Genomic DNA, 259,358 nt, shown 5'->3' with positions numbered 1-259,358 from the left:
TCATCAAATCAATCCCACAGTTGCCAAAATCTTAAACACTATTCATCTGGTTAGGACACCATTTGCAAATCTCAGTCTCCCATTTACCAAATCTCTAAACACAAAACACACTTAGCAGTGTGGTGCACTTGTTGTCGTGTGAAGGCTGTGTGCAGGCAGGAGTGGTGAAATAGAGGACCCAAAGTGCAGACTCCAGAGACAAACGTGAACTCAAACAGCTTTAATGCTGAACTCAAACAGAACAAAACTAAGAATCCAAATAACTTACACTGGCAGACAGAACACACAGCATATATGATGGTAGATCACAACACAGAGACAGAGAAGCTTCAGTTCATCACAAGGCTTCATCTCACCATCCCTAGGGACACCACAGTTCCCTGTGGGTCTCCTGTGCTCCTGACCACAGTGTCGGACGTGATGTCCTTCAGCCTGACGTACTGTGGTCTGTCGGTGAGGTAGTTTGAGATCCAAGTGACCAGGCAGGGGTCCACCTGCCCTGTGCAGGTGGAGTGCAGGAGAGAGTGCGACCATGCAGCGTTTAAAGCTTGGAAGTCCTGACATTACTTTGAGCTTGATTCTGTAAAAAGTGACAAAGACATTAGTGTCCGCTGTACACTCTGCGTGGGAAGAAAACCTCTTTCTACAGTGAAAAATTAAACTTCAAATATGAGCAAACACCTAGCTCGCTGCCACAGGTATGTGAAATTCACAGAGAAACCCCCAGATCCCCCCACTGACATGACCACTGTGGCACCGAGCAAACCTGGGCTGAAAGGTCTATTGCTTTATTACGTATTCAGGTTGTGTATCATGTTTTTAAATAGTAACTAAGTAATAAAGTCACCAATTACTTTTGAAAATAAGTAACGAGTGAAGTAACAGGATTACTTTCTTGGAGAAGCAATCAGTAATTAGTAACTAATTACTATGTAGCAGTCCCCCGGACCAAGGAAGAAATAGAGAGAGCCTCGACGGGTGCAGTAATTTTTACTTTAAGATTCATTCAGAATCTAACAGTGCTGAGGTGCGCCAATGCACCGTGAAAACTAAACAGAAACACAAAATACATTTTCTTAGACGCTTATTACAAATATGAACTCAAATAAAGTTGAAAATACAACAAAATATCAAGTAAGAAAACAAATACAACTTAAAACATGTACCTCGCTCCGCCTTCCAAGGGCTGCAAATTGTTAATTTTGCTAGAGTCCGGTATCACGCTGCTTCACGCTTCATTGAGAGCTGCCTACTGGGACATGTGCGCCACAAAAACCGGTCTGAGCTGGAAGTGCAGCTTGCCGCTAACTAAGCAACAGAGCCCTCTACTGGACACTACGCGTAGCTGTTCAGGCTTAGGTCAATAAACAAAACTGGACCTTTACACTCCCACCAAATCATGTATAACAAACAACATTCTTTACATGATTTCCAGCTTTAACATATGGACATTACTACAAGAACGAACACAATTTCAAGTACATCATCAATAAACTTTTGCAAAAATACGCCTGATGTGACAGTATTGATTGAAACATCAATTAGTTATTTTCTAATAGAACTACAAGCTTTTGAACAGGTCGCTCAACTATGTGAGGTTTGTGTGCTGTTCCCTGCTTCTTTATTAAGCCTCGATCGCCAACTTGAAGCTTGACTCTGCGGACCAACCCGTCATCTTCTTCTGGTGCTAAAACCACTCGAGCCAGTTGCCACTGATTTCTGGGAAGCATCTCTTCTTTGATAATGACTATGTCATTGACTTTAAGATTTCGACGTGGTACGTGCCATTTCTGTCTCATAGATATGTTCAGAAGGTACTCTCTTTTCCATCTACTCCAAAACTGCTCAGTGAGACACTGGACTCTGCGCCAACGTTTCCTTGCATATAAGTCCTCTTTCACAAACTTTCCCGGTGGAGGCAGTGCAACCTTTGATTTCATCAATATGAGGTGATTTGGAGTTAGAGGTTCAAGAGATTTAGGATCATTGATTCCATCGACGCTCAGTGGTCGGCCATTAACGATAAACATCGCCTCATAGAATAGAGTTCTTAGAGAGTTGTCATCCAGCCTGCCTTGGCATTGAGCAATGGTGGCATTGAGAACATTGCGGATGGTTCGAATCTGTCGTTCCCACACACCTCCGGCGTGGCTAGCAGATGGGGCATTGAAGACGAACTCACACTGTTTATTGGCAAGGAATGCTTCTAAGGCATCTGTGTCACATTGTTTAAGAGACTCTCTTAGCTCATTTTTGGCTCCAATAAAGTTCGTACCCTGGTCACTGTACAACTTACAAACAGCTCCTCTTAAGCTGATGAAACATCTCAGAGCGTTGATGAAAGAGTCAGTAGAAAGATCCTCAAGCATCTCAATGTGGACTGCACGTGAGGAAAGACATGTAAAGAGGAGTCCATATCTTTTATGCTCTTTGCGACCTTGTTTTGTGACAAATGGTCCGAAACAGTCCATTCCACAATACATGAAAGGATCTGAGATTTCAACTCGTTCCTTTGGAAGTTCAGACATGCGTTGTTCTTCTGGTGAACGTCTTAGTTTCCGACATTGAACACATTTGCTTATTAGTTTTGCAACTTCCTTGCTCCCACCAATCACCCAAAATCCGTTCGATCTGATTTCCATGAGAGTTTGGCTTCTACCTTGATGACAAATCTGTGCATGAAAATGAGCAATGATCAACTTTGTAATGTGATGGTCTTTCGGGAGGATGATGGGGTGCTTAAGTCCCTGACAGAGTGTTGACTTCTTCAATCTTCCTCCAACACGGAGAAGTCCTTGATCTAATACTGGATCTACTCTAAAGAGGGGACTTGAACTCGGAAGGTTATCTCCCACCTTCAACACTTCCATCTCTTGAGAAAAGGCCTGCTGCTGAAGGAGCTTTATTATTGTGTCACCAGCTGTTTTCCGTTCGTTTACTGTTACAAAGTTTCCATACTGAGCTTTGCTGGATCTCAATCTTTTTATCCTTGCAACCACTTTAAGGAGCATTGACCAACTTGAAAACCTTGACAAACGGCTGAGGATATTGTCTTGTTCACTTGTTTGAGTTGTGAGAGCTTTGACTGCTTTGACTTCTGGATCCCCTACTAACAACACAGCTGAGGGGCTGGGTGCATATGAAATGTCATGTTCCCACAGAAACTTTGGACCAGACAACCAACATGTTGACATGATTTCTGATGCACTGAGCCCTCTAGAGGCATAATCTGCAGGATTCTGAGCTGTGTCAATGTAGTGCCACTGTTTGGGATCTGTAGTTTGCCTAATTAACTGAACACGGTTGGCAACGAAGACGTGGAACCGTCGTGCCTCATTGTTAATATAGGCTAAGACTACTTGGGAGTCAGTCCAAAAGAACTCTTCATTAATGCACATCTGAAGCTCTGCTTTTAGCATGCTGCTCATTCTGGCTGATGTGACTGCGGCTGAGAGTTCTAATCGTGGGATACTTGTGACCTTGGTAGGTGCGACTCTTGCCTTACCCATAACAAGACTACAGTGGACCTTCTCGTTGCTGAGGTACCTAATATAGGAGCATGCACCATATCCTAAATCACTAGCATCGCAAAAGTGGTGCAGTTCCACCTTTACAATGTCTGTTAGTTCTGGTGGGTGGTAACATCTAGGCACTGCAACCAATTTTAGTCTTACCAAACCATCTTTCCAGTCCTCCCACCGTGAACGCAAGTTGTCAGGAAGGGGGTCATCCCATTCAGTGCCTCTGCGACACAGTTCCTGTAGGATACCTTTGCCTCTTAAGGTGAAGGGAGCTACAAACCCTAGTGGGTCGTACAGGGATGAGATCACTGACAGTATGCTCCGGCGAGTAGGAGGTTGGTCCTTAGTGTTTATTTTGAAACTGAAAGTGTCATTTTTGATTGACCACTGGATGCCGAGCACATGGCCTTCAGCTGTTGTGTCAGGTTTGAGATCGAGCGGTTCTGTGGTGTCTGCTCTGTCTGAGGGTTCCAGCTGGGAAAGCGCATCACTTTGGTTTGAGTTGAACTTGTGCAGATGTAGACCGCCAAGTCTACAAAGTGCTTGTGTTTCGGTGATGAGTTCTTGTGCCTCTTTGACTGATGGGACACTAGTTAGACCATCGTCTACATAAAAGTTCTGTTCAACAAACTCTGAGGCCTTATGATAGTCTGCTCTGTACTGTTGTGCTAAATATTTCAGGCCGAAATTAGCACATCCAGGGGATGAACTGGCACCGAATAGATGTACAGCCATTCTGTACTCTCTGGGTTCTTTGTCTAATTGTCCATCCTGCCACCACAGAAATCTCAGATAGTTGCGCATGTCTGGACAAACAGAGAACTGGTGGAACATTCTCTCGATATCACAGATTATGGCTACATTTTCCTTTCTAAAACGACAGAGTACCCCCACCAATGAGTTGATCATATCTGGACCTGTGAGAAGAGTGTCGTTTAATGAGACACCGAGAAATTTTGCTGAACAGTCAAAGACGACTCTTAGCTTGGCTGGTTTTTTCGGGTGATATACCCCATGGTGTGGGATGTACCATGCAGTCTCACCGTCGGTCAAAGGAGGGGCTAATTCTGCATCACCACTGCTGATAATGTCTCTCATAAAGGAACAGTAATGTTCATGATATTGTTTATCAGCCTTTAGCCTTTTCTTCAGGTGTTGCAGTCGGACTGTGGCTAGCTTCTTATTGTTGGGAAGCGCTGGTGGATCGTTGCCCTTGAAGGGAAGCGGCATCTCATAGTGCCCATCTGGTCTTTGTTTTATTGTATCACTGAGGATTTGTATGAAGCGAACATCATCCTGTGATACATACTTATCCTCATAGTTTCTCTCATTAAAGTCAGACTCTAGGACTTTGAGTACATCTGTGGCTGATGGTATGGGCATTTCTTTGACTGTGATCCTGTGCACATAACTCTGGTTACCTTCTCTGTCTAGGTGAGGATTACCAGAACCAATAATACTCCATCCTAGTAGGGTTCTTTGTGCGAAAGGTTCGTTTATTTTGCCTGTGACGATCTCTAGGGGGGCTAGTGCTGATGGGCAGTCATAACCAATCAATAGACCTACTTCACAGTTCTGCAATGGCTGTAACTTGTTAGCTAAGCCTTCAAGGTGTGGCCACTGAAGTGCAGTTTCCTTGGTAGGGATATGAGACTTGTCAACTGGGATAAAGTCACGAGAGTAGACTTGTTCTATTCGGACACGAGTCTCAGAGTCAAACCCACGCACCTGTAAGTTGTTGGCAAGTTTACTTGCAACGACTGTGTCGACGGAAGTCATGGTGCTAAGCTTCAACTGCACTGGTTGGGCATCTACATTTAGTTCTGAGGCCAAATCCTCTAAAATAAAGGATGAGTCACTCTGGGTGTCAAGCAGGGCATATGTAAGTATTTCTTTCTCAGGCTCAGATGCAACTGACAGAAATACTGGTACTATGCTGGATGTGGAAGATGGTTTCCTTGTTAGTACATGAGTCATAACATTATGCACTTCCTTGTTTGCACCTTCATCTGGGGATTTAGAATCCTCAGTTTTCCTTTCTTTAGGTTCACTCACTCTTTCTGTGTGTAGACAGGTGGGGTGACGCCGACCACACTTACTACAGGAGTGACGTCCTCTGCATTCTTTGGTTACATGACCCCTTCTCAAACACCCAAAGCAGAGACGATTTTCTTGAATGAAAACTTTCTTGTCATCTCTAGTTTTCGCTGCAAAAGCAGGACACTTAGCTATGCCATGCGATTCTTCTTTGCAAAACAAACATGGGGGTTTAGGTCTAGAAGTAGATACTGGGATTGGTGGAGACTTTGGTTGGATGGTAGTACTGAGTGCCTTCGCTCTTTTAACGTGCCGCTCTTCTGATGCCCTTTCGTTCATTAGGAATGGTGAGGCAACAGGATTGCAAACTACTTTAGCTTCATTTTGTATGAACTTTGTAAAGCGAGAGAAGTTGGGGTAGTCTTGGCTTTTGTCTAGCTCCTCCACTACAATGCGGCTCCATCTCTGCACTATCCACTCAGGCAGTTTTCTTAGAAGCTTGTGATTTTCCTCACAATCATTAAGGATCTCTAGGCCTTTGACTTGAGGGATAGCCTCTGCACAGCTTTGGAGAAAATCTGCCAACTCCCTCAGTGCTATAGGATCATTGGCAGGTATTTTAGGCCATTTTGTGAGTTTAGCCCTAAAGGCTCTTTGGATAACAAATGGGCTACCATACCTTTCCTCTAGAACGCTCCAAATGCCTGCGTATGCCTGCTCACTGTTGCGGAAGAAATATCCCTCTACTGCCTTTCGTGCTTCACCTGCAAGATAGCTCTTTAGATACAACATTTTCTCACACACAGGTAAAGGTTTGTCACCAATTAGTGCCATAAAGGATACCTTCCAATCCATAAACTTTAGGGGGTCGCCACTAAAGATGGTGGGCTCAGGTACAGGAAGCCTGTTTAGGGTAAGAGAGCTTGCAAGAGCTTGAACTAAGCTAAGTTCTTCTCGTTCTGGAGTAGTATTGTGAGGTCTAAATGTCGGTGCTCGTGGATTTAAAGAGAGCCGTGGTGCGCTGTTGGGGAGATTTGCGGAATTTTCTAAGTTGTAGCAGGACACTTGATCATAGCTTTCAATGTCATTTTGAGCGCTAAGGGCTCTTACTCGTGCGGCTGCTACTTTCACTTCACTGTCTGCCTTTAACTGTTGAAGTTTAGTCTTTTCCTCCTCCAACTTTGCCTTTGTTTCCACTTCCTTTATTTTCCACTCATTTTCCATTTGGCTGATCTTGGTTTCCTGTGCCAATATTTCTTGTGTGGCCTTTGCTTGTTCCACTTTGGCTGCAAGTTCAGCTTCTGCTTCCACCTCACGACTGCCAGTAGAATCTGCCTTTGAGCGTGCGACTGAACCCTCTGGGAATGACGTTTCAGTTTTTGTATCACCAAACACAGAACCATAGTCCCCTTTGTTTAACATCACTCGTACTCTTTCCTTTTCAAGGCGATCGTTAAAGAGCTGATCGATATTTTCTTGTCGTTTAGCAATAACTTCACAAATGTCAGTTGTAAGCACTGCACAAGCATCCATTCGCTTAACAATGTCTGGCGTCATGGATTGGCTGCGGCGAATGGGTTCATAATGCTGTTGTACTACAGCGTGCTTGTCTCTTATGTCATGACTGGCATTGTTTAGCTCTTCAGGTGAGCAAAAAGTTTTCAGCTTTGTTCTGATTTCTTTAGCTGCCTTCTTCCAAGTGTCATAAGCTTTGTTAAATGCCTTCTCATTTTTCTTTGCCTCATATTCCTGCATTTCTTTACCTTTTTCAGTTAAATGCCTTTCACGATTGCTGGATCTTACTCCTTGTTGCTCTGAGTCGTCGGCTTCTTCAGCAGGGTTCAACATTTTGTTACTGTTATGTGTATGTTGCTCTATGCGATAATGTCTGGACTTAAACTTACGGGAGTGTTACTTTTGGAAACAATGCTCACATCAGACGTTTACATCACATAAATACACAGATTAGCACCCACATATTAGACAAAATGTAACTGTAAATACTGCTGATATACCATAACGTTACTTTCAAGAAGAATAAACCCATACAATTTAAAGATTGTAATTACTTAGTGCAATAGAGTATACCTTTAAAGCTGTAACCACAAAATATTTAAGGCAAGTAACTCTGAATTAGTGTGCAGACATTTTAACTTTGTTATCAGCAAAGTCCTTAATGGGCATAATACCTGCACCTCTGTAAAGTGACCATCAGAGTTCAAAGTGGAGGTAGGCGACGAAGCAAAGATGATCTTGACTGGTGTAGAAATCTCTCACAGCTGACACACGGACCCACCTCGTGGCACGGGCTGCACTCATCTGGCACGGGAGCTAGCAAGTAGCCTTCACTCAGCATCGAGTTTTCACTGTAGCAGTCCCCCGGACCAAGGAAGAAATAGAGAGAGCCTCGACGGGTGCAGTAATTTTTACTTTAAGATTCATTCAGAATCTAACAGTGCTGAGGTGCGCCAATGCACCGTGAAAACTAAACAGAAACACAAAATACATTTTCTTAGACGCTTATTACAAATATGAACTCAAATAAAGTTGAAAATACAACAAAATATCAAGTAAGAAAACAAATACAACTTAAAACATGTACCTCGCTCCGCCTTCCAAGGGCTGCAAATTGTTAATTTTGCTAGAGTCCGGTATCACGCTGCTTCACGCTTCATTGAGAGCTGCCTACTGGGACATGTGCGCCACAAAAACCGGTCTGAGCTGGAAGTGCAGCTTGCCGCTAACTAAGCAACAGAGCCCTCTACTGGACACTACGCGTAGCTGTTCAGGCTTAGGTCAATAAACAAAACTGGACCTTTACATACTATTTTCAAGTAACTTGACCAACATTAGTACTATCACCTAATGGGAAACCCTAAAAAACCATGTCAAGCCGTGCCGAGCTGACGTGAGTAGGGAGAGTAGGTACTAAAGGAAAAAAGCTGACCACTGCCCAGTAGATGTACATGTTTGAGAAGGTAGCTCTTTGGCGTTGTCTTTCATTGTTTTTTTGTTTTGCCCCAGTGATCACTGGAGTGCTTTCAGCACTTGATACAATATTGCTCTGTTTGTCCCTAAGGGACTTGATCCTTGGGTGGACCAATGTTTGGTTTCGCATGTTTTGGAGTAACAGAGAAAAACTGTGTCCCTGCTGTTCCTATACTCGTTACACATTAAGGATCACCAGTGTTTTTCATTTAGGCAGCGACTGTCCTTCTTCTCTCACCTGGAGAATTCTTCAGGCATCTTCCCGCCTTTGATAAATGCCTATCTGGGATAACCACATTTATTCAGGGTTTCTTTAATATGATGTTCTTCAGCTTCTCTGCCTGCTGTCTATGTGTTCACTCTTTGTTGCAGTGACCCGATGCCACCTAATTTGCGCTCCAATGGATGATTAGAGTTAAATGTTTAAGAGTTAACCTTAAATACTTTGGTTTATAGTACACTTCACCTGTGATTGCAACCATTTCCCATTTCTGTGAAAAGTATGCATGGCAATTGATCAGTAGCCATGAACTTGCATGTTAATGATGATGAAAGTGAGCTGATAACTCAGTGATAGGCAAAGGTTTACAAGGCTTTCACTGTCTTACAATGCTGTGATTGCAGCCATTCCCCAACTCTCTGTGCAGAGTAGCCTACTCATGACCAGTGGTCATGATGACAATTTGCATATCACAAGATAAATGTGTTTGTTGGTGGTGCTAGTTTCTGTGATTATGCAAATGCACTGTTTATAAGGTTAGTGAAACCTGCAGCCAGCTGAGACTGAAGAAGACACTTGGAGGAGTGTTAAAATGTTTATCCCACTGAAAATGCAGGAACAGAGGAACAGAATCAACTTTCTGTTATTTCCTTACCCGGATGATTGAGCATGCATCAACACTTTCAATACTAATATAATTTCCCTTCTTATAAATATTTATATTCCACTCATCTTTGCACAATTGTTGGAATTCAGTTAAAACAATTGCAGGGATTTTGGGCATGAACCGCCTTTTTAAAGTCAATCAACATAATCTCAATCAGGTTCAGGTCAGGACTTTGACTAGGCCACTCCAAAGTCTTCATTTGATATCCTTAAGCTATTCAGAGGTGGACTTGCTGGTGTTTTCAGCATCATTCTCCTGCTGCAGAACCCTAGTGCGCCTCAGCTTGAAGTCACAAACATTTTCTTTCTCATATGTTTTGGTGATTGGCAGAATTCATGGTTCTGTTTACCACAGCAAGCCTTCCAGGTCCTGAGGCATTAAAACAGCCCAAGACCTTCACACTACCACCACCATGTTCCACACACACCTTCCAAAAATTTCAGCTTTTGTCTCGTCAGTCCACAGAGTATTTTCCCAAAAGTCTTTGGGATCATCAAGATATTTTTTTGCAAAACTGAGACCTTTATGCCTTTATGTTCCTTTTGCTCAGCAGTGGTTTTCATCTTGGAACTCTGCCATACAGGCCATTTTTTCCCAGTCTCTTTCTTATGGTGGAGTCATTGACACTGACCTTAACTGAGGCAAGTGACGCTTGCAGTTCTTTGGATGTTGTTCTGGAGTCTTTCGTGACCTCTTGGATGAGTCGTTGCTGAGCTCTTAGGGTAATTTTGGTCAGTTGGTCATTCCCGGGAAGATTCACTACAGTTCCATGTTTTCCCTATTTGTGGATAACAGATCTCAATGTTGTTTGCTGGAGTTCCACAGCTTTAGAAGTGGCTTTATAACATTCTTCAGACTGACATATCTCGATTACTTTCTCATTGTTCCTGAATTTCCTTGGATTGTGGCACAATGTCTTTTGAGGCTTTCAAGGATCTTTTGGTTTACTCCACTTTGTCAGGCAGGTCCTATTTAAATCATTTCTTGATTGGGAATAGTTGTGGCAGTAATCAGTCCTTTGTGTGGCTTGAGAAATTGAACTCCGCTTTCCAAAGATGTGATACACCACAGTTTATTTATGTTATGACAGGAGGGGACAATCACTTTTCTACACTGGGCCATGAAGGTTTGGATTTCTTTCCCCTTAACAATAAACACCTTCATTTAGAAACTGCATTTTGTGTTAACGTGCGTCATCTTTGTGTAATATCTAAATTTGTTTAATGATCTGAAACATTGAAGTGTGACAAGCATACAAAAAAATCAGGAAGGGGTAAACGTTTTTTTACACCACTGTATTACATGTTTAGTTAACTTCATTCAGAATCACTGAAGTCAAATGGAGATTATTTCCATCTGATTATCATCATTATTTCCTTTGCTGTTTTCTGGGACAGCCTGCCATACCGCCTGCATACATGGGCAGCCACAGATAGAGAGCAGCAGAAACACCCCCCACAGCAGGCATTAGTGACAATGACGTCAGCCCATTTCCGCCTTCCTCCAAAGGGTGGCTCCCTTAGAGATAGGGTGAGGAGTTCAGCCATCTGGGAGGGGCTCATAGTAGAGTCACTGCTCCTCCACATCGAAAGGAGCCAGCTGAGGTGGTTCGGGCATCTGATAAGGATTCCTCATGGGCACCTCCTGGGTGAGGTGTTCCAGGCATGTCGCACTGGGAAGAGGCCTTGGGTAGATCCAGGACATGCTGGGGGAGGTGGCCAGAAGGAAGGAGATCCAGGCTTCACTGGTTAGACTGCTGCCCCCCACGACCCGGACCCAGATAAATGAAAGAAGATGATGGATGGATGGATGGATGGATGGATGGATGGGTGGGTGGATGGAGATGGATGGATGGATGGATATGGATGATATGGATGAATGGGTGGATGGATATGGATGGATGGATGAATAATTACATCAGACACAGAATGAAGGGCAGCTGAGGTGGAGGTGGGTTGCAAAGCAGTTTGCAAATTACTGGTTAAACTGCTTAAATAGGGTCCAATTTATTCAAGCAGGGGCTTGCAATGAGATCCGCTGATCCATTGAAATACAACTGAGCTAATGAATTTAAAATTTTTAGTGGGAAGGGGAAGTGTTGTTACATGTGGGCTATCTATATTCTCATCAATGTAATTGAGTGGTGAAAATGAGCTGTCATCTTCATATGGTATTGCAATCTGAAGGTGTCAATTGCAGTAAAAACAACAGTATTTTAAACATTTGGCAGAATAGAAGCATAAAGTAGCATTAAAGAGAAATACTACAGTAACATTCAGTTCAAAGTGATGTTTGTCCACTTGTATAAATGTATAAGAACAGTATGCAGTATAATAAAATGCTCAGTTATACTGCAGTCGACAGAAAAGCAACAAATAAATGTCTGGGAAGAAGTTAGGAGGAAAATACATAAATATTTAATACCAGTGCCAGCGTTTTTAAAAAATGATTCTAGTCTTTTCACAAACTTGTTTCTGCTCAGTAATATAGAGAACTGCCACAGCCTTGCTCCTAAGCTTAGTTAGGTTCTCCCTGTAGGTTATTTGCATAAATGTCCTCCAGCCCTCAAAGGTACTGTATTATATTAATTTCACAATATTTCACGGGTGCCGGACTGCGGCTGCCGGAGGGAGAAAAGGTGAAATATCGACAATGGCTTTATGGAGTAAAGCCACAGGGGCTGATGGGTGCCAAAGAAAACACACAACACATGGACAACATAAAGAGTGAGCTTCATGCGTTCTCCTTTCTCTGCTATAAACATAATAAACAATCTCACAGAACATGACTGCAAGACAGTACATGACAGTATGCAGTGTTGGAACTGCGTTTGCTCAGTGTAATTGGTTTATTAGTAAGGGAAACAAATGAATGTAGTAATTAATGATCCATCCTGTTTGGCTTTCCATCTAATTTCAGATGTAAATAGTGTAAACATCAGAGATGAGAAAACACAGTTAAACTCAGTTATTAAAGACAAAAAAGGGACAGAAAACAAAGAATTTGACTCATAAAGCTTAATTAGCTGATTATTAAAGTGTGAAATTTCAGACTGCAGTGAATTAAATTAATGAACCACACACAAAGCATTAAGACATGGCACACGTGTGCCCTTTGGAGTCATTATTAGCATTATTATTATTAATAATAACAATTCCTTTATTCTTTATTCTCTTTGTTTAAGAGTGGATGATAAATTAGTGATGCTTTTTGTTTTTGTTGCCTGGCTGAACAGTGGCTGTTGCACAGGTAGTGAAGCTTTACGGTTTCTTTCGATTTACTGCCGCACGGCTGCTGTTGCTTGGCTCTGCCTCTAGGTTGCAGTGTTGAATTATGATTTCAAGTTGAAGTAATCCCCCCCCCCCCCCTTTTTTTTTTGCACACTGTTCTGATTATTCGAATGTTTACCCACCTTGAAAATACCCATTCTGCAAACTGCTGATCCACTCATTGATTAGCTGTTTTATCAGCACCCCCACACAAGTAAATTACAGATTTGTCTCAATAGATGGCTTCAAAGCCATAAACATCTTCAAAGTGAGGCCTGTGGATGATAATCATTGAAGATGGCACTCTGAAAGACAAGAGGACCTATTAAACTGCAGCCATGATGGATTTTAGTTGTGCCTTTTATGTTTTTGATTTTGCCTAGAAGTTAATTTTAGTGGACTGGATCTTTAATTGACATGAATGGTCCTTTGTCGCTGGGAAAGATCACAGGGAGTTGGGTTCCCCAGATGCAGATTTAGCCTAATCCTTGGCTCTAAAGCATCTTCAGACGCTCTCTATAAATGAGAGGAAACTGAGTGTGGTTCGACAGGAATAATGTATGTGTGAGAGTATAAATCAGACAAAAATAATAACTGTTTCAAAGAACTGGGATAGATGAGCACGCGCTTTCACTGTTAGCGCCTCATGAGTTAAGTAAATTATATGATTTTATTCATATTGATCTTCACATCACTGATTAACCAGTTACACTGTTACAATACGTTCAGCTGTTCGCATTAAAACGGAGTTCCTTGTGACTTTTGAGACTTCAATGAGAAATGCTTAGAAACACAGTCTTGTTTAAAGAAATCAGCTTAGAGAAAAAAAAATAAAAGGCAGCAAAAAACAAAAATGATGGATTTTCTTAACAAGCTCTTTGTCTGTGCAGCATTATCCTCTCAAATCCTCCAAAACATCTCTTTATTTTTTGCAGTTAGAGGTTTTGAGTAGTTTATTCATTATAGGCCTAACAGGGGTTTGACCTCTCTGTAGTCTAGTCCAGTGATTCTCAAATAGGGGGTCATCACACCCACAAGAGAATGGAAGACAAGTACTTAAGGCGCACTCAGTAGATGTTCAGAATAATTCCATCCCATAAAATTACTGATTAGCGGATTTACTGATTAAGCCAGTGCCGTATGCATGAAAGTCATACACTGAGCAAAATTAGAAAAAACTATATTTGCTAAAGAAAAGATGCTTATTTTGTATTATTTGTTAAGTTATGAGTCTGAAAAGTTGTGAATTGTAACCTTTTCACCTCTTTATGTGAAAGACTTCTTGTCAGACTAAATGCATTTACATTGTAGATGATTACAAAGAGCCTAAAGTATATATTTCTGAATTTTGTCACCTTCAGATCTTGAACATCAGTGCTAAAGTTGACATTTTTTTACTTTAAACATGCAGCACTGAAGTCTATGTAGTCCCAAACAGGAGATGTAATAACAGTGAGACACAAAAAGGTATCAAGACTTAATTCTGTAACAAAAAAATAAAATGCCTGTAATCGCATTGTGATTGTTCCACCTCGAGCTTTTTGCACAAGCAACAAAAAATTTGTTATCGCTTGTCAGAACACAACTCCAACAAGTCCATCGGACTTGTTGGAGTTGCATCATGTTGGCCCCCTGATATCATACTTTAAGTTGGTGCAGGTGGATGTGGAAGCACAGAGGTAGCTCCTGCACGAACCGACTGCAGTGCTGCTGAGGAGGCAAAAAGGTGAGACTGCATCTTTCCACACACTTACGTCTCTGACTGCTCCAAGGACAGATGGCCAGACACACGTCTCAGCCCAGACAGAAGAAGGAAAGAGATGAATTCAATCTCACACACACACACACACACACACACACACACACACACACACACACACACACACCCAACCCAATTTTCCCAACCCCCCACCCCCCCTCCACTCCTCCACCACCCTCCCTTTATCATTTTTCTCTCATTCTTTTTCATCTTTTTAAGTCGCTTCATTTCAGATGCATTCATACATTACCAATATCTTTATGTATGAGTCTGTCTGCCTCCCTCCCTCCTCACCTCCCCCATTTTCTCTCTCTCTTCCTCCCATTCTCACCTCCTCCTCCTTCTCTTGTACCTCCCTCCACTTCCTCCAGCTCCCTATCTTCCTCCCTCCTTCTCTCCTTCCATCCCATTACTGTAATCCATCACTCTTCCATCAGCCACCATGCAAACAGGCCTCCTGGTTACCATAGCAACCACCTCCAGCCCGGCAGTGCGCAGCCCCTCTCCGATTGGCTGGCAAGGCCTAGGCAGTCTCAGTCTGTCTGGGAGATGTGGTAATTGGCTGGGAAGGCATACACACATGCACAGATGTACACACACACACAGACACACACACACACACACACATAGTTACACTCAGTACAGTATTCATACAGTATGCACATACTCGCACAGGCACACAAATACACACACATATAAAACACACTTGTACTTTCTTTGGGCCAAAATAATTATACATACTGATAATGTATTGGATATTGGAAAGCACATGCACAAGCACGCACGCACACACACACACACATACACTCACTCACTCACAAACGTCCTCAGAGATATGAAAGGGAGACTGGGGTCAGAGTAATGAACCTTATAAGAAGATGAGGGCTCTAGGCTGTGTGTGTGTGTGTGTGTGTGTGCACACACACACAAAAACACACTGTTGGTGTGCACACGTCTGAATTTTTTTGTGTGTGTGACACACAAGTGTTTTTGTGTGGGTTTCTGTATGCACAGGATGGTGCTGTGCAGGATTTTGGATAATGTTGGAGCTGTTCCAAAAAGGATGGATGGATGGAGGAATTTTTTTTTCAGAGCATATTGTTAAAAATACCTATATCCCCCCAGCCCCCTCTCACCAAAACCCCCCAAGGAATCGAGTATGCACCAGTTTTTTGGTTTTCTGTGTTCTGGTAGGAAGCAAAAAATGGAACTGTTGATCGGCTTGACTTCACCCCGCTGCTGTTGCTCAGCCAGGTCTGGCCAACACTGCAGCTATGATGAATGTCTCATCTCCAGGAATACATCACAAATAGCAAAACTGTACCTGCCCTGAATAGCAAAGTGTATTTTCTTCTGCAGTGTTGCTGGAAAACAATTGTGGACAACGGGGCTCCTTTGTCCCCATTCCCAGGTTTTCCAGAATCCGCTATTCATTCCAAACAATGGCATCCCTTAATTTCTTTTTATCTTCAAAAGCATTTTTACAGCTTTTTGAAACACATGAAAAGGCACCTTATTTTTTTTTTTTAAAAAGAGACACGTGTTTTCTAGCTAAAACTATGCAATTACATTCTCTTCTGAAGACTGAAAAAGGAAAGGAAGAAATAGGAGCGGGAGAAAAAATGGTCGACATTGGCCTCAGCTTCAAGCCCATAAGTCTGTGCATGTGAGAGAAGAAGTCTGTGGACTAGTCCTCCCCACCTAAGGAAAAAAAAGACAGACTTGTAAGCTGCCCTAGTTGGCAGCAATACAGACGAGCAGACAGACAGACTGACTACTGTCCAAGAACACACAAATATTCAGCGATTTACACCACAGGAACTGGAGCAAATAATGCAAACACACACACGGCACACACAAAAGGTACAGCTCATTTTTCAATCTCATCTTTTTAATGGAAAAAAATGAGTCAAGGGAAGAGAGAAAAAACTGGGTAAATTGAGAAAGCCGAATGAATTCACAGAAAATGACTGACAGCAGTGATGACAGCAATGCGGTCACGGTCCACATTTCAAAGCATTCCCAGGTACCAGACGGAAGAGGAGGAGAAGAAAGAGAGGGAGGAAAAGAGGAGGGCGGTTAAAAAAATGTCCAAGAAGATTGCATCTTCCTCTCGAGGTAAAAAATACAAATTAAAAACTTGTCTTTATCCAGTGTTGTTTACAACAGACAGTCACATTGGAAAACAAAAAATGCAAAGATTGAAAATGAAAAGTGCACCCGCACTCACACGCATACATACTTACAATTAGTTTCTTATTTTTGGGAAAAGAAAAGCAAAAACAAATAAAACAACAAAAAAAAGTGCAAGCAAGATCACAGAACAACAATTTACAACAGAGGCCTAGAGTGGCCCAAAGGCTCAACCCTCTGACTGAGCCACCCCAACAGCCTGAAATGATGGCGGAAGGGGGAGATGGGGGTAATGGCATCAACTTGAGACCTGGAGGTTCCTGGTGTGGCTTTGTTGGACCCCACATCCCCACCCTTACCACCACCATCGCTTTGCTTCATCCATTTGTACAGAGAGAAGGCTCAAGTTTCATTAAACTTTCCAAAGACCCAACATGGCTTCCCCGCCCTCCCCAGATAGTACAATCAAAGTTAGTTTGACTCCACCATGCTTCTCCTTTTAAGTGCCAGGAAAGCTCCAAATATAAAGGCTTTTCAGTCACAATGACATCATCATTATCATCCAAATCCCAAACATTTCCATTATATTTAATCTAACAATCACCATTAAATATTTCCACTTCATCATCAAACTATTTCCACACAGACATGCTTCAAGTCTAGGTGTTAGCTCTGATTTGTAAATGGAAATAAACATTTCTTTTTATTGGTTGCTAGTGGTTTTGTCGGCAAATGTAACACTAATTTAACACACCATAAAGTCATACAGTATAATCCGAGTGCCTTGCGTGAAATGTGTACACTCAAGTGCACTTTAGTTGTAATCTGTACTCAACATTACAATCCTCAAGCAGTGTTGTGCCATGCAACTGGTTCCACTGAGAAGGAAATGTCTGCAGAATAATAAATAACACACTATTTTGGTTCGATTTGCTTCTTTCTTTTTTTTTTCTTCACTGACCTTCTGTGGATATACGCATACGCTCATACACACACATGTACTCACATATATAGAAACACGCACTCACACACAGAGGCATAAACGCACTTGGAGAGCAAATGTAGCCACACTGTGCAAAATGTAAAATTATTTTTTTTTAAAGGTACAGAAACAAGCAAACAAACAGGAACTGAACATAAGTTAAAGGTTTTTGTCGTCGTTATTTAAAAATGCATTACCGACTTTATCAAAATATGAGGCATTCATGCAAAGTTGAATTGAATTGAGGGGGTAGTACAGTATTTGCACCTACTGCCCGTCTGCATCGGATGGCAAACACGAGTACAGTTCAGATACATTCTAGCGAGCCATCTGATCCTGTAAATTTCCTTTCAGAGACATGATGCAGCATTAAAATGAGACGTTCATTCAAGCCGAAGCCGGCCGAGTCTGAGCCGTTTCATACTCTTACCTGTACACAAAAATATGAAACACTGTGTAAAATGGCAATTTGTTGCCCTTAATTCAATCCCCATATTTACAGCTATTGTCTCCAAACTCAAACCTCACATCCGCACTAATAAATCATTTAGAAATGTCCCCATAAATCAGCACTCGTACTTCACCTGTCTTCTAAAAATGCTTGTTAAGTTGCCTTGAGAAACCCAGTTAAACTGGTTGAGGACACTATAACGGGTCATTTCAATAAGAGAAAAATAAAAGTTATCTTTTCAGTGAAAGCCCATGAAGATGCATGCTGGCTGACCATTTAAACCCACGTTTCTCCAACACTTACACCAGATTCTTTAGCGCAGACTAGCAGTGTTAGCCTAACTTCTACAACAACATATTTTGCTTGTCAACCCCAAAAAACAGAAAAAGAAACAAATCAGATGGGTTCACAGAGGCTGCCATATGTCATTTGAATGTATACATGTTAACAAATGTCCAATACAGTTTAATTTATTTATATTTTGGTGACACTGTCTCTCTTTTAGACAGGTTCGATCTTGAAAGAGCAACCTGATTGAGTATTGCTTTATGCTAGCAACACAGAGCTTAGCATATCCTCTAATGTAAAATCAATGACCCCTTAACATTATTCTGTGGTGATAATTGTGCTGATAATGGCAAAGACTGTGAGAGAATTAAGTACTCACATAAAATCTATTTATGCGTAGCTAAAGGTGGCATACAGTTTTATAAAGACAACACCTCTTAAGGGGTGTAGTCTGTAATCAGGATTGCAACTATTATTTATTACAAATGTTTACTTATCTGATAAAAGAGAAGTTAGAGTGATGGGAACAATGACTGTAGAAACGTTTTCTGTAGTCATTGGATGGGACAGTTAGCTTAATCTCAAGACTGGGGAAACTACGGGGGCCCTGAGAGGTCAAATAAACTGCAACTTAAGAAAACACCAGAAACCAAAACCTGTAAAGGACTCCACAAAGAGACAGACGCTTAAATGAAGCTAAGGATTCATCTGTGTTAAGTTTCATTCAGGAGAAAAAGACACAAGATTTGTTTTAATTGTGTGACTTACCAAATACTGTAGATACACACAAAAAATACTTGTGTTTCGTTTCATTATATCTTGTTTTGGTTTTTTTTAGTTTTTTTCTTTTTTTCCCCTTTTAACTCTGTATTCTATTTAACCTTTGTTGTATTTTTTGAAAAACACTTTCAAAATATTGAAATATATTTTGAAAAAGGGTGAAGTGCCCACTCCGGGTCACGGACGAGACCCTGCCCCAAGTGGAGGAGTTTAAGTATTTCGGGGTCTTGTTCACGAGTGATGGGAGAAGGGAGCAGGAGATCGACAGATGGATTGGTGCAGCAGCCGCAGTGATGCGGACGCTGTACCGGTCTGTTGTGGTGAAGAGAGAGCTGAGTGTAAAAGCGAAGCTCTCAATTTACCGTACGATCTACGTCCCTACCCTCACCTATGGTCACGAGCTGTGGGTAGTGACCGAAAGAACGAGATCACAAATACAAGGCCCCTCCCTTAGAGATACAGTGAGAAGTTCGGCCATTTGGGAGGGGCTCGGATTAGAGCCGCTGCTCCTCCACATCGAAAGGAGCCAGTTGAGGTGGTTCGGGCATCCGACATGGATGCCCCCTGGGCGCCTCCTGGGTAAGGTTTTCCGGCCATGTCCCACCAGGAGGAGGCCCCGGGGCAGACCCAGGACACGCTGGAGAGATTATATCTCTCGGCTGGCCTGGGAACGCTTTGGTGTTCCCCCGGATAAGCTGGAGGAGGTGGCTGGGGAGAGGGAGGTCTGGGCTTCTCTGCTTGGGCTGCTGCCCCCGCGACCCGAGCCCGGATAAGCGGAAGAAAATGGATGGATGTATTTTTCTATTTCTATTGTGTTTTATTCATCATCAGTTTTGTTTTGTGTGCTATTACAGAATTTTAGTATTTGTTGGTGTTATTTTTCTTAGCTACAGTGCATTTGACCTCTCAGGGCCACTGTAAGAAACAGTTTTCCTGGCTGTATGTCTGTGTAGGGTTTCACTCAACCAGGTCATGTTAGTCTAAGACCCTTGAATCAAGGGTGGCTGGACTTCTTTACATTTTTTGAAGATGTTTCACCTCTCATCCTGGCTACCAGCACCTCTAATGCTTATGGATTAACGTGTAATATAAAACAAAAGGTTGTAAATGATAAAAATGATGATCTTCAGTGTGGGTTGTGTGCCATACTATTCATTTTTTCCATACTTTCCAGAGTCACTTCAAGATGCACTCTGGCATATAAGCCACGGTGAAATGATGAAACAATTCCTTTAACACTTTCTTTTTGTCTTCACTCTGTCAGAATACCTGGACGAGAAAATGCCGACTTTCCTTGCATCCACTTGACCTCTGCTACTCAGATCCTCGCACAGATCTGGCCTAGCTTGGAAATGGCTACAATTATTGTAGTTTTCAAATAAAGTCCCACAAACAGACATGCACACACACACATACACACTCACACACACCCAGTTTGGCCAAAAGAGTTCATATTACAAACACATTATTGCGAATTAAGTGTGCTTTCTCTTCAATTTCAATTACAAGTTTTGAAAAAACAACTGAAACAACAACATGCGAATGAAAAAGAAATTTTAAAAAAAGGAATTATTAAAAAATACGTTTTTTTGGCCTCCGCATAGGCCAGACAAAGATCTGCATTGTCCACACATTGATCCTACATTCTTAACACACAGATAATACACACCAAGCACCAGGAGCGTTTTAGTCTCGCATTGGCTTCACAGTCATTGTTTCATCGAGGGAAAGGGCGAACAAAGGTCAGGTAAAGGATTTGTGAGGGACGCTAAGCCTAAATTGTATTTTTTAAATACATCGTTTGATCAGAGATAGTTGATTAAGAGAAAAATCCTTCTCTCCTTTAATCAGAGGATCACATCCGCACACTAAAAACCACCGGTGTCAATCCCAAAATGCATCATTAATTTTGTGGAAAAACCCCATGCAACGAGAGAGGACAGGGTGAGGTCAAAGATGGTCTGAGTTCCTGACCAGAGACTCCGACGTGTCCGGCGAGGGTGAGGTTTTATGAGCGCGTAGATGGAGAATCAGTCGAAATTCTGTACAATTCACTCTGCCTTTAAAAAACTGCATGGAGCAGGAAACCCTGCAGACAAATAATGGAGCAGAGTTCAGTGTCTCAGCTCTGCCGTGCACGGTATAGGACAGAGGGAGTAAATGAAATTTTGATTGGGTGTATATTTCACAGTTGACTAACACTGAAACATACTGCTCCATGGTTATCCAGGGTCTTCAATGCCCTGTCCTCTGCCTAACACCTATCCATCTTATTAATTCTCGCTCACTACTTGACTGAGTTGCAGCTGAAGATCATTAGGGCTCATCCGAGGGCCCTTATGAGGGTTCCTGTGGAGTAGTATGCCTCAGAAGTGCCCTTGGCAGGCTGAAGTGTGTGTCTTGCTAGCAAACTTATTGCCAGCTGATGAATTCCTCTGTTGAGACAGAGCAAGAATGAAGGGAGGGGGGGTTCAGGTCAAGCACAACAGGGAATTCGAGTGACCAAAATAAATAAATAAACGGGGCGGAGGTTGGCTCGCCACTGGAAAGACGTTTCGGGAATATGCATCGCCGTGGTTGCTGTGTGCTCAGTCGTGTCAAAGGTCACGGGGACAGAACGTAGAGAGAGTAGCGGCGAGCAGATCAGAAGAGGAGAGGGGGGGGTAGCCTCTGAGGCACAGTGAGGGGGGTTACGGAGAAGTGGTTTTGGGAGAGGATGAAGGGCCAAGAGGAAGAGGCGCAGCTCAGCAGATTAAGTGAGGGTGATGTAGGCTGAGGCCTTCTCCTTCAGTTGTCTTAGACACAGATGACAGCTCCAGCTCCCTGTACAACACACACACACACAGATTGGGAGTTCAATCACTGCTATTGTAAAGCCTTGTGGATTAATCCCTCATTTCACACAGAGCGTTAAGTAACACTGTAAATTAAAGCTCCGTGTTTAAACACCACACGCTGTGCCTGTGGTTTGTGGGTGCAGAGGATCTGACAAGTAGTTTGGTTTGGATTCCGGCTCAGGATTTGTGACATTAATTAAACATAAAGTCGAGACAGATGCTGAAATGTTCTCCTCAACCTTAACGCTTCAAAGTGAACCCAGACTAAAGGTGGTACACAAATATAAGTTTATCATCGACGCGTGTGCGGAGACCCGAAATAAACTGACTGCTGCTGAATTTTAAAAAATGTTTTCCTGTAAATCGAAAGCATCGCATGTGTGGGCAGAGCTTGACACTGTTAGTGCGTGTTGAACACGAGTGGCACCGCTACTGTATGTTCAGCCAAGTGACACTTTTGCCATGGAAACAGATTATCTTTCTACTACTCATTTCCATGACAACGCCATCAAACATTTTGAGGCAGCCATCTTATGTGGCAAATGACAGTTTGATTTAAGCAGAAGTACCTTCTCCATTTCTGTAATCGCAGCCACGGTATTTTAGACCGCCGTATTCAGATTAAAACATTCATTCAAAAAAAAAAAGAAAAAACAGAAATGAGTCCTGAGGGTCATATTCTTTAAAACTGCCTTAAAAATCAGCACGACTGCTCTGACTGCAGGTTTCACTCTCCTCATCCTACCTACGGCACAGATAGTTCCACGTCTCTGTAATGATAAAAATGTTCTCGTGGTTGTGGAAAGTTGTGAAGTCTGATAAAAATGAGGATGCGGCACATTGTGTAGCTTTGCGGTGTGCATGCGTACCCTCTGGCGGCTCAGACATCGGAGGGCTCAGACAGTACATGTGATAGCCTCTGTCACAATCGTCACAGAACAACAGCTGGTCCTGCAAAAGAAGAGAATTAGTGTCGTTAATCACACGTGCGCACGGTCTTGAAATCAAAGCCGAGGACTGCAGCGGCAAAACATAGTGTGTGTAGTGCTTTAACAATGATTTTGTATTTATATAATCAAGCGACTGGGGTGTGATGAATATGTCCCTGGTTGTTTTTTTTTCATTTCATATTCATAACTTCAACCTTTGTTGTGGCAGGCGGTAAAAAGCTCAACAGGATCAACAACTCTTTTTCTTTGTTGTATTTACACTAGATGCTTTAACCAGCAATTTGAGTCCTGCATTGCAGTCTGTGTACATTTAAGCACCTTCAAAAAAAATCTGCACTTCTGGAAGGGTTTTCAGTCAAATTTGTTTGATCCCAGTAAATTGTGGGCAGCACTATAACACCATCCTTCAGTCTTCATGCACTCAAGTATTTGAGCCAGACATCGGCCTCGGATGACTACAAAAATAAATATCAGCAGTATTCACTTATACCTGCTCTGCCTAAGTTTTTCTGGTATTGTGTATGAACTGTACATGTGTGTGTGTGTGTGTGTGTGTGTGTGTGTGTGTGTGTGTGTGTGTGCAGCCACATGTGCTTAGATTTAACGTGTAGTAGAAAGTAAGAGCCTACGTCGTTCTCAGAGGTGCCACACAGGCTGCAGGACTTGCACTCGATGCACTGCCAGCGATAAGTCCTCACCGCAGCTGTCATGTTCACTGTGAACTGCAGACAGGACGGGTGGCCTGGGTGCACACACACAAACACACAAACACACACACACACGCGCGCACAGGCACACAGGCACACAGACACGCGTTCACTATTTCTGTCTGTATTTTGAGGACAGTCATCCAGCTGTTTCTTCCAACTGTAAATTCATTTGCTTCATTCAGGTGATCTGTTTGAGGAGAACTTAGCAGGTATTTTGCAAGCGACTGAATGCTTGCTTGGTTGCCGCTCCCCCCTGCTTATTTATGAAGAATGTAAAATACGGTCTTGATAATAACCACAATTATTGGCATGTGAATTAATCCATATAGTTGCTTTAACTTGGTCTTAGACATAGACTGTATATAAAAGATGGGCAGAGCTTTTGGGTCTGAAAAATGAAGCTAGAAGTGCCTTAAACCTGCATTCTTTCTAACTGTAAGCAAGAAGAAGGTCAACTCCATAGAAGTCTATGAGAAAATGAGCCGACTTCTCAGTTGATTTTGACCACATGATCTTCTCAGCCACTAATTTCAAGTCTTCATCAGTACTGTTTAGAGTAAACTTGTTGATAAACCTTCAGGTTTTCAGTTATACTCCTTGCTTGTTCCAAGTGTGGTTGTCCTAAAACACTTATATAAATGCAGTTTTTCAGAAAGTACAATTTAGTTCAAGTAGTTTAGTTTAGTTTCTGTGTTTTTTAACTAGCCACAGCTAACAATGTCTTGGCGCTTTATGGATGCACCTTGCTAACCAAGATTGCCAGCTAGCCTTAGATGATCAGCTCTTTGTGTTGGTAAGATTATCAGGATATTCCCAGTGGATACATTCAGCATTTATATAGAACCCGCTGCCCTATTTAATAAAATGACAGGGAAGTAATAACAGTTGTCATAAACTGAAGTCCACATTTCAGTCTTTTGGAAAACAAACTATCTCTTCTTTTCTGCAGTTATTTGAATTTTTCCTGATATTTACTGTTACATGATTATGACAATATAAATGTTATGTCATCCACACTTTCTGATCTTCCAGTTATGAAGGACCATACCAGTGTCTTGCATGCACTAGCCCAATCACTACAAATCACATAAATCTTTTTTTCTCTCTTTTTTATTTTTCAAACATAAATGTGAGAAGAAAAAAATATGTAGTACATGCAGTCAAATTATAAGTACACATTCTGCACCACTGCACCATCTGCTTTTATACAGATAACCGGAATGTACAAACACATCTCACACCAAAAAAAAAATGAACCTTATAATAAAAAAACAAAAATACAAGCACATTAAAACAAATACGTTCTCTACTCTCTCCACTAAAATAAACGCTCCTTGCTATTCACAGTCAAAATACATGCTAGGAGGGGGGTCGTTCTCTTGTCAAATCAGATTCTTCGTATCAAAGGAAAGAGGAAACAGACAATCATTATAATATCACACTTGGATGATGTACAAAAAGCTAGTGTTGAAGGCAGAACATAATATTCTAAACACTTTTGTGTTTTCTTGCCAGACAAGAAGGTCACATTGAGATGACATTTCATTGGTTCCATTCATATTTCAGTGCCAGCAAAATATCTGCATGAACCGCAGAGCAGAGTGTTGTGATCAGCAGAAATGACCACATTAAATTTGTAGAATAAGAGCTTCAGTTATACACAACATTGTCTCTCATAATGCACATCAACTTATAATTTCCACGCCTTTATACAAAAGTTTCCTCTATTTCTGGTTATGGACGTCAGCAAAAACCTTTTACCAACCATATTTGTTGCTCATTATAACCCATGAAGAATCAGTTTCTTTAAAAAATCCAATCATTATTAGGTTTTGTTGTTTTAATGAATACATTTGAATTGCATGAATGCAGTTAGCCCTGATTTGTAAGTTGGGATAAAAATGTGATTAGGAATGAGAAACTGTCTTGAGAACAATTTACATTACAGCCACCATTTCCCAAAACACATCATGTTGCTTAAGTTGTTTGCTTTCAATGTATTTTCTGGTTTCCAGAGAGCCACCCTTTTCCATCAATTTGCATACAGTGTTCGACTTCCAGTGACTTATAATCATGAGATATTACATCAAAGAGAAAGGCAATAATCTGCTATTATTTAACCACAGTTAGTTTTGGCTAGTGATGCTGTTGTTTTCTCATTGCATCATTGTTTACCATCATTATAAGAGGTAATGTGCTCTTTTCACAGCTAACCTTGTGGTCAGAAGCATGAATGTGATGGTTATTTAGGTCTTTTAATGGTTTCTTTGATGTGTTTGTTTTCTAGGGTGGAATGATTGCACAGCATACATCTTTGTTGACTTGCACAAATTTGAATTTATTTTGGATTTTCTCCAATCCACATGGGGTCAAAATTATACATACACTCAATTAAATCTTTTAATAAGTGCTGCTAAAGGTTCTACGCTCTTTTAACTTGACAAGGCCCATTATCTTATTAACTCAATAGTCATCATGATTGTCTACAACTGGTAGTTTCTCTTCACCAGCATAAGACGAATTTGTCTGACAGCACTCACTGTGAATACTCAGATACTTAATACTCAGAACAAAGGGAAAATCAAAGGAACTCATTGAAGAGTTAAGAAGGAAAACTGTTGTTTTAGATAGCTTGGAAAGGTGTCTTGGAGCTATTTCTAAACAGCTGAAGGCTCCAGGATCATCAGTTCAAACAACTGTATGCAAGTACAAGTTATTTGGATGTGTCATCGCTTTGCTAAATTCTGGAAGAAGACTCAAACTGTCACCATCAGATGAGAGGAAACTGATTACGATGTTCAGGAACAACCTATGAACACCAAGGCTCAGCCCTAACATATGAACTAGAAACTGCTGGAACACCAGTTTCATGGTCCACAGTGAAACAAGTTTTACATCACCATGGACTCAAAATGCACCAAGCAAGATGCCCCTGCTACAAAACCTAAGAACACTATACCAGTTGTTGGGCATGATAGTGGCACCATCATGCTCTGGGGCTGCTAGTACCTACTCGAATCGACTCACCACGCATCACCACGACTCGACTCGGATCAACTGTTTTTTTATTACAATCCAATAATACCTAACGTGCATGGTTGTTGTCATAGCAACGTGTCAGCGCATCCCGCTTTGACACCTTTCGTTGCAGCAACACAAATGCTACAACAAAGGGTGGACGTCAAGGCAACAATATACCTGCTGCTCAGTCTGTGGCTTTTCGTCAGACTCGGGGATCATGGCGTTGTTTTTTGTAGCCATTTCCCTCATTGCCAGGTTTTAAAAATGGCGTTTTTCATTTCCGTGAACGAGTCATCAAGTGATGCTACTGACCAGCCAATCAGTGGCATGCAGACTAGAGATGGACCGATCCGATATTACGTATCGGTATCGGTCCGATACTGACGTAAATTACTGGATCGGATATCGGCGAGAAATAAAAAATGTAATCCGATCCATTAAATATCAAAAAAGCCCCTCACAAAACTTGCGACACGGCGTAACTCGTAGCACTGTGGCACGTGGCAGCAGTATGCATCACGTGATAGAGCGGCTGTGAGTATTTGTAGCCTCGCTACCAATCCAGCATTTCATCTCCGAGGAAGTTATCCCAGAGAGAAGTAAAGCAAATGTGTAAGTTCATCTGAATGTTTGTAAAGCATTCCCGCGTTAAGCTTAACAACCGACATATGGAGCGACTGCCTCTTCTCTCTCCCTCCGTCTTCAATACTACTTCAATCATGAAACTGCTTAATGATCAGCTGATTGGCTTTTCTGTCGCGAGTCCGTCTCTCTTCTTAGTTTTTGGCCCACTTCGCGACAGAAAGAGGAAACCAGCGGCTGAACAACAGCAGCACGTTTAAGCTTGATAAGCTGTTGTTAGAATTTATTTAATATTACTTTCTACACCAGGATCCTTTTCTACGTAGCTGACGGCTGGTAACTGTGCAGGGGCAGATCTAGCAAAGTTTAGCCAGGGGGTCCGATAGGGCATTAACAGGGAAAAAGGGGGCACAAAGACATACTTTTCTTTCTTATTCTCATTTAAAATATCTAGCTTTTAATTATTTAATTATCTGAATCTTACACCCAAAGTTTTAATCTGATGTAAAATATATAGAAGTCCATTACTGTATATAGTAACTATTAAGTCTAATATACCCTAGTAAGCTATAGTACTTTTTCCTTTGGGAAGGTACCATCTGTGCAGTCTGCAATTCTGTTGAAGAAAGATGTTGAATCTATTTAATTATTCTTCAAAAATAATTCTGTGCATTTTTTTTTCCACACTGCATCAAATTAAAGTTGATTACGTCAATTAAGCATCATGAGGTGGAGGGTGGTTTCCTATTTTTTTTTTTTTGCTGGGAGTTTGCAACCCTATTAGTTAGGTTGCTTACTCTTTAAAATACCAGAATAGGAAGGATGGAGTAGGTTTACGTTTATTAGATTGATCAGTATTGCTGAACTATGAAATATTTTGGGTGCAGTGTATTTTTTGCATACAGGTATAACAGAATAGCTGTAGTGGTTTTTTTTTACTTGAGTATGAACTTATACATAAAGCAGCAAGATATTAAAAAAACAGTTTTATTGATTAAAAAACACACTATATCGGATTCATATCGGTATCGGCAGATATCCAAATTTATGATATCGGTATCGGACATGAAAAAGTGGTATCGTGCCATCTCTAATGCAGACTGATGACATTAGATTTTAGTACCTGCTCAGATCGCTTGGAACCCCGGCCAAGTGGGTACTAAAAAAGTACCAGCTCCTATGGCCTAATGAAAAACCCTGAAAACCTGGGCAAACCGTGTCAAGTCGATAAGTAGATACTGATGGAAAAGGGGCTTTAAATTGATTAGTGTGGGTGTATTTATATATTTGAGCCTCTACCTATACTGTTGACCCTGTGTGGATTAGAGAAAATCCCAAAAACAATACAAGTTGTGCAACCAGCTCTTGTTTTTTAAAAACGTGTGCTGTATAATCATTCCCTGGAAAAAGCACGGTTCAAAGAAATCATGACATTCATGCTCATGATGAACATATGAAAACTTCTGATCTCTTTGAGTTTTGCAAGTAACTCTTTAAAAGAAAAGCCATCAGCTCACTGACAATCATGTTGTGATGATACCAGTATTAATGTTGTGTTCTTTGGTATTGTGACCACTTTAGTGTCTGGGCAACCACTACTTTAAGGTTTCAGTGTGGTTACTTTCCCTTAGCTATATCCAAGTCTGTGCAAACTGATTTTTAGGTAGTGTAATTAAAGATAATCACTTGCAGTTTGAAACACTGAATCAAATGGCTAGTAAGGACTCTAGTTTTACTGTACATCATTTGTATTACATGGGCTAAAACAAAAAACACTGGTATGGTCCATTTTAAGCATTAATGAAAAGAATCAAAACTTTATTTTACTTAAAATGGGCCTATTGTGCTTTTTTGTTACTTTCTGTCATATAAAGTTATCCCTTTTATGGTCATTTGAAGCACAGAAGCCCCACCCACCCCGTGATTAAAAAGTCTCTTAATAAGATGCAGCCAATCAGAAGAAAGTTCCCTTAAAGAGTTGGTGCCCTTAAAAGGGAGGGGAGTTGAAGTGGAGTGTATCAAACTATGAATGAACTTGGTCAGTACCGAGGTTCAGTATACGACAAGTAATGATTATTTTGAACTGCCAATCGTGCAAAGCTACAAAGTTCAAGAATAAAAATCTGGAAATTAGCAAAATAGGGCCACATTAAGTAGTAAACATGAAATCTTAAGCCAAGAAATTCAATGTATTAAAACTGTGCCTTAACAGCCATTCTGCCAATCATCCCCTTCAGTGGTGCCCTACCTGAGCGTCCACAGTCCGCACAGGAAATAAGGTCTTCAGGACAGCCAGTCTTCTTTGAGCCTCCGAGGCAAAAGTCGCAGTAGCCGTTGGCAATGACTGAGCCATCCGCTGCTTTCTTGGCTGAGAGAAGAAAAAGAAAAAGGGGGTAAGAAAAACTTTCTGCCAACTGGACTCCTGGGGAAAAGAGGATGAAGAGCAAGAGTGTAAATTCATAAGTCAGTGTTATGAAATGTTGCCTCGGGGTGAAGAGGCTGTATCAGTCTCTCGACAGTGAGACAGATTGAAGAGGGAAAACCTATAAAAGTCATATCAGATGAACAAAGCAGCCATCACTGAGGTGTGCTGGGAAGCATGGCCAATGGAGTATTACAGAATACGAGTGATTAGAGATAAAATGATGAGATAACAAAGCAAAAGAAAGTAGATGTGTAACTAAGTCCTGGTCACCACTCATTATTATATATTTACTTTGGTAAAATAAGCACCAACGCAGGTCTGCTCTGGAGCCTGGGACTCTCCAAACACTGGCTCACCCAGGGAGGGTGGGACCGAACAGAAGGGAACGTCCGCTGGGAGCCCCTGGGGTCTAGCAAATATTTTCAGGAGTGGAGGAGGAGGGAGAGCAGAGGGAGACAGAAAGAGAGAGACCGTGTGTTCCCGTGCATGTTTGCGTGTGCTTGTGGATGTGTGCGCGTGTCTGTGCATGTGTTGGGGGCTGCCGGGACAGACCTGCCATCATGCTGAGCACGGAGAGGCAAGTGCTCCATGTGAAGCCGTTTCATAATAATTATTAACAAAGAGAAATTCCCCCTGCTTGCCTGAGTGCTGTGTATATACTGTAAGTATCACTGTATGTGTGTGTGTATGATCCACGCGTACCCCTTATCTCTCTGTCTGACTGTTGGTCTTCCTGCCTGTCTGTCTCCTGCCTGTCTCACTACTGTTGATTGCATAATCACTTTAATGGAAGCAATCACATAACCACTGCAGACTATTTGTATGTGTGCTTTCGTCTCAAAGATGTAATGCAGTGGACGGGTCCTTCACAGTGAGTCACCAGGCTGGTGCACTGGTGAATATACAATAGAGTGGTTTATACAGGTACACACTCACACACATACAAGCCCAAGTGGAAAACCATTCATCCCGCAGGAAAAAAAAAGCACTATAAGCAATACTGTGGTTGTGCTCTTATGAGAGATCATTAATCCATCCATTTATAAGGGTGGAGTCTTGCTAGGCCGGAAAGGGGAGGAGAGGGTGAATTTGATGGAATTTGATGTTGGAAAGGGGAAGGTGGAGTGAGAGGAAGAGATTGGGTTTCTACTCGAAAGGGTACGTCTTTAATCCCCAGTGAGAAATAAAAAAGGAAAAAAAAGTCCTGATCAAGATGAGAGACTGGCAAACATAAAGACAGACACATGGGAGAGGAAAGAAATAATGCACTGTGTCTGCTACAGCAAAACCATAAGCAGTAGGCTCTATATCATGAGATCAGTGTAGTACTGTGCACCGTAACTCCGAGCCTGGTTATGCACTTTCATACTCTATATTGTAGAATCATGAATACTACCATCTATATTGGGTTATCGACTATCAACGGAGATAGCAATGACAGTAGATTTACTGTATGTGTAAAACAGTGTCTATCTAGTCCCCTAGTATTTCAATATAAATGGCTGCAACCTCATATTTCTCAATAATCTCTTCTGCCAGTGGTGATATAATGAGATCTGCTGGTGTCAGCTTTTTCAAATGATGATAGTTTAATTGAAGAAAAAAAAATTACCTACACATCATCAGGCTGGTGTGCTGGCAAAGGTTAGACAGATATGTCCTGCCCTATTTTTCCCCCTTAATTAAAAATCATCAGCCAGCCAGTGTGGTCTTTTTTGTGGATCCAATTAATGAAATGAAACGCCAACAAATCATAATCACCAATATATTCTTCTGTTTTTTTCTTACTATAATATTGACCAAGCTGCAGTTAAATAGTGGTAAAATTACATTTTATTCAAAATTAAATAAATATTAAAAAAAATACAGTTCTTACATTTTCAAGTACATTACAGCAAGTCTAGCGGTGGGGGCAGTTATCTTGGCTTAATATTACCATCAGAAACCTATCATGTCTGTGTGCTAGCATGTTAGCATAATGTTTTAGTGCTTTTGTAGCTATTAATAATTCATCAATCATCATAAAATTCCCACCATGTCATTATACTTGCTGCTTACTGTAAACTGCTGGCTGTCTGTTACATAGGAAATAAATCTGAAAACAGCACAGGCATACGAAAATCCCCGTTTTAGCTATGCATGCCGGCATGCTAATATTTGCCACTTGCACAGCTGAGGCTAGCACTATCCTTGATCGCTGCTGATGACCAAAGGTATTTCATTCAGAAAAATTATCAGGGACAGACATCCCATTCAAAGGATCCTAAATTCATATATTGGAGATAAAGTATCTGAATTTCAGGAGCGGGACCACGCCTCCAGTTCTACAAGCTGTTCGTTCTCGTTCACGTGCCCCACCCTCCCTCTCCTTTTCAGTTCTTCACTTCTATTTAGTACATGGGGAACTGCCAGGCCTGAGAGCTACCGCCAGTCCCCTTCGTGGCCTTCCCCAAACTGCAAATCAATCCATGTATAAGCCTCACCTTATCTACTAAAATGCTGTCAAACCTAAAATGAAGACATGGGCCCAGCGAGTAAATATGCATTTAATACATATAACATACATATAATGAAAATCACAGCAAGAGCAAAGATGGTGGTAAAATTTCCCTTGCTTGGGAAAAAAGCTTTAGAAAGCCTTTTATCGAACAAACACGGCAAACTTTTTTAGTGGATCAGAACTGACTGGAGATTCTTAAAATGTAATTTTTATGTCCAAAACAAATAGACAGTACTTCACAATAATTGTCCAAATAGCTCCCAGGGGTATTCAGAATAGCAGCAGAGTGGTGAGGCTTGCTTCAGCTCATCTAAATGTTTGTACAAGTGTTTTCAACTCACAGATGTATAGTGATAAGTCATTGTCCTGCTATGTTTCAAATCCATCCATCCATTCATTTTCTTCCACTTATCCAGTTCGAGGTGGCTGGAGTCTGTCCCAGCTGCCGCAGAATAATAGACAGGTGCACCCTGGACAGGTTGCCAGTCTGTCGTAGGACTAACAGAGAGAGACAACCATTCCCACTCACGTTCACATCAATGGGTAATTTTAAATGAATAAATAACTCCACTAACTGCAAGTCTTTGCCCAGAGAGAACCCACACAAACACGGGGTGAACATGCAAACTCCACACAGAAAGGCTACAACCAAATGGTGGACATTCTTGATTCCCGTGAGACAACAGTGCTAGCCACCGCACCACGGTGCTACAAATTCACTGTAAATAAAAATGTCAAGCTTATGGTAAGACTGGAGGAAAAGTTAGAGGGTGTTAGCACCATACTTACAGAGACCTTCCAGCCTGAACCAATGCGCTGGACCAATTAACTCAAGCTGCCACACGCTAGCGTCGATCCTGGGCCACATGTGCAAACCGTGTGACGATTTGTTGCTCCATCAAAATGAAGCACAGGACACAGTCGATCAAGAGCGCAATGATCCTGGATGAGGATGCTGCAGCTATTTAAGTGTATTTACTTCTAAAGAAACCAGTGCAGCCAGATGTTTACTGCAGGAGGATGTATAAAGCTGTAGAGACATATGCGGCTCGCAGGCCTGCAGCCAATGCAAACATGTTTTTGTCTTCTTGTTCTGGTCAAATAAATTGCTTTTATCTTCACTCCTTTTATTTGGGCTCACCGCTGCTGACTGGACCTCACAATTCCTGGCGGGATAAACTAGACAGACACACATGTGGATACACACACATGAATGAAACACATTCAAACTGTATTTCATCTGTGTCTCTGTAGTTGGGTGTGCACGTGCAGATCTTTGTTTGCCTTTGTATTTCTGCATGTGTGTGTGTGTGTGTGTGTGTGTGCTAGGAGGCCCCTGAGAGTGAATCAGCAGGTCCTGATGCATGTGAGTAAGTCGGGGCTGCCCGCTGGCCTGCCTGCGTAGACGAAAAAACTCATCAATGATTAAACGCCTGTGGCCATGTTTCAGAAGCTGCCTGCAACCACAGACACGCCATTGCCGGCAAATGGTGGGAGGGAAGGAGGGAGAGAATGGCGATAGAGAGAGCGAGACAATAAAGAGGGCTGAGCTAATGAGCAAAAATAAAAGAGATATATACCAAAGACTGAAAAGACTGGCAATCATCAGGTACCTTTCCTTCTCCTTCTCTTCCTCCTCCAGAACCCCTCAGTGCGGTTGGCTCTTCCCCACCTGTCTCCTTTTTTCCCTTCACCTCCATCTCCAAAATTTTAACCTGCCTCAACCACCCTTTCCTTTCCTTTCTTTCTTACCTGCATATCTCATTCCTATACCTGACTGTCCTTTCCCTCGCTCACTCCCTCCCACCCTCCCCTCCCCTCCTCTTCCAATTACCAGGAGGAGTATGAGCAGAACCGCACACTTCACAGCTTTCAAGTGTTGGAGAAAGATCCTCCTGGGAATTATCCAGCAAGAGATGAATCCTCAAATGCTCCTCACCCCCACCTCCTCTCCCCTGCTACAATACCTACCCTTCCCCATTCTTCCCCATCCCTGTGCTTATAATTTCTCTCTCCCACCCCGTCTCGTTTTCTCTCTCCTTTCCTCCTTCACGCTGCTCCTCGGTAACCTTGTGTTTTTTCGCCCTCCAAGCAACCTCACGCCGTTGTGTCTGCACAGCTGAGGTGTGTCACATTACTTTTTGCAGACTAACTGTATTCGCTCAGTTATTTTTTGTCATGTTTGCTTTTTTAAAATTATTGTTATTACTACATTTATTAATGGTTTCATGAAACTGGGGATTTCTCACAAAAAAAGAGGAGAAGGTGTTATTTTAAAGTTGCTTTTTCATGTTTTGCTTCCTCACCAGAGCGTGCATTACCAAGAAAAGCAGCATCTTTTTGGATGCACATCACTGCCCATTGAAAAAACAAGCTAAAAATGTTATTTAGTCATAAAAGATATTGTTTTCACCTTTGTGGTAATGTATTACTCAGATAATCTGAGCCTTTTGATTTGACTACTTAAAGAAGAAAGAGAAAATCCAAATATTTGGACTTTCATAGAGCAATAAATGTTAGTAACAAAGAGAATACATTTCAATAAATCATTTTGTTGCTGCTGTTTATTGCAGTCACATGCAATGGAAATAGTATAAAGAAATCTATGCTCTTTAACTCCTTATTTAAAGATCATATGGATGGTGGAAGGAAATAAAAAATACAAAGGCGCCATGAAGAAATCATGACTTCTGTGTCTGTGAGCGCTGCTCAAATTAACCCTGAATTCTTCTCCCAAGCATTGCTCTTTTTCTCTCTTACTTACACCTCCAGCGTCTCTTCCTCCTCCTTCACCCCTCTTTCCCACTTCCCTCCAACGCTAACATGAAACCAGCGCTTCAGCCTGACTGACTGGTTGATAATCTCCTCCTTTGGCTGACCACAGTGGAAGCCTCATTAATTTAGCGCTTTCATCCGAAAGGGAATTACCCTGGCCTCCCCACACACAAGATAACAGGCCTACCTGTTGACTTTTCGCACTCTCTTTTCCACCTCACTTTTTCCTTTAAATTTTCTCAGAATTTCACTCCTTTTTCCTTCCTCTTTGTTTTTTTATTCAGCACATTCAAGCATTGTATTGGCATGACATCTGCTCGAACTGACTGAATTTAATATGATGTTTCATCTTCTTCTGTCCTACCCCCGTTATGTGCAGATACACAAAAAGGTAAGCTCGGCCATTGAGAAAGAAATGCGCGTTTCCATGGATACCACTGTCACAAAAATACAAAACTTGATTAATCAAGGTTGAGGTTTAGACGGGAATTAACAAGTGATCTCTGAATGCTCTCATCCCAGCGTCTGTCTGGTCTCTACGATCACCGAAGGCAGCAAACGCCCCTGTAGGGCAGGTGCAGATGGGAAGAAGACATGAGGATCAAGTACAAAGGTGAGGGAAGAGAGGAGCAGGGGAGGATTTCGAGAACAGATGAGGCAAAAAGAAAGAGAAAAGAGGATGAGAAGGAGGAGGAGGAAGCACAAAGGAGAGAGGAGGAATGGAGGTAAAATAGAAAAAAGGAGAAGTGTCTCCTGTTGTATCGGAGCAGCGGCGTGTGAAAACACACACTCTGCACTCCTGTCGCCTCGCTGCTTAATGAGGAGAGCTTCTCGGGAGAAGCGCGTGCACGCACATACACAACGCGGGAAAAGACACCCGCGACCGCACGCATACAGTAGAGCGCACGCGCGCGCACACCGAGATTTACAACCAAGCCTTTTTAATAATAACTTTTGCCGTCCAGTTTCAGTCCCATCCCCCTCTTGCTCTCTTTAATGTGATGAATGAGAGTCCCTGTAACCCCTTGCAGCCACACACACAGACGCGCACACACATGCAATTACAATCTGAGATATTGTACAGTTTTACCATGAAACAAAGGGAAAAGAAACAAGCAACATATAGGGCACAAATCACGTCAGACTACATTCACATAGATGCAAAATCCCAAATGCTCAAGGAGACATTTTCAGAGGTTTTTTTATGCAGACAACGAGGCAGAGATGCAGTCAGATGGAAACCGTCAGTCACAGATGAAAAGTCACTAGCTTCCTTCCTCTCTCGCTCTCTCTCGCTCTCTCTCCATCTTCCTACTTTCCCTCCTTCTTCCATCCTCTCCCCCTGTCTTCCTCCTTGCACTTTCATGCGTTCTCATTATTGCTGCTGCTCCCTCTGCCTCTGATTCGATCTCTTCACTCTGCTTCATTGTGCTTCTTCTTCTTCTGTTTTTTTTTGTTTCCCTCTTCCTTATTTGGCCTCTCTATTTTTCCCCTCTCTGCTTTACTCTCAAAGAGGAAATTGGAACTCTTTCCTGCAATCCATCTGTTGTCACACTGGTGCCTGCACCGGTGCCATCATGCTCTGTTCTTATTCTGTTTTCTCCCCCCATTTTTTTTTTGTTGCTTTTTTGCACCCCACCCTTATACACATACAACCACACATACACAAGCACCACTTTTACTCATGTCCAGTCAGCAGGTTGCGTAACTCCCAATGCATTGTGGGACTGGATGCATGCATTTCTGTGTGTGTGCAATGTGAGCGTGTGCTCTCAGAGATGACATTGCAAAGTAAAGAGGACAGAGACAGTTTTGGTGCATAATAAAACTTGATCTATGGCTGCTTTGTAATCACACTGACCCACAGGAACAAAGATACACACACACAGGCACACAGGCACACGTACACACAAACGTACAATCCGTCAGGCTCTGCAGTATTCTGATATGTGCACATTTAGCAAATAGACACACACAGACGCACACTACCACCCCATAAATCATGCATGTAAAGAAATCACACACAAACGCGCACACGCAGGAAATGCCGATGCGTGCAAAACTTTGTGCACACACACACACGTACGCTCTTACAAAGAATCGCTCCGTGGCTTGTGTCCCTGTCCGCAAAGAGTTAAAATGCAAATTATTAATCCTATTTTGTTCCAGGGACAGAGCCAGCTGGGAATGTGACTGTGAAATCCTGTTTGAATTGGGCCCTACTTCACATGGTCCACTATGTTAGCCCTGCGCTCTCACACGGAAATGTCAAAAATGACCAACCGGGGGTAAAAAAAGAAAAGAAAAAAGAAAAAAAAAGAATAGATATGCATATAAAAGCAAAAATTTGACAAAAAAAAGTAGAGCACAGATTGTATTTTGTTGTGCCACCGCAACACTGAAATTAAGAGTGTGAGTTTCTGTAAGTGGTGACATTATCTTTGCATTTAATGCTGCTTGTGCTAACTTCTAATTGGAATTTTATTCTGCACAAACAAGAGCTGCAAGTGGCTTCATTACTGTACGTGGGGGCTAGGCAGCTTCCCAGTAGTTTAGACCAAGTGCAAAAAGTTTGCATCCCTCAAACCTTTTACTTCTCGCTCTTTCCAATGTTTGCATTGTTCCGTCAATAATTTACAAGCGTGACGTGGCGCTCAAGTTTTACGGCTGCGGTAAATCCATTCACCGACAGAAAACTAGACAGCAGGAGATGGATGGAGGGTGAGCGTGGATTTGGCACGGTGGTACGGGAGGGGTTGTGGTGTGGTAGTGTGGGAGGCTTATCCAAACATGGCCAAGACAACTGAGGGACCACAGAACAACCATCCAGCAAGCCACAACACCACATCTTAAGACAGAATACCAAATGAAGAAGACTCCAATATTACCCTGCCTTCACCACTCCAACTGTCTGGGGGGATCTATATGATGAATCATGAAGAGGGGTTTTTTTTCTTCGTCTTCTTTTTCTCTCAGTCTGTTTAACTCTCTGCTTCTCGCTCTGCTTCTCTCTTTGTCTGTTGTCTCTCTCCCATTCTTTATGTTATTTTTAATGAACTCTGCACCTCCTCCTGCTCCTTCTCCCTCCACTTCAACTTCTTCCACCCTGCCTTCTTTCATTCTCTCTCACCCTCTCCCTCCTTCCATCCTTTTTCTTCTTCTCTCCATAGCTCTCCTTCCCTCCTCCTCTACCACCTATCTCTCACTCTCTTTCTTTCTCTCTCTCTCTCTTTTCAATGTACATAACAGTGTACTCTTTAGGAGGGAGCCCTGGCAGTATCCATGGCAACCGGATTGCTAGGCAACAGCCGTTTCTCCCTTCCTTTTTCCTGCGCCGTGCAGCAGCGGCAACAATCAACCAATCAAAAGCTGAGAAGGAACGTTCGAGTACATGAAAAGTTCAGAACACATCCAGAAAGCAGTGAATGCTGGTTCCACATGTGAAAATACACACAATGTACTGATGGATGCACCAGCGACACAAAAATATACACCAGCCTTTCCAGTTTAATGAAGTTGTCTGCATTGCGGTGAATATTCAGCTACTTTTGAAGATGTTTTTTTATCATTTGTCTTTTTTCATTTTTATGTCTTTGCTGTTTCAATGAAGCAAATTTAACGTAACTGTTTCCTGCATATTAAATCAAAATGAAAGGACATGACTTAAGTTTAATTAGTCTTTGGATTGAAACTTAAAATCAGCAATGTGTTTAGGCCAGCATGATCTTATTCCAAAACATGAGATAATCAGGAGAAATTATCTATTTGTTCATGTAAATGGAGAATATATTTCCCGCTTGACCTGTCACAGGATTCATGTCTTTGACAATGTAGGTTTTTGGCTGTACCACATGTGTTCTCTAAACTCCACAGAGAGGACAGGTCAACCAAGGGAACACAGTGTTAAGATCATCTGTTGTATCTGCACAAAAAAGAAATTTTTCTAATCCTAAACAAGTAGCATCATTGCCTAAACCCAACAGAGTGGCTCTGGTTCCTAAACTTGAGAAGTTTTTAGTGCCTAAATTTAACAAAACAACAAACGAAGTGTCAAAGTAACGGCAGATAATGTCTATAAATGATTCCAGGGGACTCGAGTTGTGGTTCCTGGGGACAGATGAAATGACTTAATAAGCCACCAACCCCTACAGTCTCCAGATGCAGACTTTTTTGCCCCTTTCAAGCTAATAAAACTTCACTTCCTGTGAATGCACATAAATCAATAGATATGCATGCAATACGCTGAACGGGCTGAGATATGAGATAAAAAAAATTAAATTAAAAAAAAAAACTGGGGTTAACTGTGTCCATGAAGATGAATCACAAGTAGGCATTTTCAGAGTATGTCAAAAAATGTCATGAGACTGTTAAAAAAAAAATAATTAAAAAATCTTGGAAAAACATGGGCATTTATGGGCATTTCTTTAAACTGTAAAATTCTATCCGGAAAAAATATCCAGAAAAAAGTAACACGAAAAATTTTAAAACTGTGTTCTTAAGCTGGAGGGTTTGGGCGGGATTTTTTGACCGTGTATGCAATTAAACCTCTGGCCATGAATAAAATTTAGGAGACATGCTTCAAAATCTTATAAGATGAAGCTAACAGTAATCAGAAGTCTATTAAACACTAAGGGCATTTAAACATAGACAGAATGAGTGCATGAAACATTAAGCCATTGCTCCACTTTGTCCCTAGGACTTACAGTCGGGTTTTGGTAGCAAACAGCATTTAGTGCAAAGACTTCCCATCTTACGAGACTCAGCGAACTGACAAAGACTAGTCCCAGTAGAGACACACATCTGTATCTGCCCAGTGACATTGCTATAAATGTCAGCGCAACAAACACGAGAGCTGCCGGAGTCTTCCAACACCTCAAATCACCTTTTCCGATATTCCGAAGACAAAGACAGATGGAAGTAGAAAGGGGGGGGAGGCACTGCTGAGCACAGCTGAATGACAACAGACACAAAGTGGGTAGTGGCCATTTCAGGTTCTCAGTGTTTGGTTGATCAAAATTCCTGTTTCGCTTCTGCCTGCAGAGAGCAGGAGGAGAGCGGGGAGGCCATTTTGAAACACAAGAAAAAAAATGTAAGTGGGGAAAAAAAACCACAACAACCAACAATGGTGAGTAGGAACAGAGGGATACTGACCTTCAAAGGGCTCAATTACATGTCTCACTCACACACACACACACGAACACGCACACAGACAAATTTGGAGTTGGGCGTGATTGGCCATACAGCACTCTCACGCAGCTCAGTGTCACAGAGAGGCGTGCGCACATTCATGGACACGCATGTGCGTGAGTTAGGTGCATTTTTTTAATAACACGCACACACACAGACACACACATTCTGTGTCCCTGCTGCTCTACACCGTAGGACCGTCTGTCCGTCCAGATAAAGTGGCCTCTGAATCTCAGTTCTGATTTGAGAGAGGAGGCTTTAATGACAACTACACCCCCGTCCCCCTCTCCTCCCTCCCCCACTCCCTCCCACACATCCCCCCCTTCTCTTTTTGTTTTTTCTTTTATTTCACTCAGTCATCCATTCCCGTATTCACAGGTGCTGTTTTGCTCTGTTTGGGTTCTTCTCATTTTATCTACCCATCTTATATCCCCACTCTTCTCCCATTATTTTACTCTTCCTCGCTCTCTGTCTCGCTCTTCTTTTTCCTGCTTTTCTCTATTGAAGTCCACAAAACCAATTTTCAGGTGGACAGTGCAGGGCCGACCTCTAAAGTAAACATCCCCCCTTACTTCTCCCCCCTCAGCCTCCTCCCTCTCATCTCCGTCTCCTACCCCCAGCCCTCCAACCATCACACCAATGCCAAAAAAAGACCCCCACCTCTCAATATTCTGCTCTCCCTCCCTCTAACCTCCAGCCTCTTCTGCTACTTCTCCTGTTTGGAGAAAGAGAAACATAGTATGTTGTGCGGTCATGAATTTTAATGGCGCAACTCATTTTTGAGTAAACAGTATATCAGCTAGGATCCAGGAATACGTGGAGGGTTAGTAACGGTGGTTGATTTTAGCGATGGTACACACAAACAAAGAAATTAATTATAAGGAAAGCCAAAGCAGATGGATGAAGCAAACGGAGAGAGAATGGAAAGCGGGTGGGGGGGGGGGGGGGGGGGGGGGGGGATGCAGAGCAAGATGAGGAAAAGAAAAGTGGTGAAAGATGGACTCGGAGAGCAAGAGGGAAGGAAAAGCTCATCTCCTCGTGGAGTAATCTGTCGTTTATCACGCTGATGGAAAAACAGAGAGAGCAGAGAGGGGCGAGGCTCCAAAAAAAAACCCCAAACGGACTTTTATAGTTTCTCTAATAAGTTTGTGTGTTTTTCGGCTCACCCTTGTGTGTCAGGGATGCTGCATACATGCTATAGTGTCTAGACAGTGAGAATATAGCATGAATTATGCATGCGGGGTTGCTCCCATTCAAGGGAAGCCGTATTAATAGTATTACATATGTGGCAATATACCAAAAGATGGAGGGTGGAGGGTGGTGGAGCCTCTTCCATGGCACTTGGCAGACTGGGTAAATGTAAAATGTTGCACCCACACACACACACACACACATATACACACACACACACACACACACACACACACACACACAAACACACACACGTGCACATATATAGACACACACAAACACGCACATCAATGCATTTACACTCAGAGTCTTGCAAATGCATATGCACTTGTGCATTTGGAGTCTCTCTCTCTCTCACACACACACACACACACAAACACACCAACACACCAACACACCAACCAAAAGGCTAAGCTTTCTTTTTCATTTCAGCAGAGAAGATTGGGTTTTCTGGAGCCACGTGTGCGTGTGCGTGTGCGTGTGCGTGTGCATGTGCGTGCATGCGTGTGTGTTTGACTGTGTGTGTGTGTGTTCACGTGACCATGTGTGTGATTTCTGACTGCTTGGGAGGGAGTAATGGGGGATATTAAACAATTCAAATGCTGTCTCTCTTGCTCTCCTCCACTGGAGAGACCTAATACTGCAGCCTGGCCACACACACACACACAAACACACACATTTTAGAAACACACACAAAGATATAGATAGAGAGAAATGTATATATATATATATATATATATATATAAAGGACTGTTGTGTTCTGTCAGACAAACGGCCAGTTTAAAAACACAAAACACACACTGCCAATTAATTGAGGCAGCGTGGTTTCACTGTGGACATTGTTGCAGTGCAGATAATGTGGATGTGTGTGTTTTGTGTGTTTATCTGTGTGCTCTATTCTGAGCAAATTGCTTGTTTTAAGACCAGGAGGAACAAAGAAAGAGGATGATTCGTCTGTGCTCTTCTTTCAAATGTCCACAGCTATTTCTTTTTCCTTTTTTTTGTGAACAACTGTAGCCAATTTACTCATGATTACTGACCAAAACACAATCTCCCGTAGGATAAATGCATGCTATTGTCCTTAAAAGAAGTCTTCAAAAAACAAACAAATCACACACACAGAAGACAACACTGAACGCCGAACACGGCAATAGAAAACTGGTCCGGGGGATGAGAACAAATAGCCAAAGAAAAAAAAGCCGAGCAATTTTGATGCTGCAGCTGACAGGATCAAGAGTCGAGGCCTGATTCCCAACCTGTTCATAGAAACCTAAATATTTGCTTTACTTGTTGTTCATTGGCACTTATTGCTCTCTTATCGTACCCATGATACGTTTAGCAGAGCCGTTGTAGCCTTGTGCTAAGTGCAGGCTTGGGATGCCAGCAGCGTTCTGCATATACTACAGTACCATTCAGTGAATCACACTGCAAAAGTGATCTCTGGACAGTCTCGTGCCATATAATGTCTGTACAAACCTGTGCCCCTCCAGATTTTGCAGAAGGCCCCTTTATAGCTTCGGGAAATCTGCCAGTTTTCAATAATTTTCACACTTACTTCTCACAGTTCATTTTATTTAATAGGTAAAAATAACACAGGGAATAATGTGGCATGAGAGGAAACCAAGGTGAGTTTTAAAGAGAATAAATGTCCACAGAGGTGTGACTTTTTTCATGATGCACAATAATGTGTTCAAGACGGTTGTAAGCAATTACATATATATTGACTGCAGTCTAATAAACTGCTTCATGTAGTGCCTGGGCCTGGGCTCCATTTCCCAAAGGCATCTTTTTTACTAAGACTGTCGTCAGCAGACTTACAATGGGCCTTAAAATGCTTTAGGGAAACAGGGCTCTGTTTTGTATGTGCAACCTCACTGGAAAACCAACAGGAAACTGACTATTATTTACGTTTGTTACACCTGTGACATTCCTGTTTAGGTGGTTTCTATGAAAAATGAGTGAAAGCTCAGTGACAGTGAACATGATTTCTCTGAAGTTATCAAATGTGATGGGCCTGTTTACATCGCGTGCAAATGTTTCTAAACTACAGTTTACTGCATTTGCCAAACCAGGTGTGCAGCCGTATCATTTTAAAAAATCAGTTTGGCTGAGTCAACAGTGATTAAAGTATGGCTTGAGGCATAAAAAAATCTTCCTTCATTAAAGTCGAATAATCAGCTTGTTTAATGTGTGCTTTGCTGGACTCACTGGTCCCTGCACTGGAAGGAAGCATTTGCATTGCATCTTAATTCACAAGGTGTCTAATTAATCCAAAATGAATATAATTCTGAGAATTGTGATCTGAACGCTTCAGCATGAGCTAAAATAAACTTTATAACACCTTACATACTTTACAACTTTGCTTCAGTTTGTAACAGTACTACAAGTCTGGATTTCAAGCACACCACAGCACTGAAACTGTGCTTTTAAAAGTTTTACATGACCTCTTAACAATAAAAATTACTGACCTAGAAGATTCTGTCCTTTTAGTATTCATTCATGTAATTTTTGAAAACCTTAGCCCTGATTTTAATATTGTATTTCATTGTATTTCATGGTATTCTTATCTCTCAGCTTCTTCAGAATCAAAAGAATTGTGCTGAAAATGGTTTAAATGTTATTTAACCAACAGAAGTTTTACAGTTAGACTACCCACATAGCAAAATTGGTATGGCCCAGATCTGGCCCACACAATGTGCTTACACATGGCCCACATACCGCAAAGAATGACAGCCCTTTAGTGGCCCAGATCTCGTTTGCCAGATGTGGCCCACACATGGGCCATCACAAGGCCAGTTGCAGACATACTGGTGGTCCTGTGCTGGCCCAGAACAGTTTCAGCTCTGGCCCCAGATGTCAGCCTAATGTGTACCTTAATCAAGCCATGTAATAACAACATGTGCCGGAACATAATAGTGCAAAAGTAACACGACGAAACTCTGTATGAACTGATTCTTATATAGTGTTTTTCTACTCTCCCAAATTACTCAAAGTGCTCTATACAACATGCCACATTCATACACTTCCTCTAAATTGAGCGCTTCTTAACTACATTCATACACATTCACACTCTTGACATGCAGACTGGAGGAGCCAGGAATCGAACCACTAACCTTCCGATCAGTAGGTGACCTGCTGTACCTCCTTTGCCAGCCACCCACTAGCAAAGATGAGTAAACCGTCACTAGGTAGTGGATAAAGTGTACACTCACAAACCTGTCAAACCTGCATTTGAAACGTTGGCTACCATAGCAGTATAGTATTGCAACATGGCACTTGGGTCTTCTAACTAAAATAGGAAAATAGGAACATAAACAGTGCCATCATTGCCAGACCTGGCCAACATCTGGTTGACATACACTCTGTCATAACACCAGTTAGTCAGAAGTGCCAGCTTGATGCCAGATCTGGGCCAGACCTGTTTTCTATGAGCCTGGGCCATATAAACCAAACCACAATCGGGCCAGATGTGGCATGCCATCACATAGACAGTGCCATCTATGCCAGGCCTGGCCCATATCGGGATGACATACCACTTACCACGCCAGAAGTCAGCCAGCAGTGCTGGCTTGATACCAGATCTAGGCCAGACCAGCTTGCTATGTGGGTAGGGGTTACATCTTCCTCAATAACCCTGTGCTTATATGGGGTCCCCCAGGGGTCCATTCTTGGCCCAGTCCTTTTTCATACTCATACAGGAAACAGAGGTCATTGTGTTTTAACCTTTACAACAGTGTCCCTATAAGGAATTATAAAAACCATTTGCGAGGAACCTGGAATTGATTTTTAACAATAATCTAACTTGTGACAAATAGATTAACACAGTCATTAAAACTAGATTCTTCCATCTATGATACTAGCAAAAGTGAAGCAATTTCTCTGATTCGGAGACATTAAGAGAGCGATCCAGCTTCACTATTATAATAATCATTATTCAGGTGTCAATTTGTCAGTGCTTAGCCGACTGCAGTTAGTCCAAAACGCTGCAGCACGGTTGTAAACTGCCACAAGCAAGCAAGACTACATATCTCCCATATTCAAGCCCCAACTGGTCATGGCAGACGGCTGCTGCTCTCTGAGCTCAGTTCTGCTGGACGTTTTTTCCTGTTAAAAGGGGAGTTTTTCCTTCCCACTGGTGCCAAGTGCTTGCGCACAGGGTGTTCTCTGATTGTTGGGGAGGGGGGGGTTGTATTATTGTAGGGTGTTTCTATTTGTTTCCTATGCAAATAAAAATTAATTGAACTAAAATGAATTAAATATTTGCATTTCAAGTTCTTTTAACTGTGTTGTGTTTACTCGGGTTTAGTCACTTTATATTTCCTTTCTTAGACTCTGACATTTTAACAGCATTTGGCCACACTTGTGCTTTAAGCTTAATTGTAACATCATCATGGAAAGGCGCTCACAATGACCATGCTAATGCAGATGTAATGTTTGTTAAGCGCTCCACCTTAAACGTTTGTGTTACTATACACACACCATACAAACAGAGAATGGGAATGCATACATCCATTGCAAAATGTTGAATACTAATGTTAAAAAGAATAATTTGGAAGATGCCAGTACAGCTACCCATATTTTTTTATTTTGTTTTTATTGTTATTAATTCCTTTTTGTTCAGTCAGAACTACAAATATGAATGTTGTGAAATTGGGAAAAAAAATCACTATATACACTAGAGTTCATATTTTGGAGCTAATGAATGTCACAAAACGCTAGTTAATGGTTTAGATACTTTAGTCAGTCTGAAATAAAATTTCATCTGTAACCCAGCATAGCTGTCGACATTCTCTTCAAGAAGAGCTGAAGGCATTAGCGAGCGCTATCATCATTACTACCTCATGATATTATGGACCACTGCATTAAGAGATCCTCATTAGGCCCTTGATAGCTGCAGCCATATTGCATCCTGTAAAATAAAATGTACATACACTAAAAGTTGATGTCTAAAGAGTGTGATGGAAATGTTCCTTACTGTAGTATGACTTGTAAACTAGCACCTCTTTAAAATTGATCAGTTAAAAGCTCATTAACAACTGATATGCATTCACAGCAAAGGCTGAGGTATACGATTAAGTAAGATAGATGATGGTTGGGTAGAAGAACCTTTACAGTCTGGGTAATTTCATTTCTCTAACTTTCAGTATCCTGGTCAGATCTCCCAATGCCCCTTACAAATGGATGCATGAATTAGACCTTTTTTGACTAAGTACTCATTTTTAGTTGGTGAATTTAAGTAGATGAATTGCTACTTTAACTCTTGAAATCATAAAGAGAGATGGCATGGTGTAAGTCTATCACAAGTGTAAAGTTCTTTTTTTAATGTTGTCAGAAACACACAAAACAGTCTCTATGTGATAACATATCTAATTTGTCTTGATCTCACAATAAATGTGTTAAATGTGCTGTCATTATTACCATCTGGTCCCATTCTTCCCAATAAATCTTACGCTGTTGAAAAGTCTGATTATTTCCACTTAAATAGTGCCATGTTTGTGAGGACAATTTGTGGGTTGAGCAGCAGAGTTGAGTATGTGAGTATTGCTCTAATGAAAAAGTTGCCAAATCTTCTCTGTGGCTATGTTCAGTCTGTTCTGGATTAAGAACTGTCGGCCAAATCACCCTCCACACCTTGACTGTAAATCTGTAGAAGATTGCGGTTCCTAAATGTGGACAGGTTGAGGAAACACAGTCTTCTTGGGACACCCACTCCACAGCCTATATCTGATATCAACTGTTATATGGCACTAGTGCTCGCTCCAAATAATGCTGCATCTTGGTTTTACAGAGCATCATCTTAAAGTTGCTCTATGCCACAGGCCCTATTCAGATCAGTCAAACTTGGCATGCTTGGAGCAGACACCAGCTGACCACTATCAGGCAGCAATCAGGCTCCTAATTGTCACCATCTTGGGTACCAGGAGCTCAAAACAAGAGTCAATAGGAGATAACTTATCTGAATTTCAGGATTGGGACCACACCTTCATACCCTTCCGGTTCTCTATATATTACGCCACCCTCCCTCCCCTTTTTCAGTTCATTCACTACTCCTTAGTACATGGGGATCTACCCAGCCTGGGAGCCTCTACCACTGAAGCCTTCCTCTACCCACAGCCTCAATTCATGTTCAAGCCATCTGCCATTAACTACTAGAAATGCTGTCAAACCTAAAATGAGGATGTGGTCCCAGCTAGTGAATAGCAGAAGCTGTTTGACGTTGACAGAGAAGACCTGGCAAGTTGGCAACTCTGCTGCTCAACCCGCAAATTAATTTTCAAATCCGGCACCATGTAAGGGGAAATACACAGGCTTTCCAACAGTATAAGATTCATTGCATCGATTAGACAAGCATTGTTACAACAACAAAAGGATCGACCGAAAACAAATGTCCTCACTTTTTGTGCTAAGATTAGTCACGGTAAACACCCAGGCTCACAGTTATTCATAAAATCACAACTGCAAATAGTGATTGAGAATTTAAGAACAATGTTTTGAACTTTACCGAAGAGATCAACAGTTCACACGTCATGACCCATCCTTTCTATGTGTTGGAAATAATTAATAATTATGTCCCTGCTGTGTCCCATGTGAAAAATGAACATTGTCTCAGGTGCACGTATTGATCCTGCTGCTGCAGGAAACCATACAAAGCTGCAGGAGTAAATGAAACATGTAAAAGCAACAACTTCAGCTCCTGCTAAAGTTTGTCAAACCCAGATTCGTGGCAGGAACCTCACAGCGACTGGTCTTTGTGTGCACGTTCTGAAAGCAGGTAGCAGGCCAGGCACAAATCACAGGCACACAATCAACATATACAAAACTGTATCTGTTGTTTTGCTTATAATAAACACTGTGGTTGTGCTTTATTTCAAATAGACATTCATCATTGCGACTGACATGACTGATGATCATGTGCTTGTTTTGGTGTTCCCTCAACCCGCCCTATGAATAGCAAGTATGCTACATTATAATGATGCATTTGTACATTCAGAAATAGCTATCTTGTCACTTCTGAAAAGTTTCTATACAGTATTGATACAGTGGTAATAGTAGAAGTTTGAATGAGGTCTGACAGTGACATTAGCTCAGGGCTACAGCAGCCAAATCCCTGAAAGGTTAAACATTGCAAGAAAAGAAAAAGAGCAAAATTACCCTAGGGCTAACTTTGCCTCAGGGCAGTCATGCTAATATTGAAGTGTCATGTGCCACGTTCTGTAGACTTGAAGTTAACAGAGAACAAAAGTGTGACAATCTGCGTCCATCAGACTCAAACTAGTGCAAACTTTCAGTCCCACTGCAGGGTGTAGTGTGTCCTATAATGCACGTTTAATCCCTTTTTCTTCTACTAAGGAAGCTCACATTGTTTGACCGGGGTTGAAAAAGGTTCTAAAATGTGAATAAGAGAAAGCTGAAAAATCAGCTTAAATCTTATTATAAAATGCACACAAGTGCACACTGGACTTGGCTTTGTCAGCACTGTACTCATCCCTAATGCCACTGGGGTAACTTCAAGGCAATCAGCTGTGATTATGAAGGATGGTTGGTATGACCCTGAAAATCTTTTATACTTAGTCTGTTTTGAATACAAATATTCTGAAAACTCTCCACAACAACCTGCAAATGGACAGACAGATAAGTGCAGACTCACGCTTGTGGTTGTTCTTGCGTTGGAAGGGTAGCGTGTGTCGCTCTGAGTCTTCTTCACCCTCCTCATCTGCCAGGTGTGTGTGAGTGTAGTGGTAACTCAGCCCTGGGCGGTTCTTATAGCGCTTCCCGCAGACTGGAACACACACGCAGTGTATAATATTAGATTTATCTACGTTTGCAAGAAGAAACGAGAAAGGAGAAACTTAAATGAATCCATAGAAAATGTGACGCTCACTGTCACAGACATAAGGCTTGTCTCTGTCTTCAATGGCAGGCAGCTCTTGTCTCTTTCTCATGCCCCCAACACCATAGGCCTGCAGAGAACACACACACACACACACTTGTAAAAATACATGTAATATAATCATAAAAGTTTGAACTTCCACGCTTATTATGTACTAAGTTTTGTACACTCATACACAATAAAGACAGCATAGCAGCACACTCCTCACTCACTGTTTCACAATACACACACACACACACACACACACACACACACACACACACACACACGTTTGCATTCTAATCATCTGCTCTCAGTGTAAAGCTCCACTTCCAGCAGGAGGGGGCTGATGACACCTAGCAGGGGAGCAACAGTTCCAATTAGCAACCCTGGTGTATGTGTAAGCGTGTGTGTGTGTGTGTGTGTGTGTGTGTGTGTGTGTGTGTGTGTGTGTGTGTGTGTGTGTGTGTGTGTGTGAGAGAGAGAGAGAGAGAGAGAGAGAGAGAGAGAGAGAGAGTTTGTGTGTGGTGACTTTCAGAATGCATTGCTAACACTTGATTATCTTCCCATAGGATGCCCAAAAAGAGTGTCGGGAAACCACAGACCTGTCTGATCTAATCAAAGATGTTATAAAAGAGGTCTTCCCAGCATGATTTTAATCACTGTATCTGTTTGCATTTATTTGCAATACCTTCTAGTTTTGTGTAATGACACTTCACTTCAAAGTCTGGTACACAGAGAAAGCACGAAAAGACTTATATTTTACACTTATGTGAAGTTTCCAGTAATCATTCCTTATACACTGTCACGTCTCCAGCACTGCGTGCCTTTATGTCTTACAGACAGGTCACAGATTCAGAGCTGATATCTCTGAGCTCAGACTAGGTCATTTGTTTTTTTCCTGATTCTGCTCTTCCACATTAACAAGTAAGTAATTTCTGTGGAAAAGACTGAAATGTCCCTGTTTCCTTACTCGTGCTTTGGTACGGTTCTTGCGTTTCGGAACATCTTCATCCATGTCGTCCGCCTCCAGCTCATGAGGGAAATCCCCAACAAGCAGCTTCTGTTGGTGAGATATAGAAACAGAATTGGAGAGATGGACTGTCATACAGGTTAGTTTCCTTTCCTTTTATCACTTAAGTCATTTATTTTTCCTTTTACCCTGCATGAGCCCGTATGTTTAAATTAAATTGCGCACTTTCCTGCTGTTTTTAACTTGTTTGGATGATCCCAGCATGAAAGCACTATTAACACTGAACATAACCAATACTTTCACCGTTTTGCTGCAATAAAATATGACAACATTTGAATCACAATTTTCTCAATTAAACAGGTAGATCATGAAAATCGAATAAAACTGGGCAAAGGGGGGCATAACAGAATGAGCAAAGGCAGGCAGAAGTGTCAGACATACCCTTCCTTTTGGGTCAGCCAACAAAAACATACTTCCACTTCCTATATTAAAACTTGATAGCTTGTTTTACCAAACTCCTTTGTGTCCTAAATCCCCCAAAAAGCTTCACTTGAGTATGCATTACAGCCTATTCATTAGAAACTTCACAGGCTGTGCAGAGTCCATTGTGATGAATAAACTGAAGACTATGCGTAAAATCAGTGGAGTGCCCCTCTTGGATGAGAGGCTTTTAGCGTTCTATTAGCAAGAGCTTCAGTAGGACTAAACATCTATTTTAACAAAGACACCAGCTTTTTTCAAATATATTCATGTGTGGAATATCACAGACACTGAGCTCAAATATTGTAGTAAGAAAAGTGTAAAAAGCTGACAGTTGAGTGTTTGATGGGACACACGGTATAACGCCTGCCTGCTAAAGAGCACGAGTTGGGGGAAGCCCCGGATTAGAGGCCCTAAACACGACTCCAGCTCTCAAAGGGCCACTGTGAGCGCTATTCACTCAACTGCTGATTGATTAGCTGTCCGTGAGAGTTCAACAGCGGCAGCCTCGAGCTGGTGAAATGCTCCAGACAGATGAGCATTAAGTTTTTGCACATAAGTTATGTTTCCTTTTAATGTAAAGAAGAAAAAAAGGAAAACCATTTTCAAAGTTGGTCTGTGAAACAACTGAGCGGGATCCCCGTAAAACAACAAGCCACAAGTGCAGTGATGGGAAACACGCACATGCTGTCAGGAGCCGCAGGAGCCCATGTCACCGCCAAAACGCACACTCCGAGAGAGCGAGAGAGACGCGCACACACAAAAAGGCATAGACAGACAAAGAAACGCAAACACAGATGGATTAAAAAAAGACAGACAGCCTGACATGAGAAGAAAACAACAAGACGTGGAGAGCAACAAAGAACTACAGAGAGAGAAACGACTGAGGAAAGAGGAAGCAGCGTCTCACCTGACACTCGCTCATGGGCTCTTCTTCCTTGGTTTCTACTTTCTTGTCCAGGGTTTCCCCAGCAAGCAGCGACTCCAGCACAGGACCGTCTGGGATCCCCCCCTCCTTCTTTAAAGATGCCTCGTAGTCTGTGGAACGAGACGATTACAATCAGAAAGCAGCAGAGAGCACGACTTCACGCTGGCGTGCACAGTCGAGCTGACAGAGCCCCGAGGACACAAAATTTGGCTTGTTCATGAAACTGCAGTGACTTTTAGCATCTCTACGGCACAGAGGCTGAAATGATCATGGCCATTTTAGCGTCACATGATTGTATAACACTTGTGGAAAATTGCTGTTTTTAAATTTTCTCAAAGCATTAACCAATTGCTGTAAAATGTTGGTAAAATAAGAAAATATCCAAGTTACTTAAGTATGAGGTTAAAGTTTTCTACAAATATGATCACTCTACTGAAGTTAGTTATACAATAACATCCAAAAAGTTTTCAAAGAAAAGAGATGTTCTGTGTGACTCTGAATTTAATTCAATTTCATTGAAGCAATGTCTACCACACCTAACATAGTTGAGATATTCTGCAGTTTCTTTCAAGTGTTTCTGTTCATCCCATTTCCTACTCACCTATCTTGAACTCGATCGGTACAAGCCGCGGGTCCTCCAAGATGTTTAGCCGTCTCTTCTTGCGCCAGCAGCGAGCGGGGTATGTGTACAACTGGCCCGGAGCGTGACCTGAAATACAGAGGAACACACATACTGGCATGATTGATACATTAATTAGTACATGAAGGAAAGTAGGTTATTAAATAATCATAATTCTGGCATGTCAAAGTCTGATGTGCTGGAATAAATTACCAAGTAACTAATTTTGGTGTTTTACATCATTAACTAGACAGCCCACATCCAGAGACTGTGAGCGACTCTAGACACAGCGGTGCTAAACGCTAACACATTTTATATTTTACAACATTTCGCATTTATTTATTCAGGTTTGTTATTTTAGTTTATCTCGAGAGCTCGTGTGCAGAGCAGTGCTCCGACACAGATGGTGTTACAGAAAAGGTAGCATTGCATAAGAACTAAACATTTATTCTTATTCTTCTGCTTTAAATAGTAGTGAAATAGGCATTACACCCTTTAAGTAAAAGTCTTCATCCTTAAATAACAGTGCAAAAGTTTTACTTCAAGTATTAATTATGCAGTATTCTGTGTATTCTGTGTATATAATATTTATATTACAGCTAATTACTTATATACTGCTGTGTCACTTTATCTATAATACATTTATTGGAAGATTTATTTTTATATTCGGCAAAATAAGACCTAAAATAAATTGTACGAGTTGTAACTTGCAAATACACAGTGAAGTAGAAGGAGAAAACAGTATAACAAATAAATAAAGACAAAATACATTATATAACATAACTGTACTTCAGTACATTCATCACTGGTACTATCATTACTGGGTGTTGTGAGCCTTTAGCCCAAATGGCCTTGTTGAGGAAACTCTAGAGGGACCACTGGCCATTGGTGTTACCTACTGTTACCATCTTGTGACCACCAGTGACCCCTGTGAATGTACCCCTACATTTATGTGTCAACCTGATCTCGTAGTAATTCATCCGAAAGTTGGTGTTCTTGGGAAACTGCTCTGAATAGAAACTGTTTTGAAGAGGGCTAGAGCAGCTCATCTCATGAGGTGGAGTAGGTCATCTAGTAATCCAAAGGTTAATGGTTCAATCCCTGGCTGCTCCAGTATAGTATACAGATAGATACTGAACCCAAGTTGCTCTGCTGCATTCACCGGAGTGTGAATGTGAGACAGAAAGCACTTAGGCAAAAAAAACATTTAAAAAAGGTGCTTCTGTGACTGGGTGTGAATGGGTGCTTATAAAAAACGATAAATGTACATGTGATATAAGAAAAATATAATACAACAAAAGACCCTCAGCTAACTAACCCGGGCATGTCTTCAGAGCGGACAGGATAAAATCAGGAGAGGCCATAACTAGTGAAAGTGATGTACTTAGAGTGGAAACTTGCAAATGGTCAAATTAAAACTGAAAATAAAAAAATATCCTGTTTTCTTTTATGACCCAAGTTGTGCTTTCAGTAGTTAGATTACTTTTGACTGTTTTGTGTGTTTTTAAAGATGACATGAAACACTAATTTACACCATGGAGCCCTGCTCTCAAAAACCGACATAGATGCAACTCTGTCTGTGAAGCTGGATTTAAGAAATAGGTGCTTAAAGTTTTAAAAACATGTTTAGCGCCATCTTCTGTCAGTACGGAACGTGACGTCATGTGGTTGGTTGATGATAATAGACTTATATTAGCTTATGTTAACTAGCTCAGTGTTTCCCAACCACTGTGCGCAAAGGAATGCCGTGAGAAATGATCAGGTGTCCCGTGGAAGAATATCTGGTTTCACCTGATTGGTACTCTAAGCGACCAGCGTAACGGGCAAAACAATTACTACATTCTCTTCCACTAGAGGGCAGTACAACTTCTTGCGCCAATTAAATGGGTTGCCAACTGCCAATTAAACAGAAGAAGATGAAGAAGAAATTACATTGTCATGCGACAATGCAGGGTGTAACAGCAATAGATAAATACTTGAAAAGCAAAAGTAGTCAATCTGACCTGGGTCCTGGAGAAAAGTCCAACCCAGATGAAGGTTCTAGCATGAGTAGTAGTCAGAAGAAAGCAAAAATGGTATATTGGGAACAAACTATAGCCGCTATAGCTGGTGCATGTTTTTTGTCAATGTTTTTTGTGAAATTTTTTGTTTGGTGGTGTGCTGTGTGCTACGTGCCGTGGCTCCAAAAGGTTGGGAAACACTGCTCTAATGTAAGGCTATTAACCACAACCAACCAACCACATGATGTCAGAAGATGGTGCTAAACATTTTTTAAAAATGTTAAGCGCTTGTTTTTTTTAAATCCAGTTTCACAGAGTTATATCTACAGGGTGGGCCATTTATATGGATACACCATAATAACATGGGAATGGTTGGTGATATTAAAGTCCTGTTTGTGGCACATTAGTATATGTGAGGGGGCAAACTCCTCAAGATGGGTGGTGACCATGGTGGCCATTTAGAAGTCGGCCATCTTGGATACAACTTTTGTTTTTTCAATAGGAAGAGGGCCATGTGACACATCAAAGTTATTGGTAATGTCACAAGAAAAACAATGGTGTGCTTGGTTTCAACGTACCTTTATTCTTTCATGAGTTATTTTCAAGTTTCTCTTTGTTCACAGCCATTGACATGTCGAAGAGGTTAACACGTGAGGAGCGGATCGAAATTGTGTTGATATCTGGTGAACGCAGTAACCGGGTCATTGCAGCAGATTTCAATGCAAGACACCCAACGAGACCACCCATCTCCCATGCTACAGTTAGCAAACTGCTTGCTAAGTTTCGTGAAACTGGTTCAGTGTTGGATTTGCCAAAATGTGGACGCAAGAAAACTGTCACTAATGAAGAAACATCAGTGGCTGTCCTAGCTTCAATCAGCAAGAGCCCACAGCGTAGCACTCGCTGCATGTCACTGGAGAGTGGCATTAGTCGAACATCCCTTCGGCGGATATTAGCTACTCACAAATGGCCCCCTTACAAACTCCAGCTACTGCAGCATCTCAACTAGGATGACCCAGATCGGCGCACAGAATTTGCAGAATGGGCAAAACAAAAATTGGAACAGGACCCTCAGTTCACGCAGAAGATTTTGTTCAGTGATGAGGCAAACTTTTATGTGAATGGTGAAGTTGACAAACAAAACCACCGCTATTGGTCTGACACTAACCCACATTGGATGGGTTATGTTCCCTCCAAGACTGTTGGAACAACAAAAGTGATGGTTTGGTGTGGTATATGGGGTACAACGATAGCGGGTCCATTCTTCATCAATGGAAACCTCAAGGCCACTGGATATTTGAAATTGCTACATGATGATGTGTTTCCCTCTTTATGCACTGAAGCTGGCACGTTCCCTGAGTTTTTCCAGCAAGATGGTGCACTACCACATTATGGGTGCCAGGTCCGAGCATTCCTAGATGAACAGTTTCCTGGAAAGTGGATTGGTTGAATGGCCCCCAAGGTCTCCCGATCTGACCCCCTTAGACTTTTATCTTTGGGGTCATCTGAAGGCAATTGTCTATGGTGTGAAGATACGAGATGTGCAGCACCTGAAACTACGGATACTGGATGCCTGTGCTGGCATTTCTCCTGCGGTGTTGCTATCAGTGTGTGAAGAGTGGGAGAAGAAGGTTGCATTGACAATCCAACACAATGGGCAGCACACTAAACACATTTTATAAGTGGTCAGAAACTTGTAAATAACTCATGAAAGAATAAAGCTACGTTGAAACCAAGCACACCATTGTTTTTCTTGTGACATTACCAATAACTTTGATGTGTCACATGGCCCTCTTCCTATTGAAAAAACAAAAGTTGTATCCAAGATGGCCGACTTCTAAATGGCCACCATGGTCACCACCCATCTTGAGGAGTTTGCCCCCTCACATATACTAATGTGCCACAAACAGGACTTTAATATCACCAACCATTCCCATTTTATTACAGTGTATCCATATAAATGGTCCACCCTGTATATCAGTTTTGAGGAGGGCTCAGTGGTGTAAATTAGCCTTTATATGTTTAGTGTTTCATGTCGTCTTTAACTACTTGAACTACCACTAAACTACAAAATGTAGCTTATTTAACTGTCATTCACCACTCTACAGCCCTGATGCCAGCTAATGTGGCCACAAATGTTGGTATGGGTATGTGACACTACAGGAAAAATCATATTGTGTCCTCTGTGCACCATTGGATGCTATAATAGTACTTATTGGATCTCAGTGTGACCAAACCACTCCAAAGAAAAGTATGATGGAGCTGTGTTGGGTTAATGTGCGTGTGTAAAATATCCAATAAACAATGAAGTTTTGTTTGGTGGTTTTAGAAAATGTGGCAATTTTGTTCAAAGTTATTTGGCCAGTAACAAAAAGTAGTGAAATTAAACAAAGAAAAACAACTTTAAATCTACTAACACAAAATAAAAATTCAAAATTATTTTAAAAATTCAATAAGTGAGTTCAATTCTAATTTGGATTAAACTTTATTGAAAATAAAGTTTTATCTGAAAGTGACTCACACAGAAAGCAAAAACTAAATAAATAAATTGTACAAACCAAAATGGTTAATGCATCAGGCATTACACAAAACTACACGCACATAAGTGTGTTGTCTCTGGAATAGCTGGTGCCAGCGGCGTAACATCGCCTACAGGGGTGTCTGATTCAGTGCCAAAATACACTGATGTTACAGAGAAGGAAAAAGCAATGAGGAAACACCCTTTGGGGGGAAAAAGTTGAGGTGTGAGAGGTAGGAGGCATGAAAAGGAAAGACAGAAACAAGCAGAGCAGAGGATGGAAGGAAGGAAGAAGCGTGATGAGCGACTGGAGAGAACAGTTCGTGTAGCACAACAGCTGGCATACACACACACAGGAGAAGAAGAGAAAGAACACTCTGGTGGGTAAAAACACTAAAAAACACACACACACATACACAAACCTGGTCCACGGTGGTTCTTCTCCATCCAGATGTAGCAGTTGCTCTGGGCCACCCCAGTCTGGGAGTCCAGGAAAGGGAGCCGCATGGAGCGCTCTGCACACAGACGGGCATTGTAGCTGCGACAGTGTTCGATGGCCTCCTTATAAAACTCCTCTCCAAGACTGAGTCAGAGCAAAGGGGAAGAACAAAGATGGAGGACATAGGGAGGGGTTAAAGGTGAAGGACAAGAGGAGGTCCAGTATTAGCAGAAAAGTCAAAACCCCAGGCATGTGAGTCGAAAGAGGAAGGCTTTAAGTAGAACAAGGAGCAACGTGAAGCTTGCACACACCCAAACAATCAAAAGGGGCAGTGGGTGAAGAGTCATGGACAGCTACAGTCTTTGTGTGTGTGTGTGTGTGTGTGTGTGTGTGTGTGTGTGTGTGTGTGTGTGTGTGTGTGTGTGTGCAGTGAGCTTTGTTCTTGCAGTGAGAATAAAGTGTTATATACTCTCTTACTGTGCAAGATGTGTGTGTGTGTGTATGTGTGTGTGTGTGTGTGTGTGTGTGTGTGTGTGTAGGTAGGTGAGCAGTGGAGATGCTCAGTCCTAATAACCTGGGTCACAGCAGACAAGCTGGCGACCACTCACTGTTAACACCACACACCCAGACACACAGACACACACATCCTGTACAGTAAGATAGTATATAACACTTTATTCTCACTGCAAGAACAATGTATGCACAGTATTTTCCCACCTGTACAAGTGTGAGTTTGATTAACATGCAGTGGGATATTCTTCCCTTTGTCCCTCCCTCCACTCAACCTCACCACCCCACCCCTCTCCCACACCCCTTCGTACCTGTTCTTGATGACTGCACCTCCAGATTGCCTGCAGGGAGGAGAAGAAGAAGAAGAAGAAGAAGAAGAAGAAGAAGAAGAAAGTGAGTAGAGTTGCGATGAGTCACTCTTCCACCCCACCCTAATTTGCCCCCCCCCCCCCGTTCGTTTGGCTTCTCATTCTTTCACAACTCGCTTCCCTCGCTCTGTCTCTCTCGCTCTCTCACTTGTTTCCAAGACTGTTTTTCTTTTCTTTCTTTTTTTTTTACTTGCGTGTTTAACTTTCCCACTCCCCCTGTTCTCCTGCTGTTCTTTTTTTTCTCCTCCCTTTGTGTTTTATATTTTCATCTTTCTTTGCACTTCTCTCTCTCCTCTTTTTGTCTCTCTCTTGTTAATCACTCCTCTCTAGCGTCTTCCTGCTGAGCACAGACATCAAGGTCACTCTACTATACAGACGATAGATACACGACACACAAAACTGCGCGAGCGCGCGCACACGCATGCACTCATCGAGGGCCAACAGCGAGCTCACAAAGACAGTGCAGGGTAGTGGCTGGTAGCAATTTGATGCCTTTTTCTTTTTTCTTGTTTCTGTCCAACCACTGAAGGGGCGTGGCTGATTAACTGAACGATTAGATGTAGATTTGTGTGTTATTCGGTTGTATCTCCACAATGCAGTTTTCCTCCACCGATTTAGCATTGCCTTCTTTTACCACTGCCAGACTCATAAAGGCTTTTAAAAAAGAAAAATCATCAGAATGCATGGAGCAGAGCCAGAAATACTCTTTTTTTTTAATTCCACATGTAATTCTGTCTTGTCACAACCTGGCACCCACATTTTCCACAATGCAATTTGACCTTCGGCAGCTCACTTCAGACATTGTTATGCTAGTAATGGCTAATGCAGCCTTGAGGGTCTAGCCTGAAGTGGAGAGGAGGACCAGACGATGAGGAATAGTAAGTTCATTTCAACACCCACAGCGTTTTTGGGGTTTTTTTCACTTTCAGGTTTCTTTTAGTCTGCAGCCCCACCTGATGCTGACTCAAAGGAGTTGAGGGACTTGAGTCCCTTTGGAGGTGCTTAAGACTTGAAACGCCACATACACACATATTCCGCAAACACCTGTCAACAGACTTTGGTGTGTAAAGCTGATGAAGCTTCACTTTAAACAGGCAACACGCACCTTTCAACAATTCACTAAATTAAACAATGTCCTTCAGAAGAACTCACACAAAGGTTTATGGAAATTTTGCAGCGTGGCATAAAAGGTCTACTTTTATCCTCTTTTTTCCCCCTTACTTTTAAGAGGTTGAAGAACCCCTCTCATCTCTGCGCGTTATAACAGTAAACACAAGGTGAAGCTCAGGGAACAATGATGGCCATGAAAAATATTATGTTGACTATGTTTTAGATGTGGAAAAATTGTGTTAAAGTTTGATATTTTGATAATCATCCATCCGGCTCAGCCTGCCCTATATTTGGACTTTGTTTGACATTTATCACAGCAGCCACATTATCTGAGGCTGGGACCTAAATAGAGCAGAAGCATTAGCTAATGGCATTAGCATCACCTATATTTACCTCCTGTTTATGTCAAAATCAATGCTTTAATAAAGGAGTATGTCTCATTACTTCCCCCTCTCATCCCACAGAAAATACTGTGGTCACTAGGGTGTGTCTGATAGCCCTGCTTGGGTGTTGTTCCTGGATCATCATAATTGATCTTGGTCCAGGGTCACGTAGGCATACCACAACTTTAACTGCATGGAAAGTTGTGGTATGGATAAACGTGTAGATAAAAGGAGTTTCCGGTTAAAAATCTAAATCAAGGTTCAGGGTGAGGATGTGGTTAGGGTTACAGGGGCTATGGACAGGGAATTGGGAGTTTTTGTTTGGTTTATCTTCAAATAAAACTAAGGTGCACAGTTCTAGATCACAACCCACCTGAGTTTCTAGTCCTTTAGCACCATTTACTAAAAAACAACCTCATGTACACACAGTATATATCTCCCCATTTCCAACTTCTTCTGGTTCGCTTGTTCCTGGCCCTCCACTACTAAACAACAATACTACAAACATGTGTTATAACTAGAATTTATAAATAGAAAAGGACAAAAGCAGAAAAAAAACTCTGTCTTCCTAACCCTAACCCATGACGTCATCAAGCTGCGCCTGTTTTGGTCGAAAGCATGGCAGCGGCTAAAACCATTATCATCTGCAAATTATGGCGGGCGACAGTCATGGCAAAAAGATGAAGCACTTTTGAAATATGGGGAAAGTCAAAAACTGCGCTTCCTCCACTTCCGTAACATTGATTCGTTAATGTTGAATTCTCTCGCAGCTGCTCTATTCCCATGTTGTTGCAGTATATTAATAACTAACCTATTGTGGATAAATAATCTCAGTTGTTCTCCTGACTGAAGTTTGCCCCGTGTATAGCATCCTGCTATGCGATTGCATTTGTCCCTGACCACCAGAATCCGTCACGTTAACTTTTATCGAGTGGAAAAAAAGTTGGTTCATCCTCCAGCTTCACTGTGCTAATGTTATGCTAACTTAGCTGTGTCGCTATCACGTAGCACAACATTTTATACCAGGTAGTCCAACTTTAGTAACCCTACAAACGCCACTGCTGTTTAGTTTTCTGTCTTCATTTATGTTGGAAGTGATAGCAGAGCTGTACGTTTTAATTAGTTTCAAAAATCTCTGTCAGAACATGGTATGAAATGTTTAGATGTAAACTAGCGAGCTAACTTCCTGTTAACTTCTAACTCCGTTAAATTTAATAAATTCTGTTTTCATGGATGTAAAACTTAATTGTTACACCCGATAAAGCAGCAACGCTGATGATTTAATTAAAGATGAAAGAATTTAGACCGTTTTTAACTCTTAGTGTTCGTTTGACTTTGGGACCTGAAGACGAAGGAGTTTTGGACCCACATTACTCCGCGAAGCTCCTCACTACGGCAGCCGTAATGCTCTAACAATCCATCAAGCACTGCTGCTTACCAAAGTTGTACTAAAACATTTTTTAACAGATTTCTGCACACCAAAATCGGTTCGAGGTGAGTAAGCACAACCAGAATTCATACATAAGGCACACTCTCGATTTCTGAGAAAATTAAAGGATTTTAAGTGCGCCTTATAGTGTGGAAAATACGTTATACAGAAGAAAAGAATATATCGTGATATATATCGTTACCGCACATGCTTCAAATTGTATCGTGATATAAATTTTAGGCCATATCGCCCAGCCCTAGTGTTAAATCATTTTAATAAACCTACTAACTGGCAGACAAAAAGTAAACCAGCTCACGGGAATAAAAACCTCACCAGCCTGGCTCATTAATAAAAAGCTGGATTAACGTCACACTACGCTACAGCTCAATATGGACGCACAAACAGAGCATGTTACCCCAATCACCGCAGAATGAAAGCAGAATTAGGTCTGAAAGACGAGGGAAAACCCTCTTGTGGCAATGTCAAGTAGAATCAGCTGTCCTGTTTGGAAATAAGAACAAACTCAGCACTGCCATCGGACCCAGCAGATGCTTGTGATGACTGACAGCTTGTGCACTGAATCTTCAAAACCTCCTAAACCAGCTCTGCAACCATTCGGGCCAACGTATGACATTTAAAGGATGCGACTGGGGCGTCAATGCTGCGCTCATGTCTGTTTGCATGTCTTTGGAAAGGAGCTGCTGCTCCCCTTCTGCTGAGGAGAATATGCTCCTTTCAGCTCTGTCCCTTCAGTCGGCCATGCATATCTGACCATCAAAGTATTTCACGGCCGTGTAAAAGGTGCGTCAGCAGAACTTTTCCTCACCTTATTTAACTTTTTTTCTTTTAGAGCTATGCCCATGCTCCTCCCTGCAGTTTACAATAAACAACTGGAAAAGAAAAAAATGAATTGCACTAGAAGCCTGTCCAGAAAATAACAGGTTAGATCCACGGAGCCACTCAGACACCGCTCACTCATTAGGAGGTGCTACGGATAAAAGCAATACCTAAATGCATGAATTTTAAATGGGCTGGGAGAAGCTTGGCCAAAATAGAGAAATCCATTCCCTCAGAAACAAATATCCAGTACCTGCTGTTTGTATAAATAGTCATGAGGATGGAGAATAAACACTCACACTTGATGAGAGGCGCTCAAACGGGCGCGTACGTTCACAGGCCTAGAAAGCCTTACACGGTGCTGTTTAAAATATTAACAGGAACATGGTGAATAAAAGACCCGGTCTTCAAGGCTGTGCTAGTGACCAAACTGAAATACCAGAGGGACTAGGAGAGAGCGGAAAAAGAAAAATATTAAATGTAAAACAGCTCCCCACATTCCTCCCCCTCCATTTTTCAAAACCTGCTCCCTTCGATCTCTCCATCACCTCTATCCCTCTCTCTCCTCTGCTGCCTTTAGAGGCGCCAGAATAAGTCGGTCCCTCCTCGATAATAAGTTGACAGCTGTAGAAAATGGCTTCTTTCAATTTGGGCGCTTGCAATCTCATTATATTGTGATAGGAGAGCCGCATGACTGTTTGCCAGTTTGAAGGCTCGTACAGCAGTAGAGCTATACGAGGAGGAAGATACCCGCAGAGAAAGCTGGGAGACGCCACTTGAAGAAAGAGAGGACGCAGGGTGAGATGGGCTGAGGAGAGAGCAAGAGGCAGAAGAAAGTGACATCCAGGAAGAGATGGGGAATGAAAGTTTGGGAGAAAAAGAGCAGATCCCCACAGTAGCAGAGCGGGGGCAGGGGATGTGTGGAAAGCTTATTTCGGACACAAACATTTCTCTGGAGAGTAAAACCCCCAATTCAGCTGCAAATAGCAACGAGCGTTGGTCCGACATTCAACATCGATTTGAAAAGTAATAATCGCTGGCTCTTAGATTTGATTCAGAAATCACGTTGAGTGGGTGGCAACAGCAGGAAAAAGTGTGATCACCAAACATTGCCTTAAATTCTGTCTGCCTTTGTGCTGGCCAGCTTGCTAAAAAGAATATTAAATCTGAATAGCAGTGAAATTGAAAAAGAAAAAGAGAGAAGCTGTTCTCAATTCACCAGAGGACACCCTGTGCTCCCTTGTGGATCTGCAGGTGCGACACAGTCGGCGCTTTAAAAGCCCCTCATGACAGACGCAACTGTTTGTTGTATTAAGTTGTAGCTAGGTGATTGTCAGCTTATCTTAGACTGAAAACAAGTAGCATGGCTCCATTGTAAAGGTATCAAGAGGGAAGGAGACATTTCCCAAAATGCAGAACTAGTTTTTTTAAAAACGTCAATAAGGAAGAAAGCAGACCAGTGTGTCGCCTTTTAGTTTGTAGCCATATATTCTGGACAAACCACATTTAAATGGGCCATAGCTAAAAATTGTGAAACCATTACCGCTCTTTAGTGTCATCCGTCCACCTCCTTGTCCCTGACCACCTCCTCCAGCTCTACTCAGCCGAGACACATAGCCCAAGCCTCCGTCCCTGCTGGACATGCCTGAAACACCTCAAATAGGAGCTGTCCAGGAGGCATGCTAGTCAAATACCACAAGTGGCTCTTTTCGATGTGGAGGCACGGCAGTTCAATTCTGAGCCACTCAGCACTGAAACCAGAGATAGGATCATTGCTGAGGGAAACAGAGAGCCCCAAAACCTCTCGGAGGAAGCTCATTTCCTCTGCTCGGATCTGCGATCTCATCCCAGAGTAATGTATTATTTGTTCTTAAATTATTTTATCATTTCATGATTTAACTGAACAAAAACAGACCATAAACGTTCCAAGATATCTTAAATAAAGATTAAGTGCAATTTCAACTCTGCGTCTATAGTCTTCCACATTCCTTGTGTTTGCTGTCACTACATGTCTTCATATGTAGAATTCCTGTAACTGAGCAACAATATTATTTTTATGTTTTTATCATTCAAGCAACTTCTAGAAATACTTTTAACATTGTCCTTTGCATTTTTGCTCCTGTGCAGTAAGGCTGGCCCCACCACACCAGACAAGTGGCAGGTATGACTTGGCTGCACATTTCACACTTTGCAAAGCCATGCAGTGGGACAAATGTGACCCTTTGGCAGGCCAGATCTGGGCCCCTCTCCCTATGTTTGACACCCCTGCTCCACACAGATGTTTAGCACAGACAGGGAAACATCTGCACCTCTCTGGCTTGTGGCCACTGTGGTCCTATACCAGCCAAGCAGTTGGTGAAAACACAGACCACAGGGGAACACACAGAGAAACCAAACTGCCTATCATCAAACCACACAGCCGATTAAGAAAAGCCGAAACCTGATTCCACATCAGTGAACACACACACACACATACACACATGAAGACAGGGGTTATATGCCTCAATCAGCATGAAAACTAATTTTACAATTCCAATCGTTTCCATCTGTGATATTTTTCAACATGTATTTCTATTTCAGGTTTATTTCAGCTATATTTTACACTAATGGATGCAAACAGACTCGCAAGAGCAGGGAGAAATAGTAGCCGCTTTAGTAATGAACTGGCGTGGAGCCAGCTCTCCAACAAACTGGAGCTGACTACCAAAAATGTCCATGCAGACATGACAGAAATGACAATCAAGCAGATCCGCACTATGCAAGGGCACAAAAACTAGAAAGGACACCTGTGCAAGGGTGCCTGCACACAGAAATACATAAAGTAACACCACCAATGGCGGTATATGCATTTGTATGGGTAATATTTAGCCACAAAAACAAAGAGGAGGCATGCAGACAGAGGAGATGCTTGCATGCACAGGCAGTAATAATATGAACCTTTAGCCACACATACAAACACAGGCTCGAGATTAGATAAGAAAAGAGAATGAGAGTGCCTGGAGCATGCAGACTGTGTGTTTGTGAGTGTGTGTGTGTGTGTGTGTGTGTATGAATCCTAAGCCCACACTGAGCTGTCTGCCTCAGCCTGCACTAAGCAAACAGCAGGGAGGGAGAGGCCTCCATGAAAACACTGAAGTAACTGGTATCACTGGGAGCATGCACACAAATAAACAGACTGGTGCAGCTGACAGGCAGTAGATACAGAAGCATCCTTAAAAAAAGCACAGCCACCCCACCAGGACCACCCTGGGTAAGCCATTGTCTGAATCTCTCCGTGATCCCTCAAGTCCCATCCAGCAGAAGTCCACTTCAGCGCACACTGAGACTCGGCCCAGGGTTGCACTGGCGCTCAAACGCACGTAGACTGCTGCCAGCATTTTTCTATTATGGTGCAATTAACCACACCAATTAGCTGGTTCCCCAACCGATAGGGAAACAGAGGGCTCCCCCTAGAGGTGAAGTCCTATTATTGGGGGGAAAAAAATATGAGGGAATCAGAAATTACAAGAAACGTCCATTCCAACAAAGGATTTTATTTCAATGGCGGTTTCCAACTGGGTGGAATTAGGTAATTAAACTGTAAGGAAATGAAGTAGTTCACTTGTAAATGGCTTTTTGAGGGCTGAGGGCAGATTGTGTTCTGCACTTAAGATTTGTTAGCAAATGCTGCCGACAGCGTGGCTGGTAGCTGTGTGCGCGTCTCGGTTGAGTTTGGAGCCTGTGGAAACACTTGTGCCTACATACTCAAGCCTGTACACCTGTCCACACACCTGTCCTATCCACCATTGTCCATCTGTACCCACACACACACACACAAATGCCAGCCCACAGAGATTTGTGTGTGTGTGTGTGTGTGTGTGTGTGTGTGTGTGTGTGTGTGTGTGTGTGTGTGTGCGTGCTCGCAGAGGAGAACTAATATCAGGCGGCCTACCACTGTTCCGTGCCTCCCCTTCCCCCATCCCAGCCCCTCCATGGCTGAACTCAACAGATTAAACTATGCAATATCACCCTTACCAATTCACCCCTCCTCCTCCTCATGCCCCTCCACCCTCACCATCCCCAATTCAATTTCTTTTCCACTCTCCTCCTCTCTCTCTCTCAGTCGAATGATTTGTCTTTTTCTCTCTCTCTCTCTCTTCTTTCTGTGTGTGTTTGTGTGTGCATGCGCGCTTGTTCGCAGCAACACATTTTTCTGTTCTTCTGAAGACTGCAAGGCTGCAGTAGTAGGAATATATAGATATTTGTATGTGTATATAGTATATCTAGGCTGGGCTACTGAAATATGTGTGGATGGCTGCCCGTGAACACACACTAGCAGATATTGCATGCATATTGATGAAGTATTGTAGAGAGATGTGGTCTGGCAAACGCAGATCAAGAGTAAAAAAAAACTGGGTTGAAGAGTGAGACACATACATTTGGAGTGCATGCACTAATGCAGTCCTACTCTTGTATGCAGGTTAATGAAAACGTGTGTGTGCGTGCGTGCGTGCGTGTGTGTGTGTGTGTGTGTGTGTGACTGACAGCGTGCACGCCAGTCAGAAAAAGACAAAGAGGCCGCACATTCAGTTTGACAGTGACAGACAGACAGATGGACAGACAGGAGTGTGAGTGTGGCTGTGTCTGTGCAGGAGCGGACGTCTGCCACGCTACCAGCTGGAAAGCGTCAGTTTCCTCGAATGGCTGTCACAGCACTGGGTATGGCCATGTGTGTATGTGCATGGGTGTTTGTGTGTGTGTGTCTGCAACTGACTGTTTGCATATTTGAACATGACGAGAGATCTGACGGAGGGAGGCAGAAACAGGCAGGGCCGTGCAACAGATCGTGTCGTTTCTGTCAGCGCTTTGTGTTACCTGCTGTATGCGATTTTAATGAAGAGTTGTGCGTCTGCCTGGTTGTCCGCTGGGTGTGGTTCTCCGAGAGACCCTCTAAATCTGTGAATCACAGGCCCACCATGTGCATGTGTCCGTTCACGATTGCCGCTTGCGTTTGTTTGTTTCTACATATGCGTGCGGCTATCGCTCGTGCGTGCCTGTTTATGCTCGCTGACTGTTTGTGTTTGCGTGCGCATACATCCCCGCGCGTGGGTGGGTGTATATAGCCTATAACTGGCTGCAGTGTGCATTGAGGGCAGTACATCAGGGTAAGGCAATCTGCCTGTGAACAGCTCCTTCAGGTGAGATTTATCACCACTGCACTTGGCCTCTTATTAAGGCGATGGATTCCCTACCTCTGTATCTGGGTGCGCACGTGTGTCTGCATGTGTGGCTACCTGTGTGTGTTTATTAGTGGCCCCCAGCCCACCCCACCAAACCTACACACCCACACTTCCCCACACCACTGTGCATCCTTATTAAAGTGCTGCAGAGGAAAGCAGGCATTGGGTTTTTTTGTTGACTCCTCCCTCAACAACTCCTGATAGGGAACCAGTGGACGCGCACAGACACTGGGAATAATATAAATGGGGACTGACAAGACAGAAGAAATAATGTTGAGGAGACTAGAGGCTTAATATATTCTGTTCCTTTCCTACCACGCCTTTAGTTTGGACTTCAAGTTCCAACCAAACAGAACTACAAATTCCAAATTCCCTAGCTGGAAATCACGCAAAGTTCCAAAGCAGTGCAGCTGACTGACAGTCAGTTAGGTAGCACTGGAGAAATAGGTCATAGAGCTAAAAATACTTATCTATGTCTCTCTCTTTTTCGCTCTCTCTCACACACTCTGTGTGTGTGTGTGTGTGTTTCTCTCTTTCCTGTCTTCATAAAAAAAGTAAAACAGATAGAAAGTCTAAATAAGGGGATGATGAAAGGAATAAGTCGGAAAAAGAAATACCCTTAAAAACATCAGACCTCAGGCTTACTCCCATACGGGTGAAGAAAAAAACTGAGAGTAAGAGAGGAAATGAGAGAGTGCAACAGTGTGTGCGTGTTTGTGTGCCTTCCTGTCTACCTCCGTACACACGCGTGATGCCACACAAATGAGCGAGTGAGGGAATGAAAGGGAGAGATTGAAAGGAGAGGGAAAGATCTAGAAATGGATGCTCAGGCTGTGGCTTCAGCCATCACGCGGGGCTGTTTGCACACAGAGCCGGTTATTACACGGAACTCATTTAGCTCGGCTCAGTCAGGCAGGGCAGAAATAATATCATATAGGGCCCTGCCACCACGACTGCTGCCAGTGCCACGGCGCGCAACTATCTACATCTCCCTCTCTAACCAGCACAGGGAAGTAATATCGTGGAAATGCACACGCCATCCACTGTCATTTTGATCAGTTCTGCCACCTGCGCCTTTAAGTGATTGCTGCAAAGTCTGAAATTTCATTTAATTGCGCTCTCCTCCCGAAAGACTTTCATCTGAAGAGGATTTTAAAGATGACTTATAAGCAGACATCCAGAAGCCCAAATATTCAGGGTGTCTTTTGTAAACACCATAACTCTTATGAAACATTATATAATGTGGTGACAGTATACTAAAAGCCCTTTCTTGGCAGTGGATGGCCCAAATATACAGTAGATACATCTTAAGGAACTCTTAGCTGTGAGCTATGTAACGGAGTTTCGAGGGATCTGAGAGAATGCGTAGGAATTTCTCATCGATGTAGTTTATTAAAAGAGTGGCCATGCCTTGATTCACAATGTAAAGAAGAGTGGTGGGAGGGGAGAGGGCTCAGATGGTTTGAGGCCAAAAAGAAGGAAAATGGACAACAAAAAGAGAGAGAGGGAGAGAGAGAAAGGAGATGGCTGAATAAAAACGAGAGATGGCAAAACTAGTGATGGATGGGGAAAGCGGCGAAGAAGGAGGGAGGCATATAGTGGAAGAGAGGGCAGCAGGGTGATGGGAGGACAGAGTGGAAGTAAAAGGGAGGGAGAAAGAGAGATTATAAACGAGTCTAATCCAGCAGAGAGAGAGAGAGAGTGATAGACAGGGAGAAGGGCTGGTAGGGAAATGCCCACCAGATTGAATGGAGCTCGGTGTTCTCCTCCCCTCATTTGCTGTTGCACATGAACCCTCCACCATGCCTCCACTCACGTAGACTGGCTGTCACAGTGTCCCGCTCACACTCAGCTGGACAGTGGGGACCAGCAGCTTCCCAAAGATTTATATACACTGAATTAAAGCCAATTCGCCGCAGAGATCCAGCAAGGTCTGGGGACATTCATGGGAACAGGCGTTGTCTCCAGGCGCGCAGGGCTCAGCTACCCTATTAGGGCTGACTTTGAACCCAATTTTGCTGGTTGTTTGGCCCATTTTACTGGATGGGCCCCTAATTTGTAAGCCTCTAATAGCAAGTTTGTTTGTAGACATGCTAATTACAAGGGCTTGTTTAAAAGCCCATTGCAGAGCGGTAACTGGAACGCAGTTAAACCCACACTGCGTAATGATGGCATTTATGCAGTTGGTGAGATATTAAAGGCCGCTTTGATTGCTGTGGCCCTGTGTAATAAATAAATAAATACATCCAGCTTTGTCCTCTTCTCACGTGCTTTAAGGGAATCCAGCATCCCTGCAGGGTTGATACTGGCTAACAATATGGAGGTTTTGGTCTAACTTGAAGCACTTAAAAAGAAATCAGTGTAAGTCCACCACTCAAAATTGGGCTGTAGTTCATTAGTCACTCTTTCTAACCACTTACTTTGCTGTCTTTTGTACACTCCCCCCACCCCCCATTCTATTCTCCTCCTCGTACCAAAACCCTGTGTTCTCTGTTTGTGTGTCTTGGTGTGTACTCCATGCAAATGAGTCAATTTAATCCCCTGACATGGTGCCACTGAGGGCCTCTGGGAACAATCTGGACACACTTTTTCTTTGCTTGGATGGGCATCCTGTGGAGGAGAGAAGAGGAGCCTTCATCCTTTTCCACCCATCCATTCCCGTCCCGTCATCGGCATTGCCACATACCTGCCCTTTAGAGCATATATAAACCAAAAATAAATGATTCATCTCATGCGTGTTTGCGTTATATCTGTGGCCCCTGCGTTGCGTTGTAGTACAAGTACTTTGAACCAAAACACCCCCAAAATACCATCACAGTCAATCAGGGCTCGCTGACCAATCAGCACCGTTACAAATCCAGTTCCCTCTCTCCTGTGAGGAGCTTTTCACAGCAGGCACGTACAGGGCAGTCGTTCATGGAAATGCGCGAAATGTCGCCTCTCGGAGAAGCTGACAGACAGACACTATATCCCATCTCCCTGCTCAGGTAAAAACCTGCACAGCATCCGATGTGCCTCCCCCCCCCTCCTTCCTTTGGCACATAGGTCTTGTGACTTTTCTTTGTTTCAAACTGCCTGAGCTGGAGCGTTTGTATGCTCAAACACTCCAAGGTACTCGAGCTATTGTTTTTTTGTTTTTTGTTTTTTTGGCTGAACGTGCGTACCCGCTGACAGACGCACATCAGCCACCTTTTTGGCCGGGAGCTGAGGCGGGCAGCAGGCGTCTGCATTCCGCTGAAACCAGTCTCAGAACAAAAAACAAAAAAACAAAAAAAAGACATTCCACTCCCACCACCCCCACCACCCAAAAAAAAACTGCACAAAGGGGATCATCGCGGAAGAAACTTCACGGGGAAACCCGCCGCTTTAACGTCTGTCAGTGGAGATAAATGTCCGCTGCGATGTAGCTGCACTAAATGTAAAGCGCCGGGCTTTGGGTTGGATTCCAGGCTTTATTCTAAGCGCCGAAGATGAAAGCAAGTCTTGGAGGAGCGTTTTTTACCTCGCACTATACGTTTCCAAGAGGTCCGGCGGTAAAGGTAACGCTGAAGCCTAAAAACCCGGGAACGGAGCACTTCGTTCAGTCTACTTGTTTACCTCCTCTCAGCCCCCCTTCAACAAAATATACACACAGGTACTGTAAAGCCATCTAAACCATCCCCCTTCCTCCCGGACAGCCTTGCCACTCCAGCCCGGCTTTGGCCGTGATCTTGGCTGGCTACACTGGCAAGGGACATACCGGGTCACCCAAATCTACCTCCAGCATTCCTCCATATCCCTGCACACACGCTGCTGTTGGCTCAGAGAAATGATTATATGAATTGCATCGGAGCGCGCAATAATCCCCCCACCACTCATGCCCAAAAAACCTCCCAGAAACCTCCATCAGCTTTAAATCTAACTTTTCTCCGGGGCTGATTCGCCTCTCCTGACGTTATCTCATTCTCCGCTGTATGCACTGCATGCATATAGACGCGTTGGTAATCATGCTGGGGAAATATGTGGGAAATTGAGGGGCTTAAATTGACAGTGACAGCATGCACAATGACCGAAAAAAGCGCAAACACTCAGGAAACGTGTTGTACTTACGATTTGAGGGGGTTCTGTACCGCTGTGGCCATTTTGATATAGTATGATAGAATGCAACACTGCAGAGCCCGGTATTGTACATGTAATGTAGCAGCTATTTCAATTTCATTCATTCTCTGGGGCTGCGGCTGGAGCGGCCAGCCAATGGGAGGCGGGAGCGCTCTGTGACAGCTTTGGGGAAGTGTAGTTTTTATGCATGTCAACATGAGACGCGCCGAGGAGCACAGTACTACAAGTTCCAGCGGGGGTAGCGGTTTAAGTGGACCACGGTCCCGCCTCGGACTTGTTAGGGCAATGCCCCCCATACCCCCCATCCGAATTTATAGAAAAGAAAGAAGAAGAAGAAAATCCACCACAGTTATGTTAAGGTTGGGTTGCAGGACTTTCTGTCAGTCTCTCCTATAAGCATCGTTCCCTTGTCTGGGTGATGATGATGACTCTGGCTCTTATAGCAGCTAAACACTAAATTGTGTTTGTTTACAGAGGTATGATTGTGGATATGGGTGCAAATTTGGGTCAGGTATCATATTAATTGCACCATAAATGGAATAACTGGATACTCGAGTAGCAAAAAGCACAAACTGCATACAAAGATGTTTACCTGTTTTGTTAAGGAAACTGAGGACAGGTCTGTATAGTCATTTGCTGAAAATCAAGAGAAGTTGTTTCTGCGTAATCTTAGCGGCTTCATGGCCTCATGGATGTTAGATAGCCCTGCAATGAGAAGCTTTAATTATTCATTAATCAGGGGTGATGGGTTGGGAGTAGGCCTATAATTGATTCTTTCAGACATTTGTCTCTCATAGTTGAGCCCGGAGAAAGGCCAGGACCCTCTCTAAATCCTTAACCACGCCATCCTTTATTGCATCCTTCCCGCACTCGCTCGTTTTCTTGCCCTTACTACATCTTTTGCTGGATCTGTCCCAGGTGGCGATTTTATTTGACACAGGCTAGAGACAAGGGTGTTAAAAGCGACTATGCCAAAGCCTGGGCTGGCATTTTCCCACTCCGTAGACATTGGAAGGAAGGGAGGGAGGAGATGAGGGAGGAAGGAAGGAAGGACTCAGAGCCGTTAGAGCAGCAATGCTGGAATTTCTTTCTCCATGTCATGTTAGCAGCAGTGGCGCCGCTCTGAAGCCAGTGACATGTGATATTTATAGATCTTTGCTAACAAATATTTAATGAACATTAGCAAGCAGCTCTAGCATGGCAGCACCGCTCCGATAAAATACTCTCTGTCAGTTAAGGAAACTTTGATTTTGTGCGTTATACTTTAGTTGTGACGAATAATAAATGTGTTATTTTGTATTAACGTAGCAAGAAATGTTAGATGCACGTTATTTGTGTTTGGTTCACATCATTATTCTTAAATAAGAAAAAAAAATAATAATAATATATATATATATATATATATATACATATATATATATATTAGGGGCTACAAAAGACCGGGCACATGGGTCCACTCGGTTTTATTTTATGCTTTCTCATTCCCTGATGAAGGAAGTTTGTTGAATGGCATGTGAGGTGCTGTATTGCGGCTGACCACACGGTGGTGCTCATGTTTAGACCAAAGTGAAACAAGCACGTCTTACGTTGCTGCCCTGCGTGGCCCCATCTGGCTCCTCCTACAGTCCACGCGCTGTTGTTGTGATTGACCGACAGGTAGGCGACATGTTAAACTTTCGCTTTGGTCTTTGGAGCCGCTGCCACAAATGCGTTTCAATTAGGTGAACAACGATGTCCGATATACTGATGAAAGAAATGGATAGTTTGTCGATCAGCCCATTGAAGCCAGAGGACCGTCCCAACGGCGGCGGCCGGAGCTTCCTGCTCGTGGACGAGCAAGAAAACCTGCAGGTAAAGTTAGCTAACATCAGCTGAGCTAACGGCGGCTAACAGTTAGCCGCTAGGCTAGAAAGGGGAAGACTCCTATTACGGAAGGCCCTTAACTATCTTTTGTCACGAAAAGAAAAAAATGTTGGATGAGCCAAATCTGCTTTCAGCGCCAAATCGATCTTTTTGTCTTGAAGCTAATAAAGCAAGTTTTTTGAGGCTTTAGCTACTTCACGACGCTTTGCTAATACGACGTTAAACAGCGTGTTTGGATGTTCGTCGTGTTTAGCCTCTTGTCTTTTTAGCCTTTGTCTGTATACAGCCCGTGGCGTTAACGTGTGGATGGTGTCTTGCTTATAATACTGTGAAAAAACATTCAATTTAAGCTGTAAATAAGAGCAGCACAACAGCAGACAGTGTTGTATATTAGGAAAGTCCCTGGTGAGTCATACAGCACAGCTGACCCACATGGAAGGCACCCTCACAGTGTTACAAAGTACAAGAGATAATGTTTTCTTGTGTACTTAAGGTAATCTGTATGAACAACCAGCGTTAAGATTGAAGTGACTAATCCCCCCGCAGTTATTTTTTTGTTTTGTTTGTTTCTTTGTTTTAAATAAATAATACCGTTCGTAAAGAATCAGTAAAAGTAATTTTCCCAATTGTATCACGGTGCCACAAAATAGCTCATCTCTGTAACCAGCCTGTCTCTTGTTGCTCTTTCTTCTCTCATCCTATAGGTCCGGGATGAGGCCGAGTTCGTGGAGCGACTTGGCTGTGCCGATGTAGCGGGCGTCAAGGTCCTCTCCATCTTTGGAAACACCGGTGATGGCAAGTCCCACACGCTCAACCACGTCCTGTTTGATGGCGAGACTGTTTTCTACACCTCCAAGTCCCCCAGCTCCTGTACTGTGGGAGTTTGGGCTGCTTACAACCCCACTCTCAGCCTCATTGCGCTGGATACAGAGGGCCTCTTGGGAGCCGCAGCCAATCAGAACCAGAGAATGCGGCTGCTGCTGAAGGTAAATTTAGCGGTTGCTGCTTGGTTTGGGTGGAATAATTGGAGGAGTCTGTGATTTTGTGTGCTGACTTCTAGTGTTGTCTTTGCTTTTTCTGCTGAGGTAATGGTCACGTCCTAATCATGTAAACAGAACAGTGAAACTCACTTTATTTCTCATTTCCAATGTTTTCACGATAAAAGCAAGTTCTCTTATTTCCAGATACATTTTTATTTCAATTTCAGGTGCTGGCAGTGTCGGATATAGTGGTGTATCGCACACGGGCAGAGCGTCTTCACAATGACATGTTCCAGTTCCTGAGTAGTGCCTCAGGGGCATACCTGAAGCATTTCACCCCAGAGCTAAAGGCCCTGTCCACTCGCTGTGGTCTGGATGTACCCCTGTCCTCTTTGGGGCCTGCAGTCATCATCTTCCAGGAAACAACACACACGCAACTCCTGGGCCAAGGTACTTCCAAGCAGAACTTTAGGATAATTATTTCCCTTGGTTTTAATTTCCTGTGCCACAAATTTCAACGTTATTGTCTTTCCTTCCTGTTGTAGACTCAAAGATGGCCGGCTATGCAGACACACTCCTCCAGAAGCGTTTTCATGACCTGGGTTTGGGGACAGAGGCCTTCAGCTCAGTGCAGTACGTAGGCACTCAGACGATCACACCGCCCACAGACTATAGCAGGCTGCTAGAGGCCATCAAGCAGCAAGTGAAGAACACTCATACACGGTCCCCCCGCCAGCCTGGGATAGTGTTTCATGCACTAGAAGTAAGTGAAGAAGCACCATATTAGAGGCCTTTTAAGAAAAAGCATATAATTTTTTTTTTTAAATTCTTCCTTTTTGTCTCCTCAGCCTTTTTTCAGCTCCCATCTAGTTCTCTGTCTTCTAATCCCTTCTGTTTTTGTTTCAACAAGGCTCTGAGTGAGCGTTTCTGTGGAGAACTATCAGATGAAAAGATGACACTGTACTCCTTCTTCCCAGATGAATACTTCACCTGCTCCGCTCTCTGTCTCAGCTGCAAGTAAGTCAGTAACACTGTCTACACACAAGAGCTAGAACTGGTCCTTAAAATTTGAACGTATGGTTAATAGAGCAGGGCGATATGACCAAAAATATTTATCACGATATACATTTGAAAATTTGCGATAACGATATAACTGACGATATAATTGACACTAGACAAAATACTTTACAACTCCACAACTTTATTAGTGCAAAAAAACCCATCAATGTATTTTCACTTAAACAAGCAGCTGTTTTTTATGTGCATTAAGGTTATGTAAAAATTTAACAGTGCAAATGCAAATTCCTTGCTGACAGTTTAACCAAAAGGCATTTCCAGTGGAAATTGGCCAACATATCCTCAGCATAACCATGTAAAATATCCACAAAACTTAAAAAGAGGTTATACACACACAATACGGTCATATTATTTTGAAGCACAGTACGTATCACTCCGCGAGGCTCCTGACTACGATAGCCGTAATGCTCCGACAATCAATCCAACGGTGTGGGTTCGTAGCTTAGCAAAGTCGTACTAAAACATTTGACCGATGTTCGAGCGCCGTGTATGACATAAAATCGTTTCGAGGTCAGTAAACACAACCAGAATTCATACATAAGACCCATTGGATTATAAGGGGCACTGTTGATTTTCAGAAAAATCAAAGGATTGATTTTAAGTGTGCCGTATTTTCCAAACAACACAGTAATAACGACGGCCCGCTAGCATGCGCTACAAAAAATAGTGCTTTGTTGTGTATCTGATGGACAAAAGCTAAACCAGTTCCACATCACTGAAGTTGCAGCATTTTTTCAAACCAATTCTGCTTCATCCGTTTCATTCAACGATCCACTTTCGCCCTTCTCATTCTGCGTCGCCGCCATGTGCGTATGTAAACAAAGGCACTGCGCATGCGCGTTAAACCCTTATTCTATCGCGATAGTTCATTTTCCTATCGTTGTCCAAAATTACACCGGTATTACTGTGAACGGTATGATATAGCCCAGCCCTAATGGTCAACCTAAACCTGAAATATTTAGATTACATAGTTGGGAATGTGTGAGAAGTGTGTATTATTATTGTTGATCTGGAAACTGTACTCATCTCCAGCGCTGGGTGTTTGCAGATTACCTAATCACCTTGGATGGACTGTTATTATAACCACACCTTTCCTGAGGTTTTTCTCATTTAGTTTGATCCAAATAGTTCTAGTTTTCCATCTCAGAACAACAGCCTTTTACTGTCTCTGTGACTGAATCACAGTAGAGAGCAGTATTCTTTAAAAATGGGAATCCTCTGCTTTTCTTGTGGATGTTAACTATCTCCTCAGTGGGATGCATAAGTGCTAATTCTTTTTCCATGTTTTGGTTTTGGTGAAGAGAAACCTACTTTGCGTCTAAGCTACTCTTCTTCCTTGTTCTTTCCTAAAACCTGAGAGCAGCGTGTGTGTGAGAAATTATAACACTTGTTCAGAATGAGTGCACTGTAACCATAGGTTTCTTACAAATCCCCCTCTCCTTCACCAACTCTTATATCTGTCATGTTGACTCTCCAGCATTCGCTGTAAAAATGGAATGAACCACCTGAGAGACAGAGTTCCCCACATGGCAGATGGACTCTGCCAGTATGCACACCAGTACAACAACAAGGTCCTCATCTGTAAGGTAAGAACAGAATTTCACTGCTAGTTTTGGTGAACCTGTATGTTGTTGTTGTTTACATCTGTTTTGTGTTGCATGTCCAGAGGTGCTATGAAGCTGGCAGAGAGGTGATTGTTGTGCCCAAAACATCAGCTTCGTCTGATAATCCCTGGTTTGGACTGGCCAAGTACGCCTGGTCAGGGTATGTAAACTCACATATACACACTTAGGCAGACGCTCACACTCCTCTTTGCCTTTCAGCCAATAATCTCACTTCCACTGTCTGCTGCCTTGTTCCTCTCGTCCCTCTTTCAGATATGTGTTGGAGTGTGCTAGCTGCGGGGTAATCTACCGCAGCAGACAGTACTGGATGGGAAACCAGGACCCAGAGAGTGGTGTGGTGCGATCAGAGGTCAAGCACGTCTGGGAGGATGTGAGTACCAAAACGTGCTTAACTCATGTTTATATTTAATAATGTTTATTTCACCAAAAAACATCAAAATAATTTGTGGAGAGTGTAAAAAATAGCACCTGTTGGTTTTATGTTACATATTTTTAGTCTTTGTAAAATAAGCACGCAGTACTGAAATACTGTTTTGGATTTTTGTTGCCTGTAGTTAAAGCAGAGGCAAATTGTTTTAGTGATTGTTGTCCTGACACTCAGTAAGGTACTGTCATATTTTGTCACTGCCCTAGGGAAAAATTGTTCTTTTAATGGTTAAATTAATTTCTTTAGGCTGTCTAGTTATGGGTTAGGGTGTTATTTAATATATTTACTTTTAGTCCTGATAATCTAAATAAGTAGCAACTAAACTTTTGAGGTGTGGTGGAGAACACCCTGTGTCATCAGTTTGGATTCATCCCTGCTGCAGGCATTGCTGCTATAGAGAGAGCCTGCAGCTAAGCTTTCTCTGCACACAGACAAAACAGGATGCTCGCATGTTTTGTCAGATGTAAATTTAAGTGAAACACTTGGACTGTTGAGCCATGCTATAACACCATCATTGTCTTCCTTCCTGCAACTGGGAGTACCCAGTTATTAGCCTAATACGGTAATTCTGATATTAAATGCTAAACTGCAAGAAATTCTGGGGGTTAAGATGATTCACTTCAGCTGATTTGCACTTGTGACTGTAGAAATGATGGTGGAATCACTAATGGGCACTTAATTTGCCCATCATCCTCTTTATCAAGCTTTTAATTGAGATCATACTCTTGTCTTTCTTCAGTCTGACGCTTTTCTGACCAGCCACCAAAATGCTGCCCAGAGGGTCTTGGATGGGATGAACTATGTGATTCAGTACGGTACTGGCCCCACCAAAGCCGTCACTGCCTGGATTACTGACCAGGTGGCACCTCCATACTGGAGACCTAATGCAGAGATCACTGTGAGTATGAACGGCTAACATTTAGAAACACAACATAAGGCACTAGAATAACTATAGCAGTTATAAATGGTTAAACTTTTGGTCTTCATTGACTTGTGTCTGTCGGTGTGATATCTGCCATCACTGTATCCCCCTCCCTCTTTCCCCTCAGGCCTGTCATGGATGTCAAAAGGAGTTCAAGGAGGCTGAAAGGAAGCATCACTGTCGATCATGTGGGGAGGGTTTCTGCCACCCTTGTTCCAGCCACAGGATGCCAGTGCCAGAGAGGGGCTGGGGCAACAGTCCTGTCAGGGTGTGCGAGGCCTGCTACCGCCAGGGAGGTCCTCCTGACACCAACAGCCAGGGTAAGACAGAAACAAGCTGTCAGTTAAACTGCTGGACGAGCCTAAACCTAGAGTTACATTAGACAAATGTCTTTCATCATTGTAGTCGCTAAGCACTTAATGACAGGTGAACCCACATTTACACTTAGTGTTATGTGACACGCACACCTCTGTATACAATGCTGTTAATTTTAATATTAGACGATGATAACCTGAGTAAATTTTTAAAAATGCAGTGTTTATTTGTTATTTTAGTTATTAAAGGACGAAAGTTATCCAGATCTCCCTGGTCACTTGTGAAAAAGTAATTGCCTCTAAACCTGATAACTGGTTGTGCCACTCACATTGTTGCCATTTTTGTCCAGTCTCTTTCTTACTGTTGAGTCATGAACTCCACAATAAGACTCAATGGGAACTCTGACCTTAAGTGAGACAAGTTGACCTGCAGTACTTTAGATGTTGTTCTGGGTCTTTTGTTACCTCCTGCATGACTCATTGATGCGCTCTTGGAGTAATATGGCAGGCTGGCCACATTTGGGAAGGTTGGTGCCAAACAAGGAAAGATAAACAGTTTTTAAAGGTGAAATATTGACGTAAAATCAAAAGTAGTTTAAAACAGCCAATTATACCCTGGACCCCAGAGGGTTAAGCAGGTTATCTTTGTCTAATAATAAATGTCTGCTCTGAAAGACTTAAGTGTGACAAATATACAAAAAAACAAAAAACATGGTATCACGAGAGGAGCAAATACTGTGTCATGTATTTGCAGCGTGCATACCGAACAGTGAGACTTTTGATTTCTTTGTCTCTCACACACACCTTGTTTGTTTAGTCTGTAAGGTGGAGCCTCGTGGTCTGATAGCTCGCAGGGTGACGGAGGTGGCACAGTCGACACTGGACATGGTCACCACAGCTGTGGACTACCCTCTCTGTGAGCACTGCTTTTTTTTTTTTTACCATTACACGTTCTGTTGGTGCTCTGCAGCTTGTTTTATATTGTCTCCTCACCACTCAGATATTTGTTGGTAATTCTAATACCTATTTTTAGCACAACAACTCCATGAGTGTGTTAGGATAGGCTAATCTACAGGCGTAGGCACATCTGGGACATGATCGGATGGTTGGTTTCAGAGTGATTTTGCATACTGGTGTTTGTCATCCACCAAGAACTGAGTGCATGTCTGTGCAATACCACTAAAATTATATATTATCCACCAGTATCAGTTTAAATTAATGTATAATTAAAGTCAAACTAGTTTGATGAACTGTGATGAAATTCCAGACTGCTAAGCTTCAACATCAGTGCAACAAGAGCCAGTTTACCTGTGACAGTGGCAACAAATTCAGTTAGTCAGTGATTTTTAAGTTAAAGTTGGTACCAAAGTCTCAATAGGCTTCTGATCATAAGCAGAAACACATCTGCAGATCGAAACAGCGCCTACCTTTTTTTAAACTTTGATTTTATATGTATTTGTAAAGATATGACGTGAAATGTCCCGTTTTTGTCTCAACTCCTTTAATAATAAAAAAATAAAGATCCTTTAGAAAATTCTTGAATCCAGATCAAAAATGTAATAACTTCTAAGTTCTGTCAAACTCTACGTGTAGTACATATTAAATGCACATTTTATATAATGCTGCTTTCAGACAGAGACAAATCCAACCTGTCACATGACCTCATCGGAGGAGGTAATAATAGAACGCTTTGGCACAATTTGGGATTTGCTCGACCTTGCTCTAAAACACAGATGAGTAAAAGCCTCAGACTTGGCACAAGAGTTTATTGTGGAAGCTGATGTTTGAGTGGCTGAGTGCTCCTGCAGAGTGAAGGACATAGCATGAAGTCAGCCTCAACGAACGGTTTCCAGGAAGGAAAAAGCAAATGTATAGGATGTTGGGCAAAGGGATTAAAATAAATGATTCTGAATCACCGACCTGACCAGCACTGCAATGGTGACCACATAGGTTCTCAGATGATAGCTGGATATATCGGCTCTCCTCTGATGACAGCACCCGGGGTTTGGTGCTTCTAGTGTAGCGAATAGCCTTGTGAATAATGGATAACTGGTATTGGGTGTAAGGCTGGTGGTTATAGTTTGCTAGTCCAGATCAGTTTAAAAAACTAATTAACAGGCAAAAATGTCAGGTTTAGGTTTGTGTTTCAGAAAATGCAGTCCCTCTTTGTCCCGCCACGCAAGCTGTTTACTGGAATACAAGCCTCAACTGTGACTGATCAAGACTACAAACCTAAACCCGAAAGCTTCTTGTACAAAAAAAAATAATCTTCTTCTCTAAGAAACACAGAGAGAAACACAGAGAGAAACACAGAGAGGGAAGATAGAGTTTTCTTTAATGGAGCTGAAAGCGGTGTGAATGGGCTGTAATGGAGATGCTGTTAGATGGGTACATATTACATGTTGCCATCTTAGTTAACAACACTGGACAAAAAGATGACTTCCACTTTGAAGAAGTCAAAGCTTTGAAAAGTTCCCCCTCCCAACACACACACAATGAACAATGCATTTATGTTCTAAGAAAATAAAAAATAAAAAGCCAATCTCCGATTTAAAATCTTAAACTCATTCTTCTCTGCCTGTCCGCTTCAGGTTTCGTGAAGGACGTGGCTCGGCCAGACTACTGGGTGCCAGACCAGGACATCACCAAGTGCAACCAGTGCTCCAAACCTTTCACTCCAGCCATGTCGAAGCACCACTGCAGGGCCTGTGGGCAGGGCGTTTGCGGGCCCTGCTCCACACACAACAAGCCCGTGCCCTCTCGGGGTTGGGACCACCCGGTCAGAGTGTGTGACAGCTGTCACGCCCGCACAGACAGCCTGTGACCTTTTCCACCAGGCAAACTTCTCAAAGTGCTCTCAGTTTTTCTCAGATGGGCTACAAAACACTGTGAATCTTGGCACTGCTGCTCCTTGGAAACCAGGAAGGGGACTAAATGGCAGGTTTGGAATCAGCCTTTGTTTTATGTGAAACGGGAGCTGCTCAGATATGTAGAAGGATGACCATCTGGATTCCACCGCTCAGCCGGGATTTGCTTTCAGTCTCTTTTGCCTTCTTGAGCGACTGATTTCATGTCAGCCGTCAGATGATTGACAGCCTCTACTGACCAATCAAAATGCTTTAACTGGAGAAATGGGAAGCTGGACATGTGTTTTGAACTGACTGCTTTTAAGAATGAAGACTTTCATCTCGACCAGTTATCATTATAACAGCAGAGCTTGAACTCTTAACTGCACTCGAGGGTGGTCTTCCATGCTCATTAATTTCTCTTTGCACAGGCCAGCACCGTGGTTCTCAGTTTGAATATGCTCTCAGTTAAATATGACAGGAGGACGAGTAAAAGGGACGTACTGGGAATAGTGGGAGATTTTAAAAGTTTGAAGGGTCTTTTAAAACGTAGCCACTCACTGCAACCACTTACACGGTGACAAGTCCTGGTTAAGGAGTATGTATAATCATGATAGTGGGGGGGGGGGGAATGCTCCTACAGTACTCAGGGCAGAATGCAATGCAAATTGGAGAAACACAAACTGCAGCAGTGTGTGCCTTCATGGGAATCTTAACACCCACTTATTTAACCTCTTGGGTTTGCTTTTGGAGATTTCTCCGTACGTTCAAAATTCTGAGCTCATTTGTGCCTAATTATAGAGCCACGATTATAGCCTCCATCCTCTCGTGAAGTTGTATCTGCAGTATAAAATATGTAGCTGTTGTCATGTTAGACATTCCATTATATAGAAGTACCTGTGTACTAATGTAGATTTGCCTTTCTGGGGTTTTATAAGAAGTGAAGCACTGATGTTTCCAGGTAGCTCTCTCAAGCCCTTTTCAGACATCGCTGCTCTCATCAATCTATCAGAGTGACGGCGTTCTGTCGCTCAGTCATAGTCATCTCAAAGGCTTCACTCAAAAATGCCAACAATAATGACTGGAAGAGCAACACATGATTTTTTATTTTTATTTTTTTCACCATTTTCTGGCAGTGTCACTAAGAGCAGTGTGTTTGTTTGTGTGAGAGAGAGCTGAGCTCACCCCTCCAGCACAGGCTCAGAGAGTAAGATCTCCTTTCTGGTTTAAATTTTCTTAAAAGAAACTACAATTAAATAACATTATGTGCAGGTTATTTCTGGTCAGGGAATTCTCTAATGAGGGGAGTGGCTCACTGAGCACCAGACATCATCAGCTGTCTTGTGTGCATGTCCGTAGTTGTAACTCCGTGCATTTAGACTCAGTTCTTGGTCTGACATACCAAGACTGCTGCTGTTTCCGATCAATTGATGGGAGTTGGTGTCTTTGAAGGGCTTTAAAACAAAGAACACACCCGATAGAGTTGCTCTCATGGTGAATGACATGCAAATGATATAAACACTGATGGAAGAAAAAGATTTTCTCTCAAGAGAGACGTTGTCTGTGTATCATACTGGACTCTTTAGTGCTTTATTCCAGTTTTCAAAATAACCACTTATCAACTTTTCTGTTAAATCTAGCAATTGACAATCTCAGTTTTTGATGAGGCTCATCCAAATAAATAAATAAAACAAAGGAGAGATTTGTGTCTATAAATATGTGAGCAGGAGTAGCTTCACGGCCGTCTTTGTCCTGAATGAGCGCGAGCGCATGAGTTGTGAGGCGACGGCGAGCACTGCAACTGGAACGAGTCGCTCTTCTACTCTTTACTATCTCTGGTTTTTTCCTCAGATAGCATCAGTAGAGAGCGAGCGATGTGGAGGTGGAAAGCAAAGCGATAACACACAGCAGGCTTTGTCCTTTACTGCAGTCAAGTAGAAGTAATCTGCATCCATTCATCTCCATCTTTAACTCCGCTGGCTTTAAAACCGTCATCCCATCCAAACCAACTATAGCATTGCGGTTCCCCATTTTCATCGGTTCATGGTGACATTTTGGCTCGATCAGCATTGTGTTCTCACCGCCTGTAATTAGTTGTTTGTTTTATTCCTGTTCTGTCAGTATTCACAAAACGTTTTATGAGTAGTGTTGGTTTGTGAGCCAGCTGCTGCTGGAGTCAATCCATCTCCTGTTTTTTGTGTAGGGGAAAAAAAAAAGCTTCATATCGCTAATGAGTGTGGTTCGATTTGGCTCCGCGGTTTAACAGCTCTGTCCTCTATTCACAGTAGCAGTAAATTTCTTTGTAGTACACACCGAGTCAGACAAATTGATATTTTATCTGACTTCTGTTTGGCAAAATAAAATCATATTCTGTTTTTCCATTTCCATTTAAGATCTCTTTGTAGTTGGGCTTATGGGTCACACTGCCCACATGAGCTCATAGTGTGTGTGTGTGTTTTGTCGGTTTAAAATCTACTCTCCTCTATTTTGCTCTTATTGATAACCCTTTGTCCTCAGAGGTATTCTCAGCTTGCTGCTGCAGTGCTTGGCTCTTTTTTTTCCCCCTCCGTGTTCCTTATTGTGAGCCTGGTCGATGCAGCAGTGCAGATTAGATCTTGGCTGCATTCTTTGGTTGTTCATCTCTTTTTCTTTGTGTTCGTCTCTCTTTAGAGGATAATTAGTCTACCCTGAAAATCCTAGATAATTCTGTTTATAGAGTGGCAGGTGACCTTTCCACCCAAACTCTAAACGTGTTAATGTGACAGAAGCAGAGGCTGGGATGTGTGTACAGTCTGTCTTGTTACATAAAGAGTTGCCATTTCTGTAGTTATCGTGCAGAAGTTCTCTGCGAGGAGGTAAAAGTGATAAAGTCTAATATTTGAATCTATATAATGAATGCGGTGCATAAAAACCAAACATGGATTTGTGTTCCTCTGAAGTCATCCTGCTGCTGTGATTATCTCCTCCATCATCAGTGCAGGTGAGTCATGCACATCCGGGCCATGAATTGACCTCCTGGCTGTTTCACTGATGAGCTGGAACAGTGTGGATTGTGGACACTTCACACTTACTTTTCTTTTTTATTTGTCAGCACAAAAACATTAATCTTGTACAAGAACGCCTCGTCCCAGATTTAGCTGCTAGCTCATTTCCACCTGCAGTCCCTGAGTGAACAGTCATAACATTAAATGAGCTATAAACTGCAATAACAGAGGTACAAGATACTGATAAATTCATATAATTTAATAAAAACCCTCCCGTCTCGCGCAATATTAGGTACTCGGAGCATTAAATACAATACAAAACGCGTCTTTTCCAAACTTAATTCAAAGCTTTGCTCCAAGTTTGTTGTTGTTTTTTTTTGTTGTTGTTTTTTAACTAGTGTCTTGTGTTGTCTAGCGTTTCGATTCTTGCTCCTGCATCTTTGTTCGGTTTGATACTTTTATCTCTGTTCTCTCCAGAGTGGAAGTTATGTTTTGTCGAGTTCTTCAAAGGATGCGGTCGATTTCTGTGGGTGACCTGTCCTGCGTTGATTTTGAATTCCAATAGTTTCTTTTCAACCTGAAAGCTTCCCACTCTGCTGTACCTGTCCTCATCGCCTCTCCACTGTTTCTGTTTATTGGCTTTTGTATTCTGGTGTTCATGTTACCTTGGAGTCAACTGCAGTCTCCACAGATGAAATCCAGCCTAAACTAATGGCCCTGCACTGTTGTGAGTCAGTCAGCAGCTCGCTTTTGTACACATGAAAATGGAGGCAAAGATGTTACTGTAGGACTAAAATACACTTGAATTAATCTTACTGTAAATACACACGTATTCCCAAGTAATTTCCTCTCGCTCTCTCCCTCTCCAACCTTCATTTCAAGGTCATCTGAAGTTCATTGTCCCTGGTGTTCAATGAGACCATCCATACAGTATAGACGGATACAGTAAATCCATGCAGTAGTCCTCATGTCCTTCAAAAACCAATTCCACATTGCACCAGCATGGACACGAGAGATCTGGAGAGGGATGTCTGTGAATAGATTGCCGATGCCACAGCAAATCAAAGTAAATAACTTGAAAACATGATGGACAAATCTGAGGTATCTGCACAAAATGTGAATTTTCTGATTTTTGTTTTTTTATTTCTGCCGTTGTGTGTGTGTATATAGATCATAAGCTCCTTATGGTTTACTTCCCAAGCACACATTTGGTCCTTGGCAAGGCAGTTCTGCTCAAAAACTGACTGGTTCAGTACAAACAGGTTCTGTAGGTGGAAAACATGTGGAAACTTGGGAGAAACACTTTAGTGGTGCTGGTGGTCTCAGCTGAGTGACTGGTTTGCACTGCCCTGTGTATTTGTGCTGGAGGGGGTTTCTCCAAAGCACTGTGGAAAATTCTAGGAGCACTAAGTCTGAACAAGACACCCTGCTGAAAAAGCCACCAGCCTCTTGAGTTTTTATTCTGTCTCAGTGCCAGGTCCTGGATCAGAGCGTGACTGCTGAAACATGTGATGATGCACTTAAAGTGGGTGTTACATGGTTACTATATATGAGTATCCTGAAGTAGGTTTTGTCACGGGAAGGTATGATTTAAAGATATCGAGACTTTTTAAAGACTCAGACGATGACTTTTAAATCCACTGTTGTAAAGCCCAAACAGTTTAGGACCGAATGAATTCAATTATATTTACTTATCAGTTTTATTTCTATGGCACCAAATCACAAAGGCAGTCACTTCAAAATCCTTTATATTTTAAGGTAAAGGCTCTACAATAATGTAGAGAAAACCCCAACAATCAGATGACCTCCTATAGGCAAGCGCTTCGTGATAGTGGGAAGGAAAACATCAAAACGGAAAGCAACAATAGCCTAAATTCTCAGATCTCTGAGAAAGTAATTATTTTTGATAAAGTTTTAATTATGCTGCAATTTAAAGCAAAAACTTACAGCACCATTATTATTTTCGTCTCAGTAGATGAGAAAATGACCCACGGCAGAACCGATGACGGATCAATACTTGTCAGCATCTCTTTATTATTACAGTTGCTGTCACCAATAACAACAACCACAGACAGGCAGCACAGCTTTTCATGCCAGCGAGGCGTGATTGCATAGGCCGTGCAGGTGCGTCCATCTCCCCTGCAGCAGCACCGCAGACCATGCCCCGCCACACCAGTATTTTATGAGCGGATTTCCAGTGAATTTTGCAGATTAATTATTAATTACAGCCCAATCCGGTGGGGAGGTGTGGGAAGCCACATCGGGCGCCCCCCCTTCTGGCTCTCCTCTCTGCTCTCTCCTATCTTGTCCCTTTGGTCTTACTTCTCTCTATCACCTTTTCTATCCCTTTGAAGAAGTGAAGCTCCATAAATGTCAAAGAGGTAAGTATTATTTCTTAGTTGCAGTGAATAGATAGAAGAAAATAAACTGTAGAAAACCAAACAGAAGAAAGAAGAAGAGAAAAAACAATTTAACATAAACCAGTGACACACTCCGGGCCTGATCAACCCTGGCAGGGCCTCCTTAGATGAGGGTGTCTAGTGATAATGGCCGAAACACCCGATGAATCCAAGGTCCACTACTGACGATGTGTCCCAAACTGCTAAAGTTTCTGGGCTGCCTTTCCTCATAACAGCCATCCCTCTTTCTCCATTTAAAGCAATGCATTATCAGGGATTGTAACATCTAGTCTTTTTACTGAATCAGAATTACAGTAATAACGTGGCACAGTGGGAAAATTAGTATTGGTAGAATTTTCCTTCTCTTCAGATTCAAGGTTCTATTCTTGTGGATACAGATATTTATCAGCCATTGTTAATGATATTTCAGCCAGAACTAAAACAGATAAAAGAAGGTTTAAATTTCAATTTGCAACTTTCATTTTTAGGGCCTTGGCTGCTTTTATGAGATCCCCCTGCTCTTCTTTGCAAACATGGAAAACCAGAGGAAGCTTAGCATAGCAACACTGAAACCCACTGCACAGAATAGAGCAGGCAATCAATGACTACAGATGTGTTATTTAGTCAGAGGAGTGCCTGAGAGGAGCAGCAGTGCGGGAGGTGGGTTCCAAAGCAGCTTGCAGATGCAGTAATTCTAGGCTGTGTAAAGAAGTTTAAAAAGGAAAACAAAAAGCATGCCCTATGATACTGGTATCAGCTGAATTTTAAGCATTGCCTTTAAAGGCTGTAAAGACATGCACATACATACTTAAAGACATTACAGAGCTCCAGCAGAACTGGCATGAGCAAATCTTGTAGCAGCATGAAATAGGTTGTCGGGCCCATGTTGTGATTCCTCGTGTTTTCACAGGAGGGCGCCAGATGAGCATAAATAATGCGGCTGGAGCTTAGTAAATTTTGTATGAGACCACCTACTGGTAAGTGTCCTGAGTGAGTCCCAGCAGGGGATTTTACAATGAAGCTGTCCTATTTGGAAGTTAGAAATGTGCATTTTCTCAGCTAGTGAGTTATTCGTGATTTCAAGAAGCTCAGAACTCGACTGCTTCACAAACAGAGCTAGATGCTGTAGGGAGATGGATACGTGCTCCTCAGTAGAGTCACGTGAGAGTGATTTGATCACTATATTATTTGTTATGTCCCCTGCACCTTCATTGGCCTTGCAGTGGCAGTGCATAGGTCTATGGGCTTCATTGTCTGAATTGTCCACACCTTCTCAGGTATGCCCAGGGAGGCATCACTCTTTTACTGCTAGACCTCTCATGACTGCTTATTCTTTTCTACTTTAGCCTCTAAAGGTATTTATTCAGTGAAATAAAACCTTTTTTCCCCAAGTTGTAGCATTTTACAAAAACAGAAAAGCTCTGCATGGCAAACTTAGAGCAAATAGAATGATATTCAGGGCTCGTGTTGCATGATGTCATTTACAAAGAAGGCATAAATATCAGAGGGTTTACTCATATTGACAATCTGTCACATAAATGATTAAGCTTGTGACTAAGCACTGAGGAGATGGCTCCATTTTAAAGAGTTGTAATCTCCGTCTGCTATAGGCTTATTAGGTATTACAGCACACAGGAAAGTCCCCTCTGGTTTACTGGCATAGTAAATAGACGATTTACTTCACTGCTCGGGCGATTTGAGGAGCGCAAACAATGGGCGAGAGCTGACTCGCTCTGGTCTTCTCTGGCACCCAGTGCTGATGAGTGACAGCTGCTGGCAGGGGGTGGTAGGAGCCGGCACTCTCTCATTGCCCGTGCTCATTTTGTGTTTGTGCACAGTGAGGCAGCACTCCCCGGTCCAAGGCCTTCTGGTCTGTACCCAGAGGGAAATTCTGCCCGCACAATGCTCTTCTTTGTCTCCTTACACATAAATCATCATCTAATTCAAGGATTATTGAATTTTGATCTGTATCGCGCAACAAATTACCCTGTCCAGTTTGAGAATAGCAGGGGAAATACACACAAGAAGGTCAGGAGGACACGGAGACTCATGGATGCACCGGGCTGAGGGCTCTGAGACAAATTCCTACTCGTGATGATGTGCAGAAGCCGGTCAAGCTCTCCTTTGGATCCGTTATCTCAAGAGCTGATTGTTTGAGGCAATACAATTTAAGATCTTATATCGGCGGGCAGGAGGAAGGCTGTTATCAGGAGCCCAAAAGAGAAAGTGGTTAGAGTCTTATTTGATTTTAAACTGAGCTCTGTTAGGAGAACCAGGCCCCTGCTCTTGCCTTGGTATTTGAAGTTGGCTTAATCCCCGAGGGCTTAGTGTGTTTTTGTTGCTTTTTTGTTTTGACAAGTGCATATTACTGCACCCCCTTAGTAGAAGCTTGTCATGGCTTATTTAATATGTACACAAGTACAAAAATGGATCACTGCTTTGCTTTGTTTAAGACCCGTCCTTAATGTATACATTACTATGTCGTGCTGGTGGAGCCAGCTGTGTGGCAAACAGTAGACACAGATGCTGCGCTAATCAATAGGAACCACATCCAATTAATCAATGTAATTACTTCCTTCAAGCTTCAAGGACTGCGAGGTCACACTGCAAACAGTATATCTAATAAATGTGGCCGTATCGCACAAGTGTGCAGAGAACGAGTCCTGGAGTGCGAGAAACTCTTGTCGAGATTTCTGACATGCAGGAAATATAAGTATGCACGTGAGCGTGTTTGTGCCTTTTTGTGCGATCAAGTAGCGATAAGAAGGATAAATGAGTGTGTGCATGTAGCATGGATACATTATCCGGTGCAGAGCTGACAGTCCGGCCATGGTCCATTACACAAAAACCATTACCAAGTCTGTGCTTATACAGCTATCAGATGTTGCTATCGCACAGATGCGCGGGTATCACACAATCACACATACTCAGTCGCATCCTTCCTCACAGGCCCTATTTAATTATATGCACATACACAGTGATGCAAAGGGCTGAAAGAGACAACAGCCTTCCTTTTGTACACATCCACTAAAGGCAGTGAAGCACGAGAGAGAGAGTGAGAGAGAACAAATCTGAAGTGAAACACAATTCACAGAAACGGTCATTCAAACACTGTTACATGATTTGGTTTAATGTAATCAGTTCTGAGTGATCTCACACTGCTGCTAGGTGTGCAACAAAAAGGCAGTTTAAAGAGAAATGCGCACACACACACACACTTGTCTGACCCACCTTGAGAATCCATTAGGGTTATATTGTATTTTCAGCAACCTTAATTTATTTCGGCGCTGTAATGTATACGTATAGAAAGCCTTTTCTGCAGATCCCAGTGGTTTTTCAGATGTTACTGAATCTTTAACTACGTCACCATGGCAACCAAGCATTTCCACCTCCTATGTAGACCAACTTCATTATGCAGCAGCCTACAATGTAACGAGTACGGGTAGGTAGATAGGTAGGTGGAGGTGCTGCGGCTGGTTGAATTTAAATGATAGTTCTGAATCCCTAAAATTAAAAAAACGTATTTGTGACCAGTTTTTACAGATTGATTTAAAGAAGTGAATACACACACGGCTACTTAATTTGGTATATCTTGCTAGAACTGGGTTGCCTAGATTCAACGAGCTGCTGAAAACACTCCTCGACAGATTTCGGTCAGCAGGTCTGCACAGCCGTGATGAGAATCTCCCGTTCCACCACATCCTAAAGATGCTCTATTGGATGGAGATCTGGCGACTGTACAGTGAACTCACCGTCATGTTCAAGAAGCCAGTTTTGGATGATTTAAGCTTTGCGACGTATTATTCTTGCAGAAGCAGCCATTAAAAGATGAGTACACTGTGGTCTTAAAGGGATATACATGGTCTGCACTGCAACCTAAGAAAATACCAGCAAATAGCTGCAGAAGCATAAATGGAACACAACAGTGTTTTGGGGGAACATTAACCTGACGGACGTGCTGTGGAAGGGATAGAAACCGAAACCTAAGTCGGACTATACTGAGACATGCTTAAAAGAGAGGATTCATCAGTATTTGAAGGGGTTGTGAAGGAGAAAAAGATGCAATGTAAAGCTGTTCGGTCAAATTACTAAACTTTTGATACAGTGCAGGATGAATTGATGTTTTCATGTTAACACCAAATTCTGAATATCACAGCTGAAATTAAGTGTGGCCCAGCTTCGGTGAGCCTGCTTCCAGCTGGCAGGAGTGGCACCTGGTGTGGTATTCTGTTGCTGTAGCCCATCTGCTTCAAGGTTGTGCATTCAGAGTGGATCTTCTGCCTACCTTGGTTGTAACGAGTGGTCACATAAGTTACTGGTGCCTTCCAATCAGCACAAAGCAGTCTGGCTGTTCTCGTGAATGGACTGGTACTTAGTGCTTTTCTACAATAACGGTGAATTCAAAGTGCTTTTTTTTGTAATGCCTAGGGCTTTGTCTAATATTCACTTTGAACTTCAGCAGGTCGTCTTGACCATGGCAATGTGCCTAAATGCATTGAGTTTCTGCCATCTGATCGGCTGATTAGATAAGCTGGACATATGTACCTATTAAAGTGACAGTATATGGACAAACTAGGCGCACTAGCTGATAGCTTCTGCTACCAGTGCTAGTGTTGGGTCCATAGGGTGCACAGGTATAACACAGAGACACACACACACCTGCAAATTAACATTAATTTTCAGAGGGGCAACTCTAATTCTTTTAAAACATCCAACAAAAAAACAGAACCGCTGCCTTTGGCAATTCAATGCTGGCCTGCCTTTTCAGCCCTGGAGTCCACAAATAACTAAAAGCTAACATCAGTATTCCAAAAAGGTAATATTTGCCATGTTCGTTATTGTCTTTGTAGAGTGTTGTAATGTAGAAGCCAAAAGTAAAACTAATAAATAACCCAGATTTAACCCGAGGGAGCACAAATGTCACAGACCACACTGCTACCATGGCTGCAACAATGAAGGCTGTCCTAATTAACAAAGCCTTAGCTTGCTTTTTGAGAACAACTAATAATGGCTTCTTTAACGTTGGCTATTAAATCATTTTGACATGCATAAAACATGATGCAAATCCAAAATGACTGGAAGACAAGCTTCACAAGCTACTGAGCAGGGCTGATCTCTCCTCTTTTCCTTGTCTGCAGCACAAACTCATCAACTGGTGAGAGTTACTGCAACCACTGCTCAAGCGCTGTGTGTGTGTGTGTGCGTGCTTGCGTGCTTGCGTGCATTCACTCAGTTTCTCACGGTCCTTAAGAAGAAAAGAGGCCTTGTCTGGTTCCATTAGTGACCTGAGGAGCGGCAGCACTCGGTCCTGGCTGCATGGAGGACAGCGCTTATTAGACAGCAGTTTAGTCACGAGTAGGATGTTTAGTTAGAGAGGAAAGTAACAAAAAAGGAGATTAATGGAAGTATAATAAGGCTATGAGCTGTCAGCTGTTTCAACCTGTCGGCAGCCACATTCCTTTGTGTCCGTCTTTGGGACTAAGTATTATATTACCCTTCAAACCACTTTCGCTTATGTCTGTCAAACATGAAGCTACAGCCAGACGTTGCTGCTGACTTTGGTTTGCACAGCACAAAGACGGGCAGGGAAGAGGGAGCCCACCTTTATTCAATGTTCAAAAAGAAAAAATAATTTTTCTTAAAATTCGTAGTTATCCAGCAGTGATTTCCCACCTTAAAACCAAAAATTCACTTTTTTACGGTTCCTTTTCTCTACAGATTAGAGTGGACCTTGCTCACTGAGAGCAAGTATCCTTAATATGGCCATCTTGGGCACATAGCTCTGACTATAAACACAAGCTCCACCCACCTGATGTTCAAGCCTGCTTGCAAGGGCCATCCAATCAGAACAAAGCTGGCTTGAAAGCTTCAGTTCATCCATTGTGGTTCAGACGGTGAACGAACTGAAGGGCAGCATGAAAGCCTCGTGTAAGATAAATATGGATTATTTCAATCTGTGAATTATGCAATGCTGCCATGCGGAGCTGTAAATGACCATAATCTTTGCTGTAAACAAGCAAGACATAACATTTCATTTAGTTACATATAAAGGTGTTTTTCACTCTTCATCTGCAGCACTGCACAACCAATCTCCTGACTGTTACATATATAGCCAGCAGATATGAGAGCCGTAATGATCTTCCCAGATAAATGCCGGTGCTGACTATCCAACATGTCAGCATAACTGCTCTAAATCGGCTCGCTTGAAGGGTTTCTACTGTGGTTTAAGAGCATCCAGGGAAAAGTGTTTAACCCATTTAAATCCAGCTGATGAAAAAGCACAGCAACGAAGCTGACAAGTATGAGCCAGAATGATAATAACAGAAGAAAGAGAGCGCAGCTTTGCTTGGGTTAAGCATAAGAGATCAGCTGAAGGACGGGAAATGTCTGAAAAGAAATGATTCAAAAAATGAGATAAACAGAAAACCACAATCACTACCCAGAAATCACGAGCAGGTGTAATATTATATTACTTTATTTATCTTTTGTACAATGTAATTACAATACAAATATGTTGGTTTAAATACAAAAATTCTGTAAATAAAGATTAAAAATAAACTCCACTGGTTTTGCTTTGTTACCATCACTAAACTATGGTTTTACAATCAAGTTTATGAGGTCATTTAGTTTGCTTTAACGCGGAACACAATTAACCTACATTTACCGTTTTTTGGGGGGGAGCGTGCAAACAAGAGTTGAGGGCAAAAAAAACACAAACGATTTTAAACAAAATAAAAGCATCGATCTCATGAGGGAATCGGATTTGTTTTTGTAGAGAGAGGGAGCGGATTGGATTTTTTTTTTCTGTGGGGAAGATATATCAAGTCATCAGAAAACAAAAGGGTAAAACCTGGGAGGAGCCGAGGTGGTGTAAATTAGGCCAGTGGCATGTAAATTTAGTTTCTCTGAAAAGCCGGCCACAGGAAGAGACCAAACAAGCTAATTAAGCTATAGGGAGTTAATGAGAAGGAAATCTAATCAGTGGCAGTCCATATATCCAAACACAATTCAGTTCCTAAGGAACATAGCAGGAGCATCTGTGGTCAGATTGTAGTTTAAATAACATAGAGAAGTAACCCATGGAAAAGCCCTTCATTACACAGGCCTGCTTGAACTTTTAGTAAGGTTGCATCTTTTGGACAAACACTGAAGGCTCTGCTGACAGTACTGGAGTTTTAACTATATAAGGAGTTGCACACAGTTTGAGAAAAACCTTGTTTATGAGGCTGCAGTTATAATAATAAGCAACATTGTTTTCAGAAATTCACATGATTAAGAAGTGTTGTTTTCTTGAGGTTTGAAGAGACGAGGAATAGGATGCTGAAATGAAAGCGGCTTGGCCTTGAGGAACACAAAGATGGCAGACAGTGCTCGTGTCGTGGGTGATGAATGTGTCTTTGTTCGACGTGTTTTCACGCAAACTGCCTCTTGCTTTTATCTTGGGTTGTTTTGTTTAGTTTTTTTTTACCCACATCTGATTTTCCTTCCTTCAGACTTCCTCCATCCCATTCTTTAAAAGGTATACAGTAGCAACATCCTCTCACATACAGCTTATCCTTCATCTTTCCTCTCCGCTGGTTTTTTTCCCCCTCTGGTAATCAACTGAATCTTTGTTGTCCCTAATATTTCGACATCAGAAACCCTTCCAGTTTTGTTTTTCTTTTTTTTCAGCCCACACGCCTGAATCGATATCTGCTCGTGTTTCTCTTCTCCTACAGTCCAGAAATCAGTTGTGAGTGTCGCCCTGCTGCGTCACAGCAGAGGTGAATACACAATCATACTGTACATGATGAGACTTTACCCTGTGTTTGAACACATAAAAGGACTTCTGAATGTTAGAATGTAGTGCATCTTTTCCCCCCAACCAGTTGCACAGTGTTGCAGAGTTTTACTTTTTTAAATCCACTGAGTTATTAAAGTTCCTTGGGTTTGTCCGGTGAAGATGGAGTCCAAAGGACTGTTGTGCTGTATTGTCCAGAGTGTCTGTGTGCTGGATATCCTGAAGACATTTTTCAAGTCCCAGTGCCCTTTAAATTAGGCATTAGCAACAGAAATGGGCGACAATGCCAAAGTGAAGCCGTACAGACTCAGCTGGCCTCGGCAGCAGCAGTGGAGCATATTTATTTGACGGCTAACGGGTGGAAGAAACATGCCGCTATATACACACTTGTCTCACATGTCACATTACTGTATGCCCTGGTTATTTGGTTCCTGTTACATGATTCAGTTTCCCACAGTGCTTACCTTCAACTGTTTACAACCTGCTACCTGTAGTTTCCCTACTCTTTATGATTCAACAAAAATAAATATAGGGGATAGAAATAAAAAACAACATGCTCCTGAAACACTGCTTTGAGATTTAGATCTTTAAGTACATATAACCTGTTAAAATAAAAAATAAAATACAATAAATAAAATACTTTTGGCCATAAATTTCTACTATTGGTCAGTAACTCCTTTTGGATTCGTAGGGTTGAGTCTCACGTCATTGACTAGTCCTTTCAGGTGTCTGAACTTCTGCTGTGCTTTGCTAAGATCAGCGTCAGTCTGTTCATCGGTCAACAGGTCACTGCTCTGCTTCTCCACGTATCTTGTCACATAACCACATTTGCTAAAGTCTCCACCAAAATCAAGTAAAATTGCCAAGAAACATGGGATTGGAATGCATCTGAGTGGAGTCCCCTTTTCAAAGAAAAAAAGTACTAAACTGCATTTCATCCCCTCAACACTGTACTTGGAGGGGGCACGTGCAGTACATCTGGGGACTTCCAGCAGGTAAATTAAAGCCAGAAGTGAGAAGAGAAAGCAGGGAGGAGAGGCAGGTAGCAGGTGGAGTGAAAGGATTTAGTCCATCAAGTCTAGAGAGCTAGAGACCTGATCCTCAGATTACAGTCCAGCAAGCTGCTAAGTTACTCTATGTTTCATTGGAGCGTGAAGAAAGCAAGATCATTGTAGGCTCCTATGAGGGCATTCAGCAAGTTGCTAGGCTGCCACAGGTTGGATCCTAGGCTAAATGTAAGGACCTGCTTCCCATTCTAAGCAAAGATGCTGGAATTAGTGCCTGGCGTCCCGAGGCTTTAACTCCAGGATGAGTGCTACAGCTTTGGGAGGCCAAGTCTGTCTTAGAGCTCAATCTCAAAAGTCTTTTGCAGATTGTTGGAAAATGGGTTGGCTGTCGCAGCTGATGCCTTGTTCCCAGGCTGCTGAGCTGCTGGTTTTGTCTCCAAGGCTGCCCACTTGGCCTCAAAACGGTCATCCTCTTGGGAATCAACCACCGGAGCTGTTAGCTGGCTGCCCTCTGGCGGCCAGCTGCTACTAGTGCCACAATTTCCACTAGTGCTGGAGGTCCCATTTTGGAGGGCCACTGTGGTGCTGCTGTGCGGTGCAAGGCCATTAATGGCTGTTGATAAAGGTGGAGTGGATGAAAATGGAGGTGTTGAAAAACCTGCAGAGTGGCCAACAGCACTAGGTGGGACTGGATAGGGATGGGCTTGCCCGACTGCTCCAAGCGTCCCCACCTTGGGTCCTCCTCCTCCGGCCGAGCCCATAGTGCTGCCTGTGCCCGACGAGCCTGTGGCAGTGCAGAAGACGTTGGCCACCATTTGCGATGGTGTGATGCCTACCACAGGCACACTGGCATTGGGATAGGTCATACTGCTTGCTAGACCTGGCATGTAGGTCTGCATGGGTACAAAAGCAGGTTGGACAGGCTGACTGGCAAACATTCCCACAGGGGCTGGAGTGTTATCAAAAGCCAAAGGGAACGGTTGCATGGAGCTTGGAAGTGAGCCTGGAGGTCCAGGGAGGGAGGGCTGGATCATGGGGGCTCCAGACATGCTTGGCCCTGACATGGTGGGTATGGACATGGACGGAAGAGACATAGGGGGACCTGAAACTGGAGGTCCAGGTATTAGAGGAACTGATGATATCGACATTGGTGGGAGGGGCATCGGAGCCTGACCTGAAAGAGCAGAGGGGCCGGAAATAAGAGGTTTGGACATGGGCACAGTGGACACTGGGGCAGCTGACATGGCTGCCTGACTGGACATCTGATGACTGGAGATGGAGGGAGGTCCGGGGATGGTGGGGATGGCGGGGCCGGGAGGAGGTGTCTGTTGGGCCTTCACAGCCTTGGAGACCTCCTCCAACCATCTCTCAGCCTCAGATGGCGTACGTTTGTGGCCGCTTTGCATTTGCATCGCCACAGAAACCGGAGGAGGAGAGTGGAGAGGAGCTTCCGTCTGTACCCATGAGGAGGTGGCTAGAAGTGGAGTAAAAGTTTTACTTAAACTTGCCCACCACTTGTTATAATTCAAAACTAATATTGATCTATTATAGTCTCATCTTACCTTGCATTGGCACAGGTGGTGGAGGCAGAACAGGGGGCACGGTGCAGGTTGGCGGGCCATTTGCAGACATAGAAGGGTTGGAGAAGAGCTCGTCTGATGGTTTGGTGAACGAGGTGTTGATCTGGCAACATAGAGCATTTATACTGCTGTCTCCCTCACCAGGCAATCCCATATCCATCTCTGGTATTAGCAAGATAAGGACACACGAGGGGGAGGTGGGGAAAGAGAGAGAAAGAAATGAGACAAAGAGCAAAGCATGAAAAGAGGAGATGGAATACACAATTGATTAACAGACCTAGTTAGCATCAAAAGCATAAAACTAGAGCATTTAAATACTTTGATGCTCGCCACTGTTTGACCTAAAAAGCAATAAAACACAAGTTTCTTACATCAACCATGGGTTAAACCACTGACTGCAGATATAAATAGATAAAATTCCTTGCTCATAGTCTCCTGAGCCTCCCTCACAACCTCAGAGAAATTATGCTTGTGTTTTTTCCTCGTCCTTTCTGTTAGAGTTCTTTCACATTGTACTTTCATAATATGAATACATAGACAGATTCAAGAATACAAGAGTGGGATTCAAGTAAAATAAAGAGAAATACATGTTTACAACAGATGGGCCCATTGTATAGCAAATCGCACTGGTGTGCCATTCAAATCCATTCTTCTAATACATGTATATCTCTCTTAACTGTCTGCATTGTATGGCTACAAGCCTTGAATTATACTGGAGGGCGCAGAGGGCGCTGGAGGCATGTGTAAGGTCTCCCTTCAAAGATTTCTCTGTCCTTTGTTCCACAAAGACCAGCCCTGTGATCCCTTTTTCCCCCTGCTCTTGTCAGTGCCTCTCAGAGTTCAGAGGTACTTTAAGCACTTCACATGTGTGCCTATACTCTGTGTTTTCCTCAGTGCAGTGGCAGGTTCAAGGGCTGGTAGAATAGTAGCTGAAGGCTAAACAGGACAGCTGATTGACCACATAAATCAATACGCACATTGTAGAGGGAGTCACAAGGGAGAACGCAGGCAGACGAATTGGCTGAGACCATTTAGGCTTTATCTGTGTGTGTGTGTGTGTGTGTGTGTGTGTGTGTGTGTGTGTGTGTGTACCTGTCTATATGTCTATGTGGGGACTAGTTTGTGCCTCCAAGACCACTGAAATGAGGACACTTTGGGAAATTGAGGACCTTTTAGCTGGTCCACTTTTACTTCATGACACGCCTCCAAAAAGCTTTAAAGCTTCAAACAACAACATATCCACCACCCTGGATACGGTAACAGTCACTGGCGAATGGGAAATGGAAATAAAAGGATGGACTATATAGTGAATGAGAGTGGCTGTTGTGGTTTAGTATTCCAGTCATATCAAAAACTCTCTCTCATCTCTTCTAATGACTGTAATCAGCCTTGCTACTGAGCACTCTGATCCTGTGGCACCACAGAGAATGGGTGAGGGGACTGTGTATTTCTTTTTATGCAACCTGTCTGGGCTAAATCAGTTATGTTTAATTGCCCTTAAAAAAAGCCAAGAGCTCCCAAAGTTGCACAGGCAGCAGCTGTCAGCGTTGTCACTTATCGCAATAATAACAGCACTTCACATAACTGCTTCTTTTTTTCCTTGTCAAGTATTCAGTGGAAGGTGAGCATTAAAATGAAAAAAGCAGGATTACACCTGCTCCACCACGAAAACATGAACGTAAATTCACCTAAGATCTGCTGATGATTTATTCTGTAATATGATTACTCAGACGTGTACAGTCAGGGGTCAGTGATGTCACGCTCAAGCCAAATGGAAAATGTAATAACCCTCCAACAAACAACCATGACGCAAGTGGAATATAGCCCCGTGTGCAGATAGTTTGTAGAGGCAGTAGTCATGTTCTTTGACTTCTTTGGAATAACAAATAATTACTTGGAAATGTGGGGTTTGTAGTACCTTAACAAACAAAAAAAAAAGAAAAGATACCATTCCTTCTTGAAGAGTGACATCCCGCCTGATTTTCCTGTGAGTATCTGAGAGGTATTTTGATGCCATGTGTAAATTAAGTGTGGTTAAATCATCTCTAGAAAAATGAAGTGTGAATGAAGTTAGCCTAATATTAGTCTTTAGCATCTACATGTTAATATCATAAATCCTTCTGCTATAAACATAGCTTATTGTCTATTACCACTACTAAATATTTATTTTGTTGCCATTATTTTTTTCAATATTGTATCCTTAACTGCCTGTGAAACCTCCATCCTGCTACTGATCCATTAGTAAGTATATTAGTAGCTTTAATACTGATTTAAAGAAAACTAATGGTGAAACGAATTCATGGTTATTCCACAGCATACAGAGAATAGCTTAAATAGTTAACTTTCTATGTACCCTAAAAACATTAGTGTACTTTTGGATCCTCCCCTTTCACACAAAAGCTCTAAATTAGACACATTTGTTACTATAATTGGTGCTCTTTCAGTAGTGGTGCAGTCAGTCTAACAATTAAAAAGGTGGTGCTTAACATGCTGCTCAGCTAATAGGAGACAAAGCAACAAATAAATGATGGCCATCACTGAATGTCATCTAAATTAATGATATGTCAGCATGAAAAATATAGTTTGTGTGACTGCGGAACAATCATTTTGATTACCAAATTACACATCCAACACACATTTAGACATTTCTAAACCTACTAACCTATCAAAGCATGTGCTACCTTCTCATATTCTTTATTGTTCAGTCACTAAAACCAAATTTATTGTTATGACGACAGTGTGAATTGGGCACAGATATAAACTAGCTTCCTCTCATGCTTCGAAGGAACAGCGCTGTAGTTTTTGTCGCCCTACCCCACATTCCAATGTTGTGAACTTCAGCCTCTATCAAAACAGGACTGGGGTCAGGAGGTCAGCAGATGTCAACATTTGTCAGTATAACATCAAAAACGCTCCCACTCACCAGGGTTCTTGGTCTCGAAATCTGTCTTGCGTTGTAGTGTGGATGGCAGATCATTGAGACGGAGTGACAGCTGCCTCTTGAAGGGAGAATTCTTCTGACTGAGGGCCGGAAATCCTCGGAATGAGCCTTGACGCACCAGCTGCTCAATGGGCGCGTGGCGGCGGGGGATGGCATGAGGCCCGCCTGGTTCTGGTCGCTCCATAGGGGAGGCCGCACCCTCGGGTGGGGAGGCGGTGCCAGGTGGAAGGGCCGGCATGATAGAGGGCTGGTCTGGAATAAGAAGGGATTGCGATAATTCAGGACAGTTTTTATGTAAATATCATGGTGCTATCGTTGCCTATGCAGCTAAAAAAGAAAAAGAACTTCTACCTTTCCTTTTCTCCTGCAGCTTGTCCTCTCGCTCACTACTGCTGCCCTGCTGGCTGCAGGAGGAATTGGCGCGGAAGGAGCCCTCACGCACAAACGAGGTGCGACTAGCATCAAACGAAGCCGTCACACCACACTCCTTCTCTCTGCGCTGCTTCCTCTCCAGGCAAGCAGCAAAGGCACAACCCACTGCATGGCTCAGTCTCTCCCCCTGATGCAAAAACAAATAGAGAGGGAAAAAACAACATTAAAACACATTTGCACACTTTCCCTTGTCCCAAAACATCATGATTTATCATATATATTTTGAAATGCCTTTTTCTGTATTTGTGCATAATAGAGTTTCTTTAGGATTGCAAAGAAACTTTTATATCAGTAAAAGTCAAAGTAAGTTATCCCTCTGAAAGCAAATCATTTCAGATGGCATTTTACACCGAGCCATTAATAATTTCCATCAAATCCCTGGTACACTGGCTGCTTGTCTTAGCTTCTTTCTTATACAAACACAGCCACGGCAATTACAGAAGAGAGAGTCCAGTTTAAGATGAGCACACAGTTATGGATATTGCATGGTGGAAATGGAGAGAGACACAAATGGGCAGATAACTCCACTGGCTTCTATCTAATCCCTTCTCCTAATCCCCCAGGTCTGTGCTGCGTCCTCTTCCATCCACATTAATAATCCAACTCGCCGTCTAACTTGATGAAACCACTGTGGGGTTTAGAACCACATTATACTATGCCAGCACTCGTTCTATCGCAGATGTCTTTAAATTTCAGTCAGCTTATCCCAAGGTCATTCCAGTGACACTATTTTAGCGACAGGTAGAGAAAATTCATAAACAATCATTTAATTGGCTACAGCTGTATTTTGAGACACCTGTCACAGAGTGGGTTGATGTGTTTATGTTTACCTGTATGACAGATTGCAATGCGTGTTAATATATGAAAAACAGCTGAAGGTGTATTTTCAGTGAAATGTCTGTTTATTTTTATTCTGTGATTTGTTATTTAAAAAAAGAGCTACGAAACTCCCCTCCTGACATTTTAACAACGTAAATAAATTAAATTTAGAACTGGGATCCAAGTATCTTGTGTGACTTAATGCTGTATGTCTACATAAGAAAATGGAAACATCCAAAGCACTCATGTAGCCATCTATAGACATTACCTGATGGGGGAAACATGCTTCCTAACAAATATCCATACACTATACATACAGATGGCACCTTTACCTAATTCAGCAGTGGAGTTATCCAGTTGTGTATGTCCAGACCTGATTCTCTTGACAAAATCCAGAGTGCGTAAATGGCTTTAATGATATAGACGAGTCTTTATTTTTGTTTAAACCAAACTTTACCAAACACTATTTCACATAAGCGGAAAATATCTGGCATTTTTAGACAGCAGAGATCAAAACTATATTGAAAAATGAAACTGGCACTGTGCCCGTTACTACCTGTTGTTGATACAAGTTGCTGAATTATTACGGTCCCTTGTTGCCACTGCTAATCTCTTCCTGTTTTTAAGCCCCTTTAAAATACTGAAAGTAAACCTCAAGATCTATTTTTTTTAGGGGGGCACAAATGAAAGAATTGTTTGCACTGATAAAAGCTAGAGCAACACAGACATTTTTTCATATAAATCCTAAAGGGTATCTGGAACTGTCTACTCACCGAGTCTTTCAGAGCCATGAAGCAGTGGCACATCCATCGTCTTGTAGTCCCATCTCTGCAGATGTAGGAGAAGGCCTTGTCATAGTTACGGTCCGGAGCGCAGAATGAAACCTTCTCTATGGTCTGGTCCACGATGAGGTCCTGAGAGAGGCAGGCAAAGGAAATTAGACAGAGTAAGAGGAGATTATTGCATTTGACTGTGCTCGTATTACACTAAAGCCAATTGAATTGTTCCAGCAGGTAGAAGGGTCTCAAACCAACTGCAGCTTAATTGAAGAAAAACAGGAAATATCACTTTAATACTGGGAGCACTAGCTCACAGACCGATCCGATACTTGACACACTGCTTTTAACCTCATTTAACCCCATCAACCCCCCATAAACCTATTTACACATCCACTGATGACAGCAAAGACAGAGACTACAGACTAATGACAGCAAAGCCTTTTTTAATCTCTGCGATGTTTCCACAACTTGCCCTTCCTTCAATAAAAGGGTTATTCAGCTGGCGTCAGCATGTATAGTCACTATAGAAGAGACTAAGATGGGGCCACTGTCTTTCTCTGTGTACATAAAGGGGGCCCTCAGCTTACCTCTTTGACTCACCAAAAACAGAAAGAAGAAGAAAAACAAGAGGCGTGAGCAAGAAGAAAAGGCAGAAGGAGGATTCACACACACTCATCCGCACACTCCCTTCCTGCCTTGCTGTGTCACAGAGAACAAAGAGACGGGCGGACGAGAGGAGAAGACGAGGGAGGATGAGGATGGGAAAAGGGAAGAAAGGAAAGAGGGATGTGATGAGAAAAAAGTAGAAGAATAACAGCCTATTCAGTGTGGGCCAATTAGTGAATGGAGGGGGATGCTGGTACTGAGGTGAAAGGCTGAGCAGAGACCGACATGTCTGTTTCTTCATCATGAAATAATGACTTCCTCTGTGTTAATACGCACACATAATACTGTATTTATGTACTGATGTGTTTTCTAGGGATTTATAATTCTCTGTGCTCTTGTGAGGAATATTTGTAATGAGGTGAGCGGGGGTGGGTAACTCAGACCACGGCCTTCTATCAGTGAAAGGAAGAATAAAGCTCGGCAATGACTCTGGCTGTGTCATCTATGCGGAGGAGTCACTCTGCTGAATGGAATAAGACTTGACTCTTTCTTTCTGCTGGTGATTTATCATGAAGGTCATGCACGTCGCACATATGCACAAGCCCACTGTATACTGAGACTGTGGGAAAGGTTCTGATAAAGGCTCGTGGGGCTGTTAATAAGAGCATACTAGCTGATTCACAGAGGTTAGCTGATGGCAAGGATGACGAACAGGCAATGAAATAAAACAGGAAGAAAGTGATAAAAGCTGATTGTCTAACAAAAAGTTATTAAGTTAAACTTGTATTAAATTATTTTAATGATTATCATAAATAGTTTACACGTAATTAACCTGTGAAAATGTTGCAGACAATTACGTTTTGGTCATCTCACAGTTAGTTCAGTACTCTCCTTTCTCTCTCTTTTGGGGCTCTAGTATCTTCTGACTGGAATATCTGACTCTTACAGGCTTCAGTGTGTTAACTGTGTCTGCACACTGTTTGTTGTTGGCCAAGGCGTGTGCAGCTGGCTAAAAATATTAGAGCTTTTTCTTGCTATAAAAGCAAAACGACGCCATCAATTTAGTATTTTTACCGGCTGTAAAATAAAAACACTGAGCTAAAGGATGCTAAAACCCTGTGTAGAGCGCTGAATGACAACCTTAATATGCACAATTAGAATTCCTAATGTTCCTACGTAAGGGTAAACCCATTTTATGAATTATTGATAATAAAACATACTGACTTGCTTTTGCAGGAGTTTATTAATAAATGACGAGTGAGCCTGCTTTTTCTTTCCACGTTTCTATTCAAACACATGCCCTTTGAAATGAACGTGTTATATCACTGTGTGAACACACGAAGCATGGGTGAGACGCACATGTTATAAAAGCAAAATTAGGTCTTACAAGTCAAAAGCTACAGGCTTTCAATTTTTATTCAGCCTTACAGCTTCAGTAAAGGTGAGGTATATTTTAAATTAACCTGTTGTTTAGGTAATGTGGTAGAAGAGAAACAAAAGTGCAAGCCAAAAGAAAACAACCTATTGTGACTCCACCAAAACTAATGTTTTCTTCTCTTTTGCTGATATTGGTGTTTTTTAGCTTTAAAGCTGGCTAACACGCTGACTTATAGCAATTAAATCTTATAAAAAAACAAAACCTCACTTCTGGCTTCTCTCAGCTTTAAGCTATTCAGTTGCTACAGTTCCAAAAGTTACAGCAATGTAAATCTTTAAACAAATATGTTGATTATGGTTCACAAATACATAGGTTTATTTTAGTTTTTCTATTAGTTTTTTATTGCTTTAACCTCCTAGGACCTGGCGTCCACATATGTGGACATCACATTTTGGGTTATTTAGACCAAAATACTCGATTTTGCTCTACAAGGGCCTGATATCCACTTACGAGGACATTACACTGCTACTCTTCTATCGAAATTTTAAATGAATATCCTCATATGTGGATATGAGGACGAATATCCTCATATATGGCTTTCATTTTTCTTAGAAACAAAAATTAGGTAAAAAAAAAAAAATCTGCTAATTCTTTGTTTTTACATTCATCAGGTCCCAATCAGCCCAAATGTCAAAGAGAAATTAAAAATGCATGCCGTGGAAGAGTTCGGGTATTAGGAGGTTAAAGAGCTGCTATCAGGCTATCAGCAAACAGGATAATATTTACTGATGGTAGCATGCAGGGTTTATCTGCTGTGTTATATCATATTTGTTCTGGCTAAAAATACTGTGATGAAGAGCTCCAAGTTTGGATTTGGGAGACAGAAACCTTCTCTACTTTTAAAAGATTAGGCTTCAAACTTTCCTTTTTAATAAAGCTTATAGTTAGGGCTGGATCAGGTGACCCTGAATCCTCCCTTAGTTATGGTGCAATAAAGATAGATTGTTTGTCATGGTCCTGGGCCATGTTGGCCCAGTATTCTTAGTTTTCGTGTGTTTTGTATTTTGTTCTTTATTTATGCCGTGGTTCCTAGGTTCTGTTAAGATTACCCTCTGTGTATCTGTGAGCCCTCGTTTCCCCTCCTTGTGTTTTATTCCATGTTTTCCCCAGCCCGTTATGTCTGTGCTCTCCCCGTGCTCTCTCTCCTCCTGTCTGAACCTCTGTGTACTTCCTGTTTTACTTTGACAGTCTCCGGTCAGTGTTGCGTTTACTCCTGCCGTGTCTTGTTATGATTATCAGTTTCACCTGTGTTCCCCGTGTGCTCCCACTTCCCTCGTTAACCCTCTGTGTATTTATGTCTGCGTCTCCCTCAGTTCTGTGTCGCGTTCTCCCTCATTCATGGCCGTGTGTTTCTCCGTGCAATATGTTATAGTTTAAGCTGTGTTTTGAGTTCAATCCTGCCTCCGTGAGCTTGCGTTTGGGTCCTCATCCTGCCTGCACACAGCCGCAACCATGACATTGTTGGAGGTTTCCCATGATGCAATGAGTGTCTTTCTTTACTTTCTATATGTTTACACACCACTCTGCATTTAATCCTTACACAACACTCTGCAGTTATTATTAAACTCCGGCTGTAGCTTTCATCCCGTCTCCCTATATCTCTCTATTATCGTAGAGTCTTTACCTTACAATATAAATCACTTTGAGGCGACTGTTGTTGTAATTTGGTGCTATGTAAATAAAGTTGACATGAAATGAATTGAATTCAAGAACAGAAAGACAACAATAGAACAGATAGACAATAGGAAGGAGGAAGGTTAGAAGGAGAGGAGTGGGACTGAGAGGCTGGAAGAGGTGTGGTCGTGTGTGGCCTCTAAACACATAAAAAAAAAGTAAAGCAAGAAAGAGGCTGCTCTATCAGGCTTACTCTCTGCACTGTCTCTACTGCTCTTTATTGTGCTCTGCTTTCAATAGAACCACAGCGAGCTGCACTCACTCCCTGGCCGCCAGACACTCCTCAAGTGCATGTGTGCGTCTGTGTTTACTTGAGTTTCCCTCCCCCACTAAGCACCTTTAGCAAGCAATCATGAGTCACATATGCCAGCTCTGAAATACCAAACACACAGACACACACACACAGAGAGACACACACAGAGTCTCAAAAGCCTGGGAGCAACACAGTGGCTACACAGTGGACCCCTCTGTTAGGGTCACCAAACTAGGACAGAATGAGAGTTTTGTTGGTGGTCTGAGGATGGCATATGCATGCCTTTACTAAATATGAGAGCAACAAAAAGAAGAAAAAATGTTTCAAATTGAACTATTAGAGGGGAAATAAGCGCATTAGTGGGCTTTATATCTTCTTTTTGACAGGCTAACTCTGTTATTTGTCTCTCTGCCTGTCTTGAGAGGCTGAGACTGCAGACTCAGATAAAATACTAGTGTGCACAAGACTGTAGACATGACAACAAGAAGGCACGACTGTGCACCGTGCCCTTGCTGTCAGGTGAGTGATAACATAGATAAAAAGAGAGAAAGAAAGAAGGACAAAACAAGGAGGCACATGATAGATAAGCGTGTCTTACCTTAGTTTTGTCATCTACCACCCTGAGTCCATCAGCCGAAACCCACAATACTGCTTTTACTGTCTTTTTCCCGCTCTGGAAAGACAAAGAACATGGGACACTGAATCATTTAAACCTTTATAGACAAGTAGTAGCATTAAATTGTACTTGAAGCTTATGAGCGAGACTGTAACGCCACCTTTATTCTTGCCTGCTGTTGTGTAAAATGACGACATCCCTGGGATAAATGAGGTAGTGGAGGGTTAAGAAAAGAGAGGCGGGAGCAGCTAAAAACTGTGCAAGCTGGCACTACGAATCATTTTGCCAGAGGTGGGCACCAGGCAGCGCTAATAACACGCTCAACATGGGCCATGCTAAAAATAAACAGACTGAAAAAGCAAGGGCTTCGTGTGTGAATCTGTGTGAATCTGTGAGCGTGCACATGCACACGACTCCGCATCGGAGTTTGTGTGTGCGAGTAAGGGAAACAGAAAGTCAGAGCACTGCAGGAAATGGTGTTGAAACCCACAGCGACGCGATAAGGAGCCCCATTTTTGCATAATCCCACTGACAAAAAGAACGAGGGAGCAAGAATGAAGGTGAAGAATCTGACAATGATGGAGGGAAGAAGAGGCTAAATGACGAGGTGGAGCCAGAGTGGAACTCTGGGAGAAATATTTTAGCTTGAGCAAATGCAGAGAGAAAGATGCTGGTGTTGATAGAGAATGGAGCAAAACAAATTGAAGAGTTTTAGGGATTTTCTGTAAATTGTTATACAAAGTTATACAGTTACATGCTTCCCAGGGGATAAGATGTAAAATGCAGAAAATGTGGATTTTAAAGAAAAGTGCAGCTTGATATTAGTTTGTCAAGAAAAGCAGAAGCAGAGAGATAACATGAAAACTGTGTTGTACACGCCTGTCCTTTCTACAACCTCAAGTGTGTGTCTGTGTGTGTGTGGCTGTCTGACACCGGCCAGTCTGAGTCACTCTGTTCACACGCTCCCTGTCCGAATCCAGCTTCCCAGGGGGGGGCAAACTATGTGTTTACACGAGCATGCATACGCCCCAGTTTCATTTTCTGCTTGCTTTTCTATGGTGACATCAGATACATATGGAATAGGACCCACCAGAGAGGCCAATTAACGGGGTAAAAAAGTAGAAAACAACAAGAAGAACAAGTATTGAACGTGCGTGCATTTGTGCATTTCTTCAGTCAATACACTGGCGCACTGGCTTTGCGCCACCGAGTCTGTAATGAGTTCCTGCAAAGTTTCTGAAGTCCTCTGGGTGCATATTTGTAACTGGCTTCCTGCAACAAAATGTACTTTTAGTAATGCAGCAAAAAGTGTGTGTTAGAAGTGTGTGTGGGTTACTCACAACTTTTAGCTTCTTCACTGCCTCCTCGCATACGTGCATCCCTCTCGACTCGTCCACCTCCACCAACCCCAGGTACTGCAGACAAAACAAAAACAGATGGTTTTAGGTTTTTCCTTTTAACGTTTGATACACCAGGGCTCTTCATTTAAACTTCTTGCAAATGAAACTCATTCAGCTGGAGTGAATAGTGTGAACGCAAAAAAACAGTTGGAAACAATCAGGATGGTCTGATCTGAGAAACACAGGCAGCAGCTGGGCTCATAAGCCGAGAATAAATCTATAATGTAGGTAGGAGCGATGTGATAAGGAATGGCTTCTAAAGTAATTCCAAGTTTAAAATCAATTCGATATCTAACACGTAGCCAGTGAAATATATAGGTCCCCTTGAGACAAAAAATTTTGCAAATATGCATTTTGTATATTAAAACAAAGTTAATACTCAGATTGTGAGCTTACTTTAATATCCACTCCTGATGTTGGAGGATGGACTTCCAAGGTTTTTGTTCTTAGTTACAGCTCAGGTTTGGGAGAGCTGAATAAAGGAACTTCACAGAGATAAATTAAGTTTTAAATTAAGTTTTGTGGGATCGATTATTTAACATCTCTCACACCCCATCACTATTTTGCTTCATTCTCATTGAATTTCAACTCACCTTTGTCCATAAAAGGATAATTAGCAACTGTGATGTTATGTAGGCAACTCTGCATTACATTTAAATATATAGCCCTGAGTTTCATCTACTAAGTTTTTGTTGTTTTTGACAGCTATTTAAGTTATTTAAAAGGTATGAGAAGAACGAATTGAAAGAAAATATGCCAAGAAGGCAGGCTGCAAAGTGGCTTGCAGAGAAAGCAGCAAGAGTATGTATGCTAAAATAGCTTATAAAGAGTGCCTTCTATGAGACTTTCCAAAAGACAAAAGCAAACAATAAATTGAAGCATCAGCTGATGTGGGCTGGCTTGAAATCAGCAATTGTTATTAGGATTATGGTTTAAGCAGATATCAGGAATTAGAGCAGGTCATCCACTAACTGGAACGTTGGTGGTTTGGTCCCTGTCTGCATGTCAAAGTATCCTATTCAAAATGCTGAACCTCAAAATGACTCTCAGATACATTCACTAGAGTATGAATGTGTGATTGTTATATAGAAAGCACTTATATATTAAATAAAGTGGGTGAATTAGACATGTTGTATAAAGCACTTTGAGTGTTCCAGTAGAGTAGAAAAGTGCGATATAGGAACCAGTCCATGTACCATTTACTATGAGCTGAGCTAGATTTTGTGACTTGCCTTAACAAATACTTTGACTATTATGTGATAGTAAACAACAGGAATTATATTAGTGCCAATGTTACCTGTGAAAGAGGGGGTGTCTGCCCTCTTTTTAAAATGTCAAACAGGCTAATATTGTTAATGTCACAATGGCTGAGCTAACATAGTTTGGTCTGCCTTACACAATCACAGTTGGCAGCTGTTATTTTACTTTGCTAGCTTGCTAACTGGATATACTACTAAAATAAGACGTGTTGTTAGAGAAAAAGAGAGCTTCATATGCTCTATAACGTAAAGTATGAGAGGCACCAGGCAAATCTTCCAATGGGCCATTTTATCCCACATTCAGTTTGCAAAAAACAACGTTTCTTTCAGCAGTGAGCTGAGCTGACACGTATTCTTTTGGTAGCTACAGTTCAAATGCTTTTGAAAAGGCATTAATAGTTCATGACTCATTTAGAATTTAAAAAACACTGAGAAAGCACTGAAAAAAAAGATGAGCGAGCATGGAGGTAAAAACAACATATAAAGAGACAGAGGCTTTTATGTTTACGTCTCTTGCTAAAGCTCTGAGCTCCACTTCAGTGCCCATGTCATCGCTAGCTCTTTGGACCATTACCATCAGAACCGTTTTCCATTAGCCTCAGCCCCACACGATGCCTTTTCTTATACTCTCAGCTTTCTTTGTTGCCTTTATCTTTTCACTTTGTATTTCTCTCCTGGTCCATTCAGTCTGCGGTCTTTCTTTCCTTATCTTATCTGGTCCTATCTATCTCTCGTTTCAAATCTGAAAATGTCTCTCCTTACCCTCTGTGCGCCCTCATCCCTCACCTTGTCATTTCCTGTGCTCTCTGTAATCTATAACCTTACCTCATCGTCACTCCTCTTTCTCTGGCTTCCATCTCCCTCCCTCATTCTCTCTCCAGCCCTTCTACAAATCACTTTAGCTCTCAAGGATGGCCATACAGTACATGCTCAGAACGGAGCTTGTTATCAGTAAATTGGCCCATTAATGACGGCCCTTTTTTTGCATTTTTGGCATGGGAGGCATTCAGCTACTGAGGTAGAATATGGATCAGTGCTTTACTACTGATGGTTCTTATAAAGATCAAAGGTCAGAGCCAAAGTATCCTGAATTGTATCACACAGCCTAACCATAGGCATTACATTAAAAAGTATATTTGCTTTCTTTAGGTACTGTAATAATATGAACAAAATAGAAATAATAGGATTTATGCTATTGTTATTTGTGCTGTCAGCATTAATCTCGTGCCTGGGGCTGGATGGCGTCAACGCATTAGCGCTGTCCAGCCCCAGGCACGATCCACGTTAACTCGCTAACAGAGATTTGCCGCGTTAATGCGGCTATGGCGTTAACATCATTTTAACGAGATTAACACTGACAGCACTTTTTTCTGTTTATATTTATTTATTTATTTTGTAACTCAGATAATATTCAGACTTCAAGAAAGCTGGTGGCAGCAAACAACTAGCTTAGCTTTGCATTAAAACTAACAGACCGCACTGCTAAGATAAAGTGATAATTACGTGACAATCTTGTGCACCCTTTATCGCTGAATGTATTTATACAGCACTGACTTTACTTATTAATAAGGGCCAGTCTCCGGGGCTTAAAAACAAATGCAATTCATTAAATAGCCACTTGAGGCTGGCTCGAAAAGTTAGTAAATCCCTAAAGACTCTTATATTAAAAGCCCAACATTATAACAGAGATAAAAAGGTTTTGTGTTTTTTAGGTAATTTCCCACCCTCTGATATCTATATGAGAGTAAATATAGCTTTCAATTGTGCTGAAAGTATTCAGGACATGGCTGATATTACTGGCATATTAGGTGCCATCTTGTCTAGTTCAGCATTCAGTTTGTGTAAAAATATGGTCTCATTTTGTGTTTTTATGATAAGGCTATTTTAGTTGAGGCTCGCTCAGAGCAGCTCCACTAGCCAGAATCACTGCTAGCACATAAGATCTTGCCTAAATATTATCTCATAGTCTTAACTCACTTGCTTTTTCATACTTAACATTAACCTCCTAAGACCCAAATTCTTTCTATGCATTTTAAATTTCTCTTTGATATTTGGGCATATTGGGATCTGATGAATGTAAAAACAAAGAACCACCAGATTTTTTTTTAACCTAATTTTTGTTTCTGAGAAAAATGCGAGCCACATATGAGGATATTTGTTTTAAATTTTGATGAAACAGAGGCAATATAATGTCTCGTAAGTGGATATCAGGCCCTTGTAGAGCAAAATTTTGTATTTTGGTCTAGACAACCAAAAATGTGATGTCCACATATGTGGACGCCAGGTCCTAGGAGCTTAAAAGAAAGAAAGAAAGAAAAAAATAAATGAATCAGGCTTAGATTAACTGAATATCGACTGTAGATACTTACCCGAACAGCAAAGTTGCATTTGCCCTTGCGTACAGCCTCCTCGTCAGCCTGCCATTGATGCGGTCTGCTGGCCTCTGGCACATAGGTGGGCTTCTTCCTCCTCAGGCTCTGACGAAGCTTGTTCATCTCCGGGGTCACGTGCTCCCTGGTACTGCAGACACAGAAAGGGATGCAAGTTTAGTTGCGGAAAACTGGAAGGCCATAGAGTATCTCTGTACTCAACAAAGGAAAAATGACAACCACCTGAGTGTCATTACCACAAGCACAGAACAATATTTTTTTTTAATTACATTCATTTAATAGCAATTAAATAGTCAGGCACATTAAAAAAAATATTTAAATGCAAAAGTGCCAAACTATAATTGAATGAAATGCCACTTGAGATAAACCAGTCCTGTATTTCATATGGTATTATGAGAGAAGTGGGAATGATTTCATTGATTGGCTAGAGCTCATTAAGTTATAATCATCTCTAACAAGGCAGTCAGTACATCAGTGCCACAAACACTTTCCATCACAATGCTCCATTGATTCTCCATTCAGACGCAGGCTGTAAAAATCGCACAGGTAGAACATTAATGAACACAAAAGCATCGGGCACGCTTTCATCTCTCGAAGAAACACCAAGAATGCTGAGCGCATGCTAATCAGCACACATGTGTGCTCTCCACTCCCCCTGTGAACAATCCTCCCTCCGCTCCCTAATTAGACCATTCAGCCCGCTGGCCTGTTTAGCGCGTGCTAATTTCCCAGCATAATGAAACATGATGCCATCAAAACATGACCTGCTTTAAAAAAATAATTACTGTTTTCATTCCTCCACACTCACATCCCAGCTTCAACAGGAGATCTGAAGTACAATAAAAACACCTCTTTCCTCATTTGAGTCCTTTGTCTTTAGTGACTCTAAATTAACTGCATCATCAGCTTCCTTGTTGTCCAAGTCAAAAGTTTCAAATTGGACTAAGCAGTCAGTTTATTCTGTTTTTCTTGTCCTCAATCTCTGAACACAACTGGTCTTTTCTCTACACAGTATAAGGGATCTGCTTAGAGATACATGAGCAAGGCCCAGTTTGTAAATCTGCAATATCAAACCAGGAAGACTGCTAGAAAAAGAGGCTTGCATAAAATTATTACTATAAGATAACAATATATTAGAAATGCTTATCTCATGTCGTATTCTTCCATATATCTTGGATTAATAAGAGTAAAGATCGAGCTTGTTTTATTCGCTTACCATCTGGATGATCCATAAATTGGCATTCCAGCTTTTACAGGGTAAGACAGCACATTAATCTTACACTGAAGACATACGATGTCCATATGTAAAGTGGTGATCTCAACACTGAAGGGCAGAACGCTTCTCTCAGCTCTACCACCACGGGGCCAAATTTATACTTAATATATAGTCGGACACGTCACTTCTCATAATTGCTGCCACTCTGATGGTAATGCTGCCAAAGACTGGTGTACCGGAAGTGTGTTTGCAACTCGCCATTCTTGTGCACCGCACACACTCCCTGTGTAATGCAGAGTATTCAAATGCAACAGCTCAAGTGGCTTTACTCATGTCTGGCATGTGAGGCATGTGCCATCTGCCAACAGTAGATACTCATACACACATACACAGACAAAACATACCCACAAGCCCATCTGCAGCTCGCCGCACATGTCGAGGTTTGTGCCGCTCATATGTGGGAAAAGTGCCAGCTGACTGGCACCTGGCACGCCCCCAGCACTGCTGCAGCAGGTGTGAACGGGTGTGAGCGAAGGGGTTACAGAGTTTTACATAACGCCTCACAGCAGAGGTAGAAGGGGGCTGGGGTGGCTTAACTCATGTCTGGCATGAGTAAAAGGACCCTGTAAATTAACAGACCCAGTAAAGGAAGTACTGGGTAAGGAATACAGACCTCATATGGTCTAGGACAGCAGGGGGAGGAGTAGTGAGCGAATGGCACTGGCATCCAATGGCAAACCACATGGGAGAGACGCAGAAATGAACCAAGGATACTGGGACAAGTTTTTTGAAAATATGAGATAAAACTACTGGGAAAAGAGAGGAATGAAGTCCTGAGGTGAGAGAATTGGAGTTATAATACACTAAATGATCCTGTTCATCATCCATCGTCTAGTCTTAATAAAAAGGGAATTGTGTGGGAGTAGAGTAGCTTAACAGATTCACAGGTCAGTACACTACAAGCATGAGGGCAGAAAGTCAGAGAGAGCAACATCCAGCAATAATGCAGATTTTTTTAAAAATACATTAGTAAATACATTTTTAAAAAACCCAACTGCATATCCAATGGTAAGTATGGTATCTGCTCAGTTATATTAAATATATAAATGAACTGCATATTTGAGAACCTAAACATGATTGAAAACTCGTGAAATGTTGCTCGTGTTAGGTCGCGAGTAAATTGACTTATTTTATTGGTCCCTTAAATTCAAAACCATATACGAATTTAACACATATATAAAATTTGGTACACACGTGTCATATGAGACACAAAAAATTCCTCTTGGATCCACACCCTGAACCCAGTTCTCCATTTTCAATTTCTACATGAAATTTTCACATATTTTATACAGCAGCATCACATATAATGAGTGGATGTTTCTTATTCTGGATTCAAGAGAAGTTCAGTCCACACAGCTGCAATAATTTTAGCTGTGCCTCGGTCTCCCACTATTGTTTTCTCTAATGTAACTTTAGCGTTCACCAACCTGCTGCTTGCTGTAATTATTTATTGGAAAGATAATATTCACTGGTATCAGTTTTCTCATCTAAGTCAAGGCACTAAATGAACTCATCCAGGCTACAATGAAAATACAGGTGAACGCAGTTTGATGAGCTTTCTCATGATGTGCACCGTGGCGTGAAATGAACAAAACTATCTGGTAGTAAACACTTAATGATAGAGAGACACATTAGGGCCGTGAAACTGCCAAACATTGAAATGGTGAAGTCGTTACATAGCTGTGACCTAGCCCTGCAAAACTAGAACCATCTGCAGTGAGGGGGAAAAAAAGATGAGAGCCAGACAGAGGGGGTGGGTTGGCAAGCATCAAAATAAATCTATAAATCAATGGCACAAATTAAATCCCACTCCCTTTATGAACCCACGCAAAACTCGTAAGCACTTCAGTGTAGCCTACACAAACAAGGGGCCCGGTGCCAAAAACGCACATAGTTGTTCCCAGTTTAGTGTTTGAGTTTGCAGCCATCTGGAATGTATTGTTGGGGAGATGGCAAGCAGGACGACTTACGGTCATATGATGTTATGTCGTGGAAATTTCTTTCACCCGAGCCGACCTCCTACTCTGGTCCTCCCTATTCCTTCTTCTTAACTGTTACTTACACTGCAGATCTCCTCTTGATCAAAAAAGATGCGGAGAAAGGCGCAAAAACGAGGCCGAAGCTAAACGTCTGCAGCTCTGCCGATGCGAATGTGAGGAAATAGGTTTCACAGGGCTGACTTCAGTGTGAAGAGCTAGCCTACGCGCACAGACTAATAAATGTGGTGAAAAGAATTTTTACATCTTGCGCCGGCTTAAGTTGGTATTTTAACTGTGAGATGGTTGGTGGTTATTAACAGCATGCGTGCGTGGGAGTTACTATAATTATCAGTAATAACAGCACATTCCCGAATATATGTATATTACAAATGTCTTGTATTTGTCTCACCTCTGTATTAACAAGACATGATCTGTGTTAAGACTGCTTGTGCGTCCAGCTGCGTTTTGTGCCTGCCAGATGTGACTCCGATTGATTTCTTTGGCACAATGCCTCTCTTTCACACACACACACACACACACACACACACACACACACACACACACACGTACATACGTAACGTCCCACCCTGATCCAGATGTTCTGTGTTCAACATCGGCCCAGAGATTTTGGCAAAATGGGACATACTCCTCCCTCACACATCTCCTCAACCAGATGCTCAAGAAAAACACAGCTCAAACAAGAAGGGGAGTAGGGGTGAGAGCGGTGATGTTACCACACACACACACACACACACACACAATGACTCACTGCCACCTCGTATTACGGAAAGCCATATGTGTGTGGAGCTCCAAAGAAACTAGGAATGGACATAAAGAGGTGGAGCAAGTCTCCAGTGTGTGTGTGTGTGTGTGTGTGTGTGTGTGTGTGTGTGTGTGTGTGTGTGTGTGTGTGTGTTTAAGCGTGTTTATCTTTGTGAGTGCAGTAACAGAGTATTGCCTTGGCTTAGTCATCATAGTGCTGACCACTTTATCTGGACACACTGTACCCACTCTACTAAAGTCCGGCTTTGGCTCTTTGGCTGTGCAAATAAGACACTGAGGTGTTTCGCTAAAGCTGCGAGTATGACTCACAACTTTAAAGTTATAGTAGAATGGGAAAGTATCAAAGGTCTCTATTACCACAGCAGCATGCAGGAGCGAGAGTGTATTATACTCTGAAAAGATCCACAGTGGGTTAACAAATTACAACACATACATTACTGGTCCTAAACTCAGTAATCACATTGTAATTGCAAACAGCCATGTCAGTTGTGTTACATAAGTTCGAAATGATCTGCATAATGGTTGGATTTTTCATAACTCTTTAAACTTGCTTTTCTACAAAGTTCAGCTCATGCATGTTATCTTATTGGCACAGTCACACTAGAGTAAAAATAGATATTTTGGGACAGATTCACAAGCAGTTGGAGCGACAGGCTGGTTCCCCAAGAAGATGACCATGCTCCATCTGAACTCCATCTTATCGCTGTTTTATGACCGTCTTGATCCACCAAAGTGACTCTGAAAATGCTAACTGACTGTGAGTGTTTGCAGACACGATCACCATCTGCAAAGCAACCACATCAACGGCAAAGATATCACAAGTGCATTGCACACTTTCGTAATAATTTAGTTTTCCCAAGTGTGACTGCAGCATAATTAGCATAGTGTTTGTGCAATATGCAAGCATTCTCAAGTTTATGAGCTTAGAATATTTTCCTGCCTTCACGATTCCCTTCAGTGTTAAAGAGTATAAAGTGTAATAAGTGCAGATACTATCCCACAGCTGAAGTCCTACGTATTTACCTTTGAAGAGGAATTTCTCTGCTAAGAAATTGTAATATGGTGGTGTTGGGTCGGCAGCCAGCTTTTCTGCTCCAAACCAAAACAATGAAAACATTACCCTAATAGGTAATGTTTGCATAAATCAGCAAACACATCGGATGCAGGCACATTATGCTGACACGACGCGCACACACGCAGTAAAAACTGACCCAGTTTGTGGTCCCTGCAGACTTCACACACTGACACTGAGTGACCCACATAGAGACACTGACACATACTAGCATTACTATTATCCCCAAGTATGTCTCTGTTTGTCTCATACTTCCTGAAAGTGACAGGTGGTGTGTGTGTGTGTGTGTGTGTGTGTGTGTGTGTGTGTGTGTGTGTGTGTGTGTGTGTGTGTGCGTGTGATTAAAGTATAAAGGAGCGTGATGCAGCGGACATAAACCAGGGCACTTGTATTTAGACTGAAGTTTGTCCCAGGACAGGATGCAGTGCAGTGTTTTATTAATCTAAGCAGGACTATGTATGTTTATGAGGGAGAAGGATACAGATACAGAGAGTGTGTTTTGTGCGTCTCTAAGCCTTTGTTACTTCCTGGAAACAACTCCCTCCCTGCAGGATTTGTGTCAGATGGAGCAAACAATCTCCAATAGTTCACTGCTTTGTAATACTTTGAATTCCTGCACATTCACATGTACAAAAATACCAGAGAATGTTCAGTAAAGTACTTGAACTTACTCTTATATCCAATATTTCATTCTTACTGTGAACTACAACAAGATATTAGCTATCTGGGAAAATTCCTGTATTCTTTGCACCACAGGCCTATAACAATATTGGTTCATTTAAACATTTAAAAAACTCTCTATTCTTGATACCTGAATGCAATTAGTTACTACAGAAATCTTGGACATGGTGACCCATTAGCGACCTCTTAACCAACGGTGGATCCCACCTCGACAACAAACTACAACAACTAAAGCCTGGCCAGTATTTCCAGCTGCTATTAGCTATTTGCTGATCTATTTGTGTCACCATTTATAACAATAAGGGGAAATTTAAAAAGTAAAGAGTGTTTACGATGCATAGTTTGTACACCAGGCCACCCAGCAACTAGGAACACTAAAAAAAACCCACAAAAAAAACCCCACACACAAGAACTAACCGATCCAAGCAGAGTTACGCAGACTGCCATTGAATAAATAGGGAAATCTGTTTTTGAATGTGTCTGAAAAAATAATAATCGGACGATACATATCAGATTATCGGATTTTAAAATGGCCAAATATTAGGTTTTAATCATAACACTGCTAAATTAAATATTTAAACGTAAACTTTCACATCCCCAAAAGTCTTTGCATTTCAAAAACTGAGAAAAAAGAACACCAACGCTTGTCAGAAAAAGAAAGAATCAGAGCTCAAACACTTGTAAAAACTTAAAATGTACAAACCGAGTTTGCGCTCCCTCGTCTGAAGCTATATGAAACATTTATACCCTAAGGTGTAGTAGTTACTGCGAACAAATCTAAAGCAGAGCCTCTCTGGGAAGAGCAGATACAGATCAGTGGAGTGCTGTATACACTGTGGAGGCAGCTTTCCTGTAAGCGTGGAGGTTTAAATGCATCAAAACTGCTCCCTTCTGTCGAGATTAGGAATTTGTACAGGCTGATGTACAGTGGCAGCTGAAGCAGAGCCATGTGTTAAACCATCAGCCTGGCACCCACTGTGGCTATTGTCTCCATCTCTATCTCCCTCTCACTGTTTCTCTCCTCTACACACACACACACGCACGCACGCACGCACGCACGCACGCACACACACACGCACGCACACACACACACACACACACACACACACACACACGCGCCTCAGTTTGCTCCATAAACCAGGCCCAAGTCTTAAAAAGAAAGTGGGTTCATAGATCTCTCAGTCATTGAGATTCAGGGCCAATCCGCAATCCATAGTAGTTTTCTTTAATGCACTGCTTCTCACACTGTACTCCTGCTTAATACTGCTCATAACACCATGTAATATAGTGTAAAGGCATGTCCTTGAATGATTTTCTCCTCTTCAAAATGCATTATTTATGAAGTCAATTCCCATGCCTTTAGATTCCCCTCAGTGTGTACCTGCACTGTGAGCAGGGTTAATTATTTTACAAAATCTAACAAAGAAAGAGAAAACTGTGCCTGGGAAGAGATCCTACCTCTGTCTAACTTCATTGTCAGCAAATAATCCAATACCCACCAGCATATAAACTCTGAATAACTGGATTTATTTTAATTTTTTTATTTTTTGTGAAAGGAAATCACATGGTCAAGTCTTTTCTCAGTGGATTTGACTCAACAAGAAAATTGCAAATGTGATAGAAATGTGTGGCTGTATCAGAAGGCCTGCAGTATATCATTTTAGATACAATTCTTAAATCGCTTAAAAAAGCTGGATCAGCTCTAAACATCCAATACTGGTTACTGTATCCCCTTCTATAACAGATCGGTCATATTTTTAGGCGACAACTAACAGTTATCGCTACAGCGATTAGCTCCGCCCCACCTATCATCTCGGCCAAGAGTGAGAGTGTGTGAGTGAGTGTGTGCTTGCGTGGTGTGTTATAAAGTCGATACGCTTACCAGACACCAATTGGATTGACTCCGACTGGTAGACGTACAAACACACCCTGTCCTTCCTCTGACCCTCTAATGCAACATGATCTTTTAGGGGGGTTCTGGGCAGTTTGAGACCTTACTGAAAGCTGTCCCAATATAATTATGTGCAGAGTGTGCACAAGTGTGCGTGTGAAAGCGAGACAGTGAATGTTCATCCTGGTTAATGCGATTGAATGGCCCTCTGTGACTCAAAGCAAAGTGACAATTTAGGGCATTATTGCAGCAAAGGGTGATTAGAGCATGAGAAACAGGTTCTCATCGGGATGGTAAGCACTTGTAGTAGTTGGAGGTGACTCAACCAGCTGATCCAGGATCAGTTCTCTCATTTTTCTTTCATCTAAACTGATTTACTGAAACTAATTTCTCACATTGAGGCAATATGCCAGAAAGTTACACATGAACTATACTTCTGCTAAACAGAACCCGATTTTAACCCTACACCGCAACCTGACGTGCACCTCCCGAGAAATGTAACTACACGTCAGGTCGACGCTGGGGTTTCACTGCACAGAAAAACAATGCGAACACATAAGCGCCAGTTGTGAAAAGTAATGCCTTCCAAACTGTTTTCCCAACCTGCTTTCCTTCTAAGGCTATGTCCACACTAGCCCAGTGTGTCTTTAGACAAAAACGGCGTTTTTGTCTAAAAAAAACGCTCCGCGTCCACACTAGCGTTTTCAGTCGTTTTCACAGAGTTGTGCGTCCACATTGAAACGGTCGAAAACGCTTACGTTCCAGTACTGCGCATGCGTGAAACACAAGAAGATTCGACCTGCCTCATTTCTGTCTGTCGTTTGTTTACTTTCCAGCTCTTTGAAACGTCGCGGAAAAATGTCGGGGAAAAGCACCGAGTTTTTTAAATGGTCTAACAATGAGGTGGAGTTGCTGCTGCGAGTAACACAAAAGCACAAAGTCGCAAAAGCGAGTGAGAATTAAAGAATTTGAAGAAAAGCTATCTGAAGCATGTACAGACTGATATTAATCTTTAATAGGGCTGTCAAAATGAACGCAAACTAAACAACTGCTGTATAATGCCCTCTGCTATTTTTAATTGGTCACATGACTGCATCGTATGACTAACATGCGTCATCGTTTTTGAAAGTCTCCGTTTTCGCTGTCCACACTGCGACGCAAAAGCAGTGAGTATGCGTTTTCGAGAGCATTTTGAAAACGCTGCGTTTTCCTTCAGGGGAAAACACCGTCTCCGTGTGGACGGGAGGCCAAAACGGAGAGAAAACGCATTAGTGTGGATGTAGCCTAATTATGAGCAGGGACGACTTCACCGGCTGCCACTGAGACTGTAACAAAGAGCAAATTACGCTACTTCTCCTTTGACAGATGACCTGATGAACTTCATCATGTCAACTTGTGCTAGTTTTCTTTGATACAACACGGCTTCCACTTCAGTGAATTATGATCCTATTTAGAGTAAAACTGATGATAAAGCAGGTTATCAAAGTTTCATTAAGAAAGATACAGACAGGAAAAAAAGTGTGTTATTGAAGGCTTCAAAACAGTAGTCCTCAAACCAATGTGTGACATCACATTAGCTACATCGATCATACACAGTCTACCTGCACACAGGTGCCACAGCTGCAATCGATCAAAGTCAAACCAAGTATAGCTAGCTATAATGGATGTTTACAGTCAAATCTGTGGCCAGGTATATGACCTCTAACCATTGTTTTCTCCTCCAAATACGATGGTCCACATGCTAGTGTTTCTTTCAAAAGACTTTAGCAACCTTCCTATGTTACCAGGTCACAGACAGCAAAGTGGTATGTAGGTACACTCAAGGAATAATTTTTTACTCTCAAAAAAATGTTAAAAAATAAAAGTAAAATGAAACTGAAATATTTAAAAGCAAAGCTTAATTTATTTAAATCCTTGATCTTTAAGGAAGATGTGCTCGTTATAAACTGAATGTATATCGATAAAGTAAATTTCCTTTGGCCAGATTCTACGTTTGATACGTAGAATCTGGCCAAAGGAATCAAAAATCTACATGGAATTCAATTAATAAAATCTGCATTTTGGGCAGAAAGTTTTTTTTAATGTATAATATAATGTTGCTATAAGGAATGTGAAAAAATATGACCATTTGTTGCTTTTATAAATCTGATATCAGTGTAGCTCAATTCACAGGTTATTGCCCATAAAATAAGAATGTGAACGTTGTCACTGAGCACAGTTTCGATGAAGATCCATTAGGTGATCATGGTCTGCAAGTCTCACTAAAATCTGACCAATACTCTAGGAGGAGTAGCAATTCTTATGAATTGCAGACAGACAGACTAACGCCTGACGGGTGAGCTGTCCTTCAGACAGTGACCTAAAGATGCTAATCAGTACTACCATCAAAAATGACATCCCATATATGACAACCATATAGTGTCTAAAATGGCACTGGCATACTCATTCAAATCAACCATTCAATGTTTTCTGAATGAATTGCAATGTTTTATTTTAACCATTTTTCACCAGTACTGTCACAATAAATCTCTCTCTGTAGTCAACATTAGACCTGTAACAAGCAAAAGATCATAGCAACAAAAAATATGAGCTATAATTCATGACAAAAACTAAAACAACTGAAATTTTAAAAGTGCTGTTTTGAGTTTAAATAAGTCTTAATTTTGCAGAGGAATATTTTTGCGGTCCTGCTACCTTTTGTGGCAACAGTTTTATGGCATGTTTTGCTTCCACATTTTGTTCGACATCTACACTTGTCTGAAACTTCCAACTCTTGCCTGTTTTCCCATTTGTAGTATATAAATACGCATGCTCACCGCAGTGGTCCAAACAGAAAAAATTCCAGTTGGGAGGGGGCTATTAATGATGCATTCACATGGTGTGGGAGAAAAAAAAATCTCACAGTGAATTGCATGCTTAACAGCTTAATATTTCCCTGACGATTAATACCTGATGGTTATGATAAAGCCATTTTAACAACATGGAAAAACTCGGGAGGCATCGAGTATATTCGATATATCGCCCACCCCTACTTCGAGTGAAATTTCTGTGAGAACTACGAAAAGGAATAGAAGCAGGAAGCAGCATTCCAGAGTTTTCTCTGACAAGGTAAAACACATTTCACTATCCCCATTTTATAAGTATTGTGGTGTTTTAATTAGTGGTTATCATACCACTAATGAGTTCTAAGAAAGTAAAAAGTACAACAGCTAATAGGTGTTACACCAAGTAGCATTAGCTAAATTTAGCTAGTTAGCTTGAATTCTATGCTAACGCTATTTTACACTTGCACGCCTTTTTTAAAAAAATTAATAAATAAATAAATATATATATATATATATATATATATATATATATATATATATATATATATATATATATATATTTACATTTGTTAAATAGATTTAGTAATTGGACATTATTGAAACCCTTTAAACAAATGTGTTACAAAGATTTTATGATGCATGATATGTAACAGCACTGCCAAAATAATGGTAACATATACTATTTTGTGTTATGCTAACAATTTAAATATGCACTACTCTTAAGGGAAGTTCCTTACCCCCAGTTTACATATTACTACTACTCATAACCACAAGCAAACACAAAAATGCATAATTTCCTTGGGGATTAATAAAGTATTCTGATTCTGATTTTGAAAACACAGTTTTCAAATGTACATGCCATTTTTCTTCTGTTCCCAGTTCGCCTATTCAAGCTAAAAATCTAATAAGTCTGAGATCAGATAAAGTCAGTGGAAGAAAATGTAATCTTCCCCTGAAAGAAAAACAAATTTCATTGCACGAACAAAAGTGGGGGAACAATCGATGTCGTGGGTGAGGAGGTCAGAAAAAAAAAACATCCTGAAATTAAAATGATCTGCTTCCCACTGCTTTCTGCAAATAGGGTTGAACTGGGGAACTTTAAATTACATTCTGTTACCTTTGCAGAGGGAGTGCGAAGCCGTACAGAAGCACGTGCGTGTACGTTCAGGCACGCACATACACATACACCTCCTCATCACCAGGAGACGCACACGCAGCTCCCACACCTATTATCCTCTTCCTCCAGGCTAATCACAAAGCTGTGTCCCTGCCCCTCCTGTTTCTGTTTCAATTCCCACCCACCCAAGTTAAGCCTGGAGAGAGGACTATCTATATCAGTGCTGGCGTGTGTGTTTGTACAAGGCGACTTGCCTCCTCTCCCCTTTTTTTGTACCAGTACCCTTCTGTGTATACTTGAATCTTGTCATACCTGTGTGTGTGTATGTGTGTGTGTATGTGTGTGTATGTCTGAATGGGTTCCAAGGCACAAAAGAGAGGCAGATTAACATAACAATATCCAAATCCCCTTCTGCCCTTGGAACAGCAGCCAAAGAAACCAGGCTATGTGTATTTGTTCCTGTCTGCGTGCTTCTATATGACCTTATATGAGTGCATCTTTGTGCGTCTCCATCTGTACCAAAAGCGTGGTCACGATTGTGTGCCTGGGGTGTGTCTGTAACAGTAACAGAAAAAGTATGTGTGTGTGTGTGTGTGTGTGTGTATGCTAATCTAAACTCAGCGCACCCAGGCGTGAAGTGGAGCAGTCTAGTCAATATGCTCCAGTATCATATTGTCATGCTGTGTTTCCACTTTGTATTCCCTGCTATCAGTTCAGGCCAGACCCACAGGTCAGCTTATCGGTTGTACTACACTTGTGATGTGACAGCAAAGTGCGCGGCCCACTTTCATCTCTAGGGTCAGCGAATAAATTTACAAACCAAGGAAATCGTAGAATAACCAGCAGATACTGCAGGCAGGAGACATATTGCATATAAATCTGCAACTCGATGAAAGTCTTTGCTGTGTTTTAAATAGCATGCTTCTACACTACTTACACTCGATATTTTGAGTCCATAAGTGTTTTCCCAGCACATGAAGTGCTCTGCAAGTACCAGGGATCAGTCATGTTGCCGATGCTAGCTCGCTAGCTAGGAATGGCACATTCTTTTCAGGTGCTGCAGCTAAAACCACACACCCAAAGGACTGTTTATTGTCTTCCCACTAAGGAAGAGTAAGTATTAGTTTAGTTGCTCCCAGGGGCTTCGGCAAATTGCACGCAAGATGTTAAACCCAAAGTCCACAAGTTTTCCTACCGTCTTAAATTCACATACGACACAAGTTAATGTTTAGTGTTCACAGTGCAGTGACAGATTTTGTGAACCAAAAGATTTCGCACAACTGGAAATCAGTCAAATACTAGCGAGCCAAATAACTTTTGCAAGAACTGCTGCAGTAATGTCTCAGGGTCTTACCAGCTCCACCCTTGTGCTTGAATTGTGCAGAATATACGTCAGACTCCTGTGTCAGTGAACGATACCAAATGACCTGGCGTGGCTCTGGCTGCATTCACACACTCTGAACTCTCGCAGTCAAACAAAGCAGAATTAACCTTATAGTCTTTGAGTTTTAACCTGTGTCTAATAAACACTGCGGCATCTGTGAAGCATTCACATTCACGTCTGTTATTTCTTTCTTTCTTTTTAACCCTGTCATCCTCTCTATATTTTCTCCTCTCCTGCTTCTTCCAAAGAAAAAGGGAGATAATGTACATTTTCTCCAGAATGATTCTGCTTTGCCCCAGCTTCTTCCTCACATCCACTCCCTGCTCTTTTCTTTGTTAGCACTCCTGAGTTTCACTTTCACACCCATCCTCTTGTTATCACCCTCACGTTGAGTGTCTCACCTCAATTTGTCCTCATTTCACTCATCACACAGGTCTCAGTCACTTGCGGCATTCTCACTCTTATGCCTTGTTCTCAACACTCATGAGAGCTGGCCTCACAATTATCTAATCATGAGGACAGGGAGAGAATGGGAGTGAGAAACTGAGAAGAGGCGCTGAATTTGGGAGGGAATTTAACACAAATCTTGCTCTGGGCAAAGGGTATATGGCAGGTGTCCATGCATGAACTTCTGAGCATGCTCAGATCTATATGTGCACAGAAATTATGTGCCGGCACTAACGCTGTGCAAATAAAAATAAAATGTTGGGCGTTTCTATCAATTTAGCAGGTTTAATCTCTTCCATATGGGCATGGGGGCTAATGCATCTGCTAAGGCTATTAGCCGCTATGAGCCCTGTGGATGCATGGTAGACTAGACCTATTATCGGTTTGGCAGTGACGGAAAACACAACCATAGCCAAAAAACCCAACAACAACAGCAAACACAGTTGTCTCTGCTGTGAAAAAACACACAGATCCTTTGCTGACCTCTACAGAGCTAGGTCAGGGTCAAGCTGATGAACAGAAAATAAGGTGAGGCTGAGGAAAAACAGTCCAAGGTGCTGATTGCTACAGTAACAGCTGACCCAGTTAGAATCCAGAATGTACCCAGATACACGATTACACACATATGCAGGAAAAATAATGTAAAACGTATTCACAGATACCCTGCAAAGCAAAAACGCACATGTACGCTGAATACCATCAATCAGTTCCTTCCCGAGGTTGGACCACATCCCCTACACTGTATCTGACTCACCTGAGTTCAATGGCCTCCCCCATCTCGCCCCAGGAACTCATTTCAAACAACAGCAAGTGAGAGAAGATGCAGAGGGATGGCAAGCTGAGAGAAAGACGTCCCTCAGACTGGCAGCAACAAGGAAAACATGAGAGGACGAGAGGAGCTAGAGAGCATGTGATGATATTGCGCTCAGAGTGAGGGACAGAGTGGAGGCGAGTGCGCAGTGAGGGGAGTGAGAGAGAGAGAGAGAGACAGAGAACCACACCTCTTCTTAAGGGATTAACTTGGAGAAAAAAAGCGGCAACACATTCTCACACTCGTGTGCCGCCGTGCACCCAAACACCAATCAAACTACCCACGACCTACGGTGCGGATGAGCGTCTGGCATACAGACGCGGACAAACAAATACAGCACGCACACACGTATGCTCACAGCTGCTCTAAAAATAAAGACAAATCAATGTTTGATGCTCCAAATCCTGAGAGTGAGGAAAGAAGAGAGTGGGAGGATGGAAAGAGAGGGAGAGGAATGAGAAAAAGGAAAAGGGAGGGGTGATTAAGCGAGACATGGCGGGTGGTGACACAGTTTTCTTTGCTCTCCATCTGCTCTGGGCGCACTGGTCAAGAGTGCACTGGGGGAGAGGGCGAGAACTGGGGCTGGAGCCTGGGGACAAGACACTGGAGCTGGATCAGGAGAGGGTGTGCGCACTGGAACCCAGCCTGATAGTATGCTTCCACAGAGGTCTTTATTGGACACGTGTTTTTCCAGCACTGGATGCTGAAGGGTATAGGCCACAGCTGTACAACAGGCAGGGTACCCATCAGATGATTAGGGATAGCCTCAACTCCCTTTGCAAAGTGATGAAACGCACAAGCCACTCCCCAGCACACGTTTACTGGCAAAGCCAGAGAAACGTGGATCAGGAAACACTGATGTGTTTCTGTTTTGAATGTTAAGACGGTGTGTTTCAGTGAGAACTGGTCCATACTGCAATTCATTTTAGAAGCACTGTTACAGTTCTGACACAAGATTTGGCATTTTTGGGAGGTTTGTAGGTCACGTGAAGCCAGAGTATATGCTGTTAAGGTCACCTTTATATAGAACTGTGCATCAAATTTAGAGCAGTCAGTTACACAGAGTGACTCTTAAAGAGTACCATAATCGAAGCTTATTATATGCACACTTACATTGGACTTAGAACGTTTAGTTAATCAGGATAAAAATGTACACATTTTCACGGTGATGCAAGAGAAGAAAGGTTTACTAATGTATTGGTTTTAGTGTTTAAAACAACATTTTAAAAAAAGACTCGGAGGAGTCCTATCTCAAGCCACAATATATGAAGCTTGCAAAAACTCACTTACTAACATTAGTGGGCAATTTCATAGCAAATATTTGTTTGCATATTGAAATGAACTGACTGCACACGAGTTAAGAAAACAACACCAGTAAAATTAACAACACACATGAGCTGTATATATATATATATATATATTTATTTTTTTTTTGCACTCATCCTATGTTTGCCACATTTGGCCCAAAGTGTTCAAAGCTAAAGCACAAAATAGGTGCTTTGTCAACTTGCAAATGCTTTATTATGTTGTTAGTTTCAAGATGAAGGATCACGCCATATGCTGTATTTAAAGGAAATACACACCGGCATACTTTCCTGGGGCCAGAAGGGGTTAAGTCCTGCTTTATTGATGCAATAAAACGGTTATAAACAATCTATGGGAAAATTACCATACTTTTTTTCCTTTAGTAAACATCTTCCTAATGAGGTTGTAGTCTTAATCACAAGTTTAAAGTTTTCTTCAAGACAACATAATGTTTGCAGTAAAATACGTAAAGTATGTTTCTATTTAGAGTAAAAAGAGATTATAATGAAGCAGAGTATGCTTAAGGGTGAAGGTCAAAATGCTTCCAGCTGGCCACAAAATAGTACTCTACAAACGTATGAGTGACAACACAACAGCAATGTCGATCTTTAATATATAGTAAATATTCTGTACATTCTTCTTCTACTTTCAGCTATTTCAAAGAAACTCAACCACTTACAGTTTTCTTAGTGAGTCTGGTGCTGCTAGAACTTCTGGTCTATATCAAAGATGAAGAGTTTTCCACAGAGGTCTGGTATCAATTTCTTTCTAACCCAAAGTTTTTTTGATGACTTAAGCAACGTTATCAAAGTTAATCCAATTTCTTCTCCATCCCGAGTCACTCATGACTTTATACAATATTTTTTCACATATGACGTCCCCAAAGGTAAACAGACTCCCATGCGTGAAACTGGTGGAGCTCCTCTTTAATGAAGGGCAGATGTTAGAGGTTGGACCAGGTTACGGTTGCAATGACGAAAAGGTTTGTTTGTTCAGTGTACTGAAAAAAAGATGTTTGCAACATCAGCGAGCCAGCCAATATCTGTGGCAGTTAGACTATATATTGAACACCACATTTCAGCTGTTTGCCACACAATGGTTTCTATGAAGGATCACATTACTGATGCTGAAATAACTTTCCAAATCAGTAAATCCCCGATCATAATTCTATAATGCTGTGCAGACTTTTGGCTGCTGATAAGCTCTCAAACTTGTGAATCATTATCTCAAACCAAATGCCGGGGATATTATTTGTTAATCACGTTTTTTTTTAACCAACACACGCCTTACAACGCAGTGCTTTGCAGCAGGGCTGTTTTCATTTTGCATAGCTACTAAAACTGGGGATACAGAAGAGCAAGGGCTGGGTGACTTACAGAGTTAGGCTGAATGTCACACACTAAATGAAGATGACTGTTGGGTCTGTGGGAAACAAAGGCAGCAGTGCATAGATAGAGAGGTACAGCTACTGTAAGAGGACTGACAGAAGTTTGGGGATTAGACAATAAATAAATAATAAATTTAATATGTTGGGCGGTGAGGGGTGGGGTCATTGAGTCAAACAGGACTGTTGGACTGTGTAGTATGAATGTACACCGTGGACTATGACGGTCTTGTCAGTCACAGATGATTTGCTTCTTCTTAGCCACCTGGGTAAGATTAATGTCTTCTAGCCTACACCCAGAAATTTTGAGGCTACAAGACAACAACCAGCTGTATCAGAGGTTTAGCGCTGTTTCCAAGTGGATAAAATCAATTATCTGTCAGGAAGCTGAATCTGATCACAAGGATTTGAGATGCCTTCTAATATAAGTCAAGGTGTGACTTGCAACTGGAGCCAGACTTTTAAGTCTTTATTTTAGGCTGTAGTAGCCTGAGGCTAGTCTCTCTCTTGTCTCTCTTTTCACACATTCCCAGGCTTCCATGATGCCAGATCATCCTCTAAGCTGTTTACCCTCCAACACCCAGAGCCAGAGATCAGCGATAGATGAGACAGAAGGATCAAAACGCTCCGTTTGTGCTCTGGTGTTACACGTGTCTTTTTTTTATACAGCACTCTGGGCATTTATGGCTCCCAGCTTGGAACAACCAACACCGTCACCTTTCATGCTGTATCTTACATTAGGTTCCTTCACACGGACTTTTATTTCCGTATTTCTTTATTCATCTGAAAGACCAACACCATCCAGTCATTTTAGCTGTGGGCAAAGCCTTTGCCTTGTTTTCAAAACCTTTGCAGCTCACACACCGCTAAAACAGTTTCTATGCCATAGCTCAAACCATTCATTGACCCCCTTGAGCTCTACAGATGGAGGCACCGTCATCCTACAGGAGACCACTTCCATCACGACAACAGACAATTCAGTTCAATTTTATTTAACATTATTTATACAGCACCAACTCACAACTCAGTCGCCTCAAGGCGCTTTATATTTTAAGCTAAAGATGCTACAATATTAAAGAGAATCCCCAACGATCAAACGAGCAAACATTTTGAGCAACACTTGGTGACTGGGGAAAGGAAAAACTCCCTTTTAACAGGAAGAAACCTCGAGCAGAGCCAGGCTCAGGGAGGCACAGCCATCAGACACAATCAGTTGGGGATGAACAGAGGAAGACGGGACAAAAATCACACTGTAGTCGACAGCTAACACGTTCAGGCTTTCCTTGAATTTGTCACCCACTTTTAGAATATACATAACATGATGTACATTCACATCCCTGTTTTTGTGTGCTAATGCTTTGGCAGCATCCATCACATAAAATATCCACAAATAATAAATCCACTTTGAGCTGAAAACAATTACAGTGAAACGGTGACAGGCCTAACAACACTGTGACTCTTCCTTAAGTGCTCCCATGGGTAAACTTGTCTTACTGTTCTTTCATTAGACAAGACCACAAACAAATGTGTAAATATGCTATGCAGCTGAAGCAAAGATCAGCAAAGCTCCATAAACAATCACATCTAATCCACTAATCTCATTCAACACAAGCAGCATGCAACACATACAACTGTTACCGCTTTACCCACTGTCTTATGATGTCACATTTTGTGCTAATAAAAAACAAAAACCCTCACATTTATATAAGGATTGATTACAGACCTGGGAAAAAACAAAGACAACAAAAGGTTTCAAGTAGCCTTGAAATTTCTAACACTTCTTCCAAAAACTGTTACCACTAATATGGCTTAACCTGAAAAAGGCCAATATTTGAATTTCACATCATATTATAAAGGCGTGCAAATTCAACACGTTGTTGTTGCAAGATAAGCTGCTTGCCTTGTTAAAAAAGGTGCACAGCAAAAACTGTGACATTTAGAAAAAGAAACAAAATGCCACAGGCAATCATTTTGTTTATCTACACTGTCATATTAAATTCTGCTCCAGCAAATATTTGATGACAGAAAAAAAAAAAAACGGACGCGACTACACCTGTTAAAGGTGATGCAATGCAGGCTTACTATGAACATCGGCGGTAAGGTTAAGATCTCTCTCGCTGTTTAATTTTGATCTCTTCCCGACATTTTTTATTCTATTGTCTTGATCACTATTAACTCGCCGTCCTCCTCTCATTTCTCTTTCATTCCTTCAGGAGAAAGCTGCAGAGCTGGAGAGAAGAGGAGGGTGAGAAAAGAAAAGGATCTAAAAATATGTGGCGATGAAGACAAAGCCACAGAAGACAAAAGAGTGAGAAAGGTGTGCTACATAATATATCTATAATATTCTAACTCTAGTGCTCTACTGTATCGCACTGTATGCTTCTTCATCTGTCTCAGATTGTATATCTGTCTACGGGGCAGACCTAACTAGCATAAGCTTATTATAACTGCTGTGTAGTTATGAAACAAGATGAGCTCACCAGCCAGGTGGGTAACACACACACACACTTCCTCATCACAATAAGTAAGCCCTCTGGCACATGTTACAATCAAGTTGTTCCACCAGAAACATGATCGTGTGTGTGTGTGTGTGTGTGTGTGTGTGTGTGTGTAATGCTGTGTGTGTGTCTGCAAAGATGTTGAATTTAAGACTGTGTGGTTTTATAACCGTCATGCCTTAGTGGTTCCATAATAGTCTGTTATTTTAACCAACACTGACTGAATGTAATTTAGGCTCCTTCTGTCACACAGACATAACCACAACTAACAATCGGTCAGGTTACAAATAGTCAATTATCTAACTCTTTGTTCAAATAAGCACTCTTCCAGTGTTGCAGGGATCTTAAGCACAGGCCGGCGCACAGTAACTGTGAACCCTTACTGGTATCTGAAATGTGACTCAAACAAATCAAGTGTGATTAGTGGGCAAGTCATTCATTTTTCTTAAAGCTGTTTTATGTTTTAGTATGAGTCACTGCACTGACATCAAATTGGGTCAGTCTGAACTCACAATGTCAGGATTCTGGCTCTGCTGCACAGAGGAAGCCATTTTTCCCACACACTCCTTCAATACTATTAAACGTAACATGGATAATAAGACAGATAGACAAGAGATCAATATCATACAATTAATAAACAATCTTTATGGAGTGTAAGCAAGTGGATCTCAAACTTTGGGGCTGGCCCCATTAAGGAAACAGAGACACAGCCAATGGGGTGAAGATTAAGGCCGCAGTGACACAAGCATAGAGACCAGTCAGCGACCCCCTGGCAACCTCCAGTCGTTAGGGGAAAAATGTGTTTTGCTGGGCCAACTGACTGCTGGAGGTAACTGGTTTTTGCTTGGGTGAAATCGGTCGTAAAGAAGGTCCTGCACCAAAAAACGTCCTTGGGATTTATTTCGTGACTAGCAGAGTCATCTATAGTTTGCATGGAAGACGTTGACTTGTCTGTAAACACAGCTGCAGTGATGAAATGTTGGGTGTTGATGGTGAACTTCTTTCAGCTTAAGTGAAGCATACCAGAAAACATTTGAGAACCACTGCTCTAAGCCAAGTGGAAGACATTGAAATCCAGCCACTTTCTATGACGTAATTTCCTTTTAGCATACCACATGCTTTAGGCATGCACCCTGAAGTGTTTGCATTAGTGTGAAGGCATGTGTCTACAAAACATATAAAGACTGTAATTCAGCAGTCAAATAACAAAAAGTTGTGAACCCAGCACATGATGATTGATTTTGGCCTCTTTGGGGAGGGCGTGCATCAACTTTTCTATCCAACACTCCTATATCTTCACCTCACAAAGATTCACCTCCCCGACAATCATGAGTAGAAGTATCTGTATACTCTGATCAGCCACAAGATTAAAGCAGCGACTGATAAAAAGGATAACACTGCTCATCTCAGTACAATACCACCTTCTGTTAAAAAAACCTTGGGTCTTGGCACCACCCACCTAAACGCTGCTGCAGACCAAGCATGTCCTCCAATGGCAGTAGCACTTTCCCAACAAAATAGTGCACTACAGGACCACAATAAAGTCCCCATGGTAGGGCTGTGCAATAAATCTAATAGTAATTCTATTTAAATTTTGGTGAGAGCACTAAATTGAGGAGGTCAACTTGCAGGTTGGTGAAACCAACTTCATGATTTCATATAGCATATTGCTAACTTCTACTATGCATCCAGTGTCGAACAGCTTCATCAGCGGTGTTCTGTAAAGAAACAGATGGGTGATGCTTAAGTGGGTCCACTCTTAATGCTACATCTGTCAATTTGAACCACTTCACCTCATCAATATGTCATTTCACCACCTCAGTGACTTCAGCTTAAGCTAACACAAGCGATCATATTGAAGCGTGATAAGAATGCCTAATATATTTCGATTTCAGCTCCATCAAAGAATCCACCAAGACCTCTTTTTTCCAACACATCAAAATCTGTAATATTGTGCACGGATGGACAGGTCATCCAATATCGACACTTGACAGCCAAATCCAGTGCCTTATCCTGACAGGCTGCTTAAATCGATTTTTACCTCCGGTCAGTACTGCTTTCTCTTTCTTCTCCCACTCCATCCATCTATCTTTTCTCTCCTCAGTGACTCTCCATCATCATATGTCTCCATTATCCCTGACTTATCTTTCTCTACAGACCAACGCGAAGCCTGTAGTTACAGACAAAGCCTCATTGACCAAATGTAACACGATGGAGGAGTGTGTGAGCGCGCCCTTCAAGTGGCTTTGGATGCACATACACACGGCTGGTGGGTGTTAACTGATCAGGCCTGGCGCTCGGATACATGATCAATAACTTTCTGTTGTCTAATGTGTGTGTGTGTGTGTGTGTGAACATTTGCACATGGGTCAGGTGTTCAAGGCCAACTGCTTGGCATTACCTCTCTCCCTACTCCCAATCAACATGACACCCAAACTCTGTCACGCTACAGTAGACATACACACACACACACATACATGCAAGGACCACGTGAAAACCTTGCTGCTCCATGGCAACCAATTCCCATGGCAACCAATGGTATGGGGTTTTTTTCTTCTGTGGGCTAGAAGAGTGAGAGGAGAATGAGGGGAAAAGGAGGGAGTGTGAGGGTGACAGATATTTGGGAAAGAAACTCTGGAAAAGAATAAAAATAGAAAGAAGGAGGAAGTGGAGAAGCAGCATGAACACACACACATACACACAAATTGGCTGTTCTGATGAGGGTGACGAGAGAGAGAGAGAGAGATACAGACAGTGACAACATTGTGGGTGAAAGGAGACCTCCCTCCTGGCTGATCACAACAAGCGCTTCGTAGCGCGGAGGAGAGATGTGGGGTAGTGTTTTGGGGTGAGAAAGAAACACTGAGATTAAAAATTAACGAAAAAGTCATCACATTTTGTGAAATGGTTCAGCTTAGAAAACTACAGTGTAGATGCTTTTTGCACACAGGGTATTAATATATATGCTGGGTAGTTAGGAGAAGAATCCGAGTGCCCGTGGTTTGCATATTTACAGCATATTTACATCTCCAGGTACCCTGTGTAAGTACTCCATAGAAACACTGTAATAGGATTGGAATAACATTTTCAATCCCTTGCCCTGTTGTAAGTGCACTGAACAGCCTTTAGCCTCTATCTTCGCTCACGCTCCCTTTTACTGGAGTGTAATTAAAACAGTGATTATGAGACTGCTTCACTTTATGGCCTTGTAAGCTAAAGAAAAAGAGAAAAACAGAGCCTTCTTGCATTTTCAGCTCCTCATTTCCTGTGAAAGGCATATGTAGCTGCTCTTGTAGCTATTTGTATTGACAGAAATACCATTCTTTGAATGGTCACTCTGTAATTTATTAATAAGGTTTGAGGATCAAGGTTCCTTTATTTGTCATTGTACACCACAATATAGAAGGGATTTTATTGTACTAAAAGTTAGAAAGCTTTATCTGTGTTATCCCTCAAAGTTGTTGCAACCTATAGGCTGCATTCTTATTATACAGCCTAGAGGTTTTTCAGTAATGCCATCAAAGCAAGAACTTTTAGGACATCTTTCTCTTATTTGCAGGCTATCATTTACTCATCCATGCACAGGACTTAAATTAAAAATCTATTTGCTATAAAATCCACAGAGTAGAGGAGAGGAGTGCAGATCTGGGGTTTTTTGCCTGTGTAACAGCACCCCTGCTGGGTGGAAGGAGCATCACTGCTATGCAGACCAGTTGCCTTTGGTCCGGGTTGTGCATGTGTATTTCTGCGTGCATGTGTTTGTGTGGATCATTCCCCAGGCTGCCTTCTATAACCTCTGACCTCCGACCTCCTGTCCAGACAGGAAGCTTCTTTTTTTTAATCCACTTTGCTGATACATGGAATGCATGTTTCAGTACGTGCGCTGAATACTAAATGCGAGCTTCCCCCCCAAGATATGAACAGCATGTGAACTCGAGTTTTCTTCACAATTCATGTGTTGACTGTGACACAATGCATTCATACATAATGCATGTTTTGCATCTAAAGCAACAACATACGAGGCCTAAAGTCTAAAAATCAATATGGCTTTCAAAGCTTTTAACATCTGCCCCATCGCTCTGCTGCTGCCTGTCTGACAGACCTCTGTCTGTCTCCGCATTCCTAAAGAGGAAGCGTTTGGAGGATGTGCTGATTTAAAAGGCTGGCTTGAAGATACAGCTTCAACGATATAGCTGGCATTTTTTTTTCTTCAAAGCCCCTTTGAAAATATTTATTTTGCATGACATGGTTATATTTTTTTAAATGTTACTTGTGTCTTTAAACACATATTAAGAAGGCCCGAGGCTTTCTCTGTATATATATGCATGTATTATCAAGCTGTGTCTTTATCCATCTGTCTGTCAGTCTATCCATTTCCCTGTGTGACACCAACCATCTGTCTGCCTGCCCTCAAATCTGTCCTGCAAGAGCGAGACGCACCAGCATGTTCTGGGCCACAAGGAAACAGTCGTGTCCTTTTCTCTTTGGCGACATCGTAACAATCCTCCTTACAGCAACATCTGGTGACACAGAAAGTTACTACACAGGAACAAAAAACATCTCAGATGCAAAACTGTTTCTATTTACAGTAAAAGAGGAAAAAAGAAAGAAAGAAAAAAACTGGGACATGAGAGGAAATTGCAGACGGGCTGTGTTATCTTTGTGGCTGCCTTTACAGAGGTTTGGGAGTTTTCGTTTCTGGAGAAGTGAGACAGAATGACCTTCACGGGGTGGTCATGTCTTATCGACCGGCACTAAAAGCCCAAGCTGGGCATGCAGCAACACACAGGCAGAGGAAATGAGTTTAGAAAGTCAGGCAGATCATACGGGGGGGCGCTGCTGCACGCTGCTCGACAGGATAAGCTTCCTGATATCCAGAAGTATTTAAAGTGACGTGTCTCAGAACTCTTTTTTTTTTTTTTTAAATCTGACACGCTTACAAGATTTTGCATGGCTATTTACTATTTAATAAAATTAAGAAAATATGCAAAACGTCGCTTTTATTAGACACGCAATGCCCTGCAGCATTCACCAAATACACTGATTCTGTTAAAGGACTGGAGGAGATGAGAAAAGGAAGAAAAAATCAGCAGAAAGGAGATGATAGCAGGGGGTTTGGGGAAAAAGAAAAGAAGAGTCATGCATGGAAACAAGTCAGGGGAAGTCAATGAAAAACAGGACTAGAAGCAAACAAGAAAGACTGAGGAGGAATAAAGAGGGAAGAAAAGAAGCGTGGATGTGAAAGAAAGCAGGAATTAAGAAGAAATGGGAAAAAGAGGAAGGCAAGAAAGTTATGTCATATCTCAGCTTCATTTAAAAAAAACATCCTAGAGCAACTTCTAAAAAGCTCACCCATGTTTAGAGGATTCAGCAGGGCGTTATCAGTTAACCTCTGTTGGGGAAAAAAGGGGAAGTAGAGGGAGATTGTGATGGTGCAGAGTAAACAATGCAGAGGTGAAGACCCTCAGGCAGAGAGATCAGGCCAGAGGCAGACAGAGACGAGAAAGACAAGCGGACTGGTGTTTGAGGCCCATGGCTGGAAAACACACTGACACGGAGAGGAGAGGAGAGGAGAGGAGAGGAGAGGAGAGGAGAGGAGAGGAGAGGAGAGGAGAGGAGAAGATAGGAGAGGAGAGGAGAGGAGAGGAGAGGAGAGGAGAGGAGAGGAGAGGAGAGGAGAGGAGAGGGAAAAAGGGAAAAGAAAGGAATTAGAGACTTTTTTTATAGTTGCTTTCTCTCCAGGATGTTGATTTGACTTCAACAGTTATCGGTCACTTTGACTTTTTTCCTCTCTTTTCAAACCTCACAACAAAACCTCATCGAACGTAAAGGGGAGGCCATTTCAATAGGCATCACACCCCTCGAAAAGCGTGGCGGAATTCTTTTAGAAACTGAGAAGTGTGTGTGTGTGTGTGTGTGTGTGTGTGTGTGTGTGTGTGTGTGTGTGTGTGTGTGTGTGTGTGTGTGTGTGTGTGTGCAGTCCCCTTGCACACGGTCACTACAGATTACAAACACACACCACAGATGGCCAGCGCGTCTCGTCTTTTCACCGCCACCACCATCGAGAATAATGGCCAGCAGTGGCCCCTCCTCCTCCTCTTCTACTCCCTTTCTCTTTTGTCAGCACGTGTGTCCGTCAAATGGAAGCGTGTGTGTCTGGGACAATGGCAGGCAGACAAAGAGCCCGCCTACCCCCCACCAGGATGCTGAATAGGGGGGCACGTGGTCCTTGTCATAGAAGGAACAATAGCGCTGAGGAAGAGGGGCAGAGAGAGGGTGTGGCACCCCTGCACCGATGGCAAGGTGCAGCCTGGGTGGCCCCCCGAGTTCAGATTTGAACTTGAAGTTAATCAAGCAAATCAGGGGAAACTAGCCAGAAGCCAGAACGTAGACCATATGGTAGATATTCTTTAAATTACATTAAAGCCAAATGCATTTACTGAGGCAAATAATGCATTATTCATTCGTCAAAATGATTAGTCACTCACTCACTTGGTTTTCGGTTTGAAAGTCACGACTGGAAGTTTCATACGCCCACGCATTTTTTCCATATGCTGCATAACCACTTACGGCTAATCAAAGCACATGACATGCTTTCAGACTGACTTCCTACCTTCCAGGAAACCAGTGATTCCATTAGTTTCACAACAGCAAGACAATTAACTTGTTAAGACGTAAAGTCTGATGGATTAATGAAATCGGCAGTCCATCACCGTAAACCGCCTCTAGGCTTCTGCGGTCCTATAGCAGCAAACAACGCATGCAAAATCTTCCAGAAATCTGGGCTTGTTGTTGCTTTCAAGTAATGACATTATAAGTATTACAGTTTTCTGACTGCAACTTTTGTATGAGAATACCGTGTCGGTACTTGTAGAGGACTTCACATTGCTGTACTTAATGTGCTAACGTGCACGAAAAAGCACGCATGAAAGTGCGAGACTCAAACACAGAATTAATGACTGCTAAACTTATCTTAGTCTGGCAAGTTAACAAGCTTACATAATAAACGCTATAGCCTCCGAACATCAGTTAGCATGCCAATACTACCATAACCCAAAGAGCTATATGCTAAATTCTCACCCCAACCGGTCACAGCAGATGGCCGCCCCTCCCTGAGCCTGGTTCTGCCGGAGGTTTCTTCCTGTTAAAAGGGAGTTTTTCCTTCCCACTGTTGCCAAAGTGCTTGCTCATAGGGAGTCATATGATTGTTGGGTTTTTCTCTGTATCTATGAAGCGCCTTGAGGCGACTTTTGTTGTGATTTGGCGCTATATAAATAAATTGAATTGAATTGAATTGAATTGAATTGAATTAAATGGTAAACTGCTACTTGCATAGTGATTTTGTACTCTGAATACAGAGAGCTTTTACTGCAAACTTCAATTATCCAATCACACACACATTCATTTCTATACCAAAGCACCTTGTCTACACTCTCACTCTGAATGATACGTCGGGGCAACAATATTTTGCCCAAGGACACTTCGACATGCCGGCTGGAGTAGCCAGAGAATCGATCCACAAAACAGTTCTACCTCCTGAGCCACAGGCGCCCAGGAATTATTCACCAAGCCATAAGAAATCCCTGAATGATCAGTCAGTTACTCTCTTTTTATGAACAAGTTGTATTTTTTTTGTACTTTTTTAGAACTGAAACAAAGTATTCATTAATTCTCTGCTTTTTTCCATTAGCCAACTTTCAATATCACATTTCCACACAGCCACGTTTTCCACTCCCTGTTTGGCAGCACAATGACAATGTGTTAGTGATGAGCAATTACCTTTGAATAATTACATATCTTAAGGATGTATCAAGTCTCAGCAAGTTGATATTGATGCAAAATAACATAAAAAATGAATGGCTTTCCAAATAAAGGGTAAAACTGATTCCCATGACCAAATACGAGGCAGAAGCCATCCTGGAGGGCCCAAAGACTCAGCTGGTGGATTTACTCCAGCCTTAGGCTTTTACTCTCTCTAACGGATACATCAGCACTCGTGGGACATGTTTAATGTGACTCGCTGGATACAGCCTGAACAGTCTAAAGGTGCTCACGCACGTGTTCTCGTTGAAGAACGTGCATGTTTGTTTAGTTTTGGTTTTTTGTATGCGTGGAAGGGGGTCAAGATGCATTGTGGCAGGGAAATAGAAAGGTTGGAACAGCTGGGCTGAGTCTGCAAGAGGACACGACAGGGGGAAAGCTGGGGGGAGTGTGTTAGAGAAAGAAAAAAGAAGAAAAGGGACAGGCACGTACATCCAGGCAGGCAGGCTGCTGACAGGCTCCTTTTGAGGCAGCAGCTGGTTAGACTGGGGGTCTCACCAGCTGTGCCTCTGCTGACCTCTCCCTAAAACTCTCCACCTCCTCTTCCTCCCCAAACTCCACTTCCCTTCCCCCAACAAACTGGAACCCTCACCCAAATGCAGGCAGGAACACACACACACACAGACACACACAACCATCTGTCAGTAGGAGGACAGTTGTCTCTCTGATTGCTCCATAACGGTGTTGAAGCAGACTTGGTAAGCACCACGCCCCAAACAAAAGCCCTGGAGATATGGAACTATTCTAAACCAGACGTCTTCCAACAAGCCCCAACTGACGTCTCAAACTCCCTGGATAGATCACCCAAAGCCTGTGACTCATGCATGATTGCGAAGCAACACAGAGACGCAGAATTAGCAGTGATGGGAAAAGAAACCATGCGCATGCTTTCATAGCTTTTATATTTTGACCAAAGAGATTCATGCATCAACACTGTGCTTATATTAACTTTTTTTTTTTAAAAGGCAGCGCTGTTTGCTCTCATTTTTATAAAGTAAGACAAAATTTACCAAATATGGTAACTCAGTGGAAAAATCGTCAGTGATCCTTCTAAAAGAGCGAGCTGCTGTTCCTAAAGTGCATCTCTCATTTTTCAAATCAAGCTTCTTGGAAGAGAGAGGCTGACTCACAATCTCACCAGCTCCTCCTTCATTATGATCTGCATCTAGGCTGACAGCAGATCAGCACCGATCAGATCTGATTTATGCAGAAAAAACAAGGAAAAGTTGCCTCGCCCGATTCAGACAGCATCACTTCAGAAGTGCTTATACGGAGCACCACTAAATCAAGTGCATCCAGTGAGTAATTGATTCAAGCTCTGTTCTTGTTTTTCACTCTGTCGTGTAGCTGGCAAGGCAAATCTGCTGTATCTACAGCAGGGGGAAAAGAAAAAGTGAAGAGAAGAGAATGAGAGGAGACCATACTTGCTTTAGAGGGGAAAGAAACTAAAATGATGGCGTGCACAACATTGGCAAAGAAAAAAAACAATAAAGTCACTTCTGAGATACAGAGAATCTCTGCTATTTTTTTAATTCTTTCATTTACAAAAAGATTTTTAAAAAATGAAATCCATTTTATGGTTTGTGTCTGTATGATAACAGCCGGTCTCCGACAGACTCTGGGACAAACTGCATGTTGACATCCTCAACAACACAAGCAAACAGCATGCCTGGGTGACTCCACCAAAGCACAGCGCAGCATAACTTTACACTATTAAACAGAAGGCAGTCAATCGGTCAATTCAAAAGGCCTCCTCTGTCCTCTAGTTTATTTCATGTCACAATATAGTCCACACAAACGTTCTTAAAAGCGCCAAGAGGAGCACTTTTCGCTTTGATTCTCATGACTAAAACTGCAAAATCTGGTTAAAAATGAGCTGGCCACACCAATAAACAGCCCACACATCTGTCTTCAAATGTTTTAACTTAAAAGCTCCAAAAATTGAAATATACACTAAAATATAAGCCATGTAAAATATAAGAAAAGCTGTTTAAATTTGGCAAGAACACACGATTATCTAGGACACCGTTACGTATATGCTTTTAAAACTTTTTTATGGTTACTGAACATTAAGGTGTGTGTGGAACACATAAATCACTTACACACACACATGCATTTGTGACTTAAGTTTCAGTCCACCTACGAAGTGTCTGCAGCACTGTATAGACATGCCACACTGGCCAGTTGATTGCTGTGGCATTTGCCAATGTGTACATAACGTTTTTTTTCCAAGTGTGTGTATTAAATCTGTTTATTGGCATGCCAAATCCCTCTCTGCTCCTCCTCCCCTCTCCCTGAAGGGTTAGCAGTGTGAATATTAGATGGGGACAGATTGTATTAGATAACACAGACCTAAATAGAGCCACGCACAGATTCTCACACACAGGCAGCTTTGTGATGTACAGTTACACAGTTGGTGAAGAAGTGCGCTTGAAGAACACTTCATGGTGGCTCATTCAGAAAGGTAATGTATGACAATATATCTACATTTCACCCAGATTTTGCTGTTTTATACCTAACATAACTCAAATTGAACACTGTTTTTCATTTTCACAGCAATGCAAACTTCTGTTTCTTATCACTACTGCAGCGGTCCACTGATGAGTCCACACAGCTCACTGGGGGGCCCAAACAAATCTCCCCAAACTTTACTTTGTAAAGCTGGAGCCTCGGGCAAACACTTAGATGGCAGGATTTTTGTTTTATTTTCACATGTTAGGCGAGGTTTTAAAAGAGTACCTGTGCACTGGGGGATCAGTGGAGAAAAGTGAAAGAAATCTATCTGCAGCTTGCAGGGATATGAAAGTGGATACAAAATGCATGTTTCAGATGCTCTCCGTACGTGTGGATCGCCAGGCAATGCAACGCTATTCATGACACACCATAGTACGCACATGCATTTTTTTAAGAGCTACTTTAGCACATAGTGGTAGGACATGGTTTGAAAGTGGAGCTGCTGTGGTGCACAGACACAGACAGCGTTGCATAAACAGTCCTGCACTGCACAGGCAGCTGGCGAACATGCAATTGCTCTGTGGGCTGGGATCTGTCCATCAAGTCACGTCTCAGGGGAACAGGAAAGGCAAGGATGAGAAACCAGCACGCTAGGATGTTTTCCTCCTCAGTTCTAAGAGCATGACAGTCTAAAAGAACTTCCAACATACCTTTTTTTTTTAATGAAAACAAGGCCAACTTTGCAGCCACATCATCATCACCATCATGCAAGCACCGCTCAACTTAGCTTCACCTCAGCAAGAGCAAATATCTAGCCATGAACAGCAACACTTGGCTGCCACAGTGTAAACTGATTACATGCAAAGAAAGGAGTATGTGTGTGTATGTGAAGTGCAGGAAGAGAAAAAGGAAAAAAGGAACTTCAAAGTTGGTGAACAGCTAAAAAGTAGGGTTAAAAGGGGTTAAGATTTTCCTCTGGCCCTTAGGAATGCAGAGCGGGAGCAATAACGCATTCCCTGTGTGGAGCGCAGTGAGCATCCTAGGACAAAGGCATGTAAACATGCAACCATGCACTTATGGAAACAAGAAATTCTGGCCAGAGGTGTCGAACATAAGGTCCGGGGAACAACATCTCTGGTTTAGACTCTCTTGGTCTGTTCTCCCTGCACATACCAAGCAGCCATCTGGTGAGCCGGACAATTCAACCCTGCAGCCATTTATCTACATTCTCCTCACAACTGCTTATCACCTCGGCCAGCATCCTCTCCTTCTTTTAAACCCTGCCACTCTACTGGTACCTCGCCTTTGAAAGCAGAGGAGACGAGGAGTAATGTCAAGGGAAGGAGGGGAACTTAAAGAGAATAGCAAATGAGCTCTCACCTCCTCGGACAGCTCGGCTCTACAGAGACTGAAGGGGTGCTACGGGGTGAGAGATGAAGGGAGAGAGGCCCCCCCTCATCACAACATAGTGTTCCCATTACATCAAATCATTTCTACATTACACTGGCTGGGTGTCGCCTTGGCATCACCACGATATTCCTCTGTGATCTGAGGCGAGAGCAGACATAGCCTGTGGGAGGACAGTCTATATACTTTCTATTGATCTCCTTGTAAAGGCTTGTTGAGGCCTGAGGTGCTTGAAGCCTCATCCATTAAAACATAATTTTTTGGAAAAGAAAAAGAGAGAGAGAAAGCGCTGTGGCTTTATCCTAGATTTCATCATATTTGGAGTCATATTAGAGCATAGACAAAGCTGCAAAAATGATATCCGAAGGATCGTATTGTTCATAACAATGTAAAGCAGTTTCAGCTTTGAAATATGATAGAAAATCAATGTCACTGAATGTTTTTGGTTTCTTTATGTGGTTAAGAGAGGACGTTTGTGTGGATAGTGGAGTCTTTTCTAAATGAGGAGTGTGTTTATGGTAACTTGCACAGACAGATAGCTCAGAAACTTGATGTCAATAAGCCGGGATTATAGTTTCATTACGTTTGTGTGCCTCTCTTTTATGAAGTTTATCTGTGTATTTAGCTATTGAGGAGTCACTCCTCACATTGCTAAATCAGAACCAAAACTAAAATGCTACTTCAGCAATATTAAGTAAATAACAGTAATAATAATACGCAAATCCTTTACTCAGTGAGACATATTTTGCGAAATATGTTGTCTGTTAGAAACAGCTAAATGAGAAAATCACCACCACTGTATTTCTCTCAAATATGGATATTAGCTTACTTTAATTAGCTTGGCAGGAAGAGATGGCACCCTGTACATCAATCTGGAACTTTTAGCTTCAACTTTTTACATGCTAAAAACAACACTTAGCAAGATGCTAGCTTAGGTCAGCTTTAGCTAGCTCTCTCAACAACTTGGCCATTTTAAACAAACAAGCTATGACTTCTTTGTTTTATTACATGTTAGATTCAACATGAGTTTTATAAATGCTGGACAGATTTTAGTGTTGGACAGGGCAAGCTAGCTATTTGGCTACTCTTTGCACTAAGCTAATAGAGAGCAATAGTAGCCGCCCACATTCATAAGGTTCCAGTTCTAGAAATGAAGTTCCACATTCATTTTCCCCACTGTCGTTTGAGAAAATTCTTATATAAAGAGTTTTAAGCCTTGAACATGCTAGTTTCGAGGTACCTTTGCTCAAAGGGGGTCTCTTTGATTGTTAGGCTTTTGTCTTTATTATTGTAGAGCACCTTGAGGTGACTTTTGTTGTGATTTGGTGCTATATAAATAAGACTGTACTGACCAAAATGAATCCTAAATTGCAATGAAACTTCTAGATTTCAAAGCGAATTATTTCTAACCTTAAAATTCATTATGATATTGTTGTATAATAATAGTTTTGTATTTATTTTATAGTTTGAGTAGAGCAGACTAAAGTCCAGATGTTATATTTTTCTTTAGGATCCTGTCATCATCTACTGCCTTTGTCTTCTGGACATCCAGGCCTGTTTGCTTTTCTGTTCCCACTATCTGTTTGATGGATTGCATCCTCACATGGCCTGTTTCAGACTCCTTTGATGACATTTAGTAAATTCACAGCAACAGCTTTCAAATGCCAACGCCACCCTTGGAATGAATTGTAGAGCTTTTCCCAGCTTAATTCATTAATAATGATATAATGAGGATATCCCACAGCTGTCCATGAAACAGATTTTGACTCTAGTGTCCGATTATATTTAAACAAGCAAAAATTGGGGAAACTTTAAAAAAAGGAATTGCTGTAATTCTTCAACATTTAAAGCAATATTTTGTTTAAATTAAAGCTCAGTGATAAGAGACAAATGTAACTTGAATTTTGTTTTGCTGATAATAATAATAAGGAACTTACAGGCACTGCTTTAGTGTGGGCAGAGGTGTTAGCCTTATTGAGGAAATAGCTGAATTAACTTAACGTTTTAATGCCTCTTCATGTGAAAACAAACACTGGCAAATCTCCCTGCAGCTCACATCTGTACATGTATCTGTACATCATAGCGCTGCTTTTATTTCCCTCTCTCACACACATGCGTCAGTGTTTTTTGTTAAAGTTGACTATTACCAAATAAATCATCTAATTATATTCCACAGAAACAGGCATAAACAGGTCGTACATGTCATATGGTGTTTTAGATCATCTTACAGTTCCCACTGGTTGTTCTCAGTTCTTGGCATGAGGTAACAAATTATGCTGCAATAATTTCACATTTTGGGTTTTTCCTCCAGGCATTGGAAATGTACGTATCGCTTTTCAGATTTCAAAGCCATTGTACATTTCAAATGCGCTTGGAGTCTCTGTCTCCGTCTCCACTGTGCCTCCCTGTCCACTCCTTCTAACTGTCGTGAGTGTCTGACATAATACCCAGTTGGCTGGCTGGCTGTACAGACCTGGAAAGGCCCTGGCTTGAGTGGCTGGCTGATTTACAGGCGTTCTAGGTGGCTGGCTCGCCACAGACAACCCCCTCACTCCTACTGGACTTACTGGGTTTACTGGGTGGACTGGCTACTCATCTTCCTACAGTGAAGACAGACAAAGGCAGGTCTGTTCCTCTGGGAGCAAGCAGGCAAAGACTGCCACTTCCCGTGGCCAAAAGAGGCAGAGGGAGGAGGGGGAAGTGAGACAAATGAAGAAAGGAAAGAGAGAAGACTGAGACTCATAAAGAGCAGGAAAAAAGGAGGGTCCTTTTTAACTGAGGGCTACGAGGAAACGGGAAAAAGACATTATAACAAGAATCAGGAGAGAAATGTGAGCGATAGAGTGTAGAGAAAGGGTCAGGCACAGCCTATTAGTTGTATATTGTCCAATATGGTACTTGTGCAGGTACCAGCAATCAATCACAATGTTGCTTTCTATTACACTTTTCACAAAGTATTTGTCTCACAGCCCATAAGCAGTCACGACAGGAACAATCCACTCTAAATGCTAACGCTATCAATAATCGTCATCTCCCATATGCTTGTTTGGTTTTTTCCCCCCACTATGGCATTTTAGTGCAGCTCGCCTGCGAAACAAGACACCTCTCCCTCCTCCATCTTGCCCTCTTTTCATCTCCCCGACCATCTTTCCAGCGCCTACAATGGCTCCTCACCTCTCTCCTCTCCTCTTGGCCTGCAGCCTCATCCATCTGCCCCTCCAAATACTGACATGAGAAAAGCAGTTTGGAAGATTTGGAGTCCATTTCCCTGTTTGTGTAATTCTGCTGTTGCAGGGGACAGAATATATAGCAGGTTACTCCACAAAATTTCAAGCATATGAACATGCGACTTTTTAGAATGGGAGGACATTTTATGCTGTGAAAATACTTATTATCTATAGACGATGTATTATGAAATAATAGCTTTTAATAATGCTAATGCGGCTTTATATGTTGGGTGTATAACTTGATGAATAATACATAATAAACACAATAATATCTATGGACACCTGTGGGGGTGTCCATAGGTTGCACAACACACAAGGAAGAGAAAAGGGAAGGGACGACAATGCTTCAGGGTCACAAATGGTATAAAGATGGACATAGCTTCGGGGTCGAAAAATTGAAGCAGATTCGAAAGTCCTTTAAACCTGCATTCTATCTCAAGGCCACCAGATGGCGATAGTTGTGGTTGCAAAAAGAGATCCAGGCGTAGAGAAAACCTCGCTCTGTCTTGATACACGTAAACACTTTCCTGGTGAGTTTATTGTCTCAGTCACTCCTTTATCCAAGTTATGCAGTTGGTTAATGACTTGCGAGTGACAAGTCTTTAGCCAATGAGCGAGCAGTCTCACAGTCCTCAACCTTCTTTGTCAAATCTGGTTCTTTTAAGCCAAGATGGAAGAAACCCTCATCGTAAGACTTCGGAAACAAAAGGATATTGTCTCAGTAGACCGCTGCTGCACACCTGCACCAGGGCAAACCTCCGCCTGCCCCACTCCTGCTATACAGGTGAAAATAGAGCAACAGGACCACTACGTCTTTGATTTTATTTATTTTCTGCTGTGTTTTACTTGCATCTATTTGAAAGACTGAGCGTAAACAAAAAAAAATATTTTATTTTATGTGCTGGAATATGCAGAAAATAGGTTTAAATGTTAAACAAATTGCTTCCAGTCAGAGAATGTTGCATATAATTAAATTTTTGCTTGATGCATAAAGTTAAAAGGTTAAAACTAATAAAACAAGTTTTAAAAAGAGACTTTTTCATTTGATTACATTTTGTATGATGGATTATGCAGAAAAAAGTAGAATTGGGCTGAAAGATTTATTGCTTTATCACCTATTCAGGTTGTAAATCATGTTTTTAAAAAGTAACTAAGTAACTAATTACTTTTGAAAATAAGTAATCAGTAAAGTAACGGGATTACTTTTTGGGGAAGTAATCAATAATTAGTTTCTGATTACTTTTTTCAAGTAACTTGACCAACACTGATGATTAAATCTTTTTATTAAGGTTTGTATAAATTTTGTGGTTATATAGTCCTGAATTCTTCTGAATTGGTCGTTGTGCATTTTCTTGTACAAGCTGTGACAACATGGGTGCAGCTGGTTTCTGGGTTACAGACCCTGCGTCGACACACAGGGGTGGCTTCAGTATGATGCTGTACCTGTTGCTAAATTTAAACAGGTAAATTTAAAAAAAACAAAACAAAACCTGTAGCTGTTTTTATTTTTAAGTTGGGAAAACAGTCAATTATATTACCCACAGTGCAGTTACATGTCTATGTTACTTCATAATATGGTATTTTTTAAAATCAAAATGCCAGTTTGATTAAAAAAAGACGATTTAAACTATACAGCGGGTCACAAACATCCCAGTGAAATACTTTTTATACAACAACAAAAATGAAGCAACTGTTTATATAAAAACTTTCTTGCTTGATTATATAATGATGTGATTCAAAAAATGTTTTTAAGAGGATTCAGCACTATCGTTTTGATCTGTGTAGGCGTTACAAGAGCCATTTACCCCGGTGTTTTGTGAGAACCTACGCCAACCTCGTGCTGCTGCTGGAGCTTTTTATTTTGACTCACATTTTAACACGTTTTAACTCTCATTAATACCGTGAAGCACATTTTCTAAAACATTAACCTATTGCTTTAGACGGAGAGAGGAATACAGGCTACTGAGTGATATTTCTATTTCTACACTCTACAGCTTTTTCTAGTCTGCTAATAAGGATTTTTCCTCTGGTTGTAGTCTGCTGACGAGGTCTTCCTTTCATTCCTGAAACTCTACAAATATCAATTATGTAACTGCTAATTTTACTACAAACAATATCATGTTATCTCGCTGTGCTCTTGTGAGGTACACTCAACAGTATTCAGTGGCATTGCTATAATTTCCCCATGAGGATTTAGAGCGTGTCTGTGGTACTCGGCACAGTGGGTGATAAGGTGGGTAATAGGTTATTTCAGTCTCAACAGCAGGGTGATTCAATTGTGGTTAATAGTTGTGGTGTGAGGGTTTTTTAATAGGTTATTCTTACTTCCTTCGTGAAATCTGTATCTTTATTAATACTTCTCATTTGCATTAAAAGGACAATCTCTTGTCTTTCATGAGAGATCCTTTCCAGCTATTCCTCCCTTGATCGCGATCGTGATGCCAGCAGCTCGGAGAGTGAGCTGCATTTGGCGTACAGCTGGACACCACAGAAAGACAAACAGATGGAGATGATTGAAAGACGAGTAAAAGAAATCAGAGAAGTCATAAGAGTTTAAGATAGGGAGCTGTGAAGGGCAGCAGTCTAAATAAGAAAATCTATACGAGGTATATTAAAGGTTGGTGAGTGCTGCAGGAATAAAACAATGGGGAAGGAAAGGCGCGAGGCGAAGCGAACAGTGGAAATAAAGGAGAGGAGAAGCGAGTGAAAAGATAGCAACAGAGCAAGAAATGGAAAGATGCAGAACTCCAGAGAGAGAAAGAGAGACGGACCGGTGGAGGCACAGAGACAGAGAGAGATGAAGGGGGGTACAGTCATGTGGAGTCAGATGCTCCTAATCAGCTGCGTTGCTGTCAGAGCCTCCTCACTATAGCAACCATGAGTCATAGCACCAGTAAACAGAGAGGATGTTTTATAAAGCGAAAGCCTCGCTGGCACATTCACTGTGCCGTCGTACGTTTTACGAGCGCAGTGTAGCGGGAGCGAGACACAAACTGGTTCGCACAGGCCAAACGAACACGTGCAGCTTATTTAGCACTTATTTTTAATTTCCCAGGGCGCCATTTTTATACATCCACTTGTTACTGATATCAAATTTTACTTTATCCTCTGCAAAAACTGTTTGGGTGCCAACTAAAATGTATTGGGACATTATCTATATCACTGGACTGGTATTGCTTAGAGTGTTTTCTTGGGTTTGCACGGCCCTCCTCGGGTACTTTTGTTTTCAGACTTCACACCTTAAACTGATTTCCACAGTTTTTCCTTTAAGAAATGCATGGGTTACTACAGTGTGTAGTGTAAGATGCTGAATTTATAAAAACTCAAAACGACATTCATTACTCATCAATATTTACACGGCTGTGTGTCGCAAGCTTCAAATAATAGGTCAGTGTATGCGCAAGTTCTCCCTGAGAGCTAAAAGCTCTTTTTCCAACAACTTTTTGGGCTCTGTATGATAAAGGGGACATCCTAATATTACCACCTCAAGTGCAAAGAACCAGCTGTCTAAACCTTCTGTTTGGAGGGGCAACCAATCAGAAGAAAGTAAACTTAAAGGAAGGGGGAAGGATGTTAAACTGCCCGTTACAGTCAGTGAATGAACTGAAGGCCCAGTTTGAGATAAACAGTGATTATTTTTGACTATGAAGCCGTGAGGATTATACCGTAAGTTATTGGAAGCTAGTGTGGGGTTAACGTTTGAGAGCTAATGAAGTATTTTTGGTTGTTCGAAATTGATATTTACAAAGAGTTCTTTTGATCCAGCTACAAACACCAAAGGACTGCTTGAATGCAAGTAAAATTGCTGTTTTTCACTTTCATCTAAATTGTCCTGATCACATTCAGATGTGGCGCTAACAGCTTTACGCATAATAAAATGTTTCCCAGTGTCTCGGATATCTACTGAAAGGATTTCACCGTATCTGCGGTGAGCTAATGTCAGCTGGTTCATTAGTCTGGATGATTTCTTTAGTCGGGCTCTGCGCACTGCTCTAAGAATCTATAAACTCTGTGAGTATTTCATTTAAAGGCTGCGCAAACCGAGGGCCTAGCCTGTGCAGACTTTTTAAACAGCTGTTGATGAGCGCACTGCTGTACATGTACACAGAATCATACATGTTCACTGAGCCACAGAGCAGACACTGATGCGTTTCTCTCCGGTGACTCATTCTTGTGTTTTAGCTGGAAGTAGCCTCTGTGCCCCCTCTGAGCCGCACGCACTCGAACGTACAGAGGCACGAAGACAGAGTTTGATTCCTCTCGTATGTCCTCTGCCACTCTGCCTCTCTGACTGCCTATTGCAACACAGTCTGCACAGATGCACACCGCTTTAAGTGTAGTCACCCCTCTCCTCCAACCCCCCTCCAATCTCCCTCACACACTTTCTTCACACAGTGAATGGGCCCCTCTGTGCTCTGGAAGATTTAACTTGGGTTCTTTCTGTCGCTAACAATTTCTCTCGCTCGGCATTGCTCTAAAGTTGTGCAGCGGAGAAGCCTGCATCATTTTGAACCGTGTCTGCAGCACACACACAGAAAACTGTGCAGGCAAGGAGGAAAGTGATTGTAGGTGGGCTGTGGGAACTGTAAATAACTCCAGATTTGAAACTAACAATGCCTACGTTCATCTGAGGCACTACGGTCCACGCAGGCCGCCCGGGCTCATTTAGTGTCTCTGCACAGATCACATGGAAGAGTTCCTGTCATGCAATCCTAACTTTTTTCACACAGTTACATGGAATCCAAGAATAGCTGTAATCCATGAGGCTCTGTGCCTTGCTTTGGAAACGGGAAGGTTTAAGAGATGGGACCTGCTGTGATGTACGGTTTGGAGATGCTGGCACTGACAAAAAGGAGGAGGTGGAGCTGGAGATGGTCAGATTTCATTGGGAGTGAGCAGAATGGACAGGATTAGAAACGAGGACATCAGAGGGACAGCTCAGGTCGCTCAGGGTTGGACATGTGCACAGGAGGGAGAGTGGATGCAATGGAAAAAAGCATGCTGAATATGAAGCTGCCAGGCAGGAGGAAAAGGACGCAGTGAAGGCGGACATGCTGGGGATGAAAGGGTTAGAAGAAGAAGAAGAACAGAATGTGCAAACTGTTGAGGCTGTTTCAACGCGGCACTAAATGTTCGGATTTATGTTTTTTAAATTGGTTATTTGGCGATTCCACCAGTTTGACCCTGAGACGGTGAAAAACCTCTCGTTACAAAAGTGTATCAAAAGTGTTCAATACTGGACATTTGTTCAGTGGCTTCTAGGTGCAATTTGGAACAAACCACATAAAAACAATTGGGCAGCAAGAAGAGCAGCCGCTAAAAGCCTGGAAAAGGATATAGATCAAACCAACCCCTAAGGGAGAGGATGTGGTGGGATTTTTTTTTTTTCTTTTCATTTCAGGTATTTTTAGACGCAGGTTCCTTATCGCAATATTGCATCTGAGCTTCAACAGCTAAACGGGCTAAAATAGGTCATCAAAAAAAAATAAAGAGAGAGAGAGCTATGAGTTTTGTTTTTTTTTTAAATGCAACCCTGGCTGCTCCGAGTGACAGTTATTAGTTGTGATGAGTTCTCCACGCGGAGTTGCGGTTGCTGAGAAAGACCCATTTCCACTTTTCTTGTTATCTGCAGAGAAAAACGCCACTGAAGCAAAGACAAACTGCTGATTGCCAAGGAAACAGGCGAACACACACACACAAGCCAGTCAGCATCCCTTGCATGGTCAAACAAACTGAGAAAACACAAATTGCTGCCTTCACACATGAGCATCCACTAGACGGGCATTCAAATCCATCCCTTCACTCGTTTATCAATCCAGACTCAACGTAATACGCACTGGTAGGAGCACAACATGTGCACACGAACATACTCACATACAAAATAAAAACTATAGCACCATGTCTTTGTACTGTGAGCATGCCATTAGTGCGTGCAGTAATGGGGCTATATGGTAGATAGGAGTGGTTGCATTTAACTAGCCTTCAGAAATCAGATAAGCCCACTCAGCACATACTGGAGGCACTTAGGCATCAGAAAGCAGTGTGTGTATGTGTGTGTTTGTGTGTAGAAACATGCATGTGATGACATCTTCTGGATCGGAGGTTCTGCTCAGCCTGACGTGGTCACATCCAAACATCTCTCAAAGGAACCGTGATACCCAGCGATGGCCTTCACGGCTCATTCGCACATTTTGAACCTCCTCCTGTTTGGTTTATCACTTTCTTCCCGCACCTCCTCGGACTTCCTGCCTCTCCTTAGCTTTTCTCACCCCACCTTTCTATCCAGGCAGCCGACTCAGAGCGTTTCCTCCCTCCATCCTTCCTCTCCTCGGCGTCTTCAGGGTACGCCAAATCTCATTAATTAAAATCTGGTTCTCTAAATGAATCCCGCCAGCAGAAGCAGATTTCTGTAATCAATTTACGGGCTTTATTTGTGGAGTATTTTTTTTTTTTTTTTGCTTTCATTCATTAACACCCACACATCACAACTGCTGTGCACACAGCAGAAGAAGAAAAAAATCCTCTTTGCACAAGCAGTCGCCGAGCAGCACTGCAGTCAATTTGGAATAAACACCTCAGTGGCGCTCCACACATAATTTATAGTTTCAGTCATAACTTTTCATACTTGTAATCTTTCTCAGCAACAAATCAAGTTTTGAAGAAGCATTTGGTTTACAAAAGATCTTCAAACTATTCACAAACTAATAAAGGATTTCCTCTACAACCTAAAAAAGACCCTAACCTGCAGTCCCACACAGTCGCCAGGGGCTGCTGTACTTTGCCCTGAGGAAGCACGGCCTTGCTGCCGGGCCGGCAGTAGCGGGGAAGGGGCTGGAAGTGATGCTGCTTGTTTAGGAGACCCACCCTGACCAGCACAAAGGGGGGTAGCAACGCCCTCCTCCACTACCAGCTAACCCAGACATTGCTCTGATTGGCCAGCTGGATGACCTTTGCGCCCCGCTGTATTGTGGTTTCAGCTGGCCCAACCCTCCCCCTTGTGCGTTCATGTGCGTGTGTGTATGTGGAAAACAAAAGACAGCCAAGTCCTAATGCAGCAATCAGAGCTCGAGGACAGGGGAAATGGTCTGAGGGGAAATGGAGTGTGTGTGTGTCTATGCATTGATGTGTGTGTGTGTGTGCTGCTGTGTATATGGGGGCGGTGTAATTATGTTCTAGTTGTGATGACTGAAGTGCAGCAGTGATTAGCTACATCAGAGGCAATTTATGTTCAGCAGTCACTTGGTTTGGACTTCCAGAGTTGCCACTCCTCTCTCTCTGTCACTCGCTCTCTTCCATCCCCGGATCTCCAGCTTACCTCGGCTCTGGAGACATAGCGTGCCTCTAGTCACATCCCTAGAGCAAACTTCTTCCAGCCCCACCTTTTAACTGCGCGTTCTCCTTCATTAGCTGAAGTCCCAGATCACGTTAGTATGTCTCAAGCTTCAGATTGTCCCAAACCAAAACTACGACCTCTACAGCCAGTCTCTAAACCGATCTGTTCTTCGTTCAGGTCCCGTCACTAAACTGCACTAGCCCTTCTTTACACCAAACTGAGATCTGATCTTTTAACCACACAAACCCTTCTTTTCAGCCTCATCATAGATCTAATCATCAGTCCTCTAGAGTCACTTGCCCCAGGCCCGTTCCAGCCTTTCTAAGCCAAACTTTGGAGCAAACATGTTTGTTTGTTTTTTTCCTGTTATCCATCCTGAAACCATAACTGTAGATTCCACTTAATCTCCATTCAGCTTCACTCACAAACCTAACCTCAAGTAAGCTGCAGGTGTGGACTAAACCTTACCATATTTTAGCCACATCTCTAAATCAAATCATGCCTCATTACAGAACACACTCCAAAACAAACTCCTCATCCTATAGCTTAATCCACGATTGAGACTAGCCCCACAAGCCTCAACTTAAGCCTTACCCTCCAGCTGCACATGCAAATAGTCTAGGACCGATGGTAGGGGACACTCTGCGCCCCTCTCTACTAGTACTCTAAGAGTACTACGCTTTTAACACACCCTAAGTGACTCCTGTGTCCTCACTCTGAGCCAGTGGGTCAGCACAGACCAGCCCTAACAGCATGACTGGCTGTCTGAGGAATGCCATGTCATGGAACAGATGGAGCTCCACAGTCAATAGAGCTGCATGCATTACCCAGCCCTATGTACGAAGGCATGTGCCACGCTTTGCGTGTGCATGTATATAATTTGCATTATGTCACCATTCTCAATGCACTTTGCATCCTTTGCCCCCCGTCTTTACATTCTTTCCAAAACACAACAGGCAGCAATGAGACAAAGAAAGATACACCCTTGGAAGAAAACTTTGAAAATGATGCAAACACGCCCAAAAGGCACGATTCTCCACATGGCGTGATGCAATGGAGAGATAATGCAGAAAATCCTGGAGATGCATGGAAATATTGGCCTCTGCACACAAATATTGGCTAAAACTAAAACAACCCCATGAACCAATAAGTTACTACTTTCAGTTCAATCAATAACACATTATCTCATTCACCGTGCCACTAAAGATCAAATAAAGCTGATTTCCAGACCACAAATGCTGTAATAGGGTCGTTATAACACCTATAGATCATCAATACAACAATAAAGTTTGAGTTTTTCTTAAATTTTTAGAGCATTATCTGGAGACTCCTGCATAATTAGACAACCTGTGTGCACGCAGTTGGTGTGAAAGAGTCGATCAGAGTCCAGGCACAGTGTAGTTGTGGTCTTTGGTGATGGATCACAGCTGTGAGCTGTTATCATAAAGACCGAGGCTGCCACATTTCATTCATTTCACATATATGGGCCCGCTGGCGAGGTCCATATCAGAGCGGTGCACTTCCAATGAAACATTAAATCAGCTCCCAAACTATTTACATGAAGAATTTAAACGCACGCTGAGTGGATGGCTCCATTCTTGGTTGTGGGTCCAGTCGTTATGGAGACATTACCGGATTGCTAAATAAGGCTGGAAGTGTTAGTAAATCGGGATGCCAGATTGGACGCGAATCCAGTGAACTCACCCAAGAGAACGACGGATGATCGGCTCCCCGCTCCTCCTCCTCTGTGTAAATCCAGGACCCCGGACACAAATAAATTAGCCCTGTACGAGAATCAGGCGGATTGTGTAATTTCACAAAAATCCCCTCTTCATCCGCACTACCAAAGCGATGGAGTGGAGGCGACGTGGAGCCGCAAACCAACCTGGTCGGCGTAGCCTACACACACACGCACACACACATAAACACGCAGGCACAATTTTTTTTAAAAAAAAATTAAAAAAAGCAGAGAGTCTGTCTTATTCGTGCAATCAAAGCGATATTTTCCCAAAAAGGCACCGACTCGGGGTTTCGGGAGGGGGGGCTGATTTCGGTGGAATCGGTGTAGTAATCTCGGATGCTTTGGTTGTTGACTGTGCACTTACTGGGCTGCTTCCCCCGGCTCCACCCGCTAACCCAGCCTTCCCAGTGCGCCCATTGGCACAGACGGCCGGACATGCAAATCTACTCTTCCCATTGATGTTTTCCAGAAAAGAAAAAAAAAGCACAGCGTTGTAGTTCTGTTGCTCTACTGCGCCACCGTGCGGCATCTAACCTGCTGTGATTCACGGTTTACTATAGCCCTGTTTTAAGAAAGTCCCCGTGCCTCCCTAAAACACAGGTGTCAAACATAAGGCTCGGGGGCCAGAATCGGCCGACAAAGACTCCAGTCCAGCCCACTTTTAGCTTCATTGGCAGTGAATGAATGTGAATTATGTCTGGGCAGTGAGCTACCAGAACGTTTTTCTATCATTTTACAAATGTGTTTATTTGTTCTGACAGATGTCTTTCATTTACTACAACTGCATTTCTTTTTCATGTACAACGACTGATACCCACTGTTGAAATTACACTTCTTTTCCTTGTATTAAATGCAATTAAATGTTTAGTTAAATTACTTTACACTGACAGAAGGGGGAGGTTTGCTGGTTCGGCCCACTTAACATCAAAGTGGGCTGTATGTGGCCCACAAGTTTGATACCTCCGCCCTAAGAGGACACCCACCCATTTTAGCAAGGCACAAAATTTTAACTATATTTTGCAAATATAGTTAAATTATGCCCTCTAACACTGAATTTCTCCAAGATTACAAGCACTTTCTTTTCAAAGATTTTTAAGAACACAGTATTTTACATATTGTGAAGCAATGATGTAGAAAGTTCGTCGATTGTTAAATGTTAAAAAGTCCATACTGAACGCATGGCTGCTTTATTAGTTACACCTTCCTAGTACCAGATCAGACCTTTCTTCAGAACTTCTTTCATTTTTTGTTGCACAGATTCAGCAAAGTCGTGAAAACAGATGTTAGCCCTTTACGATGTTCACAGATGTTGGTCCATATTGACATGACAGCATCACACAGTTGCTGCATATTTGTCAGCTGGAAGCTCTCACTCTCAATGGTGCACTGTTGGATTGAGATCTGGTGACTACAGATTAAACTGACTGTCAGTTTCAAGAAACCAGTTTGAGATGATTTAAACTTTGTGACAAGGTGCGGGATCATGCTGGAAGCAGCCATTAGAAGATGGGTACACTGTAGCCACAAAGGAATGATCCTGGACATGGAGCCTATAATCTAAATGTCACAACAGAAACAGAGACTCATCAGACCAGGCGATTTTTTCCAAGCTTTTTTTGTCCAGTTTGGTGAGCTTGTGGGAATTGTACCCTCAGTTTCCTGTTCTCAGCTGACAGGAGTGGCAGCCGGTGTTTGTAAGTGTTAAGCGTGTATTTTTCTGGCGATAGACTTCACAAACTACATCACACACAGCTGTGATGAATACTGTGCTGCAAACAGTGCTCAGACTATATACAAACATGTCGCTGGAGCTTGTCAAAAACCATTTTCAACATCATATTCTAGAAGAAAAACATACCAGTATGTCTGTAATAGCCTAATTAAAACTGGTCTGATTACAACTAGTGACAAAGGTGGCAGTAATTCTGACATTATATATGTTGGTGGGTATTTTATAAGTGAATCATATATTACATCCTACTTAATGTTGGAGAGGAGAAAGTTTGAGACTGCTTCCATCATGGTCACATTTTTCACCAAAACTACTACTCACTCTTTTTGTCTTTACACACAAACAAAATGTAAACAGTGACACCTTCAATGACGATAGGTTTTCGCATACGCACCACATTTAACACTTCATAAACGGGTTGGTTCTGGTAGAAATCACCTCACACCGGTCCAATGTTGAGCCTCAGTGAAAGGTCTGAGACCAAGAAAAAAAAAAAAAGGCTAACTCTGCGCCAATAAACTGAAGCCAGCTGCTTCTTACACGCAGAGAAGCACTTCAACTTTCCATTGCGTGAAACTACAAGAGAAGAATGTGCTTTTTCTTCTCTGTACATGTGCAGCGGCCCATTTCCAAGACTCAGGAAAATAAACTTGATTCCAATGCAGAGTGCAGGAACGAGCAGACCTCGCTGTAGGAGCAGCTCGGCAGCTGTACTGTGCAGGACGTCGCGGAGCTCAGTGGAAGGACTCAGTTAAAGCCCCTTCCCCAATCTCTCTCTCTCCATCAGCTTTTTATAATGCCAGTGAAGGCCCAATACTTCTGCTCCCATGATTGTGTGAGAGCCTTGCAGGCAGCTGCGTAGTGCTCTAATGGCTTGGTCGCAGACTAAACTGGCAGCGCTGCCTTGGAACGAAAATAGTTCCTGGAAAACACAGCTCCATCAATGCCACCATTAGCTCAAATCTAACATTATTTCAGCTCAACTACTATTATTACGCGTAACTGTCAATACAAGACCATTGCAGGAAAACGGTGAGGTCAAACATGGCCTCTGGTCACTGACATTTCCCAAAACAGGTCTAAATGTGAAACGGAAAGATCAATAGGGTGTGGAAGAATCATTTGTTTGTAGACACCTGCCAGTAAAGCTCACTTTGTGACAAACACAAAAACAATACTGTTTCACATTTTATTTCATTACAAAAGTAAAACATGCACAGCACACTGCCTTCTAAAGATACAGTACAGGTATTTGCAATAAATAAGCATGAAAAAGAGCTGACGGTACTTCGTGTTATGGAGTTTTATGCCAAGTGCACTTTATAATGCAAGGCCATTATTTTGTAGGGTCCATTAGACTGTCTTCTCTAATTAATCTGATAATCTGGTCATCTCGGCTGGCAGCCATCACATTTAGGTGAAAGCTTTATTCACCAACTCATCAGCAAGCACAAAATGCCTTCTATAAAAACAGGACTCTGCAGTTGGCAGCATCTGTGATTCAGTGCAGGGGCAGTATCATCACCCCCCAAGATAGAAGATACTCGCTCCACTTTAAAATAAGGTGGAGCTCGCAGGCAAACCCAGCTGAAGCTGAGAGGACAAACAGAACATGCAGCTCTCCTTGCTTTGTGTGTTTACTTTTACAAAATCTAATCAGAAAGCCTGCACTTCTCTGTGATCAGTTCATTGTTTAATTTCTATCTGTACATAAAAGTAAAGGTCACACCAAAATGTTGTGTTTGGACATCCTTAACAACATCCTCACACTGATGTGAGTGACGTGTAGCAGCAAAAGTCATTCGTGGTCCTTGTTAGAGCACGCTGGCAAAGTCTGTTGTTACTGACATGGTGTACGTCCAATCCAGTGGCTCCACTTGTGGAGTTAAGTGTGACTCTTTTCTGTCTCTACTCCTGAGCCACTCTGAGAAAGGCAAATTAAGAAACTTGTCTCAGAACTGCTAAGCCCTAGCCTGCGCTGCATGCCCGGCCGGCCTACGCTGCATGTAGGCGTGGTACACATCGAGGAACATGTCCTTGCACGGTATTTTCGCGTTCAGCTTGGAGCAGATGAGGAAGGAGCCGGCCATCTTGCGGTGGAGGGAGTAGGTCTCCTCAGGTGGAGGGGTGAGGCGGTGGCGGAGCATGACCGGGATGAGGCTCTGAATGCGCTGAGTAGTGCTCTGAGTGCCGAAGTCGAAGGGCTCGGAGGATGCGAAGGCTTCACCGAGAATCATCACCGCTTCCACGTGAGCATCTGCGAAGGCCTGTCGTGGAGCAGGAAGAAGAATTACAGCAGGCATGTTAATGTCAGAGCATTAAGTATGCATGATATCTTGGACTGTATATATAATTACATGCGTTTTCTTTAACTGAGTCATATTTCATATAATAAATGACACTTTAATAGCACACATAGGCTGATATACGCCAAAGGTACTTGCTTGTCTGCCTTCACACGCATATGAACTTGAGTGACATCTCATTATAAATCCATAGGGTTTAATAAGCCATATTCCACAATTAAAAGTGTGCTTATGGGAATTTTTTGACCATTCTTCCAGAAGCACATTTGTGAGATGAGACACAGATGTTGGACAAGAAGACCTGGCTAACAGTCTTCCATATCTATCGGGTTGAGGTCAAGCCAGTCAGGTTCTTCCACACCAAACTCACTCATCTGTGTCTTTAAGGGCCTGCTTTGTGCACTGGTGTGCAGCTTCATGGCTGAGTTGCTCTCATTACCATTAACTTCCACTTTGTTAAATATCACAAACAGCTGACTGTGGAATATTTAGCAGAGAGGAAATTTCACGGTTGGACTTGTCGCACACGTGGCATCCTAAGACAGTACCACGCTGGAATTCGCTGAGCCATTATTTCTTAAATGTTTGTAGAAGCAGTCTGCATGCCCAGGTGCTTGACCTTATACACCTGTGGCCATGAAAGTAGTTTAGATCTCCTCTTCAAGATCTTCTTCTTGTGCACCTCTGATCTGCTTTTATTGCAGCTGTAATTTTAAGACCGTGTGTAAAATCCACTGTTTCCCTTTGCAACATCTGCTCAAGCGTGTCAAAACAATGATGCTTCAACTTGAGGGGGACCGAGGAGCAAGGAGTCAAATCAGGTGAGTAAAGATTCCAATCGTGTGACCACAAAACTCCTATTATTCCAGGGTGCTGTTTGCCAGCAAACAACAGCTTAGGTTTTTTCTGCTTAATTTCCTCCCACGCTCCTGACCTGAAGCGCTGCCTTTGGGCTACAACACTGTGGACTCCTCCTGCTTGGTCTCTGGGTTGTAACCAGAGAAATGACTGTCATTAGCAGTTTGATACGGAAGAGATGAAATAGCAGAAGGGCAACCTTAAATGTTTAGAACTGGACTTCCACAGAGCAGAAACTCTGCAAGCAGTCCTCAGGTGCATGACAAGAGACCCTTTAACTTGAAATGAGTCAAAGTTATAAATCAGGTAAGCATCATATTGCATTCATCTACTGAAAACAAAAGGGAGACTTCTTTAGTAAACACATAGTGAAACGGGGTAAGAGCATAAGGGCTGTGCGCTGCAGTGAAACAGTGCTGAATGCAAACAAACTGAGAACACAAAAGAGACAAAAACAGATAAAGCATATCAAAAATAAGCAGCAGCAGCGACTAAAATAAAACTACCTTGGCCTCGAAGCCTGTCAGGAATTTCAGGTCCTTGGATTTGGAAAGAACGGTGGCTCGATCGCCGACAGAAGCTGCATAAATCACCTGAGCACACAACACAATCTTGTTTATTTACAGAGCTCCACTTTCAGGCTGAATGTGTCCACATGCATGTGACTGTTCACAATCTCTCTCTTTTTTTTTTTTGCCTTGGCTGACACAAAATTTAACCAAAGGCTCCGACGTTAAATTATTGAGAGAAACCTTGATGCATAAATCATGTTGCGAGGTTGACTGCGGGCAGATTTATCATACCTGTATGTAGTCGTCTGTGAAGGATTCTGGGTAACTTCTGCATGCTCCAAAATCCAAAAGAACAACCTAAAGACAAGAGTGAAATGAATCTGCTGTATTTGACATCTCTATTAACATTGGTTTAAACATGGCATGACTGCCCCACCTTGTTGGTGTCTGAGTTGTAGAAGAAGTTGGCCCAGTTTGGATCCGTCTGCATGAATCTGAACTCAAACAGCTCCCTGAGACACAGCTGCAGGATGCTGGAACAGATCTGAAGTGGAGAGAAGAGGCTTGTGTTCACCATCATGCTGTCATTTAACAATGTGACATTTCCTTCCACCTTTTGGATCCTATCCTGTGTAGCCTTCTCATGGTGCTGTGATTCCCTGCCACACTGTGTCCACTCTGTCTAAAATTTGTTGCCTTATCTCAGCTCTGAAACACATATTTCCACAGTGACACAGAGTATCACTTCCACACTGCACTGTAGGTGCTGCTGAATAATTTACCACCAAGTCATTTTGTTCTGAGAGATTTATATGAATTTGCACTTGTCTGAGTACAACACATGTCAAAACTTATGATTAAATTGCTTTAAATTTTGTTACCAATTACGAATGGAAGGTGAAGACCTCGCAAACTCTACGCATATTTAAATTTAGACTTGGCGACAGGGTAAGTCTTTAACAAAAGCCTCGTATGGGGGCAGAGATATCCGATCTGCTCCTGCTCATCAGAGGCTTTCAGCTCTAATTGGTTCCTACAATTAGAGCTCCAGACTGTCATGGACCTGTAATTGCAGGCTTCCCAGCCCAGGACAGCCCCGTGGATGATTTTCACTGAGTCTTCTGTAAAACTGGATGACCTTTACTTCACTATGCATATTTTAAACTGAAGCATTTTAATGTGATTTTCTTTTCTCTCTTTTTTTTAACCCAGTTGAGCATCACCACCACAATAACATCCCCTTGTATTCCAGCGCAGTTCAAACCCTAGCACCTAGACCTCTGACAAATGAATGAAATTCACCTGACTGCTGAAGTAAAACACACCTGGTTCCTGGTCTCCTGGTCCAGCTCTACGCACATGTCCAGTGGGACGCCCTGCACCAGTTCCATGGCGAGCACCCTCCGGCCTGACAGCTCATCAATCACCTCGGGGACTTGGAAAAACTCATCTCCCTCCAGCAGTGATCTAAAGGCCGAGGTACGAGAGAGAGCAAGAAAAAAAAAAAAAAAACGAAACAAAAAAAACTTAATGATTTATTTGCAAAATTGAAAATATGCAAAACCGAAAATATGCAAAACCAATGGCAAATCACACGCAAAGACAGTTAAAATTAACTATACCTTAACTGCCTGCATTATAATTAAGTAAAGATTACCAAGAAATGCTACATGTGATGCTTGATTTACTAATTACACTTGAAATATATAATCTGGCTCCTCTACTGGTATACTGTACATTATAAAAAAACACAATACATCAGCTAGATGTGTACCCAGACAGCTTAGGTTGAATGTATATGTTCTGTGGCAGCTACCAGGACATAAGTATTAAGAATCCACCCTGTAACTTCAGTGTAGCTCAAACAATACACAGCAGCACAACACTGGCCTGGGTTCAACAGAAACCTACCTGAACTTCTTGGCACACTGTGCTTCCCTCTTATAGTCACACTCCCATGCCAGTTCTCTCTGTAGAACCTCCAAGCTGTTGTCTGCAAACAGACCTGTGGAAAAATAAATGGTGCAAAGAAAACACACAGACCATGTCATCTTCTAACAGAGCAGGGTAGCTTCTGTCTAAAAATAATTCATATACTGCATGAGTATGTAGCAGGGAGAACACAGAAAAAAATCAACATCAGGTTGCAGGCATTGCATTAAAAGTGTATTTTGGTATACTGGTGGGCTATAGGTAAAAGAAAAATTCAGGCATTATTCAAGCTAAGCCTTGGGTTACCATATTTTTTTTATTTAGAGTGTTAAATGGGACAAAAATTAATTAATCCAATAGGGAGCGAGTAATCCCACAGGGCAACAGTCTGTGTCAGAGTTAAAATGTGAGTATTTGCCACCAACAAGCTACAATTGTCTTTGTAAGTGTCTGACAACATTGAAAAGGATCCCCAAAGAGCCAGATGTGTGCCTAACATGCAATATGAGTGTCAGTGTGAAAGCTCAGGGGAGGCTACAGTGCAAACATGGGTGAGAAATGAAGAGAGATGTTTGGTGAAAGAGTGCAATGCGTACAGTTACCACAAAGAAAATAAACAACTGTAGCTGCACAAAGCAAACTACAGTCACAAAAAAGCTACTAGCTTTAGCAAGTGTTGCTGCCACTGGATGAAATGCGAAGAGCTTGCTCCGCGCAGCAAACAGCTCTCATTTACAGATTTTATTTTTATTAGCCGTGTAATTCCCTTCCTGACTTCTCGGTGTGAGGATCAATTTGTTTTTACATCTGACATTTTCTGATCTAGCAACCATTCTATTGAACTCTAGGATGTGCATGGCTTTACAGATTATTTCTGCAGATTGCTGAAAAAAAATAAAAACACTGAGCCATAAAACTCATCCTGTTTGCTGCAAAGGTTTTTGAGTGGGATATCTACTAACTGAAGAAGAAGTCTTAAGAAAAAAAAAAAGCAGGGAGCAAAAAAAGACCTGCCACAGATGGAGCTGTGCTCATGTTAAGTTATTCATTTGATCTGGCATTAAAGCGTGACGAGAGCGCAACTGACAAAAATAAGCACTTTTACTCTGACATGGACAGATGTCCCCAGGGATCTAATTATTTTCTCCCATCACATATTCTGTCATCTCTCCACTGTGAGTTAATAAAATAAAAGCTTAAAATCCAGCGTGGTCACTCAACTGGTTGCACCAATTATGCTCCGCAGCTACTACAAGCCATTATGCACCTATAATAACCGTGTCAGCAATCACTTAAACAACACAACTTTGAAAAGGTTTGTGGAAAGCCCTCAAACAGGTAAGTTGAAAACCACATAAACTACATAAATAAACTAATTACTTATTATTTTAGGCAATTAATAAATAAATATGCAAATTCTTTATTAATAATGAAAGAATTATTACTGTCTGAAACAAGCCTCTCTTGGATAAAAAGCTAGTTTGACCTGCATCTATAGCACCACCTTGTGGAGACACTGGTTATAATTTACACATGGGTGAAAGTCATAGTATAAAAACTTGCATTGTACAGTTGTTTTAAGATTACAAATAAATAACTAACTAAATAAATAAATAAAATTCAGAAATTCTTATTGACTAAATACATCTTGCTGATTTTGAATCTGCTCTGAGGAAAGTCAGACACAAAAAAGGACACTACAGAGTCCTGTAGTTGTTACCTTCTGGCAGAACCACGCTCATTTTCAGTACTGCCATCAGGTTGTCTATGTCGCTGCGGATGCTCTCTGCCACACCAGGGTACTGAGAAGAATAAGTGACAAACAGACAGTAGAGTCCAATGCAGAGAGTGAAACACAGACTGCGCAAGTGTGTCGATAAGCTCCTACCTGGATCTTCATGGCGATTTCTCTACCATCTTTTAAAACCCCGTGGTGGACTTGGCCAATAGAAGCTGCAGCGAATGGTTTGTCCTCAAAGGATGAGAGCTTTTCTCGCCAGCTTGGCCCCAGATCCTCCTCCAGAACTTTCTATACAGTCAGAAACACAGATTGCAGCACTGTCATACATCACACTGGGTAATGCTAAAGATCCCGAGCTATAGCACATGTAAGAAAAAGGCTTAAATAAGGTGTTTGGCAACCACGTGCTGCTACAACAGCACTGATCCGACATGAAGGACAGCGCACAATTCTTCCCAATAACACTGAATAATGTTCTTACTGTAGAGATATTTGTACATAGGTCTTCCTGAAAAGCTCAACTTTTTATTACAACAATATAGGCATTTACAAAATATCCAAATGGCCTTTTATGATAAGAAAATAAAAGGCCAAACTGGTGCTGTAGTGTCTACACATTAATCTTTTTGCATAGTAGGTGAAAACTATATGAAATCATCAGAAAATAAAAGCAATGAATACATAGCTGAAGTAGTTGTAAATCCAGTTCCATAACAAGATGCTGCATCCAAATAATTGTCCATCTTTCTGTATTAGACCTGTAATAGACTGGTAGACTAGGATAGGCTCCAGCCTCCTACAACCCTGAATTGCATAAGTGGTTAAGGAAACGGATGGATGGGTATTGTTTGAAATCCATTTATGAGTGCCTATGGAGAGTTAAAGAAGTAGATGCTGTAGATGGTAAACCAGCCACAATGCAGGAGTGGTTATAGGCTCAAAAACAATCATGTTTTTAAGAGACCTGAGCAACTGAGATGCACAAGATATTTAACAGGCAACAGTGTCACCCGCTATGCATGACAGGATACATGTCAGGATGAGGTTCAGACTTGTGGCGCATTCAAAGTGACGTATAAATAGAACTACTTGTCGTCCAGTAAGAATCCTGTTATGGAAAGGCAAACAGGATGCTCATTCAGACATAAAGCCACTTTGTTTACTGTCAGAAATTACTGGAAAGGAATGTGCTGCAGTGGTTTGAATCACAATTATGTAATAATCTCCAGTTTGTTCATGTAAATGGGCAGCTATCGTCACACACTGTGGTTAATTACGGAGTTCCACAGGGTTCTGTGCCAAGACCGATTTTATTCACATTGTACATGGCAGTATCATTAGAAGGCACAGCATACATTTCATTGCTAGGCAGATAGATGATACCCAGCTCTATCTATCCATGAAGCCAGATAACAAAGCAATTAGTTAAACTGCAGAAATGTCTTAAAGGCGTAAAGACCTGGATGACCTCCAGTTTCTGTTAGGATCATTGGTTTTTAGAATCTTGGTTTTGTGTTTGTAATTTCTTTAGACTATATTATTCTTTGTTTTTTTAGATTCTCTTATGTTTTATTTGGCTCTCTTGTATTTTGTTGTGAGTTTTCTTTAGCATGTATTATAACCTTTGTAGTGTCTGCTTATATTCTGGCTCTTCTTATTGGTTTTGGAACATTTCATTATTATCTTTTTGTGATCCCTTCGTTTCCCCAGTTAGCCCCCCCCCCCATATTTGTCCGCTCTGCATGTGTTAGTCAGTTTCTGTACAAGATGATTCCTGCCTTACTGTGATAGTCTCTTGTCTCGTGTGCGTTATGTTCAGTCTAACTTCCCTTGTCTTGTTATTCATGATTTTCTGCCCGGAAGTGTCTCCAGTTCCCCTAATCAACGTCCTGCTTATAGACAGTATCTGTCTCCCTCTGTCCTTCATCAGTGTACTGTTCATTTCCCTGGTGCAGTCCGTTTCCTGGTCTTCGTTCCCTAGCATCTCAGCTCCTTAGTGAGTTTCATTTGGCTTAGTTTTGTGTTTTGCCTCATGAGATTTTTATCAGCTCAATAAAGGGCTCGCCTTTTTAAAAACTGCCACCTGCCTGTGTTGCACCTTGGGTCCTCACACATCATATTCTGACAATTTCCTGCTTCTAAGATTAGATAAAACTGGCCGTGGCAGATGGCTGCCCCTTCCTGAGCCTGGTTCTACCAGAGGTTTCTTCCACTTAAAGGGGGGGGGGGTCCTTTCCACTGTCGCCAACTACTTGCTCATGGTAGGGTTGCCCTATTGTTGGGGTTTTCTCTCTATTATTATTATAAGGTCTTTCCCTTACAGTCTTGAGGAGACTGTTGCTTTCATTTCAAGCTTTGCAAATAACACTGAATTGAAATAACTGTGTGAAAATAGCTGAAGAGCCAGTAACAGTCTTGGGCTTACAGTCATCTGCCATGTGGGCATGAAGTCTGCACTCTGTCGGACCCTCTCAAAGATCTTCTGCAGTTGGGGATTGATAAAGGAGTTGTCTGAAGAGAAAAGGCCACTGTCAGAAAAATCCTGTGAGGACATCTAAAGAGCATTTTGCGTGAAGCCCGTGTTACAGCGTGTACCTTGTATGCTGAGCATCTGGCCTATCTTGAGAGCAGCTCCACGGACCTTACACAGAGTGCTGACTATTCTCTCAGCATTGGCCTCTGACAGGAAGGGAGAGTCTAGCAGGGAGCTTACATCTATAAACAGAAGCAGTATTAGTAACGATATTAGGTGCAACATATTAAGAGTATCATAGCATGACAGAAGTCATTTATTTCATTTAAACTGCTGCATGTAAATAAGCTCTGGCCTTAAACTGAGACAACTGTGGATAGTGGAGCATAAAAGCTGAGGCAGTGGTACATCATCAAGCACTGCTCATTTAACACATATTAAAGCCGTTATAAATTCTTGTTAGCATATCTGATCTAAAGCCTGTCCTGGGCCTATCGGGTATTGACACATTAGAAACTACTCAAGGTTGACCAGGCGTCCATCTGTCTGCTGAATCTGCCAAGAGTCTAGGACAGAAGGCTCGTTTACAGGATGGAAGGAGAGAACAGCAGTAAAACATCTTTACCTGCTTTTTGTTTGCCTCCTAGTGACTGCTTTGCAACTTCTGCAATGGCACCAATTCCCAGCCCTACCGCCAATCCTGCCGCAGAGGGACAGAAGCAATTTTAACTGCAGGGCCATTGAAGACATGCTAGAGGAAACCACCAATCCCACACAGATGCTGCTGCTATGTAGCAGGATGGAAGTGTACTCCACTACCTCACATATTTTACCACACCTTTAACTCTTCTTGACTTCTGATGATTAAGAAGCAAGAATTTTATTTTTATTGTAACAGTGGCAAGCTAATAACCAACAGTTACCAAAGTATTGTTAATAGACTCCAAGAATATCCATAAGTGACTGAATGTGTCTCATCAGAACTGTTAGGTTTACACTGAAGGCTTCATAATGGGATTGATTTGTAGATTTCACACCATAGGCTCAAGGTTACATTAGTATTCAGGAAATTCCTCACGTGAAGCACAATTTCACAGATGCTGAGTGGAGAAAAGAGCCTCCGACATTTAAATCAGCAGTCAAATCACTAAACAGTAGTGATGGCAGAATGGACCACACATGCCTCAACAAGTCAACTAATCAAGAAGTTTGTTTTTTGTTTTTTTAAACAGGAAAAAAAGAGAACACTCAACACCAGATCTTCAAAGTACTGACGACTTACTGAACATTTTTTCTGAAATTTTCATTTAAAATCTATTTTTGTGGTGTAAGAAAAATTCATTCAATTGTGTCTTTGTCCACACCTGACATCATGGAACATATTGCATTTATTAAGCAAAGCCCCCCCCCCCCCCCTTTTTTTTTTTCTTTACAACTAAAGATGGTCACTGAGTTATGATTCAAGTCATTCTTATGTCACCACTTGATAAACTTGGGTTTCCCAGCTTAGACATTTTAGTGAACGATCATCTTTGTCCGACGGCTCCTGGAGTCAATTTGAAGCCCAGAGACAAACTGAGCAGGTAAACAAAAACAGATTATTCTCACCCCCGAAATTAACCAGCCTGCTGATTCTTGTGGCAGGCACCTTTCTCTCTTTGGCACGGTCGCTCAGCTGCAGAAAGTCAAACATGTGAATGAAAAAAAATGTTATTAATAATATCTGTAGTGGTGACTGACTCTTTTCTAACTCTTCCAGCATCTCACTTTACTGCAGAAATAGGACTAAAAAGACCTCGTGAATTCTGGGAACAATGACATGTGGGTGGAAGAGAAAAAATATATACCTTTCACAGAACACACATAAAGAAATCATTATTAAAATAGAATTTAGATGAACACTAAAAGTCAAAAAGACTGAATATGTACAGAAACTCATTAGATAAATATTATGGGTTTTGGCCATCTGTTCATTCACTCAAGTAAGATGAAATGTATGAACTCAAAGTAATATAACGATATACATCCACAGTAATGCATATTATTAATTGTATCTGTCTGCATGTGTGTGTACAGTTAGCTCCATAAGCCTTCTGTTTGCATTCCCACATGACATGAATCAAATAATGCACTGATATGAAGTGCAGACTTTCAGTTTTAATTCAAGGTCTTTAACAAAAGTATTGCATTAACCGTTTAGGAATTCACATCACTTTTAGATACAGTCACTCATTTTCAGAGGCCCAAACATAATAAAGACCATCCAGAATATATGGATTCTTTTGAATATTTGGATGAATTTTTTTTGCAGTACGCAACTGCCTGAAGCTTAGAATCCATGGACATCACCAAATGCTGTGTTTCCTTACTTGCTCTGCTGGGCCTTTATTGCAGCTGAATCCAGTTGCTGTTTGTTTGCGGGTCTCTATGAATTCATTTTTGTATTTGATAAATGAAACACTGTTCTACTGGGATGAGATGGCCATTGAACAATCTGCATCGAGAAACTCTTGGTAGCTTCTGCAGTTTGTTTTGGGTCAAGACATTCGGTTGAATCTAATCAGAGCACAGACAGCACCATATTGTAAACCGTCTGCACTTCCATCCATCAAAGCATCTTTTGACTGTAGACTTTGATGATGATAAGCATACGTCCACAAGGGTCGAGGTGTGCCTCAACTTAGTTAGATGATGTGACGTTGACCTTCTGGGGGGTTTCAGGCCTTTTTGTTATTGCTGAGCTGGTCAGTTCATTCAATACATTTAAGTTTTTCTTTTAGGTTTGATGAAGTGTTAAGCAATGAAGTGTTAATGAAAAGGATCAGAACACAATGCAAAAATAAAGGCAGAGCCCTGTTAATTTGATTTTGTGTTCTGTTTTGGTACCATTTTTTAATGGATTTGTTTAATTTGCCTTCTAAGAGAAGCATTCAGTTTAGGTAAATGAGGACCACTGATGCCAAGATTTTTACATTAGCAGGAATGTCACACAACATGATTGTAAAAACAGAGTTATGCTTATCTGACAATGAAATAAAAATATTTTTAGGAGCCACTAAAGTAATCGTGCAGGACTATATAACACTTTTATTAAACCCAATGAATTAAAGCTGAACGTCTGCAGCTCAGTCACACTCTTATCATTTGGTTTAATTCCATTGTGGTGGTGTACAGAGGCAAAACTACAAAACTTTTCATTGTTCAAAACCTTTTGGACCTGACTATTTGCACACAGGCGTCCTCAAACCAACCTTCTGTTTGACAGGTTTGGCCAATGCCTGCTTTGCCTCCCGGGCTTTCTTGATGTCCTCAGGTGTGAGCTTGGCCACAACAGTGTTGTGGCGAGACCTGCTCTGGAAGTAGTACCGGTGGAGGGCTGAGGTGTTGTGAAGGAAGCGAGCACCCTGCCCAGGCCAGCCTGCGCCGCCTCCTGCCATTCCTGATTTAGGAGGTACCCCTAATGCAGAGGGAAGAAAAAAAAAGATACAAAACTTAAGGGCCAATATGAAATATACACGCCACATTGTATGGAGGCCATAAGGATGCTATTTTCTTTTTTTAAAATGTGTATTTGTTAAACTTAAAAAGACCAGTATTTAAATAAATGGTTTCTTTATATTTGTTGAGGTAAACATTTAAAACATTCTGGATAAAAAGGAGCAATGCTGGAAACCAAACAATACCATTTTATATTCTTACCCTAAACCTCTGTTAGTGCATCCCATATTCGATAAACACTCAGTAATACCTGTGTGCATCTGTGCTGCAGGTCCCGTTTCTGTTTGGCTGTGCTCCCCTTCAGCAGGGGGGAAATCGGACCCCACAGCCCATTTGGCTGCTTCTTCAGGGTCCATATTCTCCCAGCCCTCCGCATCTGGAAACACATCCTCCTGTACTGACTGCTGCTGCTGCACAAACACACACACACACACACACACACACACACGCACACACACAAAAAGAAATTGCTGAGTGAACTATTGTAGTGCCAGTTTAGGGAGCAGTGTAATCCAAGTTTTTGTAGCTATAATTTGCAGATTGTGGGTTTGCAGCCCTCTCTCATTTAAAAGAGCATCAGTGAGTGACTGAAGTCATTATTTACAGGTAACAAGACAAAAAATATACAATAACATGTCATGTTTTAGCCTGTCAGATGAAATGTTGTGTAGGTTAGAACTTTTGCTTACAATCAGGTTCAGGTTAGGTTAAGAGTTTGGCACCTTTATCTACCCCTTCAGAAGTAAAAGGTTTGGGAATACAAAAATGTCAGTGAACACTCTCACAAAAATGTGAGTACCTATATGTCTGCCTCTTCCACTACACACAGATTGAAGCAGGAAGCAACCTTTAGCTAAAATATGAGAAACTCTTATCCAACTTGTGTTAAACTCACATACCCATTTACACAGCTGACAAATTTAATGGGGATTAAATCAGCTTTTTTCAAGACAAGCAAAGAACAGAGTGTTTTGTTTATTTGTTTTTTTAAATTATGAAATTAATGGCTCCTTTTATGTATGACTTGTTTTGCATTTAGAGCTTATTTTTTTACTTTCTGCTTATTTTTCAGTTAAATTCACCTGACTGCTGCCACCCATAAATGTGCCAACCAGTCCGTCTACCACATCCTGAGCAACTTTGACCCCTGCTCCCAGGGCGGAGTTGCAGGCCATTAATCGGAGCTGCTCGCCTTGAGTGGAGACCAGTGAAGAGCCCACTTTACCAGCTCCTCGCAGCACCTTCAGGACTTCTGACAGCATCACTTCAAACACAGAGGAGGGAGAGAGGAGGACTGAAGTTACAGGTTATGAGACGTTTGAGTGACAATACAGGAAAACAGCAAACACACACACCATACTCTAAAATTGATCATTTATAGAAAATGTAGAAGTTTGAGACCTCAGATATTAATGTAAAAGAAATAGTTCTGGGCAAAAACTGCAAGATGATCATCACCCCGTTTAACCTTGGATATACACAGCTGCCCATTTTTTAAGAGGCAGGTGTCACGTGTAGCCTCCAACTGTAAGCCACACCACATATAGGCTAAGTATGTTTGCAAGAAATGTCAGAATTAAAGAAAACGACATATGCATCCAACTGGGAATGTCAACTAGCTATTAAGTTAGCTCCTGGTGTTATCCAGGTTGTGTAACTCGTGGACTCGCAGACTAGCTAGCTAACGGTATCTAAATTAGACCCAAGTTAACAACAGGTATACGGAGAAGTGCTGAATGAAAACAAAATAATGTTCCCAAATTAAGTAACTCACTTTTTTCCTATCGCTATTTTTCCAGGTTTATCTCAGTGGCTGCCCACTTCCACGACTGCGGAGTGGAATGATCTATTTTGCAACGAGTCGACACCCGGAAGTTAAAATTTGACTAACTTGACTGCGAACCAATCACAGGGTGAATAGGCGTGACGAAAGACGGGAAGCGTATTCGTTTAACGAATGGTAGTGCAGAACGCCAGCCTATAGGAAGGTTGTATCTGAACTGTCTGTCCAATTACAAACCGTATTAGGCGGGACTGAGCGGAGCAGCTACCAATGAGACCAATGCGTGTAGTTATGGTTACCAAACCGGAGAAGTGAATTAATACGCAGACGTTTTCTTTTCATTTCTAAAATTCAGGTAAAGTTGAGAGATTGTGTTCAAAGTGTTTGTCCTTTTGTCTGTTTGCACCTGCCTCACCATTATCTGCCATAATATACTGACCTTTTGCACATATATGTATATACTTCTTCACTTTTTCAAATATCAACTTAAAGATGTTCAACACATTGTTTTTCACTTCTACTATTCTTTAGAATGAAACACATTTATTACTGTAACCAGACTGCATTTATTTAGACATCAGTCATTACTTTATGGTTGAATTTTGTCCTTCCGTGAAGCTTACATACAGTACTGCTATGGGGCAGTCAGGTCTCTTCATGCGTGTAAATGCAGAGAGAATGTCTTTCTGCAGTGTGAATCATTTGGGGGGTTTTTTCAGCTAGTTTTCATTTTGGTATTTATTTATGACAGAATTCCCATGGGCCTCATGATCCCTCTTGTGTCACCACTTTTATGTTTTTTTTGTTATTTTTTTATTTTTTTAAATTTTTTTTACAACCAGCATTTCTATTTTACACATAAAAAAAGGGAATCCAATGAAAAATCTGACGTTACATTATGGATTTAGAAAATGTTCCTGCTGCAATTATGGGTGGTCTATTGATCAAGTGGAGCTGCTGTGACAGCTGTTATTAGGCTGACACTGAGAGTTATTTCACATTTTATTAAATTGCTGGGCAGTAAAACTTTATGCTCTGTATTAACTAGATCTGTATAATTAATAAAAATGATTAAAAGTGAAATGTTTTAACTATGGTCCCGATCCAGGCTGGTAAACAAAATTGCAGATCGTGAGAAATAGGTGTAGTGGATTATTGAAATATGTCCATAATAAATGAATATAAGCCAAAAAAAGACTGTGCAGTTCTAATGAGTTTGAAAGCCAATATTTGACATGATCACCTTTATTCTTCAACACAGTCTGAACAGAATGTCTTTAATTAGTCTTCAGGAATAGTTCTCCAGGTTCCTTGAAGGACATTCAAAGCTCTTCTTTGGATGTTTCTGCACTTTGTTGGCATCACACGCTATATTATGCCTGTCAAACTGTGTTATTTTTCATTTTTCATAGATTCAACTAAAACTAATAGTGTTTTTTACAGACTGCTTGTAATAAAGTATCTAAAGATATGATTTAAAATGGCTTATTTGCTAAATTGTCTGTTATGTCTAGACACAACACTGGTTAATCCCTTGAGTTTGGCACCTTTTTATGCTTAAATTACTCAGTGTTTAATATCTTAACAAAACAAAAGCATCCCTAATTACTGCACAATAATACAATAAAAACTGTTACCACTGATTAACTTTAAATAACAAACAGTTGGTTCTTTTTATAGATATGGATATTTTATGGATAGTTCTACTACCTGATGAGTTACACTTTAAGTTACACGCTGGTATATCACTAGATCCTGTCACATATATGATACTGGCATGATATGGTTCCACTGGTCCACCGAGACTGAGACCTAACCCATCACCCCAAACAGTTGTGGCTGATGGCTGACTCAACCTGAGTCTGGTTTTGCCAGAGTTTTCTCCCTGTTATAAATGGGAGTTTTTCCGTCCCACTGTTGCCAAGTACTTGTTGTTTGGTGCTATATAAATATAATTGAATTGAAATTAATTGAATTAAGATAGAAAGGTCACTGAAAATTTATATAAAGCTGCTTTGAATAGACCTGTGATGCAAAATTTCTGGCCTAATAGAACGACAGTGCCCCAATCCATAGGACCTGAAAAGTCTCTGAATGGTTTGATGAGTGTGAAAATCATGGAAATCATATGATACTGTGCAGTCACCAGATCTCAACTCAGCTGAACATTTATGAAAGATTTTGATCCCGGGGGTAAACAGTACCATAAACCATATCATCAAAACACCAGTATGTCTTTAAACAGTGTTTTCCAATGTTTCCAAGTAGATTACCAGATACTTGGCCCAACAAGCAGTATAGCACAGATTAAGTCAAAGCATAGTTGTTTTTTTGTTTTTTAAGTAAAGCAGACATTGATAGTGATGACATAAGCAAAAAAGATGCTGACATTTATGCACACATAAAGCTGCGGCATCTAGCCCTCTGCTGGACTGACACGGTGCTGCTGGAGGCTTTTACACAGCTGTTTCTGAAAAGCAAATGTGCAAAAGATACTGACCACTATAATACACAATCTATATTTATCTGAGACAGCATTTAATTATGTGTGTGCATTATGGGTGTGTGAGAGTATTTTAAATATAGTAGTGAGTAACAGCCAGTGCTGCTGTGAGTTTTATTTACTTGGACACACCTACAGCTTTTGGAAGATAAAATGAAACTTTAATGATCCCTGTAACCAAACTGGGTCACTGCGGCACAAGACAGTGTTGGAAACTGGGTATAAAAATTGAAACAAATCAGTCAATTTGGCACAACATTGTTGATTTCAGCTTGCGGAACATGATTGTGAACAATGAGATGTGTCGGATAACAGCAGGAGGACTTCCACAATGGAAATTTAAAAAAAAACAAATACAAACAAATTGTGGAAGATATGACAATATGCAAATGATTATCTAGCCAAAAAATGAAAAATGCTGATTTGGACATATTAAGTCACAGAAAGTATAGAAAAGGTGCACGTGATCGTCACGGTGAACGTCACGCTGGTGTGGAATGAGTGGAAATGTGCCTATATGGATTTTCCCACCTGTCTTTGACACAGTGACCTTTTGATGTTGCGTTTTTACAGTGTGGTCCAGTGTAGAGAGCGTGGATGGAGCAGGGGGTGCAGGGGGCGGCAGAGGGAGGGAGCTGTGCATACGCCATATATGGGCACACCACCGACTCTGCACCGCTATTGGCTGCGGGTCTTATGCAGCTGCTTGTCAACAAGATGGCCTTCCTCATCTCGCCGTTTTGACACTGATTATTTTGGTATCCCCGAGAACATACCGTAAAAGCTCGTGTCACTTCTAAATAGATAGTGGTCGAGCGGCTGTTGATAATCCTAACAAGGCCTACGGTCAGCTAGACTGTGTCCAGAGAGCTGACAAGCACGCCATTCCCGTTGGCTGCCACCACTAAGACAAGGTTGATAAATAGAAAGTAGCTGCTGGCTAATGACGACGTTAGCCTGCGAGTGAGCTAGCTTAGCTACGTGGACACGGATAGTTAACTCGTGTCACCTGCATTTGACCAGACAGACTGATCTGGTTGGAGCGAAATTCAGCGAGGAGACACTTGTCATCGACAGCCTGTTGGTTAAGAAGGTTGTCTGCTTCAGTTAAAACCATTGAGGTAAGCCAGCTGCCAAAATACAACGCTCGGGGTCTTTTTTAAAAATCGTAGCTTGCTAGCAAGTGCTGTCATGTTATTATGCAGGTAAGTTGTGCTATTCAGCTAGCAACCTTGGTAGCTACTAACCGACCTGTTTGCTATGTGTGACTACTCATTAATAATCTATATGAAGTATTCAAGTTTGTAGAAGATTTTTAGGTTACCCTCGACGTTAGGTTATGTTAATTATTAAAGTGTTGGAAACTTGACCAATAAGGTGATGGGAATTTTTACGTTACTACGCCGCTGTGTAAGCTAACTGTTTGCTGCTTGCTCAGCCAGCTACTGGATTCCCAAAGACATTGAGATGATAACGAGCATCAAATGATTACAATAATAACAACAACAAAAATAAGAGTATTTGTTGCTGGCGATGGTGTTTTGTGATGCCCCACTTGTTGGTTGAGAGTGTGGAGAGGTTGGCAGTATTTCAGCTAGTTTTCAGAGTTGTTTGGTTACCTTAAACACAACTAGGAAAGGTAAGGGATAACCTGCAGGCCTCCGATAGCGAAGACTAAATACTCCGTGGCACAAATATCTAGATATGCACTGCGATAGAAAATAAAATAAACTTATCTTTCGTATAATGTTGTTTGTTTATAAGCCCATATGAAGAAGTCTAAAGGAAATCTGTTTTTGTGACTGTAGCTTAAACTCTATTTTAAAAAGTCCATCTTGCATGGAGTTCAGTTTGATGTGATTTTGTTTGCGAGTGTTTGATTTGCCCTCCTCCTTTCAGATGTTCAGTTGGATAACACTGTTGACACAGTGGCTTTTGTGATTGAATCAAAACTTGCATCACAGTCTAATTTGTGATGTTTCAGCACAAACGTGCAGACACACAGACGCAGTGAGTCCTGCAGTCCACTCAGCCACACTCCCCAGGTGTCCAGACAGAAAGCCTGCTCTCACGTAATGTTCCTGGGCAGACTGCTGGAGCAGTGCGCTCTGCCCTATTGTTGTGTTGACAGTTTGCAGCAAAGCTGGCCTGCTGGCTGCTCGTCTGTTGCATTGTCTTCATGCAGGGAGGGAGATTGAGCTGAGGCTTTTTGGCATGCTTGGGTCCAATCATTCGTCAGCTTTTGCCCGTCTGGCTGAAATGCTGTGAAAAAGAGAGCGGGAGAGCTGGAGGATGGTTGGAAGGAGTTTGAGTTACTCTCACTCAGTGTTATTCAGGCTGACTTCTTTGCAAAGATGGCATTAGACCAGGAGCTGACAGTCTTAAAGGGAAAAACAGCAACACCATCTTAAGTTAAATGCTTTGGTTCAGCATCTGCTAATCCGCCTCGTTAAACCTTAAATTAGAGTTTACAGGGATGTAGTACACTGTGTGTTCAGAACTGTGCTCACCTGGTGAGAGTGAAACTGCTCTTCATTTGTATAGGGAAATGAGTCCCTCCAGCAGAAATGGAGTTTTGATGTAAAAGGTCAAACCTGCAAATTTGTTCTAACAGCAGGATTTTGCGAGCAAATAAATACCTTTTTATATGTGTTGTGTGGAGCTATATTGTGTAAAATATTTGCTTTTGCAGTTGTGTAGTTGACATTTCTTCAATAGGCTTCAGTAGCACCATCATTGCATGAGATGGGGCAGTAGCTCATATTGTCCATGTCTTACCTGGTGTTTACATCTAGGCTGTGGAGTTTGGTGTGTACTTTCTACATGCGCTAAGTTATTATTGTTGTTTTTATTCTTTTTTGTTTATTTGGCAGTTTGTGTATGTAAACGCACAGTTAAAAGAATTGGTGGTATCAGTCGCTAACTTTATGTTGGGACAGGTTTGGAGGGATTAGTTTGTTACAGGATGCGTAAAACCAAGCTTTTATTCGCAGCAACTGGCTCTAATGAATAGGGAATAACTTACAATAGCTGGTCAGTCTAGTACAAAATATTATAACTGAAGGAGAAATTAATCTCCAGCTTTGTCTAGGCCTTGATGTATAAAAACAAAACAGGAGTATACCTTCTCTCACACATGCTCTTTATGTGCAGACCTCAAGTATGCACAAGTCCACGCATATACGTTTGTCTGGTTGTTTGTGAGCAAACTGATTTTAAGATGAATTTTTAATCATCATATTTATCACTGTTAGTTTTTACAAACATGGCTAAATAAACCAACATACAACTTGCTATTCACAATGTTCATTACAAATATTACAAATAACATATTGTGAATTTAGTTTTATTAGACAGCTGCTGCTGCTTCTTTTCTTGTGGTGGTGATAATTTTTGAGGATAGCTTGTAGTGAGTGCTATAAATAGCTGCAGCAGTATATATTGGTGTGCTTTTCTTGTATAAACTGATGTGCTTTTGCCTCTCATTAGTAGTGTGGCAAAAAGACTACTTTTAAATCTAAAAATAGGTGTATAGCACAGCCAATAACATTTGAGATTTATACATTTTTACATCTTGACACACAGCATAACAGAATAAATGTGTGAGCTCTTTTCTTTGTGAATACTCACAGTTGAGTTGTGAATCAATTGTTATTAGTGTTCTGCATTGTACTGCAGTGCACTGTAATGAGGCCCAATAACACAAATGTAGACTCAGAAGGGCAATAATCATGGGGCATGATCATTTGAGGATGTTGAATTACGATGCAGTGTGTCATTTGCAGTTTCTGTGTCAGAATTGTTACACACTTGGAATAGTTAAGATGACAGGTTAACTTCAAAGTTTCATAATTAACTAAATCACAGTTTAACTAAATGAATTGGGTTCATATCGCTATGGTGTCTCCTTAAAGAAAGAGTTAAACTGGTCAAACAATTAATGTGTTGTCATTTAAATGTATACTTATTTGGCATACACAGACTGGAAATTGCTGTTCACCTGGGCTGTCTGGTTGAATTCGTGTTCTGATGTACTATTAGTCAGTCATCTGACAACAGATGCAAGGAGTTATGCAATATCAGTGGAACTGCCTGTTAAGCTTTATGGAAACGGAGAATACAGTGAGTGAATACAGAGAGCAGGAAGTAAAAGAATAGACTTGCTAAAACCCAGAGGAGCAACCTGACTGAGTCCCACTGCTTGCCAGATTTTCATAGTACTGAGCAGTTTTGTTCTTTGCCAGTGCCAACACATCCACGAATAGAGAAAGAGGGTTTTCTCCAACCTTCTTTTAATTCTGTTTTTTGTTAGTTTCCTTATAGGTAGGAAAGTAGAAGGAAAATACAAAAATAAAAATGTGACTGTTTTTTGTTTTTGTTGTGTGGGTTTTTTTTGTATTTTAAAAAATGTTTTTACATTTTTATTTTTTAATTGCCATTTTTATATTTACAGGAATGTAGGTGCTGTAAAGTGTGTTGCGTGTGAGAGACTTCATAATAGACTTCATAATAGATTGCTGCTGTGGGCAGGCATTCTCTCTTCTGACCCCTCTTATTATGCCATCCAGTAAGGTATGAAAGATGGATTGCTTGTAGTACATCTTTCTGAGAATAGGGAGAGAGAAATGGATAAAAAGGAGGCCGAGAATAAAAGCGTCCAATAGACATCTGTAAGGGGTCGTGGAGAGAGGCAGGAAAAAGGGCTCGCTAGCTTTTTTTTTTATTTCTCACAACAGTATAATCTCAGCTCTTAGCCGTGTTGTTGCTGTGTGATTATAGAGGAAGCGTTTGAATTGGTTCACCACACTGTGTGGGCGGTGTTTGGTTTTTGCACCTCTCTGAGCTATTCCATTAGTCCAAATGTACAAAGCACCACCCATCCAGTGTGTCAGACGAGAGGCACAACCAACGAAAATGGAAAGCAGGGTTCGGTAAAAAACAGTCATACAGTAAACAGGTCTTCAATTAGCTGTGTTATCAGGCAAGGTAGGTTCGAGAACTGCCAACCACTCTAGTTTATGTGATCCATTAAAACACACCCTGTATGAACTTAAATGGCCATTTCTCCTTAGCAGTTGGGATTACAATACATAGATGATCACCAGCTTTTGCACAGTGCCAACTTGTTGTTCTATCTGGGAATATTTATTATGGCCTGTAGTAGAATAATCTCCCCTGTCACCCTTTCTAAGAATGGGTGGAGGAAATCACAAGAAACATTAATCATAACTGAATGAAAAAGGGTGGATGCAACCTCAGGAGAACCGCGTATGACGTACATGAACTTCAGCACCAAAAGGGTACTGTAGCAGTCGATCAAAAGTTAAACACAGAAAGTTAATTACAGATAAACAAAGCTGCTTTTTTTGTGAAAAACTCACTGGAGCGAGATCTGAGCAGACACAAGTACCAAGAGAGGGCTCAGTTGTTGATATCATTTATAGTATGACAACTGGACATGACAACATGGTGTTCAACACAGCGAGCAGTTGTTACTGCTGTTGTCTCATCTTGCCATGGCTGTAAAAACTTCTCATGCAGTGAAGGGCTGTCACAAACGATTATTTTGATAGTCAACTAGTCACCGATTATTTTTGCGATTAGTCGACTAATCGGATCATTGGGCGTAAAACGTACAGCTGATTGCACCAGCATGCGTCTGCTCTTATATAACTACCATTAAATTACAGCTTGAAGTGTTTAAGGTATGTGCTAACTAACAATAAAGACAAGATGATAGTTTATTAAACTTTTAATGAAATTTGCAGATTGTCTCGGTGGACTTTAATAAACTCGGCCCTCTGTTCTTTCTATGTAAAATGTAATAGGACACTGGAGTAAATTCTCTACCATTTCACACTTCTGTTTAATCAGTTCTCTGTTTGACATTGATTCAGCTGTGTAAAAACTATAACTTTAATCTCAGCCAAACCAATCTACTGAGGAACAAATAAAACACTGAAAAAAGCCAAACAATAACATTTTTAAATTATCTGAGTGACTTGTATATCATGTTTAACCTGAGTAGTGAAAGACCGCGGGGGGTTTGAAAATGATGTGCCGGGAGTTCGCTGTTCTCGCCGGCTCTAGTGAGCCTTGCCCCCGGCTAGCTATCGAGCTGGTGGGTAACAGACGTCTCCGAAAACGTCGGAGCACTTTTGCAAATATGTGATGCCTTGATAAACCGAGCAGATATTTGAAGCTTGCACAGTTGCATTCTCGCCTGAAAATATGTTAAAAGTTTATTTTGTGACCCAGAAAGAAAAATAAGAGTAATATTAAAACAAAGTAGCTGCCGCCATTGTTGGAAACTGGGATTGGTTGGGCCATGAAGGATACACCCGACCCATCCTTCAAATCTGGGGAAATGAAGGACGCATTTTTCAGCCGCGTTTGGGGGAGTCTTCGAATTTGAACAGGCTTCGGCACGTCGCTGTAATGTAATTGGCCTACAAATTCAGCCTCCCAAGGATGTGGCCGCTAAATTAGGACACAGCTACGATACCGGTCGTCGTCTTCTTCTTCTTCTTCTTCTTCTTCTTCTTCTTCTTCTTCTTCTTGCAGCTGGCATCATTGGACATGCAGTAATGCCATCGTCTGTTTCAGTTCGTTATTATACTCTTAAATCCTACTACTTATTCTTGCGTCTTTTGGGATCTTACAAAGCTTCAAACGACATGTCAACTATTAGATTAGTCCTCGACGATTTTAATAGTCGACGTAATCGTGACTAGTCGACTAATCGTGGCAGCCCTAATGCTGTGCTTTAGTCTTCACATTATTTATATAGGGGTCAGGATGTCCCCGTCAACATAGTCTGACAGTTGTTTTTAACAAAATATTGCCATTTGTGAAGGGTCAGTGAACGAATCAAACATGATTCAAACTACATTTAAGCTGGGGTGGGTGGTCACTTTTTACATCTGTATTTCTGTGGTTAGTCAGGTCTGCTTTAACAGTTTAAATATATTGCTTACGACTGACAGATGAGGTGTAATTATTCAAGCTGTTCTCAGATGTCGTGGACACTTTTAGGTTAGCAGTGTGCCAAACATGTTGCTCTGTTGCCACTTGTTCTTTAAGTGTGCCGGCACGTTCCTGGCAGTCCATACAGCTGGCATAGCTGCTGATGCAAAGCATGCTGGGTGGACTAAAGGCTTTCCCTCTTAGCCTGCAGCATACGCTCCTTGGCAGGGAGAAAAGGGTGAGGACAGGGAAAAGGACTACAACAGTTTCACTACTAACCCGCCTTCTCTGCTGTTTGCTAAAAATAGATCCATCATATGCCTGCATGCTCCTCCCTGTTTTGCCTTCTATTAAGTCTTCTTTGAAGCCTGGAGATGCAGCGGGAGCGGGGGAGAGAGAGGAGCGTCCATTTGGCTCTTTTGTGTTCTGTCTTTCATCCCTTTCATCTGCAGGCCACAGACCCCAAACCTGAAATGGAATCCCTTTAATTCGATTTTAGAGGCTCCAAAGCAAGTGAGATGATCTTCGTGCACAGTAGCAAATGTAACAGCTTAATCAGGTTTGGCTAGAGTAGGAGGCAGACCAGTTGTGATTAGTCCAACAGCAGTAGGATGATTGTTCTGTTCTCACCCGTTTAGCGGCGCTGAATGTGAACTCTGAATACTTCACAGCAGCTGTTAAGGACAGCCCCAGTTGGCCATTGATTATCTGACTTGATCTCAGCACTGATGAACACTGGCGAACTGCAGTTTAACTTTTTCTCTTCTTCTTTCCTCTTCTGCTCCCTTTTCCCTCTATCCTGTCGTTGTAGGTTGTATGCCCAGCGCCCATCAGGTTGGCTCTAGGACAGGGAGCTGACAATGAGTGCTCCGGGTGTTTGCTGGCCAGTGTAGATGCCGATATGCCACGGTGGTCCGCATCCTGATGGACCGAGACACCTTCTCCCACATCCGGCTGTGGTGCCCACGCCCCTTTGGCACCTACTCCCAGAACAAAGCTAGGAATCCAGGCTCAGGGGGGAGTGGTGGAGGTAGTGGTGGTGTGGCAGGGTCCCCCTCCCTATGCAAGTCTGAGCCCTCTTCAGGTGCCAGAAATGAAGATGTAGGGATGATAGTGGGGGTGCAGGAGCAGAATGGAGAAGAGGAGGGTGTGGGTTCAGAGAACACTCCACCTGAACCTGAGCTTGACTCCAGCTCCCTCACACAGAACCAAGCCACTCAACCCCCTTCAGCCCCTCCTACACCACCCTCCTCTGGGTCCCAGATGGAAGATGGCCGTGTTTTGTTAGACACCTGGTATGTTATTAAGCCAGGTAATACGAAGGAGAAGATTGCCTTCTTTGTTGCGCACCAGTTCAGTGGAGCTGGACAGCCTAGACCCAGTGCAATGAAGGTAAGGAGGTGAAACAGTAAAGAAGTATTGTATTTATTTATTTTGTAGTTATGTAAATTTTTTTTGCAAGATATTTTAGTTAGAATTAAGACAAAGAGCTAAGTGCCGTTTTTTGTTTGTTTGTTTTTTTAAACAGGTCAAAGGTAACTGGGCAACTGACTGCAGTAAAGCCAAAAGGCGGCGGCGATGTTCATCCTATGACCCTCCGACACGCTCCCAAGCCTCAGAGTCACTTCTCAGCAATGACCCCTCCCTTACACCTCCCAGCCCTGATGAACCACAGCTAGGAGGGGTGAATGAAACGGACCTGCTTTCAGTCGCAGAGATGGTTGCCTTGGTTGAGCAGAGGACTGCCATGGCCCTTCAAGGGATTGTGGGTGTTCATGGTAACCAACACCACCACCAGCCCTCTATTACCACACAGAGCCCGGGCCTTACCCACCACCAGCACACTCTCCTGCGGGGCACAGTGTCAGACCCCTCTCCTATGGTTTTTGTGTCAGACAGTTCCAGTGGTCAACCCTCCAAAGAGGTCCAGAAGTCGTCGTCTCCCATCCAGACAGACCAGCAGCTTGAGGAGCAGCAGCAGGAGTCATTCAGGGTTGCCCAGGCCATTGCGCACTTTGAGTCCCAGAACCTGGAGAATCAGCTTCATCTGGGCCCTGGTTCTGGAATAGAGTCCTGTAATCAAGACAGGGGAAGGGAATGTAGGAGAGGAGGTGAGTCTGGTACGGTAACACCTCCTCCACCCCCCAGCCACAGTCATGGTGAGGTTAGGATAGCTTTCAGAGTGTCAAATCTGGACCCACGGTCTCAACTGGAGCCAGCTGGCAGGTCCCGCTGTATGTTTATGAGCTGTGGTGGTGGGAGTAATCAGGCAGCAGCCAGGGCCAAAGAGAAAATTACCTGTGACCTATACCAGCTCGTCAGTCCCTCATCAAGAGATCCTAGTAGTCTGCTGCTTGCTGCCACAACTGCTACCCCGAAACCAGATGGAGACCTCCATCACCCTGACAGGCCGGCCTGTGGCAGCCCAGACCCAACCCAGGAGCTCTCTTCTGGGGAGAAGAAGGCTGTAGGTGTAGGAAGGGAGCGAGTGACTGGTTTCCATGTGGAGGTGGTGGTGACAGGTGCTGTGGATCAGTGTGTGTTTTATGGCAAGGACAGTACAGAGAATGTGCAGGAGGAGACTGTATGTTTTGCTATGCCTAATGGGGGAGGGGGCAGTGGGGGTGTTGGAAACTCTACTGACCCCTCATGTGACGATCCCCCTCCTGGACAGCTCTTTTTCCTTCAGCCCCCTCGGGCTGAGGAGGAGGATGTAAAAGGAACGGGCCCTGTCAGTGGGTCAGGAATGTGCTCTTTGGACTGCGCCAACAACAACAGTCCTGGGGCAGGGGTGGCAGTGGGCTCAGGGGAGCGGGCGACCCGACCAGACTCTCCTAGCGTTGGAGACGACTGTTCAGACCCTTCACTGTGTCGCCTCTACCGTCACGTTTCCCATGACTTCCTGGAGATCCGCTTTCAGATTCAACGACTCCTTGAACCTCGACAGTACATGCTACTGCTCCCTGACCACATCATGGTCAACATCTTCAGCTACCTGCCAACGCGCTCGCTGGCAGCCCTCAAGTGCACCTGCCACTACTTCAAGGTGTTGATTGAGACATATGGGGTGCGGGCTGTGGATTCACGGTGGAATCAAGATCCTCTCTATAGAGATGACCCCTGCAAGCAGTGTAAGCGACAATATGAGCGCGGGGATGTTTCTTTGTGCCGTTGGCACCCCAAACCTTACCACCATGACCTGCCTTATGGACGTTCCTACTGGATGTGCTGCCGGCGTACAGATAAGGACACGCCAGGCTGCCGTGTTGGACTCCATGATAACAACTGGGTCCAGCCTGCTGATGGCTCTCAACCCATCCGCACCAAGCGGGAAGACAGAAGGGAGGAAGCTAGGTAGAGAAGAAAGGGCACACCTCACATATACCAACTCTCATCTCATTCTGTGCACCTCCTTCTTTCCCACTCCCATCTGATCAGAGGACAAACAGGAACAGAGAGGATCAGCACTCCAGGACTGTTTTGTTTTTCTTTGCTGCAGCACTCCTTCCTCATACCTGCCCTCAGTAGGAGGTGTAAAGAAGGAAGAGAGGTGTGTCACTCTCCTTGCCTTGTTGGTTGTTGTTTTTTGAAGCCCTCCAGAATCCCTCTCTCCCCCACTGTGCTCCAGAGTGGTCACTTTGAAAAGTTTCCATACCAGGGTTGGGTCCCCTACTGCTGCTGTTATTCAACCCTTTTTCTGCCTCTTAATCATCCGGGTTCTTGTCTAACTCTGCACATGGTTGTTAGGTAATACATGTGAAAACTTTGCAGTGTATTTGATTGAGATTAGCATTCATAAAGTGACGCATAAAAATGTAATGCCCTAGAGCCTGCTTATTATTATTATTATTATTATTATTATTATTATTATTCCCAGAACTTGTTCTATGTTTCTGTGTCGTATCACAAACTTCCATGTTTGCTGTACAATGGTGCTTCAAGGAATGAGCTGTACCGAGTCCAACAGATGTAAAACTTTTCAGTGGTGGAATGTTCAGCATTAATATAGAAATGTGATTGTATAAAGCAAACTTGATTTTTTTTCTTTTCCGTTGTACAAGGTTGCCATTTGTACCTGTCCTGCACCATGCATTTCTATTTTCTGAATGTGCTGTAATGTTGTACACGTCGATCAGTCCCCTGATAATGCTGCTGAAATCATTGCCTGTGTCACTGATGTTAATTCTGAAATAGCCATTGGTTAATGACAGGCACAGTCTCTGCACACTGGCTGAGACTGAGATTTTGGGGCCATGTCATAGTTTCAGATTGGACCCTAACCTTGCTGACCAGCCATAAAGAGGAGCCACTGAGAACTTTCTGGTTTACAGAGATTCATGGGAGATGAACCTGATTAAGTTCAGGGGGATTGAATTGGGGGGGGAAGAGAAACTTGATGTCACTTTGGAAAGGCCTGATGTCACTTTGTATGGTTTGATTGACTTGGTTGGTTGCTGTTTTTTGTTTTTATTTTTTTGTTTTCTTTGGCTGTTTTTTGGGTGTGTGTGTCAGATTGTTTGTTGTTGTATTTGCTTTTATTTTGAGGACTGAGTTCTCCCTGTACCAGTCTGTCACCCTACTCAACCTGCAAAGATTTCTTTTTAAGTATTCTATGTTTGTTTTAACCCCTCGCTCTCTTCCTTTCTGCCACCCCCCTCCGTCCTCCGATCTGGCAGAGGGCAGTGTTTGCCAAAGCTGTCATTCATGCTTTGAAGTGGGTTAAACCAACTACCACACGCCGCAGAAACTCTCTACACCAGCTTCCAGCCTTAAAAGCCCCCCTACCTCTTACCCACCCTGCAGGAGACTGAGGCATCAGATACCTCACAGATGATCAAGAGTATTGGGAGTCGCACAGGACCCTGTAAGTGGCTAGATTTCAGATTCTCGACAGACTTCATTCAGCTCTTCTGGATCCACCCAAAACTCTTAGAGTGGGAGTGTAAGATGAACAGTGCCTGGTGACTGCTCTGACTCTCCATTCTTAGGGAGGGGAAACAAAAAGCCACCTCCTTCTCTCCCTCCGCCTTTCTCTCTCTTGCTTTTACACTCCCAGACCCCCCTTCCCCTCCCCGCAAGCTGACAGACTGGACATTAAAGAACTGATGTGATGAATGATGCTGAAACTCTGCATGGAGATGGCAAGGTGGTTGGATAGTTATGGGAGACCTCTGTGGGTTCCAGATATGTACAATGCTCATGGAAAATATCTGCTTAAATAAAAACAGAAGTGATGATTAAAACTGGAAATCTGAATACCTACCTGGTTTGTGTGGTGTCTCAGCAGCCAAGTTACGATTACAAGTCAATCTGTGTCACTGTCACTAAGTCCCTGCATATTTATGGAGTAATATTAGAGCCGACTCGATTATTGGACACAATACAAACCACCTTTTTCCGTCCCTTGAAACTGCTTTTAACGGAAAAACGGGAGTGAAGATGGGCACAGTATGAGCACACGTTGTTGGGTGGTATAAAGCAACTACAAACTTTCCACTGATTTTCTTTTTTTTTGTTTTTGAGACAGTTTTAAAGGAGGTTAGAAAAATCTTTAGGCTTTATTGAGTTAACTTCTATTAGAATTCAATCTTCACACCTTTCGAGATCGACCTGTGATTGAATCACGATGTAACCGTATACAGTAATGGCATTTTAACCTGATAAAGCATTTTTCAGACTGTGCATTACGTATGCTTTTTAAAACTGGACAAAAGTAGAGAAGGACCATGCTGTGTCAGAATGCAGCATGGTTGTATATTTGCACGCGAGCCTACTTTGAACTACTTTAAAATAAGAAAATAGCTTATTAAGTGCAGTGACCAGTGTTTGCCAACAGATGGCAACACTTATTTATTTCTTGACATTTAAAAATCCACTTTCATTAAGCAACATAAGGACTCTGTCATGCATAGTATCCCCACATGAAAACTGCTACAGCCATCATGATGAGAGCGTTGGCGTCCACGGCGTTCTTCCACACTGGGTCCTCACTGATGTCGGGCATCTGCACCGGTTCCTCAGGTTCTTCTTCGTCATTGGTCGGGGAGGAACTGCCACCCTGGCCAAAGAACCGTTTGATAAGTTGGCAGATCCCAGGCTGCTCTTCCTCTTCAGCCACTGAAAGGGAGAAATAGTTTGTAAGCTGCTTTAGTGAGTGTTTGTTCTGCTTTTCTCCATCACTGCGATTTCACTTTGTTTCTTACCTGCATCGCTTTTATTCTCTCTCATCCTCCTGCTGGCCTCTCTCCTGGCCCTCCTCCCTTTTTCCTCTTGCTCCCAGTCCAGATCTTTTCTCTCCTCTTTGGAATGACGAAGGCTGAACACCAGACGATGAAGCTGGAAGGCATGTTTTTGTCAGAAGCATTTGATAAATAAGGCCTTATTTTGGCCCTCAGTGAATCAGTGCTGTGTAAATCACTTACATGCTGGTCATCTATTGGCTCGCTGCAGCAGCTGACCAGCAACACAAGCGCTGAGGTACAGAAGAAGAGGATAATGGCAAAGTGGAGGTAATGGATCCCACACACCAGGTAAGGGCAGCTGGAGGGGAAAATACAGCTGCCGGTACCAAACCAGAACTCGAGCAACATCCGACACAAACCCATCAGCAGACCACAAATCAGGCCCCAGAAGGCACCCTGCACGTGGAGGAAGATGAGTGTTATGTCATATAACTGTGACTACACCTGGTGTTTCATCGCTGTAATGTTGGCAGACGATGTCTCACCGTTTCATTGACCCTCTTAACAAACACAGCCAGGAGGAAGACGGCGGCGATAGGGGGAGCCAGATAGCTGGAGACGGACTGGATGTAATCAAACAGCTGACCGCTCTGTGCCGCCTGCACCACCGGGATCCAGCAGATACTGACAGCTACAATACACAGAACCCAGACTCTAAAGACCAGAGGAAATATGAGAGTTTGGTAAATCAGTAAATATCAGTTCAGTTTTATAAACCTCTGCTGTTTATATTACTTTCCTAGGAAAGGAAATGAAGAACTTCTTGTATGACATCTTCAGCAAAGTGTAATTCTTTAAAACTCTACTGCTTGTTATTTAACAAAAGTTTCTGACGTGTATTATTACAGTGTTAGATGTTCATATTAAACATGGCCATAGTTTCAAATAATAAGGTCAGTGTGTGTGCAACAAGTTCTTTTTGGTTATTTCTCTACTCCTGGTTCATTTTGACGAGCAAAGTAAGAGCAGATATTCTTAAAACGATCATCTCAGGGACGCTGCTCTGGCTCCAAACCTTCAATTTACGAAGGGCTGCCAATTAGTAGCAAGTTAGCCTACACGGAGATAGTGGACGAACAGAAGGGCCGTCCAGTATAAGATAAATATGATTATTATTATTATGAACTGTGGCTAATGCAGGGTTACTCAAGCAGAGTCCAAGAAAAAGGACCTCTTTTTGGTTATGCTGGTTTTCTGTAACATTGAGTGTTACAGAAAGCATGCTGCACTGTACCTGCCTACGACGATGAGCTCACGCTCAGTGGCCTGTGGTCTGATACGGGTCCAGATGTCCATGGTGAACAAAGTGCTGCTGCTGTTAAAGATGGAGGCCAAAGAGGACATGAGAGCAGCCAGCATGACAGCCAGCATCAGACCGCGCAAACCTGGACAAAAGTGTGACAGGAAGCAGAGCAGGGGTCATGTAAGGCAAAATAACCTTTTTTTTTTCTCTTTTTTTTTTAAATGTAGCCAATAATTGTGTCCTTACCATCCGGCATTATTGATATCACCAGTTTAGGATAAGCTATATTGGAGCAGCCCACCTCAGTCCCACAAATGTTCTTGCAGAGTTCAGGGACCACACAGCCAACCTCATCTATAAAAACACACACACACAACGTTCAGACACATCACCCGCCTACAGCAAGTCAAGCTTACAAGCGAGAGTTCAAAAAGCTTAATGGAATTATGGTCTCGGATTTGAGATGAGTCACTTTTGACGATTCGGTCTCAAAAGAGCCAGGCAGGTTCATAAGGATGCAGTGTGCACCTGCCACTACTAGTGTAGCCCACAGACCTGGGTAGAGAATCCTGCTGATCATGCCGGGGAACACCATGAGGAACATGGGCAGCAGTTTGAGGTAGCCGCACATGATGCAGCCGGCCTTTACGTCCGTGATGCTGCGAGCTGCGAGGCACCGCTGTACAATCACCTGGAGAAAGACACAGACACAGACTAATGATATGTGCCTAAAGGTTCAGACATTTGCTTTAAAGTAGCAACTATTAATGCAGTAATTCTGCATCTTATGGGCCTTATTAGTGTAACACAGCATGTGAGGATGCTTTACTGGGGGGCAAATGAAATACTGGTTTGCTAATGTGTTTTTCTTTCATTCTTCACCAGCTAGACTATTTTTCTGTATTGCTGCACTCAGTTGGTTCCTCCTCCTCCTCCTTGAGGACAAGCGCCCTTGTACCAGGTTATCAGCTTGACTTCAGTGTATCATAAAGACAGTTACAGCAGTGTATGTGCGCTGCAGCTGGCTCCACAGTGTAGCGATTTACACATTCGACTAACAAGCGAAAGATTCTGGATGGAGACATGAATCCCTCTGGGGTAATGCCAGGAAGGGAATAAGACTGTGAATAAAAGAGCTGCCCAAAGTAGGTTCTTCTGTGAGCTGCAGTAAGCCTCTCTGAGTCAGCGGTACTGTGCGCTGACTGCATAAACAGAAAAGTTGAGAGAAAGGCTACAAAGTTTGTCTTCAACTATTGATTTTTAAGAACTAAATTACTAATACTGGTAAAGCGTGCCATTTAAAAGTTGTAACTCTGACAACATATGTTGCTGTATTTCCTTTTATGGTAGTTGAAGCTGTTAGAAACTGGCTGAACTCCCTGGCTAATACCAGCTCCCCAAACCAAAGTGCTTCCACTGATATAAAAGTCACCTGATCTGTACACCAGTACCAGATTCCCCCTATTGGAATCCCAATCAGCACCCCGGGCCAGGGCAGGTCCCCTGCAGCTGGGTCTCTCAGCAGGTTGAAGGCGTCCGCTCTGGGGGTGTAGCAGTGGGGGGAGATGTTGTAGCGGTGGGGTTCCAGGGAGGTGAAATTAAGCGGCGTGGCGGAGCTGTATTTATTAAGCAGAGCGCTGTAGCCCCCGACTTTAGCAAATGCTAGAGGTGAGAAGGAAAAAGCGTGAGGATATTTTGTGCTAGGACCCCTCCCTCTAAGGCTGATTATGCTTAAAACACACTCAATTTCCCAAAATCTCAAACAGGACTCTTGCTTGTGCGTGTAAGCGTGTTGTGTTTTTACTGCTCAATAGTCCAGAACTCTCTTGTGTCAAACTGATATCCTAACTGAAGACATGAGTCAGCTGCTGAAGCAGCACTAACTGCTCAGAGGATTAGTTAATATTCTACACCAGTACTAGACTGTGATTTCAAGACGTTTTTGTAAAGAATGGTTGTAGAGTCAGCGAAAGGTGTGGTGGTGTTGCATGTCTGCACTGTCAGCACACTGTACACCTCTACTGTAATCAAGTCAATGATTGCAGACCCTGATTAACATCTTTCCTGTTGTTGTGAAACTGCTGGGGACCCAGATGGGACCCGCGTGTTGTGTCGTGCTGCAAAGATTGGACTCACAGAAGCCGGTGAGGACAAAGGCCCCAGCAATGATGACAAAAGTCTGAACTGTGTCGGTGTACATCAGCGCAGCCAGCCCACCTGGTAAGACACACAAACACACTGAACTACATACACTGATATGGAAAAAATCTCTGCAATATTTTGTCAACGTAAAGTTGTCAAGAAATCAGAATATAGGACCCTGATATTATTTTTTTAGTCTAATGGGGCGATTCCGCAAAAGACCTTTCATTAAACCCTCTCTGCCCTGTGGTTGCACTCATCTTTTAAACTCTGTAAGCCAGAGCTTTTCCTACAAACTACAAGTTCCCAAGGTCTCCCTGGTGACATCACTATAGCAACTTAATAGTTATATGGTTTCACATGTATAAAGTTAGTGGGGTAGACCTTAAATAAATAACTATTTGGAAGTTTGCTAACTTGTAAAGAAATGAATGGTCTCTAATTTTTATGGTAGTTTCATTTTAATGGAGAGAGACAGAATATCAAAAATTAAATAAATGTTAAAAATTGATTTGCATGTTTTTGAGTGGGAAAAAAATATTTGTCTTGTCTTGGTAGCCGGGGATCGGTCCGCCAGGGCCTCCGCTCCTGGCCCCCGCCCAACTCACATTGCACCCGACCCCTACAGTGCCTCCTGCAGGTGGTGGGCCTGCAGGAAGATGGGCCCGTGTCCATTTTTCGGGCTGTGCCCGGCCGGGCCCCAGACGCTCACCCTCGGGCACCCTCCCTGGGCTCCAGGTAACCCTGTTCCCTCGATGGTCTTTTCCATTGACTGTAGAAAACATGGACGACGCGTCAGCTCCCCAAAAATGAAGCCAAAACGTCTCTATCGCCCCTGGTGTCTGGCTGCAGTATAGGTCATAAACCCCGCCTCCTCCGTGTTAGCGGATGGGACTGGGGTCAGACTAAAATAATTTAATTCTCCTCAGATAAATTTTTTCCAAAGATTCTTTCTTTTGTTATCAATAGTTCTCATCACGCTGATTTATGTCCAAGGGGTCTCCTTTCCCATAAGTTTGATTCTAACTCCTACCGCGGTGATGTTAAATTGGGGTGAAACGTCATCATAGCAGCTTTGACTGGCAGCTGCAGTCACGGAGAAACTTGCGTATCTCTGTTCGCGAATAGCAGATAGAGCGTAGGCTCTGAGAGGACGCCCAGCGTTTACGCTACGAAAACACGACCGAGTGTTTTAACCTGACAGCCTGAGGTGTTCTTCAGTAAACTGGACTACCCGACAGAAGGACCCGAGGCCCCGCTGCACTTTTTCGGCAAGTTAAACGTGTTTGTAAGCTAATCCGTAACTACCGTCCTTAGCTAGCTCCTCAGACCTAGCTAGCTAAAATGAGCACTCGGCTGTCAGGGTTCGTTTAGCTGTGCAGGTGAATGAATTTACTAAACAAATCAAGAGAAACGCCCCGGGCTGCTCAGTCACTAATTACTGTTACTGTACTTTTATTACAAGTATTATACTGTAAAAGCAACAGGCTGCACCCTGCTTCAGCTCCTGTGCAGAGCTGAATATTAAATATGTGCAAACAACAGCATGTTTTCAGTCTCTTGCCACATCTGTAAAGACAATAACAATTTTTTTTAAAGCTTGTACTTCAGTAACTCCTCATTAATCAGGAACTATGGATTAAAGTACTGTAGTGTACTGTAATACTGAAAAAAATGTAAGAGAAGAACTTCAGATCCTGAGTGTGTGAGGACAGAAGAATCAGCTTTATTTCAATTTTGAGGGATCAATATGGACTCTAATATTAAATGAAAAGAACAAATTAGACTACACTACTGAAACCTCATGCTGCTGTTTTTAAAGTTTCCATGTTAACAGGCTGTAGAGGGCTCTGAAGATTTAAACAGTTTTAGATCCATGACACTCACAGTAGTATTTACCTTAATTAAACGAGTTGTCAGTCGCGGTAAACCAGCAAAAAAACTCGAGCAGCCGGGCTACGTAAAAAGTGTAGGGGGGTCACGTCCAGCGGGTTTGTGGGCGGGAGCGTTACACAGTCGCTCCACCTTAAGTCACTACTGCGCAGACTCTGGCTCCAAATTTGCAAGATGGCAGCCTCCACAAGCGGGGTATTTTGGCTTCATTCTTGCACAATGGTAGGAGGCAGTGTCGCGTCGTCCATCTTTTATACAGTCAATGGTCTTTTCATAGGGGTCTTCTGAATCGCTTATTGTCTGGTCTCTCACCCAGGACCAATTTGCCATGGGAGACCCTACCAGGGGGCAAAAGCCCCTAGACAACATAACCCCTGGGATCCCTGGGACACACAAACCCCTCCACCACGATAAGGTAGCGATTCGCGGTTTTCGTCCTGGTCGTGGAACACTGGACCAGCTCTTTATCCTCTCAAGGATACTCGAGTGCGCATAGGAGTTTGCCCAACCAGTCTACATGTGTTGTGTGTACTTGGAGAAAGCATTCGACAGTGTCCCTCGGGGGGTCCTGTGCGGGGTCCTGTGGGGGGTGCTCCGGGAGTATGGGGTATCTGGCCTATTGCTACGGGCCATTCAGTCCTTATATGACCGTTGCAAGAGCTTGGTCCGCATTGCCGGCAATAAGTCAGACTCGTTTCTGGTGGGTGATGGGCTCCGCCAGGGCTGCCCTTTGTCACCGATTCTGCTCAAACGGTCAGAAACAGACTCCATGAGGGTAGCATGAGGGTCCAACAACCACAGGTGGGGGTTGTGCTTAGAACCCAACATCGTGCAAGTCGTTTGGCATTTGCCAGAGAACACCAAGATTGGTAACTTCACCACTGGTGCCCTGTGCTCTTCAAAGATGAAAGCAGGTTCACACTGAGCACATGTGACAGAGTCTGGAGATGCCATGGAAAACATTCTGCTGCCTGCAACATCTTCCAGCATGACCAGACCAAAACAAAAGGCTATACAAACCTCTACAGTGAAATCCTAAGCACCTAAATCTAAATGTAAGAAAAAAATAGAATTTTTCCCCATTACAGTGTTGATCCACCTCCTTTCTCGTGATCTATCCCTGACATTCTTTTACAACTCTTTGGTCTTGTCTGTCTTTGGTCTAGCCTGTCCATATGGTGATGGACAGCCAAATCTGTAGAAGCCATAATTCTGGCTGGGTTGTAGGGGATCAGATACTTATTTCCTGTACTGTATAGACCAGGGGTGGGGAACTCCAGGCCTCAAGGCAGGTGTCCTGCACTTTTTGGATATCACCCTGGGTCAACACACCTGAATCAAATGATTAGTTCATTACCAGGCCTCTGGAGAATTTCAAGACTTGTTGAGGAACTAATTTAGCCATTTAAATCAGCTGTGTTGGATCAAGGACGCATCTAAAACCTGCAGGACACCAGCCCTTGAGGCCTGGAGTTCCCCCACCCCTGGTATAGATCCTACCATACCTGTAACAGTGTACAAAGCTGTTATTAACAGAAGGGCGATGACAGCCACGTAGATATTCCATCCTAACGCCTGCTGGATAAACACTGCTCCTGAAAACATATCCACCTGGAGAGAGACAGAGATTGAATGAAGAGAGAAACACACACAATAGGGACAGTTTTTTTTTTAAAACACGTGTGCACTAATGGGATCACTTACTGAGATCTTAGTCAAAATGTACAGTAACAGTGAGATAACTGACAGGTAGAGGCTGATTCTGGTCCCACCAAACCTCTTCTTCAGGTACTGAGGCATTGTGATCACCTGCCACAGCACAACATCTCATCACACTAGTGAATGGCTACACTTTGCTGAAATACAGCACAGGCTGAACTTCTTACCCCGGCTGTGAGGTAGACAGGTACAAACAGCCAGCCGAGCAGCAGCACGATAAACAGAGCCTGGGGTACATAAAAACGAACAACACACAAAAACATGCGACATATTTAGACCTTCTTCCATTCACTTGTTGTCATTTACAGTGTGTTTAATGTAGGCAAATAAGGTGACTGTTACACTCCACTCAAACCCTCCAACGGCGATGCCGCCAGCCGCCCCGGTGCCTGCCAAACCAACAAAGTGACCACTGCCGATGTTGCTGGCAAACAGAGATGCACCAACCTGCAAAAACCACACGAGATACCAATCTAGCAAAATTAGAGGAGTTTTTAATAGATAACTGATCATTCAATTAATTAAACTGGCATTTCAAAGGCTTAAAATCACAAAAATTATTGAATATTTGGTCATTTTTGCTACGAAGGTGTTGAGAAGGAGAGAGAAAGAATTTGAGATCTGGCACTACATAAAAAACAAAAACTAATTAATGCAATCAAATGAATTTTGATGCCCAGGACTTCTGCTTCAGGCTCTGTACATACATTTGATGCATTACTCGACTCTTCCTCTGCACAAAATGGACTGGTTACTCCAGTCAGAGGCACTATCACAGGAAAAGGCGAAAGAGATCTATGAAGCACGCAGAAAACGTAACAGTAAAACGCAACACTGACACTGCAAGTAAGACAAGAGAAGTCAAAGGAGCTTGCAAAGAAAAGCGTCTGGACTTCTTAAAGTTGCTTGAAGACGTTTCACCTCTCATCCGAGAAGTTTCTTCAGTTCTAAGGTCAAATGGTGGGGAGGACAAGACTCAGCTGTCCATCTGCATCTTAAGGATAAAGGACACTCTTTCGAGGATGCCAATGTTCACATTTTGGACAGAGAGGACAGATGGTTTGAAAGAGGAGTGAAAGAAGCCATCTATGTCCACTGTGAGCGACCATCTTTGAACAGAGGCGGTGGTTTACGACACCAACTGTCTGCCATCTATAATCCAGTTTTGAGTTCCCTCCCCAGATGCCTTAACACCCACTCACATCCTGGGCCTTCTGACCTCAGGAATTCGCATAATAAGGTGGGGCCAGGTTTCACAAAGAAGTCACCCGAAACCCTGGCTGATTGGGACCCCCACCCGCTTTCACACCTTGGCTCAGGCGATTAGAGGATCATCAGGGGGTCCTTTTGTCCCTCTGCGGGGGGATATTCCCACTAGGTTTAAATCTAGGACTCCCCACCATTCTCGGATGAGAGGTGAAATGTCTTCAAGCAACTTAAAGAAGTCCAGACGCTTTTCTTTGCAAGCTCCTTTGACTTCTCTTGTCTTGCAGTGTCAGTGTTGCGTTTTACTGTTACGTTTTCCAATCCAATAACTATAGTATCGTTTTTATGCATTGGCTATTTATACACCGCCTTTGGATAAACCGCGAAGTATAGCACAACTGTTTTAAAATTACTTCAAACTTTGGTATTTCTGTGCAGCGCCTATTACTGGCTGATGAATACAGTGAAGATATTAAGCCAATAACAGTTTAAAGTGTACATTTATTATATAGACTGAAGATATTAAGCCAATAACAGTTTAAAGTGTACATTTATTGTGTATCTACTGAACTCACCGGCCACCAGGTCATGGTACGACCGGCCAAGAAATATCCCCCAACTGTCCCACGATTGGTCCGAAACATGGACTGGAACATGGAAAAGTGCGTAAACATCAAAGATGATCAGAATAATCAGGAATTCTCTAAGGCACACTTACCCAGACGCCAACACTTATCACCACTATGAAATATCCAACAATGATGGAGATGTCTGCTGGATTGCTGATGGTCACCTTGTCTGCCATTGCTCCACTTGTACCTAAAAACACTCTAAAACGTGACTTGATATGATTCCTTAGAGGTAACCTGCTTTGGGTTTACCTGCAACTTTTCTTCAAGTAAAGCTTTTTTTAAAAAAAATCTTGTTATCTACAAAAAAAATACACCTACATTTCTGCATCAACTTCACTACAAAGATGAGCAGCAGTTAGGCAGCAAAGTTGGGGCGACTGGTCTAAGTGAGAGCTCTGGTCACTTTTGACAATGGGCAGATTCAGCAGTTTATTTATTAGAGTAATTATTAACACTAAACCATGAAAAACATGCCTTGAGTTAAGTAGCTCCACTGGATTTAATTAATATTTTACATGCACAATTACCCACTTTATGCATGTCCTGCATCTTTTATTCCCATAACAACCCGTAATGTTACCAGTAAAGATGGGTAGTTTTCCTTATTTTGGTCAACGGTTCACTAAACAATGATAAAAATATAATTATTGCAAATCATTGTGACCAAGTCAACATAAAAGGTTCTGGCATGTCAAAAAAGTCACAGTCACAACACACAAAAGCAAAAAAGTCCTTTATTCATTTGATAGCACTGCTTCCATTGAAGCATCCATTTGCCTTCCAGTTCACAAATGTCATTAAGTAATACAAATGAGGGCAGCTTCTTTGAATGGGCGCACGGCATGTGAGCCCTGGATGTGTGCGAAAAGCTTGTGTAGAACACATTTACGCCTCAGCATAGAAAACATGCATGCGTACAGTCACTTTTCACATGTCACACAAGCTGTAAGCACACCGAGGGAGAGGAAATCAGTTCGTCTGACATTTCCGGGGTGACAGCTCAGAGCAAGTCAGGGGAAATAATTAACAGGCAGTGTAGTGTGGAGTTTTCTGGAAACACAAAACAAACAAAGAAACCCTCACTGGTCAGACACACACTGGTATGAATTCTTCCATATCAAACGTCTAAAATGGCAAACCGTAAGCAGAGAACATTACGGTCTCATCATGAGAGACTCGCATTACCAGCTCTTGCATGAAACTTCAACACCAGGTTGGACTGACCTCACCTGAGGGAGAAGAGAAAGCTGCCAATCTACTGGCGGTCATATTTCAGCTAATGGCAGTGGCTCAGTGAAAGGCAGGAAGACGCAAAAGTGAAACATCGGGTGCATACGTTTTTGTGGAATGGCTTTTTTTTTTTTTGTAGTTTTGCTTCAGCACAGTACTAGAATGGATTTTAAACCATCAATGTGATTAAAGTGCAGATTTCCAGCTACAATTCCAGGGGTTTAATAAAAGTATTGCATTAAATGTTTAGGAATTACAGCTGCTTTTATACGCAGTTCCCCATTTCCAGAGGCTCAAAAGTAACTGGACAACTGACTTAAAAAGCAGGGTTATGGCAGATGATGAAAAAAAAGTTAGGAGTGAACAAATTCAACAATCTGAACCAGCAACACCAAAAGGCCCGAAAGAACCCAGAAGACAACTTAAGTTCATGTTGAATTATTTCCATGATTAAGCAAAACAACTTCACAACATCTAATCAAGTCAAGGGCACTCATGAGGAGTTTTGTGTATGAAGAGACCTCTCCATGAATGGAAATACAGAAGGTTTTCAACAAGTTGTGAACCACTGGTTATGCTCAACAACTACAAAGTCAGACTGGACATCATCTAAAAGAGCCTGGTTAACCAGGATGAACTTCCGAGATTAACAGCTCACCACATTATATGAAAAACATGGTGGAGGCAGCGTCATGGTATTGGCATGTATGGCTTGGCAGTGAAACTGGACGACTCATCATTATAGCTCATGTGACTGCTAACAGAAGCAGCAGGATGAACTATGACATGTATAGAGCTGTACTCTCTGCCCAGACAAATACAGAAGAACTGATGGGACCGTGCAAACGGATAATGAGCCAAAGCAAACTGCAAAGGCAACTCAAGACATCCTAAAGGCAAAGAAATGGGATGTTCTTGAAAGGCAGAGCATCTCAAAGGAGGAAATACAGCATTGGTTCTCCATGAGTTCTAGACTTTAAGAAGTCATTGACTGCAAAGGATTTTATCCAAGTATTAAAAAAACGATTATTACACTCAGACACAATATATACCTTGAATTAAAGCTGAAAGTCTGCACTTCAAGAGTGGTAAGTGGTGCAGTGATTAGCCTCACAGCAAAAAGGTCCTGGGTTCAAATCCAATCTGTGGCCTTTCTGTGTGTGCATGTTCTTCCAGTAACTGTGTGGGTTCCCTCCCGATACTCTGTCTTCCTCCCACAGCTCAAAGGTTAACTGGTGTCTTTTTTTTAAATAGCCTGTAGATGTGAAAGGTTGTCTGTCTATGTGTCAGCCCTGCAATAGACTGAATTTGCATCCAGGGTGTACTGCACCTCTTGACCTATGACAGCTAGGATTGGCTCCAGCCCAACCGCAACCTTGAATTTGATAAGTGACAGAAAATGATCCACTTAAATTAGAGTAAGCAAAGTATCATTTAGTATGCACTACATAAAATAAAGACCACAGTATTTAATGGGGATGCATAGCCTAGAAAGTCACTATGGCCACTAGAAATAACTTGCTGCCTGTGCGAGCTGGGAAAATTGAAGAAATTCCACTTTTCCAACCTTGAAAGAGAAACTATTAGCGCAACATGTTCAACTGGAACGATAAGAGGACTGTTTGACTTTGGATTCTGAAATTATTTATCAGTGGAAAGTGGAGAAAAGCGGATTTAGAATAAAACAAAACAAAGCCTGACCATGACCTGATCTCTGTGGCATCTGAATAATTATTAGTGCGTTTTAGAGTCACAGCAGATCATTTCTGAGCAAACCTACAGGACATCCAGGAAGTGCAGTCTCAACACAAATGTTTAGAAACAACAAAAGACTTAAAATACTTTAAAAAAATAAATAACGTGCAATGCTACTCAATGTGTGTTTAGATAGTGCATAACCTCCATGCCAAGTACATTCAAAGTCCTAGGCTGAAGCTCCACGTGTCTGCTGAATCAAGCAGAGACACTGAACTGGCTTCAAGATGGAGGAAAGATATGTAACAGAGTCTAGACACAAGGATACTGAAGGTCAAATTCTTAGTGGGGTTTAGATATCACATTAACTACAAAGTTAGTTTCCTCCAGGACAGTTTCCCACTGACTGACTGATGTCCTTGTTCAGCTGATTAAAAGAACTCACTGAATGTGTTAATACAATCTTTCATTTTTTCCGTTTCTCCCACTCAAGTGTTTTCTAACCAAAACACTTTTAAAGGGGACATATTGTTCTCTTCATTACTTTCTGGCATGCATGTACTGGTTACAATGTGACCAGAACTTCACGTCTTGTTTTTGTTTTCCTATTCCTATTCTGGGCAGCCAGTCAGAAGAAAGCTGGCGTAAAGTGGGCGGAGCTAAAAGAGTCTAGGTTCATACAGGGAGTGACTTGAAGGGTTGCTCAAAGCTTAGTGTAAAGGATAACATTGGGGTTTCAGACAAATATAAAACTTTTTTTTTTTAAACGTATTAGTCAGAATTGCCAGGAAATTCACTTCTGTTAGGTAACACACTCTTTGGAATATTTATCCCAATCATGCTCACATGTGGAGGTTGTTAAGATAATACAGCAGGGCCACGATAGAGAATATGTAATAAATTAAAAACAATGAACGTAAATGATTAGAATTAAGATATCTACAGTAAATAAGTTATCATATAATAAGTTATCAGAACTCATAAAAAAACAATGTGAATTGGCCTTTCATTGTTGTAATGGCCTTGTTGACTAATATTGGCATCCCGGCAAGTACCATAGCTTTCACAGATATCAGTGCCAAATGATTTATGTCAGATGAAAAGAGAAACATATCAGTTATGTTATTCAAAGTTTTATCAACCAAGAATTTCCTGATATTGTTGATCTTTAAAAAAAAAAGGGGGGGGAAAGGGCTGGAGCCATTAGAAAAGCTGTTTAATGTAGTTTTGTAACCTCAGATCAAAATAAATCCGTGAAAACAACAAAAACCTTCATTTTGCATCTTAATTAGAAAAGTGTCAGACATGGCTTAGACAATGGCTGCTCTGAAATCCTCCACACACAATTTATTGAAATGACTCCCAGATGTGTGCGTGTCATCTTTGACATCAAACATTGTTTACCATGTCCAGTCTGTTCTTCACTCTTGTTTCTCACACCATCAAAAATCCTTTCAACTCACAGAACACTTAGAAACTCATATCCATGCTCTTCTTACATTACATTACTTTCTGTATTCCTGTCTTCAGGAATGCAACACTACAAAGGCTATAGAAAGTCCATTATCTATTTTACAATCACCTCAATGATTTATGGGCTCATTTCTTCTCTTTCTTTCTTTCAACACCCATTATTTCTTGATTTTTTTCAAAGATGCTCTATAAATACAGTTATTCTAAAACTTTCTACAATGCATTTCCCATCAAGTCAGGTTTTGTGTGCTGTAAATTGCAGTATCAAAGGGCTTTGCAGGCTGAGATCAGGAGAGCAATAAAAAGGATTTAGGGAAATAAAAATGAACAGGAATGTGCCAGTATCCTTGTGTCTAAACTAGATGCGTCCAAATAAAATCCAAAAATTTAGAGTTATTACAACAGCAAAAAAAAGCTTAAAATAACATCACACTTCAATCAAGTGAAGGCCCTTTTCTGGGTTATAGAGGACAAACAGTGGATTCAGTTACATTCAGGTGCACGTTGCCTGACTCTTCCCCAGTTTCTGCCTCTACCTACTGCCTGTTTGACTACTGATGTATCTGTGACACTTTCAGATGATCCAGTCTATTCTAGGCCTGCTTGGTGGCTGAACTCAGATAGTATAAAATGCTATTTTTCACGTGACTTCATTTTAAAATTCAACATTTCAAGAAGCCATGGAAGAGCTGATTCTCCTTGGAGTAAATCTGTGTCTATGACCCTCACTTCAGTCTCACTGCTTCCTGCTCAGCTAGTCAGAGGGCTTCTTGCAGTTTTCTTTGGCTAGTCTGAGTCTGGACAGGATGTGTTTTTTAGGGAATTTTAGAGTGGTGCACCCAAACTGGCTCACGCCTCCGGTATCTCCCGGAAGTTTTTCCCGTCTCTGGACCCAGCTGCGCCAGCCGGGTTTCCAACAGTACACGCTGTCGTAAAAGCGCGAGCCGTTTTCCCCTCCCAGCACATAAATCCTTCTTTTCCACCTGGCCACACCCCCTGCTGCAATCCGCCGAGGCAACCCCGGAAAAACGACGGGGCTTGGAGCTCGGTCACTTCCGCCACCCGCTCCCCCTCGCTGCTCTGCGCTGACCAGCACCCCTCCCCCAGTCACCTCCCTCTCCACCCCTGACCCTCTGCCTTCTCTGAAAAACAGCACACGGCCTGTAGCGTCCAAAGTCTCCAGGTTGGTGTAGTTACCATCCAAGAACTTGGTGGTATCCCTCATGTATCCCCCAATGGCGCACACTCCACCTCGCACTGCTACTCCTCCAGCGAGGCAGGTGGCACCTGAATCTAGTGCCACACGTGTCCAGCAGTCTGTCAGGGTGTGATAAATAAGCACGCCTGAGTGGACCACAGCTCGGTTCTGTTCAAGTGTGGTTCCACCCAGGAGGTAAAGTCTTCCACGTAGTGCTGCACAGGCAAAGGCGCGCAGGGGGAGCGGTAGCCGAGGCCCAGGACTCCACTGAAGTGTGGTCAGGTCCAGAGTCTCACTGGAGTCCAGGAGAGCTGAGCGGTTGCTGCCACCCAAAGCATAGAGTGACTCTCCACATCCAAGGAGGCCAAGCATGGCCCGGGGCTGGACCATCGAAGGCTGCTCTATCCAGCGGTCCAACACAGCATCGTATTCATGCACGGCTGCAGACACAGAGCCGGTCCGCAGGATCCCACCAGCTACAAAAAGCCTGTCGCCCACAGCTGTGCAGCCAGGACTGACAAGTGAGCCGAGTGGTGCTAGCTTCTCCCACTTCCCTGTCCGAGGATCAAAGCAGTCCACCGTGTAGTCTCTTGCAGCTAAATACTCATCTTCCCGAGGCGTCAGGTCCACACAGACAATCTTTTTCTCAAACATTCCCTCTCGTGGTCTGAGAGGCCCGCCGAGGCCTTCTCCTGCTGCTGCTGGCCCCAGTTCTTGGCTCAGTCTTCGGCTCTCTTCCTGGGACAACAGCCCGGGGCGCAGGTGGTGAAGCAGCGCCGGCATGTGAGCGTAGCGATCCAAAGGCTGGTGCTCTGCCCAGCGGCGTGCCGCATCATATACCTCCGCCTCCGAGTCCACGCCCAGACGGTCGGAGCTCAGAAGACTGCCTAAGGTGCCGTGGTCGAGCAGGAGGAAGTCTTTCTGGCGGGCCACCCGGGGAAAGTGCTGGGCTACCAGTCGCAGGGAGGCACGCAGCAAGAGCTGGTCATGGTGAGAGCGAGCCAGAGAGTACATCCCCAGGCAGTTGTCCACTGAGAGGTGCTCAAAAAGAAACCTGAAGCATTTAAAGTGAGAAAAAAAAGCAGAAAAATGTCAAAGAAAAACAGAAGAAGAGAAAAAGGGAATGACACAAGATGATTTAATTTCCATCTTCATCTAGAAAACAGAACAGGTTTTATTTTAATTACAATCTTAGTCAAAGTAAAAACGTAGCCACTTGAACTTTAACATCTAATTACTGAGGATATTAACTTTACCTGGAGCACAGGTCCTGGAGGGGCATGACCTGAAGCCGGTTGGCAGCCACAAACAGATCCTCAGCTGTATCCAGAGAGAGCCCAGCCTCCCCAGTGTACACAAACTGGATGATGGTTTCCATGACAGATGGCGTCACTTCCTCAAGCCGGATCTCTGTGAGGCGAGACTCCACCAGCGGGCTGGTGAACATGGCCCGAAAGTACGGACTCACGGCTGCTAAAAGGACTCTGATGGCAAAGAGAAGTCGAGGGAGAGTCAAAAGAAAAGAAGTAGATGGGTGAGAAATTAAAGTGAACCACATCAAAATGTAACAAATAAACAAGAAAACTTCCTGTCACTGTACAAATTTAGGTTTTATACAATGGATCCATAGATGCACACAAAAAATAAATAAATTCCTTAACAAAACTGAAACTTTCATGTTGCATAATTACAAGACAGTCTGTAACTTTATGTAATCTTATATTAGCACAAACAGTCATAGTGCCTATAGAAACATGTAGAAAAACAGAGACATACGTTTGCGTTTGAAATTACTCATTTTTTTTACGTTGCGATATCTCAGGGATTAAACTGTATTTACACTTCTGTCCACTGACTGAAAGGGGAGTTTCTGGTCCAGCCCACTCAAGCTTAAAGTGAGTTGTATGTGGCCCACGGTGTAAAATGAGTTTGACATCCCCGATCTAACAGGACAAATGCCTCCCAAAAGCATTACAGAGCTTTAAAAATTTCAGGCTTGAACCGTTTTCTTTCTTTTCATCACACACACTGGTGCTCTTATTCAGAATATAGCAAAGGATGACTCATCTGGTAAGTTCCTATACTCCACTCCTAAACCTGTGCCTTTACAGTTTTTGTAACACTGAAGTTTCCATTGCACGTCTTTTAATGGCGAGTTTCTGCACTTCAACCCTACTGCAATAACTATTCTTCCAAGCAGACCATTTACCGAAGGACAAGCTGCCCTGTCTTCTCTTACATATCACTCTAAACCACAGGTATCAGTGCTAACAAATGCATGCAGTTGACTGACGGGAAATTTTCATGCAGAACTACACATTATAACATATGGCTTTTTATCTTCTTCTGCCCTTGAGGCAATGGTGGTTGTGATAGCTTTGGAAAGCACAAAAATATTGCTGTGAATCACACTGGAATTTCAAACATAATGCAGATGTGACTTTTGTCTCTTTTTCTAGTGTGCCAGATGAGCTGCCTTAGTAAAAGGCTCTTCTCAGCTCATCAGTAGATGAGCACCAATGCACACTCATTCAAAGTCACTTGCATCATTATATAAAATCCCAATAATCTAGACCTGCTCATAGCTCTCTTTTTCAGAGGCTGGTTCTCTTGCTATTCCACAGCAAATTAAGGCGATAAAAGAGCTGTAGCTGTTCACTTTAATACAAAGTTTCAAAGATGTGTCAATCCAAATCAAGAAGGCTATCACGATGAGCACAGAGCTACACTCCCCTCTCAGATTCAGACAAATTCTGCAAGCATGAATGGACAAAGCTTCGAACTACAAATAGATAATGACCCAAAGCAAAAAGACAACCCAAGAGCTTATACGGCAAGAAAAATGTGAGATTGTTCAATGTCCAAGTCAGTCACTTGATCCTAACTCAACAGAGCAGCTATTTAGTTACTAAATACAAAACTGAATATAAATAAAAGGGACATTTATTTGTCAGTGCTAGAAAATCAATTTTGCAGTCTTTCAGTGTTCAAAGCTCTTCAAGTCATGTTTTTGAGTTTACTAAAGAAAAAAAAAGGGGAAAAGGAATAGTCAAGGGGCTTTATTGTCATTTTAACCATGTGCAGCGGTACACTACACAGTGAAGACAACGTTCCTCTGATATTGCTCTCATAATTACATATTGATAGTGTGTAATTACTACAAAAACTTAGAATTACTCCATTGTAAATACACAGGGGCAGGCACTGGTTTGTGGAAACCACCATGTTGCATCATCACCTTGAATACAGTGGCCGATATGCACATTGCTGTTCTACTGTTTCATGAACGAGACCACATACTCAGTACGTCAAAGGTGGAGAAGAGAAGTCATGCTGTGGAGGCAAACTGTACTTCAGACTTAAGATATGAAGGATATTATATAGGTTTTATCATCTGAGATAGGGTCCTGTTCACCAAAGAAACAAACACACAAGGAAAGAGACAACATGACCGCCATCTTAATAAAATGCCATCCTCTTCATTCTCACTTCAAGCCTCACCTCCTGCACTGAAGTCAGGGCTCCAACACAGGAAAACATGCATAAACATGCTTATTTATTCCCAATATTGTCAATAATTACTTATTGTCAGGGAATTAGACCCTTGCATCTCCATACCCTGTAACATATGGCAATCATACCTGTGACACATGAACTTCTTTCCTTCAACAAGGAGGGTAACATCACACAGCTGCTGAGCATCCAGGAGTTGCTTCAGTCCTGAAAGACAGAGAAGAAAGAGGTGGGAGGAATGAGAGAGTGGGAACAGAAGGTAAGATCAGCCCAATGTAGTGCAGGAATAGAGAAACCCCAGCCTTGTCATTTTCTAATGTCCCACCATGAGTTATGTAGTCCCCCAGCGGGGTGGTGCTGTCATCGGGGAAGTCCTCCTCCTCTGAGTCGCTGTCTGACAGAGGCTCCCCTCCGCCCCCATCTCCGTCCTGCCACGGCTGGGGACGCCAGGTGACTGTGCCCCCCCGCACAGCATTCATCTGAAGGTGTGGGCACAAGCAAAGAATTATACACATGCATTATGCATTTAACATCAGCAAACACAGAACAGGCTGATCTTTATGCATCCAAGGACCATCATTATACCCAGAGACTGTGGACACACATGGCCCAGATAGCACCTACCTCCAAAACACTGGCAGAAAAAGGTATGCTTTCCTAGCCAAACATTATGAGAGCATTGCAATACAGTGCATGTTAAGAAAGTGGTTGATTTTAATATCACATGTATGATACTTGCCATAAAAGGTGGAGTTTTAAAAATTCCAAAGCACACTGCTCATAGAGGCTGTGATGGGGGATTTTTTTAAGCTTTCATTTACCTTTGCTCTTCTTCTCGTTTCCACCGTGAAAGCTGGTTGGGTCTCACTTTCAGCAGGAACTGGTGAGGCAGTTTGGAGCAGACCGACTGTATCCAAGTACCTCGTTTATTGTCAAAAACTTGGAAGCATTTGGTTGTCTTGGTCCTCCGGACTCAGCTAAAAACGCTTGTCCCGGCCTGCGGTGAAGAGGCGTCAGGCTACTCGCTGCTCATCCAGCCCTGTGTACACCATCACCAACTGGAGGTACAAACTAGCTTAAAAAAAGAAAAAAAAATCTCCTCCTGTGCAAACGCGTCTCGTCGTTACACACATCAGTCCACCATGGCAGTGTGCACAGACGCTCAGCTCGGTGGTTAGCCGGTAAAGACTGCAGCTTTTAGGGCTCACGGAGCTGAAAATTGTGACTGAGTTCAGCTCCTGTCGGCCGCACTTGTCGTCTCTGAACCGGATTACCGCAACGGTAAACTTCCGTTCATCTGATTGGCTGACCTTTGCCCCGTGACGATTGTTTGGGGAGGATGAGCCGTTTCCTGTTACTGGATTTAAAAAAAAAATCCTGCTCCTCCTCTGTGACAAAAGTTGCGTTAAATAACTACTTGTTTCTCTCTCTCTTCTAAATTTAATTATTTACAAAAATTTATTTGGTTTCTAGCTGCGGTAACACTGGTTTCCGTATTTATGCTGCATTCATTGAAAATACGGACTTTTTAACAACCAGAAATAGCGCTACCTAGTTAACCTGACACCTAAAAAATATAAATTTATCATAAATCAAAAATATTAATAATAATAACAATGAAAATAATAATGAAATACACAAACATTGCCTCAAATGTTCGGGACACATTGATAACCACGAGAAACTTCAGTTGAGCAAGAGCCTAAACAGAATACGGCGTTGATTGTTCCTATACCTCCATGAACGCATCCTCAGCTAAAGAGACAAACATGGCGACCTGCATCGGCATGGTCGCTAAAGTTGGGGTTTTTGCAGCTGCTGTGCTAAAGCCGGTAGCCAGACAGTGTCCAGTGCATAGCGTAAATGTATTTGTCCCGCATCGCATGTCGCATGGAGTCCGGAGTCGTTTGTTCGAGCATGTCCGTGAAGGCTACAGTGACAAGCCTGAGCTGGACATGAGAGCTGTGTGTGAGGAGACTGACAAAGTCATAGCTAATGTAGAGAGCAGGAAAGGGGACCTGCGAGGGGACGATGTGAGGAAAATTGTAAGCGGTTTTAGTTACTAATTAAGTACTATTTGTGGCATTAAAACACCATAATTTTATCTTATGTCATTATTTTTTAAAGTTTTTCTGGGTGTTATCGCTTCACTGAAAATCTGTTTTTACAATAAGCCTCCACATGCATTTGCTTAAAATGTAACTGGGACATGATTCGCTCCAAACGTGTGATGCCACAAACTCCCACTGATACATAGATGTGTAAAGATTTCATACAAAATCTTCTATAACCCTGAGAATTAAAGCTGAAAGTCTGCACTTAAATTGCATCTTGATTCCCTGATTTGCAATCCACTGTGGTGGTGGTGTACAGAGGCAAATAAAACCCCAGTCTTTTTCCCTAACATTATGGAGGGCACTGCAAATCTAGCCTTGCTCTAAAAATTGACAAAAATGTCTAGTCATGCTGACTGACCTTAAAACTACACCTTTTTTCGACTTACCATAATAAATACTGACGTCTTTGGTCTGAATACCTGTGACTATAAGTAAGATATCCTACCATGAAATCATCTGGAAAACAAAAAACAAAGCAGTTGTTTAAAATTAGATCGACTGTGTTAAATTTGACTCATTGGTTCTCAATGTTTTTACATATGTACACCTGCTTAATATTACTGTTGTCTAATGTGCTTGCTTTTGACTCGATCATCCTGATTGTGTACCTTTTAGGTGTGTGTGTGGCAGGAGCTCCAGGCAGTAAAGACAGAAATCTCTCAGCTGGAGGAAGAGAAGCGACGCATCAGTGATATAGTCAGAGCACTAGTGGTGAGAAATAGTTATTACAGCTCTAAACATTATAACCAGAATGAACTTCAGTTTCTATCGAGGTTTGCGTCATCATTTACTCTGCTTTGAGGTTTTTTTGTTGTCAGAGAGTAGATTTCTGTGACCTAACTGATCTTTTCCTCACAGACAAAGGAGGACAAGAAAGCCCTCGCCAATGTAAGTTTCACTTCAGAACCTTGTCTCTTTTGTTACTGAATCAGTTAACCTTCCTACGCCCCCGTGTTTTTGACCTATAATAAATCTCATGTGGCACCACTTCTGAGTCTTTGCTCTTCTCTATTCTTTAGCTTCCAGAGTACAACCAAGCTCTTCAGAAGGGCAGAGAGATCCGCAATAGACTCAATCATCTGTACCACAAAGAGACCGAGCTGGATGAGGAACACTACGGCCGAGCACTCAGGCTGCCCAACACTACACACCCTGATGTGGTCAGGATACACTATGCACACACACTACTTTGTCCTGAGCCGCTTGGGAGAGATTTACTGTGAAGCTCAAGTCACTAAGCATAAGTTTCTCTTGCTCTTTCCAGCCAATAGGAGATGAGAACCAGGCGAAGGTGGTGGAGCTCGTGGGACAGAAACCAGGTGACTAATGAGATGAGAAGTGCAGATTTCTAAACTTTAAATTGATTACCTAATATTTTTTTTAATGAATGCTGACACAAACGTGTGTGTGTGTTTCTGGTACAGAGTTTGACTTTAAGCCCAAAGGACATGTAGAGCTGGGGGAAGAGTTAGGACTCATCAGGCAGAGGTGAAGATGACTCTGGTTGTTGTTTACAGTCCTTCACTGTACTGTATGTCCACTATAACACTGTCTAATATAGAGTACAAGCTACTTTAATTTAAATAAACTGCGCTAATCGCATTTCCTCTGTCCACTACTGCAGGCATCTAGCTCATGTCTCAGGCCACAGGTCCTACTATCTTCGAGGAGCCGGGGCCAGACTTCAAGCTGCACTCCAGAACTTTGCCCTTGACACGCTACAGCGACGGGTATGTGTGTTTAGTCATGTGATGTGATCCACGGATAATTAATGTTAGTAGTGTGTATTATTCTCAATATCTAGACATGCCAAACATGGATTCCCCCTTTGACTCCTACAGGGCTTCATTCCCATGGTTGTGCCTGATATGCTGAAGGGTGCAGTGTTTGTGAGTACCAAAGATCAGGTTTCTAAAGTCACAATAAAATACTTTTGTCATACACTATACATAAAGGATGGTCTCATCCATCAAGACACTCACTATTCTGTGTAGTCTTGTCTTTCAGCCTCATTTTAAGGCTTTAATTTGAGTTTATTGTTTGCCAGATATAAGCACAGTTTAGGAGCTCAGTTTTGCTGCCGAGTAGGTGCTCACCTGTCACTCAAAGTGGCTATGCCCCCAACTTAAAGCCTTAATAAAATGAAAATGACTGAGTCATTCACATGGTTACCTTGTCATAACCTTTGTAATTAGCCATAGAGATGAAAACCATTTTTCAAAACCAGGCCATAAACATGTTCATATCTGTAGCAAAGTTGAGCATTTTAACATGGGAGTCTATGGGGATTGACTCACTTTTGGTGCTAGCACATCTGCATTAGCCTCATTTTTCAGCCGTGAAGGTTGCCGCTTGAATTTTATATAGAACAATCTTTTTTAATTAATCTAAATGAATTGTTTTACAGTTATATATAATTTTTCATTGAAGTAACTGGGCACAGCCACAGATAATCTCACTCTGCTCTCTGATTTGACTCACCTCCAGGAGGGTTGTGGGATGCAGCCCAATGCCCACAGCTCGCAAGTCTACTCACTGGACCCTGCACGTTTCCCAGACCTCAACCTGGCTGGAACTGGAGAGGTTGGGGTGGCAGGTAAAGCTTCTTTGTCCATTTCCTCACAGTTTCAAATAACCAGTTGGTTGTTTATCAATACAGCAACAGTGTGTTGTATTGTTTAGTAAGCCTACAGCTATCGAGTGTAGTAACTGAGAGAAGTTTGCTTAGTCCCAACAGCAATCCTGTATTCGATCAATTGCTGAATTGAGATGTCGTGTGTCTTGCTGTCCATCAACTTATCAGTAGTCAGGTTTCAGTAAAGAAAAGCTCTCGTGGATCTCTGTACGTTTAGTTGCGTTTCTTTAATCTGGAGAGGGGTGGTAATGTGTAAACTGGATGAATCCATTTGTATCTCTTCCCTCAGGCTATTTCATGGATCATGCAGTGAACTGGAAGGACCTTCCTGTCAGGTGAGGTACACCCCACCTCTTACTTTGAGATATATGGAATAATTACACGTAATGCGATGCTGTCGTGTCTGTGTGCAGGACGGTGTGCAGCAGCACCTGCTACAGAGCGGAGACCGACACAGGCAGAGAGACATGGGGGCTCTACAGAGTTCATCATTTCAATAAGGTCAGAAGCCACACAGAAGTTTGTGTACATTTGCTGTACACGGACAAACCAATGATAATGTAAATGGTTATTTGCTTGTGCGGCTGCTTGCTTTTGAATAAACAATTCCTCCCGCTGAACTGTGCGTCTGTGCAGGTGGAGATGTTTGGAGTGACGGCAGATGAGACAGGAGAAGAAAGCTCGCAGCTGCTGCAGGAGTATGTCAGTCTGCAAAAAGAGATGTTTTCTGCACTGGAACTGCACTACAGGTCAGCACACACACACACACACAGTCTTACTGTCTCCTCAGCTGTGTCCTCAGCTCGGACTAAATGATAGTTTTGTACATTGTGGAAATATTCTGAAATGCAAAATGCTGATGTTCCTCCCCGTTTTCTCTCAGAGAATGCTTGCACTGGTTGTAAGAAATAGTTTTGTGTAGTGAGGAAAGATGGAAAAGCTGAGCATAACAACATAAGGCCAAAGATATAAAATATTAAGTGTAAAGGTATTTTTAGTGTTGATGTGTAAACACTGTTTTCTGTGTTTCCGTGGCTCTGTATACCCACTACAATGGTCGCTTGGTTCCACAACGTCATCTCACAGTCACTTGTATTTATATCCACCGTTAAGACGCAGGAAGATGCTGCAGTATTTTTCTGAACACTAGGTGTCGCCACTAAGACAATATTGCCACATAAGTGCTGATATAGGAGGAGAAGAAGTCAAACACAGAAGCCAACAATTTGTCCAGTGTTTTTTGTTTTTTCCCCACTACAAACTCGGGGTTTCTGTTCCAACGTCTGTATATCCGTGTGTCTCTGAGCTTCTGTACTGGTATATCATTAAAATGGCAGTATAGAGATCGTACACTAGTCTCTTCAGCTCAGCTGCAGTGGCCTTGGCACAGCTGGCTAGGTTACAAAGATCAAGATGTGCATGACTGGCTGAAGCAAGACAGGATGTGATGTCAAATTCAGTGCGCAACACAATGAACATATTGGGGCCATAAGGGTTTTCTGGCCATTATTAGCGTGGCAGTGTTTAGTTTCCTTGGCCAGGTGAGGTTTGTGCCCTTATTATTCCATTAGTTCACTGGAAATCTCAATATGAGGTCCAAAGAAATTGAGATTTTTCCATTGAAAGTGGAAAAGTCCATTAGGCTGTAAAACCAAAAGAAACCCATCAGATATAAGAAACTGGTACATCCTTTAAAAGAAGGATTGCACTGGCCATCTTTGCCAGAAATCATTTGAAAGAGCCTCAACAGTTCTGAAAAAAATAAAAAATAAAATTCAGTGCACAAATGAAACCAAAAGGGTGTTTAAGAAAAGTATGGAGGAGGAGAGAAACGGCTCATGATCAGAAGGATAACACATCATCTGTAAAACATGGTGGAGGTAATGTTGTGGAAAGGACATGTATGGCTAGAACCAGGTCACATGTGTTGGTGATATTATGACCTCGTCCCTCTTCTTCTCGGTAAAGCTTGGAATAAGTTCAGTACTTCTGAAAAAAACAAAAGCAAAAAAACAAAACAAACCTTCAACTTTGACTGGAAAGTGACTTGATTAGGATTTGTCTGTCACATTTTTGGCCATTCAAATATGAACATGTGTCTAAAAGGACAGAATGATGACATTTTATATCCAAGGGGTCGAGTCTGGGGAGAAATGCTTCTAAATTGCTCATTGACAGGCTGACAATCCCATGTAGTCATAAAGCAGTGAGTTTGATTGAACCCTGTTCTGTCTTAAATTTGAAGTGAAACAGAAAAAAAGTAGATTTAAAGCTCAAGTCACCCAATGTCTACAGAAAATGCAGCACTACTTTCACTTTACACATCCCTCACATGTTGAGATCTGACCCTTAGCTGTGACTATTTTCTTCTTCAGAGTGCTAGACATGCCGACAGAGGAACTTGGCCCTCCGGCACACAGAAAGTATGACATTGAAGCCTGGATGCCTGGGAGAAACAGCTATGGAGAGGTCAGCCCTGTTATATAAATATTACCCATTTACCTACTTACTTCCAGTTACCTCATTTCTATTTCTAATCAAGAAGCTTTCAATTTGTACAGTCAATAGCAACTCACACCACTCCTGCATGAATAAATTTAAGGACTGGTTTTTATAATTGTTGCTCATTTTATATCCGCTGTATCTCAGGTTTCCAGTGCGTCCAACTGCACAGACTACCAGAGTAGACGCCTCAACATCCTGTATGAGAGAGAGGACGGCAGTCTGCAGTACGCCCACACAGTAAGACTGCAGATGATGCTGCACTGCTGTATATTGCTGCTGGTTAGATATACCACCTCCGTAATCTATGTTTTCTTCCTCATCCTAGGTGAACGCCACAGCGTGTGCTATCCCCCGAACAGTGATCGCCATCCTAGAGACTCACCAAACCAAAGTAAGACACCAGCAGCATTTTTTCCCCCACATTAGTTTTTTTTCTACATTATTATGAAAGACAGTTCTGTAGTATATTCCCCTCATGTTTCTCATAATAAAACGTCAGCTCATCTACCTAACACAGTGTATAATGTGTAATATTTGTGGTGTTGTGACTGTTGTGATTTATGTTTCTCTAAATCACTTCTGTCAAACTCACATCCTACCCTTCCAAACATTTTTTTCTGGGACTTTGCACATACACTTGAGGTTTTAAATAAATTTTACTCGACCTAGTTACAGCAGCTGTCTGCAGTAATGCGCCCCGTGCACACGCCACAGTGGAACAACAAAGGAAAGTTGATGTTGAAAATCCAAAGTAGAGGCTGCTGGGAGAGAGACAACTTCTTTACTGAGTGTAAAGAAAGCTGGTGACTCTATGTGCCACACAACAGTTTGTGTTTGCAAAGAATAATTTGTTTTGTAATTCTGAATCGGCACACAGAGCCACAGAAGGGTTAGAAGTTGTAAAAGGCAAGTCTCACTGCAGCAGTGGAAACGGCAACCGAGTCAGGGATTCAAATGGAAATCTCAGTTTATTTCCAGATTGTTTATCGTAAACAGTTTCATGCCAGAAGTTGAGGTTGAATGGTACAGGTGAACTTCAAGATCAAGGATCTTTTAATTTTTTCTAAAACCCACTGAGCTGTCACGTTCAGGCTCTATACCAGGGGTTTCAAACTCGCAGCCAGCGGGCCACTAGCGGCCCACATCACCCCTACTTTATATTGACGTGAAGTTACTTTTTTGTTAGGGAGGATTTGTTTGTTGTTGAGTGCAATGCTAAAATAAGTTCTTTAAAAAGGAAAAAATGACTTAATATGAAGGCAATATGAGCAGAGAGTACAAACGTGTTGAGGGATTGGGTGTGTTAGTTCAGTGAGAGAGTTATTTGTAAAGAAAACAATTTTCACTCGTAGTCCAAAACGAATGTGTACAGTTAGGTCTGCATTTTTATTTCGGTAAATACAAACAAAATTATAGCAGAAGTGCTGGCACGTGTCTGGGCAGGAAGAGAGTACCAGCTTGTTCATTTGGTAGTTCAGTGAAAGGCTTCAGTTAGTTAAGAGTGAGAACAAGAATTGTGCTCAGTTTTGTCTTGTTATACAAAATGTGAAATTTCAAAAAACAAACAAAACAACATTTTTGGAAATATTTGTGGGTGTTTTCGTGATTGTTTTTTTTTTTTTTGTACTACTTGAACACTAAAGTGTCCCTCACACGAGATGACAGAACCAGAAGTGGCCCACGGATATTTTAAGTTTAAGACCCCTTATTTAAACTGTAGTAAAAGATGGATACCTTGACATCGCATATACCTGAGCTAAACATTTTCGCCGTTGTAGCAGGTTGATTTTTTTGTTTTTGTTTTCAGCCTTTCTTTTGATTTGCTGCTGTGTTTGGATCGTTGTGCTGTTCCAGGACCCAGTCTGGGCTGAGCTTTAGCTGTGGTACAGAAGGCCTCACATTTGACTTTACAGTATTTTGGTACACTTGGGTTCAGTGACTGCTGAAGAATCATCACCCCTCCACCATCATGCTTGACGATTGATATGAGGTGTTGGTGCTGATAGGCTGTGCGTGGTTTTACGTTTTCACAGAGGACTTGTTCTTGAAATCTTGTGGTTTGTTCAGAGGCAGCTTTTCAAACCTAACTCATGCTGCCATGCTGTGTTTCTACATCAGAGGCTTTCTCCTTTTAACACTTCCAAACAATCCGTACTTGTATAATTGTGCCATCATGAACTTTAACCATTAAATTTCTCGGAGCATTGCACAGCCGACCTTTGAGGTAAATTTGCTGGGATGTCCACTCTTAGGAAGGTTGTAGCACGTGTTAACACACACCCGAATGCTCCAGACCAGCAAAGGTACTCACACTCAATGATAATCAATTAATTAAGTGCATTTCAATAACACCAACTGGCTGTTAATTCTTATAGAAGTAGTGAGTGTGTATTTAGTTTTTCAGCTTTTTTTTCTCATATGTTTTCAAGAAGTTTTGAAACTAAGACTATACTTCCTTACGTTCTCTCACCAGGAGGGAACAATACGTGTTCCTCGAGCCCTGCAGCCTTACTTGAGTCTGGAAGTGATTGAGAAGCCAAAGTACACTCCACTGAAATACATCGGACCCAATCAGCGCTACCCACCACCAAGGCCGGCTCCTAAAATTAGATGACACTAACACAAGTTCAACGCTCTAAACAGAAGCCATCGTCTACATAAATAACTGTTTATTTAATGCAAGTGGATTGGTTGATTGACCATGTCCCTCAAAAGAAATAAAAAATGTTGAGAGTGAATTAATTTTGTCAGTGTTTGAAAGAAGACCACTGTAAATAGATTAATTCCTTTGTCTAATGTAATGAAACAGGTGTCTTTTGTCTGGATAATTAGAGGAACAATAAGAAAAAAGCAATAAAAAAGTGTGTATTTCTCCAATAGTGTTACTTTGTTGTTTTTTTTTCAGGGGGCTGCATATATAGACCTTGGATGGATTAGCTCTACAACAAAAACACACTATGTGCCTTTGAAGGAGGGAGCTTGCAGTTGGATATTTAATACTCCCAAAGGTGACATACAGACCTGTTAATGTGCCTTACATTACCAGCTGTTTCAAAGTGATCTGCTAAAATAATTGAGCAGCAGCTAGAGGAGGTGATGGAGCCTACAGGGAGCCTGCAATCAAAGTGTTATCCTAATAGTGTCATTGAAGAGCTTGTTGGCTGGGGTTTAAACAGAGCGCAGTTTAAGTTAATTTATTTTCACTTGACTCCAAGGAGAGCTGCATGCCCCTACTGTTGTCAGAGTTGATGGGCAAATATTTTTGCTAAGTACAGGACGTCAACCTGATTCTCTGGCACCGGTCTGGGCTTTAATCGGTCACCTGACACCACACACACACACACACACACACACAGGACTGTGCTCCGCGGCTCGGCTCCACCTCGCTCGGCGGGTGTGTGAAGAAGATCCAGTCCGTTATTTCAAGGTTATCTCCTGCAGGAGCCTGACTTCCCGGATCCTATGGGAATTCTGATAACTGCGGTGTTTCTCTGGGCTGTCGTCGGAGGTAAGTGTTCATCACATCCATTAAACACACACACTGTGTGCATGCAGAGCGCTTTTAGTGTGAAGTGGCGGCAAAAAATTGGCAAGCTAAGCCGAAGACGACCCAGTTCTTTACACGCTACTACCTCAGCTATTCTTTTTTACCGCCATGGAGCCGGCTTTGTGATAGAAACAGACACAATAAACGCGTTTTAGCGCTACTTTGTGGCGCAGACTGGCGCTTTATGCTAACCTAATGGCGGAATCCGCAGGGGGTTTAAGACTAATAGGCTAAACAGGAGCGTTGTTACATAATTTGTTGTGCGCCCACCTTTGTGTTTGTGTGCCTGTGGGGCGATGCTGCTTCTGCCCGTAGACACATTTCATACACAGAGGAGTATTTCAGTGTTTAGGGACTCCCGGCTTTGTCCGCTACAAATCCAAATGGAAAAAGCTCCGCGCGCAGGTGAGCTCAACAGCGCACACGTGCGCGTGATGCTCAGCTGCACGCGCCAGCCGCTGCGAGAGCCAGCGTAATCAATTATAACAGACCGCGTGCTGGGTGTGAGAACCAGGGGGAAGCGTGCATCACACACACACACGCGCGCGTGTCTGCAGAGGCGCACAGCTCTGTCAGTAACCTATAGAGGATACTACAAGCTGTGGGTTAGAGTTGTGTCGCAGTGTGTGAGGGCAATAACCCCACCCTAATACTATACAACCAAACCTATTATTACATTAAAATGGATATAAAATACTCCTGAATGCAACTGCCGCTCGACATCGGTCAAAGCCAACACTCCATGTTGCGCATCCTTCAACCCCCCATAATAAATGCACCTATTCCTGATGCAGACAGACATTTTGGGGCTTGTTGTGCAGCTCGTGTACTCCACTAATTTGACTTGGACACGTGATGTATTCGTTTCTGAGCGGACAAGCCGATATAAAGCCAGATCAGTGATAATTATGGCGCTGGGGTGTCCCAGCTTTCACACACACGCACGCACACACACACTTCGTCATCACATGGACATGCAGACTGTTAAAAGGCCAAACTGTAGGCAGCTCACGTGTCTGCGAGGGGACACCAGTGGTATCAGCTGGTCCCATATTGATCCTGCACTGATCGGGCTGCGAGCTGCGATCCCACAGAGCCCAGATAAAAGTCAGAGCTTTGATTTTCCTCAGTGTCTTTTATTATTTATAATTATTTGTGAATACATAACATTTGAAGTCATGTTTGATGAAGTGAACCTTTATGGAGTCTTTCAAACAAAACCGTTGTTGTTAGTTGATAGACACAATCAAAGTGAAGTGAATTGCGCATGGTTTTAATAAATAAGCTGATGAGAAACACTAAGAAAACAAAACAACTGTTGATTTCCATTATGTGACTCAGAGATATATATATTTTTTGTAGATGTGAGTAATTCCATAGAAACTTCCTTAGAGAAATTCTCCTTTGTGTATTTTGGGTGGCACTGTTAGTGTGGTATGCTTGGCAGTGGTGGTTTTGGAAGAAAAATGCACTTCATGCTAATAGAAGTACACGCTCATTAGGCATTTTAAGTCAGTCAAAATATTATGACAGTTATAAACTTATTTATTTTTCCCTTTTTATGTCAGGGGCCCAGACTTGATGATATTTACCTTTATTTATGCATGATTTTCTTCATAATTGTGATGGCGAAGTACCACTAAAAACAGAAAACAATCTTGTAAAGTAAAGTTAACATGTGCGATGACATTTGTAAACAAAGAGTGAATAAAGCTGCTGGAACTGAGCAGCATCACGTCTCACACTTCAAACAGTCTCGCTCCCGGTGCGCAATAATGAAGGAGAGGGTTGCAGGCTGCAGGATGAACATGTCCTCGCTAGATGCAGTGTATCACCGTGAGGAAAAGGCACCGGAAGAGCAGCTTAGTGTGCCTTTAATGACATGCTGGCTTGCCCTGGTATTGGTGACTGATTTAACCTGGGTGGGAAACGACCTTGTGAGCTAAAGCTTCTGGGAACGACTGCATCCTGGAGTGCGAGAGAGAAGGGGGGACTGGGAGTTAAGCACATTAACAAGGGAACAGCTCCACCTACGCTCGCACAGAGCAAACGGTTGGAAAGTAAACAAACTACTTCATCTGTGGTGCAAGGTTTCAGCTCCTTTTACTAATAGAAAACTGCTGATTACATTGATTTTTAGTCCAATTGTCCCTCCGCGCCTCACCGTGTTCACTCTGCGTGTCTGTCTGTGTTTGTGTTTCAGTGGGAAGCCGGCCAGTAATCTCACCCCTTAATGATGCAAAGGTGAGGAACAAGACTTTATTTTTGAATTTCATCCATCAGTCTGCTGCTTTTTAATTACTCAACTGTAAAATATGTGTGTGTATTGTACCATTAGGTTGAATGTATTATTCAGGAGACACTGAATGAAGATGGGTCACCGCATGATTGTGGCCCACAGCTAGCAGGTAGGTAACCAATTAGCTGTTCTTAAGAGATCAGATGGTGTCATGCAGGGTTTGGTGTGTGCGGTTTGATTGCACGGTGATTAGGCTCGCTTGTGTCTAATTGGTTTTTTGCAGATGAACTTGATGAGGTGCACAGGCATCAGGGTCTTCTCAGGGAGCTGCAGAAACTGGCTGATGATGGTACACATGAATTCACACTGCCTCAGTCTGATGTTGTTTTTAAGATATTACTACTAAAAAAAAAACCATAAAACATGGGCACTTATATTTGTTGTCTTTTTTTATGTCACACTGACTGTTTCCATTTTTCAGAGAGAGATAAGGAGCATGGTGATGAACGGCAGCGGTACGAGTACAATCTGGCCAATGATGAGAAGGATGAGAATGACTTCAAGGAGACGGGCGAGGACGAGAGAGATCTGAGCAACCTCGCAAAGGAGACAGAGGGAGAGGAAGAAGACAAGACAGAGGATGATGACACCAAGGAGAAGGTGATGGAGGAGCCGCGCATTGAAGACAGAGAGAGGGATGACGAGGAGGAGCGAGCCAAGGAGCTCGAGGAGCTGCTTGCCGAAGAGCTCGCCAAGAAAGGCAAGGAGGAGAGAAATGACGAAGAGCTCAAAGAGCTGCTGAAGGAGCTTAAAAAGAAGAGGTATGAGGCGGTGAAGGAGAGGGAGATCCAGAAAGGTGCTGGGATGGAGCACAAAGACAAGGTGGAGGACAAGAAGAAGGAGCAGCAGGGCAAAGAAAAGAAGGAGGAAATGGTGGAGGACTTGGAGAAGCAGAGGCTCGAGGAGAGGAGGAAGAATGAGGTGGAACTGATGGTGGAGAAAGAGAAGGTGGAAAAAGAGTTGAAGGAGCTGCTCAAGGAGCAGGACAGCAAGGGCAAGCCAGAGCAGGAGAGGGAGAGGAAGGAGAAGCAAGAGGAGCTGGATGAACTCGTCAGGAAGATGAAACGGGTGCAGGAGGAGGAACAGCAGGAGGTGCAGGGCAGGGAGAAAGAGGAGGACGAGGATCAGAAGACGGGGGAAGAGAAGAAGGAGGACAGTGAGAAGAAGAAGGAGGAGGGCGAGGAAGGAGACAAAGAGCCCGACTCCGAGAAAACAGAGACTGGATTTAAGAAGGAAGAGGCAGCAAAGGAGGTGGAGGTGAAGGAGCCCCAGCAGAAGAGAGTGATGGAGAAAGCGAGCGATGAGGCTACACGGCAGTTTGAGCGGGAGCGGTACAAGGGTGAGGAGGAGGAGGATGGAAACGGGGAGGACGAGGAAGATGAGGATGAATATGTCAGGGAGGATGAGGAGGGGCAGCAGGAGGAGGAAGACAATGAGGGTGAAGAGGAGGATGAAGAAGATGAAGGAGAAGTAAGTTAGAACAATTAATGGGTACATTCAGGCTTAACTGCAGATTACAGTGTAATTATACTGTAGTTACTTGGTAGTTATTGAGATGGAACCCATAGAATCACGATATCATCCTTGGTGATGTAGTATTGATAAAGGGACACCAAATAACGACATTTTATTAAATAAATTAAAATTCTCTGGGAATACCAGAACCAAAAGGGGTCATGTGACCTGCCAACCTTGATAATCTCATTTTTAATCACATAAATCAATAAATAAATAACTGAAGTAAGATAACTTTTTTAATTGGCTAAAACAAATACTGACAAAGATTAAATCTGAGGACATTACATGCGGTTAAAAAAAGGTGATAAATCACAATGTTACTGTAATATTCAGTATATCACAAAGTAAAAGATTTTACACTTACAAAATCAAACATGAAGCATTAAGAGCAAAACGTCCGAGTGAAATGCAACTGAAATATATAAAATCAGTGGTTCATTTATTCAAACAATTAATCATTCAGGTAAATATGCTTGGTATATAGTCGGTGTATACAAGTCAATTTAATTTGAGCAGACTCCATTAAATGGAACATTTATTATTGCATGTTTTTTTTTGTTTTGTTTTGGGGTTTTTTTTGGGGGGGGGGGGGGGGGGTCTCTTGTTACATTGACAGTGGTTTGGGATAGTTGAAAAATATGCTTTCTCTTAGCTTGTCTCCTCAAATTACAAATGCACTGATTCCAGGCTTGTGCAACTGTTTTTTAATCTGCAGGAGCTGCTGGAGATTGAAGCAGAGCTGCGCAAAGTGGCTGCAGAGCTGAGGGAACTTCGCAGAGGATAAGACACCCATAACCCACACACACAGCAGAATGACAAAACCCCTTTGTTGCATTCACAGTCATACATTCGGCTCACACAGTTTCCATTTGACAGCCTTCAAATCCCTTCAACACTCAGAGGAATCTGTAAATGGACATTAGTGCAAAGTGTACATACTGTTGGTTCATTTCTGCTTTTAGATTGCCTGGAGGGAAAAAGAATACTCTTGTTTTCTTCTCTTTTGGTCATTTGGATGTGTTTTCGTGTTGAAGAAAAAGACGTAGTTTTCCCAGAGAATCTGAAAGCTTGTGCTCATCACCGTTGCCCCTGTCTTCTCGAGTATCTGTAAATAACGTGCGTCAGGTAGACAGGCGATAGATGCAATAGCATTTCAGCACTTTCATTCAGATGTTAGTTTGATTGCAGATTGTCAGCCACGAAGAGTCACGATCATAGCAATCAGCGCTTCTTTTACTCTGAAGGTTTCATCTTTGATGGCGTGTTCTTGTTTGGGGGAAAAAAAAAATACAGTTTCCCTATTATAAGTAGTTAGTGTATTTTAATATACAGTATATTTTGTGCAATAACTGATAACTGTGTGTACCCTGCTGTTCCGACTGTTAACAATACTGCTGATATTTGTACCCAGGAGGAAGTCGTTATCTCCTCTTCATTTCTTTGGCGACTTAAGTAGAAATGAGGATTGTTTGTTTCATTTGGCGCACGCACTGTTACAGCCAGACTGTTCGCGACGAACCGGGGTGACACGAGCGAAACACACACTTGCACGTACATCACACGTTAAGTTTGTCTTTTGCGTGGTTGATCGTGTGGCAGAAGGAGGTGATGTACTTACAGCTTACAAGGTCTAAAAGTGTCACCTCAGGTTTCTCAGCCAGCTTTGCACTCTTATCTTAACAAGCCAAGGAGGAGCTGAAGGAAGGAGGAGAGGAAACACTAAAGCCATTTGTTGTCTTTTTGGTAACAGTGACACCGACAATAACGTTGATAAATACTAGGTAGTGTTACATCCCAGTTTTAATGGCTGTCATGTCATTTGTGTAAATATCAGATATGTGGTCTGTAAGCCAAGGTCATAGGAAATATGAAGCAACACCGCCCCCAAGAGGACACTGGGCAGATATGCACTTAGTGCAGGATTAACAGGGTTGCTACTGGAGGCCAACTTAGTGCAATAACACAGTATAGACTAGAGCACACGCGAATGCAATAATTAGCCAAATACTGAATTATTTAATGTATTTTAATATGTAATCAAAGTGCATCATGTGGTACTCGTATACAAATATTTCTCTTTTTTCTACAAGGCCGAGATTTACGATACGTTTATGTATTTGAACACTGGCCGAGGCGACGGTCAACTTGTGTAAACACGTGGTAATAAGACACGTTATGAATCAACACTGACGATGTTATAGCAATCTATTCCAAAGAGGAGATGCTTGTTCGCTCAAAGGTTAATCAACATGAATGTACTGTAGTTCCTTTTTCTATAGAAATACAAAATGAATCTCACAAACCAGCAGGATCACTGCAGGAAACGTCTGTGGGGAGGTGACGCATAGAGCATAGAGGACATATGACACAATATGGAAAAAAGTGATTAAAAAAGGCATTTGTAATATTACTGGCCAATCAGAGTGCTGTATTTTGTGCCTGCTGTATCTTCTTCTATGCTACCTGTCAATCAATAAACAGAAAAGTATACTCAAGTACTGTAGGGTGCCTTTTTTTTTTGCTTGTTTGTTGACCTTAACAGAGCAGAGACAATTACCAGGTCAAAGTAATTAGTGTGTTTTGCAGAGGATTAAGTTCGGGATCAAGTTTTGCTTATCCTTTTGATGACACCAATCCGTGATCAACTCCTGGGGTGACAAACACCCACCGTTTCCTCAGAGGAGCCACCTGTAGTGTGCGAACCAGCAGCGGCGTGTTTGTCCAACACTGACTGGATGTGGCTGAGCAGAGAGGAGAAAAACTGAGGCATGCCCTCGTAGCCTAGCAGAGAAAAGAGCGCGTCAGAAAACGATAGAGTCTTCCTGTGTGTAAGTCACGGTGTACTCCGGCACTACCTGGGAAAATGTTGATGTCTATGACGGTGAGTGCGTGCGTTCCTATGTTGACAATGACGTCCACGCCAAACAGGGCCATGCCGAGCTGAGCTCGGAGCTCCTTGACGAGGGCGGCCACAGCATCTGAGCTGGGAGAAGGCGGGTCCACCATATGTTCATCCACCTTAGAATATGAGACGTGGCATTTTATGGTGGACATGAGCAGCATTTGACCTGTTGCTTTAAACTAAGTCTGAAATATTACTCACAGACGTGAGATTAGAGTTCGACTCTGGTTTGGACACCTTTTGGCTGTTGAAGAAGATGGTCTTCCTGTCTGCAGGCAGGGAGAAAGAGAAACAGTTATACAGAAAGCAAAACTAGGTGATAACAGTGGCACAAGATAGTAAAAGTAGTAGAGAAAATGAAATGCTGGAACTCAAAAGGAAGGGACACAAAACGAAAGGAAAAGCAAGAAAGGTAAGGGCGATGCAAGTGAGTTAAAAAAAAAAGTTAAAATATAAAGTTAAATGATAAAAGACGGGAAAGACGAAAGGAATATTGGCGGGGTGGAAACTGACCACAGGGGCCGGAGGGAAAGTTCTTGATAGAGGGTCTCTCTACGCAGCAGTGCTTGTCTCCTACCACAAACACTTTGTACAAAACGGCTCCGTGGTTCACAAAACTCTGAAGCACACAGGGAGGATGGATATCAGCCAGACTGGCTGCACTGAAGAGCAGACACATCTGCAGCACATGGAGACCACATGAGATTAAGAAATGGAAACTTACAAGAATAAATTTTACAGTTAGTAGTTAGTAGATATCAAGTGGGATTTTGCGAGGCAGGAAAAACCAAATCAGCTACCTCATGTGAATATGAGCCGTGTGCCACTCTTGTTTTACAAACTGAGGTGAGGAAAAGAGGAAGTGTTTGTGTGTTAGTATTTTATTTTTGTAAAACTGAATTGCATGTTACCTCCAGGCTTCACTCATACACACACATGCATGCACACAAAGACACATATAATAAGTAAGAAATGTGGAGGACAGACATTAAGTGAACTGACTGAGAGGAAATATTAGGCCCTGTCTCATCACAGCCTGCTGAATGGATGACAGGTCACTGCCACTGTGGACCTCGAGGCATGGGGGACTGCAGATACGCCAGTCTGACAAACAAAGAAGAATGAGTAACTGTTAATATCTGCGATTGAGCTGTAAGCTGTGTTACCGTTGGGCTAAGAAGCTGCAGTCACCTCGGAGTGAACTGTTCAGTTGGCTCATTATCCGACACGAGACAAAGCGGTCTAATAGTTTAGACATGGCAGGCAGGGGATCCAGCAGCACTGTGTCAGGATGAGCTGAAACATAACTCTGTGGTGGGAAAGAGAGAGGAGTCACTAACTGCTCATTAATGAAAACGTCCAGCTCCACCATTATTATTAACACCCGAGATTAAAAGACTACACGCAGAGGGTACTGGAGTATCCTCCGTCAGCAGCCCCAGATGAACACACAGTTTACTGGACTTGGAAAATGAATAGTTTAAATAGGTGCAGCATTACCTGAAAGTTATCAAGGAGCTGCTGTGATTGGCTATCGTGCTCAGCTTCCACAATTACGTCAGACAGCTTGTGAAGGATGATGTCAAAGGGTCCCTGAGGGCCCAGGGGCTGAGTGAGATCAATCTACAATAGAAAAAAAAATGTACAGGCTATGTTGATGGACTTCTTTTAATATAGAATTTTCTACTTTTTATTACAAGCTTCATTATCTTATTCTTTAATCCCAGTTTGGATTAGTGAGACAGACTCCCTCTCTACTTCTAGGACTAGACTTAAACTTTCCTTTTTCATGTAGTTAGGGCCGGATCGGGTGACCTTGAATCCTCCCTTTGTTACGCTGCAATAGACCTAGGCTGCTAGGGGCTTCCCATGATGCACTGAGTGTTTCTTCTTCAGTCTCTATATATATTTATACACATTTATAAACTCTGTTTTTAATCATTAATTATTAAAATCTCTGTCTTCCTCCCCTCACCCCCAACTGGTCTCACAGATGGCTGCCCCTCCCTGAGACTGGATCTGCAGGAAGTATCTTCCTTTTGAAAGCGAGTTTTTTCCCCTCCCACTGCCAGCAAGTGTTTGCTCACAGGTCGTCATTAGACTGTTGGGATTTTCTCTGTATTACTGTAGGGTGTTTCCCTTACAATATACAGCACCTTGAGGAAACTATTGCTGTGATTCGGTGCTATATAAATACAATTTTTTTAAATTGAACTGAACCCATTCGCACACATATCCATACCTTATAATGTTCACACACACACACACTCCAATCAATGCACGAGGAGCAACTCAAGGTTCAGTATCTCGCTTGACATGCAGACTGGAGGAGCTGGGGCTCAAAGCACTAACTTTACAATTACCACATGACCCACCCACTAAACCTACAGAACCTGGCGCTCTCGGGCTGTCTCTAAACAACTGTGCTTATCTTTTAGGTCAAATCAGATTGGGTGTGCTCAGGGTGGTGCAGCTGTAAGCCATAATTTAGATGTAGCCAATCTATGCTGTAGGAGTTTAAAATAGCTAAATTCTCATATTATCGCTCATATTATCTTCATTTGTGCAGTCTTGAAGTGTATTAAATGTACAGTTGCAAATGGCAGTTTGTTTTAGCACATGTAGCTGATCACTGCACCAATTAAGAAGAGATCATCTAAAAATATAGGAAGTCAAATTCTCAAATGGCTGAGCAGGAAAAACACAGGTGTTACTGTTAGCATTGATAATATCCCCATTCTGTCTATAACAGTGATAAAACAAGAATAAAGCTCATTTGAATATTGCCTCCCAAAAAAGCGCGTGCTACAAGACATGATCAAATGAGTCTGTGTTATTACTTTAAGTTTGAAATCATTGCATATCCAACCGGTAGTCAGCAGCAAGGACAGCAGGGGTGTTTCTTTGAATTGTGGCCACTTTTCCTAGAACACTTGGAAACCTATGACCAAGCGCCTTGTCATATGGGAGTAATCAGACTGAAGGTGAATGTTCTTGTGATTTGGTGCTATATAAATAAAACCAAATAGAAAATCAGCACTGTCTTTAAGACTTATATGATTCGAGAAGAGAACAAAGAAAAAAAAACAAAAGAGTTGACCTCTGGGGAACACCGTGTGACAGCTGTCTTGGCTTCAGGAGGGATTGGACGTTTTACAACCAAACCAGTAGATAATTATGTACATTAGCAGGGCCTTGTCACTGGCACACCTACAGTCAATAGATTGCAACACAGTGATTCGTAATAACTTCCAGAAGCAAGGTCAACTGCATGACATCACACAGTATGTAAAAGGTTAAGACACCACATGAAATATATATAGACCTTGTTCACGCAGTTCTTTTGATTTTCTGTTGGTATTGTTTCACACTTCGTTTTAAGCCACCAGCAAATCTTTCAGACAAGAAAAAAAAAGTCACTTCCTGATATCTGCTCCTGAAATCTAAATCACCATAAAACACACCCAGGTGGTTTTACACACCCATGCAGTAGTATATGAAGATATTTGCGTGCAGTTAAATGTCTGAACAGTTATGATCACGGATGGATTACAAGTTCACTACAAGCAGATTATGTGACTATGAGCGCATAGTGTTCCTAATCTAGTGTCACAGCTATCAAGCAAGTATGAAAACATCCATCTACCGTCACGCACTTACAAAGACATGCAATGCTAAGCATGTTCGCCCACACACACACAAACAATAAAGTTTTTAGCCTTTACACTTAAACTTTTTTTGAAAAAATTCCCCTAATTTGGGCTTTTACTCCTTGGAGTCTGACACAGCATCACTCACACACTGGCTTGTTCCACTCGTCTTAATTAAACTGTAATTATCAACACGAATACGTAACAAATAAAAAAAAACTGGCCAGTCTTCAGCCTCGCATTTCACCTGACTCGTCATTGTGATTGCAAAAGATTTAACACACAGCCAAGATTTCATGGGCGAAAAGAACTCACCTTTACCACTTCCACTCCATGGTCTCTGTAGGAAAAAATATTAAAATGCTTATAGTCTATTGTTATGTTGTTATGTTACACATAATGAACAAGACTATGCTGACAAATCATTCAGTATAGAGAATTTTACAGTTGAATAGCCTCATAGTAAAACAATAAGTACACTTACGCACAGAACCGTATGAACGCGTCCAGGTTCATCCTCCTGCGCTTCTTGTCGCTGAGCCAGCAGCCCACCCTGCGCTCTGACATCCGGACCCCTGCAGCCGAGGGACCGCACGCGCGCACGGACAGACGATCCATTCATCCCTTCCCTCTGCCACTTCTGCTCGGGAGTGTCGAGTCCTCTCACTCTTTTATGGGGACAGTCATGAGTCATGATTGTCCGAGTCCGCACGGGAGGAGCGAGAGGGCCAGTTTAACTGGAAAAGTCTCTGACTTCCTCGTTGCCGCTGCCATCCAATTAAAGCGGCCGGGGCCGGTCATAGAGCCGCTCTGAGCGAAAAACTGAAAGAGAAAGTAAAAATCCTGTCGGGGAAGTTACTCCATTAGCCTGCTTTCACGGCAGTAGCACAGGCATGTCATTTCCTATTATCTGACTCTTGAAAAACACACGAAGTATCGAATATTTGCGTGCTCATATAGACATATTAAGTAAAGTTCACCTGAGGTCACAAGGAGGAAGATGTCCCGAGGGTCCAACGCAGGTTTTGACCGACACATCACCATTTTTTCACCAGAGGGCCGCCTCTACCAAGTCGGTAAGGGACATTTTCTGTTGTGTGTTAGCTAACAGCAAACCCGGACCATGCCTAGTGTACAGTGCAGTAGCACAGTCATTACCAGGTGTGAGCTAACTGTTGCTGCTAATCGAAACAACACTACAAAAACATGATGGAGCAAAAGTAGCTAGCTTCTTCTGGTTTCGGTGCGGAGTACGGTTAGCGTCCAAGTTGAACACGTACTAGTTGCTATACCTGTTTTTACTCAAGCTTGAATGTTTATAACCTAGAAAATTGCAATATGAATAACTGCACACAGTTAGTAGTTAGTTTGAGTTAGTTTTATTCTTCATATGTGCTTTTAGTGTTTGAAGTATCCCGAAAAGAGAAAAAATTAGTTCCTCTAAGTTGTTTTCATAACTATCATGGTGTACGTTGCGGGGGCAAACTCGGTGCCTTCCCCCTCATAAATTAAATAATCAGAATAAAAAAATAAAGGGGGAGGTTTATGTTGTTATTTTTTCTCATATGTGTCTTGTGCTGCGATGCAGAGTATGCCTTCAAAGCCATCTCTCAGAGCGGGTTGACCTCCGTTGGGATCCGGGGTAAGGACGCCTCGGTGGTGGTCACACAAAAGAAAGTTCCGGTAAGACCTCAAACGCGTCTCACTAGTGATGATGCTGATGCTGATGATGTGAGCTGAAGCCAAACAGTGAGGCCACTTATGACTCAAAGCATGTCAGCAAAAAGCTTGAATAAGATACCCTGTATATAACGCGATAGGGCCTCAAACACACCTTTTCGCATGTTTTTCATTCTCCCATGTCAGCTTCATCATCTAGTCACTGAAGTTATGGATGTTATGGAGTGTGCACGGATCCAGATATGATCCAGAAGACCCATTCATTTATCCAATTTAGGGTTACAGGAGGGCTGGAACTATGATAGGGTGAAAGGCAGGGTCTCTCGGAGACCACAAAGGCCCTCTGGAGAAAGGTTTTAATGCCAGACAAGACAAATATTGAGCTATTTGGCCACAATGGCAAGAGGTGTGTTAGAGGAGTAAAGCTGCGGCTTTCAAACCTAAGAGCACTCACTGTATAAGCGGTCAAGCATAGTAGTTGTCTTAAGTTGCCTTGCTGTACCAGTACCCAAAGAACCAACCTTAGCCCTGTTGAAAATTTGTGGACTATGCTTCAGATGTCATGATCTTCCTAAAAACCAAAATAAATTAACTCTACCAATTCGAGCAGAAGGACTGGTCATATATCCAGCCAGAATTATACCAGAACCTTTTTGATGGCAACCAAAAGTGTCCAGCTTGCTAAGGCACATTTAACCAATGATTAGTGGGGGTGTCTGTATATAATTGATCCCATCTATAAATATTTCATCCTATGTGAATTAGAGAAAAAGACCCTGGAAAAAGAACATCACAAAAAAAAAGAAAAGAAAAGGAAAAAGGAAATTATCAGAAGATCAAAGTGCTTAAAACCATCGGAGATGCATTTCATGAGTCTAAATTGTTACTTTGACAAAATATTGCAGTGTCTAGATTTATAAAGCTGGATATTTTTTCCTGCAGGATAAGCTGCTGGACTCTTCCACTGTGACCAACATGTTCAAACTAACACCTCGCATTGGCTGCGTGATGACCGGGCACAATGGTATGTATACATCACTTAACAGCATGCGTTTCATTATGATAATGTGTATGCTGTGCTGTCATAAATAATAATGAATAAATATGAGACGTGATGTATGTGTTGTTAAAGCGTTGATGTTCTTTTTGTGTGCAATTACACTCAAATCCTGTTGTTCCTGTGCAGCTGACAGTCGTTCCCAGGTTCACCGGGCCCGAGTGGAAGCTGGGGAATGGAAGTATAAATTTGGTTATGACATCACGGCAGACGTGTTGTGTCGCAGGTTGGCTGATATCTCTCAGGTGTACACGCAGAATGCTGAAATGAGACCTCTAGGCTGCTGTAAGTGGGCGCTTACGTGCATTTTTACATTTTATTTGCGTTAATATATAGATATAATTAATAGTTAAGTCAGTTTAGTTTAAGGCACACATTAATAACACATATAAGAGCTCACAAACAGTCATTAACCCTTTAAGACCTACCATAGAACCAAGTCCGCCAGAGCTTATATTATATTTTTACATGTTGTAGTGCCACTTTTGGGAGCATTTCAAGTTGCTATACATCAATACAACCATTATAGCCCAAATTTTAATAATATGTATGCATTAAGTAAATAGAAATTACATAAATTGCAAGAAAGTGCAATAAACTACAAAAAAATTGAAAATCGTTTTTGTTTTTTTAACATATATTTCTAGTTAGAGAAATTTAAGAGCCTTATCCCTCAAAACTGTAAATACAAAAAAATTGCACAAAATAGTTTCCCACCACAGGAAATTTATTTTGAGTGTCTTCATAATTTTATTTTTGAAATACACCAATTTTTATATACTGCAGGAAAAACAAAAATAAATATTATAGTGCAAATTTGCAAAAAAGCAGCATATGCATCAAAATAAACTATTTCCAGCAGTGCAATATGAGTTCTAAGCATCCCAGAAACAACACAGAGAGTCATAAAGTCAAACATAACTTTTAAAAACACCAGTATAGGCTCATTGAGGCCCTGATGGTAAAAAACTACATTTTCGCGAAAATGACGTCACTTCCGGTTTCGGGCAGGTAATGGCGGACATGCGATAGTTCACGCTGACGTAGGAAGTGTTATGAACAGCTGATCGGATCGGCAAAGCGTGTTTCTGGAATATTACGTTTTTGTTCCTGCAAGCGCTTTTTATGCCGTTTTTGCAAAGCTATATGTGGAAGGAAACCGTGACCTAGATCAAGCTGATGGCATAAGATGTAAGTACAACTCCTCCGGTTTCATATGCAAAAAAAATTATTGCGCTAGCTTATGTGGTTGCAGTTCTACAAGGATTTAAAAGTAGTTGCCCAAAACGGAGCATGCCCGCTCTGACCGGTTTTAAAGGGTTAAAGACTGACTGCATGTGCACTGAATGTTCACAATCTGAAGGACGGCTGTCTTAAGTTGTCCCTGTGTGCTCCCAGGTATGATCATGGTGGCCATTGACCCCCAGCATGGTCCTGTCCTTTATAAATGCGACCCGGCAGGCTATTACTGTGGCTTCAGAGCCACGGCGGTTGGAGCCAAACAGACGGAGGCTAACAGCTACCTGGAAAAGAAGCTGAAGAAAAAGCCAGATCTGAACCATGACAGGACAGTGCAGGTAAATGAAGCTTGATGAAAACACACTTTCTCTGAATTGTTGATGCGATGCCTCCAATTTTAGTCGAAAAGATGAGTTATGCGGTGGTGGTAAAAGCTGCTGGGTGGAATCGAAAGGATTGTCCTCCAACAGAAAGGCCAAGGTATACCAACAGTGTCCCTGAATAAAACACTGGATTCCCGTCTGTCGCTATACAGGATGTTTTTACATCCTGCAAAAGTCAAATCTGTGCCTTTATCACTGGTATAGTCACTGCCTTGAATTATCTGCCTCACTTAGGATTAGATCATCATACATTGTTGAATTTGTTTTTCCTATACCTGCTCATTCCCAGAATAGCAGCCTCTGATGCATTTGGCCTTTTACCTTTGTTAGAATATCAACATCTTGGTGGTTGTATGTCAGTGAAGGAGAGGGTGTTGCATGTTTTCAGCATCTCTGATTGAGATATGATTTACAAGAGGATGACCTGTGAGCAAACAGGTCAATGTGACAATGAACCATAGCAGCCTGTCCTTATAACAGTTTCACATTGCCATTCATGTGACTCTGAACTTACCTCATAAAGTGTGACAGTAACATGAACCCTGCTTAAATGTCTCAGGTCATCTCACCTGTAAAGAATCACTGATGCTGGCCTTACACCAAATAACTCTCAGGCAATATCAGTGTCGAAGACAAATGTCCCGTGTCACGACAAAATATTGGCAGTTTTCTGTCATCTCGATTGTCTCAGTCAAAGCTGCCTTAAGTTGGTGTTGTTGTCGTCTCCATATTCCATAGGAATCACCCACGTTTGATTCAGTCGTAAGTCTTTGGTCATGGCTCAGGCAAATCACTTTCATGAACATGGTTGACACCCAGTAGCTTCTCTTCCTTCAGTCTCATTCTCAGTGGCATCTTATGTATGCAGCTCCTTCTGTTTAATGCTCAGTTGTCCAGCATTGTGTGATATTGTCAAAGGCAATTTGGTTAACTGGAAATAATAACCCTGAAAAAAATTCCCAGTGTTTGCAAAATCTTACAATCTATGACTACAAACTTTCGGTCAAGACACAGCATCCCTAGATGCTTCAGAAGTGCTTTTAAAGTCTTCTAGTGTGTGGTCGGCATTATACACTTTGTGTGAGGATCGCTAAAACTGCCTGCTGAGTTGTCTATGGTGTATTTAACGACATACACTATATGGACAAAAGTGTTGGGCCGCACCTCTTAATCTTTGAATTCAAGTATTGCCAGTCCCATTGCCACATGTGTACAAAGTCATGCACCGAGCAATGCAGTCTGCCTTTACAATAGGGCTGCCACAAACGATTATTTTGAGTCGACTAGTCACCAATTATTTTTGCGATTAGTCGACTAATCAGATCATGCGTCCATTGGACGTAAAACGTACAGCTTATTGCACCAGCATGCATCTGCTCTTATATAACTATCATTAGCTTACAGCTTTAAATGTTTAAGGTATGTGCTAACTAAAAATAAAAACACGATGATAGTTTATTACATTTTAATGAAATCTGCAGGTTGTTTCAGTGAATTTTAATAAACTCAGCCGTCTGCTCCTTGCTATCTAAAATATAACAGGACACCGGAGTATATTCTCGAGCATCTCACACTTCGGATTATCAGTTGTCTGCTTGATGTTTATTCAGCTGTGTAAAAACTTTATTTCTCAGCCAAACCGATTTACTCAGGAACAAATAAAATACTAAAAAAGCCAAACAATAACATTTTTAAGTTATCTAAGTGACTTATATATGTTTAACCTGAGTAGCGAGAGACGGCGGTGGGTTTGAAAACGATTTGCCTGGAGTCCGATGTTCTCATGGGCTCTAGTGAGCCTTGTCCCCGGCTCGCTATCAAGCTAGTGGGTAACAGACGTCTCCGAAAACGTCGGAGCGCTTTTGAAAATATGTGGTGTCTTGATAAACTGAGCAGATATTTGAGGTTTACACAGCTACATTCAGCCTGAAAATATGTTAAACTTTTTTTTTTGTGACCCAAAAAGAATAATAAGAGTAATATTAAAACTAACTAGCTGCCGCCATTGTTGGAAACTGAGCTGGGCTCTGGGACAGAGCTTCTTCTTCTTCGGGGTTTAACGGCAGCTGTCATCCTTGTACATGCAGTGCTGCCATCTTCTGTTTCAGTTCGTTATTACACTCTTAAATACTACTACTTATTCCTGCATCTTTTGGGATCTTACAAAGCTTCAAACGACGCGTCGACTATTAAATTAGTCGTTGACGATTTTAATAGTTGACGTAATCGTGACTAGTCGACTAATCGTGGCAGCCCTACTTTAAAAACATTTGTGAAAGAATGGCTCGTTGTAGAGAGCTTAAAGAATTTGAGTGTGGTACTTTAACAGGATGCCACCGTTGCAGAAATCTCTTCCCTCCTAGGTATTCCATGATCAGATCAAAGTTTGAGTTTTTAGAAACCATAGCAACTCAGCTTTCATATAGCGAGACCATGTAAAGTTACAGAGTGGGGTCTCTGAGTTCTGAGGCGCACAGCTGACTCAGTAACTGCAGAGGTTCAAACCTTCTCTGACATTAACGTCAACAGAAGAGTGTGCACTGGGAGCTTCACAGCCTGGTATAATGTGTAGGCCTGTACTTTAGTCCATATATTGTATCTTTTGCCTTGTAAACCCTAATGTGTCCTGATGTGTCCCTTGAAAAATGAGCCATGAGGCCAGATGTGGTGGTTCTTTTTCTTTTGTCCTGCTCCCTTTTTGTTCAGCCAGTGTCAACATTTAGAGTGGTTTAAACGTCAAATCTGACTTGGCCTTTAAAAACCTGAATACTAGTGGTCACCTGAGCACGCTATAGAAGCAGGTGTAAACCATGATTTTGTTCATGATGTTGGAGTCAGGCCAGTTAACCAAGTGTAAACTGAACCAAGCCTGAAAATCGCCCAATGCCAGAGAATCAACCAGCATTCCTCAAAACTATTAAAACCTTTTGAATGACTTGCAATACAACCTGTGTTGTAGGAAAACGCACCTGAAACAACATTTTTCTTTCGCCCTTCTCTCCTCCGTGCACCTTGTTAGTCTGTGAAGTTCTACTCTGTTTTCGCTCTGACCGAAAATCCTCTTGAATGTTCTGACTGAAGGATTTTTTCTGTATTTTCCTTCCTGTCTTTCCAGTTGGCCATTTCTTGTCTGTCCTCTGTCCTGTCAGTGGACTTCAAGGCCAGTGAGCTGGAGATCGGCGTAGTGACCAAAGACAAACCTAAGTTCAGGTAACTTTATTCACACACTGGTTTCACCACATGGGTCATGACTGAGGTTCTGCTCTAGATTTTTACCCTGAAAGAAACGTGGCATTGTTTATTATTTTAGGTGCTTTTATTGCAAATACGAGTTTACTTTTTTGTTTTGGTTCATTCCATTTATATTGTTTGTCAGATGCTTTTTATTTTTTTGTCAGTCTGGTAATTATACAGGATTTGAATCTCTCTATTTTGAAGGACTTAACATGGCCATGTCTGACTTCTGTTCTTCCACTTTTCCTCCCTCCTCTCCTTCTGGCAGGACACTCTCTGGAGAAGAGATTGAAACCCACTTGGTTGCCATAGCAGAGCGGGAGTAGAGACACCCTTGCAAACATCGGTCTGTGATTTATCATAGTCTGCTATAGTCGGTGTGCTTGATTTAGTCTAATTTACCACTGCTGTTCTGTACTGCACTGTACACAACACTGTACACAATCGGTCACCTGCATGTCCAGACAGATTAATCAAGCGCATCTGATGAAGAAACTGTGCTAAAAAGGATCGATGCATGTTTGATTCATAGTGATAGGACACATATCTCCAGTGGGCTTTTTTAAAACAGTTCTGTATAGAGTAGTAATGCCATTTTTAAATTTTGATCTTGCACCTAAAGCGACTAGCTAAACTTTTGTTGGATGCTGGTTTGTGCATAATATTTATCATACAGCATTTTTAGGACTGTATGTTTATAACAACACTCTCCAAAGATCATAATAAAACTGTCCCTGGGAGTCATACTTAATGCTTTTTAAGCAACTCACAATAAAACTGAATGCAAAGAAGACTGAGTAATATCGTGTGTTGGTTTAATGTGAATGGATTAAAGAGATGTATTAATTTTGGCTTGTAGTTTGTACAGATATCTCAGTGAGGTGCAGTTATTCTTGTTGATCAGCTCTGTTTAGGTGACAGGTCACTTCAGTCTTTAAGTGGTCAAAGATTCACACATTATTCCATCAATCATGTCATCCTGGATTTGGACGTATTCATGAGCAAGAACTAAGGATCCAGGATTTAGACGGGGTAGAGTAATGAGGCCATTAGAAACATTCATGTGTTCATTTATGTTAGCTGCAGCTAAAGCAGATTTAATTTTAAAAAGCAATCACAGTTTATGAGGCTCTTGTGTTGAAATGTATGTGGCTTCTCTGCCTGTTATTCACTGTTGAATGTCCTGTGTTTCTTCTTGTGACCACTAGATGGCAGTGGTGCGCCTGCTCCTCTGAGTATTTCATAACAGAATTTGTTCTTCTTTGTACTTTTCTATTTACAGAAATCTATTTTGACTCTCGTAAACTATTACACTTCCAAGTCTTTGGGGATTGCGTGTCTGTATGTGTGTCACACTGCCAATCGTGCATTTCCACTTTGTTATTTGTCCCTTGTTGTGTGTCTTTCCAGTCCACCAGAAAGACACACTGTGACCCACCATTTACAAAATGTCACCTGGCAGTCTGAAAGGCCACGCACGCACATATTCACTCTTAAAATGAACACTTACAATGACAGAGAACAGCAGCGTGTTTATGCTTTTACTTTATTATTAGAAGCAGATTACATGAATATACTGTTGGTTTACAGAAGTTAAACTGTGATCCTACATTATTAATAATGCTGATTCTCTCATTGACAACGATATTTATTACTTACCTGCCAAGTAGTTTCACAGTATTCACTGCCCTGAAATTGTCTTAAACAAATACTGTACCGTTGCAATATCTCTATGGTAGCCATGTGATGTTACACATCATACACGTGTTTGTTCTGCACCAGTTTCCAGTAGTTTGTGTTTCATCTTGTTTGCTGTTTATGAGCTCTCTTTGCTCCTCGGTTCTGTCCTGTTTCCTTACTATCCCCCAACTGCCCTGCAGCCTGCTGAGGTCTCTTCTTTCCCACAGTCACCAAGTGGTCTGGGGGTTGTTCCATTCATTAGAATTTACACCTGATATTTCAGGCTCTTTACCTTACAGTGTAAAGCTCATAGAGATAACTGCTGTTGTGAACTGGTGCTATGTAATGTAACTTTACCAATGCCCTTCCAATAATACATTTTAAAGATACGATTAATACTTTAAGGTCATTTGAAAGCTGACAGGACCGAGAAGAAGGATATTTAAAGACTAGATTCTTAATTTGTTTGCAGACACATTAAGGATTTAGACTGAGAGCATCAAAAAGCCCTGCTAGTCTTGTTAAAGCTCCTAGTGGTTGGAGCACGGTCCTAAGTTGCATTGATAGGCTTTAAGTGTCTCGCCTCCAATTACTTTATGGGAGCATTTCTGTACTTCTTAGATAACATAAGATTGTGTATAAAGGTATATGCGTTGGCACATAAACTCTTATGGCCTGTTTTAACCCCATGTCAACAGGATGGGAACAGTGCGGCAGTGTAGCATAAAGATTCTATATATACATATGTGTGTGTGTGTGTGTGTGTGTGTAAATTTTTCAGTTCAGTATTTTAACCAGTAAAACCAGCTGGCTCTTCAACCCCCATTGCTGCATTGCATGCACAGGAACCTGGAAAAACACAGAACACAAAGAAGAACGCTGTCAGCACTGGCAGGTTCACAGTTTACATAAATGCAGACAGACATGAAAAAGTCTCCACCAATAAAAGTGTTGAACTCGTAGATAGGCTAGCTATACTTAGTGAATCCACACCGCAAAAGTAGTTGGAGTACTGGAACCTTTACATGTTCCAGTCCCTGGTTTTTAGATACTTTATTCGGGCAGAAACATTGACTGTTACAGCCATGGACTGTATACTAAAGATGGACATGGCCACCATAAAGCAGACTGAGAAGCCACTGCATGCTGATTAGCTAGCAATTTGTCAAACACAGTGAAGCATATCCTGCTTTATCCTCCTTTTTTACTTTAATTAAGTCTGTGATTAGCAAACATTTTGTTATATAATATATGATTTGGAACTAGCAATTGAGATAATAACTAATTAAAACGTGTTTACTGAGATCAAACAGCAAGAAAACTGAAGGGATGTTCTCCCCTATTAAAAGAACAGATCTACGTAGGTGGTAGCTGGTAGCATTGTCCATCTTTTATATACAGTCTATAACTCTAGCTGGAAAAGCACAGGGGTTATATAACAGCAATGTGAATGGTCTCTTCATTTAAGTTTCAAACTGCAGTAACAAAATATCTTTAATGAAAAAGACCAATCTGTGCTTGAGATTAATTTAGGGATTACCACACAGTAGGACAGAGGAAGGTGGAAAGGGAGGTCTTATTTTAAGCTGTTTTAAAATTAATTACAGTAGAAGATGTAAGTGAAGCTTTTTATTGGAGACATGACAGAAGATTTACAGGATTGGAAAGAAAAAATAATTGTATCACTCCATGACTGAAATGGATCTTTAAATTTGAAAAAACAAAGACTTTGTAATGGAAAACAAATATCACCACACACAATTAACTATAAGACCGCTCCCCTTTCATTTTCTTATGGTGTATTATTGAATACTAGATGTTTTATAAAACTTTAAGAATAATTAAACAGTTAATTTATATATGTGTGTGTTTTCATAAACAGCTTTATAGTTTTTTTTTTCTCTTAAGGTCCTACCCCTGCCCACTGCTATCAAGACTTGCTCGTCTTATTCTATGGTGTATTTAACAAAGCGGTGCCTTTTTAATTTTTGAATTGATTTGTACTCAGACGCCCCTAAGTATCTTTTCCCATGTCCTCTCCTCACCACATGCCCTTCATTTTCCCTGTGCCTTTTTTTTCTCATCCCTACAAACACACCACTTCTCTTGTATTCGCAGCCTCATAACCCTCTTTTTCCTCAGGCACCTTCACCTCACAGCAGTTCTGCTCCTCTCTCTGTTCTGGCCATACCTCAAGCGCTAATGCCACCTGTTTCTTACCTCCATGCCTGAACTCCTGCAGCTCATACCCCTCTACCTCACATTTATCCTTCCTTTTCCCCCATCACTCCCCCACCATATGAAATGTTGACCCTGTGGCTGGTGTCTCCTGGTACTGTGAGTGCCTGCCAAGCTAAATGGGCCCAGAGCACTGGCCATGTGTGTGTGTGTGTATGTGTGTGGGGTCACAGCGTGGGGATTAGGTGTGTGTGAGTGATTGAGGGTGACAGCGGCCCTAGCATTAGGTGCCCTGTGGCAGATTTCGTAGGCCTGTTTTAGACACACTAAGCTGGATTTACCAGCAGCAGTGTGTCAGCAGTGATGCAGCCTGGTTGGACCTCCTACAGAACACACACACACGCACGCACACACACACACACACACACACACACAGGACCCAGCAATCCACCTGTAACCAGTCTTGGCTGTCCCATTAACCCTTCCTTTCTGTCCATCATAACCTTTTTACACTCCTGTAAATATGCAGCAGCAGCAGCAGCAGCACAGTGGACCCCATGATGCAGGCAGGCCACTGTAGCGTGCTCTAAGTGTCCTCTGAATCTTGACAAACAACATCGAAACAAACAACGTTAAGGACGCGTTGCATTTCAGTGCAACCAGTGGCTTACCTCACTTACCAGTACACTTACACAATGGGTGAATTTTTACATATAAAGTTACACTTGTGTTGAATATTATGGCATTAAAAAAGTGCTTTACAAAAGAAGGCAAAAGAGAATATGGGTTAGCATGCAGTCAGTCTCATGACCATCAGACAATGCTCATGATGTAGCCTCCAGCTCTTCTGAGGTGGCTTTCTTTTCTGCTGTGAAGGTGTGATTGTTAAAAAAAAGAGCACACACACATGTGTGTGTAGCTACATGTATATATATATTGTGTTTCCTGCAAACTGTGTGTCCCTTGCATGAGCAGTACTATATGATTGAAATCACAATTATGGTTTTTCTTTGCCACTGAGTTGCATGCTGGGTAGATTGCTGTGTATGTGTGGTCACTTCAGTACTTTGTGAGAGGGCCTCTCAATCTGCACATGTGTATTGATGCTCAATTGTCTGTGTATATGTGTGTGTTTTTTGTGATACCCATGGACCGCTATGTGCACACCTTTGTCCTTCTGTGTGAGTGTGTGTGCAAAAGTGTGCATTTGCGCGCCTGCTCACTCCCACATCTCTGTTACAGCCTGTCCATTGTGAACAAGAGTGTTGAGCAAGATCCTGACCCACCGGTGGGTACTAATCACACACATTCCTCAGGATTAAACAGCCAATTAACAATAAGAGCGCCATTGTCGCCCTGTCTGCTTGTGCGTCACACGTAACAGGTTTTCTGTGTGTGTATGTGTACCGAGCGAGTGCGCACGACTCTGTTTGTGTGCCGAGTGCATGTGCTTTTGGACGAGCACGAAGCCAAGGTGCTTTTCTGCTGATCAGAAAGAACTCTTTGTGCTCCTGTGGCGATGTGTTACAATATTAACATGAAATCGATGGCTTCATAACTGAGATTAAACAGAAACTGTGTGCAGCGTAAAAACAGCGTTGATAGAGAGAAAGGTGTTCTGTAAATGCAAGATGTGTGTGTGTTTGTTTATGTGTATTTTGGCACAGTGTTCTTAATGAAGCAAGATAAACCAGGACCTACTGAGACAACAGTGGCAGCTCCACCCGCTACAGAGCAATAAACATTCCTTGTAATTCTACTCTGTTCTCTTCGTTAGTACACGCATTTGTGAGACTGTGTGTGTGTGTGTGCATGATTGCATATATAAATGGTACCTTCAGTACCATTCAGTGTGTGTGTGTGTGTGTGTGTGTGTCCATAGGGTGGGTGTATGCATCAGTGTGGCACGTGTCGGAGTGTGGCTGAGGATTAGTGAGGCTCAGGGCCTGTTGCTCCACTTCCATGATTATTACTGCTGTCTACTGCCATATGGGCTGGTGGTGTTGCAGGTGGTGGGTGGGGGTTCAAGCTACTGTACCACGCTACACACACACACACACACACACACACACACACACACACACACACACACACTCAACTCACCCCACCTTTGTCCACCCACTGCAATAATGTCCCCCTTCTCCTCCACACCAGCACACACACATGATCAGAAGACACACACACACGGTCTTTTATAAAGCATATAAAGCCATGCATGAATGCACATATGAGCTTTGTTTTAACTAGCTGAAGCCTGTGTGTGTGTTACATCTGGTGGACATAACTTCCCTGGAGACAGAAAGCATGTCCATATAGTGTAATTGAAAAACTTAGGTTCAAGTTAAACTTAGTGTAAGCTGTGTCTAAGTTATGAATAGATGGGTAACAGGTACTACTTTAGTACCTGTGAGTCAGCAGGCAACCGCATGCCATATGGTCAGAGAGCAGTGGCCCGAGTTTGAGTCCGAACCTGAGTCTTTACCATACAATTATAAAACGCTCTGAGGGTGCTGTTGTTGTGAATTAGTGCTACATAGTTAAAAAAAAATGCAAACTGAATTGAAGAGCACAGGCTGCCTTTTGATGTTAATTAAACACTGTGAATGCTTTTACATTAGCAGTTTTTCCACAGTTTTTACAGTTTAATCATATATTTTTTATGAATAATAATAAATAACTTTAAGCAAATGAAAAGTATTTGATTTGCTATAAAGGTTACCTCAAATAATCAGTCAACATTATGAACTCCGTTTATTCCATAACATAATTTGTATTTTGAATGATCATTATCAACCTTTTCTTCAACCACAATTAAAATGAAGCCAGAATTTTGAATGAATCTGCATCTGAAATGTATAAAAATTAAAGGTTTATTTATTTAAATAAGTACAAAAAGTATAACAATCAGGTACAATTTTATTGGACCAGATCCTATTAAATGTAGCAATTTAAATTGCACTTGCATAGAAAAATTAAATGAACAATTTACATGTAATTAAATTAGTTCAAGTCAGAATTTCAGGCATATGTGTGTGTGAGTGTGTGTACTTTTTTTTCTTTTTATTGCATTTACCGAATTTGTATTCACTTCCAGTATTAAAAGTGAATATTTTGACATTGTTTGGTGATATTTTGGTATGCAGTTTCTCAGCTTCTACTACAAGTGTATGAGTATGACGGTATGAACAGGTGTTAACACCCTAAAACCTCAGACAGTGATAGGGAGGGGGTTAAATGATGACTGGTATTGCACACATACACACACACACACACCACCTGCTGCTGTCTGCAGTTGATTAGAGATCTGTCTACCAGAGAAGACAGCAGGACACACACATGCACGCATCAGGGGGTCTGCAGTCTGTGAAATTGATCAAGATGCTGGCCAGACATTATTTACAGATGAACTCATAGTCAGACTGATCCTCCTTCTTCTGTCATACACACACTTTGTGCCTCCACATGGGACCCAAAGGAGGCTGGAGTGCAGCACAGCTTCTTTAAAAAAAAAAAACTCAGCAGAACTGCATCCTGCAACGACTGACGTCACGCATATCATACATTATGTATAATTACATTAATCTCATCTCATAAAACAACTGTCCACATAACACGCTTGGTAATAAAACCAACACTTTAACACTTTAAAAGCTGAACCCTGAAACTGAAAATAAAATTTTTAAAATTATAATATTAATTATACAGCAATATTAATTTGCATAAGTGCATGAGTTTTCATTTTTATTCTATTTGCTGCAGGATGTAAAGAATTATTTATTTGTTTGTTTGTTTTTTTGGGTGGGGGAGTGTGTGCATTTTATTGCTTAGAAATTTATTGTGTAATTTATTGAAGTTTATACAAGTTTACACTAGTTTACACTAGTTTACACTAGGCATTCAGGGGTTAATTAAAACATTCACTAATATCATTCATCAGCCTGATAGCCACGAGTCTATTCAAGAACAGGGCCTCATGTGACTGTATCATAAAGATTGAAAAAATGTGAAAATAAAAGTATTTGGTTGCAGTTGATAAAAGCTGATAGTGTGAACAAAAGGCATTTTAGAATCACGGAAATAGGTTTGTATTTCTTTTTTAAAATGTCATAAATATAAATAAGAAAGCATTAGTTTCTTCCAGGCTGTATTTACCATAAAAAATTCATGTGAAACCATTTTTCAGAGGTTTCCAAACATGCAATATATCACCAAAGAGACCACCAAGTATAAATATGACTGAAGTTTTAGCTGCATCAAATTTGTTAGAGATTCTTTAAACTAGCTTGTTTGTATCCATATATACATAGCCACCAAGGTGCAAGTAAATTAAGCATCCAGCCCTGGTCTATATTTGTTGAGTATATGTTTCTATATGCATCGCATTGTATAAGTGTTAACAGCCTAGACCCATGACAGACTGCTGGTAACCCAAATCCTTCTCAAAGGACGCGCTCACGCAAGCCCATGCATATGCATACGTATACAATAACAGTGTGCAGGAACATTGTAACAGCAGGACTATTCAGTGTAACCTACGCACAACTGTACATATATGAAATGTAAGCACTATCAGAGAGAGAGACACATGGTCTGACCTGGGCTCACGCAGAGTAATCCTTACATGAGTTAAATGAGGAGTTAACACTGACCTCGATACATACACTCCAACAACAGCATTCATAGCTACATACAAACTCCTACAACAGATGTAGTATGAACATGTGTCATCTGTGAATGACTTTCTATATGAATAGGCCAACTTGTATACTGAAAAACACGAGAGGCGGCACAGCGCTGACAGCGGGACCCTGAGAAAGCTCAAACTGGGTCTGTCACAACGCCCCTCCCATGCTCCCCCTCCATCTGCCTCTCTCTCTCTCTCTCTCTGTGTTCTTCCACTTTTTTCTGCCCTGTTTTATCATCACTCTAGTCAAGTCTTCCTTTCTTCCTTCTTCTCCACCCCATCCGCCCTAACTTTCCGCCCAGTTTCCTCCAGTTATAGACTTTTGTCGTCCGCCAGTCGCTCACGGTAACTGTCGCATTCTTACCTTCTCGTTTGTGCCAGCCTGGCCGGTCTCACCCTCACTCACACACAAACACCACTGTGGCCTTTTCTCTCTCACAACAGCAACTTCCTATAATGTTCGTTTACCTTATCAAAACTGATCAATCCAGCCACAGAAGTTAAGGTCCAGGCTCTCTGTTCCAGTGCAGTGAGCGCTCAGTTCTCTCCATCCACCCTTCCTCTGTCAATCTGGCCACAAACCCCTCTTTCCTCCCTTTATCCCGAGGTAAGATACTTACTTTTCAGATAAAGCATATTATGATAAATCGGCTGAACTCTGTGCGCGTGTGTGTATGTGTGTGTGACTGTCTCACACACACACACACACATGCACACTATAAGCACACAGAGTGTACACAGACATACAAAAATACGCTGTGTATCGAACAATATGATGTCAGAGTATTTAACAGCTGGGGGAAATGTGTGTGTGTGTGTGGAGGGTTTGTGCATGTAAATCATGTGTATGTGTGTTTTAGGCCTTTTTGGATTTAATGGTTTTTGGTCTTTGTCGTGTTGCAAATGGCACAAAAACAGCTTTTTTCATCTCCATCATGCCCACACACACACACACACACACACCCACACACACAAAGTAAAGGATTGGTAGTAAACAGAAGAGAAAGTTGTCTTTGAGCCGTTTTAGCATGGGAGGATTCAGAAAAAAGGGCTAGCTGCAAAATAAAGTAAATTTTCTGTCAGTAAAAAAGCCTCGGGAACATTTAATGAGCAATGACTGAGTGAAACTTCATTTCAATTCCAGTTTGAAATCCTTTTTTTATCCTTTGGAATTAAAACATTCAGACATCCATCTGAGCAGCGCTGAGCATACAGATGAGGAGGATTTCATATCTGAGTATTTTTCTTTCTTTTTTTTTAAACTATAGCCGTCCAGAATGGATGAGTTTGCTCTCAGCTTCTTAGTTTATTGAAGGGCGTTCGCTAATGAAAAAGGGATGAGAGAAATAGTGGAGCATATGGGCAAATGTTCTCTAACAAAGTGGGATGGCAGTTAAGGTCAACAAGGGGAATAAAAGAGTTTGGAGAAAATGAAAACTAAATGAAAATACAATGGCGGTGTTTGCCTGTGGGACATGTATGCGTGCTTGTTTCAAAATGGGATGTTTACGAAATGCTGTGCCCTCCTGTGTGTGTGTGTGTGTGTGTGTGTGTGTGTGTGTGTGTGTGTGTGTGTGTGTGTGTGTGTGTGTGTGTGTGTGGGTGTTTGTCTGTGGGAGTATAGATTAGATGCACTAAGCCTCTTATGTGATGGTTGCCCTTAATTTGCTTCTACTCTGGGTCCTAGTGCGTCCAAACCACAAGCATCACGGAACAATTTCCAAAACAAACAACCCAGAAAACATTACTTGTCATGCAACAGTAAAATCCGCTGCTTTGAATAAGAGCATTAATATTTAGACTGGTACCTAGGCCTGTATCTTAGGGAGGGCTTATCTTTTTATGCACATTCAAGAGCACAATTTAAAGAGTAAAAAATCACAAAGAAAATAACTTGGAGGAGAAAAATAGTGACTGTACTAAATAATTCTGAATAAATAAGTCCACTTCCTAATGCTTTCATAATGCTTGTCTTATTTTCTAAAACAATGGATGCAGCAGTTTTGGAACTTTTTTTCCTTTAAATCTGGTGCAGCATTTAGGCTACAACCTAATGACGATTAAAAAAAAATCCTATATTTTATTATCTTATTAGGAACCTAAGAGTCTAATTTAGAACAGCTTTTCCATTTCAAAATAAATGTACAATAACTAAAAATAACTATATACTAATATTTTACAACTATGCTTTATAGCCTAATACAGTCCCAAATACAAATGTGTCATTTATAATTAGCATACAATACAGGCTATTTACGCTTTTGTTTATTATGCTCGCGTATATTGTCAACTGAGAAACTACTGATTAAATGAAGTTATTTTTTCCTACTATAAGCTTATCAAATTCTACTGCTCATAACAAAAAACATTTTTAACATAAAAAAAGTAAGAAAACAATGTATTTTCTGTTAGCTTATAACATAAAACATGTTTAAAAATGTACTTAAGACTCTAAAGGGGAAGGTGCTAGGAGAATGCGCGTGCACAGCACTACCGCGCTCGCGCCCTGACGCGCATCTGAGGTCTTGCTATTCCCGCCGTTTTTTTTTTCCATGTCAGCTGGAGGTCTCGAGACAGTCTTGTCCTCGGACTCCCCACAGTTCGCTCATTTAGCTATCCTGCTAGCAGTTAGCTCTGTATAAACTACCCTAGCAACAACAACTGACAATAACAGCTAGACATACAAACAAACACACAGGCGTACCTGGATGTGGTAAGCAACTGAAGAGTCCACCGTATCCAAACCGTGAACAGCGCGCACACTGGAAGGCCTCCCACACACTGAGACAGCCACACACACCTCAGCAGGTGAAGACATTTTATTCTGAGATTTGGAAACGTTCAAACACGCCGGTAAAATACTCTCTGTGGCTCTGTGTGTGTCTTTATATCTCCTGCTTTGGCTTTACAGAGCTAGATAAACCCCTTATACAGTTTGGGCTGTAGCTACATGAGTGTGTGTGTATGTGTGTGTGTGGATTTTAAACTATAAGAAATCCGATTCAATTAACAAGCGCAGAGAATCGGCTTTGGACACTGTGAAATTGTCTCGCTGTAGAGGATGGCACAGGCCAAACTAGCCCCGGGAGGAGACACAACGCATACACAAAGCTCAGCGATAATAAATACAAAACCAGGACTGACAAAATAAACAAAGGGTAACGGAAACAAAAAACAAACAACCATCTGTAATAATAGTGCGTACAAAATTATAAGATAACGAAATAACGTCGGAAGTATCTGATAAAACATCTTTATCAGATACTTATTACACATTTATAATGTAGGTATATAATCAGACCAGGGCCTGACAAATCAAATAAAACTAGTTTCAGATTATTATTATTATTATTATTATTATTATTATTATTATTATTATTATTATTATTATTATTATTGATTAAGTGAATGAATGGATAATTGGTCCGGAGGCAGCATGTTGGGGATCAGAAGGGGATTTAATAGCAGAACAACGCGGTCTTTGTGCTACTTTTAATCCGGCCTGTACCCCCTTCTCCGCCTCAGCTGCTCTACCTCTGCCTCCACACTCAGTCGTCCAATTATTTTAGGGAGGCCAATTTCAAAAACACTTTAGAACAATATAATAAAATTAAAAAAAAAGAATTAATTCGTTTAAAAAAAAAAAAAAAAAAAAAGATATCTTGAAAATGTCTCCGGACACCTATGCTTGTTGCTGGGATGACTGTAAGGCTAAGCTTGGCAAGTGGCTATAAAAACGAAAATTGTTAAAATTTGTGTTTGCGCGCGCGGTGTGTTTTATAGTACTTTTTCGATGTTTGTGTTTACTGCCTGCATATCAACAAGTGTTCTTTGTTGCTGCGACGACATTTAGATCAAATAGGGACATTAAAAAGACTATATATTATCCTCTATTGAAAGACAACTTGAATGAATAATGAACAATATGTAGATGCGCGTGGGCGAGTGCGCAGAGAGAGAGAGAGGGAGAGAGAGAAGGAGGGAGGGCTCTGGGTGTCTACTTGGATAAGAAGTTACTTCTAATTAGCCAGTCTCTTCTCGCTCTCCTCACTTGTCCACCCTGCAGATCAGCATCCTCTTCTTCTCAGGGACGACCAGGGACAGAGGGGCGCCCCACCCGCCTTACAATTTTTCAACACCCGTCAGACCGCAGGCACCAAACTGCTGTGGAGCTGCCGCTGCTGCCGCTGCTTTTTGGCATCTTTCACCCGGCCACGTTATATGTGCGCACTGCAATTACGCACGGCTCTGATGGAGATTCTAACCGGCCTCGATTAGCGAACTGTGCTGTTTTCAGTGTGGTGTATTGACTTGTCGCACCGGGCCGACTTGAGTTGAGGTAGTCTTTCTTTTTTTGACTAGAAGCATTGAACATACACCAAACCCTTAAAAGCGCCGTGGTTTTACGCGTCAGGTGGAAACAAACGTAAAGGGGCTTGGCCAAAGGTGCCTGGCTGGAAGGCAGTAAGTCAGAGTAACGTATAAAGATAGTTGAGGAGAAGGCAGTCAATGGACAATTAAAAAACAAAAACAACCTAAGGCCAAACATCCCACCAAAAGGAACAAACACTGTTAAAGGCAGTTAGAGGGAAAAGAGAGAGAGAGAGAGAGAGAGAGAGGAGGGAGAGGGAAAGAGAGAGAGAGAGAGATACACCCCCTGGAGACTAGTTAGGAGACCCGGCCCCCGGTCTGAGAGAAGGAGAGAGCGAGTGAGGGAGTGTTTTAAAGCCGGCAGGAGGCATGATGTCCTACATTAAGCAACCCCATTACGCCGTGAACGGGTTAACGCTGTCCGGCCCGGGCATGGATCTGCTCCACACCGCCGCCGTTGGATATCCCAGTAAGTACTGGCCTTTGACTTCTGTGTGTTTTTAATCTGTGTAAACCTGTAGTTTCTTTAATCGCCTTTATTTTAAGTAAACAAATAAAATAAAACAAGGGAAATGATGGAATTAAGTGAAATATTCGTTATGTATTTATTGCTTATATTGCGCAGAAAAATGGTAAAAAAAAAACAAAACTCAATTTGAATAATATATTTGAAACTTTATCTGTACGGTTATATTTATGATTATGAACCTAAGTGTCTGCTCCGTGTATCAGAACATGTGTTCACTTGACCTATAAGTTCAGAGGATTATAGAGTCAAAAAACAATGAAAATGTGTGAGAAGAGAAAGGCCGCCTGTTCTCACACGGAATTAAAACTAACTCCAATCTGTTGCGCTTACAGTGTAACCTATTTACAAAAAGGACAGTCATTGTATTTCATATTGGTGCATTAATAATATATATTTTTTTATGAATGAACACTGAGGTTGTTTATAAAGCCCGATATGCAGCGATCAGCATCTGCCACAGCTCAGAGGATAGTTTGAAACGACGGCAGAAGGCGTGTTGTCAAACTCGGCCCAAAGTTTACGTTTTTAAAAGTCATAATCCCCGATGTGGATATTCATTTCGTTTCGGTCTTTCTTTTTTTTCGATTCGCACAGCTCCGACAGCCAGTCAGAAATATTAAAAAAGAAAGAAAAACATCAGGCCTGCTGGATCCGCTTATTCGGTCCTATAAAAACGTTTCAATCCCGAACACGTTTGTTTCTTTCCTCAACGCCACATAAAAGATTGAGCTACGGAGACTCGCCACTATTTGTTTATGTCTACAAAAATCCACGGCAGCGTATAAAATGTGAAACGAAGCCGCAACAGTGCTTATGTATTTAAAGTGTAGAGAAAAAGAGAAAAATCGGAATTCGTTTATTTGTTTCAGCGTTTTTATTGAAGCGGTTTATATATAGATTTGAATTTCATATTATTTTCAATTCATCATTTCTTTCATCATCAGTTCAATCATTTTTTAAATGTAATAAATGCAGACCAACGTTGATACATGGCCTTACATGGTCCAATAATTTTTCTGCAGAATTCTTCAGATATAAACTCAACGTAGATTTTAACGTGGCAATAATAATAATAATAATAATAATAATAATAATAATAATTTTTGTAGGCACACCCCGCAAACAGCGTCGGGAGCGCACGACTTTCACGCGTGCGCAGCTGGACATCCTGGAGGCTCTTTTTGCCAAAACACGCTACCCAGACATCTTCATGAGGGAGGAAGTGGCACTCAAGATCAACCTGCCTGAGTCCAGAGTCCAGGTAACACATTATACTGAAAATTATACTCATATATATTTTCCTATATTGGCAGGACAAAACACCTGTGTGTGTGTGTGTGTGTATGCATGCGTGCATGTGTGTGAGTGTGTCACAGAGACACATACAGAAAGAAAGTGAGGGTTTGTTGAGTTCTTATGAAAGCAGCATGTACATCTTTAATGTTTTTATCAGCTGCTTTGATTGTGAAACAGTGATACTTAGATACCTTCTCTCTGATGCTCCTGTTCCCAAAGGTCTGGTTCAAAAACCGTCGTGCCAAGTGCCGCCAGCAGCAGCAACAGAGCACAGGCCAGTCCAAACCACGGCCCCCTAAAAAGAAGGCATCCCCTGCTCGTGAGGCCAACACCGAGGCCAGTGCCAACCCCACCAACGGTCCCTACAGCCCTCCTCCCCCTCCTCCAGGCACCGCCATCACCCCCAGTTCCAGCTCTGCTAGTGCCACAGTGTCCATCTGGAGCCCAGCCTCGATCTCTCCGCTGCCAGACCCCCTGTCTGCTTCCACCACCCCGTGCATGCAGCGTACCACCACCTACCCCATGACCTACACCCAGGCCCCAGCCTACAGCCAGAGCTACGCAGGCTCCTCCTCCTACTTCACTGGTCTGGACTGTAGCTCCTACCTGTCTCCAATGCACCCACAGCTGTCGGGGACCGGAGGGGCCCTGAGCCCTATCACAGCCTCCTCTATGGGCGGGCCCCTAAGCCAGTCCCCAGCCTCACTGTCCTCCCAGGGCTACACAGCCGCCTCACTGGGCTTTGGAGCCGTCGACTGTCTAGACTACAAAGACCAAACTGCCTGGAAGCTCAATTTCAATGCCGCTGACTGTCTGGACTACAAAGACCAGAACTCCTGGAAGTTCCAGGTCTTGTAAATAACAGGAGGTGGGGCGTGGGGAGGGAGGTAGAGGGAAGAGGTAAGAAATAAAAAGATAATAATCAAAGTAGGTTGAAAAAAAAAAACAAGATTACTTTCTATGTGTTTTAGAAGGAGGAAGAGGTAAACTTGGGACACAGAAGTCCCACCAATCACACATCGGCCGAGGAAGTGATCGGCTGAAATAAACTCTACGTGTTTGTTGTTTCACAAAAATATCAGTGGGAGTAATGTGATCTGTTGAAACTCGGTTTGGTGACTGTAACAAAGAGATGACAATAGTGTTTAAGCAACATAGAAAATCAGCCTTGAAATCAAGGAATGACCACATGTAAGGAAAAAGAGACTGATGTATGCAGAATAAAATCAGACTAGTGAGAACAAGCTTTCCTTTTGATTCGACTGATAAAGCTGAGTTTGACTTGGACCAAATTTAAAGCAGGGCTTATTTGTAAAAATGCCACAGCACAACAACATTTGTAACCTACAGGTTGTTTTTAACATAGAATTGAAATGGACCTTTTACACTGATGAGAACTGCATTTCTTCCTTTCAGACTTCTAATTTTGTTTTTTCTGTGATGTTTTTCTTTGAAAAAGCTGCTTTTTTAATCATTGAGCTTTGAGAAATGAAAACAGTTCAGCTAACCCAATGTGACACCTAAAGCTTGGTGTCTTTACAGGGTTTTCTCTAAATCACACACAAGCTGATGGTTCCTAGTAGCCTTGCATGACAGTGACCCCCTGCAGCCTGTGTGGGATACGAGCTGAGGGGGGGGAGGAGTAGGTCACTCCAGTGACTGCAGTACGAACCTGTTGCCTTTGAGCATGGTTATAATCATTAGCTGAATGGCTAGTACATTGTTAGTGTAATAAGATCACTTCCACACATTTTGAGGGACAATGGTCACATTGTTGCTAATTGAGGCAGATGAACCCCTCTTCATCTCACAGTGGCATGATGAAAGCAGACTGCCAATAAACTGCTGCAGTGAGGTATCTGATGGGAGAGGAGACTGCACCGGAGAAAGGGAAGGAACTGGGCCTACATGCGGCCAACTCACCCCTCCTCCTCCTCCTTTGCTCAGAGTCTGGTGCCTCTCTCAGCTCCAACCTGTAAAGATGTGATAGGTACCACTTTATGTGTTTGATGTTTTGTCTGATTTTTTTTCTCTTTTTTTTGTATTAGACTTAAAACAACTTAAGTTTCTTTTCAAATTTGTGAATTTGTTTGAGTAAAATCTGTGGTAATTTGTTTTTAAGTTCATATTACTATCAGTACTATTATAACTATCATCATTAATATTATATCTTCTGCTGACATGGACTTTGCTAATATACTTTTTTGTTGTTGTTTTGTAAATATTAAAACTTGAAAGTGTAATCATGTCTGGTATCAGCTGTGTGTTGTTACACAGGCACTCCACCCAACAGACTCTGTCACCCTCTTTCTTAATTTCTAGAAAACTGCCAACTTTTAATTTTTTTTCTGTTTATATACTTCTGGTTTCTGCTTCTTCTTCTTCTTCTTCTTTTTTGTCAAACTCAGGGGTTTATCCAATAGAAGTAGCAGTATGCTTCTTAATCATTTATTGTACTTACATTTTTTTTTTTTGCTTTATAATCGTCTCTGCTTATTTTCTGATATGAATTATTTTGTATATTTCATTTGTCTCCTGTGTTTGACCGGTCTCATCACTACCATGCCAGATAGCTACAATGTTTCTGAGACATTAAACAACTTCATTAAAACTCCTGGGTTACTGTGTTCTCTAAGTCATGGATCCTTCCATTTCTCTGCAATTCAGGGCTGCAAGATAGTGCTAAATAGTGATACTGCAAATTTTAATATCGTTCCAATACCAAGGGAATACAGGGTCAGTACTGCGGGTACTAATACAGATACTTTTAACATATAAAGCCAGCTTTTTTAGGGGAGAGCAGTGTGTCACAATTTATGAGATGAATCATCATCAATTTGGAAATGCATTTTAGTGTCCACTGTGATTTTTATTCTCCACAATAATTAGTTAACAAAGAAAGACACATCTTTTAGCTTTCCATTTATTTGTAAACTGGGTTTTTTGGAGACCTGGAATTTAAATTTGCCTGTCTCTGAAGCTTGTTGGGTCAACTCCTGTTGTTTAAATTTGATATAGGCTATTAATAAAACAGAACTGGCAATCACACAAAAAGGATCAGACATTTTTCGTAGTGCATGTTTGAGGTATGTTTTTTTCATTTCATTTCCAAGTACCGATCCTATCACGCTAGCATCAATCCAATACCGATACTGGTGTTGGCAATACTATCGATATTTGGATCGATACGCCCACCTCTACTGCAAGAGAGGAAAATGGAGCACTGGGACATCTATAGTTGGGAACATTGGGAATCCATACAAGTGGTTCAGTGGGTATAAGGCTGAAATGAAAGGGGGCAGGGCAGAGAGGACAGAAAACAGATTAGAACTAACCCTAATACCGGGTCTCACCACCACACCGGGTCCAAACCGAAGCACGAGAGACAGGCAGATTACTTTGGATTGATGGATGTTTCTGTGTGTTCCTGCCACCGATAGGCCAGAGGGTCAGCTTTATGGGGGTTGCGCAAAGTGCACTGGATGAAAGGTTTTAGCCGTGCTTCCGGGAACCACATAGGCTATGTCTTTTGTCCCTGTGCACTGCCTTCTATATGCTTTATCCTTATTTTATGGTCAACCAGGGTAATACAAAGGCAGTCCATGGGCAGGTCAACCTGCAGGGAGTGTTTGCTATTAGATGTGATGTGACCGGTCTGTGGGCTACGCTTTCTTGTACTGTTGTTGATCTGTCAGCCAGTCACAGAGAAGAGCAAAGTTATAATATTCTCTAATGCCTCAGATCAATTACTGTCCGTCTGCGCATCAGTCAGACACTTCAGATTAGATCAAGGAACAAAATCCACAACTAAAAATCAGTGTTGATTCTTACAGGACAAGCAAGTCAATCCCAAAGAATCCCAACTTCAGCTATGAAATGAAGATATTTACAGACAGGAGGAAAGAAAAAATTATTAATAATAATTAATAACTCATCCTTTGGATATTTTTTAGGCTTAATGTTAAGTATATGTGGCTGTTTGACTGATAGAGCCTTAGGCAAAGGCAGCCATAGCTGGCTAATTCAACTCACTGAACTGGACCTCACCTCTGTGTTTTGTTGTGTTGGGGCCTTTTTGATTATTTTTTCGTGGGATTATCTGAAAATTATTAAATAATCTATGGTGCAAAAACAGAGGAAAGTCACTCGGTGACATGAACAGATCGATGTCATCAAAGGTGTTGATTGCTTCTGTTTGAACAGTTTCTAAAGGCTGCTATTTGTTCTTTTGGGAAATGTCTTGCCTGTTTGGTTTGCTGTAGTTGGGCTGTTACAGTGTGGCCGATGTGCTTTTTTTGGGTTGCAAATTTGCGTTGCCGAGAAAGTTAAGCTTTTGAGCTGCTGGGAATACAGTTTATCTAACAAAATGAGTGAGACTAGTGAAATGCCTGAGGAAAATAGAGGAAAGGGGGACAATCAAGCTTGAAATAAGGGCACTGACTTGAAAAATTGAAAGTCTTCAGACAGAATACAAATCAAATGTGGGGAAAAAAACAAAAGGACTAACATATGAAATTAAAGCTTACAAAAAAGGATAAAAAATGCAAGGGAAGATTGCAACAAACTGGGGAAATTGATTCAGCTGTATTAAAACCACAAAGAAGCACACACGTCAGTTATTATATTAAGTCCCAAAGAGGAAAAGGAAACCCAGAGAGACTGGTTTAAACGTACAACCGAACACAATTCAGGCGTTATGGAAGCTCTAAAGCAATCGCATTTTGGAGCTTGTAGGCCTTTCTGCAAGTTTTTTTCTATTCTGTGTAAATGCAGTCGATATGTAAAATTCAGTTAGGGAAAGCCTTTTAAAGATGCTTCAACAACTGATTTTGACCAGCTAGTCTCATTGTAACAAAGAGTTACAATGAGACTCATTGCAACTTTTTTTGCGGGATCTCGCAAAAAAAGTTTTGCAAGATCCCGAGTTTGTTTTGCGAGATCTCGCAAAAGTATTGCGAGATCCCGAGTTAGTTTTGCAAGATCTCGCAAAAGTCCGTCTTAATTTTTTTTTCTCCCATGTCCCCTGCGGGGCTCCGTAAGTTAGTACAAACGTCACTAATGTCACATAACTTTGCCGACATGTGGCCAACAGTAATGTTTTAATGTTCTTTGTTATTAAACATTTGCACATAAATAAGTGACATAATATTCAGTACTTACTTAAAGTTTACTCTTCGGGCGCCCCTCATCCGCTGTTTTTTTTCGGTAAAATTATCCACACCCACCGCCGCGCTATGCATTCTGGGATATGTTGGGCCACGAAGTCTACACCGCCACGTCCTTAAAATTCAGGGAAATGAAGGACACATTTGAGGGCCGCATTTCGAGCAGCCTTCGAATTGGGACAGCCTTCGTCGCGTCGCTGTGACGTAATCGGCCTTAAAATGCGGCCTTTAAGGCTGCAGACCCTGAATTGGGATACAGCCGTTTTGGTTCGTGCAACTGGTCCGTGTTGTGTGTGCTTTTGCAGCGTTTTTCTTTTTGCAGCATTTTTCTTTTTGCAGCCTTTTTCTTTTTGCAGCCTTTTTCTTTTTGCAGCATTTTTCTTTTTGCAAGTATTTTTCTTTTTGCAAGTGTTTTTCTTTTTGCACCATTTTTCTTTTTGCAAGTGTTTTCTGAAGTTGCAGTCCGTTTGGCCTCTCAGGGCCACCGTAGAAATGGCATTTATATAGCAGTTTCAGGCACCAAACAGCTAGTTCAGATTAATCTAATATGCATAACTTTGTACAGTGAGAAAAGACAAAGGTACACAAAAAACACCCACAGGGCACAGGAAGAACAACAGCCCCACATTCAAACCCAGATGGTCCTTAAAAAAGTTAGCATAATGAATGTTTTTCATATAACTTTCATAGTCAGTCACCAGTATCTCATAGGCAGTCGCTTCAGCTTCAGCTTCAGCTTCTTTGAAGTGGGAATAAACTAGATTCAATCATGCCCACTTTATGTCATGTCCACTTTCTCTGTTCTGTGTTCCCCATATTACTGTGAAATGCTGATTGTGTTGAGGCAGCTTTGAGGGTATATTTCTATAGACTGTACCTCGAGTAACAGAATTACTTTTACTCCACCTTTATTTCTGCGTATTCAGGAACCTCAGCCAAACTGTGTTTAGAGAATTGTACCTGACGATGATGAAAATATGGAGTCATGTTTTGTAACAGGACAGCAGGAAAAAAAGGTTAAAATATATCCTTACAGATACGAGTTGTGCATACAAAAGCACAAATCTCAAAGTATTGAGTTACCAGTCCAAGACAATAATACCAACCACAGTTGAAGGAGATTGATTCTTTTGATAGTGACAAACTTCAGTACCAAACATCCATTAAATCTATTAATCACAGCAGTGAGAGCAAGAATAGAAAGCCTGGAGATTGTTTCTATTTTCTGGAACAGTACACAAGAGGATGACCGAGGGAACTTTAACAGCTGTCTCCATGTTGTCTTGGACAGAGGATTCAGAAAGGCTTAGTCTTTGCTAAAGGAGCATTTTGGCAATGAGCATAAAATTTACACAGCTTATATGAAGAAGGCTCCTTAAAGGCCGTCAGTAACACTGAGCATGACATGAAAGCTCTGTAAGCACATACCCTCTTTCTGAGAGTTAAAATGTTCTAGAAGACCCTAACTACACGCGTGAGCTTTACAACATGCTTCAACAGGTTAGTCATGTTAGAGAATTTTCCCTATTGCAAACAAATGGATTAGATTTATATAGCGCTTTTCAAGGCACCTAAAGCGCTTTACAATGCCACTATTCATTCACTCACTGGTGGAGGCAAGCTACGGTTGTAGGCGTACCACCAGTAGGCGATAGGGTAAAGTGTCTTGCCCAAGGACACAACAACCAGGACAGAGAGCCCGGGGAACGAACCGGCGACCTTCCGGTTACAGATGCGCTTCCCAACCCCCTGAGCCAGAATAATTTTAGGTTTAGCCCATTAAAAATGAACACCAGCAATTGCCATTATCATTATATGTATAAATATATATCTGTATGTATGTATATTTATTACAACTTCAATGGTTGACCAGCTTCTGGCCTACATCAGGAATCCATGATAAAGTTGTTCTATATGCCACAAGTTCTGGAGTTGTGTATAGTGTATATAGAGTGTATATGATGGACATTGTTCTGTCCAAACTATGCTTTCTTAATGCACCATTATAAGTTATCATGGCCAGGAGGACATGTCAACACACAGTCCCCCCGTGCATATGGTACGACAACTTTTCTCCGTGCCCCTGGTACACTGCGCAGAAACACTTTGCCACACACACACACACACACACACACACACACACACACTCCTCGTGCCTATGGTACAACAACTTTTCTCCGTGCCCCTGGTACACTGCGCAAAAACACCTCCCCCCCCCCCCCCCCCCCCCCCCCCCCCCACACACACACACACACACTCCTCGTGCCTATGGTACGACAACCTTTCTCCATGCCCCTGGTACACTGCTCAGCAGCACTTTGCCACACACACTCCTCGTGCATATGGTACGACAACGTTTCCACGTGCCCCTTGTACACTGCCCTGAAACCATTATGAAACACACTCCTCGTGCATATGGTGCGACAACTTTTCTACATGCCTCTGGTACAGCGGACCATTATAAGTTATCATGGCCAGGAGGACATGTCAACAGGCTATTGGTTTTAAAACCAGAGAAGCTGTGGGCACAGTCATTCAAAATTGACTGGCAACGTCAGAGATGATTCAGAACCTTCAAAAAGTAGTAGTTCTCAGATATACCTTTAAGATCTGCCAAACTAGTCAGTGGTCGTTACGGCACCGGATTACCTTTAAAGAAAAGGGAATTATGCATACTTGACAATAGAAATGTTGCACCGGGTGTGCTGAACATTACAGAGAAGATTCCAGAAGGACCATTTCACCATTTGTTTCAAACTACACCAACTTAATATATGATATATCAAGGTTAGCAGGTAAGTTACGTGATCGTGATAGTCTCTTGGAACATAGGGAAGGCAAAAAAACCCCCAAAAAATGATATGTACCACACAATAGAGGCGGCTGAGGTTATTACTCAGGCTGCCCAGTAACACTGAGACTTCTGACTGGGATTTAGCCTGAGAACACAGAGCTGGGTTCAGCCTCATGGTGACACAGCATAACTCTGGCTAACCCAAAAAGCTTATTAACTTTAAGCATGAGACTGCAGTCACTAACAGACTTCAGTGGCTGTTCATTTACCCAGTTACACTTGAAATTATAATGCTACACTCTGTGAAAAGACAGATTTTTGTTACTAAATCGTGAGGAGAGTGAATTCAACAGATAGATAGATAGATGTCCTGTACTCTGCAGGCAGCATGCTCCTGTAATCCCCCAGAGGCAGCATATGGACCATGAAGCACAGACACACAGACAGGGATACACTCAGGACTTAGAAATATGATTCATTTCTTTCCCCTCTCTAATCCCCTACAAACAAGCTGGTGGCTGGCCTGCTCTGGAGGCACACTGTAATCATGCCACAGGCTGCTGCTGCTGCCAGAGCTGAGCGGCCTCCCCACCATCCCTCCTTCCCTCCCTTCCTTTCTCCCTCCCTCCTGTCCAACTGCAGTCCAATTTCCTCTTAATCGATTCCTAATCCCACTGCCGCCATAACACATGCGTCAAACACACGCCCAGGCACACGCAAATACACATAAGCATGAATTCGTACTGACGTGGGTGCAATTGCATCATCAAACATACACTAGTGAATGCAGACTCTTTTAAACATATAGTTTTTCTTTCAGGGAAAGCAACAGTATCCATAAAACACAAGCATTCTGCTAATGCATGCTTATTGGTAGACTAAGAACTTACAATAGGACACACATCTTAATGGCACTTGTTTCCAGAGGAAAACAACATATTGGAAGAATAAACGCCAGAAACTTACATGTGTAAATAAGAAGGGACTTACAAGGGTGGTTCAAGTTAATCGGGAACCTGCTGCTAGAAATTCTCTGGTGCTCCTAGCTTCAGAGCTGAAGTCAAAATGACAGCTGTAGTAGCTCACAGTGTTGTGATATCCCTGACATCTACACAAAGGCAATTTACTATAATCGAAATCCATAAAAAGTTTACAAAAATGAAAAAACAAACGCTAGAAGAAAATCTTTATGCTACAAAATTTGATAATAAAGTATGTTGCTTAATCAGAAAGTTATTAATTATACTACCTGTTATATTACTCTGTAACATGATCTGAAATGCATTATTACATTATTATCATTAGTTAACAATATAAATCTCAGGCTACTGTTCTATAGGCCAACACGTATTCCTATCCTACGTATAGGTTTTTAGTGTTTACGTGTGGACACAAAACTAAAAGTTGAAAACCAGACCAAGATAGGCCCAGGCGTTACCCACAGTGATTCTGTATAAGCATGTACAGGTAGAAATCAAATCTACAATGTGGCAAGCCTGACCGCTCATCACTGCTTTTTGTTACCTGTTAAAGTTCAGGCTCCGGAAGCTGGGCTGGGGTCTGCATTCAGTCAGCTTATCATCACTCTGAGATCTTTGCTAGCTTTGTGTTAGCATACTGTCTGTGCAGATGTTTACATTTTACCATTGCGCTCTTGTCCTTTTGTGCAATAAAAAAAGTAGGAGAAGTCCACTCCTTGTAAGTTGTAGACTGCTCCACCATTTTCCTTCTTCCTATTCCTTTCCTATTACCTTCCTATTCTTCCATACCTATCCGGTCATTAAGTCTGACGTCACTAGCCATGTCTGGGCCTAAACTCCGCTGTAGGTCCATATATCAAACAATCACTATGGCATTACTGAGAGTTGAAAAACTGTCTAAAGTCTTTCATCTTTAATAAAATGATCAGCGTTCTGCTCTACCAGGTGTAACAACTGAGTTTAACATCCAGGCATCCATGAAAACGTAATTTATGACATTTAACGGAGTTAGAAGTTAGCAGGAAGTTAGCTTGCTAGCTTCTATCTAAATACAATATAGCATGTCCTGACTGCAGGGTTTTGGAAACAAATTAAAACGTACAGCTCTCTTATCACTTCCAACATAAATGAAGACAGAAAAACAGCAGTGACGTTTGTAGGGTTACTGAAGTTTGGCTAGCTGGTATATGATGATGATGTACTACGTGACCGCTAGCGACACAGCTATGTTAGCATAATATAAACAAGCTAACTTTTTTTTCACTCGATAAAAGTTAACGTGAGTGTTCTCGGTGGTCAGGAACAAATGTAATTGCATGGCAGGATGCTGTAAAAGGACCAAACTTCAGCCAGGAGAGCAACTGAGATAATCCATCCACAATACGAGGTTAGTCATTCATATACTGCTGCATGGGCTGGGCTGTAGTTACATCCTAAGGTTTTAAAAACTGAGCTTAAATAAATGATTAGCGGTAATAAAAGCCGAGGGAGGTCAACAGTGATCACTGACTGTTTTAGGAGCTT

At 42.1% G+C, this 259,358-nt stretch overlaps 12 protein-coding genes across 17 annotated transcripts; 6 read left to right on the top strand and 6 right to left on the bottom strand.

Annotated features, from left to right (window-relative positions):
- Positions 1-16,334: 16,334 nt before the first annotated feature.
- On the bottom strand, positions 16,335-71,251 carry dpf1 (double PHD fingers 1). Of its 2 annotated transcripts, XM_087850788.1 has the most exons (12): positions 71,046-71,092; positions 57,922-57,951; positions 57,084-57,244; positions 52,126-52,233; positions 51,507-51,634; positions 50,117-50,206; positions 49,156-49,234; positions 48,922-49,053; positions 29,444-29,563; positions 23,512-23,624; positions 22,802-22,883; positions 16,335-21,918 (listed from the first exon to the last, which is right to left on the bottom strand). In XM_087850788.1, the coding sequence occupies exons 1-12, from the start codon at positions 71,075-71,077 to the stop codon at positions 21,848-21,850; spliced, it is 1,146 nt and encodes a 381-aa protein (XP_087706914.1). In that variant the 5' UTR covers positions 71,078-71,092; the 3' UTR covers positions 16,335-21,847. The 2 variants fall into 2 exon arrangements, with proteins under 2 accessions (XP_087706914.1, XP_087706913.1); XM_087850787.1 differs by lacking the exon at positions 16,335-21,918 and having other exon boundaries at positions 22,674-22,883; positions 71,046-71,251.
- Positions 71,252-72,667: 1,416 nt separating this feature from the next.
- On the top strand, positions 72,668-83,513 carry LOC102786384 (zinc finger FYVE domain-containing protein 1). Its single transcript, XM_035912232.2, has 12 exons — positions 72,668-72,905; positions 73,622-73,903; positions 74,125-74,347; positions 74,443-74,660; positions 74,808-74,914; positions 76,452-76,560; positions 76,641-76,738; positions 76,852-76,969; positions 77,766-77,924; positions 78,076-78,268; positions 79,080-79,178; positions 80,854-83,513. Exons 1-12 carry the CDS (start codon positions 72,786-72,788, stop codon positions 81,084-81,086), a joined length of 1,959 nt encoding a protein of 652 aa, XP_035768125.2. The 5' UTR covers positions 72,668-72,785; the 3' UTR covers positions 81,087-83,513.
- A 9,437-nt stretch (positions 83,514-92,950) lies between these two features.
- On the bottom strand, positions 92,951-155,240 carry numbl (NUMB like endocytic adaptor protein). 2 transcript variants are annotated; one of them, XM_087850785.1, is made up of 9 exons: positions 154,865-155,240; positions 111,445-111,595; positions 107,757-107,831; positions 106,399-106,473; positions 101,824-101,964; positions 100,151-100,358; positions 99,782-100,051; positions 96,841-97,020; positions 92,951-96,752 (listed from the first exon to the last, which is right to left on the bottom strand). In XM_087850785.1, the coding sequence occupies exons 2-9, from the start codon at positions 111,568-111,570 to the stop codon at positions 95,614-95,616; spliced, it is 2,214 nt and encodes a 737-aa protein (XP_087706911.1). In that variant the 5' UTR covers positions 111,571-111,595; positions 154,865-155,240; the 3' UTR covers positions 92,951-95,613. The 2 variants fall into 2 exon arrangements, with proteins under 2 accessions (XP_087706911.1, XP_006801185.1); XM_006801122.3 differs by lacking the exon at positions 154,865-155,240 and adding an exon at positions 125,675-125,844.
- A 2,568-nt stretch (positions 155,241-157,808) lies between these two features.
- Positions 157,809-171,827, bottom strand: coq8b (coenzyme Q8B). Of its 2 annotated transcripts, none has more exons than XM_087850784.1 (16): positions 171,728-171,827; positions 171,036-171,217; positions 170,204-170,360; positions 169,707-169,912; positions 168,064-168,130; positions 167,081-167,155; positions 166,578-166,697; positions 166,408-166,493; positions 164,130-164,270; positions 163,962-164,043; positions 162,221-162,314; positions 161,635-161,776; positions 160,746-160,853; positions 160,601-160,666; positions 160,304-160,390; positions 157,809-158,900 (listed from the first exon to the last, which is right to left on the bottom strand). In XM_087850784.1, coding segments are annotated over exons 1-16 (1,920 nt in total). In that variant the 5' UTR covers positions 171,729-171,827; the 3' UTR covers positions 157,809-158,594. The 2 variants fall into 2 exon arrangements, with proteins under 2 accessions (XP_087706910.1, XP_087706909.1); XM_087850783.1 differs by having other exon boundaries at positions 170,204-170,363; positions 171,729-171,827.
- A 206-nt stretch (positions 171,828-172,033) lies between these two features.
- Positions 172,034-186,455, top strand: fbxo46 (F-box protein 46). 2 transcript variants are annotated; one of them, XM_006801124.2, is made up of 3 exons: positions 172,034-172,091; positions 182,017-182,597; positions 182,734-186,455. In XM_006801124.2, the coding sequence occupies exons 2-3, from the start codon at positions 182,130-182,132 to the stop codon at positions 184,561-184,563; spliced, it is 2,298 nt and encodes a 765-aa protein (XP_006801187.1). In that variant the 5' UTR covers positions 172,034-172,091; positions 182,017-182,129; the 3' UTR covers positions 184,564-186,455. The 2 variants fall into 2 exon arrangements, with proteins under 2 accessions (XP_006801187.1, XP_006801186.1); XM_006801123.3 differs by lacking the exon at positions 172,034-172,091 and adding an exon at positions 174,939-175,360.
- Positions 186,456-186,821: 366 nt separating this feature from the next.
- slc5a2 (solute carrier family 5 member 2) lies at positions 186,822-196,455 on the bottom strand. The gene is made up of 15 exons (XM_006801125.2): positions 196,369-196,455; positions 196,226-196,297; positions 194,787-194,891; positions 194,612-194,671; positions 194,430-194,534; positions 194,231-194,336; positions 190,827-190,907; positions 190,123-190,352; positions 189,246-189,381; positions 188,937-189,044; positions 188,682-188,832; positions 187,933-188,101; positions 187,628-187,843; positions 187,409-187,541; positions 186,822-187,322 (listed from the first exon to the last, which is right to left on the bottom strand). Exons 1-15 carry the CDS (start codon positions 196,453-196,455, stop codon positions 187,108-187,110), a joined length of 1,974 nt encoding a protein of 657 aa, XP_006801188.2. The 3' UTR covers positions 186,822-187,107.
- A 4,074-nt stretch (positions 196,456-200,529) lies between these two features.
- Positions 200,530-206,654, bottom strand: si:dkey-260j18.2 (kelch repeat and BTB domain-containing protein 8). Its single transcript, XM_006801129.3, has 5 exons — positions 206,213-206,654; positions 205,717-205,870; positions 205,520-205,598; positions 203,135-203,362; positions 200,530-202,932 (listed from the first exon to the last, which is right to left on the bottom strand). Exons 2-5 carry the CDS (start codon positions 205,868-205,870, stop codon positions 201,435-201,437), a joined length of 1,959 nt encoding a protein of 652 aa, XP_006801192.1. The 5' UTR covers positions 206,213-206,654; the 3' UTR covers positions 200,530-201,434.
- A 311-nt stretch (positions 206,655-206,965) lies between these two features.
- sars2 (seryl-tRNA synthetase 2, mitochondrial) lies at positions 206,966-215,519 on the top strand. Its single transcript, XM_006801127.3, has 16 exons — positions 206,966-207,436; positions 208,124-208,219; positions 208,367-208,396; positions 208,528-208,668; positions 208,773-208,827; positions 208,933-208,996; positions 209,133-209,238; positions 209,350-209,397; positions 209,996-210,104; positions 210,433-210,478; positions 210,557-210,644; positions 210,780-210,892; positions 212,519-212,612; positions 212,793-212,885; positions 212,974-213,039; positions 215,122-215,519. The coding sequence occupies exons 1-16, from the start codon at positions 207,131-207,133 to the stop codon at positions 215,260-215,262; spliced, it is 1,596 nt and encodes a 531-aa protein (XP_006801190.2). The 5' UTR covers positions 206,966-207,130; the 3' UTR covers positions 215,263-215,519.
- Positions 215,520-215,908: 389 nt separating this feature from the next.
- LOC118454937 (uncharacterized) lies at positions 215,909-222,507 on the top strand. Its single transcript, XM_035912203.2, has 6 exons — positions 215,909-216,156; positions 218,399-218,439; positions 218,534-218,603; positions 218,718-218,783; positions 218,916-219,964; positions 220,728-222,507. The coding sequence occupies exons 1-6, from the start codon at positions 216,111-216,113 to the stop codon at positions 220,794-220,796; spliced, it is 1,341 nt and encodes a 446-aa protein (XP_035768096.2). The 5' UTR covers positions 215,909-216,110; the 3' UTR covers positions 220,797-222,507.
- Positions 222,026-227,258, bottom strand: LOC102788755 (inositol-tetrakisphosphate 1-kinase-like). Of its 2 annotated transcripts, none has more exons than XM_035912204.2 (10): positions 227,053-227,258; positions 226,880-226,904; positions 224,415-224,537; positions 224,106-224,223; positions 223,917-224,018; positions 223,715-223,755; positions 223,428-223,593; positions 223,116-223,183; positions 222,868-223,030; positions 222,026-222,793 (listed from the first exon to the last, which is right to left on the bottom strand). In XM_035912204.2, the coding sequence occupies exons 1-10, from the start codon at positions 227,256-227,258 to the stop codon at positions 222,654-222,656; spliced, it is 1,152 nt and encodes a 383-aa protein (XP_035768097.2). In that variant the 3' UTR covers positions 222,026-222,653. The 2 variants fall into 2 exon arrangements, with proteins under 2 accessions (XP_035768097.2, XP_006801193.2); XM_006801130.3 differs by having other exon boundaries at positions 227,049-227,221.
- Positions 227,208-234,948, top strand: psma6l (proteasome 20S subunit alpha 6, like). Its single transcript, XM_006801133.3, has 7 exons — positions 227,208-227,640; positions 228,153-228,247; positions 229,187-229,268; positions 229,431-229,586; positions 230,700-230,878; positions 234,039-234,133; positions 234,426-234,948. The coding sequence occupies exons 1-7, from the start codon at positions 227,565-227,567 to the stop codon at positions 234,481-234,483; spliced, it is 741 nt and encodes a 246-aa protein (XP_006801196.2). The 5' UTR covers positions 227,208-227,564; the 3' UTR covers positions 234,484-234,948.
- Positions 234,949-245,279: 10,331 nt separating this feature from the next.
- LOC102789241 (homeobox protein otx5-like) lies at positions 245,280-251,506 on the top strand. Its single transcript, XM_006801132.3, has 4 exons — positions 245,280-245,507; positions 246,766-247,539; positions 248,709-248,860; positions 249,115-251,506. Exons 2-4 carry the CDS (start codon positions 247,440-247,442, stop codon positions 249,751-249,753), a joined length of 891 nt encoding a protein of 296 aa, XP_006801195.1. The 5' UTR covers positions 245,280-245,507; positions 246,766-247,439; the 3' UTR covers positions 249,754-251,506.
- Positions 251,507-259,358: the final 7,852 nt, after the last annotated feature.

The sequence above is a fragment of the Neolamprologus brichardi genome, chromosome 14 (assembly GCF_056152115.1).
Source record: "Neolamprologus brichardi isolate AB-2024 chromosome 14, ASM5615211v1, whole genome shotgun sequence".
In the NCBI taxonomy this organism is placed as follows: Eukaryota; Metazoa; Chordata; class Actinopteri; order Cichliformes; family Cichlidae; genus Neolamprologus; species Neolamprologus brichardi.
Note: the sequence above shows the minus strand (reverse complement) of the source record. Positions and strands in the feature narration are given on the sequence as shown.

Bases quoted from the DNA above. Each gene is read 5' to 3' on its own strand.
- dpf1 (XM_087850787.1), bottom strand. From the start codon at position 71,251: ATGTTGACATGCATAAAAACTACACTTCCCCAAAGCTGTCACAGAGCG. The intron at 50,207-51,506 runs GTGAGACGCTGC...TCTCACCAACAG, and splicing joins AGCCCATGAGCGAGTGTCAG to AAGCTGCTTGTTGGGGATTT. The intron at 49,235-50,116 runs GTAAGGAAACAG...TGTTCTCTGCAG, and splicing joins AGAACCGTACCAAAGCACGA to GCCTATGGTGTTGGGGGCAT.
- LOC102786384 (XM_035912232.2), top strand. From the start codon at position 72,786: ATGTCCGATATACTGATGAAAGAAATGGATAGTTTGTCGATCAGCCCA. The intron at 73,904-74,124 runs GTAAATTTAGCG...TTTCAATTTCAG, and splicing joins GAATGCGGCTGCTGCTGAAG to GTGCTGGCAGTGTCGGATAT. The intron at 74,915-76,451 runs GTAAGTCAGTAA...TTGACTCTCCAG, and splicing joins GCTCTCTGTCTCAGCTGCAA to CATTCGCTGTAAAAATGGAA.
- numbl (XM_006801122.3), bottom strand. From the start codon at position 125,715: ATGAGTTCCTGGGGCGAGATGGGGGAGGCCATTGAACTCAG. The intron at 107,832-111,444 runs GTAAGTATCTAC...TTTTGTCTGCAG, and splicing joins AATGCAACTTTGCTGTTCGG to TACCTGGGGTTGGTGGAGGT. The intron at 101,965-106,398 runs GTAAGACACGCT...TGCCTCTCTCAG, and splicing joins TGGTAGATGACAAAACTAAG to GACCTCATCGTGGACCAGAC.
- coq8b (XM_087850783.1), bottom strand. The intron at 168,131-169,706 runs GTTGGTTTGAGG...GACTTTCTGCAG, and splicing joins CCAAACCTGTCAAACAGAAG to CTGAGCGACCGTGCCAAAGA. The intron at 166,494-166,577 runs GTACACGCTGTA...TTTTCTCTTCAG, and splicing joins CCAGATGCTCAGCATACAAG to ACAACTCCTTTATCAATCCC.
- fbxo46 (XM_006801124.2), top strand. From the start codon at position 182,130: ATGGACCGAGACACCTTCTCCCACATCCGGCTGTGGTGCCCACGCCCC. The intron at 182,598-182,733 runs GTAAGGAGGTGA...TTTTTTAAACAG, and splicing joins CTAGACCCAGTGCAATGAAG to GTCAAAGGTAACTGGGCAAC.
- slc5a2 (XM_006801125.2), bottom strand. From the start codon at position 196,455: ATGGCAGACAAGGTGACCATCAGCAATCCAGCAGACATCTCCATCATT. The intron at 188,833-188,936 runs GTAAGGACACAA...ACTTTTGTCCAG, and splicing joins GATATCAATAATGCCGGATG to GTTTGCGCGGTCTGATGCTG. The intron at 187,542-187,627 runs GTAAGTGATTTA...CATGCCTTCCAG, and splicing joins AGCCAATAGATGACCAGCAT to CTTCATCGTCTGGTGTTCAG.
- si:dkey-260j18.2 (XM_006801129.3), bottom strand. From the start codon at position 205,870: ATGAATGCTGTGCGGGGGGGCACAGTCACCTGGCGTCCCCAGCCGTGG. The intron at 203,363-205,519 runs GTATGATTGCCA...CTTTGCCATCAG, and splicing joins AAGAAGTTCATGTGTCACAG to AGTCCTTTTAGCAGCCGTGA. The intron at 202,933-203,134 runs GTAAAGTTAATA...TAAATGCTTCAG, and splicing joins CTCCAGGACCTGTGCTCCAG to GTTTCTTTTTGAGCACCTCT.
- sars2 (XM_006801127.3), top strand. From the start codon at position 207,131: ATGAACGCATCCTCAGCTAAAGAGACAAACATGGCGACCTGCATCGGC. The intron at 209,239-209,349 runs GTATGTGTGTTT...TGACTCCTACAG, and splicing joins TTGACACGCTACAGCGACGG to GGCTTCATTCCCATGGTTGT. The intron at 213,040-215,121 runs GTAAGACACCAG...TTCTCTCACCAG, and splicing joins TAGAGACTCACCAAACCAAA to GAGGGAACAATACGTGTTCC.
- LOC118454937 (XM_035912203.2), top strand. From the start codon at position 216,111: ATGGGAATTCTGATAACTGCGGTGTTTCTCTGGGCTGTCGTCGGAG. The intron at 218,440-218,533 runs GTGAGGAACAAG...TTGTACCATTAG, and splicing joins CACCCCTTAATGATGCAAAG to GTTGAATGTATTATTCAGGA. The intron at 218,784-218,915 runs GTACACATGAAT...TCCATTTTTCAG, and splicing joins GCAGAAACTGGCTGATGATG to AGAGAGATAAGGAGCATGGT.
- LOC102788755 (XM_035912204.2), bottom strand. From the start codon at position 227,258: ATGACTCATGACTGTCCCCATAAAAGAGTGAGAGGACTCGACACTCCC. The intron at 224,538-226,879 runs GTGAGTTCTTTT...TTTCTATTGTAG, and splicing joins ATGGAGTGGAAGTGGTAAAG to ATTGATCTCACTCAGCCCCT. The intron at 223,184-223,427 runs GTCAGTTTCCAC...CCCTGCCTGCAG, and splicing joins CTTTCCCTCCGGCCCCTGTG to ACAGGAAGACCATCTTCTTC.
- psma6l (XM_006801133.3), top strand. From the start codon at position 227,565: ATGTCCCGAGGGTCCAACGCAGGTTTTGACCGACACATCACCATTTTT. The intron at 230,879-234,038 runs GTAAATGAAGCT...CTGTCTTTCCAG, and splicing joins ACCATGACAGGACAGTGCAG to TTGGCCATTTCTTGTCTGTC. The intron at 234,134-234,425 runs GTAACTTTATTC...TCCTTCTGGCAG, and splicing joins AAAGACAAACCTAAGTTCAG to GACACTCTCTGGAGAAGAGA.
- LOC102789241 (XM_006801132.3), top strand. From the start codon at position 247,440: ATGATGTCCTACATTAAGCAACCCCATTACGCCGTGAACGGGTTAACG. The intron at 247,540-248,708 runs GTAAGTACTGGC...TAATTTTTGTAG, and splicing joins CGCCGCCGTTGGATATCCCA to GCACACCCCGCAAACAGCGT. The intron at 248,861-249,114 runs GTAACACATTAT...CTGTTCCCAAAG, and splicing joins TGCCTGAGTCCAGAGTCCAG to GTCTGGTTCAAAAACCGTCG.